General features: G+C 48.2%; 1 protein-coding gene across 2 annotated transcripts; it reads left to right on the top strand.

The window, feature by feature from the left end:
• The first annotated feature begins 97,024 nt into the window (after positions 1–97,024).
• Positions 97,025–277,473, top strand: arid5b (AT-rich interaction domain 5B). 2 transcript variants are annotated; one of them, XM_072478825.1, is made up of 10 exons: positions 97,025–97,282; positions 97,566–97,820; positions 111,060–111,294; positions 159,296–159,550; positions 218,493–218,611; positions 219,368–219,572; positions 229,120–229,172; positions 234,364–234,461; positions 252,896–253,094; positions 273,184–277,473. In XM_072478825.1, exons 1-10 carry the CDS (start codon positions 97,262–97,264, stop codon positions 275,344–275,346), a joined length of 3,603 nt encoding a protein of 1,200 aa, XP_072334926.1. In that variant the 5' UTR covers positions 97,025–97,261; the 3' UTR covers positions 275,347–277,473. The 2 variants fall into 2 exon arrangements, with proteins under 2 accessions (XP_072334926.1, XP_072334927.1); XM_072478826.1 differs by lacking the exons at positions 97,025–97,282; positions 97,566–97,820; positions 111,060–111,294 and adding an exon at positions 131,382–131,460.
• Positions 277,474–288,358: the final 10,885 nt, after the last annotated feature.

Below are 288,358 nucleotides of genomic sequence, written 5' to 3'. Positions count from 1 at the left end.
CCCACCTCCACACAGAGACCCCGACCCACACAGAGACCCCGACCCACACAGAGACCCCGACACGCACAGAGACCCCGACACACCTCCACACAGACTCCGGCCCACCTCCACACAGAGACCCCGACCCACACAGAGACCCCGACCCACACAGAGACCCCAACACACCTCGACACAGAGATCCCGACCCCGACCCACACAGAGACCCCGACCCACACAGAGACCCCGACCCACACAGAGACCCCGACACGCACAGAGACCCCGACACACCTCCACACAGACTCCGACCCACCTCCACACAGAGACCCCGACCCACACAGAGACCCCGACCCACACAGAGACCCCGACACGCACAGAGACCCCGACACACCTCCACACAGACTCCGACCCACCTCCACACAGAGACCCCGACCCACACAGAGACCCCGACCCACACAGAGACCCCGACACGCACAGAGACCCCGACACACCTCCACACAGACTCCGACCCACCTCCACACAGAGACCCCGACCCACACAGAGACCCCAACCCACACAGAGACCCCGACCCACCTCCACACAGACGCCGACCCACCTCCACACAGAGACCCCGACCCACACAGAGACCCCGACCCACACAGAGACCCCGACCCACACAGAGACCCCGACCCACACAGAGACCCCGACACGCACAGAGACCCCGACACACCTCCACACAGACTCCGACTCACCTCCACACAGAGACCCCGACCCACACAGAGACCCCGACCCACACAGAGACCCCGACCCACACAGAGACCCCGACCCACACAGAGACCCCGACCCACACAGAGACCCCGACACGCACAGAGACCCCGACACACCTCCACACAGACTCCGACTCACCTCCACACAGAGACCCCGGCCCACACAGAGACCCCGACAGGCACAGAGACCCCGACACGCACAGAGACCCCGACACACCTCCACACAGACTCCGGCCCACCTCCACACAGAGACCCCGACCCACACAGAGACCCCGACCCACACAGAGACCCCGGCCCACACAGAGACCCCGACACGCACAGAGACCCCGACCCACACAGAGACCCCGACACGCACAGAGACCCCGACACACCTCCACACAGACTCCGACTCACCTCCACACAGAGACCCCGACCCACACAGAGACCCCGACCCACACAGAGACCCCGACACGCACAGAGACCCCGACACACCTCCACACAGACTCTGACCCACGCTCACATAGAGACAGAGACCCCGACCCATATCATTAGCGGGTCAGACCTGGTATTCTCCGGGGCTCCACGATTCTCCGCCTCCGATGGGCCGAGTTCCCGACGGCGGTGTTCGCTTGTGCTTTTAAAAGTCGTGAAACCGGCATCGTGGCTGATGAGGGAGAGAGAGGAGGTAAGGCACAGAGAGGCGAGACCGTGGGCTGTCAGGCCGGATACTGGCCAGGTTGGCTTGGGTGGGGAGGGGGGAGGGGTTGGGGTGGGGGGGGCATCTGGTGCCTGCCAGGGCTGGGGAGGGTGCCCGGAGAATGGGCCGTGCAGTCACGGTGACCCCCCCATGGGACTGGACCATTGTCCAGGCAAGGACCGCCATTACCGCGGCCTCCAGGCAGCCATCTTGCTATACTCACTGACCACCCACCTTGGCCCCTGATTCTGCCAAGTGACACCGGCTGTATGGGTGCCCCCACCCTCCCCACTCCTGCACCCCACCTTCCGGCATACACCCCTCCACCCAACCGGCCGCCACCCAAGGCGGGGCATCAGGCGTCCCACACAGGGCAAGGCCCATTGTAGCCCCTATGGGGGTGCCGTGTGTGGGCCGCAAGGGCAGCGGATGCCGACGGTAACCCTGGCAGCAGGGCCAGAGACCCCATGGTGGTGGTGGTTGGGGGGAGGGAGGCGACATGCGGGGCAGAGCCCGAAGTGCCAACCAGGGCCACCATGTAGCACAATGCTAACATTTCGGCCTTTCACCCCCTGCAGACAATGCATATTGGAATTCAACCAGCAAAGGTCCTGCTACAACAGGTCGAGGAGGAGGAGGAGGTGCCAAGGGGGGGCCGGATCCTCGTGTGTACTGGCACCTCCTGTCATTCGAGGACCTGCCGGACTGGGCATGTCGTCGAAGACTCCGGTGCAACATATCTCCCAGATCATGGAGTACCTGGCACCAAAGGGGCATAGGGGAAGACACCCGTTCCAGGTCACCATCGAGGTGACGGTCGCCCTGAACCTTTATGCCACGGGGTCCTACCAGGCGTTGAGTGGGGACCTGTCTGGAATCTCAGAGAGCACATCACGGAGGCCCTATTCGCCCAGTTGGCACATCCACCTTCCCTGCCTGCAACCCTCTCCGTGATACATACCTGCCGCATTATAGGTTGGGGGCCCTGGGTTGGTTGACAATAACACCAGGTCTGGTCACTGGGACTGAGGATGATGACAACCTGCTCTGCGATGTTAGTGCTCCGCATCGTTTGACAATGTCTGATTCCTGCCCACGGGAGCACTTTCCACCGTCCATCTGGATAATCCCTGCATGCGAACTGGCCATTCCATCACACAGTCCCATCAGATCCCTGGGGTGATGGTGGTTGAGACAGTTGGGGGGGGGGAGGGTAGGGTGTCCAACCCGCTCACAATGTCTGCCCATTCCCCCCACCACAACCCCTCTCTGGCCAGTTCAGACCAGCCCACCCCTCACACCCAACTGACAGAGCACCAAGGCAGGGTGTAACAGTGTTAACATGTATTTAATGTGAAAACATATATGCAGGTACGTGCCCCAGCCCCTGTCACTGAACTGTGCCCTGCTCCTTGGCCCTAATGCACAGCTGGATCCACAGATGGTACATCAGGAGTAGAGGTGGCCTTCTGTGATTCCCGTCCTGCAACCTGGGTCGCTATTGATGGCCATTTTCTGGGGCGACCGGGCCTGGATCGGCTCAGCTGCTGCTCGGGGATCCCAGTGTAGTGGTGCAGCCCTGTTCTGCCCGCTGCCCACCAGGTGCACCAGGGACACCAGGAAGGTGTGGTATGCCTATGGGCTATATCATAATTGGATGGTGTGCAACCTCCAACCAGCAGGTGGCGGTACAGGGACCTCCCCTGCGGAAGTCACCGGCATGGGCCCCATTACCTCCTCATCCCTCGGGGTGCCGGACGGCCCCCTCGATGCTCCATGGGATGGGAGTGCGGTCCCCTGAGGCTCCCCCGCCACCTGGCGCTGCCAGTCCTATCGGCCTGCTCTGGCCTCAACCAGGGTCTGTATGCTTGTGGCCATGGAGCACAAGGAGTGGACCATCGCCGTTGGAGACGGCGCCACATCACCCTTTGACTTCTGGGTCTGTGTCACATAAGGCAGTGACTGCACCATCTCCCTCAGGGTGCCTGCACAGAATGCCCTAGACCTTGGCACAAGCTGATCCATAGCCTCATCCTAATATCTCCACCGCGGACGCCATGGTGTTGGCCTGGGTGGCACGCATGGTTGGCACCACCTCCTGCTCCTGCAGGCGGTTGGTCTCCTCCACCTGTGCCTGCAGGTACTGGATACTCGCCGACCACGCCTCATGTAGTCCCCGGCTCTGCGACTGCATCTCCACGATCAATCGTACTGTCCGTCCCAGAAGCTCGAGACGCATCTGGACGGCAGCTACTCCCTGGGGATGGCACGCCCTCCGACCGTCCACACCCTTGGGAGTTCCTAACTCCACCTGCTGTACCAGATCGTTTGTGTGGTGTGCACGAGAGAGTGTCCCAGGAGCCTCTTCACTAACGTGCCCAGCCGAGGATGGGGAGGTTGTTGGAGACAGTTGTGACGGGAAATCAGTGTCATCCCTGGACTCGGGCTCCAGAGTGTCTTGTGTCTCTTTTCGAGGGCTGCCGTCCGAGCTGCTCTCCTCATCGCTGGTTAGCACACGCCAGGGGGGGCTAAGGTTGTGACACTGGCTGGGGGCGGGAGACACCAGATAGACCCCCCCCCCCAACACCAGAAGGTCAGAGGCTTTTCCCCAGGGTAGAGGGGTCAATTACTAGGGGGCATAGGTTTAAGGTGAGAGGGGCAAGGTTTAGAGTAGATGTACGAGGCAAGTTTTTTACGCAGAGGGTAGTGGGTGCCTGGAACTCACTACCGGAGGAGGTAGTGGAAGCAGGGATGATAGGGACGTTTAAGGGGCATCTTGACAAATATATGAATAGGATGGGAATAGAAGGATACGGACCCAGGAAGTGTAGAAGATTGTAGTTTAGTCGGGCAGTACGGTCGGCACGGGCTTGGAGGGCCGAAGGGCCTGTTCCTGTGCTGTACATTTCTTTGTTCTTTGTTTGTTTGTTGTCCTGCAAGACACAAGACAAGACGTATGATTAAACCACAAGCAGGGGGGAGTGGGGTGGTGGGGGTAAGGATGGAGGCGAAGGTGGTGTGCGGGTGGTGTGGGGGAGGGGGGGAGGGTGGTGCGTGTGTGAAGGTGGGGGTGAGGTGGTGTGGGGGTTGTCGTGTTAGGTACACTGGTCCAACACTGGCTGCAACTGGATGTAGTTTAGATCAGAAACATACTCCAGACCTTGAAGTTAGTTCAATCAGGTTTATTGAACTAATAGCACAGTTAGCACAGTTCTCTGTGAGTTCGACTCTGCTAACTTAAGTGTGGTTACTCTGTCTGACTGAACCAGACTAGCTCTTAGCCACGTGGTGAAGGTGTGAGATTGTAACAACACCCTTGACTGACTCTCTAGATGTTCATCAGTGGAAAGAGACGGAGTGTGAGTGCCTCGTGTCTTTTATAGTCAGATCCCACCCCTGAGTGTCCTGCCTGCTTATTGGCCATGTCCTGTTCTCTGTGTCCATTAGCTGCTTGTCTGTATATCATTACGTGTGTGTCTGCATATCATGACATCGCCCCTTTTTTTTATGTTTGGATGACATATGTGAACATATTTACAAGAATAGGCCAATATTAACATATACACATGCAGTGGATGTGAACATATGTACATGTAAAAACAGCTGTCTAATGCGAGAACACAGAACATAGCAAACAGAACAAATGTTCATAAGTCCAGTCTCTGTGGCTTGTGTCGACCGCCGGAGAGGTGGTGGTGGGGACGACAGCGCCTTGATGGGCGGGATTGAAGCCTGACTGGTGGCCTCGTGAGTCGAGGTATCAAGAGGTGGCAAAACAACAGAAGGAAACGGAGAAGAATGCGGTTGCGGGCACGCAACTTTGCGCAGTGCCCGTCTGTTTCGTCACACAACAGAACCATCAGCCAGACGCACAACATACGAGCGAGGGGCAGCCTGTCGAACAATGACAGCTGGAGCTGACCAGCCTCCATCAGGGATCTTGACCCGAACAGTGTCTGACGAGGATACCACGGGCAAATCGGTGGCATGAGCATCATAGCCCTGTTTCTGCCAGTCTCGGAGTTGCTGCACCTTCTGCAGCACCGGGAGGTGATCCAGGTTGGGCACGTGTATGGCTGGAAATGTCGTTCACAGGTCCCTGTTCATCAGGAGTTGAGCCGGCGACATGCCAGTGGGGTTGCCCTGTACGCAAGCAGCGCAAGGTGAATGTCAGACACAGAATCCGCGGCCTTGCAGATGAGCTGCTTCACGATGTGCACCCCTTTCTCAACTTTTCCGTTTGGCTGCGGATAGTGTGGGCTGGAAGTGATGTGTTTGAACTGATACGACTGGGCAAACAGAAACCATTCATGGCTGCTGAAGCACGGGCCACTGTCACTCATGACAGTGAGTGGGGGGCAGCACGGTGGCGCAGTGGGTTAGCCCTGCTGCCTCACAGCGCCGAGGTCCCAGGTTCGATCCCGGCTCTGGGTCACTGTCAGTGTGGAGTTTGCACATTCTCCCCGTGTTTGCGTGGGTTTCACCCCCACAACCCAAAGATGTACAGGGTAGGTGTATTGGCCACGCTAAATTGCCCCTTAATTGGAAAAAATGAATTGGGTACTCTAAATTTATTTATTTTTTTAATTTAAAAAAAAATTAGAAAATGACAGTGAGTGGGATACCATGCCTGGAGAACGTCTCCTTACAGGCCTTGATGACGGTCCGAGATGTGAGGTCTGAGAGCTTCACGACTTCAGGGTAATTGGAAAAGTAATCAATGATTAACACGTAATCGCGACCATTTGCATGAAAGAGGTCGATGCCAACCTTGGACCACGGAGAGGTTTCGATTTCATGCTGCAGAAGTGTCTCCTTACTCTGCGCTGGCTGGAAGCGTTGACAGGTCACACAGTTAAGGACCATGTTCACGATGTCCTGGCTGATCCCGGGCCAATAGACAGCCTGCCTGGCTCTGCGTCTGCACTTTTCCACACCCAGGTGGCCCTCTTGGATTTGACGGAGCACCAAGCTCTGGAGACTGTGTAGGATTACAATGCGGTCCAGTTTGAGGAGGATACCATCAACCACCGTCCTTTACATTGAAAAATTGAGGGCACTGCCCTTTTTGCCAGCCATTGGCTAGGTGTTGCATAACTTGCTGCAAGAGGGGGTCTTTGGCTGTCTCCTCACGGATACAAATCACCTTCTCATCAGATGCCGGGAGGGTGCAAGCACACAGCTGCACCTGTGACTCAACCTGTGACTCAATTTGCCGGATGACGTTCAGTGGTTGACGAGGCACGGTGATGGAGTGGCTCAGTGTATCGGTAATGATGAGCTCCTTGCCAGGCGTGTCGACCAGGTCAAAGTCGTACCTTCTGAGTTTGAGGAGGATGCGCTGCAACCAAGGCATCATGTCATTAAGGTCCTTGTGGATAATGTGGACCAGGGGCCTGTGATCCGTCTCGACTGTGAATGTTGTGCATACCTTTGTTCGGTGGGCGTCATTGCCCTTGATGCGTAGGCAACCGGTGCCCAGGAGGAAGTGTCATCGCGTTGCAGCAGGACCGCACCGATGCCATCCTGGCTCGCATCTGTCGAGATTTTCATTCCCTGTCTGGGTCGAAAAATGCCAATACGGGTGCAGTGGTGAGCTTGGCTTTCAGCTCCAACCACTCTGCCTGATGGGCCGCCTTCCACTCGAAGGCAGTGGACTTCTTCACTAGGTCTCATAGGGCCGTGGTGTGTGAGGCCATGTTTAGGATGAACTTGCCCAGAAAATTGACCATGCCCAGGAAGCGCAATACCGCCTTTGTGTCTTCAAGGACCTTCATGGCTGCGATGGCCTTGACCTTGTCTGTGGCCAGGCGCACGCCCTGCTGAGAGACCTGGTCTCCTAGGAACTTGAGTGTCGACATGCCAAAGCAACATTTGGCCCTGTTCAGCTTCAGGCCATTGGCGTGGACACGGCGGAATACCTGCTGGAGACGGGAAACATACTCCTCAGGGGTCGTGGACCATATGATGACGTCGTCCACGTACACATGAACCCCTTCGATGCCCTCCATCATCTGCTCCATGATGCGATGAAATATCTCCGATGCCGAGACTATGCCGAACGGCATAGGGTTATAACAGTACCTGCCAAACGGTGTGTTGAAGGTGCAGAGCCTTCTGCTGGACTCATCCAGCTGGATTTGCCAGAATCCATGTGACGCATCTAACTTCGTGGAAAACCGTGCATGTGCCATCTCACTGGTGAGTTCCTCCCGCTTCGAGATGGGGTAGTGCTCCCGCATTATATTCTGGTTGAGATCCTTGGGATCAATGCAGATGCGCAGGTCTCCAGAGGGTTTTTTAACCACCACCACCGAACTGACCCAGTCAGTCGGTTCAGTTACCCTGGAAATGATCCCCTGCTGCTGCAGCTCCTTTAGCTGTTCCTTCAGGCGCTCCTTCAGCGGAGCCGGGACCCGGCGTGGTGCATGGACCACTGGCTTGGCATCAGGTCGCAGTAGGATCTTGTACCGATATGGCAAAGTGCCCATCCCATCAAACACATCAGGATACTGAGCGAGGATGTCGTCAATGCCAGCTTGAAGATCCACGTTGGAGGATGTCGTTGAATAAACCCGCTGCACCAGGTTTAGCTTTTTGCAGGCATGCGCGCCCAGTAGGGATGCCCTGTCCGGCTTGACAATTTCAAACCTTAGCCGGGCATGGGTGCTCCGGTTGGAGACGAGTAGATGGCAGGACCCCAGTGCCGTGATGGCATTACCGTTATAGTCCAGGAGCTGGCAGGCTGCTGGAAGGACCTTGGGGGGCTTCTTGATGCGTTTGAAGTCTGCCTGGGAGAGGAGGTTGGCAGAAGTACCTGTGTCCAGCTTGAACTGGATGGAGCAGCGGTTGACCTGCATCACCGCACGCCATTCGTCCTCCGAATCCACAGCGAGGATGGACTGAATGCGAGATGAGTTAGGTGTGGCATGTTCACGTGTAATAATGATGCCCACTTGGTAGGCGGACTCCAGGCACTCGTCCTCTGGATCCGTTGTACTGCCAGGATCAGAATCCTGGAATCGTCGTTGCACATTCTGGACTCGCCGTCGTCGGAATTGGGAGCGCTGGCCTCTGACTGGTGGTGCAGACCTGCACAAGGCTGCATAGTGTCCAGGCTTCCCGCAGTTTAAACATCGCCTGCCTCTTGCAGGGCAGTGTCCCTTTAAGTGGGCGTTGCCACATTTCGGGCACGTCATGACGTCGGCGTCGTGGCGCGGTGTACGTCGTCGCACATGCGCAGTGTGGTCGGCAGACGTCTGCACCTGCACAGTGTGGGTGTCGGCCGCTTCGTTATCCCGTTCGCATCGCGCATGCGTGGGGCTCCGGGAAAAGCGCGCGAGATGGCCGCTGTCTTCAATGCTGAGGCGCTGCATCCGGGAGATGGCCTGTACACTCACTGCCACATGGGAGGAAAGCTTCTCATTTTCAGCTGATTTGTATTGGGAATACAGATTTCTTGCGTGCTCATGCACTTTATATGTTTCAATCGCGACTGGCAGGGTCATATCCTTGATTTTCAGTAGCTGCTCTCTCAGAGGATCAGAGTGAACTCCAAACACGATTTGGTCTCTGATCATGGAGTCAGCAATGTCACCAAAGTTGCAGGGCAGCGCTAGCAGGCAGAGGCTAGTTAAGAAGGCATTGAAAGATTCATCTTTACCTTGAATACGTTGTTCGAATATGTTGCGCTCGAAGATTTCATTGGTGTCCACTTCACAGTGACTATCAAACTTGTCCAGGATGGTCTGAAACTTTGTCTTGTCCTGGCCTTCGGTGAAGTTGAACGAGTTAAAGAGTTTGATGGCTTGATCACCCGCTGTTGAGAGGAGAACATAGAACATAGAACATAGAAAATACAGCACAGAACAGGCCCTTCGGCCCACGATGTTGTGCCGAACCTTTGTCCTAGATTAATCATAGATTATCATTGAATTTACAGTGCAGAAGGAGGCCATTCGGCCCTTTGAGTCTGCACCGGCTCTTGGAAAGAGCACCCTACCCAAACTCAACACCTTCACCCAACACCAAGGTCAATTTGGACATTAAGGGCAATTTATCATTGGCCAATTCACCTAACCTGCACATCTTTGGATTGTGGGAGGAAACCGGAGCACCCGGAGGAAACCCACGCAGACACGGGGAGGACGTGCAGACTCCGCACAGTCAGTGACCCAAGCCGGAATCGAACCTGGGACCCTGGAGCTGTGAAGCAATTGTGCTATCCACAATGCTACCGTGCTGCCCTTGAGAACAAATAAATCTACACTATATCATTTAACCGTAATCCATGTACCTATCCAATAGCTGCTTGAAGGTCCCTAATGTTTCCGACTCAACTACTTCCACAGGCAGTGCATTCCATGCCCCCACTACTCTCTGGGTAAAGAACCTACCTCTGATATCCCTCCTATATCTTCCACCTTTCACCTTAAATTTATGTCCCCTTGTAATGGTTTGTTCCACCCGGGGAAAAAGTCTCTGACTGTCTACTCTATCTATTCCCCTGATCATCTTATAAACCTCTATCAAGTCGCCCCTCATCCTTCTCCGTTCTAATGAGAAAAGGCCGAGCACCCTCAACCTTTCCTCGTAAGACCTACTCTCCATTCCAGGCAACATCCTGGTAAATCTTCTTTGCACCTTTTCCAAAGCTTCCACATCCTTCCTAAAATGAGGCGACCAGAACTGTACACAGTACTCCAAATGTGGCCTTACCAAAGTTTTGTACAGCTGCATCATCACCTCACGGCTCTTAAATTCAATCCCTCTGTTAATGAACGCGAGCACACCATAGGCCTTCTTCACAGCTCTATCCACTTGAGTGGCAACTTTCAAAGATGTATGAACATAGACCCCAAGATCTCTCTGCTCCTCCACATTGCCAAGAACTCTACCGTTAACCCTGTATTCCGCATTCATATTTGTCCTTCCAAAATGGACAACCTCACACTTTTCAGGGTTAAACTCCATCTGCCACTTCTCAGCCCAGCTCTGCATCCTATCTATGTCTCTTTGCAGCCGACAACAGCCCTCCTTACTATCCACAACTCCACCAATCTTCGTATCATCTGCAAATTTACTGACCCACCCTTCAACTCCCTCATCCAAGTCATTAATGAAAATCACAAACAGCAGAGGACCCAGAACTGATCCCTGCGGTACGCCACTGGTAACTGGGATCCAGGCTGAATATTTGCCATCCACCACCACTCTCTGACTTCTATCGGTTAGCCAGTTCGTTATCCAACTGGCCAAATTTCCCACTATCCCATGCCTCCTTACTTTCTGCATAAGCCTACCATGGGGAACTTTATCAAATGCCTTACTAAAATCCATGTACACTACATCCACTGCTTTACCTTCATCCACATGCTTGGTCACCTCCTCAAAGAATTCAATAAGATTTGTAAGGCAAGACCTACCCCTCACAAATCCGTGCTGACTATCCCTAATCAAGCAGTGTCTTTCCAGATGCTCAGAAATCCTATCCTTCAGTACCCTTTCCATTACTTTGCCTACCACCGAAGTAAGACTAACTGGCCTGTAATTCCCAGGGTTATCCCTAGTCCCTTTTTTGAACAGGGGCACGACATTCGCCACTCTCCAATCCCCTGGTACCACCCCTGTTGACAGTGAGGACGAAAAGATCATTGCCAACGGCTCTGCAATTTCATCTCTTGCTTCCCATAGAATCCTTGGATATATCCCGTCAGGCCCGGGGGACTTGTCTATCCTCAAGTTTTTCAAAATGCCCAACACATCTTCCTTCCTAACAAGTATTTCCTCGAGCTTACCAATCTGTTTCACACTGTCCTCTCCAACAATATCGCCCCTCTCATTTGTAAATACAGAAGAAAAGTACTCGTTCAAGACCTCTCCTATCTCTTCAGACTCAATACACAATCTCCCGCTACTGTCCTTGATCGGACCTACCCTCGCTCTAGTCATTCTCATATTTCTCACATATGTGTAAAAGGCCTTGGGGTTTTCCTTGATCCTACCCGCCAAAGATTGTTCATGCCCTCTCTTAGCTCTCCTAATCCCTTTCTTCAGTTCCCTCCTGGCTATCTTGTATCCCTCCAATGCCCTGTCTGAACCTTGTTTCCTCAGCCTTACATAAGTCACCTTTTTCCTCTTAACAAGACATTCAACCTCTCTTGTCAACCATGGTTCCCTCACTCGACCATCTCTTCCCTGCCTGACAGGGACATACATATCAAGGACACGTAGCACCTGTTCCTTGAACAAGTTCCACATTTCATTTGTGTCCTTCCCTGCCAGCCTATGTTCCCAACTTATGCACTTCAATTCTTGTCTGACAACATCGTATTTACCCTTCCCCCAATTGTAAACCTTGCCCTGTTGCACGTACCTATCCCTCTCCATTACTAAAGTGAAAGTCACAGAATTGTGGTCACTATCTCCAAAATGCTCCCCCACTAACAAATCTATCACTTGCCCTGGCTCATTACCCAGTACTAAATCCAATATTGCCCCTCCTCTGGTCGGACAATCTACATACTGCGTTAGAAAAGCTTCCTGGACACACTGCACAAACACCACCCCATCCAAACTATTTGATCTAAAGAGTTTCTATTTGATCTAAAGAGTTTAAAGAGAAGGGCAATCTTTCTTGCCTCAGACGCACCCTCGAGGTCTGAGGCTTCGATGTACAGCAGAAACTTTTGCTTGAATGTCCACCAGTTGGCATTGAGATTGCCGGAGGTCCTGAGCTGGTGAGGAGCCTGAATCTTCTCCATGGTGCCCGGATACATTCGCTGGTCGTCACGGAACGGACTGAGGTAAGCCACCTTAAATTAGTAGTCTCCTGGTATCATGTCGTGTTCGGTACACTGGTCTAACACTGGCTGCAACTGGATGCACTTTAGATCAGAAAGATACTCCAGACTTTGAAGTTAGTTCAATCAGGTTTATTGAACTAATAGCACAGTTAGCACAGTTCTTTGTGATTTCGGCTCTCTGCTAACTTAAGTGTGGTTACTCTGTCTGACTGAACCAGACCAGCTCTTAGCCACGTGGTGGAGGTGTGAGATTGTAACAACACCCTTGACTGACTCTCTAGATGTTCATCAGTGGAAAGAGGCGGAGTGTGAGTGCCTCGTGTCTTTTATAGTCAGATCCCACCCCTGAGTGTCCTGCCTGATTATTGGTCATGTCCGGTTCTCTGTGTCCATTAGCTGCTTGTCTGTGTATCATTATGTGTGAGTCTGCATATCATGACAGGGATGAGGGTGAGGGTGGTGTGTGTGTGAAGGTGGGGCTGAGGGTGGTGGGGGGTGAAGGTGGTGTGGGGGTGGTGTTGGTGGGGGGGGGGGGGGGGAGTTGACACAAGTGTCATGGGGAACCGCAACTCAGCTGGGTCTCACTTCCTCGCCCGCCGCCCATCTCCGCCCCGGCGACTTCCCGCTGCTCTGGGCCTCCGACCACGTCCAGGGCCCGCTGCTCTGCCACAGTGAGGGGGGGGGGGGCGCAGGTCCAGCAGTCCCCCTCCAGTATTCTCCCCCTCCAGGCGGTTATGGTCGGCCTTCTCCTGGGTGGAGCTGGGGTGGAAACAGGCAACGACGGTGTTAGACAGTCCGACGCATGCAGCCCAGGGGGAGGGTAGCTGGTGGCCTCAGTGGCCAGGGCACCCAGGCACGGCGGTCGGTGCGGGTGTCGGCATGTGGTGCAAGGTGGACGTTCGGACTGCCCACCGGGTGGGGTGGGAGCGGTCATGGGAAGGGGTTAGTGCCAGGGACACAGTGCTGCCTCCTCACCCTGGCCGCCCTGAGGAGGTTGTGCAGTTTTGTACAGCACTGCTGGCCGGTCCGGATAGTGTTGCTCATCGGGCCCACCACCTCTGCCACCTGCGCCCAGGCACAGCACATGGCGGTGGCTGGCAGCCTCCTTCCATGGCCGGGGTACAGGATGGCCTGCCTCTCCTTGGTTTCAAGACCCCTCTCCCCAGCATACTCCTGGCAAACGTCCAAGCGATCGAAAACAAGCTGGATGAAATTAACGCCAGACTTACCTCTCAGAGGGGAGTAAGAGACTGCTGTGTGCTCTGTTTCACAGAGACATGGCTCACCCCCGCCTCACCGGACTGTGCCATACAACCTGAAGGCTTCTCAGTTCACCGGGCGGACCGCACGGCATCATCAGGCAAAGCGAAGGGTGAAGAGGTGTGCCTCCTCATCAACTCCTCCTGGTGCTTGGATGTGGCGACCCTGGCGACCTACTGCTTCCCGGACCTGGAATACCTGCCCGTGAAGTGCCGCCCATATTATCTTCCACGTGAGTTCACTTCAGCCATTATCACAGCGGTTACATCTCACCCCAAGCAGTAGTGAGGAAGGCCCTGGACGAACTGTACACAGTTATAAACAACTATGAAATAGAACATCCGGAGGTCTTGTTCATCGTGGCCGGAGACTTCAACAAGGCCAACCTCAAGATTGTACTGCCAACATTCCACCAGCCCATCTCCAGTCCCACCAGGGGCGACAACACTCTTGACCACTGCTACTCAAAAATCAAGGGCACCTACCGTTCCATCCCCGACCGCACTTTGGGAAATCAGACCATAAGACGGTGCTCCTTCTCCCGGCATACAAGCAGAAACTCAAGCGGGAGAGTCCAGCTAAGAAGGTTGTGCAGTGCTGGTCCGAGGAAACAGAAGAGCTCTTATGTGACTGTTTAGAGACAGTGGACTGGTCCATATTTAAGAACTCAGCGACCAACTTAAATGAGTATGCCACCACCGTCACAGACTTCAGCAGCAAATGTGTGGATGACTGCGTGCCAAAGAAAGCAGTACGTGCGTTCTCCAACCGGAAACCATGGCTCAATCGCGAGATTGACTCCCTACTGAAGGACAGATCTGAGGCATTCAAGGCAGACGACCCTGACCTTTTCAAGAAATCCAGGTACGACCTCCGCAAAGCCATCAGAGATGCCAAGAGAGAATATCAAACCAAGCTAGAGTCACAGACAGACTCTCGGCGGTTGTGGCAAGGACTAAACAACATAACGGGCTACAAAGCGAAGCCGAGCAGTATCTCCGGCAGCAGCGTACCCCTCCCCGATGAACTCAATGCATTCTATGCTCGGTTCAAGCAGGTAACCAACAATCCGCTGTAGAGTGCCCGAGCAGCCCATAACTCACCCATACCCACCATCACAGCTTCCGAAGTCAGATCGGCCTTCCTGAAAGTGAACCCTCGGAAGGCGACGGGCCCGGATGGGATCCCTGGTCGTGCACTCAGAGCCTGCAGGGACCAGCTGGCAGAGGTATTCGCGGACAACTTTAACCTGTCCCTACTCCACTCCGAGGTCCCCACCTGCTTCAAGAAGACCACCATCATACCAGTACCAAAGAAGAACCAGGCAACGTGCTTCATTGACTACCATCCGGTGGCCCTGACTTCAGTCGTAACGAAGTGCTTCGAGAGGTTGATCATGAAGTGCATCACCTCCATACTCCCAGAACACCTTGATCCACTGCAATTCGCATACCGTCGCAACCGGTCCACAGCAGACGCCATTTCCCTGGCCCTACACTCATCCCTAGAGCATCTCGACAACAAGGACTCCTACATCAGACTCCTATTTATTGACTACAGCTCCGCCTTCAACGCCATAATCCCAGCCAAGCTCATATCAAAGCTCCAAAACCTAGGACTTGGCTCCCCACTCTGCAACTGGATCCTCGATTTTCTGACCAACAGACCGCAATCAGTAAGAATGAACAACAACACCTCCTCCACAATAGTCCTCAATACCGGGGCCCCGCAAGGCTGCGTACTTAGCCCCCTACTCTACTCCCTGTACACACATGACTGCATGGCAAAATTTGGTTCCAACTCCATCTACAAGTTTGCTGACGATACGACCATAGTGGGCCGGATCTCGAATATCGACGAGTCAGAATACAGGCGGGAGATAGAGAACCTAGTGGAGTGGTGCAGCGACAACAATCTCTCTCTCAATGCCAGCAAAACTAAAGAGCTGGTCATTGACTTCAGGATGCAAAGTACTGTACACACCCCTGTCAGCATCAACGGGGCCAAGGTGGAGATGGTTAACAGTTTCAAATTCCTAGGGGTGCACATCTCCAAAAATCTGTCCTGGTCCACCCATGTCGACGCTAACACCAGGAAAGCACAACAGCACCTATACTTCCTCAGGAAACTAAGGAAATTCGGCATGTCCACATTAACCCTTACCAACTTTTACTGATGCACCATAGAAAGCATCCTATCAGGCTGCATCACAGCCTGGTATGGCAACTGCTCGGCCCAGGACCGCAAGAAACTTCAGAGAGTCATGAACACCACCCAGTCCATCACACAAACCTGCCTCCCATCCATTGACTCCATCTACACCTCCCGCTGCCTGGGGAAAGCGGGCAGCATAATTAAAGACCCCACCACCCGGCTTACTCACTCTACCAACTTCTTCTATCGGGCAGGAGATACAGAAGTCTGAGAACACGCACGAACAGACTCAAAAACAGCTTCTTCCCCACTGTCACCAGACTCCTAAATGACCCTCTTATGGACTGATTTCATTAACACTACACCCTGTATGCTTCATCCGATGCCGGTGCTTTTGTAGTTACATTGTATATGTTGTGTTGCCCTATTATGTATTTTCTTTTACTCCCTTTTTTTCCCATGTACTTAATGATCTGTTGAGCTGCTCGCAAAAAAATACTTTTCACTGTACCTCGGTACACGTGACAATAAACAAATCCAATCCAATCCAATCTTCTCCACCGCATCCAGGAGGATCTCCAGCTCGGCATCCATGAAACAAGGCGCTGCATCCTCACTGCCATCTTGTTGGCTGGGATGGTGTGTGTGTGGGGAGTGAAGTGTGTGGATACGGTTGCAGCTTGTCAGCCTCCTGTGTCAATTGTAAATCTGGCGAATCTCGCACTGTTTCTCATTGGGATCGATTGTATTCCACGTGGCGCCGGTACTAGGCCCTCAACAGTCGCTGAATCAGTCCAGGTGCGGCGCCAATTTTACTGTCGTAGAAATCCACAAATCCTGCCCCGGCATCAACACTTAGTCTCAGAAACTGGGAATCCTGTCCCTGGAATTAAAACTCTAATGATGACCAGGAAGTCATTGTCAATTGTCGGGAAAACCCACCTGGTTCGCCACTGTCCTTTAGGGAGGGAAATCTGCCATCCTTACCCAGTCTGGCCTACATGTGACTCCAGACCCACGGCAATGTGGTTAACTCTAAAATGCCATCTGGAATGGCCAAGCAAGCCACTCAGTTTTGGGCAATTAGGGATGGGCAACAAATGCCAACAACGCCCACATTCCATGAATGAACTAAAAAAACTGCGACATGACACTGCAGTGTAGCAGAGCGCCCTGTCTCCATCTCAAACCAAATTTGAACTAAAGACAAGTGTTATTTATACCAATAACAAATGGGAAGCCTGGAATCTGCAACATCCCATATTTGGCGGGGACCTCAATTGTGGATTCATCTGTATGCATGTAATAAACTACATGAAAGTATGTTTGAAATAATTATTTTTTATTCTGGCTTGTATTGAATTAGAAAGAGGACCATACCAGCTTCCCAATGGGGTTTCGTTGGTGATTGACTCGGAGTAGTTCATTCCAGTTGCCAAACTGTGAGTTGTCTAAAAATATTCCTTGGGCAACTTTCCAAGGGAGTCTACGACACACCTCTCTGCCAGGCCTTTACGTTCTTGCCACAGTTGGTAAGTTGGGCCATTTCTTTACTTGGCACTAGTCCGAGTGCCCAAACATAGCAAAAAGTGCTGGTGCTTTAATAATCACAACCCGATAAATTTAACCATTTAAAATTGCATTTTTCACAGTTTCCAGGTCAAACTGGGCTGAACAAGCTGGTTATAGATCAATGAAAATGGGAATATAATACTGATTATAAAGGGCACTGCTAACTCGCTTCTTATTTTGTGTGGTATACTTACTTTGGTAAAGGCTTTCATAGTTCTTGTGTAGAGCTGATAGATAAATTGAGGAACAGGGATTAACCGACAAATCGTCTGGGCCAAGTGACAGAGTGAATTCCCGTACCAGCCTCCCCAAACAGGCGCCGGAATGTGGCGACTGGGGGCTTTTCACAGTAACTTCATTGAAGCCTACTTGTGACAATAAGTTATTATTATTATTATTTCAAAGAAGGAATAAATGTTGTGCACTGAAACTGAACTAGACTAGCCATATGAATATTGTGGCTCCAAGAGCAGGTCGGAGGCTAGGAATCCTGCGGCGAGTTACTCAACTCCTGACTTCCCAAAGTCTGTCCACCATCTACAAGGCACAAGTGTGATGGAATACTCTCCACTTGCCTGGATGAGTGCAGCTCCAACAACACTCAAGAAGCTCAACACCATCCAGGACAAAGCAACTCGCTTGATTTGCACACCATCCACAAACATTCACTCCCTCCGCCTTCCAAGCCTACTACCGCTATTATCTAGAAGGACAAGGGCAGCAGATACATGGGAACACCACCACATGGAAGCTCCCCCCAAGCCACTCCATCACCCTGACTTGGAAATATATCGGCCGTTCCTTCACTGTTGCTGATGAAGGAGCTGCACTCTGAAAGCTAGTGATTCAAAACAAACCTGTTGGACTTTAACCTGGTGTTGTAAGACTTCTTGCCGCGGTTCAAGAAGGCAGTTCATCACCAACTTCTCGAGGGCAATTAGGGATGGGCAACAAATGCTGGCCTAGCCAGCGACACCCACAGCCCCTAAATGAATTTTTAAAGACCACTGTTGAATTCCTGGAAACAAGAAGACATGATGAGGCTGACAACATAGCCCTGCCCAAGACACAGCTGGTGAGCTGGTCTCACCAACTAAAACAAATTCATTCCATTTGCATAATTGTGTACCTTTCGCTCATGGCAAAAGAAAATAGGGTCAGAGATACTGTAGGCAGGAGAGGCAAGGAGTACCAGTGGTTAAATGGGTGTTCATTCTCCCAGGTGCTGGATTCTGGGGCAGGGCATATTTGCATGCGATTTGCCTGCTGCAGTTCTCCTGTATCAAATTGCTTGTAATGAAATGAAATGAAAATTGCTTAGTGTCTGTGGTGATACACCACTGTACTTCCCTAGCATTGTACATAGTTATATAAAAGTTGTGTGTAACGTGGCCCTGTAATCCTGTGTATGGTACTGTGTATTGTACTGTAGCTCTGTGGAGGTTCGGTCACCTGTATGTAACCTGACCTGGCCACGGAGAGCTCCGCCTTAGCCACTCCCCCGGGAGTTCAGTATAAGACCAACTTCGGTGACCAGGACCCATTTTGTCTGGGGTCGTCTTTGTCAGGTAAGCTTCCTATGTAGTGTGTTAAAGCCTTGGTTAAAGTCTCACATGTCTTTGTGGTTCTTGACGCTTAGTGCCTCAATTTAATACCACAGTATGCGTACATAGCGTACCCCGATGGGCGTGAGGAGACCGTCTCCATCAAGGACCTGGCCCGCTCTGGGGCCCCTACCGCCCCCGCCCCGCAACCTCCACCCCGTTCCCTCTCTGCTCCCGTCGATCCCTCGGCCTGTTACTACTCCGTGCCAGCCGCTGTCATCCCGCAGTTTCGCCTCGAGCCAGCCGAAGCGGTGGGGGAAGTCATGCCGCCTCGCGACCCAGCACCACCGACCGCACGGATACCACCGGACACTACCTCAGCGCCGCAGCTCCGACGTTCAAAGAGATCGACCAAACCCATCGTTCGTCTCGACCTCTGACGACATGGAACCTCCTGATAGACTGTTTGTTCACTGTGTTTGCTACTCCATATTTTCACCCCGGACTTCCTTCTAAACAAGGGGTGAATGTGGTGATACACCACTGTACTTCCCTAGCATTGTACATAGTTATATAATAGTTGTGTGTAACGTGGCCACGTAATCCTGTGTATGGTACTGTGTATTGTACTGTAGCTCTGTAGAGGTTCGGTCACCTGTATGTAACCTGACCTGGCCACGGAGAGCTCCGCCTTAGCCATTCCCCCGGGAGTTCAGTATAAGACCAACTTCTGTGACCGGACCCATTTTGTCTGGGGTCGTCTGTGTCAGGTAAGCTTCCTATGCAGTGTATTAAAGCCTTAGTTAAAGTCTCACATGTCTTTGTGGTTCTTGACGCTTAGTGCCTCAGTGTCACAAGTAGGCTTCAAATGAAGTTACTGTGAAAAGCCCCTAGTCACCACATTCCAGCGCCTGTTCGGGGAGGCTGGTACGGGAATTGAACCGTGCTGCTGGTCTGCCTTGGTCTGCTTTCAAAGCCAGCGATTTAGCCCTGTGCTAAACAGCCCCAACACTTCATCACAGAACTTGCAGGACTGAGAACAGGCCATTCAGCCCAGCTTGGCTATGCGGATATATCGCCCTGAGGCCTCCTCCCACCTCTCTTCATCTCACCTAGGTCAGGGTAGATAAAGATAAACCGTTTCCACTGGCTGGTGAGTCTAGAACTAGGGGGTATAAAAATTAGGGCCAGACCGTTTAGGAGAGATGTTAGGAAGAACTTCTTCACTCAAAGGATGGTAGAAATTGGGAACTCTTTCCCACAAAAGGCAATTGATGCTAGATCAGTTGTTAATTTTAAATCTGAGATAGATACATTTTTATTAAGCAACGATATTAAGGGACATGGGCTGATGGCAAGTATATAGAGTTAGGCCACAGATCAGCCATGAGCTCATTGAATGGTGGAGCAGACTCGAGGGGTTGAATGACCTATTTCTGTTCCTATGTTCCTATATTCTCCTATTCATTTCTTCTTCATCACATCCATGTTATTCGTTTTAAGTTGCAATTTCTTGTTGGTAGCAGGTGTCCCACTTTCTAGCCACAGGGCTCTTGAGTAAAGAGGTTTCTCCTGAATTCTTTATTGAATTTATCAGTAACTATTTTGTTGTATCCCAAGTATTATATCCCTATGCATTTCCTGCTTTTATTGGTGTTTGAGAAGAGTGATCCCTATGTGGAATAAACTTCCAGATGGAAAAGCGCAGGTAATAATTCCTGTGATTATTTAAAAAACAATTGAATGGTACAATGGGGGGGTTGTCGAAATCCCTGGGTGAGTCAACCAAACTAAGCCGAAAGACGTTGCTTCTCCGTAATTAGCCTGTGATCCCATAATACCCTTGTATTCTGGAATTATTTCAACATTCATGGTTCAAATTGCAGCGATTTGTAATATTGGTTAATAAAATGGTGTGCTATTCTTGCAACCAGGCCTGACAACATTTAAACCGATAGGAGCAGCTTTGCAATTTAATGTTCCCTTGTTGGATAATATGTCCTGCTGTGAATGCTGGGAATTGTAGTGCAATTAATGGCTTCAGGTTTGGGTCTAATTAAGCAAAATGGGAGATTTTACTGCAGCAATTATGCTTGAAGTATGGGGCGTCATTCTCCGCCCCCCCAGCGTTCACGCACCGTTCACGACGGCAGCGACCAGGGGCGTCATTCTCCGCCCCCCACAGCGGGTCGGAGAATGGCCGTTGGCCGCCGTGAATCCCGCCCCCGCCGGTTGCCGAAGTCGCCGAAGGGAGAAAAGTCGGCGGGGCGTTAATGGCGCCGCTGCCGTCGGAGAATGGCACGGGTCTGCGCAAGGCAGCCGATTTTCGGCCTGCCGATATTCTCCCTTCCGGATGGGCCGAAGTCCCGTCGACGTGATTACCGTTCACGTCGACGTAAATCAAACCTCCTTTTCATCGGCGTGACCCTGTGCTCCAGGTTCACGCCGACCAGCGTGGAGCTGAGTGACGGCCTGGGGGGTTGGCTCTGGGCAGGCGATGGCGTGGCCGCAGTCTGAATGTGTGGGGAGAGGTGCGTCTCGGGTTGTGTGTGTGTGTGTGTGCGGCGGGGGGGGGTGGTTAGAGTGGGCTGGGCTCCGGGGGAGTGCCGGGAGGGGGGTCCGTGCCGGGGAGGGGGATGGGGGGTCCGTGCCGGGGAGGAGGTTGGGGGGGGGGGTCCGTGCCGGGGAGGGGGATGGGGGGGTCCGTGCCGGGGAAGGGGATGGGGGGGTCCGTGCCGGGGAGGGGGATGGGGGATCCGTGCCAGGGAGGAGATTGGGGGGGTTCCGTGCCGGGGAGGGGGATGGGGGGTCCGTGGCGGGGAGGAGGTTGGGGTCCGTGCCGGGGAGGGGGATGCGAGGGCAAGTGAGTTGGTCCACCTGGCCAGGTGCCAGCCTCCAACAGTTGGACCCATGCGGTCCATGCCACCTGGCTGGGGGGAGGAGGGGATATGGGCAATGATGACATGTCGTCTTTCCCCTCCCCCCCACCAGGCCGTCATGTTTTCCGATCATCCAGCGATGTTGGCCGCCGTGGCGGCAGCCGCTAATGTCTATGTTGCCCTGGATGAGGAGGAGGAGGAGCGTGCCAGAGAGGCGGCGCAGGCTGCCGCAGAGGGACAGGCGGCAGCCGCCCAGGCTGGAGGGACACCTGACCGACAGGACGAGGAGGGGGAGGAGGACGCCGCGGCCCCACGGCAACGGAGGCACCCGAGAGGGCCCTGCGTGTACCGGCCCCGGCAGTCATACCAGGACCTCACGGACCGGGAATGCAGGAGGAGACTCCGGATGAGGCGGGAAACCGTGGCACACATCTGCCACCTGCTGGCACACCTGTCACAGCGTGGCACTGGCGGGGGACACCCTCTCCCCGTGTCCGTCAAGGTTACGGTAGCCCTGAACTTTTATGCAACGGGGTCATTCCAGGCACCGAGTGGGGACCTGTCCGGCATATCGCAGACATCGGTGCATCGGTGCATCCGGGCAGTGACAGATGCCCTATATGCCATGGCGCACCGCTACATCCGCTTCCCTGTGGACCGGGTCAGCCAAGATGCCCGGGCCGTGGGCTTCTCTGCCGTGGCCGGGTTCCCCATGGTCCCCATGATTGATGGGATGCACGTCGCCGTGCAGCCACCTGCAGATAACAGGGCCGTGTTCACCAATAGGAAGGGGACCTATTCGATGAACATACAGGTGGTCTACGACCACCGCATGATGATCCTGCACGTCTGCGCCCGTTACCCAGGCAGTGTACACGACTCATACGTGTTGTCGCAGTCATCCATCCCCGGCATGTACGAGGGACGCCATCCCCGGCTGAGGGGCTGGTTGCTGGGCGACAGGGGCTACCCATTGCGATCGTAGCTGATGACGCCTATACGGAGGCCATGCAATGAGGCGGAGAACCGCTACAATGATGCCCATGTAGCGACAAGGGGAGTGATAGAGAGGTGCTTTGGCGTGCTGAAGATGCGTTTCAGGGGCCTGAACCTCTCTGGGGGCGCCCTCCAGTATCGGTCAGATAGGGTCGGCCGCATCATTGTGGTGTGCTGCGTCCTGCACAACATAGCCCAGCAGAGGGGCGATGTGCCGCAGGCAGAGGAGGGCGGACTGGAGGAGCAACAGGAAGAGGCGCAGTCCTCCCCAGATGAGGGGGATGGGGGTAATGGTCAGGGCAGACGGGGTAGACACAGGCGGGTGGCTGTCCACCGTTACCGGCTGGCCCAGCGGGCACGGGACAGACTGATAGCCACCCGCTTCACTGACTAGATGGGCGTGGGAATCAGGTAGTATGGCCACAGACCGCACACCATGGCAACAGCCGACCACCCACACCCCCCACCCATCCACCCACCCAGCACCCTCACCACCCTCCCCAACCCCACCCACTCCACCCGCATGCACACCACCCCCCCCCCCCCCCCCCCCCCATTGCCGATCCACCTGCGGCACAACGGGCCGGGCTCACACAGTTGCGGGTGGACGCGTGTCTATTGCAGGCCATGGAGGATGATGACAACCCGTCCTGCGGTGAGCTCCTGGCTCCACATCGTTGGACTATGTCTGACCCATGGCCACAGTACCACCATCCACCCGGACCATCCCTGCATGCGGCTGTGACACTGCAGCGCACGGTCCTGTCCTCTGCCCGGGGGGATGTTGATGGCGGCCCAGGGTTCCCCAGACGGTACAGCAGAACTGGAGGTGGACTCCTGTGATTCCTGCCCTCTGACACTGGATCCCTTTGGCGGCCGTTTCCTGGGGCGTCCTGGCCTAGATGGGCCAGGCTGCGGCCCGGGCGACTGGGATGGCGAGCTGCCAGCCTGTCCTGCCCGTTGCCCACCCGATGCACCTGGGACGGAAGGGGGGGAGTCCGAGGTTTTGCGGTGTTCTGGGACCTCCCCTACAGGGGGAGCCGGGACGGACCACACCACGTCCTCCTCCCTCGGGGTGCCCGATGGCCCCCAGGCCTCTACATGGGTGGGGTATGCGAACGGACTGGCCATCCGACGCCCCCCCGACATCTGGCGCTGCCAGTCCTGGAGGCCCGTGCTGGTATCGACAGGGGTCTGCAGGTTTGCAGCCATGGAGCCCAGGGGGTTGGCAAACCCTGTCTGTGACAGTGCGACGCTGGCTCGCACATGGCCACTGGCGCCGATGCCCTCAGCGATGGCCTGCAGAGACTGGGCCATGGCCTGCAGAGACTGGGCCATGGCCTGCTGAGACTGGGCTATGGCCTGCTGAGACTGGGCTATGGTGTTGAGCGCCTCTGCCATCTGGCGCTGGCACTGGCTCATGGCCTCCTGTGAGAGGGCAGCCATGTCCTGGGCCACAGACGCCGCCTGCACGGAAAGCCCCAGGCCTCGCAAACCGTTCCCCATGTCTGACACCGTCGCACCCATTGCCTCCACCGCGGACGCCACCCGTGCAGTGTTGGCCTGGGTGGCACGCATGACCGGCACCACTCCCAGCTCCTGGTTGCGGGTGGACTCCTCCACCTGCGACTGTAGCCGCCGCAAGCCGGCCGTCACCCTCTTCGCTCGTCTCCGGGTCAGTGGTTGCATCGGATCTATGTGTGGGTGTGGAAACTCCAGGAACCCGGGATCCATCTGGGCGGCAGATGTTCGCTTGGGCTGGGCTGCCCTCCGACCGCCCGGCCCCTCTGCTGCTCCTACCTCCACCTGCTGTACCGGGAAGGCTGTGTTGTGCGCACCAGTGAGTGTAGCAGACGCCTCATCACTCAAGTGCCCAACCGTGGTGAGTGTTTCTGCGATGGTGGAGGGTGTTGGTGACAGCAGTGGCGTTGTGTCGTGCTCTTCGTCCCACTCTGAGTCCATGGCACTTTGGGGTGGGGGTTCGTCTCCACCCATCCACTCTGAGTCACTGTCCGGTATTTAGTCTTCCTGGGTAGTGCTGTCCCGGGTAGGGGTGTCCTGGGCAGTGTTGTCCCGGGTAGTGGTGTCCTGGGTAGTGGTGTCCTGGGTAGTGGTGTCCTGGGTAGTGGTGTCCTGGTTCGGATGTGACGGGGGCCTGTGGCTGCCCCCCTCGTCGCTGGGTGGTCGCTCCTGCACGTGACGTGGGGTGTCGTCTCCCTGTTGCTCCAGGTCTCTCCGTCTCCCGTGGTGTGCGAGGGGAATCCTGCGGGCGTCGCATGCTGGAGGGTCCGGGTCTCTCTGTCTCCCGTGGCCTCCGAGGGGCATCCTGCGGGCGTCGCATGCTGGAGGGTCCGGGTCTCTCTGTCTCCCGTGGCCTCCGAGGGGCATCTTGCGGGTGGTCTGCATCTGCGGGGATGGGTGCCTGGACGTTTGGTCCTGCGATACACAATGAAGCATGCATGGTTAGACATCAGGCAGTGATCAGGTGATATGGGGGAGGGGGATATAGGGGAGGGGGGATATGGGGACGGGCTGTCGGTGGCTCACTTGCTAGTACGCCCCTGACCTCTGCATCAGCAACCTCCCGGTCCTCAGGTCCGCCAGCCAGTTCCAGGGCCCTTTCCTCGTGTACGGTCAGTGGCCTCTCATCAGCGGGGCCTCCTCCAGTCCTCACATGCTCCCTATTGTTGTGTGCGCGCTTCTCCTGTGGGGGGGGGGGGGGGGGCGGTGGTGGCAGGGGTAAAAGGCAACATTGTGAGGCAGGTATATGAATGCACGCCATCGGTTGCGCGTGCATTGCAGAGGTTAAGGTTAGGGCTGGATTCACTTGGGGATATGGGGGATATGGGGGAGGGGGGATATGGGGGAGGGGGATATGGGGGAGGGGGGATATGGGGAGGGGGATATGGGGAGGGGGGATATGGGGAGGGGGGATATGGGGGATATGGGGAGGGGGGATATGGGAGATATGGGGGATATGGGGGATATGGGGGATATGGGGGAGGGGGATATGGGGGAGGGGGGATATGGGGGAGGGGGGATATGGGGGAGGGGGGATATGGGGAGGGATGATATGGGGAGGGGGGATATGGGGGAGGGGGATATTGGGGAGGGGGGATATGGGGGATATGGGGAGCGGGGATATGGGGAGGGGGGATATTGGGGAGGGGGATATGGGGGATATGGGGGAGGAGGGATATGGGGGATATGGGGAGGGGGGATATGGGGAAGGGGGATATGGGGGAGGGGGGATATGGGGGAGGGGGGATATGGGGGAGGGGGGATATGGGGAGGGGGGATATGGGGAGGGGGGATATTGGGGAGTGGGGGATATGGGGGATATGGGGGAGTGGGGGATATGGGGGAGGGGGAATATGGGGGAGTGGGGGATATGGGGGATATGGGGGAGGGGGAATATGGGGGAGTGGGGGATATGGGGGATATGGGGGAGTGGGGGATATGGGGGAGTGGGGGATATGGGGGATATGGGGGAGTGGGGGATATGGGGGAGTGGGGGATATGGGGGAGGGGGGATATGGGGAGGGGGGATATGGGGAAGGGGGTGATATTGGGGAGGCTCACCCTGCCTGCTCTGACGAGGTCGTTCACCTTCTTGTGGCACTGGGTGCCTGTCCGTGGCGTCAGGGCCACAGCGGTGACGGCCTCTGCCACTTCCCTCCACAGACGCCGGCTGTGGCGTGGGGCAACTCTGCGGCCGTGCCCGGGATATAGGGCATCCCTCCTCTGCTCCACTGCGGCCAGGAGCGCCTCCACATCCCGTGACTCGAACCTCGGGGCTGAGCGGCGTCCAGCCACCCATCGGGTGTTCCGGTCGGGTGTTCCGGTCGGGTGGGGGGGAGAAGCGCGGCCTTATGAGCCGTCACGCCGTGCAGCACGTATGACGCTGCACGGCGTGAACCATGTGCGCAAGCGCGGATCCCGTTACGTCGTTGCTAGCCCATTTCGGGCCGGAGACTTTCGACCCATTTTTCCGACGTGACGCAAGTCGGATTTGCGCCGTATTTTGCACCGATCGGCGGACTTTCCGCCGATAACGGAGAATTTCGCCCATGGATGTGTTATTTTAATTTTCTGTTTCCCAATATCTCTCCACTAATCACCCCGAGTAACTGAACACAAGCGGATTAGTCTATTTTTGAACAAATGCGTAATGTAATTATTTGAAAAGGTCAATGCACTGTTCTGGGCACAGATTACTGTCGCAATCACAGGAAATGAGAAGACACATTTCTCAACTGTGGATCGCATCTCTTTGGTTTGAATTTTTTTAGCGTGTGCAGTGATCACCCAGCCAGGCAATAGCTTCCACAGAGCAAAATGGAACTCTCAGCACCCTCCGCTGAATTTTATCAGGGGGAAATCTTCAATGATGTGAGTCATTGATTGGAGGCCACCACAGTTGCAGTCTGGGTTCTCTGGAGGGCCTCACTCGTGCTGATTTGCTACACAAATGCCTTGACCAGTGCGGAAACTGTTGAGGGGTGCCCAATGTTGGCGTCGGCAGGTTGAAGCCGGGTGGGTGGGCTGTGGGATCTGTGATGAAGAAGTGTTCTTAATGGCGGTGTGTTGGTTCCATTCATTCTCTCCTTGGCATGGTGGTCAGAGCCATGCAGGTTGGGTGCTTTGAATTGGTTTAGCAATATATGCCCTGGATCCTGAGCTAAATTTGGCTATTGGAGAAGCCTCAAGAGAGGTTTCGTCAACAGGGTGGATTTTAACATTGGGGTGAATTCATATGTGGACAAGGCTATGCCCCCTAGTTCTGCTTTCCCCGACCAGTGGAAACAACCTGCCCGCATCTATTCTTTCTATTCCCTTCATAATTTTATATGTTTCAATAAGATCCCCCCCGCATCCTTCTAAACTCCAATGAGTACAGTCCCAGTCTACTCAACCTCTCATCATAATCTAATCCCCTCAACTCTGGGATCAACCTAGTGAATCTCCTCTGCACTCCCTCCAGTGCCAATATGTCCTTTCTCAGGTAAGGAGACCAAAACTGAACACAATACTCCAGATGTGGCCTCACCAACACCTTATACAATTGCAGCATAACCTCCCTAGTCTTGAACTCTATCCCTCTAGCAATGAAAGACAAAACTCGATTAGCCTTCTTAATCACCTGTTGCACCTGCACACCAACATTTTGCGACTCGTGCACCAGCACACCCAGGTCCCTCTGCACAGCAGCAGGTTTTAACATCTTACCGTTTAAATAATAATCCATTCTGCTGTTATTCCTCCCAAAATGGATTGCCTCACACTTGGCAACATTGAATTCCATCTGCCAGACCCTAGCCCATTCACCTAACCTATCCAAATCCTTCTGCAGACTTCCAGTATCCTCTGCACTTTTTGCTTTACCACTCATCTTAGTGTCTTCTGCAAACTTTGACACATTGCACTTGGTCCCCAACTCCAAATCATCTATGTAAATTGTGAACAACTGCGGGCCCAACACTGATCCTTGAGGGACCCCACTAGTTACAGGTTGCCAACCAGAGAAACACCCATTTATCCCCCTCTCTGCTTTCTGTTAGTTAACCAATTCTCTACCCATGCAACCACTTTACCCTCAATGCCATGCATCTTTAGTTTATGCAGCAACATTTTGTGTGGCACCTTGTCAAAAGCTTTCTGGAAATCCAGATATACCACATCCATTGGCTCCCCGTTATCTACTGCACTGGTAACGGCCTCAAAAAATTCTACCAAATTAGTCAGACACGACCTACCCTTTATGAACCCATGCTGCGTCTGCCCAATGGGACAATTTCCCTCCAGGTGCCCCGCTATTTCCTCCTTAATGATAGATTCCAGCATTTTCCCTACAACCGAAGTTAAGCTTACCGGCCTATAATTACTCGCTTTCTGCCGACCTCCTTTTTTAAACAGTGGTGTCACGTTTGCTACTTTCCAATCCTCTGGGACCACCCCAGAGTCTAGTGAATTTTGATAAATTATCTCTAGTGCGTTTACAATTTCCCTAGCCATCTCTTTTAACGCTCTGGGATGCATCCCATCAGGGCCAGGAGACTTGTCTACCTTTAGCCCCATTAGCTTGCCCAATACTGCCTCCTCAGTGATTACAATCATCTCGAGGTCCTCACCTATCTTATCTTTATTTCCATCAGTCACTGGCATGTTATTTGTGTCTTCCACTGTGAAGACTGACCCAAAAAACCTGTTCAGCTCCTCAGCCATTTCCCCGTCTCCTATTATTAAATCTCCCTTCTCATCTTCCAAAGGACAAATATTTACCTTAGCCACTCTTTTTTGTCTTATATATTTGTAGAAGCTTTTCCTATCTGCTTTTATGTTCTGAGCAAGTTTACTTTCATAGTCTACCTTACTCTTCTTTATAGCTTTTTTAGTAGCGTTCTGTTGTCCCCTAAAGACTTCCCAGTCCTCTAGTCTCCCACTAATTTTTGCCACTTTGTATGTTTTTCCTTCAATTTGATACTCTCCCTCACCTCCTTAGATATCCACGGTCGATTTTTCCCCTTTCTACCGTCTTTCTTTTTTGTCGGTATGAACCTTTCCTGAACACTGTGAAAGATCGCTCGGAAGGTTCTCCACTGTTCCTCAACTGCTTCACCCTGAAGTCTTTGCTCCCAGTCTACCTTAGCTAGTTCTTCTCTCATCCCATTGTAATCGCCTTTGTTTAAGCATAAAACACTAGTGTTTGATTTTACCTTGTCATCCTCCAACTGTATTTTAAATTCCACCATATTGTGGTCGCTCCTTCCAAGAGGATCCCGATCTATGAGATCATTAATCAATCTTGCCTCATTACACAGGACCAGATCTAGGACCGCTTGTTCCCTTGTAGGTTCCATTACATACTGTTCCAGGAAATTATCCCGGCTGCCTTTACCAACCTGGCTAAACCAATCGACATGCAGATTAAAATCTCCCATTATAACCGCTGTACCATTTCTACATGCATCCGTTATTTCTTTGCTTATTGCCTGCCCTACCATCCTGTTACTATTTGGTGGCCTATAGACTACTCCTATCAGTGACCTTTTCGCCTTACTATTCCTGATTTCCACCCAAATTGATTCAACCTTGTCCTCCATAGCACCAATATCATCCCTTACTATTGCCCGGATGCCATCCTTAAACAACAAAGCCACACCACCGCCCTTACCGTCCATTCTATCCTTTCGTATAGTCTGATATCCTTGGATATTTAACTCCCAGTCGTGACCATCTTTTAACCATGTTTCAGTAATGGCCACTAAATCATAGTCATTCACGATGATTTGCACCATCAACTCATTCACCTTATTCCGTATACTACGGGCATTCAGGTAAAGTACACTTATGCTGTTTTTTATGTCTTTGTTATGAATCCTAACACCTTGATCAGTAACTTTTCACAAATTATTTTTCCTCTTACCCTTTCTCCTAATTTTCCTTGTCTTTGAACCCATATCTCTACATAATAACCTGTCACGTAACCTGCTGCCTTGCTCTCCATTAACCATTATACTGTCCATAGCTTTACCCTTCCCTTCCCCCCAACTTGCTAGTTTAAAGTCCTTGTGACCAACCTATTTATCCTATTCGCTAGAACACTGGTCCCAGAATGGTTCAGGTGAAGACCGTCCCAATGGTACAGGTCCCTCCAGCCCCAGTACTGATGCCAATGCCCCATGAAATGGAATCCCTCTTTCCCGCACCACTCCTTTAGCCACGTGTTAACTTCCCTAATTTTCTCAACCCTATGCCAATTGGCACGTGGCTCGGGTAGTAATCCAGAGATTATAACCCTGGAGGACCTGCTCTTTAATTTAGTCCCTAGTGTTTGATAATCCCCAAACAGGTCCTCTCTCCTAGTCTTACCTATGTTGTTAGTCCCAACGTGGACCACAACAACTGGATCCTCGCAGCTTTTGCTGCAGATACGGGCCCCCGCACCTCCGGGTCAGAGGCTGCGCATGCACACGCCGATGGCCTCCAATGGCCTCGCCGTACTCCATGGCGGACTTGGACCGCGGAGGTAGACCCACAAAGGAGACCCCCCCTGATCGCCCGACCCTCAAACCTTGCACAAACATTTCCCAGCTGTCTATAAGGACCCCCTGGCCTCCGCTCACAGCTAGTTTCTTCATGAGAAGGAGACTGAACTAAAAGGAGGGGTGACTGAACGCCTTGAAAAATTTTGGATCATCAGAGAGAGGCAGCATTGATGAGTGCCTGATGGAATTTTTTGAAGTGGTGACTAAGATCAGGGAAATATCTATGAATGTTATTTATTTGGTAGGGGCTGTTTAGCACAGGGCTAAATCGCTGGCTTTGAAAGCAAACCAAGGCCGGCCAGCAGCACAGTTCAATTCCCATACCAGCCTACCCGAACAGGCGCCGGAATGTGGCGACTAGGGGCTTTTCACAGTAACTTCATTTCAAGCCTACTTGTGACAATAAGCAATTTTCATTTCATTTTTCATATGGACTTCCAGAGGTGTTATAACCCTCACGGGACATACAAGGAGCGGCCGATTAGCCCCTTTAGCGGGGTAATTGATTACAGACATAAAAGCCGACCCAGATAGAGCCTGGGCAGAGAGGTCCCAGCTGGGACCTGGATTGGGGCCTGTAAAAAGTTTGCTTTAACAATAAATCGTTTACGGCACTTTCGGTGACGGCGGGCAGGAGGCAGCCGCACATTGGAGGGCTCCCGTTCGGGAATGGCATTTTCGGGGTTTAACGCCCGTTCCCAGGGGCAGCGGAGGCGGCAAAAGCAGGGAGAAGGCACAGTGAAGGGAAATGTCGAAAATAAGTTAAAAAACGGCCGTGAAAAAAGCGGCTGAAAGTCCGTCGGGGAGTGGAAAGGTCACCCCGGGGACGGCAAGAAAAGTGGAGGCTGGGGCACCAGGGGAGGCCGCGTTGCCCACGGCTGAAGAAATGACTACGGTGATGGCCGTGGAACTCGAAAGGCAGTTCACAAAACACATGGAGGCAATGAGGAAGGAGATGGGGGCGGTATTGAAAGCGCTGGTGCAGGAGGCGATTGCCCCGGTGAGGGCGGCGGTATTGAGCGCAGTGGCGGAGGTGCGGGAGCAAGGTGAGGCGCTGAAGGAAGTGGAAGAAACATTATTGCAGCACAGTGATCAACTTACCTCGATGGGGAAGGAGATGCGGAAGGTGATAGAGATCAACAAGGGTCTGCGAGACAAAATGGACGACTCCAGGCGACAGAATCTGAGGATTGTGGGTCTGCCCGAAGGAGTGGCAGGCCCGAGGCCAACTGAGTATTTTGCCACGATGTTGGCGAAGCTATTGGGGGTGGGGGGTGATCCCTCCCGATATGAACTGGATCGGGCTCATCGGTCGTGGAGGCCTGTACCAAAGGAGAGTGAGCCGCCAAGAGTAGTGATTCTGTGTTTTTGTAGGTACAGTGTGAAGGAGAAGGTCCTGTGCTGGGAAAAGCAGAAGCTGGTGGTGCAGTGGGCTGGAGCTGGTATACGCATATATCAGGACTTTTATTTTGGGACGGCGGAAGCAGCGGAGGAGTTTGCGAAGGCAGAAGGACTGTGGCTGAATTGAGAAATGGTCATGTACCGATGTAGCCTCATGTAACTGTATTTTTTCACTGCGTGCTGGTATATGTGCTAAATGAGCCAACGTTGTATATATTTGGACAAGGGAAGAGATGGGACTTTCACTTGCAATGATGGTTCTTTGGGGCTTGAGTGTGTATGCGGGGTTTGTGTGCTAAAGGGGATTTCTTGGTTTTCCTGGGACCGGGCAAGGGGAAAGAGACCCGGGCGGGGGCCTCCACGCTGGCCGGTTTAAGCCAGCCAATGAACGGGAGTGAGGTGGGGGGAGGGGCTGCGGCCATCGGAGACTGGCAGAACAGGTTCCGATGAGTCTAGCTGGGGTGGAAAGTTGGGGGGGAAGGAACAGAGGTTGGGGAGGGGTTTTATCAGACGAAGTGGAGGGGAGGAGTCAGGGAGTGGGGTGGCTGGGGGTTTACAATTCATGGGTGTCATTTACGGTACTCTTTCAGGGATTGGATGGCATTGAATGTTAGGGGGAGGGGGGGTGGACTCTATAGGTCAATGGTGACCATAGGCGATTCCTGATTCCTTTTTCTTTTTTTTCCCATTGTTTTCCCCACCGTGGGAGGGTTTGTTTTATTTGATGCTTATATTGTCAGGTGGGGCGTTGCTTGGGGTGGTGGGAGGATGGGATCGTTGTTGTTGATAAGGGGATTGACTTTCTATTTGTTACCGTTTACTGCTTTTTGGTGGGGTGTAAATTCTGAAGAAAATGTGAAAATGGAGAATAAAAATATTTTACAAAAAAAAAACAATAAATCGTTTCCGTTATACACTCGTACCTTACTCCTCTGTGACTACTAAAATAAGGTTCTTGATTAACTCGTTGAATTGAAGGCGAGTTATTGATTTGATTGAGAAACTGGCTGAGTGGCAGGAGATAGAGAATAAGGATAACGGACAAGTATTCAGATTGGCAGGATTTGATTGGTGGGGACAAATGTGAGAAATGTGAGGTCTGACCTCTTTGGACCTGGAAAGGTTGGAACAGGGCACTTTCTCAAATGGTAAGAAGCTAGAAACAGCAGTGGTCCAGGGAGATTTGGGGTTAGAACTACGTGGATCATTAAAATGTCATGAATGGTCGAACAAAAATCAAAAATGCTACTGGAGTGCTGAAATATAGTGAGTAGTTCTGGACACCATACTTGGAGCAGCATTGATTTACCGGACTGAATCTTGGGGGTGGTATTTTCTGCTCCCATTCCTTTCGGGGGTGTTCGGCGATAATCTTTATTCGTGTCACAAGTAGGCTTACATTAACACTGCAATGAAGTTACTGTGAAAATCCCCTAGTCGCCACATTTCGGCGTCTGTTCGGGTACACAGAGGGAGAATTCAGAACATCCAATTCACCTAACAAGCATGTCTTTCGAGGAGGAAACCGGAGCACCCAGAGAGAGTCCACGCAGACACAGGGAGAAGATGCAGACTCGACTCCACGCATTCAGTGACCCAAGCTGGGAATCGAAACTGGGTCCCTGGCACTGTGAAGCAATGGTGCTAACCACTGTGCCACCATGCCACCCAGAAAAGCGGGTTGCAATTTTCCCCGACCCCCACCAATGAAGCAACAAGAATCCTGACGTTCAACACCAGGAACATAGTTATAAATACATTTTCGTTTCATTATCAGGCCTCTACCCCTAAAGCATACCTCCCCTCCCTTAACAAAAACCATTTATGTCAGCGTGAAGGCAGACGGGTGTGGATTACAATTGGTATCTCATGTTGTACCCTTGGTGGCAAACCTCCAGAGGACCTCAGCTTAGGGGGAGAGATTCAGAGTGCACAGCTTAGGGGGAGAGATTCATTCCCAGGGGCTCCCTGGTGAAGTGGGGGGGGGGGGGGTGCTCCCTGGTGAGCTTTTGTGCACTGGGGTGGCCTTTAAAGATGGTGCCCACCAGCGTGATGTCATGGAACCCATCCTTTCTGTGTTCCCAATGATACGGAGAAGGAAGCTCCGATGGCTTCAATACGGGTTCACCCTCCCGCTACTGCACTCTGCCAAATACAGGTAAAATTCCATGGACTTCAATGGTCTAAATTCCCTCCAATGGGCTAATCATGACAAGGGATTACACAAACTAAATTTGTATTCACGTGGTCTTAGAAGAGCGAACAGGGAAAATGGTTTCCACTGTTGAGGAGTCGAGGCCAAGGGGCCATAGTCTACACAAATAGAGTGAGACCTTGCAGGAGTGAAATTAGGAAATATTTCTACACACAAAGGCTGGTCAAAGTTTGGAACTCTCTTCTGCAAATGGTAATTGATGCTACATAAAGTATTAATTTTAGATTCGGGATTGATAGATTTTTGTTACCAAATATATCAAGGGATATTGGACAAGGTATATGGAGTTAGATTACAGACCAACCATGATCTCATTTAATGGCAGAACAGACTCAAAGAGCTGAATGGTCTACTTCTGTTCTGATGTTCTTAGCTCCACAAGAAAGGCTTTGTTGAGATTTCTTGTTTTTAACAGCTTCTTCCTGCATTTTGGACTTATTGTGACTCGGAGTAAGAACCATGGTCGCCTTCGTTCGGACCTCGGATGAGGATTCAAGTGATCACTGGCAACAGGAACAATAACAGGTTATTGTGGAGGGACTGGAGCTGTTCAACAGAGAGGGTTGGGTATGTTGCAGGGTGCGTGTGTGCAGCAGAAAGGAAGCAGCAGAGGGGAGCAACAGAGAGAGGAGAAGTGCGGGTGTAGCAGAATGGACAACTGAGAAGGGAGCAGCAGATGGAGGGGCAACTGAGGAAGGGCAGCTGAGCAGAGGGTTCAAGATCACGGGAGGCATTATCATAATACAGGATGTGCAGGCGGAAGGTTCAGCTTCCTTGACTGGAGTTGAGGTTGGAGTATCAGTTACTGACAAAGATTTTCAGACTTATGCAGACAGACCATATTTTTCAGGATCTAACCTCAATCAAATGCGGCACGGTGTTGTGGTAAAGCAGCTGGCTGGAAGAGGACCTTAGTTTTCCAGGTAGTAAGTGAAAGACCCATTTCTTCATATGATTCAGAGAATGAGTCAATAATGATGTGGAGCTCAGTTTCAGAGTGAGCTTACACACAAACATCACCTGCTTGGTGAATCTGGGGTGAAATTGGAGTGGTTTTGGATTGCAGGCGATGTACGTTGAATAGTTTTCTGTCTGACTGTGAATTATCTCTATGCCTGTGGGTAATTTGCTGAAGGCAGGGTGCAGTATTGCATTGAGGAAGATAAAGAGGCGAGTCATTGCAACAACACAGCCTTGTTTAACCCCAGTTTTTGCTGAGATGGGATCTGTTGGCAAAGACAGTGGTGTACTGCCATCGTGTCGGATGATAAACTTCTGAGGGTGGCCAAATTTGAAGAGTAGCGAGAAGAAGCCATGATTGAATGGCGGAGCAGACTCGATGGGCTGAATGGTCTAATTCTGCTCCTATATCTTATGGTCTAAGAGAGTGCTGATCGGTTAAGTGATAAATAAGTGATAGACATTCACTGGTTCATTCCTCAGGACTCTGTCATTCAATATAAAATTGTTGTTCCCTAGACATTGGCATTCTTGCAATTAACCTGACAAAAAGCAAGATGAAAACCTTCAACAAAATGTATTTTTTCAGCAATACTCAAGATTATCTATCTCGGGCATGTTACAGATGCCTGGTCAGTCCTCAACAATGGCTAAGATACTGAACCAGGCGGGTAATGTGTTTTAAGTTTTAAGACTGTGCAGAAAGATCAATTCATTCCGGGAGTGATAATATAAGAAAAGGGCTTGGTTATCTGGTATTAAAACTAAAGAAAAGAAAACAATATTTAAACTTTTACTTTATAGTTCTAACACTAACAGATTACATGCAGTTTCTTAACCTTAACACTAGTTCCCAACCAACAACACTTTGCATGAAAATACAGCTCTCGTTCCACTTACATATGAAGGCAAAGGCACCACTTACATTTAGAAGCAATCTTTCTTCTGTTAGGGACATTCGCTCAGAACCCTTTTCCAAAGCCTTCTCTCTGTGGCTTCTTTTCCATTACCTCCTTGATGACTGCTTACACCCTTTTTTCCTTTCCAAATTGATTCTCTCTCTAAGTTCAGGTCAGTCCTTCAAACAAAGGTCCTCCTCTGGAATGTACAGGCTGGAACTTATTAACTGTAATTGGGCTGCGTGATTGCCCACTCCCGTTTACACAAAAGACCAGAGCTATATCATTCATATGCAACTAACCTTACATTGACAGACAAATGGGTCATCAGATTCTGTGATAGGATAATGGCTGATCATGCAGGAATGTCCCAAAAGACAATGGATCACAGGTGAATCACCTTATGCATTCCCTAACAGATTTACGTCTGAATGGGACCAAGTGACTCAGCCAGTTGTGGGCTTATCCATTTAAGTCTGGGCTAACAGTTTTTTCCTTCAGTCTGTTTAACGCCTAAATTCCCTGCTATACCTTGTACCCCTATTTCTGGACCCAAGTTCTGAATATCTTGCACATCTTGACAGACGCCACACTGCTCACAACAGTAAATCAAATGAGGTGTTGGTAAAGGAGGGTGGAGTTATTTCATTTAAAAAATCAAAAACTTCCCAACACCTTCAAATTCAATTTCTGCATTATTCCTTTAAATAATCCAGTTGAGATTCTTTTTCTTAGATCCTCCATTTCCAGGTTTCAGAGACCACCCCACCACCAATTTCACAGCCACACCATCCCCTACCCCCGATTCCCAATGTCTCCTGACCTCCGCAGGTGATTTCACCCAACCAGGTGGGGGTCGGGAGGTGGGGTGAGTGATGAACACATGACAGTGGTAAATTTAAATAGCCGATTCCAGCAGGAGCTAGAGCCAGTGCTCGTGATAGGAATCAATGATTCCTGGGGAACGTAAATCATCTCAGGAATGTAGAGAACCCAATCCATGTAGGCAAGAAACTCGGACATCTCTTCCTGTTTTAGAGACATAAATTACATTTTAAAAAATAATCAGATTAAATTGAAATGGATTTGAAGAATTTGCTGTTAGTTCTTTTCTTGGTATTGACAAAAACAAACAGCCTTCATTATGGAAAAGAACACAAAGTCTTGTAACCTGTAATAAAGGATGCTTTATATTCCAACCAAATAAAGGCAATGCACTGCACAAATCATTGAATATATTCACCGATCCCACGCTCCCAGCAGGGAAACACAATTGAAGGGAGGTGAAGGAACAATCCTTTCTCACCAGTTCTTCCAACCCATTGCCTTGGAAACATGGGATCGGTGAAGTTATGCTTTAGCGATACTTTTTGTTCCATAAGATTTGATTTAAGCAGCACTGTAAACCAAGTGATGAATTCATAGAATGATAGAGCACAGAAAGAGGCCATTCGGCCCATAATGCCAATGCTGGCTCGTTCAATGGGGGAGGGGGGGGGCGTTGGGTAGTGATTGTCACTGGACTAGCAATCCAGACACTCGCATTAATGCTCTGGGGTCTTGTGTTCGAATCCCACCATGGCAGATGGTGAAATTTGGATTCAACAAAAATCTGGAATTGAAAAGTCTAATAGTGACCTTGAAACCATTTTTGATTGTCTTAACAAAACCCTTCCAGTTCACTAATGATCTTTAGGGAATGAAATCTGGCCTAGCTTACATGTGACTCCATATATTCAGCAATGTGGTTGACTCTAGCAGGTCTAGCAAGCCACTCAATTCAAGGGCAATTAGGGGAGGGCAATAAATGCTGCCCCAGACAGCGACACCCACATCCCGTGAATGAATTCAAAAGATCTAATCACTGAATATTTACAATGCAGAAGGAGACCATTTGGCCCATCCCACACCATTGCGATTCTGCCCCGCTACCGCTGTGAGCGAGGACGGAGGATTTGGTGCGCCGTTTGCTGGCGGTGGGATTCTCTACTCCCGCTGCTTGTCGGTATAGTCACCCCACGCGGCCGAGAAACACATGGGCGGGGAGGTGCTGCAAGCAGGAAAAAAGAATCCCGCCACTAGCGAATGGCCGGAGGAATCCGGCCCATAGCTCTTTCCTTACAATTTCCATGCAGTTCCCTTTGGAAAGTTACTTTTGAATCTGCTTCCATCACCTTTTCAGGCAGTGCCTACCAGATCACAACTACAGGAAACAATTCACCTCCTCCTCCATTTGCTTCTTGTGCCAATAATTTTGGTGACCAATCTTCCGGCCAATGAAAAGTTTGTCACTATTTATTCTATCAAAACCCAACGTAATTGTGGTAAACCACTGCTGCACCTCTATTAGGTGATGTATGGTAGGCCTGTACGACAGGTACATTGGTAGTCCCTGCCTTCTGGTTCTGCCCAGTAGGCAGAGTATAAATGAGTGTGTCCTCCATGCTGCAGCCATTTCGCCAGCTGCTGTGGGAGGCCACACATCTTAGAGCAATAAAACCTCAGTTCTATCCAACTCAAGTCTTTGTGCAATTGATCGTGCATCAATTTATTGCTCTAAGATTTTCAAAAGCTGGACCTCCATATCAAACTGGATCGCCTTCAGCTGGATCCGCAATCAAGCGACGCCAAAAAGGACTTTCATCACTGGCTAGCTTGTTTTGAGACGTACATCAACTCGGCGCCCAGCCCTGTCTCGGAGGCTCAGAAATATACAGATCCTGGACTCGAGGTTGAGCTCCAGCGTGTTTCCGCTGATCCAGGACGCGCCAAACTATGCCGAAGCCATGACGCTTCTCAAAGAAAATTACGCTCAGAAGACGAACACGCTCTTCGCCAGGCACGTACTCGCCACTCGCTCTCAACTCCCTGGTGAGTCCATAGAAAACTTCTGGCAGGCCCTAATCCCACTCGTCCGGGACTGTGACTGTCAGGCCATTACGGCCACGGAACATTCAAACCTCCTTATGCAGGACGCGTTCGTTACGGGCATTGGGTCGGACCTCATACGCCAACGACTGTTAGAAGGGGCCACGCTCGATCTAGCAGAGACAAAGAAGCTAGCGCTCTCTATGACGGTCGCATCGCGCAACATTCAGGCCTACACCCCCAGCCGCGCGGCCCACCCCTCCTACGCATCGTGGACCCCACAGACGGCCGCACCAGCGGGTCCTTACCCAGCCAATATGCCTGCGCCACGTGCCAGCCAGTGAACCCCGGGGGTCCCCGATGTTATTTTTGCGGCCAGCAGAAAGACCACCGCCAACGCTGCCCGGCCCGCGCTGCCCTTTGTAAGGCTTGCGGTAATAAGGGGCACTTTGCCGTGGTGTGCCAGGCCCATGCAGTCGCCGCTATCGCCCCCACCCCCTCGTTTATGGACAATGGACATCTTCACCTCCCCAGATCACGCACGGCCAGTGGGCGCCACCATCCTCTCCCCCTCAGACCAAGCGCGGCCATTGGGCGCCGCCATCTTCTCCTCCGCGCCACGTGCAGCGGCCATGATCAGCAAGACCACGATGTCAACCTTGCCAAATTTCTCCACACCGCCACTCTCCTCAACCTCACCTACAACAAGGAGAAGTGCGTGTTTAGCCCGACCCGCTTAGCCATCCTCGGCTATGTGGTCCAGAACGGAGTTCTGGGGCCTGATCCCGACCGCATGCGCCCCTTCATGGAGCTTCCCCTCCCCCACTGCCCCAAGGCCCTCAAACGCTGCCTGGGGTTCTTTTCATACTACACCCAGTGGGTCTCAAACTATGCGGACAAGGCCCGCCCACTCATACAGTCCACCCATTTTCCCCTGACGGCCGAGGCTCAACAGGCCTTCGTCCGTATCAGAGCCGATATCGCCAAGGCCGCGATGTACGCAGTAGACGAGACGCTGCTCTTTCAAGTAGAGAGCGACGCATCAGACGTCGCCCTAGCCGCCATCCTCAATCAGGCAGGCAGACCCGTGGCATTCTTTTCCTGCACCCTTCATGTCTCAGAAATTCAGCACTCATCAGTCAAAAAAGAGGCCCAAGCTATCGTTGAAGCTGTGCGGCATTGGAGGCATTACCTGGCCGGCAGGAGATTCACTCTCCTCACTGACCAATGGTCGATAGCCTTCATGTTCAATAACACACAGCAGGGCAAGGTCAAGAATGATAAGATCTTGAGGTGGAGGATCAAGCTCTCCACCTACAATTACGAGATTTTGTATCGCTCCGGCAAGCAACGAGCCCCCAGACACCCTATCCCGAGGTACATGTGCCAGAGCACAAGTAGACCGAATCCGGGCCCTGCACGACAGCCTTTGTCACCCGGGAGTCACACGGTTGTACCATTTCATAAAGGCCCGCAATCTGCCCTACACCGTCGAGGAAGTACGGACAATCACCAGGGACTGCCAGGTCTGCGCAGAGTGCAAGCCGCACTTCTACTGGCCGGACCATGCGCTGCTGGTGAAGGCCTCCCGCCCCTTTGAGCGCCTCAGCGTGGATTTCAAACGGCCCCTCCCCTCCACCGACCATAACACGTATTTTCTCAGTGTGGTTGATGAGTACTCCAGATTCCCCTTCGCCATCCCATGCCCCGACATGACGCCTGTCACCGTCACCAAAGCCCTCAACACAATCTTCGCTCTGTTCGGTTTCATCGCCTACATACACAATGACAGGGGATCCTCATTCATGAGTGATGAGCTACATCAGTTCCTGCTCAGCAGGGGTATCGCCTCCAGCAGGACGACAAGCTATAACCCCCGGGGAAACGGACAGGTAGAGAGGGAGAACGGGACGGTATGGAGGGCCGTCCAACTGGCCACATGGTCCAGGAACCTCCCGGCCTCCAGCTGGCAGAAGGTCCTCCCTGATGCACTACACTCCATTCGGTCACTACTGTCCACCGCCACTAATAACACACCCCATGAACGCCTTTTTGCCTTCCCCAGGAAGTCCACATCTGGGGTGTCGCTCCCGACCTGGCTCGCAGCTCCAGGACCCGTACTGCTCCGAAGACACTTCCGACTCCACAAGGCAGACCCGTTGGTTGAAAGGGTGCAATTGCTCCATGCAAACCCCCAGTATGCCTACGTAGCGTACCCCGACGGCCGCCAGGATACTGTCTCCCTCAGGAACCTGGCACCAGCAGGTTCCACACACACACACACCCCTCCGGCCCGGCACCACCCTCCCCTCCCCCGGCGCTCCCAGCAGCAACCCCCCCTGGACCATCCGTCCTTCCCCTGCCCACGCCCAAGGATGAAGAGGATTTTGGCATGCTCCCGGAGGCTCCGGACATCAGGCCAGCATCGACATCGCCGCCACCACTACGTCGCTCCCAGCGGCACATCAAGGCCCCGGACCGGTTAAACCTCTAACTGGTCCACTGGACTTCAAAAGATATTTTTGTCTCTCAAATATTGTGAATGTAAAACCCATTTGTTGTATATAGTTCTCCATCACCCCCGCGGGACTCAATTTTAACAGGGGGTGAATGTGGTAAACCAATGTTGCACCTCTATTAGGTGATGTATGGTAGGACCTGTACTACAGGTACATTGGTAGTCCCTGCCTGCTGGCTCCGCCCGGTAGGCAGAGTATAAATGTGTGTGTCCTCCATGCTGCAGCCATTTCGCCAGCTGCTGTGGGAGGCCACACATCTTAGAGCAATAAAGCCTCAGTTGTATCCAACTCAAGTCTTTGTGCAATTGATCGTGCATCAGTAATTCTGAACGCATTTATTGAACTTGCACTTATCCTTCTCTGCTTCTCCCATCTCTCTGGGTAATCGAGATCCCCTCGTCCTCTGCACCATTCTAATAAATCCTCTGCAACTTCTCCAAGGCCTTAAAATCCCACAAAGAGTGTGGTGCCTGGAATTGTACTAGTATCCCAGCTGAAATCTCGCCAGTGATTTATAGGGTTTATCATTAAATACCGGTTGAAAATCATATTTCAGTGCCTCGTTCCTATTTTGGCCTTTTTTTTTATGGTCAGTTCTCAGTGGAAGTGTATTTGTTTTTTTTGTAACACATGTTGCAGAATGCTGATGTGGAATGTCATGTCATTGACTGGGAGACAGCTCACAGATTAGATTGTCTGCTGCTTATTGAAGTCATTTTAGCTGAAATGTTTCAGTGTGTTAAAGTCACATTAATGTAAAATATGTTTGATCACCATGACAGCAATTCTAATTTAAAATACATTGGAACTGCTTTAAATAAAAAACAGACGACGTCCTAATAACTATTGTCTTGCCTTTGGCTGGGGATGATTAAGCAGTCAATTCTGGGCTGTGCATGCCCCTGTGACAGAGGCCCGAAAGCTTTCAAGGGATTTGGTCTGAAAAATCTGATCTAATTGATTTAACCAAATTCCTGCTTTATTTTGAATGTCAGGAATCTCCATGAAATAAAATCTCAAGGAAGCGGGTCACAATGGGATTTCTATCGCACCATCTAGACTTGTTCAACCATCTCTGGCTGGGCCTGTTCGTGGCAATTTCATTCCCACTACCTCCAACAACGAAACCAAATAAACTGACATTTTCCCATCTCCAATAGTTAATTGAAAATTGATAAAATCCCCTTGTGATTCTTCTCCCAGTTGCTTAATCTTTAATTTCTGGTGTTTTCAGGATAATCTTGGAAAATTGCCAACCCAATGTCCAGATGGCCCTCAGAGGTGATCTTGTTAGACTGAGCAAATGATCCAGGGATTGAGCTGTGCTTGGTCTGGGATATACAAATTTATAGCCAGGCGCATCAGAAATGTGGCTCATTTATACTTGCTCAAAGTTGCATGCATTCATGTACATTATCGTATTCGCGAACATGTTTAAGCCTTGCACCTTTTTTGAATTACATGAGAGTTTGGGGAGCACTTAGCTCCCCACTGCTTTCTCTATGGCAATGCCTCGGCCAATCAGTGTCGACTTGCCCACCATTCAGCACTCTTTTTCCTGCTGTATAAATTGTCGTGGTCAGTTGAAATTTGGTATTCTTGTATTTGACCTGCTGAGTGTGAGACAAAAAGCTTTGGCAACGTGGTCTTTTCAGCAATATTCAACTTATTAATCAATTGATTTAATTCCTGCAGATGCCCTGGTAGGATTTGAACCCATGTCTTGAGAGGATTTAACCGGGCATCTGGATTGCTAGGCCGGAAACATGAGCACAGTTGATACTGTCCCTGGCCAACACTTGACCCTCAGCCAATACCAGGAAATGGGTCCAAATTGAAAGAGCTGGCACAGACTCAGTGTGCCAAATAGTCTCCATTTTTGGTGTACTATATAGGGCTGAATTCTCCCATGGCCCCGCCGGCGGGTTCAATGGCGTGTGGGGCGGGGGAGAATTGGTTTTATATCAGCATGAAATTTCTGTGGTATCTTCCGCTGATGTCTTCCACAGTGGATCAGGAAACCGACAGGAAACCAGGCTAAACTGATTTGTATCCCGCTAATGGGGTGGAGATGAAGGCCCAACTATCCATGCCTGATTCTCTATGCTGCCAATGGGGATACACGCCAGTGCGAAACACGTCAGGAATAACATGGCGTGTAGATGTCTGGACTCACTAAACAATGCCTGGGGCAGCCTCCGGAGTTTAGAATGAAGGACGCCAGCAATCCTGGACGCTGGAACACCAGAGCATTGGATGGAGGGGAGTGTCAACAAGTGGATCTTCCAGATTCTGTGTCATCGAAGAGGCCCATCTTCCAGCCTTAGATTATTCCTGAGGATACATTTTCTTTGTCAGGGGGTCCATCCTCTGGTCTCAGAATGCTCCCAAGATTTAGCTTCATTTTGAGGAAGTCAACCTTCTTACTTCAATGGCGGGTCAGTGATGGCGGGTGCCTTTTTAATATAGTGCCCGGATAGGACATTAGGCATGCCTAACCACGGAAAATGGCACAATACACCCAGTTGCCTCATTAATGAGAGCAGGGTTGGAAGATATGGCATGATTTTCCGCCAGCCTCTGTGGCACGAAACACTCAACATTCCCACTCCGTCACGGGACTGAGTCCGCAGATGGGAGCATTCCGCTCTTTGCTACCGTATTGCTGTTTGTGGGATCACATATTGGTTGCTGTGATTCTACATTCCAACCGTGGCCATGGGTGGGATTTAATGCAGAACAGAATATGGCGGAAGAGGCAATACATCATTCTCCAGGGGTGGGGAAATCTCCTACCATTGAGCCAGAGATGGGAATGGGCCCATGCGGGAGGTCAATTGAGCTCATTAATGAACCAGTAGACACAAATTATCCCTGAGTCCATCAGAAATTTAGTGGAGACTCGGGGATTAAATGGGAATCGCATGGTTTTCCTGTGCCTCCCAAAGGATGCCAAGCAAACCCTGCCCACCATGGGTGGAGGAGGGTGGGGAGAGTTCCTTGTTGTCAGGATCTCTGTGCCCGAGTGAGGGGTCCAGCAACAGTAAGTGTTATATTCCAGTGCATTGCAGTGATTGAGTCAGTGCACCAAAGACTGTCTCGTTTGTGACTAGTTAAGATTTATTAATTACAATAACATGGGTAGAAAACAATACTAATACTACTAACGAATTGTAAACTGTTAACAGCTAGAATACGAGTGCTAGTACAAAACACGACTATCACGACAACTCCTCACTCAGACTCTCCGAGGTTGCAGTGTCAAGTGGTGTGGTTCTACCACCACCTGCTGGTGGGAGTTATAACATATCAACATATAGAATTGCTTATGCATATCAATGCATCACCTTGTCTCCAGATTTTAACAAAAATATAATATACATAATTTCAATCAAATATCATACATATGATATGCATAGCATAACAATTCAGATTATTTACAATTAAAGTGTCCACTACAGATTCAGTCTGTCAGGCTTCTTTCGATGTCTTGTTGACCTTCTAAGTTTTTGTTGATCTGTCAAACCTGCTTGACGTTCTAGTGGCTCTGAAGATGCCTCTGTTGGAACTGCATTACGCTGTGCATCTTCAGGTTGTACACTTGATTCTTGTCAGGGTGTGTTGGTTTGAATAGACAGAAGTTTTCACACACATCATCTGCTGATAGTAAAGTAACAGGTTGCTGAATTTTTAACAAAGCTCTTCTGTTCCTCCTGAGTTCCTGTCCTTGTTCTGTGATGACTGTATCGGACTTTGGACCTATTTTCTGTATCACCTTCGCACCTTTGACCAGCCATTGGGATCCTCCACCCTTATGCTATCATTATGTTTTAAAGGTCGTAGAGACCTGGTTGACCTGTCATGGCGTCTCTTCGGCTTCCTCTTTTGAGACTGCAGTTGATGTTTTATTTTGTGACTGGCTTGTTGATTTGAAAGACATGGCAACATTGTTCTTATCCTCCTGTTCATCAGTAATTGTGATCGTGGTAAACCCTTGCTCAAAGGTAATGCTCGATAGCTGAACAATGGCAAATATGGATCACCCTGGCTGTCCATCGATATTTTAAGTAATTGTTTTGCTATTTGCGCACCTTTCTCTGCCTTTCCATTTGACTGTGGATATAAAGGACTGGATGTGACATGCTTGAAGTCGTACTTCTGCGCAAATTCCCGACATTCCTGACAACTGAAACGTGGACCATTGTCACTCATGTCAATCTGTGGAATGCCACAACGAGCAAGGATAGCTTTAGTAAGCATTATGACACACCTGGCTGACGGGCTGGATAACTGTGCCACTTCAGGAAAAGTAACCTACAACCAGTAAATACTCTTTCCCTTCGAGGTAAAACAAGTCTATCATGACTTTCTGCCATGGAAGTGTCACGATGTCACCTATCTGTATTGGTTCTTTCACTTTTCTTAATGACCCCCAGATTCGTCATTCTATCAAGTTCAGCTTCCAACAGATCCTTAATAATGCTAGTACTCTCCGAGGAACATGTGTTATTCGGTAAGTAAATAGCAAGACACCCAAACCATGAAAAATCTCCGGAAATGCTTGTTACTTGAATCCACCGATCCACTGTGTGCATTCAAAGCATAGTCAGCACTATATGCTCTCTTGACTAACTGAAATGTTTCACAAGCTTCCACACCTCGTAACAATTCGCGATCTGTGGCTACAATTGAAAATTTCACTTTATGGATTCTATCTTTGACTTGAACTTCAAGCTCACACACGCCTAAAAAATTAATCCTTTGACCATTGTAATCTTTTAAAAATACTGGTCTGTTCGAAATCCTGGGCTTGATTCTCACTGCTTCAATATCCGTGACACTGATGAATTTGTACGCGCTCCTGTGTCGAGTTTGACATTTATAAACATTTGATTTATAAGTAAAGAAACTGTCCAGTTATCTTTATTTACATTTACATACTTTATTATTACTATTTTTTATGTTCATCGAAGACATTTCATTTTGCTTGGCCACAGAAATGTCTTCACCCGTAACAGCCTCCCCGAACAGGCGCCGGAATGTGGCGACTAGGGGCTTTTCACAGTAACTTCATTTGAAGCCTACTTGTGACAATAAGCGATTTTCATTTTCATTCATTTCACATTGGCCCTGTCTTCATTAGTAATGAGATCAACGAAGAATGTATCCTTCAAATTAATTTCTTCAATAATGTTTATAGATTTTTGTAAATCGACTTTTTTGTTGGAAAAACTCTGCTTAGCAAAGTGTTTTTTGCCTTTGCACTTCGCACAAACTTTCCCAAAGGCGGAACATTGGCCCATTTCCACACCACTTACACAAAGTGGTGGGGTCTGGCAATCGCTTAAAATGGCCACCGCCTGTTCCTTTTGGGTGCGTCACAACATCTATGGCGTCAGCTTCATCCCCGATTTTGGCACCTAAACATCTCATGTTTAACGTGTTGATTTGCTGCGCAGGTAACGCATTTGCATGGAAAATTTTAACTGCATCTTTGAGCTGGAGCTCATTCTCCCTCAAACGTCGTTCATGCACTTTATCGTTTTTTTAATGCCAAATACGATTTAATCCCTGATCATTGATGATTTTAATGTGCCAAAATTACAAGCCTGTGCCTTTAATTTTAGCTTCGTGAGCAAACTGTCAAACAACTCGCCTGCCTGCTGCGTGCACGTTCTGAAAATGTAGCTTTCAAATGTTTAGTTCTTCTTCGGGGTACAATACTCATCAAACGTTTTAATGATGGCATTAAAGTTCTCACTATCTGCTTCTCGCTCAAATACAAACGTGTTAAAGATTTCAATTGCCTGTGGACCTGTTACAGTGATCGCAATGCTATTTTTCGCTCATCAGGCTGTGCCTGTAACTCTAGAGCTGCTATGTACAAGGTAAACTGCTGCTTAAAAGCGCACTGATTAGCAACTACATTACTAGTTACACAAAGGCTTTGTGGTGTTTTCAAGCTATCGAGCTTTTTCTTTGGTGACCAGTTGAGCGTTGAAATGTGTTCTTTTGATGTTCTTCGTCGATTTGTAGATTTTTTTTTAGTAGTACCGTTTCCTAAGTTATTTACTTCAGATCTTCAATTCATAGGTCACCACTTCTGGTACTATGTTACGTTCTAGTGCGTTGCAATGATTGAGTCAGTGCACCAAAGAACATCTAGCTCATGACTAGTTAAGATTTATTATATTACAATAATGGTAGAAAACAATACTAATACTTCTAAAGAACTGTAAGCTGTTAACAACTAGAATACGAGGGCTAATACAAAGCACGACTATCCACAACAACTCCTCACTCAGACTCTCCGAGGAAGCAGTGTCACGTGGTGTAGTTCTACTGCCACCTGCTGGTTGGAGTTCCAACATATTAACATACAGAATTGTGTATGTATATCATTACAGGAAGGGAGGAACGTCTGAATGTCACCCAGCTACACTTACCTCTGATGCCCCTGCTTCACCCTCCCGTAACTCCCTCCCTATGAGCCCCTCACTTGAGACCAAGAATCCAGCGACAATTCCTGATGAAGACCCTGGAGCACTGCCAGTAGCAGCCACCACTGCTCCCAGCCATGGAGAGCTTCTGATTGGCCCCCAGCTCTCGCAGGTGGGATATCCATCGCAGGGACCCTAAAACCTGGGGAAGGCCCAATGCTAGCCAGCTAAGTGCCTGAGAGTCACTAAATTTGCTCAGACTTCCACCCTGGAAGCAACATGGGTTTCCTACTGGTTCTCCAGCCAGTGGGCAGGACCCATGTCAGGAACATTAAATCCAGCCCCCCATATCAAAAATATTCCATTGTCTGTAAATGCAAGTCTGGACCGACCCTCCAAAGGAGCACCCTACCAAGGCTCACTCCACCACCCTATCCCTGTAATCCCACCTAACCTTCATATCTTTGGACACTAAGGGGCAATTTAGCATGACCAATCCACCTGAGCTGCAGATCTTTGGACTGTGGGAGGAAACCAGAGCACCTGGAGGAAACTGCGCAGAGAAAGTGCACACAGTCACCCAAGGCCAAAATTGAACCCAGATCCTTGGTGCTGTGTGGCAGCAATGCTAACCGTTGTGCCACCGTGCCGCCCTGCGGCATCTACTCTGAACTTCTAACTTCACCCTTGCATCTCCCAGTGATAATTAATAATTCTTTCCCTCCTATTAGAGACTGATCAACCAATTCGAAATCGCCTTTCACAGTGTAAACTCTTGACCAAAGCTTGATGATTCAACGCATTGTGAGAAAGTGCTGTGTCAGTTTCCAAGCTATTTTGTATGTTGCTACATACAAGGCTTGCAATTGAAAGTTCTGAAATTAGCCAAATGTATAATATTTGGGAGTCATTAGTCATCTCCTCAGCATCATTTAAAGGATTATCCAAGAATTACTGGGATTATTACAGAATTACCAGATATTCACATGGTTTATTGCAACATGTGTCATTCCTGCCTTTTAAAAAAAATAATTGACTAAGTTATCCTTGTTACATGGATGTATAAACTGTGATGTGCTCAATTTCCGAGGGTTTCCATGTGTTAATAATCACTCCACTTCGTGGCATAATTGTTCATTCATGAATTTTCACATTTTATGCAGTGAACAATCGACTGGTTGTAAAGTTTGACCTTTCGCTTTCACATCCCCCCCCCCCCCCCCCCACAAACCCCCCCCCCCCCCCCCCCCCCCCCCCACCCCCACGCACATTAACCCAGCTTTCCCTGAGTCTGTGCTGCTAATTAATATAACATACACTGGACGAGCTCCTTCCTGGAATTACAGGGTTACATTTGTACTGAAACTGCAGTGAATTTGCTGCATTTGGAAAGACAATCCCCCATTGTTCATTGAACTACTAAGGCAGTCTTTTAAGTGGCATTTATTTTGTTGTGGTTGCCTCACTTTCACTTCAAATGCGAGGACGTTGGTCATGAGATTTTCCTTGCAGGATTCAATTTTTTTTTCATGTTTTTTATTCTTTGTCGGTTCCAATGCCACAACTTCTGGGAACCAGCCCGCTCTGTTCAAATTATCTGAAGCACTTTGTTCGTTATGGGAAGCAATATTTTTATATTGCAAGGCTCGAAGTTGATTGTTCCTCAGTTTTCCCAGACACTGTCAAATGAGAAGTCAGGTCAACAGGAAAGATTAAGACATAAATTACAGTTCTGACAATGTAAAACTCGTTCTTGTTGCTGCTGCAAATACAGCGGCTTCTGAGCAACAGGGTTAGAAAGCGTCATGTCCTACATCCCCAGATAATTACACTTCAGCTCTGGATGCCAGCAATATATTTGGGAAGCAATTCAACATTAATATTGTCATGATATGCACTCGTGTACATAATGAGATACAGACAGGCAGTGACAGACACCCAGGACAGCCAATCAACACACAGGACTGAACACAACCAATCACCAGGCAGAACACTACAGGATGGTCTCCCACTATAAAACACAGGAGGCATCAACACTCTGCCTCTTTCCACTGGTGACAACTGTAGTGACAGTCAGGGTATATATATCAGTTAGCACCTTCTACGCGTGCCTCAGAGCTAGTCTGGTCTAGTTAGTTATAGTAAGCACGCTTAGATTAGTAGAATCTGTGTGCACTGCTTAACAAGTTCAGTAAACCAACATCACAGTTTGGAGTCTACTTTCAAGTACAACTGCATCCTGTTGCAGTCCGTGTTACCCCAGGGTGAATAACACGACATGGTACCAGTAGTCTACTTTCTCTAAGTGGTTTACCTCGAGTGATTCCGTGACGACCAGCAAGTGCCTTCCAGAGGCATGGAGAAGATCCAGGCCCCTCCACAGCTACGGATCTTCGGCAATCTCGGCGCCAACTGGCGGGTCTTCAAGCAAAGGTTCCTTCTCTACATTGAGGCCTCAGGGCTCGAGGATGCGTCCGATGCCAGAAAAATCGCACTGGTCCAATCAACTGCGGGGGGACCAAGCCATCCAGATTTTTAACTCGCTTAATTTTCCCGACGGCCAGGACAAGACCAAATTCAAGACCGTTTTAGAGAAGCTCGACAGTCACTGTGAAGTAGAAACAAACGAGAGCTTTGAGCGCTATATCTTCCAGCAACGCCTTCAGGGTAAGGATGAACCTTTCCAATCCTTTCTAACTCATCTCCGTATATTAGCGCAGTCCTGCAATTATGGTGACACCGCTGATTCCATCATCAGGCATCAGATCGTGTTTGGGGTGCACTCCGATTCCTTGTGGGAGCAACTCCTCAAAATTAAGCACATGACCCTGCCAGTCGCAATTGAGACGTGTATAGTGCATGAGCATGCGAGAAATCGGTACTCCCGCTTCAAATCGGCAGAATACGAAAAACTTGCCTCCCATGAGGCAGAGAGTGTACAGGCCATCGCTCGGCTTCAGCGTCTCAGTATCGATGAAAGCGGCCATTTCGCACGCGTTTCCCGGGGCCCCACGCATGCGCAACACGAACGGGAGAACGAAGTGGCCAAAAATCAAACTGCGCAGGTGCGAACATCGGTTGACCGCACTGCGCATGTGCGACGTCGCACGGAGTGTAACGACGTCAACGTCATGACGTGCCCGAACTGCGGCCCCGCCCACTTAAAGCGGCAATGTGCTGCAACAGGCAGGCAATGTTTAAATTGCGGGAAGCTGGACATTATGCAGCCTTGTGCAGGTCTGCACCACCAGTCACAGGCCAGTGGTCCCAACTCCAAAGCAAGCGCGTTCGATGTGTACAACAAGGTTTACTGGATTCTGATCCTGGTAGCACTACGGATCCAGAGGACGACTGCCTGCAGTCCCCCTATCGTGTGGGCATCATCACTACATGTGAGTATACCTCTTCAAATTCAGCAAGACGCCTATCTATCCTCAATGTGGATTCCGCGGACGAATGGCGTGCTGTCATACACGTAAATCAATGCAGCATCCAGTTCAAGCTGAACACTGGTGCTTCTGCCAATCTCATCTCTCAAGCTGATTTTGACCGCATTAAAAACCAACCCAAAATTCTTCCGCCAGCCTGCCAGCTGCTTGATTATAATGGCAATGCCATAACTGCACTAGGATCTTGTCATCTATTCGTCTATAACAAGACCATTAATGCCACACTGCGATTCAAAATCGTCAAGCCTGATAAGGCATCCCTGCTACCGGCCCATACATGCAAGCTACTCAACGTCGTACAGCGAGTCCATGCCATGTCTTCCTCCAATGTGGATCTTCAGGCTGACATTGATGACATCCTTGCTCAATATCCGGATGTGTTTGATGGAATGGGCACTCTGCCACACTGCTACAAGATCCTACTCAGGCCTGATGCCGCGCCTGTAATCCATGCACCATGCTGGGTGCCGGCCCCTCTGAAGGAACGTTTAAAGACACAGCTACAGGAGCTCCAAGACCAGGGCATCATCTCCAAAGTGACGGAACCGATTGACTGGGTCAGCTCGATGGTCTGTGTGAAGAAGCCCTCACGAGAGTTGCGGATATGCATAGATCCCAAAGATCTTAACCAGACCATAATGCGGGAACACTACCCGATCCCGAAGCAGGAGGAACTAACCAGTGAGATGGCACACGCCAAATTCTTCACGAAGCTAGATGCATTGTGTGGTTTCTGGCAGATAAAACTGGACGAGTCCAGCAGGAAGCTCTGCACGTTCAACACACCATTTGGCAGGTACTGTTATAACCGTGTGCCGTTCGGCATTGTCTCAGCCTCTGAAATCTTCCACAGGATCATGGAGCAGATGATGGAGGGCATTGAGGGTGTGCGTGTCTACGTAGATGATGTAATCATATGGTCCAAGACCCCCCGAGGAACACAGGTCTCATCTCAAATAAGTCTTTCGACGTGTCCATGCAAATGGCCTCAAGCTGAACAAGGCCAAGTGCTCCTTTGGCATGTCATCCATCAAGTTCTTGGGTGACCAGATATCCCAGCAGGGTGTGCAACCAGATTCGGACAAGGTCAAGGCCATTAACGCCATGAAGATCCCGGAAGACAAGAAGGCGGTACTACGCTTCCTCGGAATGGTGAACTTCTTGGGAAAATTCATTCCCAACATGGCCTCACACACCACGGCTCTCAGGCATCTGGTGAAGAAGTCCACTGCATTCCAGTGGCTACTCACACATAAAGCAAAGTGGTCAAGCTCAAAGCAAAGCTCACCACTGCTCCGGTACTAGCGTTTTTTGACCCAGACAGGGAAACAAAAATCTCCACGCACGCAAGCCAGGACGGCATTGTGCAGTTCTCCTCCAGAGGGATGACTCCTCGTTCTGGGCTCCAGTTGCTTATGCGTCAAGGGCCATGACTCCTACTGAACAGAGGTACGCCCAGATAGAAAAAGAGTGCCTGGGCCTCCTAACCAGCATTGTAAAGTTCCATGACTACATCTATGATCTCCCAACATTCACAGTGGAGACTGACCACAGACCCTTGGTCCATATCATTCATAAAGATTTGAATGACATGACGCCCAGGCTTCAGCGCATTGTCCTTCGACTCCGAAGGTACGATTTTGAGTTAGTATACACACCAGGCAAGGAGCTGATAATTGCGGATGTCCTGTCCCGTTCCATCACCTCGCCCTGCGAACAGGTTGACTTTGTCCGCCAGATTGAGGCACAGGTGCAGCTGTGTGCCAGCAAACTCCCGGCCTCAGATGAAAGAGTGATCAGCATTCATGAAGAGACTGCCAAAGACCCTCTTCTGCAGCGTGTAATGCACCACCTTACAAATTGCTGGCAAAAAGGGCAATGCCCTCAGTTCTTTAATGTCAAGGATGACCTGACAGTCGTCGAGGGGATCCTCCTCAAGCTCGATCGTATCGTTATTCCCCACAGTCTGCAGAGCTTAGTGCTCAAACAAATCCACGAGGGACACCTAGGTGTCGAAAAGTGTAGGCGCAGGGCCCGGCAGGCTGTCTATTGGCCTGGAATCAGCCAGGACATATCCAACATGGTCCTCAATTGTGCGACCTGCCAGCGTTTCCAGCCGGCTCAAACAGAAGAAACACTCCAGCAATACGGGATTGTGACCACTCCGTGGTCCATGGTGGGAATCGACCTTTTTCACACCAGTGACAATGTGCTCATCATAGATTACTTCTCAATTACCCGGAAGATGTGAAGCTGTCAGACCTCACATCAAGGACAGTCATCAAGACCTGCAAGGAGACATTTGCCAGGCATAGTATTCCACTCACTGTCATGAATGACAATGGTCCCTGCTTCCACAGCCAAGAGTGGTCCAATTTTGCCAAGTCGTTCCAATTCAAACACATTACCTCAAGCCCACACTCCCCGCAGTCCAACGGGAAGGTCGAGAAAGGGGTCCAAATAGTGAAGCAACTGCTCTGCAAGGCTGCGGACACTGCTTCTGACTTCAACCTTGCGCTGTTGACGTACAGGGCAACCCCTCTGTCCACCGGTATGTCTCCGGCTCAACTCCTCATGAATAGAGACCTGCGGATGACAGTTCCAGCCATACACTTACCAGACCTGGATCACCTCCCAGTGCTGCAAAAGGTGCAGCAACTCAGGAACCGGCAAAAGCTGACGTACGATGCTCATGCTACCGATTTGCCTGTGCTCTCTCCGGAAGATGCTGTTCGCATCAAGCTACCTGATGGAGGCTGATCAGCTCCAGCTGTTGTTGTTCGACAGCTGCTCCCAGATCATTTGTAGTTCGTATGGCTGATAGCTCCATTGTCAAGCGCAACAGAAGGGCACTGCGCAAAGTTGCCTGCCCACCACCAGATCCTACTTTTCCATATGTTGTTGTGCCTCCTCCGGACACCTCACACCACGAGGCCACCAATCTGGCAGCAATCCACCCTGTCAAGGAGCCGTCGTCCCCACCTCCACCTCTCAGGCAGTCGACAAGGATCTGACGCAAGCCCCAAAGATTGGACTTATAGACATTTACCTTGTAAATTTTGTTCTGTATCTGCACGCTAGACACCTCTTATGTATATATTCATCCACTCGCCATTTAATGTAAATAGTTCTACATGTAAATACAGTCGCATATGCTCCAAGCAACCAACATTTTTTTTTAAAAGGGAGATGTCATGATATGCACTCATGTACATAATGAGATACAGACAGGCAATGACAGACACCCAGTACAGCCAATCAACACACAGGACTGAACACAACCAATCACCAGACAGAATACTAGAAGGTGGTCTCCCACTATAAAATACACGAGGCATCAACACTCTGCCTCTTTCTACTGGTGACAACTGTAATGACAGTCAGGGTGTATATATCAGTTAGCACCTTCTACACGTGGCTTAGAGCTCGTCTGGTCTAGTTAGTTATAGTAAGCACGCTTAGATTAGTAGAGAGTCAAACCCATAGCGAACTGTGTGCACTGCTTAACAAGTTCAATAAAGCGTATTGAACCGACATCACAGTTTGGAGTCTACTTTCAAGTACAACTGCATCCAGTTGCAGTCCGTGTTACCCCAGGGTGAATAACATGACAAATATGATCTCTTCCTCCCCTCCAGGCTACAGAAAACTACTCGGTGTCAGTCAGACTTTGATTTAGATTCAAACTAGTTTTGATAATAATAGGAGAAGCTTCGATTTGGCAGCAATTTCGCTCTTCTTCTCGCTGGTTGGCGATAGAGTCGGCAGTGGTTTCATCATCCAGCTCCTTGCCTCCGATCATGTCCCCCCCTCCCCCCCCCCCCCCCCCCCCCCGCCTCCTCTACCAGATAAATGAATGTGTTCAAAGAAAACAAGAGGACAAATCTATTTCAGCCTCCAGCCTGATTTCATTCAATTCCGTCACTAGTGGCTGTACTTTAAGTTGCCTGAGCCCTAAACTGTGGGATTCCCTTTCTGACACTTTCCATCTCTCTATCGCTCTCTCGTCCCCTCAAGACAGGCCTTCAATACCCAACTCTTAGACCAAAAATTTGGACACATGACCTAACATCTCCTTACGTGGATCAGTGTGACATTTCTGCCTGATGTCACTCCTGTGAAGCATCTTGGGAAGTCTTACTACATTGAAAGTGCTACGTAAATGCAAGTTGCTATCTTTGTTGCACACAACAGCAACCAGGAGATTAATCTTTAATTCCTGGTGATTCCCAGCTCAATCCCAGAAACGACCCTAGTTCGAGATGATTTACTTTGGGGTATTTTCCACTGTTGCTGGTGAACTCTCGTTGTTTCGGTACTGTCCATCCCCGTCCCCAGTTACACCAAGAGACAAACTGGGGTAAACTACTGTTGAACCTGTATTAGGTGATGTACGGTAGGACCTGTACTACAGGTTCGCCGGTAGTCCCTGCCTGCTGGCGGGGTATAAATAAGCGTGGCCGCCAGCTAGCAGCCATTTCGCCAGCTGCTGTGGGAGGCCACACATCTGATAGCAATAAAGCCGCAGTTGGATTCAACTATCGTCTTTGTCCAATTGACCATGCCTCAATTTACTGGTATCAGTTTTGAAGGATGGACCTCCGTATCAAACCAGATCACCTGCAGCTGGATCCGCACTCAAGCGACGCCAGAAAGGACTGGCTAGCTTGGTTCGAGGCGGATATCAACGCGGCACCAAGCCCTGTTCCGGAGGCTCAGAAGATTCAGATTTCATATTCCAGGTTGAGCTCCAAAGTCTTTCTGTTAATCCAGTACACGCCGAACTATGCCGAAGCCATGACTCTACTCAAGGACAACTACGCACAGAAAACGAACACGCTCTTCGCCAGGCACGTACTCGCCACTCGCTCTCAGCTCCCTGGTGAGTCCATAGAAGACTTCTGGCGGGCTCTAGTCCCACTAGTCCGGGACTGGGACTGTCAGGCCGTTACGGCCACGGAACACTCAGACCTCCTTATGCGGGACGCTTTTGTGACTGGAATTGGGTCAGATCTCATACGTCAGCGACTCCTAGAAGGGGCCATGCGCGACCTCGCAGAGACTAAAACACTAGCGCTCTCCATGACAGTTGCCCTGCGCAATGTCCAATCCTACACCCCCAACCGCGCGGCCCACCCCTCCTACGCTTCGTGGACCCCACAGACAGCCGCCCCAGCAGGGGCACTGGCCACCCAATACGCCTGCGCTGCACGCCAGCCAGCGAACTCCGGGGGGCCACGATGCTATTTTTGTGGCCAACAGAAGCACCCCCACCAACACTGCCCGGCCCACGCTGCCCTTTGTAAAGCCTGCGGGAAGAAGGGCCACTTCGCCCACTCAGTAGCCGCTATCGCCCCCAACCCCCCCTCGGACACGGACAATGCTCGCCGCCATCCCCTCCCCACCCCTCAGACCACGTGCGGCCAGTGGGCGCCGCCATCTTCCCCTCCGCGCAACACGTGCGTTTCATGGGCGCTGCCATCTTGTTCCACCCCCGCAACGTGTGTTCCATGGACGCCGCCATTTTGTAACCCTCAAGATCTTCGGGCACCGCCAGCGTTCCAGGACCCGGGCTCACCAGCCGCCCCATTACCCGACGACCAACCAAGACTCGCCTCCATGTCAATCGACCAGTCTCGTCCGCATAACCTGACCAACGCATCCACCAGCATGAAAGTTGACGGACATGTAACCTCCTGCCTGCTGGACTCCGGGAGCACCGAAAGCTTCATACACCTGGATACGGTAAGGCGCTGCTCCCTCACGATAACCAGTGTATCCCTGGCCTCCGGATCCCATTGTGTGGCGATCCAGGGGTACTGTACGGTCACGCTCACGGTCCAGGGCGTAGAATTCACCGGCTTCCGCCTCTATGTCCTCCCTAACCTCTGCGCTGCACTAATCCTCGGCCTGGACTTCCAGTGTAACTTCCAGAGCCTAACCCTGAAATTCGGTGGGCCCTTACCACCCCTTACTGTGTGCGGCCTCGCGACCCTAAAGATCGACCCACCTTCCCTCTTTGCCAATCTATCTCCAGATTGCAAACCCGTCGCCACCAGGAGCAGACGGTACAGCACCCAGGACAAGACCCTCATCAGGTCCGAAGTCCAGCGGTTGCTTCGGGAAGGCATCATCGAGGCCAGCAACAGCCCCTGGAGAGCTCAAGTGGTAGTGGTTAAAACTGGGGAGAAACACAGAATGGTCGTGGACTACAGCCAGACCATCAACACCGGTACACGCAGCTCGCCGCGTACCCCCTCCCACGCATATCTGATATGGTCAATCAGATTGCGCAGTACCGGGTCTTCTCAACGGTGGACCTGAAATCCGCCTACCACCAGCTCCCCATCCGTAAATCGGACCGTCCAAACACCGCCTTCGAGGCAGACGGCCGTCTATATCACTTCCTTAGGGTCCCCTTCGGTATCACAAATGGGGTCTCGGTCTTCCAAAAGGAGATGGACCGAATGGTCAACCGGTACGGGTTGCGGGCCACCTTTCCGTACCTAGACAACGTCACCATCTGCAGTCATGATCAGCAGGACCACGACGCCAACCTTGCTAAATTTCTCCACACTGCTACTCTCTTAAACCTCACCTACAACAAGGAGAAGTGCGTGTTCAACACGAAACGCTTAGCCATCCTCGGCTATGTGGTCCAGAACAGAGTTCTGGGGCCGGATCCCGACCGCATGCGCCCCCTCATGGAGCTCCCCCTCCCCCACTGCCCCAAGGCCCTCAAACGCTGCCTGGGGTTCTTTTCATACTACGCTCAGTGGGTCCCAAACTATGCGGACAAGGCCAGCCCACTCATACAGTCCACCCAGTTTCCCCTGACGGCCGAGGCCCCACAGGCCTTCGCCCGGATCAGAACTGATATTGCCAAGGCCACAATGCACGCTGTAGATGAGACACTGCCCTTCCAAGTAGAAAGCGATGCAGCAGACGTAGCCCTTGCCGCCACCCTCAATCAGGCAGGCAGGCCCGTGGCATTCTTTTCCCGCACCCTTCATGCCTCAGAAATTCGGCACTCATCCGTCAAAAAAGAGGCCCAAGCTAACGTTGAAGCTGTGCAGCATTGGAGGCATTACCTGGCCGGCAGGAGATTCACTCTCCTCACTGACCAACGGTCTGTAGCCTTCATGTTCAACAACACACAGCGGGGCAAGATCGAAAATGATAAAATCTTGCGGTGGAGAATCGAGCTCTCCACCTATAATTACGAGATTATGTATCGCCCCGGCAAACTCAACGAACCTCCAGACGCCCTATCACGAGGTACATGTGCCAGCGCACAGGTCAACTGACTCCGGGCCCTGCACAACAACGTGTGTCACCCAGGAGTCACATGGTTGTACCACTTCATTAAGGCACAAAATCTGCCCTACTCCGTCGAGCAAGTAAGGACAATCACCAGGGACTGCCAGGTCTGTGCGGAGTGCAAGCCGCATGATGCACGATCAATAACTACTAAAATGAGGTTGCAGCACAACTGAAGGCTTTAATAAGCTAGAAGTGTTCCCCAGCAGCTCAGGTACAGAATGAGGGCTGCTGGGACGACACGGGTTCTTATACCCCGCCTATCGGGGCGGAGCTACCATACTCTACAGCCAATGGTAAAACCCCTAGGTTTAATCAATGGCACTTCAGCCTCTCAGGTACCGTAATACCTGATAATACCACACCGCACTTCTACCGGCCGGACCGCGCGTGCCTGGTGAAGGCCTCCCTCCCCTTTGAACGCCTCAGCATGGACTTCAAAGGCCCCCTCCCCTCCACCGACCGTCACACATATTTTCTCAGTGTGATCGACCAATACTCCAGGTTCCCCTTCGCCATCCCATGCCCCGACATGACGTCTGTCACTGTCATTAAAGCCCTCAACACAATCTTCACTCTGTTCGGTTTCCCCGCCTACATCCACAGTGACAGGGGATCCTCATTCATGAGTGATGAGCTGCGTCAGTTCCTGCTCAACAGGGGTATCACCTCCAGCAGGACGACCAGCTACAACCCCCGGGGAAACAGACAGGTAGAGAGGGAGAATGGGACGGTATGGAGGGCCGTCCAGCTGGCCCTATGGTCCAGAATCCTCCCGGCCTCCCGCTGGCACGAGGTCCTCCCTGATGCACTCCACTGCCACTAAAAATACACCCCATGAACGTCATTTTGCCTTCCCCAGGAAGTCCACATCCGGGGCGTCGCTCCCAACTTGGCTCACAGCTCCGGGAACTATGCTTCTCCATAAGCACGTCCGACTCCACACGGCGGACCCGTTGGTGGAGAGGGTGCACTTGCTCCACGCAAACCCCCAGTACGCCTACGTGGCGTTTCCTCGACGGCCGCCAGGATACGGTCTCCCTCAGGGACCTGGCACCAGCAGGTTCCACCCCCACACCCCCTCCGCCCCCGGCGCCACCCTCCCCTCCCCCCGTCGCTCACAACAGGACTGTCCGTCCCCCCTCTGCCCACGCCTGACGATGAAGAGGATTTCGGCACACTCCCGGCGTCACCTTCGACCAGATCAGCACCAACATCGCCGACACCACTGCGTCACTCCCAGAGGAACATCAAGGCCCCGGACCAGCTAAAACTCTGACCGGTCCACTGGACATCAAAGGACATTTGTTTGCTCAAATCTTGTAAATATTAACTCATTGTTGTACATAGTTATCCACCACCCCCGCCGGACTCAATTTTTAACAGGGGATGAATGTGGTAAACCACTGTTGAACCTGTATTAGGTGATGTACGGTAGGACCTGTACTGCAGGTTCGCCGGTAGTCCCTGCCTGCTGGCTCCGCCCAGGAAGCGGGGTATAAATATGCGTGGCCTCCAGCCAGCAGACATTTCGCCAGCTGCTGTGGGAGGCCACACATCTGATAGCAATAAAGCCTCAGTTGGATTCAATTATCGCCTTTGTCCAACTGATCGTGCCTCACAAACACCCCTCACAAATTCAGTTCACCTCGGATGTGTCACTGATTTATGACCTTAGCCTCGGCCAAAAGAACACAACAGAAGAAAAAGTCATGTACAGTCAATGCGCACAAAAAGAAAATATTGTGGGATCTGGAAATCTAAAATAAAAACAGCAAATACAGGCCAGGCAACAATTGTGGACAGAGAAACAGAGTTAACGGTTCACGCCAGCAGATCGTTCATTCAGCTTCCACACCTGTTTCAGTTGGAGTGCTCCAGTGGACAACTCACTGAATGAAAACATTCTTGTCTCCCCTCTAGATATTTTTCCAATTTTCAAAATAGAAGGAAGAATATTGGACCAAAGACTGATTTCATTGCCTACTCTTCCTGTCTTACTTCATAGAATCCCTGCAGTGCAGAAGGAGACCATTCAGCCCACCAAGTCTGCACCGACCCTCCAAAAGAGCACCCTACCTAGGTCCACTCCTCCGCCCCATCTCTGAGATCCCAGTTAAACTGCACCTCTTTAGACACAAAGGGGCAATGTAGCATGGCCAATCCACCTAACGTGCACATCTTTGGACACTATGGGGTGATTTAGCATGGCCAATCCACCTAACCTTTGGACATTGTGGGGCAAATTATCATGGCCAATCCACATAACCTGTACATCTTTGGACTCTGGGAGAAAACCGGAGCACCTGGAGGAAACCCACGCAGACATGGGGAGAAAGTGCAAACTCCACACAGTCACCCAAGGTTGGAATTGAACCGGGTCCCTGGCACTGTGAGACCGCAGTGCTAACCACTGTGCCACCACACTATTGTAACTTTAGTTACAAGGAGAATGTTTAAAAATCATTAATAAATGTAGAATAACATTTCTACAGAATTATACCCACTCTTGCAGTCCAGATAACTCTTGAATAAAGAACAAATTTTTGCTTATTTATTCCACGGATTGTTCAATTACTGAGCAACTCAACATTAACATGGCTACATATGGATAAAGGAACTGGGACAGAGCAGGGTATATTATTTTCTCACCCCACTGATGCACATTACAAAGGATTATATCAAGTTTCTCGCAGATGAACGGGCCATTTGGCCAAACTGATCTGTGCTGGTGTTTTTACTGCAGAAGTGCACCTCCTTCAAATCTCATTTCATTCTGTGTTGGGATTTGTTTCCAGAAATAGTTCTGACCCAGATTTTATACCAGGCACATTTCTACAGGAAAACCCTGACAATTCCACTTCCAACAACCTCCCTCGCCCATTTTAATCAGAATAGTGGATCCAAGCAATGGACCACGCGTCAAGTTGTTCATTAAAACAGTCAGGTCTGGCGGAATTTGAATTCAAATCATAAAATCTGGAATTGAAAGCTCATCTCAGTGATGGTCACCTAGACCATTGATTGTTGTAAAAACTCATCTGGTTCACAAATGTCCTTTAGGGGAGAAAATCTGTCGTCCTTAACCTGGTCAGGGCTACATGTGACTCCACGCCCACAGCAATGTAGTTGGCTCTTAACTATCCTCTGAAATGGTCCAGCAAGCCACACAATTCAAGGGCAATTAAGGATAGGCAATGAATGTTGGCCCAGCCAGCCACACCCACATTTCACAAAAGGATTTTTTTAAATGCAGATTTCCCTAAGAATGGAACTATTCCATCAGTGATCCTTGGGCAGATGTTTGACAAAGTTGAGATCTGTCCCATTTAATGCAGTGAGAGATTTTTTTATTCAACATTTTCATTAGGATTCTGCAACTGGCTTTCATGTGGCAACAATTCTAAAATGGTTACTCCACCTGCAAGCTGCGAGAGTGCACCCATTAGCTTTAGTTTTTGTGCTGAAGCCACGTCATTGGCCAAAGAATCACCTGAGTATGTGGACTGCCAAACAAATGGCAATCACCAGAGGGAAGGAATGGTTAACATGAACCACTGCAGCATCAGTTGTTTATATCTCCAATGCTCCTCTTTCTCCCCAACGTTAACAATTATCCCCCCTGGAAATGTTTGGTTGCTTCTGGTTTCTAGCAGACTGACCCTTCCTTTAATAAGTCATATTAGGACGAAGCATGGGTTGTGGAGGTTGGGGTGTTTGTCAAAATCTGGCTAAATGCCAGGATGTTCCCATTGGTGACCGCCATCCCTGACCCTGTCAGACTCTACAAAAGTCAGGATTCGGTCATGTAGGATTGCTGTTGGGTGCCCATCAGATGAAGTGGGATACAAAATGCGACGGGTGCTTGCTCACTGTAGGGGAGAGGGTAAGGTGGTACCATCGGTAATTACCTCATTTAACTTTGTTCAAATAAATTTACATGTAGTTAAAGGGCTTCCCTGGCATAGGTTCCCCCAGATAAGGATACCTCTACACCAACAACAGATATTTTAAAAAGGAAGCAGGTGAGGGGGACTCGCCGGGGGGTGCCAAGGTAAGTATGCCCCCCCTCCCCCGAGGAGAGAGGGACATGCCTGGGCAGTGCCTAGTACAACCCCCTGGCAGTGCCCCTTGGCAGTGTCAACCTGGCATGTGTCGGGGGTAGTGCCAGGAGCAGGGTTCCTCTTTTGTGCATGTGGGAGTTGCCCTATAGCTTCTGGGATGGGGACCATTGTCTGTGGCGGGGAGGGAGTATTGTTCTGTATCAGAGATCAGAGCCCCCTTTAAAAAAGGAGCCCCAATCTCTCGTTTCCAATTGTATCAGGCCCTGCTCCACCAGCGTGAAAAACCACACCGCCACATTTTCTGTGCATGGGGTGCCAGACACGGCTGTGCAACTGGAGATCGACACGCTGGTCTCCTCACTTCAGCCAGTACCATTCCACCCATCATGTTCCCAGTTCCAGAAATTTGACCTGGATAAATTCGAAGTTTTTTTTAACCTACCTTTGCAATATAATTTCAGGGCAAAATGAGGGCGTGAAGAAAAAGGGCAGGAATTGTTATTCCGTGTTTTCCATTCTCTGAATTGATTGGTGCAGTAAGAACGTGTCGCCAGAACTTGTCCATGGCACTGATAGGGCATCACAAACCAGTTTATGAGGTGCAGAGACTTTACCAAAAATCTTTACCACTGACTTCCAATAAGATTTCTGCGACAGAGACTGGCCCTTGGGCTCATCAAACCTATGCCAACATTTATCTCCTTACAAACCATCACCTTTTAATCTAACTCCCCTGTTTGCTGTCCGTCCCCTTCAATATTCCACTTTTTCAAGCCTCTAATTCCACTGTTGAAAGAATATATGGGCTTTGCTTCAACAATGATTTGTGGCAGTGCCAGCCGCTGTATAAAGAGTTTTTTTTCGAATATCTCTTAAATTCCTTTGTGGTTATTATAAATTTGGACCCTGTAATTACTGCTCACCCAACCAACCATTGGGGATAATCTTGCACAACTTTTTTCCTTTATAACCCTTTCCAATCTTACAGACATCAATCAGACCACTACAATAAAAGCTAAAGTGCAGATGCTGGAACACTGAAATTTCATAAAAAACAGAAAATGCTGGGAAAGCTCAGCAGGTCCAGCAGCATCTGTGAGGCAAGAAACAGAGTTAACGTTTTGAGTCCAATATGACTCCTCTTCAGTGGCTTCTGTGTTCTATTTTAGAGATCGGGGCCCATTAAAAAGGGTGCCTTAATCTGGGGATTCCCAGCTGAGGGCTGTTTCCGGCCCACCATGATGGCGTGGGCCACACCTCCAGATTTATTCTGCACACAGTACTGGATTATCTGGAGAGAAAGGCCGGATATTCAGCCGACGAGCTGCACGGTTTCCTCGCCTCAGCTATCACTCTGTCCCTCTCTCTCCACAGATGCTGCCAGACCTGCTGAGTTTTGTCAGCATTTTCTGTGTTTATATCGATCAAATCAGATCACCCTTAGCCTCTCCAACTTCCCAAGTGTCTCCTGACAATCGTACTCCCTTGTCCTAAATAACATTCTTCTGTGCTTGTCCTCTGCTATCTGTAAACAAGGATACCCAGGACTCTGCTGCCCATGTTTTAAATCGCAACAAGTCCCGTTCTCCTATCATCCCTGTGCCCGCTGACCGGCAGTCCTGTCAAGCAACGTCTCGGCACGGTGGCCCAGCGGTTAGCAATGCTGCCTCACACAATGTGGAATTAAAGGGGCAGGAGTTAAGTGGGGAAGATGACGGACGGTAGAGGGGATTGGAGACGCAAGCCTCCGGTAAGGTTGGTAACGTGGAACGTCCGGGGACTGAATGGGCCGGTTAAAAGGTCGCGGGTGTTCGCGCACCTCAGGAGCTTGAAAGCGGGGGTTGTCTTTTTGCAGGAGACACACCTCCGTGTGAAGGACCAGGTTAGGTTAAGGAAGGGGCGGGTCGGGCAGGTTTTTCACTCGGGGTTTGATTTGAAATCGAGGGGTGTGGCGATTTTAATGAGCAAAAAAATGGGATTTGTGAGTGCGAAGAGGGTGAGGGGTCCAGGTGGGAGATATGTGATTGTGAGTGGGGTATTGGAAGGGGCACCGGTAGTGTTGGTAAATGAGTATGCCCCAAATTGGGATGATGTGGGTTTTATGAAGGGGTTGCTGGCAGCAATCCCGGATTTGGCCACGTACCAGTTGATCATGGGAGGAGAGTTTAACCGTGTCCTGGAACCGAGGGTGGGTAGATCGAGCCCCTGGTCAATGGGTAGGGTATGAATGGCAAGGGAGCTGGGGTGGTTTATGGAGAGGATGGGTATGGTGGATCCATGGTGCTTTCAGAACTCAGGGGGAAGGGAGTATTCCTTCTTTTCACACGTCTATAAGATGTATTCGAGGATTGATTACTTTGTAGTGAGTCGGGAGATTTTGGTTGGGGTGGAGGGGGCAGAGAATGCGGGGATGGTTATCTCGGACCATGCGCCCCACTGGCTGGAGATTCGGTTCAGTAAGGGACGAGAGCAGAGGCCGGGGTGGAGGTTTGACTCGGGGTTGTTGATGGATGGAGGTTTTTGTGATAAGGTGCGGCGGACCTGGCACCACATCTGTTGGGGACGTTTAATGAAGCACTGGAGAAGGGGGAGTTGCCGGAGACGATGAAGCAGGCAGTAATCACACTAATCCCCAAAAATGGAAGGATCCGGTGGAATGTGGGTCGTATAGACCCATATCACTTTTGAACACGGATGTGAAAGTATTGGCTAAGTTGTTGGCGGGGAGGATGGAGGATTGTGTCCCGGGGGTGGTTGCAGAAGATCAAACAGGCTTCGTGAAGGGCAGGTAGCTCACGAGTAATATAAGACGGCTGTTGAATGTGGTGATGAATCCGTCGAGAGGTGGTGGTTTCCATGGACGCGGAGAAAGCATTTGATCGGGTGGAATGGCGGTACTTGTTCGAAGGTTTGGGAAGGTTTGGGTTTGGGCCGAGATTTGTGACATGGGTGCAGTTGCTGTATGTGGCACCAAGAGCGAGGGTGAGGACGAATGATATGAGCTCACGAAGCTTTGGCTTACACAGGGGTATGAGGCAGGGGTGCCCACTGTCGCCACTGCTGTTTGCGCTGGTCATAGAGCCATTGGCGATGGCTCTCAGGGGGTCGGCTGAGTGGCAGTGGATAATGAGGGGACGGAGGGAGCATCGAGTGTCGCTCTAATCCGATGACCTCTTGCTGTATGTTACGGATCCGTTGGAGAGTATGGGAAGGATTCTGGGCCTGTTGAGGAGGTTTGGAGGGTTCGCGGGGCACAAGCTGAATGTAGGGAAAAGCGAGGTATTCCCGGTGAATGAGCTGGCACAGCTGGCTAATTTAGGGGGGATGCCGTTTACGGTAGCGAGGGATAGGTTTAGGTACTTGAGGATTCAGGTAGCGAGGGAATGGACAGGGCTCCATAAGTGGAACTTAATGAAACTGGTGGAGGAGGCGAGGGAGGATCTTAAGAGGTGGGATACACCGCACTTAACGTTGGCGGGGAGGGTCCAAGTGGTGAAAATGAATATTCTACCGAGGTTCTGGTTTATCTTTCAGGCTCTCCCGATCTTTATACCAAAGGCCTTTTTTCGGAAAGTGGACCCAATTATCTCTGACTTTGTATGGGCAGGGAAGGTGCCGAGGGTGGGGAGGACCCTGCTACAGAGGCAGAGGCAGCAGGGGGGGTTGGCGTTGCCAGACCTGCTTCATTATTATTGGGCAGTGAATATGGACAAGGTGCGGCGGTGGTGGGAAGGAGAAGGGGTAGAGTGGGTTAGGATGGAGGAGGAATCTTGTCAGGGGTTAGTTTGAGGGCTATGATGACGGCAGCGTTGCCAATGGCTCCGAGTAGGTATTCAGGGAGCCCAGTGGTGCAGTCCACGGTGAAGATATGGATTCAGCTGAGGAGGCATTTTAGGGTGGAAGGGATGTCGGTGCTAACGCCGCTGTGTGAGAATCATGGGTTTGAGCCGGGGGGGGGGGTGGATAGTGTATACAGGAGGTGGAGGGAAGTGGGGCTGGTCAAGTTGAGGGATTTGTATTTGGAGGAAGGTTTCACCAGTCTGGAGGAGCTAAGGGGGAGGGTAGAGCTGTTGACGGGTAGTGAGTTCAGGTATCAACATGTTAGGGACTTTGTACGAAAGGTCTGGAGGGGGTTCCCTAGATTGCCGGGATACACCCTGCTGGAGCGACTGCTGCTTCTGGATGTAGAAGGGGTTGGAAGAATTGGGGATATAGATAAGTGGCTGGGGGAGCAGGGAGGCGAGCGGGTGGTGAAGATCAAGGAAAAACAGGAAGGGGAGTTGGGAATGGAGATCAATTAGGGAGTATGGAGTGAGGCACTGCGAGGGGTAAACGGGACCTCCTCTTGTGCAAGGATGAGCCTGATACAGTTTAAGGTGGTGCACACGGTGCATATGACTCGGGCGAGAATGAGTGGGTTCTTTCAGGGGGTAGCAGATGAATGTGAGAGGTGTGGGCGGGGGGCAGCGAATCACGCGCACATGTTTTGGGGTTGTGAAAAATTGGGAAGATTCTGAGCGGGAGTGTTCGCGTTTTAGCCAGGATAGTGGAGGAGGGAGTGGACCCGGACCCTTTGGTGGCGATATTTGGGGTTTCAGAGAAGCCGGAGCTCATGGAGAGGAGGAAGGCCGATGTCTTGGCCTTCGCCTCTCTGACTGCACAGCGACGAATTTTGCTGGATGGCGGTCGGCATCGCCACCAGGCGTTGCAGCATTTTTGGGTGACCCGTATGACATCCTGCAGTTAGAGAAGATAAAGTATGAGTTAAGGGGCTCAGCAGGGGAGTTTGAGAAAAGGTGGGGGATGTTTGTGACCGTGTTTGTGGAGCTATTCGTCACAGGGGGGTGGGGAGGGGGGGGGGGGTGTGTGATGGAGAGGGGGGGATGAAAAAGGAGAAAAATCTATACAAATTGTATTGTTAATTGTTGGGAAGAATGTTTCCCGGGGTATTTATTTGCTGTAACCTACTTTGAAACAAGTTTGAATAAAATTCTTTTTTTTTAAAAAAAGCACTGCTGCCTCACAACACCAGGGACCCACATCAGTTTGATTGATTTTGTTGGTGGTCAATTAATGGCCCAAAAGGCTGTGCTCTGCCGGGTAACAGGCGATGATTGGATCTGATCCCACTGGAATGTTCTCAGAGTCATGAGATTCAAATTTGGTTTCACTTGCATTCTGCAGCTTGAATGGAGGGTTCCAATTAATTCTCTCCCAAAAGATCCAGCTAAATTCTCTTCATAAGGCCACTGTGAGGGCTGACTCTCTCTCTCTCTCTCTCCAGCAAGACTGGGTGTTATTCCCTCAAGACTGCAAAGGCTGGAAGTCAAACCATGAGCTGAAAGCAGGGTTTGATGTGAGGTAAAGCGTCTCAAGAAAGAAATAGGCCTGAATGTGAGCCTTGAGTTGAAGGCCCAGTTTGATCAGAACTAAAGTGACTCTCCAGAAGGCCTGCTGCCTGTACTGAATGAATGACTGTGCAAAGAAGACCGTTACCAGCTGCAAACCAAGGACTTTGAGCAACCAGCGTACTGTTAGGAAAGCCTGCTTACAGAACCACCATTGGAAGCAAAGACTCTGTTCTTTTGACATTCACCCTTATTATTTTCATCCCTTCCCCTTCCTGTTATGTTTGTCTGTCTTGTGTGTGTGTGGGTCGAGGGTGGGACAATTAAAGGGTGTAGTATGTTAGCTTGCTTGTTTTCCCGTTGTAATTACTGCATATTTCATCATTATTCCTGTCCTAATTAACTGTAATTGTGTTTAAACTTACAAACCTGGTGACTGTAATTACAGGGCAGCTAAGGGCCAAAGAGTTTGGGTATTTTTATAAAAAATATTGGTTAATTCACTTATGCTGTGCCACCGTGATGAATGGGGTTAGAATTGACCGCGCACTAGCCCAGGGTGTCGTAACAACATTAATTCCCTTTCTCCCTTTAAGAAATCTGCACTGATTGTCTCTTATTAACCCATATTTTTCCAAGCATTTAGTAACATTTATTCCTTAGCGGGAGACAGTGATGCGGTGGTAATATTGCTGAACTAGTATTCCAGACGCCTAGGCCAATGCTTTGGGGACATGGGTTCAAATTCCATATTGTAGCTGGTGGAATTTAAATTCAATTAATTAATCTGGAATCGCAACGGTAGTCTCAGTAATGGTGAGCATGAACCAGCTGTCGTGAAAGCCCATCTGCACGAGAGCATGGTGGCACAGTGGATAGCACTGCTGCATCACATACCAGGGACCCAGGTTCGATTGCCGCCTAGAGTGACCGTCTGTCTGTGTGAAGTTTGCACAATCTCCCCCTGTCTACGATGGTTTCCTCTGGATGGTCGGTTACCGCCCACAGTCCAGAAATGTGCAAGTTAGGTGGATTGGCCATGCGGAATTGCCCCTTAGTGTCCAATGGTTAGGTGGGGTTACGCAGTTACAGGGATAGGGTGGAGAGATGGGCCTAGCTAGAGTGCTCTTTCGGAGGGTTGGTGAAGGCTTAATGGGCCGAATGGCCTCCTACTGCACTGTACGATTCTGTGATTCATGAATGTCCTTTAGGGAAGGAAATCTACCATCCTTACCTGGTCGGGCCTATATGTGACTCCGGACCCACAGCAATGTGGTTGACATTTAACATTCCTCTGAAGTCCCAGAGCAAGCCACTCAGTTCAAGGACAATTAGGGATGGGCAACGAATATCCACATTGCATGAAGCAATAAAGAAAAAGTAGATGCAGAAAAGACATTTGATTGCGTAGAATGGAGGTTTCTCTTTGTGGCATTGGAGAAGTTTGGTTTGGGCCCCCAGGTGTGTGTCGTGGATACGCCTGATGTACAAGGCCCTTTGGCCAGAGTTCTTAGTTGCACAGGGGGATGAGGCAGGGGTGTCTTATGTCTCCTCTACTGTTCGCATCAGTGATTGAGTCATTGGTCATTGCCCTGAGGGCCTCGGACAAGTGGAGAGGGATAGTTATGGGTGGAGTGGAGCATAGGGTGCCCCTATTTGCAGATGATCTTTTGTTTTATGTAAAGGACCAGGTGCCCACTATGGGGGAACATAATGAGGATACTGAAGAGTTTTGGGTCCTTTTCCGGATAGAAATAAATCTGGAGAAGAGCGAGTATGTTCCAGTCAGCACCACAGAGAATGGAGCCAGTCTGGGGGTTCTTTCCTTTCGCTTGGCCGGGTCAAGTTTCCGGTATCTGGAGATCCATGTGGCTCGGGATTGGGCCCGACTCCACAGGCTGAATTATACTAGCCTGGTGAGGAGGGTCAAATCTGACCTATAAAGTTGGGGCAACTTCCTCTGTCCCTGACAGGTAAGGTCCAGTCAATTAGGATGAACATTTTGCCAGGATTTCTGTTTCAATTCCAGTGTCTTCCAATCTATCTTCCCAAATCATCCTTTGTTGGGGTGGAACAGTTAATACCAGCCTTCATATGGGCGGGCAATCTCCAAGGATTCAGAGGGTGTCCTATAAAGGGATAGACAGTCGGGGAATGGTGCATGGCTGAACTTGATATTTTATTACTGGGCGGCTAATGCAGAGAAGGTGTTGGGATTGTGTGGAGGACCCGGGGTTTGCCTGACTGCAGGTGGAGTCTGGGTCGTGCAGGGGGTCCAGTTTGGCTACTTTTCCGTTCTCACCGGCAAAGTACCACAACCGTGTTCTCCACTTAAACAACATGGAGGCAACTCCGCCAGCATTTTAAACTGGGGTCAGTGTCAAGGCTGGCCTCCATTTGTGCCAACCACCTGTTCGAGCCGGCGAGGGTCGATCCCACATTTGGTGTGTGGAAGGAGAAGGGGCTGGAGAGATCGTATGCCCCATTCCTGGAGGGGCGGTTTTCCAGCCTGGAGGAAATTAAAGAGATGTTTGCCTCTCGGGACCAGATTGATTTTAGTACCTTCAGGTACGAAATGTTGTCAGATGAACGCCCTAGCATTCCCAGTGGTGCCGCCATTTTCCTTGATGGAGAGGATCCTTTCTTGTGCGGGGTCAGAAGCGGGTAGTAAGGGCGGCATGTGGCGCAGTGGTTAGCACTGGGACCACGGCACTGAGGACCCGGGTTCGAATCTCAGCCCTGGGTCATTGTCCGTGTGGAGTTCCAACATTCTCCCCATGTCTACATGGGTTCACCCTCAAAACCAAAGATGTGCAGGTTAGGTGGAGTGGCCACACTAAATTGTCCCTTAATTGGAAAAAATAAATTAATAGATAAATAATTGGGTACTCTAAATTTTAAAAAAGAGAAGAGGGTAGTACGTCCGCTATATATGGGCGGATCCTGTGGAGGACTCGGTCTCGGTGAAGAGGTTGAAAGCCAGTTGGGAAGAGGAGCTGGGGCCCATATTAGAGGTTGAGGTGTGGAGTGAGGCCCTTCGTGAAATGAACATCACATCCTTGTGTGCGAGGCTGAGTTTAATCCAGCTTAAGGTAGTGTTTAGGGCGCACCTGATCAGAGGTAGAATAAGTCGCTTCTATGTGGGGGATGAGGACAGGTGCGAGCGCTGTTCGAGGGGGCAGCTAACCATACGCACATGTTTTGGTCCTGTCCCAAACCTGTGTGTTTCCAGGTCTCCCTTGTCGGTGATCCTGAACACCGAGTTGGAAGCCTGTCCCTTAGTAGCCACATTCGGGGTATCGGACTGGCCGGGGGTGAGGGGGCAGATGCCTTGCCTTCACCTCGCTGATTACTCGGAGGCGATTCCTGCTGGGATGGAGGTTGGCAACTATGCCCAGCACCTTGGCCTGGCTGGAGTTTCTGCACCTGGAGAAGGCTGTGAGGGGGTCAATTGATAGGTTCTACCAGAGATGGCAACCGTTAATCGTCTACTTCAAAACGTTGGTTAGTGTTAACTGCTGCGGGGGAGGGGGGTGGAAGAGGGGGTAGTTGTGGCTGTGTGGGGGGGTGGTTAGGTTAACAGTTGAGGGGGGGGGGTAATTGTTTCCTAGTTATGGGGAGTTGTGTATATTAGCTTGTTGTTCTCTTTTGCTGTTTTTATTGATTGTATTTTTGGATTGTATAAATTGAAAAAGGTTAAGGAAAATATTTTTTTTTCAAATAAAGAAAAATGATAGAATTGAGTAGTTTACCCAATACAGCAAATTTGAATGAAGTCAATTATATAGTGCCTTCCACAACCTCCAGGGTAAGTCCAAGTCTTCAGTCTAATGTCCTGCATATTCCTGTCCCCGTTTTAAATACGGGAGTTACCACCGTGTAATCCTCCAGCCCAATTTTTCTTTCCAAAGCATCAACTCAATGGAACACAGAGCACGACCAAAGCATCTTTCTACGTTGACCATCTGTGATATGGCGAAATCAATGAGTGTCAGAGACTGGAGCACAGCTGCCTCTTTGTATAATGTTGCCTTCTATCTTTCGGAGACAGAGAAGAAGACTGTCCTGCAGTGACCGGGAGAAGTCATGTGTTGGCAAAGATGCACGGTTAGTTCAAAGGTCAAAATGCACCGAGGTGTTAATGCAAAAATCACCTCAAAATCACCCCAGTTTAATATTGTGCTGGACATGGGAGGGCCCAACATAAGATTGGAGCAAGTGCAGGCGGTTATATTTTGGACCTGTGGGCCAGCTGACTGGATTCAACTCCTCAGGAACTCAAAGTAGTCCACGGAGATGAAAGCGGGCACTGAACGGTGATGTGAGAGGAGGGAGAGCAGATGAACAGCAGCGATGGTCACAGGAGGCTTTTGGTTGAAGAGCGAGAGAACCATAGAACCGTGCAGCCCAGGATGCAGACCATTTGGTGCATCATGCCTGTGCTGTCCAATTATTCACACTCCTTTTGCTCTTTCCCTATTGCCCTGTAATTATCTCACATTCAAGTATTTATCCAACTCCTTTTTTGAAAGTTACTTTTGAATCTGCTTCCACCTTCCCAACAGAGAGTGAGTTCCAGGTCGTAATAACTCGCTGTCTTTCTCTACAGCTCTGTTCAGTTTCTTTCTGGCAATGATCTTATTTTGTTACTGCCCCTCCTGTCGCTGAGAAGAGCTTCAATTGAGCCCATTGAAACCCTTTTGGAGAAGCAGCAGGGTGGGGAGGATTAAGGGAAGCACTCTAGAGTGCTGGACCCAGGTGCCTGAAGGCAGTCCAGTTAGGAGTGGAATGGTCGGGCAGTACGATGGCGCAGTGGCTACGGCACTGAGCGACCCGGGTTCAATCCCGGCCCTGGATCACTGTCCGTGTGGAGTTTGCACATCCTCCTCGTGTCTGCATGGGTTTCACCCCCACAACCCAAAGATGTGCAGGTTAGGTGGATTGGCCATGCTAAATTGTCCCTTCATTGGAAAAAGATAATTGGGTACTTTAAATTTATTTTTTTTAAAGAGTGGAATGATGAGAGGGAATGCAGAAGAGGTCAGAGTTGGAGTGTGCATGTTGGTGTATGGGGCTGGAGGACGTTGCTGAGATAGGTAATGGAGCAATTCAAGGATGGGTTAAGGATTTTGCATGTTTTATATTAGCAGCTTGGTGAGGATGAGTGTGTGGGTCAGCAAGGGACCTGGTGGTTGAGAGGGACAGGATACATGTGGCTGAGCTTTGGTCAAGTTAGAGTTAGTTGAAGGAAGAGGGTGGGAGAGAATTAGAGTGGCCAGGTATAGAGGTGACAAAAGCATGGATGAGATGGTGATGCAGGAAAGCGAAGAGGAGCCATTGTTGCAGGTGCCCTGGCCGCCTTTGGATATGTACGATTGTGGGCTGAAGCTGGCTTTAAACTCCTTATGATTGACGAGCAGGTTTAAAAGGGACAATCATCACCCCAAAATTGGCCACAAAATTGGATTTTTGTCATGTGATCTTTTTTAGAAAACGTTGCTATTTCAAGTGAGTTGATGAGTCTAACACAGAATATGAAAACTATATTCTATTAAAGCAAATAGCTGGGTGACACGGTGGCACAGTGGTTAGCGCTGCTGCCTCATGGCACCAAAGACCCGGGTTTGATCCCGACCCCGGGTCACTGTCCGTGTGGAATTTGCACATTCTCCCCGTGTCTGTGTGGGTCTCACCCCCACAACCCAAAAGATGTGCTGGGTAGGTGGATTGGCCACGCTAAATTGCCCCTTAATTGGGGAATAAAAAGCAATTAGTTGCACAGGCCTCTCGCAAAGTCGAGACTTCAAAATGGAAATTTGCACATGATTATCTTTTCATTCTATTTAGGTGTAAATGTTGCAGGTTTAGGAATATGATGAAGCGAATGTGAATGAGACATATTCAGTGACACTAGAGGGAGCTCCAAGTAACATCAACTTACACTGACAGGCGACTTCCGGTGGCGACCATGGAGGAGTAGGTCGCACATTCGATAGCTCCCGCCTAGAACGGACTTTCGGACCTTTTTTCCCGACTTTTCTCGGACTTTAGGGGACAGATCGGTGCAGTGGTCAATATTAAGAAGGATTCCCTCTCCGATGTATGGCTAATTGGACCGTGGGCACCACTGTAGCATTGTGGTTAGCACACTTGCTTCACAGCTCCAGGGTCCCAGGTTCGATTCTGGCTTGGGTCACTGTCTGTGCGGAGTCTGCACGGAGTCTGCACATCCTCCCCGTGTGTGCGTGGGTTTCCTCCGGGTGCTCCGGTTTCCTCCCACAGTCCAAAGATGTGCAGGTTGGGTGGATTGGCCATGCTAAATTGCCCTTAGAGTCCAGAAATTGCCCTTTAGTGTTGGGTGGGGTTGCTGGGTTATGGGGATAGGGTGAAGGTGTCGACCTTGGGTAGGGTGCTCTTTCCAAGAGCCAGTGCAGACTCGATGGGCCGAATGGCCTCCTTCTGCACTGTAAATTCTATGATAAGTGGCCGTGTGAAAAGACTCAGCCCAGATAGAGTGAAGCAGTCGGAGCTGGGACGGAGCATGGCGCAGCATGGCGGAGGGCCAGGACCAGGGAGCGGCGGCTCAGTGGTCTAAGGAGCAACAGATGAAGTTCTTTAAGGACTGTTTCGCTGAGCTGAAAAAGGAAACGCTGGACCCAATCAAGGCTGCGATCGATCCAGTGGTTTTGAATCAGGCGGCCTAAGGGTAAGCGATACAAGAAATTGAGCTGAAGTTGTCCAGCCAGGAGGACTATCTAACCGTGCTGGAGTACATGGTGGAGGTGTTGGATGAGCGACACGAGAGGATTCCGGAGAAGTTGGAGGACCTGGGGAACAGGTCCAGGAGGCAGAACGTAAGGATTGTTGGCCTCCCTGAAGGAATTGAAGGGTCGAATGCGGGAGCATATGTGGCGGGCATGTTGGAGACGCTGATGGGGCCCGGGATGTTTTCTCGGCCCCTGGAAGTGGATGGAGCGCATCGAGCCCTCGCAAGTAAACCTAAGGCAAATGACCTGCCGAGGGCCATGGTGGTGCGTTTCCACTGTTTTTCAGACAAAGAACTTGTTTTGCGGTGGGCCAAGAAAGAGCAGAGCAGCAGATGGGAGAACAGCGAGGTGCGCATCTATCAGGACCTGGGAGTGGAGCTGGCCAAGAGACGTGCTGAGTTTAACCGGGTGAAGGCGATCCTCTTCAAGAAGGGGGTGAAATTTGGGTTGCTGTATCCAGCGCGGTTGTGGGTTACACACGAAGACCGGCTTCTTTTGAGACACCGGACAATGTATGGACATTTATCAAAGAAAATAAGTTAGAAGCGTCTTAAGTCTCGAAGAAGTTATGTGACGGTGGTTCGTAATCGTTGTGATTTTCGGTTCAAATAAGATTGTATGTAGTTTTGGGTTAAGTGTTGGGCTGGCGTGGTGGTTTGTGGGTGCTTTGTTTTGCAGGGATTTAATGTGGAGGGGGAGAGGGGGGCCCTGAAGTTGGTGCTATTCTGTGGGAGGTTGGGTCCTGTTTCAAGCGATTGTTTCTTCATTGTTTCGTCATTGGTTTATGCTAATTTCTTTTTACTTGAGGTTGTTTACTTACTGGGGAATGCGATGTTGTTAAATGGTTTATTCATGTCTGGAGAGGGGTTCGAACAATAGGGAGTCAGACTGTTTGGCACCAGGGGCGGGGGTTGTATGGGTCAGCATGGTTCAGCTGACTCTCGGAAGCGAGGTGGGGGGTGAGCATGTGTTAAGTCGGTGCTTGACCTGGGGGATCAGGTTTCGGGTGCTGTTGTGGCAGGTGGGAAGGGGGGACGGGTGAGGCTGCTTTGCTGACAGGGGAGGAACTAATTTCGGGAAACAAATGGGAGGTCGGGGGCGGCTGCTGCTTGTGGGGGAGCTCAGGGAAGCGGGGGGCGCAGGCTGGGGGCTGGCCAAAAAAAGGTTATGGCTAGTTGGCAGGGGGGGATGTGGAGGGATGTGGTGGGGGGGGGGGGGGGGCGCAGCCCCCGTCCAGGCTGATTACGTGGAATGTGAGAGGTTTGAATGGGCCGGTCAAAAGGGCTCGCGCTTTCGCGCATTTAAAGGGGCTGAGGGCAGACGTAGCAATGCTTCAGGAGACACAGATAAAGATTATTGACCAGATGAGATTGAGAAAGGGGTGGGTTGGTCAGGTGTTCCACTCGGGACTGGAAATGGACTCAGAGACCAGGGGGGTAGTGATATTGATTAGTAAGCGGGTGGCGTTTGAGGCTGGAAGAATTGTGGCTGATAAGGGGGTAGATATATAATGGTGAGTGGGAAGTTGGAGGGTGTACGGGTAGTGCTTGTGAACGTATATGCACCGAACTGGGATGATGTGGGATTTATGAGGCGGGTGTTAGGCAGGATCCGGGCCTGATCATGGGCGGAGACTTTAACACAGTCATTGATCCCGATCTGGACCAGTCAAAATCCGGACTGGAAGGAGGCCTGCCGTGGCAAAGGAGTTGAGGGGTTTTATGGAGCAGATGGGGGGGGTGTAGACCCGAGGAGATTCAAGCGACCGAGGGCGAAGGAGTTTTCGTTTTTTTCTCATGTCCATAAAGTTTACTCCCGTAATGATTTTTTTGTTCTGAGCAGGGCACTAATTCCGAAGGTGGCAGGGGCGGAATATTCGGCGATTGCAGTCTCTGATCATGCCCCACATTGGGTGGATTTGCGGTTGAGTGAGGAGAGAGGGCAGCGCCCGTTGTGGAGATTAGATGTGGGGTTGTTAGCGGACGAAGCGGTCTGCGGGCGGGTGAATAAGTCCATCCAGAATTATCTTGAAACAAATGATTCGGGAGAGGTATCAGCAGCGGTGGTTTGGGAGGCTCTGAACGGAGTTGTAAGAGGGGAACTAATTTCGATTCGGTCCCATAGAGAAAAGGTGGAACGTGCAGAGAGGGAGAGATTAGTGGAGGAGATACTTCGAGTGGATTAGGAGATATGCGGAGGCCCCGGACGCTGGGCTCCTGAGGGAGCGCCAGAAGCTGCAGGCAGAGTTTGAGTTGTTGACCACAGGGAGAGCAGTGGAGCAGTTGAGGAGGGCAAGGGGGACGGTCTACGAACATGGGGAAAAGGCGAGCAGGATGCTGAAGCACCAGCTTAGGAAGAGAGAGGTGGCCAGGGAGATTGGGAGAGTAAGGAATAGGGAGAGTAACATGGTCTTGGACCCAGGGGGGTGAACGACGCTTTTAAAGAATTTTATAGCAAATTATCTGAGTCGGAACCCCCGGCGGGTGCGGAAGGGATGAGGCGGTTTCTAGATCAGTTGAGGTTTCCGAGGGTGGAGGAGGACCTGGTGGAGGGGCTGGGGGCCCCGATTGAAGCAGAGGAAATTATTAAAGGACAAGTCGGGCAAGGCTCCGGGTCCAGACGGTTACCCGGTAGAATTCTACAAGAAATTCTCACAGGTGTTGTGCCCGATGCTGATGAGGACCTTTAACGAGGCCAGAGAGAGGGGGATCCTCCCCCCCAGCGATGTCGCAGGCCTCGATTTCACTCATTCTTAAACAAGAGAAGGACCCGGAGCAATGCGGGTCATATAGGCCGATATCGCTATTGAACGTAGATGCCAAGCTGCTGGCTAAGATTTTGGCCACCAGAATAGAAGACTGTGTCCGGGGGTGATAGGGGAGGGCCAAACTGGATTTGTTAAGGGCAGACAGCTCAATGCTAACGTCCGGAGGCTTTTAAATGTAATTATGATGCCCTCAGAAGGAGAGGAGGTGGAGGTGGTGGTGGTGATGGACGAGAAGAAGGCTTTTGATCGGGTGGAGTGGGAGTATCTATGGGAGACACAGGGCAGGTTTGGGTTTGGTGAGGCCTTTATTGACTGGGTGAGATTGCTCTACCAGGCACCGGTGGCGAGCGTGTGCACGAACCGGCTGAGGTCGGGGTACTTTAAGCTACACCGAGGGACGAGGCAGGGGTGCCCCCTCTCCCCGTTGCTGTTCGCTCTGGTTATACAACCATTGGCCATGGCGCTGAGAGCCATGGCAGGGGATTGGCAGGGGCTGGTTCGGGGGGGTGGGGTGGAGCACCGGGTCTTGCTCTACGCAGACAATCTGCTCTTGTACATCTCAGACCCGGTGGAGGGGTTGGGGGAGGTTATGTAGTTCTTGGCGGAATTTGGCAGGTTTTCGGGGTATAAATTGAACATGGGAAAAAGTGAATTGTTTGTGTTCCAGGCAAGGGGGCAGGAGAGGAAACTGAAGGAGCTGCTGCTCAGGATGGTAGAGAGGAGCTTTCACTACCTGGGAATACAGGTGGCTCGGAAATGGGAGACATTACACAAGCTCAACCTAACCCGGCTGGTAGAGCAAATGGAGGGGGTCTTTAAAAGACGGGATATGCTCCCGCTTTCACTGGTGGGGAGGGTACAGACCGTGAAAATGACGGTCCTCCCCAGGTTTCTGTTTGTCTTCCAGTGCCTCCCCATCTTCATCCCTAAGGCCTTTTTTAAGCGGGTGAATAAGATTATTTGGGGCTTTGTAAGGGTGAATAAAACCCCGCGAGTGAAGAAAATTTTGTTGGAGCGCAGTCGGGTGGAGGGTAGGTTGGCGCTGTCGAACTTCTGCAACTACTACTGGGCGGCGAATATAGCAATGATTAGGAAGTGGGTATTGGGGGATGGGTCGGCATGGGAGCGGTTGGAGGCTGCGTCATGCAAAGGCACCGTGTTTGGGAGCACTGGTAATGGCACCCCTGCCATTCTTGCCGGCCCGTTACTCCACTAGCCCGGTGGTGGTGGCGACATTGAGGATCTGGGGGCAATGGAGAAGGTACAAGAAGGTGGAGGGTGCGTCGGTCTGGACCCCAATTTGCAATAACCACAGGTTCGCACCGGGCAGGATAGATGGCGGGTTCCGGAGCTGGCTGAGAGCAGGAATTAGACGGATGGGGGATCTATTCATCGACGGGAGTTTTCCCAGTCTGAAGGTGCTGGAGGACAAGTTCAAGCTGCCGCCGGGGATCGGTTTCAGATACTTGCAAGTGCGGGACTTTCTGAGGAAACAGGTGTTGGCTTTCCCACTCTTGCCGCCACGGGGGATACAGGACAGAGTAGTCTCTGGTATCTGGGTGGTGGAGGGGAAGGTGTCAGATGTCTATCAGGAGTTGTTGGAGGCGGAGGTAACCTCGGTGGAGGAACTGAAGGGCAAGTGGGAGGAGGAGTGTGGTAGTCACCTCTAGCTGTATTATACGTATTAAGGTAAGACACGTATAATAGAGGTACATGGGTAAATCCCTGCCTGCTGGCTCCGCCCAGTAGGCGGTGTATAAATGTGTGTGCTCGCCGGTGCTGCAGCCATTCTGGTTCGAGCTACAGGAGGCACAACATCTTTGCTCAATGAAGCCTCGATTATTCACTACTCTCGTCTTTGTGGTAATTGATAGTGCATCAATTTATTGAGCAAAGATTTTTAAAACGATGGAACTTCGCATCAAGTCTGATCGCCTGCAGCTGAGCCCTCAAGCAGCCAACGCTACGTCTGCTTTTGACCACTGGCTAGCCTGCTTCGAAAGCAACCTCCGAACATCCGCTGAGGAACCCTCGGACCGCAGAAGCTCCAAGTCCTTTATCCTCTGCGCTGCCCTGTTACTCGGCCTGGACTTCCAGTGCCACCTCCAAAGCTTAACCTTAAAATTCAGCGGGCCCTGACATTTTTCCTCTCATCCGGGATGCGCCCACTTACTCCGAAGCAATGGAGCTCCTGAAGGGACATTACATTCGGCCAGTCAACCAACTATACGCCAGGCACCTCCTGTCCACGAGACAGCAACTCCCCGGTGAGTTTCTGGACGATTTCCGGCATGCCCTGCACATTCTAGGGAGGAACTGTGACTGCCAGGCAGTTTCAGCAGTTCAGCACACAGAACTTTTAATCCGAGACGCCTTTGTTACGGGCATGAGGTCTGCGACGTCCGCCAGCGTCTATTGGAAGGGGGTACGCTTGATCTTGCGGGAACTAGGCAGCTCGCAAACATGTTAGAAGTGGCCTCCCGTAACGTCCAGTTGTACGCCCCCGACCGCGCGGCACCCTCGTGGGCACCGTGGGCCCCACTAGCTGCCGACTACAGCTCGCCGCAAGCCTGCGCTGCGCGGCAGCCGGCCAACCTTGGGGGGCCCGAGTGCTATTTTGCGGGCAAAACAAACACCCCCTGCAGCGCTGCCCGGCGCAGAGCGCGACCTGCAACGCATGTGGGAAGAAGGGACATGTTGTTTCTGTTTGCCAGGCCCGGTCAGTCGCCGCTGTTTCCAAGCCCGGCGTTCCTGCACCCCACACGTGCGACCCAGGGGCGCTGCCATTTTCCTCCACGCAAGCCACGTGCAGCCCATGGGTGCTGCCATCTTCTTCTCCCCAGGCCACGTGCGGCCTGTGGGCGCTGCCATCTTTGATGCCGCCCGTCATGTGCGCCCCGTGGGTGCCGCCATCTTTGGCGCCATTTTGGACGGTGCCTCAGGACCCCTGCTCGTCTGGCCGTTCATCACCTGCCGCTACCTCCACCACCGCTGACCAGCCCGGGACCTCCCAGCATCTGCCGCAGCTCGCCTCGATCACCTTGGATCAGTCCCGGCCCCGCAACCTCGCGACCGCAACAACGACGGTGAAAATCGATGGGCACGAGACGACCTGCCTTTTTGACTCCAGGAGCACAGAGAGCTTCATCCACCCCACGACGGTAAGGCGCTGCTCCCTCTCGGTACACCCCGTTACCCAGAAAATCTCCCTGGCTTCCGGATCCCATTCTGTGGAAATCCGGGGGTACAGCATCGCGACCCTCACTGTCCAAGGCGTAGAGTTTAGCAACTTCCGGCTCTACGTCCTCCCCCACCTCTGCGCTGCCCTGTTACTCGGCCTGGACTTTCAGTGCCACCTCCAAAGCTTAACCTTAAAATTTTTGCGGACCCCTACCCCCCCTCACCGTTTGCGGCCTCATGACCCTTAAGGTCGATCCACCTTCCTTGTTTGCGAACCTCACCCCGGATTGCAAACCCGTCGCCACCAGGAGCAGACGGTACAGTGCCCAGGACAGGACCTTCATCAGGTCGGACGTCCAACGGCTTCTGCGGGAAGGGGTCATTGAGGTCAGCAACAGTCCCTGGAGAGCTCAAGTGGTAGTAGTAAAGGCTGGGTAGAAGCACAGGATGGTCATTGACTACAGTCAGACCATCAATCGGTCCACGCAGCTCGACGCGTACCCCCTCCCACGCATATCTGACATGGTCAATCAGATTGCGCAGTATCGGGTCTTTTCCACAGTGGACCTGAAGTCCGCCTACCACCAGCTCCCCATCCGCCCGGAGGACCGCCAATACACTGCGTTCGAAGCAGATGGCCGCCTCCATCACTTCCTTAGGGTTCCCTTTGGCGTCACTAATGGGGTCTCGATCTTCCAACGTGAGATGGACCGAATGGTTGACCGGTACGGATTGCGGGCCACCTTCCCATACCTAGATAATGTCATCATCTGCGGCCACAATCAGCAGGACCACGACGCTAACCTCCATAAATTCCTCCAGACCGCAAAACTCCTTAATCTCACATACAATAAGGAGAAATGCGTGTTCCGCACCAACTGCTTAGCCATCCTTGGCTATGCTGTGGAAAATGGAGTTCTAGGGCCCGACCCGACCGCATGCGCCCCCTCATGGAACTCCCCCTCCCCCACTGTCCCAAGGCCCTGAAACGATGCCTGGGGTTTTTCTCCTCCTATGCCCAGTGGGTCCCTAATTATGCGGACAAAGTCCACCCATTCATTCAGTCCACAGTTTTTCCCCTGACGGCTGAGGCCCGCCAGGCCTTCAACCGCATCAAGGCAGACATCGCCAAGGCCACGATGCACACGGTCGACGAGTCCCTCCCCTTTCAGGTCGAGAGCGATGCATCAGACGTAGCTCTGGTCGCCACCCACAACCAGGCGGGCAGGCCTGTTGCCTTCTTTTCCCGCACCCTCCATGCCTCCGAAATCTGGCACTCCTCTGTCGAAAAGGAGGCCCAAGCCATTGTGGAAGCTGTGCGACATTGGAGGCATTACCTGGCCGGCAGGTGATTCACTCTCCTCACTGACCAACGGTCGGTTGCCTTCATGTTCAATAACACACAGCGGGGCAAGATCATAAACGACAAGATCTTGAGGTGGAGGATCGCGCTCTCCACCTATAATTACGAGATTTTGTATCTCCCGTGGAAGCTCAACGCCCTATCCGGCGGTACATGTGCCAGCGCACAAGTGGACCAACTCCGGGCTCTCCACTATGACCTCTGCCACAGGTGGCCAAGTCGGCGCCCACATCACCACCAGGACTGAGGCGATCGCAGAGGAGGGTCAAGGCCCCCGACAGACTGAGCTTGTTATTCTTTTTTTCCTCCATTCCCGCCGGACTCTTTTTTTTAACAGGGGGTGAATGTGGTAGTCACACTAGCTGTATTACGGTAAGACACATATAATAGAGGTACATGGGTAAATCCCTGCCTGCTGGCTCCGCCCCGTAGGCGGCGTATAAATGTGTATGCTCGTCGGTGCTGCAGCCATTCTGGTGGCAGCTACAGGAGGCACAACATCTTTGCTCAATAAAGCCTTGATTATTCCACTACTCTCGTCTTTGTGGTAATTGATACAAGGAGTTAGGGGGGGAGTTAGAGGCGGGTCTGTGGGCGGACGTCCTAAGCAGGGTTAATTCCTCCTCATCATGTGCCGGGCTCAGTCTAATACAGTTTAAAGTGGTGCACCAGGCACACATGACAGCGGCGAGGATGAGCAAGTTTTTCGGGGTAGAAGACAGATGTGTGAGGTGTGCGGAAAGCCCAGCAAACCATGTCCATATGTTTTGGGCATGCCCGAAGTTTGGAGGGTTCTGGCAGAGGTTTGCCAAGGCAATGTCCATGGTGCTAGGTACGCGGGTGGTGCCGAGTCCAGAGGTGGCGATCTTTGGAGTGTCAGAAGATCCAGGAGTTCAGGGAGAGATAGAGGCCGACGTTCTGGCCTTTGCCTCCCTGGTAGCCCGGAGATGGATCCTTTTCATGTGGAGGGACTCGAAACCCCCGAGTGTAGAGACTTGGGTCAATGACATGGCTGGGTTTCTCAGCCTCGAGAAAATAAAGTTTGCCTTGAGGGGGTCAATGCTAGGGTTCTCCCAAAGGTGGCAGTCGTTCGTCGACTTTCTCGGGGAAGATTAAAATGTCAGCAGAAGCAGCACTCTGAGGGGGCAGGTGGGTGCAATATGGTTCAGGGATGTACAGAAGGGGTTGGGTGGGAAATGTCTATTTTACCATGTTGTTGTTTATGTTATTATTTTGTTTGTTATTGTTATAAAAATGTTGCAAATACTTCAATAAAAATATATATTTTTTAAAACTTACACTGACATCCTGGAACAGACCATGTTGCAATAAAACAGAGCATTGTGAATTTCAGTGTCCCCTCATACAATCTCATGTAAAAGTGGGAAAAAATAGTTCAAAAGGTCCCAGGTCAACTTGGGGGAATGTGGGGGTTGGGGGAAGAAGATCTGGAAAATTCCTCTCTGACCCCAGATGAAAGCTAAAACAAGTCCCTGGAGATCGTGGTGATGATGACATTCACACCTACCTTCTGCACATCCTTACATCACCCACCACGAGGAATTGATCCAGTCCTGGTCAACATTTGTCCATCGACCAAAACCGGTTTCGGCGATCATTATCACATTGCTGCCTGGGTTCAGGTTATCCACAAGAAATACACCTCACCAGATACGTCATAGGCTGCAAAAATGCTGAGGTTGTTGAAAGCCATTATATAAATGCAAACCTTTCTTATTTCTTTGATCTGGTTTTAGAAAAATTCTCCGATCCTACAGTCCCCAATGGGGAGTCACACTTGACAGGAGCTCTGGCCAGAGAATTGGGGAGCAGTGTTTGCAGATCTATCACAGCTCGCTCTCTCTTCCAGTGTCAACATTGCGGGAGGCATTGAATCCACCACCTTTATCTTCACCTCCTCACAGAATCCTTACATTACCTCACTGAAAATCATAAAAAGAAATGCCAGGTGCATACAATTAATTTCTTAATTGGCTTTGCTTCTTTCTACGAAGACTTTTTCTTTTCAAAACTTTTGACTGTAGTTTCTCATGACTGCAGAAATAGTTTTGTAATCACATCTGGTAACAATACGTCTGATGCTCTGCAGACCTGGTACTTCAAATAACTAAGTTAAGTGACTAAGAGACTGAAATGAGTTGAAACTGGTTGCTGAAATTTCCTATGAATAACCTACGTGGGATGGAATTACTCACATTAATTCTATGAATTGCAAACAACTTAATCTCATACATTGAGAATTTACTACTTTGGGATATGGTTTAACAACTTATCTTATTTTCCCATCAGTTGATATTTTGCACCGATATATGGATACATTGGTAATTTTTCATCATTTCAATAGCAACCACTTGCAGTTAAATCATGTTTTGCTACCCCCAGATTTTTCTGGCTGGTCCCTGAGTCTCCAATATTCCACTTTATGTAAGGTAGAAAACTTCTGCTGCCCTTGCTCCAATTCTCACCAAGTTCTGCTTAACCACAATCCCTGACACTTGCTGAGCTACATCGGCCTACTTCACACCAAGGCGTGAATTTTTAAATTCTTGTCCTTATTTTAAATCCCTCAGTGGTATCGTCCCTTCCCATCTCTGAAATCACTTTCAGCTCGACCATTCGCCTCCAAACCTATTATTCTCCAACTCTGGCCTCTTCTGAATGCCCACCTCATTCACTCCACCTGTGGTGAGGATACCTTCAGCTGTTAGGGTCCTAGGTTCTGAGATTATTTCTCCGAACATCTCTGTCTCGTCACATCTTTTTCCCCTTTTAAGATACTGCTTAAAAACTATCTCTTTGACCCATCTGGTCACTGGTACTAATGGCTCCTTTAGCTCAGTGTCATCTTTTGTCTGATTACTTGTAGCAGTTTGGGTTATCTCACGATGTTAAAAGCGATATATAAATGCATGTTGTTGTTGTATTTAGATAGCACCTTTAACATCGTAAAACATCCCAGGCTGTTCACAAGACGAAGATTATCACCAAATCAAAGAAGGAGACATTTGGACAGGTGACCAAAGTACTGGTCAAAGAGGCACATGTTTATCAGTGTCTTAGGGAGACTAGACAAAACAGAGAGGCTTATCATAGAAATCATCGATTCCCTTCACTGCAGAAGGAGGCCATTTGGCCCATCGAGTCTGCACCGACCCTCTGAAAGAGTACCCTACTCAGGCCCTCAGCTCAACCCTTGTAATGGGTGGCACGGTGGCACAATGATTAGCACTGCTGCCTTACAACACCAGAGACCCTGGTTCAATTCCAGCCTTTGGGTGACTGTGTGGAGTTTGCACTTTCTCCCTGTGTCTGCATGGGTTTCCTCCGGGTGCTCCGGTTTCCTCCCACAGTCCAAAGTTGTGCAGGTTAGATGGATTGACCATGATAAATTGCCCCTAGGTGGGGTTATGGGGTTGGATGGGGGATTAGGCCTAGGTGGGGTGCTCTTTCAGAGGGTCGGTGCAGTCTCAATGGGCCGAATGGCCTCCTTCTACATTGTAGGGATTCTATGAGAACCCCATAACCCCATCCCTGGTCACCAAGGGGCAATTGAGCATGGCTAACCCACCTAACTTGCACATCTTTGGACTGTGGGAAGAAACCCTGTAACGAACCAGGATCTGTTTCAAGGAACTTCTGAGCCTGTATCTTGTGTGTGTATTCTCTGTTGCTTATGTATACATTTTCTTATCCAGTGCCACATCGGCCCAAGATTTCCATAGATTTGGGTTATAGTAAAGTTGCCATAGTCTCAGATGACCACAGGTTGCTTTCCCCTTTCAGAGGGAGAGCTGACTGGTGGTGATTTAACCTGAGGATCCCCACCCATCAGGCGAGGGGCAATGTTGAGAAGGCGGAGCCTTCAAGAATAACCTCAGCTGGTACCGAGATTGAACCCACACTGTTGGCCTCGCTCTGCATCACAAATCAGCTATCCAGCCAACTGAGCCAGACCAGGCCGGGTTATATCAATAGTCTCTAATACGGAATATTGTCAAAAGCTTTCTGAAAATCTAAATAAACTGCAGAGTTCAACCATCTATTTTATTTCTGGTGCCTTCAAAGGGAGCAAGTAGGTTTGTCAAACAGGAGCTTCCCCTTCTATATTCAAGCTATTTCCATTTACTGAGTCCACAGATTAACTGATAGTTATCCCACTTGTAATTACCAGTTACGCTCCTCCTAATGTTAAGCACTTTAAGAAGGATTTCTTCACATGGTGATCACTGTCGGAGTGCAAGTTATTGATGTAATTCTAAAACAGATCATCTGGTCTTTATCACATTGGTGCTTGTGGGAGCTGCTGTTTTCAAATTGGCTGCTGAGTTTCCCATGATACAACAGTGAGCATATTCCAAAAAGCATTTCATGGGCCGTAAAGCACTTCTGGATGTGCTGAGAATGTGTGCTAATTAAATGAAAAGCTTCCTTCTCTATTTAGCTAATTAGATTACAAAACTAGTTTGGGTTTGTGGAGGGCAGTTCTGAAATTCTCTGTACAAAACCTACTCCTGTCAGACGGGTTATTGAATTTCACGTTATGCAAGACCTCAGCAATATTGCATTAAAAAACTGTTGAATTCAGGTCAAAGAAATAGTCTCATTTTCTAGCTGTAACTTCCTTTTCTTTTAAATGTAATATAAACTGTAGGTTGGACATAACGGAAAGTACCCAGAGGGGATTACACAGCTCTCTCTCTATTTACTTTCAGGTTTTCAATGTAGTTTAATTGTACTGAAATGATTGTTCCAAAGAGAAAAAGAAACCAGAATTATTTCCAGCATGGCTGCAGATACTTATCTTCAGTAATTCTATGAAAATTACTTTTGGACAAACAGCCCATTGGTTCGCTATTATTGCCTTCTTGCTATTGTGTGAGAGGCACACAAGATTTTTTTCTTGGTTTAATACTTGCAGAATGAAGACGCCCCTGCAGATTATTTTCACATGTACAATGTATACTTTGTTAGCACTTCATTACAGTATTGCTGTGACAGAGCTGAATATTGTGGTTCGATAGGGAATTTGTTGACTTGGATACTGACCCCCCCCCCCTACTGTATTTGGACCAACTCATGGAGAGGTGGTGATTCTAACCCTACCAGCCTGGCACAAACTGGGCAGATAGGAAGTTAAAAATCACCCAAATTACAGCATTCACATGGAATTAATATTTGGGTCATGTATTCTAATTCAATTATTTATGGCAGAGTTCTGGTGGCTCTGTGTCATTTATATTCCCATTAACAGCCTGTAGGACATTTATTTCGCAAGCAGTCAACAGGAACTGCTAGGATTATTATTCAACTTGCCCTCATCCTGAGAAAGCAGTTAGGCTGCCCACCCAAATCCAGCAGGGGTCCTTTTGAAAGTATACATAATTATGTCCCGATGATACCGTTGCGGGACCTGGCTGCAATTTTAACTCGATGACCTGAGCGTGAGGTGGCAGGACTGCCCCACCAGGGCAACACAACAGCCAAGTGGGTTGGGCATGGGATTTCAATTCTGATTCGATGTAACCATGGCAATTTGATTACGTGGCTTCCAGTCTCCAATTGCCCTGAACTCTAGCTTCTGCTGTTGGTCACCTGACACACCCATTCTCGTGGAGCATGGTCTTTCTAAATCAATCAGAAAGGAAACAGGTTCTATTACCATATTGGATGATTCTTGACTGTCAGTTGAACAGTTTTATAGGTCAATTTTTTAAACAACCTTCATCAAAGAATATGAAAAAAACAACACAATTATTTTAATCCTCCCATTTGTGTTCAGTCTGTAGCAGGGTCCTAGAGCCTAATTACTAAATAATTCAGCAGTCTCCATGACAAGACACTGCCTCAAAACATAATATTGGATCTGTAAAGATTTAATCACCTGCTAATGCTCGCATTCCTAGCATTGTTTGGCATCTTTGAATTTGTCTATATATGTGTTTCTGGAACAGACCTCTTCATTCACCTGAGGAAGGAGCAGCGCTCCGAAAGCTAGTGACATCGAAACAAACCTGTTGGACTTTAACCTGGTGTTGTAAGACTTCGTACTGTGCTCACCCCAGTCCAACGCCGGCATCTCCACATCATAATATTTTCAAATGCTTTCAATTGCTTTCCTTGTTGGGCTGGAGGAGCTGTGCTCCATAAAGAAGTCTTGGCCTCCCCTGTCATGAGCCATTCCTTCCCTTTGCATTTCCAAGCCTCTGGGATTGGCATGGAGTCTCCAGGAATTGGAGTTCAATCTCCAGGACACTGCTGTTTGTGACCCTGGGGAAAAAGCATTAGAACATTCATAAAGATTGGGTTTATTTTGCCATTTTTTTACATTCCGAATTTCTGCAGTGCTGAAGGAGGCCATTTGGCCCATCAAGCCTGCACTAATGCTCTGAAAGAGCACCCTACCGAGACCCACGTCCCGATCCCAAATCCGTAACCCCATAACTCCATCTAACCTAAGCATCTTTGGACGCTAAGGGGCAATTTATCATGGCCAATGCACCTAACCTGCATATCTTTGGACTGTGGGAGGAAATCAGGAGGAAACCCACGCAGACACAGGGAGAAAGGTGCGAACCCCACACAGACAGTGACCCAAGGCCGGAATTGAACCCAGGTCTCTGGCGTTGTGAGGCAGCAGTGCTAACCACTGTACCACCATGTCCGATATGAAATATTGAAAACAGGAGACCAAAGGACTTGTTTGGTTGACAGTCAAGCATCATCCAGTTGGGTAATGAATTTGAGTAACTCTGTTTTCTCTCCCTATAGATACTGCCAGACCTGCTAAGTTTGTCCAGCATTCTCTGCTCTTGTTTCAAATTCCACCATCCACAGTATTTTGCTTACTTTCCAATTGGCGCAGGAAGGCAATGCATCACAAGACTGAGTATGTTGACCAAATAATTGCTCCGCGTGGGGGCTTGTCATGTGATGAAACCTCAGAAATACATTTAATCACAGTTAGCAGCCCTATCTGCACCCTCCCCCATGACCAATCGCAGAACCCCCACACCTTGGCGCGGTCACCAAAACTCTTCTTGCCTGCTGTCCTCTCCATGATATTTTCATCCCATTGGAGGTTCATTAGTAAATGACCATTGAAAAATGAATATTGGCATCAGGTTTAAAATAAATAGGGTGCGATTTGAGATTTCAATCTTTCATCTTTAAAAGAGATCAGTGAAGTCATTATTCACAAAGGTAATTAATTCAAGTTCTGAAATGAGGATTGTGTCATCTTTAAAAAGGGGATGACGTTAACTTTTGCCTGAAGAGGGGAGAAAACACACCTTTGATTATTTGAGCGGTGCCATTTTTGGTTCTGGCCTCTGCCAACGCTGTCACCCGCTACGATGTAAGGGAGCAACAGAAGCCAGAAATCTTTGGTCATTGCGATTCACTTTTCCCACCAGCAGCACACTCCCACCCATGGGTTTCACAGCAGCGTGGAGTGGGCACAATGGGAAATCCCATTGACAAGCGGTGGGAAGACAGAACTTTCCGGCATCGAACGGCACGCCTCCGAGAAACACACGGCTGGGGGATCGGAGAATCCAGCCCAGAATTGACGTTGCATGTCTGGTGTAGGCAGCAAATGCCAGCCTTTAATATTCCGATGTTGGCACAAACTTCCTGCTAACGTTATCGATTATAAATTCCCGCAGTGTCACCTCAAGACAGGAGGATGTATTGCAACATTACAAATTTACATAGAAGTTTGCATATAGGATGGGCACAAGAATTGAGTGTGGAGAAATATTTAAAAAAGGGAAGGATGTTAGACTTTAAACTGGGGAATTGAAACTCTTCTGTGCGCCCTGGTCCAAGCTTCTAATCCTGCCTTACTGAACTTTAGAATTTGTCTTGATTGGGGCGGCATGGTGGCGCAATGGTTAGCACTGCTGCCCCATGGTGCCGAGGATCCAGGTTCGATCCCGGCCCCGGGTCACTGTCCGTGTGGAGTTTCACATTCTCCCCGTGCCTGTGTGGGTCTTACCCCCACAACCCAAAGATGTGCAAGGTAGGTGGATTGCCCCTTAATTGGAAAAAATTTTAAAGAAAGATTTTGTTTGGATTTCTTAATGTTGAACAGCGTAGAAAATGTATCTATATAGTTACTGAGCGGGAATCTCTGGTTCCCCCAGCCGCCTGTTTCTTGGTGGCGTGCTGTTCACTGGTGACGGAGTTCTATCTTACCGCCGCTTGTCAATGGGATTTCCCATTGTAAATACCCAAGGCCATCAGGGTGGGTGCACTGCCGACGGGAAACGTGAATCCCGACGATTGGAGGATTCTGGCCACTGTCTTTGGTGTGATGGTCATTTGTTTTTTATATTCTTACATTTCAATCTTTGGAGTTGAAGAATCAATAAACACACATGTTGATTTACCATTGCAGCATGTAACTAGAGTAACAGAAATCATAGAATCTTACAGCATAGAAGGACATTTGGTCATTATGCCGATCCTGGCTCTTTTAAAGAGCTATCCAATTAATCCCACTTACCTGCCCTTTCCCAATAACCCTGCCACTTTTTTCCACTTTACATTCATCCAATTTCCTTTCTGAATGTTAATCTTGAACTTGCTTCCATCACCTCATATATTCCAAATCAGAACCACTCACTGCCCCACCTATTTTTTCCTCATGACCCCTTTGCATTTTTTGCAATTTCTTTAAGTCTCTGGTTCTTGACCCCTCTGCCATTGAAAGCAATATCACCTTGTTTACTCGTTTCAAAGCCCTTCGTCATTTTGAACACTTCTATTCAGTCTCACCTTAACATTCTCTGCTCTGAGGAGAACAATCCAAAATCGTTTTCCACTCTCTCCATATATCCGAAGCCCTGCATCCCTGATACCATTCAAGCAAATCTCCTTTGCCTCGTCTTAAATGCCTTGTCGGCCAGTGCGATGCTAGGAACAGACCAGACCACTCCAGCGGGGGCCTAATGAGTGTTCTATAAATGTTTAGCATGACTATGAAGATTTAGCATAACTAGAAGGACCTTTTTTTTGTGAACAAAGATTGCCGTGAATGCTTGGTGAATGTGTAAGGCTTTACATTTCCAGAGCAAGTGCAGAATTTGCTTGTTTAACGTAGACGGCAGCCAGTACTTTATCCTTGTCATAACCTGTAAATGCAAATCTAGAATGGTTTGTGAATGTCAGCAGTGCTCAAGGATTAAAGCCCTCACCTCACTGCCAACTTTTTGTCTTTATTCATATTAATGCATTATTATCCTCCCCACCCATTTTTCCAAATTACGTTTATGCTAGTAGACAATGGAAAGGGCGAAGATAATGGAATGTTGCAATAAATGAAATTGATATGGTAATAATATGGGAGATGAAGGCATGGGCCATTATGTAATGTTGTACTTTCAGATCCACATGTCACAATGTGGTATTACTAGTTTTTAATTTCTTGGTTTAGTTTCCCAGTAGCTGATTACAAGGAAGTAAACTTAATTTATCAACAGGTTTCTTAGAGCAATGTTTATGCTGACTCAGAGGGTTTTGTTACATTCTTGGGCCTATTGATTTTCTGGTCACTGCACAAGTAAAGAAATGTTGCATTTATATAGCACCTTTCACAACCTCAGAGTGTCCCCAAGTACCTCACTACCCAATGAAATACTTTTGCTGTGTTGCCACTGTTGCAATTTAGGAAACCCAGTAAACAATTTTGCACACAGCAAAGTTCCCACAAACAGCACTGAAATGATCTTTTTATTAATACTGTAGTTGAGAGACAAATATTGACAAGGGCAAAGGCAGAGGGGTTGTACCTGGTGTCCTGGCCAATATTTCTCCCTCAACCACCCTCACTAAGCCATGCTGTCCACAAATTGACTGTTTCCTACATACAACAGTAACAAATTTTGGTTGTAAAGCGCTTTGGGATGTCCAGAGGTCTTGAAAGGTGCTATGTAAATGTAAGGTCTTCCTTTTCTTGAGAAAATGGCAGCGTTTTTCTTCTTTGAACACCTGCAGTCTGTGTAGTGAAGCTGTTTCCAAGCACTGTAAGCTCATGGTTTATAGGATTTTGACCCAGCAACAATGATCGAACTGTGATAAGTGTCCGAATCAAGATAGCTTGCAGCTTGAGGAGGAACTTGTAGATGCCTGTGCCTCTGCTGACCTTGTCCTTCTAGGTGGTGGAGATTGGGTGTTTGACAGGTTTGGTTGAAGGAGGCTTGGCAAGGTTTTGAAACGGAATCATAGAATTTTTTACAGTGCAGAAGGAGGCCATTCGGCCCATCAAGTCTGCACCAGCTCTTGGAAAGAGCACCCTACCCAAGTTCAACACCTCCACCCAATCCCCATAACCCAGTAACTCCACCCAACACTAAGGGCAATTTTGGACACTGAGGGCAATTTATCATGGCCAATCCACCTAACCTGCACATCTTTGGAATCATGGGGGTCACGCCAGCATGGCTTTCCTCGTGAACATAGGTTTCCGCAAATGACTCTCCAAGCACAGAGCTGCGAGCCACGTCTTAATAATTCAAAGTGCATTGCATGCTTCAGATAATTAAACATGCTGAGATGTAGCTAAGGGTTCAGAGGGAAAGGGGTGGAGTTATCATAGAGTTATCATAGAATTTACAGTGCAGAAGGAGGCCATTCAGCCCATCGAGTCTGCACTGGCTCTTGGAAAGAGCACTCTACCTAAGGTCAACACCTCCACCATATCCCCATAACCGAGTAACCCCACCCAACACTAAGGGCAATTTTGGACACTAAGGGCAATTTATCATGGCCAATCCACCTAACCTGCACATCTTTGGACTGTGGGAGGAAACCGGAGCATCCAGAGGAAACCCACGCACACACGGGGAGGATGTGCAGACTCCGCACAGACAGTGACCCAAGCCGGAATCGAACCTGGGACCCTGGAGCTGTGAAGCAATTGTGCTATCCACTATGCTACCGTGCTGTCCAAAGAGTTATTTAAGGATCTTTGGTCCCTGCGTACTCTGTGTCCTGGATACCCTGTTGTTGTTCAAAATAGGGCCACATTAAACTCCATTGACTGTGGGCGTAGGGGTTTATAATGAAATGTAAAAAGAGAGACTCAGCATCTGGTTGAATTACATCTGCATGCCCTAGTTTAATATACCTTGGCTATACACACTGCTCCCAGGAATACTACATGTGGTCATGGCTGATTCCCTGTGTGCAGTGTCACAAGATCAAATAATGTACATAATATATACAATTCTACTTGTGGATGCGTTGCTGCATTTATGTGCCTGTATGGTTAAAATATACACGGTGTGTGTGTGTGATAGTTTATAAATAATTAATTAAGCAACATTGTTAGTCACAGTGACTAAGCAGGCCCATGGGAGGCCGAACGGGAAGAAAACATTGGAGGAGGGGCCAGCCTGAGAGGAGAGTGCCAACAAATGATTACAGCAGAGGCTGAGGTGTCATCTCCAATGGGGATTAAAGGCCAGTACCAAAGGCCTGAAGGGAAAATAATGTGAGTGGGAACAGGCCAAAGACGTAAAGGGAGAATAAAATTCAGAACAAACTCAAACACAATTTAATGCAGAAAAATCGATAAATCTGAATTAAAATATCAAATTAATGCCAAAATGTTTAAGTGCATGCCAGTCCCGACTCCAATGGGCTCCCGGCAGTCCAAGGATAGGGACAGTAGCGGTTGGGAGGTGAAAACAGCGCCACTTACTGGGCAATAGTCTGGAACTGCACCGTGACTGGCCATTGTTGACAGAGGGAATGAATGGTCCATAATAAATGTTTGTACAGTTGTAAATGCTGACACATGAGTGTATTCGAAGCTTGTGAAAATAGGAAGGGAGATTTGTCGACAGGAAGTGGACATGATATGCAAGATTTTTTAAAAATAAGTATCAACTGGTAAATACGGGTTTTCTTTATAGACACAAGGTAGCAAACAGATTTGAGACTTGAAACGAGCTCCACAGTTCTCCCTGCTGGCAGAGTGTGCGACTCCTTCTTTCCCATTCTAATTGTTTGCATAAGCAGTTTCAGTATGAAATGTTGACGAGGCAGGAATAAAATTAGAGACAACTGGTTGGTCTGGAAGTACAGACATGCATAAGATTTTAATAATATGCTAAAATGCGCGCAACTTGTATCAAAAATAAGACGCATCCACAAGAGCCGGGCAAATATAAAATAGCTTCACGCACCCTCCACCCAGAGGACAAGTTTAAATCATTGTTAATTCTGCAATGCACATCATTGGTCACGAGGACACTTCCTAATTGTTTGCACATTGCTTACAATGCACGTCCTTTGAAGTTTCCACAGCAGTGTGAAGAAATTCAATTGTGGCGAAATTCTGCCCCCGATAAACTATCGGATTGGCATCACAGGCTGCAATCAGCGATCAAACAGTGCCCCAACTCAACTAAAAATAGTCAGCAGCTCGCCAAACACCTCGATATTTAATGCATTTCCAAAAAGGCTGATGAGATGTACATTGCCAAATCCCAGCGTAATCTGTTCGTTTTGTCTCCAAACTGGAACATGGCTTTGATTCATGGACTGCAGTTCATTTTGAGGCGTTTGAAAGGTTGAAATGTCGTGCTCCAGACACATCAAGGGCACCCCTCCCTCCCATGCCTGGTAGCAGGGCAGTGCCAGCAGCACATTAATAACTATTATACTTTCGATCTAACTAACCGAAGTAATTAACAAACTGGAAGGTTAAACTCAAGCCCATTTTGTTTTTGTGTGTGTGTAAATTCCAGTTCCTCAAGTCCCCACTTACATTCACAGCACGAGATCAGATTTGCATTTTGACTGAATTTCTTCCACGTCCTTCTTGGCATATATTTCTTAAACGGGGTTTTTCTGTGGTTGTTTGAAATTAGAGAACTTGGTGAGAGAGAAAAAAAAATCAACTTCTCGTTACCGCCCCCTTACTGTCTCAATTCGCTCCGGGGCGGATCTCTGCACTCTGATCGTAACAGTAAAAAATAAAGAGAAAGCAGGGCTAAAAAAAAAAATCCCCACTCCCACCAAAAGCGCACGCACAAATTTGAAGGTCATCAGCCGGTTGTTGATACATGGAATTGCAGTCTAATAACTCTCCAGTTGTTTTTCTCACTCTCTGTACTTGTACGCAGTATAAAAGAAACATGACATTAAATAAGGGGAGGAGGCGGGGTACACATGCTTGCGAAAGCTTTTCCGCTTGGGCTGTGTATCTATATTAATATCACTTTGCTTTCGCGGTGCAGAAATAGACTGCAACATACACCAGCTATTTATGCTGCGGCCGCCGACATCTATTTTGCTGCAGTTACAGTACAGCACTTACATCTCCCACTTAAAGGACCCTCCCTCCTGTTTTCTGTTTCATAGCTTTAGAAAAATTGTGATGAGTTAATTATTAACCAAATTCTACTGAGTGACAGGGTTACTCAAATCCAAACCAAGCATTCAAATTGTGAATGTTAAAAACGGGGGGGGGGGGGTTGGTTCAAGAGCTGCGATCGAACCCCACATTAATTTAGCCTCCCGGGGCTGCAGCAATACATGCACCCCAAAGCTGACTGCGCCCGAAACTATGCAATGCAATCGGGACTGGCAGCATCTGAGCAATGCAGTGCAATGTACCCGGGACTGGCAGCAGATGGACAATGCAGTGCACCCGGGACTGGCAGTAGCTGAGCAATGCAGTGCACCCGGGAATTACAACTGCTGAGCAATGCAGTGCACTGCACCCAGGACTGGCAGCAGCTGAGCAATGCAGTGCACCCGGGAATTACAACTGCTGAGCAATGCAGTGCAATGCACCCGGGACTGACAGCAGCTGAGCAATGCAGTGCACCCGGGACTGAGCAGCTGAGCAATGCAGTGCACCCGGGACTGCCAGCAGCTGAGCAATGCAGTGCACCCGGGACTGAGCAGCTGAGCAATGCAGTGCACCCGGGACTGGCAGCAGCTGAGCAATGCAGTGCACCCGGGACTGCCAGCAGCTGAGCAATGCAGTGCACCCGGGACTGCCAGCAGCTGAGCAATGCAGCGCACCCGGGACTGCCAGCAGCTGAGCAATGCAGCGCACCCGGGACTGCCAGCAGCTGAGCAATACAGTGCACCCGGGACTGCCAGCAGCTGAGCAGTACGGTGCACCGGGACTGCCAGGAGCTGAGCAATGCACCCGGGACTGGCAGGAGCTGAGTAATGCAGTACACCCGGCAGCTGAGCAATGCAGTGCACCCGGGACTGCCAGCAGCTGAGTATTGCAGTGTTATGCATCCGGGACTGACAGCAGCTGTGCAATGCAGGCGTCCCTGGACCGGCAACCGAAGAAAAGTAATGGACAGCAAGGTCCCGCAGCAGCATTCCGGATGGTGGGGACTTCAACCCTCCTGTCATTTCCCCAGGGGTTTTCACTTTCATCGTTTCTGTGCAAATCGTTCTTGGAGAGTGAGAGAGATAGGCGGGTGTGCGCTCGTGTACGTGCGCGCCTCCGTCGCTGCGGGAACCCCCCTCCTCCGCGGGCGCGCGCTGACGTAAGGTTGCAAGGTCCTTGCAGGACGGTAGAGCCCTCTGGAGGCCGGGTTAACCGGTACTGGTTAAAGTACCCATCCTCATTTGGGGAGGGGGGACTCCCCTTTTACTCGCTGACATACAGAGCCAAGCTGAGCTGGCTGCAATGCAACCCCCAATCCTTCCACTGAGCTGGTTTAACCAGAGTGGCAACTCACTTTGCAAACATAATAATAAATTAAAACAGTGGGACTTTAAGTGCTGTTTTGTTGTTGTTGCAGTTTTGGAGATGGTTGACATGTTTAGAGGAGAAGTGGGGAGGGGGGTGTGAGAGATTGCAAAAATGAGCTGCAGACAGCGGGGATAGAGAGGCTGGCAAGGGCGGAGAAAGAGATGAATTGGATCTTGCAGCATCTCTGCACCTTCCTGTGAGAGCTCCTCGCAGCTGCCAGGACCTGGCACATTCATTCAAGCCAAGTTTGGGAGCTCAGAATGTCCATTTCAATCAATTGAGCAGGCGATATGGAGCCGGACTCTGTCAAGGTATTAAACTGCTTTCTGCTATTTCTGTCCCACTGCTCTCCAAACCACTCTAACTGCCTCCCCTTCTTAATCACTTGTCAATAAGGTGTTAAAGTTTTAAAAATAATTTTAAAAGCTACGACCTAAAACTTCAGAAATTCTTCCAAACATATTTTTTGCTTGCTCAAAGCAAATTTTTCTCAGCAGTCCATCTCTCCCTCTCCCTATAAAAAGGTTGATTTTTTTTTTTCAATATTTATTAATAATTGCTTTTTTAAAAAAAACATTCTTCTCCTATATGCAGTGGGTCGGTTCTCCGTGCGGTTTACACGGTGCCTACATTTTCTACAAAGCTTTCAAATTCCGTCTCGAAGGCAGATCAAGAATCCTCTCCCTCGGAGACTTTTTCTTTGTACGGTGTAAGCCAGGGGCTCCGATTTGCATAGCAGAACTCCAGCTGTTGTGGGAAGAGAGAAACAACAAGCAACTTCTGTCCAGCTCCAAGCTCTACTTTCTCCCAGAAGATACACCCGGAGGAAGGTTGGTCGGCCACGGAGAGGTGATGACCCTGCTTCACTTCCTAAGATCTATGTTGTGTAGATATTTAAAATAGATGTTGCAGGTTTTGTGAAATATGAGCTTGTGTAACTTTTTTTTCTTTGCCTTTTGAAAGATTTGCTCGCCACGAACTCAAAAGTAAATATTTATAGAAATGTTTGCACACTGTAAAAGCTAAGGGAGTGGGGATTTTATTAGCGTGCCCTTGTCGTTTGGGCTATATTCAGCTCGTTCTCTGCCTTGAAGGGAGGGGAGGGAGGGGGGGGGGGGGGGCGGCACAGTGTGATTAAAAATATTTAACTTGTACTAGAGGGCGGAAATTACGAAACGGTTGATGAGATCAAAGGCACTCTTATGAAGGCGTGTAACTGGGTGAAAAGGGACAGGTATAGAATGGATACATTGAAAAGCCCAGAGCATCGTGGATGTCTTGAGACAGGGCAGTGTCATGCTGCAAAGGCAGACTGATTTGTATTTTTTTGGAGGGGATTGTCAGCATGTTATATCTATGTGCCTTTTTACAGTGGGTAATGAACACCCTAGTCTTTCCATGTAAACATCCAAACGAGAGAGAGAGAAAAAAGCTGTTAGTGTGCCAAGAAGACCAGCCTCTCTCAATTTTCCATGCAATGACGCAAATCTTTAAATAACTTTTCATTATTTAAAAAAAAAATCCAAATCGGATTCGGTTACCATATAAATACATTAAAAAGACCAGCGGGGGGAGCCTCTATACGTCTGTGCTCTGTAATGTGTGTGAACATCGATGATGGATTGTTAGGCATTGAAAGTTCTTGTTTTAAAGCGAGGTGTAAATAGACTTGCGTTTTTAAAAAATATATAAATATATATATTTTTTAAAAGCTGCATTTTTCCAGTCTGCTGACCTGGGGCGAGAGCTGCCGATCCCAGTATTGCATTGTAAACACTAGAGGCACTGATTGCATTGGAAACATCTCTGGTCTGCACGCTAGAGTTTAATTGTGTATTCTGAAAGGCTGGTCGTGTCAAATTACCCTTTTTAAAAAAAAATCTGCAACAGGTTTAGAAGCAATTAAAACCTCATATCGCTTCTTTTGTTGCTTTTCCTTCATAATCGAGGAAATACTTGTAAACCGACATTTGATACTATTTAGTTTCAGGTTATATCCCAACCTCGTCCATTGCCCTGCAGATAATTATGAAATACATTGTTGCCCGTTTATTACAAAAACACACTTGTGACTTTTCTACTTTACCCTTCTCCCCATGTCTTAACTGTTCATGTGCATCTCTCTCTCTCTCCCACCCCCTTATTTGTTTTTGGAAATTCATTACTTGACGCGGTTTACTGAGCTGGAAACAGAGTCCAATAACGATCACAGACCCAGTGAGTTCTCTCTTTCTCCCTCTCCCCCGCCCCGTTATGCTAAGCAGCTGAAAACTATTAGCTTATGGGGCAGGCTGCAATATCTTTGCGAATGCCACAGTTTATTTTTCGCATTTGACCCTGGCCCCTCCCTCACAGGCGACCAGGACGCCCACAAGCAGTTTTCTCAATGATAATCGCGCGTTTATTCAACTAAATAAACTCGAGGAAGTCGCTCTGTGACCTTCAATGGATTGAAAACATTGCCCATCGGTTCAATGTAGATGTAATATAAATGGGCATGTGTGTACCCATATGCAAATCTACACGTGAATGGGTGTGATTACATGTCCAAAAGGTTAGATGGGGTTACTGGATTACAGAGCCTGACCCTAAGTAGGGTGCTCTTTCAGAGGGTCGGTGCGGACCCGATAGGACGAATGACCTTCTGCACTGTAGGGATTCTGTAATTATATGATGTGTGTAATTACATGTGTGTCATTGCATGTGTGTCACATGTGTTATATGTGTGTGATTACATGGATGTGTCATTACATGTGTGTTGTGTTTGGTTACGTGCCACGTGTGTGATTACATGTGTGTAGTTTGTGATTACATATGTGTGTGATTACTTATGTTTGCATGTCGATGTGTGTATAGGATTGTGATTAAAATTGTGATGATCTCCAATTTCTGATACTTGAGTCAAGGACCAAAATGTTGCTCTTAATGATTAACTTCCAGTTAACATTGCCCGGAAACTCCTCAATCATATGCTGAGATTCTGTGTGAGCTGGAAGTTTTGGCCAGGACCTTCCATTTATGCAAATAGTTTGTGTACTCCACAATCACACAGCACGGCGAGGAGCAGGTTGTAGTTTCCAGGCTGTCTAACTTCACGCCCGCTGATGTCATTTCCCTTCTGGCCAGAGTTAGTCATTCATTAGCACTGATCCTCAGCCTGGCCCAGCGCCCAGAGAAACTCACACCAACATCCACTGAGCCCAGTACCAGACTCCCATTAATAAATACGCCGAGGCAGTTGTCACACATCAGTAGGTGCGCTGTGGATTCTTGTCAGCCTGTCTCGCGTTGTTCCCTCCTTCATATTACACCATCTCTCTGCCCAGGAACAGCTAATTGCCGAGTCATTCCAAGTTCATTTTGAAGTTTTTTTTAAAAGCCCAAAATAAATCAATGGCTCCTTTTAAAAACTGTAAATAACAATCGCAAAAGTGTGTTAATTTCCATTGAATCCCTACAGTGCATAAGGAGGCCGTTCGGCCCATCGAGTCTACCAATCCTCTGAAAGAGCACCCTACCTAGACCCGCCCCTATCCCTGCAAGCACCTCACTTAACCTCCACACCTTTGCACACTAAGGGGCAATTTTGCATGGCCCATCCACTTAACCTACACATCTTTGGGCATAAGGCAGAAGGGCCCCTTTTAATGTAAGGACATGGTTGCAGTCCCATTAAGTCTACAATGGATTGAAAATAATTTCTGTAAATACTGACATTCAAAAGTAAATCAAATATTTTCTCCATCGTAAGCACAAATGTTATCGATACATCTGCTGTATGTTGGATGTACAATTTCAATTCTAAATCTAACATTCTAGCGTTTGAATTCATTTTGGATCCCTTTTTAAACATTCCAGTTATGGTTTCACGGCATGCGTAAATCAAACGGGGAGTGGGGCAGTTGGGGGGAAAGACCATTGAGCAACATGGGTCAGACCATGGTATCGAGTCAGATATTCCAACCATCCCAGAATCTATCGCCATGTACCTCTGAGACAAATATCGGCATGTACTTCCGAGGCAATTATGCCATGTACCTCCGAGGCAAATATCAGCATGTACCTCCGAGGCAAATATTGGCATTTACCTCCAAGACAAATATTGGCATGTATCTCCAAGGCAAATATCGGCAGGTACCTCCGAGGCAAATATCACCATATACCTCCGAGGCAAATATCGGCATGTACCTCCGAGGCAAATATCTCCATATACCTCCAAGGTAAATATCGCCATATACCTCCGAGATAAATATCGCCATGTACCTCCGAGGCAAATATGGTATGTACCTCTGAGACAAATATCAGCATGTACCTCTGAGGCAAATATTTGCATGTACCTTCCAGGCAAATATGCCATGTACCTCTGAGACAAATATCGGCATGTACCTCCGAGGCAAATATTGCCATGTACCTCCGAGGCAAATATCTCCATATACCTCCGAGGCAAATATCTCCATGTGCCTCTGAGGTAATTATCGCCACATACCTCCGCGGCAAATATCGCCATATACCTCTGAGGCAGATATCGCCACATAGCTTCAAGGCAAATATCGGCATGTACCTCCGAGGCAAATATACCATGTACCCCTGAGGCAAATATCCGCATGTACCTCCGAGGCAAATATCGGCATGTACTTCTGAGGCAAATACGCCATGTACCTCTGAGACAAATATCGACATGTACCTCTGAGACAATTATCGACATGTACCTCTGAGGCAAATATCGGCATATACCTCCAAAGTAAATATCGGCATATACCTCTGAGGTAAATATTGCCATATACCTCCGAGGTAAATATTGCCATATACCTCCGAGGCAAATATCGCCATATACCTCCAAGGCAAATATCGGCACATACCTCTGAGGCAAATATCGCCACATATCTCCGAGGCAAATATCGGCACGTATCTCCGAGGCAAATACGCCATGTACCTCCGAGGCAAATATCGGCATGTACCTCCGAGGCAAATATCGCCACATATCTCTGAGGTGATTATCGCCACATACCTCCGCGGCAAATATCGCCATATACCTACGGGGTAAATATCGGCATTTACCTCCGTGGCAAATATCGCCATACGCCTCTGAGGTAATTATCGCCACATACCTCTGTGGCAAATATCGCCATATACCTCTGAGGCAAATATCGCCACATACCTCCAAGGCAAATATCGACATGTACCTCCGAGGCAAATACACCATGTACCTCTGAGGCAAATATCCGCATGTACCTCCGAGGCAAATATCGGCATGTACTTCCCAGGCAAATACGCCATGTACCTCTGAGACAAATATCGACATGTACCTCTGAGACAAATATCGACATGTACCTCTGAGGCAAATATCGCCATGTACCTTCGAGGTAAATATCAGCATATACCCCCGAGGCAAATATCGCCATATACCTCCGAGGCAAATATCGGCATATACCTCTGAGGCAAATATCGTCATATACCTCTGAGGCAAATATCGCCACATACCTCCAAGGCAAATATCAGCATGTACCTCCGAGGCAAATACACCATGTACCTCCGAGGCAAATATTGGCATGTACCTCCGAGGCAAATATCGGCATGTACCTCTGAGGCAAATATCGGCATGTACCTCCGAGGCAAATACGCCATGTACCTCTGAGACAAACATTGACATGTACCTCTGAGACAAATATCGACATGTACCTCTTAGACAAATATCGACATGTACCTCTGAGGCAAATATCGCCATATACCTCCGAGGTGAATATCGTCATATACCTCCGAGACAAATATCGCCATATATCTCCGAGGTAAATGCTACAAGATGTGATCGCATGCGGGAAGCTGAAAGGCTTTGGTCAAATTGGTTAAATTTTGAGAACGTGACATACTCAGCAGGAAGAGTTGAGGGGTGCGGGGGGGGGGGGGGGGGGTGGATATCCTTTACACAGTGAGGTACACATTGACTGGAAATGTGGCAGAAGCAGACTCAAGAGTAGTTTTGAAAATAAACACAGATCTATCGTAAAGAGTAGGAGGAAGACCTAGAATGTATGTGGGCAGTGTTGGTATCCTTATGAAGGAAGGATGTACTTGGGTTGAGAGAAGGTTCATGGAGCTAATTCCTGGGATGATGAGTTTGTCTTACGAGGAAAGGTTTAGCCTATACTCATTGGAGTTTAGAAGAGTGAGAGGTGATTTTTTGAAAGATTCTGAAGAAGCCTGATAGTGTGCATGCTGAGGAGGTACTTCATCCAGTGGGGGAACCTAGACCTAGGGGACACAGTCTCAAAATAATGTGTCTCCTATTTAAGATGGAGGTGAGGAGGAATTTCTTCTCTGAGGGTCGTTGGTATTTGGAATTCTCTTCCAGAAAGCAGTGGAGGCTGGGTCATTGAATATATTCAAGGCCGAGTTAGAGACAGATTTTACAAGCGGGATATGTGGCATTAAAGCTGCAATCAGATCGGCCATTATCTTATTGAATGGTAGAGCAGGCTCGAGGGGCTGAATGGCCTACTCCACGTAATTCTTGTGATCTAATGAGTGATACTAAATGGGTAGATTTGTCAAGGAGCTGACACAGGCCCGGCAGGCTGAATGGACTCCTGCCAGCTATGGCTGCATGTTATACAATGCTTGTATGTACTTGCTCATATTTTCTTAATCAGACTTTTTTTGTTGAAAAATTGCGTATACTCTAATCTACCTATTTAATGCTGTGCTTTGAATCATGAGGTGCTAATTGTGCCTGCATATTAAATCTGGTATAAATATTCAGTATTAATAAAGGCAGACTATTCCAGCAAAGCTGAATAAATTGTAGTTCATCTTCAGTGTGCAGCATAGTAATGTCGCGCGGTCCCCAAAGGGGATCAAATCTAATTAATACAGTTATGCAAATCTGAAATACAGTACCGTATATTTTTGGCAACATTTTTTCCAAGTTTTGCATTTCTTATAATTATAAGCACTGTTCTGATACTGAGAGCATTAATGCTTTTTCATTTAATATGCCAATTATTTGAATAATGTCAACTGCTTTGAATACAGTAATAGGAAAACTGCAATAACCCCCCCCCCCCCCTTCCCGGGGTCACTTGTCTATCTTAGAATTTAAATCTAGCAAGCAGTGTTGCCTGCATAGTGTATCATAGACACAGTGCAGAAGGAGGCCATTCGGCCCATCAAGTCTACACTGGCTCTTGGAAAGAGCAACTTACTTAAACTTAAGCCCACACCCCCACCCTATTCCCGTAACCCAGTAACTCCAGCTAATCTTTTTGGACACGAAGGGGCAATTTAGCATGGCCAATTCTCCTAACCTGCACATCTTTGGACTGTGGGAGGAAACCGGAGCACCTGGAGGAAACCCACCCAGATACGGGGAGAAAGTGCAAACTCACACGGACATTCACCCGAAGCCGGGATTGAATCCGGGTCCCTAGAGCTGCGAGGCAGCAGTGCTAACCACTGTACCTTGAGGCTAATTTAAATTGGGTCAGTCACAGTGAAGGCAATAACTGAAGATACGTTTAAACAACTTTTAAATAAGGTGTAGTAGGGGAAACAATAACATCAATTCAAATAAAGGGCAATATTATGATGTTTAATGGTTATGAACAACCCTGTAGAAAGTACCAGGAAAATAAATGCCTCAGAATGAAATTTACATTGGTAAAAGTACATTTGCAGTCCTTACGCTGCCATGTGTATTTTTAAAGATGCTTTAAAAGCGTGCTTTCAGAAAAAGTAAAATATCATGATTGTTTGTTCAGGAGGACGGGAGAGAGGGAAAAAGAGCTTAACTTTAGTGCCAAGCATCTGACTGTTTTTAAGTTATCAAATACTCATAAACCATTCTGTCCTCAAATAGTATTGTGAATTCACTAGTAGGGCTCTAATTAGTTTTTGCAGTGCTTTACTTAACTTTACCTGTGAAATGACTGGGTTGCGAAGGTTACACAGTGTTCTCTTAAGAGTACAAGATTTTCTAGAAGATCAATTTAAGTTTCCTTTGGCGTTGATCCAGGGTGCATTGAGTGTTCTGGTATGTTTTTATGTTTGCGTACAAAGGTGCAAGGATTATATCTGTGGTCAGTGCGAGTTTTGTTACCTTATATTTTTCAAGTCCTTTTAACAGCACTGACCAAAATTGGAATGCAACACTGGTGAGTTGCTAAGCTAATCAAAATAAGTTGTAAACAAGGATCCACATGACTTAAAATGCCAAGCATTAGCATGCATCTGTTGCAGAACAGTACATGGTCATGACTAAAAGCTGCCAGTGTAGGAGGTTTCCAAATCTCATGATCCATGTTTGAGCCCTGTGTCCCAGAGCCTCAAAGTCCAGGCAACTTGATGCAACGGCCTGTTGATATTTTTCTGGTGTGAACATTGTAGGCCTGGAGGTTTGGAAAGGGCTGGTAGAGAAATTCTCAATCACAAACTTTGCGATCTGTTAGTGTCGGCAACTTGAGATAGATGCAGGTTAATGAGAGTAGCGATTTAAACTTTACATCTGTGACCCTGAGGTTCCTTGACACGCAGCCCAGTAAGACTGGTGCTCACTGTTCCTGAGTGCTGCCAACTCGGGTTACAAGAAGTGCAGTCAACTGCACTGACTGATACATGGGTATCCACATAGTAAAGAACACAATGGACTGAATGGCCTCTTGTGCTGTATGATACTACAGTGTATGTAATCAAATAGCACTGATAATATGGCAAAGTCTCCCAAGTGATCTATTGGATAAAGGCCTCTATCTCAAGTTGTTGTTTTCGATTGCAGGTTTCCCCACCAGCCTTTTCCAAACCTCCAGGTGCAGAATCGCTTCTTAAAAGCAAATAATCCACCACCCCCCCCCCCCCCCCCCCCCCGACCTGTGCTGAGCTAGCCAATCACAGTGAAGGGCCACTAATGGCCTTGAGCTCTGGGGTTTGAAGGTGAAAAACTGTTCAGGCCACCGCCACCAACAGTTATCCAGTGACATCTGCTCAAAGGCGTGCGCATGGATTTTGGGTGAGAATGGGGACAGGCTGAGTGCCGATGCCTCCTGCAGTTAAACAGTGTGCTGCCACTCATTGTCCAGCTTCACGCACGCCAAAGTGACTTGTGATTATGCAGCACCTTCTCACAACCATCATACGAACAGAGACTGAAAGTGATTGCTTGATATAGCAGACGGTGCAAAAGCTGAATCAAAGATTGCCAAAATACATTTTCCTTTATTTAGCGAAAGCATCCAATCCCCAACTTCAAAGATAGAAAAGAAACAATAGTTTAGCGCAGTGTATAATTTTCAGCTAATCATATCAACAAAACGGCAGTAAACTTTATAATGTCGCTTACAGTTAGCAGCAAAATTGTATCCATCCATCCATAAAATAATGTTAGTTAATGGCTTGGCCTGTTCGATCCTTTGATAAATCAGCTAGCAAAAGAAAGAAAATCTTATACCTTTCACAACCTCAGCATTTCACAAACCGCTAGACAACCAATTAACTACTTTTGAAGTGTAGTCACTGTTCCAAGATAGAAAATGATGAATGGTAATTTGAATAAGTGGGTAGCTGGTGCCATCTGGAGAGAACTGTGGACAAGAAAAGAAAACGCAACTATAAATATATTTTAATGCAGTTTGCTTATGTCTTTTTTCTAATTTTGCTACGGTTTCAGATGTAGCTTTTTAAAAAGAAATGCTATTGTGCAGTCTGGTGTCGTGACCTTATCAGGCAATTGTAGTCACATAATTGGAGCTAGTGCAAATCAGTTGGTGATGACGCGTTGTATGATCACTCTTAAAATAAGTTCAAAATGCCTATGCCATTCATATTTAATATATTTACTGGGGTTTCTAATGTTAAACGGTAAAGTTTAATGTTGATTTATCACATTCCTGGATTGTGCACTTATTTACTAATTGAATTAAAAACACGAATAACATTGAAATCTAAGAGTTTGCACATTCTCCGCGTGTCTGCGTGGGTCTCACCCCCACAACCCAAAGATGTCCAGGGTAGGTGGATTGGCCTCACTAAATTGCCCCTTAATTGGGGGGGGGGGGAAGAAAAAGAATTGGGTACTTAAAATTTAAAACAAAAAAAAGCATTGGAAATCTAATTTTTTTTGGAGAATATGAATTACTAGATAGTCACTTACATAAAGGCTTTACTCTTTCCAGCCGGCATAATTTCTCAAGCTGCCAGGTCAGTAATTCAATAGACAGTGAAGCAGGTGTACTAATCTGTTTTGACCTGAGGAATTCTTTCGGTGACCTCATGAGGCAACAGACTGAAACATTCTCAGCATGACAGATTTTCTTTCTTTTGCTAGCTGGTTTATCAAAGGGTTGAACAGACCAAACCATACATTAACTAACATTATTATATGGATGGGTGCATACAATTTCACCACTAACTGTAAGCGACGTTTTATTGTAAAATTTGCTGGCATTTTAGTGACATGCAAAGTTTCTTGTAATATGATTACCTGAAAAATTATACACTGTGTGCTGAACTATTACTTTTCTATCTTTTAAGATGAGGATTAAATGCTTTCACTAAAGCGAAAAGCATTTTGGCAATCTTTTGATGCAGCTCTTGTACCGTCTGTTATATCGAGCAATCTCTTTAACCTTTGTTCTTATGATTTACAAGCACTAATAAATCTTTAGGTGCTGCTACATTTGTTTCCTTCTTTGTATCCGGGGACGATTTTAATATATATATATATATAGCAAGACATTTAAATCTAATACTTAAAAAACATTCTTGGCTTCAGGCATAAAGTACGACTTTAGCTTTTACTTGGTCTCTAAGCCCACTGTTAAAAATTGCATTTGGATAAGCATCTGGTAACTCTGGCATGAAAGTTGATTTGATGAACTTCGGGAAGTGATTGTTTTCACATTCTCATATTACAAGCATTTCTGCCTACACAGCTAGCAGATGTGTTCATCAAGGCAGTAAGTATGGAACAGAATTCAAACAAATTATCCAACAACAAAAGGTTCAAAATGGATAACAAAACCTGAAAAATGCCTTTTATGTTTGACATGTTTCCTGTATCCTGGCTTTATGCCACAGATCCTATTTCTGCAAACTAATACAGGCATTGTGTTTCATCATCGATTAAACATAGAAACCCAGAAAATAGGAGCAGGAGGAGGCTATTCGGCACTTGGAGCCTGCTCCGCCATTCATTGTGATCATGGCTGATCATCCGATTCAATAGCCTGATCCTGCATTCCCCCCCATATCCTTTCAGCCCCTTCGCCCAAAGTGCTATGTCAAACTGATTCTGGAAAACATACAATGCTTTGGCCTCAACTACTTTCTGTGGTAACAAATTCCACAGGCTCACCACTCTCTGGGTGAAAAAATGAAATGAAAATCGCTTATTGTCACAAGTAGGCTTCAAATGAAGTTACTGTGAAAAGCCCCTAGTCGCCACATTCCGGCGCCTGTTCGGGGAGGCTGGTACGGGTGAAGACATTCCTCCTTATCTCTGACCTAAATGGTCTATCCCATATCCTCAGACTGTGACCCTGGTTCTGAACATCCCCACCACATCAAAGGGTGAGCTTTTTTAAAACAACTTTAAGTATTGATTGTGTTTGCAGTGTGAGTGGGCAATCAATTTACATGTTTAATTGGGATCTTTAGCTTTCTTTATTAGAAAAGAAGAACTTGGATTATTTAGGGAGGGAAGAGAGTTAGAATTTAAATGACAGTCGGAATAATCTCGGTTCAATACTCCCAACAATGAAAGGCAAATATTCAGTCCATACTTTTTGCTAAATCATAGGCATGTTAGAAATATCAGCCATGCAGCATGGAAGCCTGTAATTAGACTAGAAGGATTCTCAAAATGTTTTTAAAAACAAGTCAGAAAGTTTATATGTTTGAAACCTTTCCAACGTACGCCTGTAGAATGTCTTTTAAACCTTGTCCATTGACCTTCTGAGCATAATACACAAACTATCACACTAACAGTTGATACTAAGATTACACAGATCTTGTTTACATTAATTATCTGAACCTGCATTAACCAAATGTTTGCATTTGATTCTTATTCTGCCAGTAGAATTTTGCCTCGCTAATCCTTTTTGCAAATTTGAGCAAAATATTAGCTTGGCACCATTGCTCTTTCCAGCTCTTAAGGTTGCTGGTTGGTCTTAGAATCCATTGAATCCCTACAGTACAGAAGGAGACCATTCGGCCCATTGGGTCTGCACCGAACCTTCGAAAGAACACCCTATCTAGACCCACATTCCCGCCCTATCCCCATAGCTCCATAACCTCTCCTACCCTTTGGACACTAAGAGGCAACTTAGCATGGCCAATCAACCTAACTTGCATATCTTCGGACTGTGGGAGAAAACCGGAGCACCCGGAGGAAACCCACACAGACACGAGGAGAAAGTGCAAACTCCATACAGTTATCCAAGGCCGGAATTGAACCCCAATCCCTGGCACTGTGAGGCAGCAGTGCTAACCACTGTGTCATCGTGCCGCCCCAGCTCATTTTCATGACATTCCTGGTCAAAATATACTGAGAAAAGAGTTAATTCTGCAGAGGGGCACACTGTGATGATGCACTGACTGTGCTCCAGAGCGATAGATGCTGTCTCATTTTCTCTGATCAGCTGTGCTGTCTGGTGGCGATGTAGCTTAAGAGGGTGAAAGGAAAATCTGGAAGGAAGGTCACCCTGTGCTGCTCACTGCACTTTTGAATGGTTTATTACAGATTTAGATTTCATGCACCATTCTCTCAGTTGGGGACTAGGTACGGTAAAGTTGCCATAGTCCCAGATGACTATAGGCTGCTTTCCCCTTTGAGGAGGTGATGGTTTAATCTGAGGATCACCACACGTCAGGCGAGGGGCAAGGCTGTGTAGGCGGGGCCTTCATGAGTAACCTCAGTCAGGATGGGGATTGAACCTGCGCCGTTGCCGTCGCTCTGCATCACAAACCAGCTGTTCAGTTGGGGACTAACATGGAGGTGGTGGGGGTGTCAGTAACCGACGGGAACACATTTAATATAATTGCTAGTAGAAGCAGGACAGCAATATAGGCCTGATTTCTCCAGCTGTTGGGACTCCCTGTTCCCGTCGGCAATACAGCCCCGCCTGAGGGCTTCCTGGCAGCATGGGGTGGCTTCGATGGGAAAAACTCTTGACAAGCGGCGGGAGTAGAGAATACCACCACCAGCAAATGGCGCGGCGCCGAGAAACGCACAGCTAGGGGAGCGGAGAATCCAGCCCAGAATTTCTGTCTCATTTCTGTTGTGAATTGAATGCACTGCCTGAAAGAGTGGTGCAATCAGATTGAGTAGTAACGTCCATGGGGATTTGAGTAAATACTTGAAGGGGAAAAACCTTCCAGACTATAGAGCAAAGAGTAGGACATTGGGACTAATCAGGTATCTCCCTTAAACCACAGTCAAGATGGTCCACATGACCACCTGTGCTGTGCGATTCTATATTTTTAACTCCAGGTGCAAAGGGGCAAATGGGTTAAAATTGGGGAAGGGATTTAAGAAATCTTAATTCAAGCATCAACAAAATTCATTTTGAAGCCTTTGATATGCTGCTTATGACATTCACAGTTAAGTAAATATATAACTGGTGGTTAGTTGAAAATTTGGATTGTCTGAAATGTAAACTCGAGATTCCTTCAAAGTTGTGAATGGCTTTGCTGGAGTGGTTGCCGAGAGAATGTTTCCCCTCGTGGGCAAGCGAATAACTAGAGACCACCAATATAAGATGGTCACTAAGAAAGCCAGTGGGGAATTCAGAAGAAACTTCTTCCCCAAAGAGTGGTGCGAATGTGGAACTCACTAGCACAGGGAGTGGTTGAAGGGGTTACTGTTGCGTTTATGGGGAAGCTGGACCATTATGAGGGAGAAGGAAATAGAGAGTTACGATGATAAATTTAGATGAAGGAAGGCGGGAGGAAGCTCGAATGGAGCACAAATACCTGCATGAACAGGTTGAGCCTAGTGGCCTGTTGCGGTAATGTAAATCCTATGTAAAGGATGCTGCTATGTAACGTTCAAGATCAGCAAGGTAATGTTACTATTTCTTTGTTTCTGGTATTGTTTTACAGGATGAAGTTGTAGCTGTGACGGAGAAAGTAGTCGTGAAGCTGGATGACCTGATGAAATGGGCATGCTCAGATTTCGGCTCATGGACACGGGGCCTTGGGGCTGTGTCACTGAAACCTTCGAAGAGAAAGGAGCTGCGAGTGAATGGACTAAAGGAAGCCTTGCATCAGTACAGGCAATGCACCCTCAACAGTGGTCTCAATTTCAAGGATGTACTAAAAGAAAAGGCTGATATTGGTAATTATTTATTTACTTTTTTTTGTTTCCGCTCAAAGTTCTAACTTGAAAGCTATTTTTTCCTCATTATCTTTTGATTCAATTTAAGGTTCAGTTGACACTGAGCAGATTCATATATTCGCATTGACGTTAGTAGGAATTTAATTGCTTGCAATTTGACTGTTGCTGCTTCATTTATAATGTTTTTGTATCACTGATGTCCCTCCATGAAGACTTCTAAATTTGGTGTTTTTAGACATGCAAGCAAAAAAACCCAATAATTTAAAGTTTGGATTTTCTTATTGTACATAAATCAAAGGCCACTGTCAAATATCGGTGCTATCCATGCTAGGGGTGGCAGGGTAGCACTGTGGTTAGCACGGTTGCTTCACAGAGCCAGGGTCTGTTTTGTCCTGGATGATGTTGAGCTGAGTGTTGCTGGAACTGCACTTATTTAGGCAAATGGAGAAAATTCCATCACACTCAAGATTTGTGGACCTACTTTGGGGAGTCAGGAGGTCAGTCACTCGCTAGATAACACTCAGCTTTGGATCTGTTCTTATAGCCAAGATCTATTTCTGGCTCATCCAAGTTTTTGGTCAATGGTAACAAATCAGGATGTTAACAGTGAGGGATTCAACGATAGTAAGGGTCATGAATCTGTGGAATTCGTTACCCCAGAGTGCGGAAGATGTCGGGAGAGTGAGTCAATTTAAGGAGGAGTTAGACAGATTTTAAATTGGTAATGGGTTAAAGGGTTATGGAGAACAGGCAGGATGGGGGAGTTGGGGCCATGGTGAGATCAGCCATGATCGTATTGAACGGTGGAGCAGGCTCGAGAAGCTAGATTGCCTACCCTGCTCCTAGTTCTTATGTTCTAAGAAAGAGCTACTCTGTCTAATTCCAGCTCTTGGTCTGTAGCCCAGTATGTAACAGCACTTCAAGCACAAATCTGGGGCGAAATTCTCCCGAAACGGCGCGATGTCCGCCGACTGGCGCCCAAAACGGCGCCAATCAGACGGGCATCGCGCCGCCCCAAAGGTGCGGAACGCTCCGCATCTTTGGGGGCTGAGTCCCAACATTGAGGGGCTAGGCCGACGCCGGAGGAATTTCCACCCCGCCAGCTGGCGGAAACGGCCTTTGTTGCCCCGCCAGCTGGCGTGGAAATGACATCTCCGGGCGGCGCATGCGCGGGAACGTCAGCGGCCGCTGACAGTTTCCCACGCATGTGCAGTGGAGGGAGTCTCTTCCACCTCCGCCATGGTGGAGACCGTGGCGGAGGCGGAAGGGAAAGAGTGCCCCCACGGCACAGGCCCGCCCGCGGATCGGTGGGCCCCGATCGCGGGCCAGGCCACAGTGGGGGCACCCCCCTGGGGCCAGATCGCCCTGCGCCCCCCCAGGACCCCAGAGCCCGCCCGCGCCGCCTTGTCCCGCCGTTCAAAAGGTGGTTTAATCCACGCCAGCGGGACAGGCAATTTATCGGCGGGACTTCGGCCCATCCGGGCCAGAGAATCGAGCGGGGGGGCCCGCCAACCGGCGCGGCGCGATTCCTGCCCCCGCCGAATATCCGGTACCGGAGACTTCGGCAACCGGCGGGGGCGGGATTCACGGCAGCCCCCGCCGATTCTCCAGCCCGGCGGGGGGTCGGAGAATGACGCCCCTGGTGTTCTTGATTAATAAGGGGATCAGGGTTATGGGGAGAGGGCAGGAGAATGGGGATGAGGTGCATATCAGCCATGATCGAATGGCAGGGCAGACTCAATGGACCAAATGGACGAATTCTGCTCCGATATATTATGGTTTTCTGGTCTAATGCCATTGAATGTCTTGGGAAGAAGTTTCAGTTTAATTTTGTTGGAGGTGGACATTGTTTGGTATTTGTCTGGTGCGCATGTTACTTGCCATTTACTTATCAGCCCAAGCCCGAGTGTTGTTGATGTCTTGTTGCTTGTGGGTGCAGACTGAGGAGTGTCTGAGGAGTTGCAAATGGTTTAAACACTGTGCAATCATCAGCGAACATCCCCATTTTCAACATTGTAATAAAGCAGCTGAAGATGGTTGGGCCTAGGACACTGTTGCTAACCTTTGGTTGGTTCAATTGGCTCTGTTTTATAACCTTTGCTCTAGAGTTGCCAGGTATCTTTATGTTACCGCCACGAGGTTCAAGTTCAAGTGATGATCAATAACTCAACACACCAATTAGTAAGATTCAAATCAAAACACATTTATTATACACAGTAAATCACTACTCATGCATAAACTCTACTCTCTAGGCTATTTCTATCACTGACAGGCCTATACTTAGCTTCGGACTGGCCCACCAGGTCAGGGGAACAAATGGCCTTTCGTTCAGGTCCTGAGTCTGCAGGATTCAAAAGCTGGTATGGACTGGTAGCTAGGAGCGCCTACCTCGTAGCGAGCGTTGACTTGAGACTTATTTGCTTGGAGGCAACAAGACAGGTCACTGTCAAGGGTTGATTCAAGTTGCTGAGTGACCCTGCCAAAGAAGGATGATTTGAACTTGGGGGCTTTACTTTATAGTCCCCAGGGGCTTCCCGCCCTTTGGGGCGGACCCCGCACCTAGTTCCAAGTGATTTGACTACTTTCCGATCACTTGGATCGATTTCTCCAATGCAGGAGCGGTTCCCTGGTCGCTAGGCGGTCCCTAAATGTTCGTTGGCCTTCCTTTGTCTTGGCTCCTGCTGGCGCCGAGGAGTCTGGCTTGGCTTTATTTACCTTAACTGTTGCCATTGTGCCTGGGAATCGCACATTACTATGTAGATGGCTGCTGCATTACTATGCAGATGGCTGCTGGTTTCAGTGCTGTCTGGTTCCTTGCAGGTTTCAATACACATGATTTCTGTATTTGCTAGTCTTTGCCTGTGTTGGCTGAATTTCCCTTCAGCCTTTGCGGTTCTCCATTTTAAGTCGGGAAGTGGCCAACTCAGGTGGCTACAACACTGCCCTGAGGAACTCCTGCATTTATGTCCTGGGACAGAGATGATTGACTTTATATAATCACAATCATCTTTGTGCTAGATATTACTGCAACTATTGGAGTTCCCACCTGGTCAAATACTCTCTAGATGTTGTGGGCTGTCAACCTCTCCGAACCTCTGAAATTTAGTTCTTTGTTCATGTTGATCCAGGGCTGTAATAAGAGGTCAGAAGCCAAATGTTTCTGACGGAACCCAAACTGAGCAAGGATGAGCAGGTTATTGTTGAGGAAGTGCTGCTATATAACACTGTAAACAACACCCTTCATTACTCTGCTATGATTGAGAGTAGACTGATAGTGCAGTGATTTGTTGGGTTGGATTTGTTCTGCATTCTTGTGGACTGGGCAATTTTCCACATTGTTACGTATATGACACTGTTGTAGCTGTATTGGAATAGCTTGATTTGCCCTAACTAGTTCTAGGGCACAAGTCTTCAGTGATACAGCAGGAATGTTGCATCCAGATTACCTCACGATTTCTTGATAGCACATTGTGTGATTGTATAGCTGAGTACTGTAAAGGCGGGGGATCTTAGGAGGAGACCGATATGGTTCATCCACCCGGCACGTCTGGCTGAAGTTGGTTGCCAATGCTTCAGCCTCGACTTTTGCCCAGTTGTGCTGGGCTGCCCCAACATTGCTGGTGGGGATATTTGAGTAGCCTCCTCCTGTCAGTTGTTTAATTGTCCACCACAAGTGGACGTGGCAGGAGCTTCTGTCTGATGCTTGATCTTTGGGATTGCTTAGCTCTGTCTGTCTCAAGCTGCATCAGTGGTTCATCATGCATGTAGTCTTGTGTTATAGCTGCACCCTGTTCGTACCTCATTCATGTACTCATGCACACCAGCGTTTGTTCACTGGCTTGATGTATATGATAGGGTGAGGGATATACCAGGCCACAAGGATTGTGGTGGAACTAGCCCACAGTGGCATGTGAATGACCAGTTTTAGTTGCGAGTGTTGTTCTGAATCCATTCTACTTAGCATGGTGTTAGTGCCACACAACCTATTCAGAATAACTGGCCTGTTTAGAATAATGTCTTATCAATATGGTTGCAGCATACCAATTTCTCACCGGTTCCTCTTCCCTAACATCAATGTAGTTTTAAAGAATATGGCAAAACCATCAGGGATTGTAGCAAATGTGGAATCAAAGACCTAATGCATATGGTGAATATAAATATGATTGAAAGTGCTGTAAAGTAAGAAGGATTTTGCAGAGTATCCATTTTGTCAGCACAATATTGAAGGTAGTTTTTGCTGAGCACAAATCCTCAGGTGTGTTTTATTGCAAGTTACAACGTGACTACAGATTAATGCTGCAATAGAAGCCATTCAGATCACTAGCATTACTGAAGAGGGATTTAAAAGTTTGCTTTTTGTGCATCAGAAGCCTACATGGCCTATCATGTTGTCTTGAGCAAGTAAACGCTTGGACCTATTGAACTTAAAGGCGGTGGCTTGGATGGGCATGTCTGAGGCCCGAAGTGTTGATCCTGAATGGTTAACAGTGTTTGGATGTTCAGCTCAGTACATTCTGCAAACAATCTTTTCTTTCCTTTTCTTCTACCTTCCTCCTATGCTTCCACGCTGCGCTCCATAGGTTTTTCGCATGTGACCGCCTCGATCTCTGCAATGGTTATCGTGAAGTGTGTTTTGTTGGGCGTGATCAGCGGCCCTTTCTGCTTCCTACTCCCCACCTCCTTTGGGTGGAGACCAATACTGCCACAAGGCCCAGCCAAGAGGGGGCAAAAATATCCCCAGGAATGCAGCTGAGCACAAAATGCCGGTTGAGAGTGGGTTAGCAATCCAGATTCCCAGTTCTGCAGCTACAATCTAATTATGTTAGGATTCGGGATCCACCTCTTAAATTAAGCTGCTAATTTGATGAACTGCATTCATTTGCTAAATATATGAATGAGTCGTTAACAGCTTGTTTTGAGCATGCACCAATCAATTAATTACACTAAGTAGAACAGTATTGAAACATGTGACTCGATAAACCAATTTTGGACTGGAAGACACAACCAATTATCCATTCAGTTTAACAGCCGCTGAATATGATTTGTATTGGAACTTTTCAATTATCAGCTATAAAACGTCAAAGTGAAGTTCATGTTTCTGGGTTGTTTAGTTGGGTCATATGATTAGTGTCATATATTAAAATTATTTTGTGGGATTTGGACATCACTGGCTAGGCCAGCATTTATTGCCCATCTCTAATTGCCCTTGATGGTGAGTTGCCTTCTTGAACTGCTGCAGTCTCTGTGGTGTAGGTACACCCACAGTGCTGTTAGGGAGGGAGTTCTAGTATTTTGACTCAGCGACAGTGAAGGAACAGCGATATATTTCCAAGTCAGGATAGTGACTGGCGTGAAGGAGAATTTGCAGATGGTGGTGATCTCATGGGTTTGTTCTCCTTGCGCTGTTAGGTGGCAGTGTTTGCGGGTTTGGAAGGTGCTGTTGAAGGAGCCTTGGCAAGTTACTGCAGTGCATCCTATATACACTACAAACTACTGCCACTGGGATCAGTGGTACAGGGATTGAATGTTACATAGGAGTTACAGCACAGAAACAGGCCACTCAGCCCATCCATTCCATGCTAGGTTTTATGCTCCGCTTGAACTTTCTCTCATCTTTCCTCGTTTAAATCTACCATCGTGACTCTCTATTTCAGTGGGCAACCTGCAGTCTGGGGCCACGAGCAGCCCATCTGGGTTCCGAGTGCGGCCCACGAGACATTTTGTTGACCGTTGCTCATGCGCAGGGTAGCCGCTTTCCGTTGTTATGTCCATCGTTTTTTTCCGATGGGTATAACTGAAGTGATTTGCATGTCGAGCGAGGACAAGTGAGGTGCAAGCTGATTGTACAATACATCGACTGGGAGAGCCGAGTGCACCCTCTGTTCCAAAGTGTAAATTATTTTTTTGCTTTTACCATTTAAAGTTTACAGTTCTATTAATATATAAATGATAAAGAATTTTCTACAACTCGCTATGAAATATTCGGCGGGTATTAAATGTATTTAATCTTATTCATGGCGTCATGGTTAGTGAACAAGCCTGATTTCAATCTTGCGGTCCATTGAGATAAAGGAGGGTTACTCTTGCAGCCCATTCACTGGCCTAGATTGCTCTATTTCCTTCTCCTGCATATACCTGTCCAACATTCTCTCTGGATCACTCCAACAAAGCCTTTCATAATTTTAAAGGAATCTCTCGTTTACATTTCAGACATTCCAAATTTTCAACTAACCATCAATTAATATATTTACCTAACTGTGAATGTCATAAGAAGCACATCAAAGGCTTCAAAATGAATTCAGATGATGCTTGAATTGCAGACTTCTTAAATTCCTGCCCCAGTTTTAATTTACTTTTCCTTTTGCATCTTGAGTCCGAAATATAGAATTGCGCAACACAGGAGGTCATGTGGACCATCATGACTGTGCTTTGAGGGAGCTATCTGATTAGTCCTAATCTTCTACTCTTCGCCCTATAGTCCAGAATGTTAACCCTTCATTGAAGCAGCAAATAGATTGTTTTGTCCTGGATGGTGCCAAGCTTCTTGAGTGTTGTTGGAGCTGCACTCACCCAGGCAAGTGGAGAGAACTCCATCACACTCCTGACTTGTGACTTGTAGATGGTGGGGAGTCAGGAGGTGAGTTACTCATGGCAGGATTCTGACCTGCTCTTGTAGCCACAGTATTTATATAAGGAGTCCAATTCAGTTTCTGGTCAATGGTAACCCCCAGGATGTTAACAGTGGGAGATTCAGCGATGGTAATGCTATTGATTGTCAAGGGGTGATGGTTAGATTCTCTCTTGTTGGAGATGGTCATTGCCTGGCACTTGTGTAGCGTGAATGTTAGATCTGGTATTAAACCTTTGAAACTATGATTTAATGTGTTCATACTGCAGGTCTCTTTCTACCTATCTGTCTTGTGTCTTGTCACATTTTGCCAATGAGCTTGTGGCATTTCTTGTTAAAATAAAGATCAGGGGCGGGATTCTCCCCTACCTGGCGGGGCGGGGGGTCCCGCGTGATGGAGTGGCGGGAACCACTCCGGCGTCGGGCCGCCCCAAAGGTGCGAATGTCTCCGCACCTTTAGGGGCCAAGCCATCACCTTGAGGGGCTAGGCCTGCGCCGGAGCGGTTTCCACTCCACCGGTTGGCGGGAAAGGCCTTTGGCGCCACGCCAGCCAGGGCCGAAAGGTCTTCGCCGGGCGACGCGGGTCGGCGCATGTGCGGGAGCGTCAGCGGCTGCTGATGTCATCCCCGCACATGCGCAGGGGAGGGGGTCTCTTCCGCCTCTGCCATAGTGAAGACCATGGCGAAGGCAGAAAAAAAGAGTGCCCCCACAGCACAGGCCCGCCCGTGGATCGGTGGGCCCCGATCGCGGGTCAGGCCACCGTGGGGGCACCTCCTGGGGCCAGATCGCCCCGCGCCCCCCCCCAGGACCCCAGAGCCCGCCCGCGCCGCCTTGTCCCACCGTTCAAAAGGTGGTTTAATCCACGCTGGCGGGACAGGCATTCCAGCAGCGGGACTTCAGCCCATCGCGGGCCGGAGAATCGGCGGGGGTGGGCGCGATTCCCGCCCCTGCGGAATCTCTGGTGGTGGGATTCACGCCAGCCCCTGGCGATTCTCCGACCCGGCGGGGGGTTGGAGAATCCCGCCCATCAGAGGTCCAATCGTTTCATGTTTGTATTTTCTAACCTGGAGACAGGGTTTATAGGTGTCAGCGAATTACATGGCCCTTGGAAGCAGCAGGTGTCACACTGTCATGCATGTTAACAAGTGTTATGTGGTAGGAAATGTTTCATGCCTTTAAATAAAAGTATAAAGTTAAGGTCAAGAACTAATTTTCTCCGATATCTAGAAAAGTATTTTCTGCTCGACTTCAGGGGCTTCACTTATTAAAGAAAGTACTCGTTGGAATTTAGAATGATGCGGGGGAATCTTATAGAAACGATGACATTTTAAAAATATATATATATTTATTAAAGTTTTTTAACAAAACAATTTTTTCCCCTTACAAACAATAAACGCCCCCCCCCCCCCCCTAACAAAATAACACAAAATCGCCCTGAGCAAGACATATACATGGTAAGATGATATATTTACATAGCTTTATACACTGGCTCTCGCCCATTCGAGCCAGTTTCCCCCACCCTCCATGTTATCCCCCGCTCATCCATCCCCTCAAGCAATCTCGAAACGTATAAAATTATGAAGGGAATAGATAGGATTGATGCAGGCACATTGTTTCCACTGGCGGGTGAAAGCAGAACTAGGGGGCATAGCCTCAAAATAAGGGGAAGTAGATTTAGGACGGAGCTTAGGAGGAACTTCTTCACCCAAAGGGTTGTGAATCTATGGAATTCCTTGCCCAGTGAAGCAGTTGAGGCTCCTTCATTAAATGTTTTCAAGATAAAGTTAGATAGTTTTTTGAAGAATAAAGGGTTATTATGGTGTTCGGGTGGGAAAGTGGAGCTGAGTCCACAAAAGATCAGCCATGATCTCATTGAATGGCGGAGCAGGCTCGAAGGGTACCCCAGTTCCTAGTTCTTATGTTCTTATAAAGGAAGTCCGAACTCTAATGATGGTGCAGATCTGTGAAGAGCAATTGAGTCTCCAGCTGATCTGAGGAAAGCTGAACATTTAGTTCTCGCAGTTGTAAAGGAACACTGTAGCTCTTTAGCAGCAGAATAATACATGGCACATGAAATAATGGTTTTGCAAACAGCATGTATAATTCTAAACACAATTTAAACAACCTAGTGGCTGTTATTACTAGAAAACATCCTGTCACACTGCCAATGGTGAGTCAGTGAATACACTGACCTTGTAAGGTCAGGAACATTATATCCTGTGAAATGTAGGTGTTTTTCTTCTGGGCAGCAAGGTTAACTGCTGTCAGGTAAGCACTGGGTTCGTACCAAGGTTAATGTAGAGATGGAAGGGCAGCATGGTGGCGCAGTGGTTAGCGCCGAGGTCCCAGGTTCGATCCCAGCTCTGGGTCACTGTCCATGTTTGCACATTCTCTCTGTCTTTGCGTGGGTTTCACCCCAAACCCAAAGATGTGCAAAGTAGGTGGGTCGGCCATGCTAAATTGGCCCTTAATTGGTAAAAAAATAAATTGGGTACTCTAAATTTAAAAAAATGTTACATTTAAAAAATGTAGAGATGGGAGGCATCCTGCATCTGGTATTCGGGTTCATGAAATGTTATAAGGTGGACATGTGTGATCCTTCGAGCTGACAGCGTAGTATGGCGGAGAGGAAATGTGTGACTGGCAAATCTCCTGTGGCATTCCTTTTATGGGAAGTGCTGTTTTGTGAATGTGGGAATGTTACACGGTGTAAAGCAGAATAGGGGTAACTTGAACTTGAACATTCTAGGTGGAAGCTGAGGGGATACAGTTAACCAGGCAACTCCCCTCAGCCCCAACCCTATCCTACCATTTTACACCCCATTCAATTTGAATCATCTTACATTGGTGAAAAGAAACCTTAGCTTTGCATCCTCTGCTCTCAGTAGACTCTGAGAATGCATCTTGGCGACTGCAGTCCAACCCATTTGGACTAATTGCCTATTCCTAGTAAAGGTTTGGGGTTTCTTAAACCCTTCAGCAGACTCATGTCAGCTGGCAGGTTCTGCAAAGGCTCAAAAGGTGGAATTCCTGGGATAGGCTGGGTGTTCCCTCGAATAAGCCCCCCTTGATTTAAGCAGGCCAGATGAAGATGGTCTCACAACTAAGCCCCCACCAAATTTTAAAAAGCCTTGGCAAATGGGAACGAGTACTGACATAAACGGGTACTGCCCTAAATTTCGCTGCCCGCTTGTCCCCTGCAAAAATAATTTGGGTCCCCACAACGAACTGTGAGGCAAAGCAATCTTAATAAAATAAAGCAAGCCAGTAATTAACCCAGTGACTGAAATTTCCACTTTACTGACCTCTCATTGACCTCAGCAATTTCTAACCAGCTACAGTTACCAGAACTTGCACAGGGAGTAATTGAGCCGTAATCACACAGGCCTGATTAACGGTGAAACAGAACGACCATAATTCCGATCCCAGATAGTCTATGAGCATTAGCACTGGGGGTCTGCTAGTATAGATATGTCCGTTGCTCTTGGAAGTATTACATTTGTGCCTGGTTGTCTCAAAAACCATCTTGGCACAATAGTCCGAACCGAGGGATTTTGAACAAGTGTCCACCTCAGTTATGCATCAACTTGGTAAATCATTGCACTTCAGTTGCATCAGGAACTTTGTCCAGACATACTATTAATTCTGTACTTAAAACTCTCATTTACACAAACCAATGTCTCTGTTTCACTGCTCTGTTCAATTTTTATTAAAAAAACACATTTTATCCAAAATTGTATCAAAGTAGGTTACAGCAAATAAACACCCCGGGAAACATTCTTCCCAACAATCAACTATACAGTTTATACAGATTTTTCTCTTTTTTCACCCCCCCCCTTCCCATCACCCACCCCCCCCCCCCCCCCACCCCCCTTGCAACGAACAGCTCCTCAAACACGGTCACAATCATCCCCCACCTTTTCTCAAACTCCCCTGCTGAGCCCCTTAACTCATACTTTATCTTCTCTAACCGCAGGAATTCATACAGGTCACCCATCCATGCTGCTCCCCCCGGTGGTGATGCCATTCGCCACTCCAGCAAAATTTGTCGCCGTGCAATCAGCGAGGCGAAGGACAAGACATCGGCCTTCCTCCTCTCCATGAGCTCCGGCTTCTCTGAAACCCCAAATATCGCCACCAAAAGGTCCGGGTCCACTCCCTCCTCCACTATCCTGGCTAAGACCACGAACACTCCCGTCAAGAAACTTCCCAATTTTTCACAGCCCCAAAACATGTGCGCATGATTCGCTGCCCCCCGCCCACATCTCTCACACTCATCTGCTACCCCCTGAAAGAACCCACTCATTCTCGCCCGAGTCATATGCACCCTGTGCACCACCTTAAACTGTATCAGGCTCATCCTTGCACAAGAGGAGGTCCCGTTTACCCTTCGCAGTGCCTCACTCCATACTCCCCAATTGATCTCCATTCCCAACTCTGCTTCCCATTTCTCCTTGATCTTCACCACCTGCTCGCCTCCCTGCTCCCCCAGCCACTTATATATATCCCCAATTCTTCCCTCCCCCTCCACATCCGGAAGGAGCAGTCGCTCCAGCAGGGTGTATCCCGGCAATCTTGGGAACTCACTACCCCTCGGCAGCTCTACCCTCTCCCTTAGCTCCTCCAGACTGGCGAACCCTTCCTCCAAATACAAATCCCTCAACTTGACCAGCCCCACTTCCCTCCACCTCCTGTATACACTATCCATCCCCCCGGCTCAAACCCATGATTCTCACACAGCGGCGTTAGCACCGACATCCCTTCCACCCTAAAATGCCTCCTCAGCTGATTCCATATCTTCACCGGGGACTGCACCACTGGGCTCCCTGAATGCCTACTCGGAGCCATTGGCAACGCTGCTGTCCCCATAGCCCTCAAACTAGACCCCTTACAAGATTCCTCCTCCATCCTCACCCATTCTACCCCTTCTCCTTCCCACCACCGCCGCACCTTGTCCACATTCGCCGCCCAATAATAATGAAGCAGGTTTGGCAACGCCAACCCTCCCTGCAGCCTCTGCCTCTGTAGCAGGGTCCTCCCCACCCTCGGCACCTTCCCCGCCCATACAAAGTCAGAGATGATTGTGTCCACTTTCCGAAAAAAGGCCTTTGGTATAAAGATTGGGAGAGCCTGAAAGATAAACAAGAACCTCGGCAGAATATTCATTTTCACCACTTGGACCCCCCCCCCCCCGACAACGTTAAGTGCCTGGCCTCCTCCACCAGCTTCGCTAAGTTCCACTTATGAAGCCCCGCCCATTCCCTCGCTAGTAGCTAAGCCTATCCCTCGCTACCGTAAATGGCATCCCCCCTAAATTAGCCCACTGCGCCAGCTCATTCACCGGGAATACCTCGCTTTTCCCGACATTCAGCTTGTATCCCGAGAACCCTCCAAACCTCTCCAACAGGCCCATAATCCTTCCCATACTCTCCAACGGATCCGAAACATACAGCAAGAGGTCATCGGCATAGAGCGACACCCGATGCTCCCTCTGTCCCCTCATTATCCCCTGCCACTCTGCCGACCCGCTGAGAGTCATCGCCAATGGCCCTATGGCCAGCGCAAACAGCAGCGGCGACAGCGGGCACCCCTGCCTCGAACGCACCCCTGCCTCGAACCCCTGTGTAAGTCAAAGCTTCGTGAGCTCATATCATTCGTCCTCACCCTCGCTCTTGGCGCCACATACAGCAACCGCACCCATGCCACAAATCTCGGCCCAAACCCAAACCTTCCCAAAACTTCAAACAAGTACCGCCACTCCACCCGATCAAATGCTTTCTCCGCGTCCATGGACACCACCACCTCCGGTACCAGAGATCTCGACGGTTTCATCACTATAATTACTAACCTATTCTTTTGTTTCACTGAACATCACGCAGGTCACTGGAGTTTTTAGGACCAATGTATAATCAAGTTATGATTTCTTTAGAAGTTATAATTTCTTTAATGTGAACATTAAGTTAAGTGCAGTGTATCCCACCTCCTAAGATCCTCCCTGGCCTCCTCCACCAGCTTCGCTCAGTTCAACAGCCGTCTTATATTACTCGCAAGCTGCCTGCCCTTCACGAAGCCTGTTTGACCTTCTGCAACCACCCCCGGGACACAATCCTCCATTCTCCCCTCCAACAACTTAGCCAATACTTTCACATCCGTGTTCAACAGTGATATGGGTCTATACGACCCACATTCCACCGGATCCTTCCCTTTTTTGGGGATTAGTGTGATTACTGCCGCTTCATCGTCTCCGGCAATTCCCCCTTCTCCAGTGCTTCATTAAACGTCCGCAACAGATGTGGTGCCAGGTCCGCCGCAAATTCCTTATAAAATTCAGCCGGGAACCCATCCGGCCCAGGGGCCTTCCCCGACTTCATACCCCTGATACTATCCAGCACCTCCCTCAGCCCCAGGGGCTCCTCCAATGCCTGCCTCTTTGCTTCCTCCACCTGGGGAAATTGCAGCTCATCCAGAAACCACCCCATGTCCCCCTCCTCTCCTCCTGGGTCTGCCTCATAAAGTCCCTGGTAATACTCTCTAAATGCCTCATTTATCTTCCCTGGCTCTGACACCACATCCCCAGCCCCAGTCCGGATCTTCAATATTTCCCTGGACGCAGCCTGCCTCCGCAGCTGATGCACCAGCATGCGGCTCGCCTTCTCCCCATACTCGTATTGCCTTACCCTCTTGCCCTATGCAGTTGCCCTACCGCCCTCCCCGTTGTCAGCCTATCAAATTGCCCCTGCAACATTTTACTCCTCGCCAATCCCTCACAGTGGGCACCCTCAAATATTCCCTGTCCACCTCCACTATCTCGCTCACTAGACGGTCACGTTCCGCCCTCCTTTCCTTATTCGCACGAACCGTAAATGAGATAATTTCTCCCCGGACAACTGCCTTCAGTGCTTCCCAAAAAATGCCCGTTGACACCTCCCCATTCTGATTGAACTCCACATAATCCCTAATCGCCAACCGCACCTTATCACAAAAACCTCCATCCGCCAACAACCCTGAGACAAACCTCCACCCCAGCCTCTGCTCTCCTCCCATACTGAACCGAATATCCAGTCAGTGGGGTGCATGGTCCGAGATAACTATCCCCGCATACTCTGCCCTCTCCACCCCAACCAAAATCTCCCGACTCACTACAAAGTAATCAGTCCTCGAATACACCTTATAGACGTGTGAAAAGAAGGAATACTCCCTTCCCCCTGAGTTCTGAAAGCACCATGGATCCACCATACCCATCCTCTCCATAACCCCCCCCCCCCCCCCCCCCCCCCCCCACCCACCCCCTCCAGCTCCCTTGCCATTCGTACCATACCCATCGACCTGGGGCTCGATCTATCCACCCTCGGCTCCAGGACACAGTTAAAATCTCCTCCCATGATCAACTGGTACGAGGCCAAATCCGGGATTGCTGCCAGCAACCCCCTCATAAAACCCACATCATCCCAATTTGGGGCATACTCATTTACCAACACTACCGGTGCCCCTTCCAATACCCCACTCACAGCCACATATCTCCCACCTGGATCCCTCACCTCCTTCGCACTCACAAATCCATTTTTTTGCTCATTAAAATCGCCACACCCCTCGATTTCAAATCAAACCCCGAGTGAAAAACCTGCCCGACCCACCCCTTCCTTAACCTAACCTGGTCCTGCACACGGAGGTGTGTCTCCTGCAAAAAGACAACTCCCGCTTTCAAGCTCCTGAGGTGCGCAAACACCCGCAACCTTATAACCGGCCCATTCAGTCCCCGGACGTTGCATGTTACCAACCTTACCGGAGGCTTGCGCCTCCAATCCCCTTTACCGTCCATCATCATCCCCACTTAACTCCTGCCCCTTTAATTCCACTCTGTAGCTAGCCCATCCCAGGTGGCCCCTTTCTTCGCCCTTGACCATGTCATCTGCTCTGTTCATTTATATCCACGGTTTACATGTGGAGGCAGACCTTTTACACATGCCTGAGCTAGCGTAGCATTTTCTGGACCAGATATGTTATGGATAGAAGCCCAGCTCTCTCCATTCACATTGGGAATTTGAAACTGGGCAGTGATGATCTCTCACGCTGTATGTAAATCTCAAATTAATCTCTGATCGTATGCTACTTTTGGCGGAAATCATAATGTCGAGATTCAAAGCTTCACGATAGTGGAAGCTGTGATGAATGAAGGCTGAAATTGCAAGATGTTTGGCTTGAATCTCTTCAATATCGAATGTTTGCCTATCTCTTGGACATTTTTGACTTCCTTCGCAAAAATACATTCTAGCCTGATCGTTAAACGCTGAACAACCTGACGGCTAACAAAATTCCTCGAGAACCAAGTGGTTTCAGATTGACCAAAGTAACTTTGTGGGGAGGTTGGCCGAGACCTTGGGTAGACAAAGATATCTGCTGAAGTTATGGTGGCCGATTTAGAGGGAGAGGTCACCCAATCCCCAACTGACCGAGTAAATTCCCAGTGCCTATTTCGAAAACAGTCTGTATAGTGCCTTAGGATGTTCAGTTAGGGTCGACGCAGCAGAACTTTGCATGAACTCTGGTTTATAGGGTTGTAGCAGGAGGGTTCCGCAATTCAGACTTAATAATCTGCTGATCAGTCTTGCATGGAATTTCTCACAGGGAGTCAATTGTAGCCTTCAGTTGATGTAGAGTTAGCGGGTGGGTTGGGGAGATAATTTATGCATTCAACCCTGATTTGTTCATTTCCTTCTAAAACCACTGGCGGGAATGTTTAATTACAGCCTGACAAAGTGTACGTGGGCAACCTCCATTGTACATAGGAATGTAAAACGCAAAACGTTAACAAACTAATGAGGGTGATATTGTAAGCAGTGAAAGTGGAACATTGCAAAGATATATTGACAAATGAAGTGAATGGAGTAAAACTGTGGGCAAATGGCTTTCACTGTTGGCAATTTCTTAATGCGTTCATGGGATGTGGGTGTCGTTGGCTGGGCCAGCATTTATTGCACATCCCTAATTGCCCTTGAACTGAGTGGTTTGCGAGGCTATTTCGGAGGGTATTTAAGAGTCAACCACATTGCTGTGGATCTGGAGTCACATGTAGGCCAGACCAGGTAAGGAAGGCAGATTTTCTTCCCTAAAGGACATTAGTGAACCAGATCGGTCTTTGCGACAATCAGCAATTATTTCACGGTCATCATTCATAGAATCCATAGAATCCCTTCAGTGCAGAAGGAGGCTATTCGGCCTATCGAGTCTACACTGACCCTCTTAAGGGTGTGTTGTAAGTGTTGCAACCTTCTTGATAGTGTTTCATTTTTGTAATTTGACATACATCAGGATTGCAATTAAAATTTGAAACACCATTCCCTCCAGTTGTTCAATTCTCGTGCTGAATTATTTTATTCTAATTGTCTTTGAGAAAATACCTCGTAATCAGTACAAAGGCAAAAATATAAAAACAGTATTATTTCCCAAAAGAGAAGTTTGAATTCTGTTTTGGTACAGCCAACAACCCTAAAACCTGCGGTCATTTTTCAGCAACTACAGCAAATAGTTTCTATTTGTGGAAGCGGCTTTCAGTTTCCATAGCACGGTAGAATAATTGCCTTATTGTATCTTATTAACATGATATTTTTTTAATTCTGAGTGCCTTTACTTATCTTAGAGTCTGAATGGAACCAGTGATGATGACTACGATGAATAGCTTTCAGGCTAGCTTTCTGAAAACAATTGTTCGTCCAGATCTCTGATGCAATGTGTCACAAGTGCGTCAGACCTATTTCTAATCATGATTTTTTTTTTGAGAATTGCAACAGCAAATGCACTTGTGAGAAATGCATGTGATAAATTATTGCACTAACTCAGTCAAACAATAGATGTCCCCTAATTTATAAAATGATCTCTATCTTTGTGGCTGCCTTTTGAAATGAAAAATGAAAATGAAAAAATGAAAATCGCTTATTGTCACAAGTAGGCTTCAATGAAGTGACTGTGAAAAGCCCCTAGTCACCACATTCCGGCGCCTGTTCGGGGAGGCTGGTAAGGGAATTGAACCGTGCTGCTGGCCTGCCTTGGTCTGCTTTAAAAGCCAGCAATTTAGCCCAGTGTGCTAAACCAGCCTCAGGTTAAAACAGAACACATGAAAAACAGTTTCCATCATTACTTGTGCATTGTGTAAGCAAGAGGAAATATTTGACACCAAATATGTCAGTGTACTTGTGTAAAAATAGGAACATTCTAAGAACAAGTGTAGGCCATTCAACCCCTCAAGCTTATTATGCCATTCTTTTAAATTATCTCAACCCCATCTACCCACCTTGGTTCCATTTCCCTTAGTACCTTCTTACCAAACCAAAAACCTGTCGATCTCCGGTTTGGAGTTTCCAATTGATCCTCAGCCTCGACAACATTTTTGGAGGAGAGGATTCCAAATTCCCACTAACCTCTTTTTGTGTGGAGAAACGTTCTCAGGCACAACCTGTGTGTTTAGGTCAAACTGAAGGTTATACTAGTCCTTTTGTGCTGGACTCCCCCATCAAGAGGAAATTGTTTCTCTCGATCGCTCTCTGCCTCTTATCTCCTTTTGATCATCTTTAGCACAATGAAAGCACCTCTTAATCTATACGCCAAAGTGTTTTTAAAAAAAACATTGAAATTGTGTTGCCAAGATGTACTCGCAAGGCTAGAAATAATATTGGGGGGAGAAAAGCAAATGCATGCATTTCCTGGCAAGAACAAGACAGTGCTACACAATAAATATTTAATGGTCCGGCTATTTTAGCTTTACATGTTTTGTGGGAGTGGAGGGATGCTTTAGTAGCATATTTTAGTTGCTTCTGTGAGGGTATTAAATGCTTCCCATGATCTTTTAAGTTTTTCTTTGTGGGCAAACTGGAAGCATCATGCCGAAGGAGCATGGGGGGGCGATTATGAAGTTGGGTCAGAATGGTCTGTGTGAGAAATGGCTTGGTATCCAGGTTCTACAATTTTGGACAGATAACCAGGTGGGAGAGTGGTTAGTATAATCATGCCACCTAGCTGCAGTCCAAAGGGCTGGGAACCATGGTAATGGTTGAGCCAGTTTCTATTCAGACATCACTGTACCATTGCAGACCTAGCGCTTGGGGGGGGGGGATGAAAAATCTGCCTGCTCCTACACGGAGCCACGGTGCAAATATAAAATTTTTACTGCCAGTTACACACCAGCGTGAGTTAGCCCGAGGCTCTTAAGTTATGGTCAGAGGCAGGCCATGTGCACCCTTCAGTTCCTCAAAATTGTCTCCAGATCTGGAGTTTGGCCAAAGTGCTCCAATTTACAGAGCTTGGGTAGTCTGAGAGCTGGGCGTTCAACTGACTCACTGGCTTGTTAAATATCTCCCCTTCCTTTTCTCCCATCATTGGCAGCTGCGTCTTCAACCATCTAGGCCTCATTTCCTGAAATTCCTTCTCCTGGCCTCTCCAGCTCATTCTTAAAAACCTTCCTTCAAACACACCTCCCTGACCAAGTTTTGTCAGCCTCCCAGCACCTTGTCATTTTTAAATCTGATTTTACTGCCTCCAATCCATGTCATTTTGCCTCACCGACAACTCGAGTGAAGAGGCTTTTGCCTCGGTTGACTTGAAGCCCATGTTTCTCGAGTTGAAAGGGCAGCATGCAAACCCACAGACGCAACTGACAACATAAAGCAATGAGGCTGTTGCAATATTCGTGTTACTGTGTGACACTGACACACACACTTTCCCTCCAAGGTAGAGTGCATTGCACAATGTTATTTGTATATCAGAAAAATCAGCCCAAGATCTGTCAGAATGGATTACAAATCAGAATTACAGTAAACTCTTTTCAAGATGCAAATATTCACACCACCAAATCTGTGGTAATTGTGGAGATTCTGCAGATAGTCTGAAATAAACTGTGCCGTATCTTAATTGAATCACATTGAAGAGGGCTGGATTACGTTGTCAATTTTAGAACAGATTGGAAACTGCTGGGGGGAGAAAGAAAAAAGCCTGGACTAATTATGTAGTATCTATAGTTTTTACTTTGCAAGCCAAAACAGGAAACCAATAAATCTTCCAGGCTTCTGATTCCGAAGCAATTTGGAAATGAAACCTATTGTTCTTTTTCTGTTTTGAAGTTGCCATCTTGCTTTACGAGGAAATAATACGTGATTGGGCTGTGCATTTGTTTCGAGTTGAATAGTTAAGATCCAGGGATGCAATCAATTTTATTTTGGCTGGGATCGTAATTTGCTGCAAGCGGACTGGGGTATAGTCACCTCAGCGACATGAGTCCAAATATTTGCCCTTTCTGTTTCATCTCTTTCCCCCCCCCAATGATTAATGGCACTTGTCGTGGGTATCCTCTGTGCTTGTAAGCAAGCTTGTGGCTGGGCAAAAAGGAATGACTTGTGATTATAAATCTGTTAGCTCCACTCGGTGCAGTACTCTCTTTGATTTCTGCTCTTTTGCAAAGGTACTCTTTGACTTGCGCGTTTTATTGATAGTATATACATCAGAGCCACAAACTTCATTTAGAGCAAAGGAGAGAGAGAGAGAGAGAGAGAAGAAATAATATCGCTTGCAAGAAGCAGTGGAAAGTTGTGATTATTTTTGGAGCAGCTTCCTCTCCTGCCCATGAACAGGCTTGTTTTAAATTGTTTTGTATGCAGTCTGTGTGCCATGATTTTTTTTTTGCTGACATACTGAAAATTTACATGTTCCTTTATCCATTATGAAACACTGAATCTGTTCATATGCAGTTAGTTTCCTCATGACTGCAACTTGGCACCGTGCCTGCAATCTGAGTCTGTATGATGTAAATTGTGAGCTAGGGCATAAAAAATGCATTTGTAGTTGGAAAAGTGTAAACAGATTGGAAAATTAAGTAAAACAAGCGGGTGATTAATTGTCTTCAGATTTCCCTCTGCAAATTGTTTTTTTTTCCCCCTGGTCTCCCTAATGAACCCATCAGTACGTTTCAAAGTGCTTGTTATAATATTTTATTCCTTGCAGTGAATAATAGTTTCAGTGATAGGCCACGAAACAATATGTGCTTCTCCCAGGGTGACCTTTTCGGAAATGAATAGTTTTATTGTCTGTCCTGTTTCTGTGACTGAAACAACACTGTGGTTTATTAATATGACTCATCGTACAAATGAAATTGGCCTCTAAAGATTTTATTTGTTTTTATCTTTTCCAATCAGTTGTTTTGCAGTCATGTTCCTGCTTTTCTGATAAGCTGCCTGGTGTGGTATTTTGGTTAAATATGCTGCTTACTTGGTCTTTTTGTTAATGGGTTTTATTTAACACGGTATAAATCAAGAGGGAAGGCCGGCTCAGTTGGCAGTGTCAGGACTGGGGTGTGGCTTCTCCCGTCTGTGTGGTTGGAAACGCTACCTCTCTCCTCGTGTGTGTTTGTCTATGTGCGATCGCGCACGCCGTCCTGCTTTCATCACCTGGCTTTCCTCGCTGCAGCTGAAAACCCAACAAAGTGACCAGAATGGTAGAGGATTGGCCACAAGCAAGAGTCGGAGCTGCATCTCGCAATGCTGGGGTTTATCAGGGTATGTTTATCGAATAATTGCCCTGTAGAGCCTGGATGGCTTGTTGACAGTGTCAAGATCCTGCAGGCGATGAGTTGAGGAGTAAATTCTTTTAATTTGGAAAGAAAATAAGTGAGGTGAGGAGGTGAAGATCTGCACTCACAAATGTGGTATTAACGGGCTGTGTTGTATTCCCTCAAGTGCATGCAAGAATTTAAATTGCAAGTGCGTCTAATTGTCAGAAAGTCTCTCCTCAAATGAGGGCGAGAGTTGTGGTCCTCCCGCCCACAGCTTTCATTCTCTATATATCTCAAGTGGCAGGCGGACGGACTTGTGATTTTGTCTTGGGGATCTTCCAGTGTTACCCATCAGCTGGTCACAAGAGGGGCACATAAGATTGACCCTGTTTGGTGCTCCCTCATGGGTGACAGCTGGGAAGGGGAGAGGGAGCAGGGTGTTGAAATCCGCCTTTGGCAGTGTGCATTGGTTGGCAGCGTATCGGCAACTGGCTTTCCGCCCTCACTTCAATATCAATTGATTCATTACTGCCTGTCGGATTCAATTTGTCCAGGACCCCCCCATTCCCCGGTCTCTGTTTGTGCCCCTGCAGCCCCCCCCCCCAGAACAAAGTACATTCCCTGTATGGGGGTGCCATTGAGCAGATCATGGAAGAGCTGACTGTTTAGAAATCTCAGTTTTACTCGTAGCCATCACAAAGCTTTTCTTTAACAACCAGGTGTATTTGAGGCCTTAACAATTCAGGAATCTGAGGGCAAGAAGGAGGAACAATTGAAAAAAACAGACTTGGAGAAATTCATAAAGTTACTTCAAATAATTAATAATATTATCATTAGTGTTGACCCTGAGTTGAGTTTCAAACTCCACACCCAGTCCACTCCCTACTTTCGCCTTCATAATGCTGCACTTTGGTATCAACTCTGGTACAATGGGTAGCAACCCTGCCACTGGTTCAGGCGGTCAGAGTTTTAAGGCCCATTCCAGATCCTTGAGCACTAAAATCAAGGCTGGCACTCCAGTGTAGCGCTGAGGGAGTGCTGCAATGTCAGAAATGCCATCTTCTGGTTGGGATGTTACATACTATTTGCCGGCTCCAGTGAATCTGGAAAATCCAAGGGGGCTACTTGCCAGTTCTCCCCAGTGCCCTGGCCAATATTTATCCTTCAGTGAGCATCAACAAAACAGATGTTTTAACATGATCACGGTGCTTGTATGGGGGCTTCCTACATTACAACGATGGTGGCACTTCAAAAGCACTTTGGTTTGGAGAATCCTAATGCAGTCAAAGATGCTAGATAGATGTAAATCCACTTTCTTTTGCCTCCAACTCAATCTTACCCAAGTTGTCACTGAAACACCCCTGCACCTCCAAGTCTCCCTACTTCCCCTACACAAGTTCCCAACCTTGGTCCCCCAACCCTCTCCTGTACTGAATGGAACTCGCCCATTAATCCTACTTCAATTCTTACAGAGCTCTTTGCTCCCCAAGATGCTGAGTTTAAAATCTTTCACTTCATTTATAAATCACTGTTACCTTGTACCACTCAGTTTTTGCACTGAACATGAATCGGGGGCTGGATTCTCCGATTTTGCGGCTACGTGCCGATGCCAGCGTGGGAACTGTGGTGTTTTATGATGCCAAAATCGGCGGCAAACCCTCACCGATCCTAGGACCGGTGAGGGGCTAGCAGCGGCGTCAGGTAAAACTCCCGGTTATCGTGCCAAAAACGGCCGGAAAATGGTCGGGTCTCTGGCTGCACACAGCGACGGCCTGCAGCGGTCACGCCGTACAACATGGCACCGGTTGTGCGCGTACCCGACCTGCCAAATACTGCCCCACAGGACAACCCCTGGCCAACTCCCACCAGTCCCCCAGCCCTCGCGGAAGCGCCCCCCCGGACAGTAGCACCACTTCCGGCCGACTGTGGTAGTGCTGGACACAGTCTGCGGCCGCCACACTGGGTTCCCGACCGCTGAGACCACACGTCAACCGCGCAGTCGGGAACTCGGCCCATCAGGGGCGGATTATCGGGGGAGGGTCTTCCGATGACTCAACAACGTCGGCCCAATGGCGTGCGGCGCGTGACGCGACGATGCCATTTCGGAGGGGGCGGAGAATAGAAAACCAGCTTCAAACCGGCACCGCCCCGGATTTGAGCGTCGGAAGGGATTCTCCGTCTCATCCCTGATTACGATATCGGCGTTGGGCAACGGAGAATCCCGCCCCTGGTCCCTCATTCACTCCTCCATCTACATCCCCACCCCTGCAATTACCTGGCCATTCCTTCCCGCTTTTCCCCCCTCAGCCCTTCCCTATTCACGATTGGTGTCAGCAGTGTAACCTGTCCAACTCTTTCCGAACGTCATTAAAATTACGAGCGGTTAGTGATACCAGCTCCAGTTGGACATATGCCTGGAGATTTGGTCACATGACACTTGAACACATGACTCTCATTCATGGTTTTTGAGTGCTATGGAGAAGTGGGGTCCCCAGTAGCTGAAAGCAGTGGGCCTCAGTTCCAGTGTCAACGCCAACAGCTGATTGGCTGCAAGTGATGCCACCTTTAGAAGGTGTTTACACTCTCATTGGCCAATCTTTCCTCCCGTATTGCTGGCGTCAGCATCCAGGAGATTAGGCCTGGCCGCTCATGGCTACATTCTGAAATGTGAGCTCTTGGAAAAGATCGAGTCGATGAGTAAGAACTTCAATTGCTGAGTAATATGTGTCAAAGTGTGTTGATGGCACGACATGGCACAGATTTAGAAAAGATTTATTCTTTTAAACCGGGTGGCATGCCTTGGACTGCCTGCATAGACGAAGGGACAGTGTTGCTGCATCACGGATCCATCTGAACCCTGCCTGACATTGGCCCCTGGCTCTGCTTCTTTTCATTCCTGGCATTCACAACTATTCAGATCCCATAACCTGCAAGGTAATGGAGAAGTAATCAATCAGACCCAATATCTATCTTTACAGTTACATAGTTTAATTGCAGGTAAAACCAATGTAAACCATCATCCTAGGATCTCTGTCACTATTTGTCTTTGATCTATTTTCAGAAATGGGGCTTGTGCGCCAGATATTTCTCACAGATTTGATGTCTTGGATCCCAAGCTTTGAGCAAGGCCTTGCACCCTTTGATCTGGAAAATACATTTTGTCCACCCAATATGTACATCATTTTAAAAATTCTTTCATGGGCTGTGGACATGAAATGAAATGAAATAAAAATCGCTTATTGTCACAAGTAGGCTTCAAATGAAGTTACTGTGAAAAGCCCCTAGTCGCCACATTCCGGCGCCTGTTCGGGGAGGCTGGTACGGGAATTAAACCGTGCTGCTGGCCTGCCTTGGTCTGCTTTCAAAGTCAGCGATTTAGCCCTGTGCTAAACCAGGGGCTAAACCGACCATCACTGGCTAGGCCTGCATTTTTATTGCCATTCCCTAATTTCCCTTGGGATGATGGTGACGAATTCCCTCTTGAACCGCTGCAGTCCATGTGATGTAGGTACACCCAGAGTGCTGTTAGGGGGGGGAGTTCCAGGATTTAACTCAGTGAAGGACCGGCGATACATTTCCAAGTCAGAGTGGTGAAAGGCTTGGAGGGTAACTTGAGTTTGGAAGGTGTTGATGAAGGAGCCTTGGTGAGGTGCTGCAGTGCATCTTGTAGGTGGGCTGCTACTGTGTGTCGGTGGTGGAGGGAGTGAATGTTTATGGAAGGGATGCCAATTAAGCGGGTTGCTGAGTGTTGTTAGAGCTGCACTCATCCAGGCAAGCGGAATATATTCCATCACACTCTTGACTTGGGCCTTTTGATGGTGGACAGCAGTTTAGAAGAATGAGAGGAGATCTAATTGCGGTATATAAGATGATAGAAGGTGACAAAGTGTGCGGAGAGCGGATGCTTCCTCTTGTGGGACAATTTAGAACCAGAGGTCATAGTTTTAAAGATAAGGGGTTGCAGATTTAAAACAGAGATGAGGAGAAATTACTTCTCACAAAGGGTATTGAATCTGTGGAATTCACTACCCCAGAGTGGGGTGACAGTCGGACTTTGAGTAAATATAAGGAGTAGATAGACAGATTTTTAAAATTAGTAATGAATCGATGGGTTATGGTCAGGAAAGTGGAGTTGATGCCGAGATGAGATCAGCCATGTTCGTATCGAATGGCGGATCAGGCTCGAGCGGCTGAATTCCCTACTCCTGCTCTTTGTTCTTATGTTCTCGTGACAGTCTTTGGGGAGTTACTTGCTGCTGGATTCGTAGCCTCTCACCTGTATTTATATGGCTAGTCCAGTTCAGTTTCTGATCAATGGTAACCCCCAGGATGTTGATAGTGGAGAATTCAGCGGTGGTAATGCCATTGAATGTCAAGCGGCGATGGTTAGATCCTCTCTTGTAAGAGATGGTTATTGCCTGACTCTCGTGTGGCATGAATGTTACTTGACAATGTCATCCCAAGCTTGGATATTATCCAGGTCTTGCTGCATTTGAACATGGACTGCTACAGTATCTGAGGAATCGTGAATGATGCTGCACATTGTGTAAATCATCAGCGAACATCCCCACTTCTGACTTTATGGTGGAAGCCGCTGTAGGCAGTTGGCCCTGAGGAACATCAGTGATGTCCTGGAACTGAAATGATTGCCTTTCAACAACCATAACCATCTTCCTTTGTGCCAGGTGTGACTCCAACCAGCAGAGTTTTTCCCCTGATTTCCATCGACTCCAGTTTACCTAGGGCTCCTTGGTGCCACACTCGGTCAAATGCTGCCTTGATGTCAAGGACAGTCACTCTCACCTCACCTCTGGCATTCAGCTCTTTTCTCCATGTCTGGACCAAGGCTGTAATGAGGACCCTGGCGGAACCAAACTGAGCTTCAGCGAGAAGGTTATTACTGAGTAAGTGACACTTGATAGCACTGTTAATGATCCCTTCCACACTTTAATGACGATTGAGAGTAGACTAATAACTCGGTAATAAGCTGGATTGGATTTGTCCTGTTTTTTGTGTAAAGGACATACTTGGGAAATTTTCCACATTGCCGGGTAGATGCCAGTGTTGCAGCTGGACTGGAACAGCTTGGCCAGGGGCGCAGCAAGTTCTGGAGCACAAGACTTCAGTACTATTGCTGGAATATTGTCAGGGCCCATAGCCTTTGCAGTATCCAAGGCCTTCAGCTGTTTTTTGATATCACGTAGACTGAATCAAATTGTCTGAAGACTGACACCTGTGAGACTGATCATCTGATTGGCACTTCTGACTAAAGATTATTGTGAATACTTCAGTCTTGTCTTTGCTGGGCTCCTCCATCATTGAGGTTGGGGATATTTGTGGAGCCTCCTCCTCCAGTGAAGTGTTTAATTGTCCGCCACCATTCATGACTGGATGTGGCAGGACTACAGAGCTTGGACCTGATCCGTTTGTTGTGGGATCTCTCTTCTCGCATGCTGCTTTTGCTGTTTGGCTTGCAAGTAGTCCTGTGTTGTAGCTTCACAAGGTTTACACCTCATTTTTAGGTATGCCTGGCGTTGTTACTGCCATGCCCTCCTACACTCTTCATTGAACCAGGATTGATCCTTCTGTTTGATGGTAGTGGTAGAATGGGGGATATGCTGGTTAGAGATTGAGGTTGTATACAGTTCTGCTGCTGCTGATGGCCCGCAGTGCTTCATTGATGCCCAGTTTTGGGTTGCTGTTCGAAACCTAACTAATTTAGCACGATGGTTGTGCCACACAACACCATGAAGGGTATCATCAATGTGAAGGCTGGAATTTGTCTCCACAAGGACTGTACGGTGGTCACCCCTATCAATACTGTCATGGGCAGTTGCATTTGCAGCAGGTAGATTACTAAGAACAAGGTGAAGTTGTTGTGTTCTGCTGCTTAGGATAACACAGGCTGCTACTTGATGCAGTCTTAACTAAAGGATGCTCCCGACTCTGAAATGAGTTCAACGTGTTAATTGAACTATTAACACAGTTCTCATGGTGTAGACCCTTTGAATGAGGTTCAGTTGCTTGCAGGCGTGCGCACCTAGCAGGGACGCCCTGTCTGGTTTAACAATCTCGAAGCGTAAGCTTGCTTGTGTGTGTCGGCTGGACACCTGCAGGTGGCAGGACCCCAGTGTCTTGATTGCGTTTCCATTGTAGTCCAGGAGTTTGCAGGCAGTTGGAAGGATTGTGGGGGGTTTCTTGATTCTCTTGAAGTCCACCTGTGAAACCAGGTTGGCGGAGGCACCTGTGTCCACCTGGGGCAGTGGTTGACCTTCATCACTGCATGCCTTTCGTCCTCTGAATCCACAGCCAGGATTGATTGGATTTGCGATGTGTCCGTTGTGGTGTATTCACACTTCGTTATAATGCCCACTCGGTAAGTGTTGTCCAGGTATTTATCATCTGGGATCTGTCGCACTGCCTGGATCAGAGTCATGCATTCGGTGTTTGTCATGTGAGAGTACCTTTAAGAAATGGGTGTTTATAAATGGGTGTGTATATAAATATCTGTAGTGAGAGTACCTTTAGAAATGGGTGTTTATTACTGCAGTGATATCAGAGAGTGGGTGGAGCTGGGCTGTCTGTCAGCTTTTTACTTTCATTTTTGAGCAGGCTGCAGGGTGTGTTTTAGTTTCGTTTTCAGTTTTGGAGCTGAAGCCAGACCAAGCAGGTGTACTGCTGTTCTCTCTGTCATCAAAATACTATCTCTTGATCATTTGGCGAATTCAGAATTATAAATGTTCTCAGTAGTGAATGTAAACCTAATGTGCTTCTGTTGGAAGGTGTTTTAAGTCTTATGGATGTTAAAAGGAAAGCTTAAAGCATTACTTAGTGTTGTATTCTTTGGGGGTTGTATTTGAATTAATGGTTGCTAAGATGTTCACTGTATGTTTTAAAAAGGTTGCAGCGATGCGGAGCTAAGCTGCACGATTCGGCAGTTCCCGCGATTACGGACTTTCGGGCTCTCCAGAAGAGCCCCAACGGGAATTTTTCGAAGACGTCCCGTGTGGGAAGATGAGAGCAAGGTCCCCCTTCACCGTTTATGGAACGGACAAGAAGTGAAACGGCTAAAAAAGGGGCGTTGGAGCAGCGAGGGAAGAAAAACAAGATGGCGGCGGCCAGAGATAAAGTGGAAGGTGGGCCGGCGGTGCAAGAGTTTATCAAGCGCTGTTTTGAGGAGCTGCGGAAAGAGATGCTGGTGCCTATGCTGTCGGCGATTGAAGGATTAGGGATGACCCAGAAGGCCCACGAGGTAAATATCCAGGAGGTGCAGAAAAAAGTCAATGAGAACGAGGATGAGATCTTGGGCCTGGCGGTGAGGTTGGAGAGGCACGAGGCGCTGCACAAAAGGTGGGCGGAAAGATTCGAAGACCTGGAGAACGGGTCGAGGAGAAAGAATCTTCGGATCCTGGGTCTCCCTGAAGGAGTGGAGGGGGCCGATGCCGGGGCATACGCGAGCACGATGCTCGAATCGCTGATGGGTGCGGAGGCCCCTCCGAGGCCTCTGGAGCTGGATGGGGCACATCGGGTGCTGGCGAGGAGGCCCAAGGCTAACGAGCCGCCAAGGGCGATTGTGGTGAGGTTTCACCGATTCACGGACAGAGAGAGAGTCTTGAAATGGGCCAAGAAAGAGCGGAGCAGCAGCTGGGAGAATGCGGAGATCCGAATCTACCCGGACTGGAGCACAGAGGTGGCAAAGACGAGAGCGGGTTTCAACCGGGCCAAGGCGGTGCTGCATCGGAAAGGAGTGAGATTCGGAATGCTGCAGCCAGCGCGATTGTGGGTCACAGACAAGGATCAACACCACTATTTTGAAACGCTTGAGGAGGCTTGGACCTTTATCCAAACTGAAAAGTTGGACTCAAACTGAGGGTTTGTGAGGGTGGGGGGATGTTCGATGTTTGTTGTACACAGAGTTTTAATCACGCGCAGGAAATGTTCCATGGGTTGGGTGATGGATGGGGATGGGGAAAGGGATCGGGTGAGAAGACTGTGCGAGAAGGTGGGCGCCGGTGCTGGAGGGAGGGGAGGGTCGGGGATGGGTCTGCGCCAGAAGGGGCGGGGAAGGCTTAGGAAAGCGCGGGCTTTTTCCCGTGCTAGGGAAGGACGGAGGGGGGGGAATGGAGGAGCGCACACTGATTGTTGGGGAGGGGAGATTCCCACCGCGCTAGGGAAGGACAGAGGGGGGGGAATGGAGGAGCGCACACTGATTGTTGGGGAGGGGAGATTCCCACCGCGCTAGGGAAGGACAGAGGGGGGGGAATGGAGGAGCGCACACTGATTGTTGGGGAGGGGAGATTCCCACACGGGGGGGGTCAATGGGACAGCGGGGTCAGCAGGAGTCAGCTGACTTACGGGAGTGTTATGTGGGGAGCAAAAGAGCTAGACATGGGTCTAGCGGGGGGGGGGAAATCTGGGGGACTGGAGGGTGAGGGCGGCGCGGGCACGGGACTGGCCGAGAAAAAGTGATGGCTAGTCGGGGGGGGGGGGGGGGGGGGGGGGCCAATCCGGCTGATAACGTGGAATGTGAGTGGCCTGAATGGGCCGGTAAAGAGGGCCCGAGTGTTCGCGCACTTAAAGGGACTGAAGGCAGAATTGGTCATGTTCCAGGAGACACATTTGAAGATGGCAGACCAGGTCAGGTTAAGAAAGGGATGGGTAGGACAGGTATTCCACTCGGGGCTGGACGCGAAGAACAGAGGGGTGGCAATATTGGTGGGGAAGCGGGTGTCGTTTGAGGCCAAGAATATTGTAGTGGACAATGGAGGTCGATACGTGATGGTGAGCGGTAAGTTGCAGGGGACGTGGGTGGTATTGGTAAATGTATACGCCCCGAACTTGGATGATGCTGGATTCATGAAGCGTATGTTGGGGCGCATTCCGGTCCTGGAGGTAGGAAGCTTGATAATGGGTGGGGATTTCAACACGGTGCTGTACCCAGCACTGGATCGCTCCAGATCTAGGACCGGAAAGAGGCCAGCAGCAGCCAAGGTGCTTAGGGGGTTTATGGACCAGATGGGGGGAGTGGATCCGTGGAGGTTTGCCAGGCCGCAGGCCAGGGAATTTTCTTTTTTCTCCCACGTGCACAAAGCCTACTCCCGGATAGATTTTTTTGTTCTGGGCAGGGCGCTGATCCCGAAAGTGGAGGGAACGGAGTATTCGGCCATAGCCATTTCAGTTCATGCCCGCACTGGGTGGACCTGGAGTTGGGAGAGGAGAGGGACCAACGCCCGTTGTGGCGGTTGGATGTGGGACTGCTGGCAGATGAGGTGGGGTGCGGGAGGGTGAGGGGGTGCATTGAAAGGTACTTAGAGACCAACGACAATGGGGAGGTGCAGGTGGGGGTGGTATGGGAGGCGCTGAAGGCGGTGGTCAGGGGAGAGTTAATCTCTATCAGGGCTCATAGGGAGAAGATAGAGGGCAGGGAAAGGGAGAGGTTAGTGGGGGAGATTTTAAGAGTGGACAGGAGATATGCAGAGGCCCCTGAAGAGGGTCTACTCAGGGAGCGGCGAAATCTCCAGACGGAGTTCGAACTGTTGACCACAGGGAAGGCAGAGGCACAGTGGAGGAAAGCGCAGGGGGCAACGTATGAGTATGGGGAGAAGGCGAGTCGGATGCTGGCACACCAGCTCCGCAAGAGGATGGCAGCGAGGGAGATAGGTGGAGTCAAGGATGGAAGGCGAGCTACGGTGTGGAGTGCGATGAAAGTAAATGAGGCATTCAAGGCATTCTATGAGGAGCTGTACAGATCTCAGCCTCCAGCGGAGGAAGAGGGGATGCAACGATTCTTGGACCAACTGAGGTTCCCGAGGGTGGAGGAGCAGGAGGTGGCTGGTTTGGGGGCACCAATTGGGTTGGAGGAGCTGATCAAAGGTCTGGGGAGTATGCAGGCGGGGAAGGCCCCGGGACCGGATGGGTTTCCGGTTGAGTTCTATAGGAAATACGTAGACCTGTTAGCCCCGTTGCTAGTGAGGACTTTTAATGAGGCAAGGGAGGGAGGGACCCTGCCCCGACAATGTCTGAGGCGACGATCTCTTTGATCCTGAAGCGGGACAAGGACCCACTGCAGTGTGGGTCGTATAGACCGATCTCGCTCTTCAACGTGGATGCTAAGTTGCTGGCAAAAGTGCTGGCTACGAGGATCGAGGACTGTGTCCCGGGGGTGATTCACAAGGACCAGACGGGATTTGTAAAGGGCAGGCAGCTAAACACCAATGTGTGGCGGCTCTTAAACGTGATAATGATGCCATCGGTGGAGGGAGAGGCGGAGATAGTGGCAGCTATGGACGCGGAGAAGACCTTTGACCGAGTAGAGTGGGAGTACCTCTGGGAAGTGCTGCGGAGGTTTGGGTTCGGGGGAGGGTTTATTAGCTGGGTTAAGCTCCTATATAGAGCCCCGGTGGCGAGTGTGGTTACGAATCGGTGGAGGTCGGAGTATTTTCGGCTGTATCGTGGGACGAGGCAGGGGTGCCCCCTGTTCCACCTGCTGTTTGTATTAGCAATTGAACCCTTGGCCATGTCATTAAGGGAGTCTAGGAAATGGAGGGGGGTGGTCCGAGGGGGAGAGGAGCATCGAGTGTCGCTTTATGCAGACGACCTGTTGTTGTATGTGGCGGATCCAGTGGAGGGGATGGTGGAGGTCATGCAGACTCTAAGGGAGTTTGGGGATTTTTCGGGCTATAAGCTCAATGTAGGGAAGAGTGAGCTTTTTGTAGTACAGTCAGGAGACCAGGAAAGGGGGATAGACGATCTACCGTTGAGGAGGGCGGAAAGGAGCTTTCGGTACTTGGGGATCCAAATAGCTAGGAGTTGGGGGGCCCTACATAAACTTAATCTGACGAGGCTGGTGGAGCAGATGGGGGAGGACTTCAAACGATGGAACATGTTGCCGCTCTCACGAGCGGGTAGAGTGCAGTCGGTCAAAATGGTGGTCCACCCGAGGTTTCTTTTTGTGTTCCAGTGCCTTCCAATTGTAATCACCAAGGCCTTTTTTAAGAGGGTAGGCAGGAGTATTATGGGGTTTGTGTGGGCGAATAGGACCCCGAGGGTAAGGAGAGGGTTTCTGGAATGCAGTAGGGACAGAGGAGGGTTGGCGCTGCCGAATCTGGGTGGCTATTACTGGGCAGTTAATGTGGTGATGATCCGTAAGTGGGTGATGGAGGGAGAAGGGGCGGCATGGAAGAGGTTGGAGAAGGCATCCTGCAAAGAAACGAACATGGGGGCGCTGGTGACGGCACCGCTGCCGCTCTCGCCGACAAGGTACACCACGAGTCCGGTGGTGGCGGCAACGCTAAAGATCTGGGGCCAGTGGAGATGGCACAGGGGTGCAATGGGAGCCTCGGTGTGGTCCCCGATCAGAGATAACCATCGGTTTGTCCCAGGGAGGATGGACGGGGGTTTCAGAGCTGGCATCGGGCAGGTATTAGAAGAATGGGGAACCTGTTCATTGATGGGACGTTTGCGAGCCTAGGGGCACTGGAGGAGAAGTTTGGGCTACTCCCGGGAAATGCTTTCAGGTGCATGCAGGTGAGGGCCTTTGTGAGGCGACAAGTGAGGGAATTCCCGTTGCTCCCGGCACAGGAGATTCAAGACAGGGTGATCTCGGGTGTATGGGGTCGAGGAGGGCAAGGTGTCGGCGATATACCAGGAGATGAAAGAAGAGGGGGAGGCTTTGGTAGAGGAGCTGAAAGGTAAATGGGAGGAGGAGCTGGGGGAGGAGATTGAGGAGGGGCTGTGGGCTGATGCCCTAAGTAGGGTTAATTCCTCTTCCTCGTGTGCCAGGCTTAGCCTGATACAGTTTAAGGTAGTTCACAGAGCGCATATGACGGGGGCAAGGCTGAGTAGGTTCTTTGGGGTGGAGGACAGATGTGGGAGGTGCTCAGGAAGTCCGGCGAACCATGTCCATATGTTTTGGTCATGCCCGGCACTGGCGGGGTTCTGGAGGGGAGTTGCGGGAACAGTATCTAAGGTGGTGAAAGTCCGGGTCAAGCCAAGCTGGGGGCTAGCACTATTTGGAGTAGTGGACGAGCCGGGAGTGCAGGAGGCGAAAGAGGCCGGCATTCTGGCCTTTGCGTCCCTAGTAGCCCGGCGAAGGATCTTGCTAATGTGGAAAGAGGCGAAGCCCCCCAGCATGGAGGCCTGGATAAATTATATGGCAGGGTTTATCAAGCTGGAGTAGATAAAGTTTGCCTTGAGAGGATCTGCGCAGGGGTTCTACAGGCGGTGGCAACCGTTCCTAGACTATCTCGCGGAGCGTTAGATGAAGGTCGGGCATCAGCAGCAGCAACCCAGGGGGTGAGAGGGGGGGGGGGGTGGGGGGGGGGGGATGTCTTGCGTGGGGGGGGAGAGGAGGGAGGGAGGGGGAAGGGGAGTTTATTTGGGGGGTATTTGAGCAAGAAAATACATGAAGGATCTGGAAAACTGACATGTACGGTGCCGCAGTTCGCACACGTCATGACGACGCTCAGTGCGTCGTTGCGCATGCGCGATGCGGTCCTCGGACGTCTGCACTTGCGTAGTGCGGTTTTCGGCCGTTTCGGGTTCCCGATCGCATTTCGCACGCGAAATGGCCGCTTTCGTCAATGGGGAGGCGCAGCATCCGAGAGATGGCCTGAACACCCTCCACCTCGTGGGGGGCTTGTTTTTCACTTTCTGACGTTTTGTACTGTGAATAGCGATTTTTAGAGTGCTCATGCACAGTACACGTTTCAGTCGCGACTGGCACGGTCATGTGCTTGATTTGCAACAATTGCTCTCGCAGAGGATCAGAGTGGACTCCAAAAACGATTTGGTCTCTGATCATGGAGTCAGTGATTTCACCGAAGTTGCAGGATTGCGCTAGCAGTCTAGGGTTTGTTAGATAGGAGGTGAAGGATTCGTCTTTACTTTGCATCCTCTGCTTGAAGATGTAGCGCTCGAAGATTTTGTTGGTGTCCGCCTCGCAGTGGCTGTCGAATTTGTCCAGGATGGTTTGGTACTTCATTTTGTCCTGCCCTTCGGAAAAGTGAAAGGAGTTGAAGATCTCTATCGCATGGTCACCCACAATGGTGAGTAGAAGAGCTATCTTCCTCGCATCGGTCACGCCATTGAGGTCGGATGCTTCCATGTATAGTTGAAATTTCTGCTTGAATGATCGCCAGTTGGCACTAAGATTGCCGGTGGTCCTGAGCTGATGGGGAGCCTGAATCTTGTCCATTGTGCCTCTATGCAGTAGCTGGTTGTCACGGTCTTGCTGAGTTGAACGAAATAGGTTGAACAATCACTCCTTGTATCATGTTGAGTTATGCTGCTTCGGATAACACAGGCTGCTACTTGATGCAGTCTTAACTAAAGGATGCTCCAGACTCTGAAATGTGTTCAACGTGTTTATTGAACTATTAACACAGTTCTCAAATGAGTTCGACTCTCTGCTAATTTAACTGCAGTAACTCAGTCTAACTGAACCAGCTTGCTCTAAGCCACGTGCTGGGGTGTGATGCTGCTGATCAACCCTGTCTAACTCTCTTGATGTCTGTCTGTGGAAAGAGGCAGGGTGGGAGTGCCTCATCCCTTCATACCCCCTTGTGGTGATGCCACCTCTGAGTGTCCTGACTGCCCATTGGTTGTGTCCTATTCTGAGTGTTCATTGGTTGCATGTTTGCATATCATGACAGTTGTTTTTTCTCTCTTGTTGGTTCCCTCACCACTTGTAGAAGAGCCAGTCTAGCAGCTTTGTCTGTTAGGACCCGGCCAGCTACAGCAGTGGTCATGTGCTATGGGAATGAGCAGATAAACCCCCTTCCCTGTATTTCACTGGTTATATCAAAGGAGAGGAATAAACTTTCTTCTTAAGCATCTCTTAGGTTATAAATGATCAACAAAGCTTATCAAACAATGAATGGATAATTAAAGAGTAGAATTGGCACACTGTATAGATTTTCAGTAGTTACAGGTTTCTCTGTTGGAAGAAAAACAAAAGTTACATCTGCCCTGCTGAACACTGACAAGAACTCAATGTAGCTCATCTATCTGACAGTCCGTGAATGTAATCTTACACAGTGGACCGAGGGACTGAGGAGGACTGTACGAGTATGTTTGTCCTTATTATGATCCGTGTGCAGATGCAGTATAATTATCTGTCCCACTGTAACTCTGCTGTCTCACTCACTCTCCCATCACACTGATCTTTCTACCGTGCCATCTTCAGCTGGATGGGCTCGGTTGCAAGTTCCCCATGTTTAAAGGTGCATGCCGTCCTATGACTAGCACACAGGTGGTTTGGTTGCACAGGGCAAGGATGGTCTTCAGTCTGAGGCAGGAGGGCCCAGATCTGTGAGGGCTCCATCCAACAGCTTAGCCGAGGACTCCTGGGTCACATCAATTCAAGGAATCAGACCATTGAAAGACCGTCGAAGAAAAGCAGTGCTTGCGGCCCTTGACGGGGTGTCCAGCACTCAATTGGTTAATATTCTTGTTGCCTTTAATTGCTTTGGCTGACATTATGAGCCATGACAGAATCCCAAACATCCTGTATTTACTACAGATACCTTATCCAATGCAGGGAGAGTACCTCAGATCCGACTGCCCCAAAAACCCGCAGTGCCCAGAAACTGGACATATTTATAATGTTCCCTGCATCAATTTGAATTAATTAAAAATTTTAAAAACTTAGCTGGACAGTGGGCTGCTTTGACGCGATGTGACTCCAGGTGAGTTACTCTCCCCAACACCTTGACCCTTCCTGACCTAAACAGCCCAAGGCCCAGCCACACGACCCAGAATCCAGCAATATCCCAAATCCGGCACGGCCTTGGTCCTGAGGATGTCGGTTTTGAGGACCCGTAGCTGTAATCTTCTGGAGTGTTATTGGTAATCATAGGGATAGCCAAATAATTAAAGATTCTGCAAACGTGTTGTTCGCAGGGCTGCACAAAATTCATTTTTAAAGTTGTATTAAAGTTAAAATAGTGTTATGACATGTTTATAAATTACAGAAGCAGGGACGTTTCACTGAGCCTTTACAAAACTTTGATTAGGCCACAAGCAGAGTATTGTGTCCAGTTCTGGTCATTACATTTTAAGAAGGATGTGACGGTCCTTGAGGGAATGCAGAGGAGATTTACCCGAATGATTCTGGGAATGGGGGGTGGGAGGAAGATTTTAGTTACAAGGGCCTGTTGGAGAAGCTGGGCTGCGGGATTTTCCGTCGGCGGGATCCTCCACTTCGCCAACAGTGCATCCGCGGGTCTCCCGACGGTCAGCTGCGGAACGGAGGATCCCGCCCCTGGTGGGATTAAAAGCCCACGGTGTTAAGGGTAAGATCCTGGCACGGATAGAGGAGTGGCTGACTGGCAGAAGGCAGAGAGTGAGGATAAAGGGGTCTTTTTCAGGATGGCAGCCGGTGACTAGTGGTATGCCTCAGGGGTCTGTGCTTGGACCACAACTTTTGACAATATACATTAATGATTTGGAAGAAGGTACAGAAGGCACTGTTGCTAAGTTTGCAGATGATACAAAGATCTGTAGAGGGACAGGTAATATTGAGGAAGCAAGGGGGCTGCAGAAGGACTTGGACAAGCTAGGAGAGTGGGCAATGAAGTGGCAAATGAAATACAATGTGGAAAAGTGTGAGGTTATGCACTTTGGAAGGAGGAATCTAGGCATAGACTATTTTCTAAGTGGGGAAATGCTTCGGAAAGCAGAAGCACAAAGGGACTTGGGAATCCTTGTTCACGATTCTCTTAAGGTTAATGTGCAGGTTCAGTCAGCAGTTAAGAAGGCAAATGCAATGTTAGCATTCATGTCAAGAGGGCTAGAATACAAGACCAGGGATGTACTTCTGAGGCTGTATAAGGCTCTGGTCAGACCCCATTTGGAGTATTGTGAGTAGTTTTGGGCCCCATATCTAAGGAAGGATGTGTTGGCCTTGGAAAGGATCCAGAGGAGGTTCACAAGAATGATTCTTGGAATGAAGAACTTGTCACATGAGAAACGTTTGAGGACTCTGGGTCTGTACTCATTGGAGTTTAGAAGGATGAGGGGGATCTTATTGAAACGTACAAGATGCTGTGAGGCCTGGATAGAGTGGACGTGGAGAGGATGTTTCCACTTGTAGGAAAAACTAGAACCAGAGGACACCAGCTCAGATTAAACAGACGATCCCTTAAAACAGAGATGAGGCGGAATTCTTTTCAGCCAGAGAGTGGTGAATCTGTGGAACTCTTTGCCGCAGAAGGCTGTGGAGGCCAATTCACTGAGTGTCTTTAAGACAGAGATGGATAGGTTCTTGATTAATAAGGGGATCAGGGGTTATGGGGAAAAGGCAGGAGAATGGGGATGAGAAAATATCAGCCATGATTGAATGGCGGAGCAGACTCGATGGGCCAAGTGGCCTAATTGTGACCCTATGTCTTATGGTCTTTGAAGCAAAGGAGATTGAGAGGAGATTTGATGGAGGTGTACAAGATTATGATAGGTTAGGACAAAGCAGACAAAGAAAAGCCGTTCCCATTGGCTGATGGTATATGGACCAGTGAGGCACAGAAGTGTGTATATGTTAAGGGAGGAAGGGGAATCTTTTGTCTACGTGAGTGGAAACGCCCTGGAACCCGTTGCCACAGAAGCAAGAGCAGTGAACAATTTCTAAATGAATTTGGACAGACATTTGAGAGTGAACAAAACTTGAAAGACTATGGGGATTGAGCAGTGGAATGGGACTGACGGCATTGCCCCACAGTGAGAGCCAGCATGAAAACCATGGGCCAAATGGCCTCCTTCTGTACCGAGGATAACTCCATGAGTCGCAAGAAAATCTTTAAAGCACTGACTCCCATATATACACATGTCTTGCTGCTCACTCACAAATTGCACTCAAATTCTTATTTTATATTAATACAAGGTGTGGGTGGGGATAGGCAACAGTACATAAAACCTTAATTACACCTTGCATTATAAAAGGAACAAGAACACTGTTTGAAGCTCAAAGTTTTTATATATATCATCTGTAGCTGTACTTTTTTTTAAAGTTAGTGATCTCCCGGTGTCTTGTTATGACTCTTCCGCTTGCTTTGACTTTTTTAATAATGTTTCAGACTCTTCAGTGGCTCGATTCACTTCTGTAGCTTCTGAAGCAGATTGTAATTAGACCTCAAGTTGTTTATTGTTCAACTTCTAGAGAGAGGAAGAAAAGAAACTGGAATAAATTAGCCAGCTGATTTATATTGTTTTCAAACATTTTTGTAAGTTTTGTGGCAATAGTTGTTTTGAAAACAGAACAATTTTGTTTTCCATGTTACTCCATCTGTCAGTTGTATGTAATTTAAAAAATAGTTTGATGGATTAACATTAATAAGTTATTTCCCTCCATAGGACTTTTTGAAAGTATGCATTTGGACTAATCCTGGCACTGAAAATACTCAATTGTTGCCATAATAACCCAGAAATGATTTAGTAGGCTCTCGTCAAATTTAATAAGTTCATTTTCTAGCGATATGCTAGAAGCCATCCATCAATCTGACTTGTGGATTTGTTGCTTATTCTATCGGTTCCCACTGACAGTCACTCACCCCTGTAGCTGCTAAGTGGGATCTAGTTTGGAACATGATCATGTTGAGCAACAGGGAATGTGTCTTGTCTGCTTTTCTGAGGTGACTGATGTGGCATCTCAATTATTCAAATCCCCGCACCTCATCAGACCTGCTCAGAACTGTGTCAACAACAAATTGTGACTTCATTTTTTAAAAAGGCCCCTGAAAACCCATATTGCGATGGCATAGCGCCGCATTGGGGCTTCCATCACTGACTCCAGCCAACCTCTCTGATCGGGCTGGGGGCAGAGAGAGGCTCCTCCCGAGATGGATGCCGCACAGAGACTACTGACAAGCAAGCAAGGGTGGAGGTGGGGTAGGGTGAGTGTGATCTCCCCCCCACCCCCCCCCCAGCAAAACAGTTCTCTGTGAAAGGGGTGTGCTGCAAACCCCTGATTGGAGGCTAGGTTGGTTGGTTCATCTCCAGACTCTGCCTCTGTCCCAGATTTTCCCAGCGTACTTCAGCATACTTGGTGTGTGAATTGGAGGTGATGGTGTCTCTGTTAACGACATTTCTCAAATGAAGACATTTTGATATCTATTTTGCCTTCGTACTGCATTTCAATTACATTGTGAGTGAGCTCCCAATATGTTGGGATTAACATATTTTAATTTGCGCTGGCGAGGATTGTATCTATTTACTGGTCGAATAAAATGTTATCTTCAGGCCAAGAAACAAGTCCAGTTATATTTAACATTCCTAAAAGAATGGCGGCACAGTGGTTTGCTGTCTCACGGCGCCGAGGACCTGGGTTCGATCCCGGCTGTCTGTGTGGAGTTTGCACATTCTCCCTATGTTTTCAAAACAAAGCTTGTGGGCTTTATCCCCACAACCCAAAGATGTGCAGAGCAGGTGAACTGGCCACGCAAAATTGCCCCTTAATGGGAACAAAAATGAATTGGGTACTTCAAATTTATAATTTAAAAGGAAATCCCTAAAAGATCAAGGAATGTAACTGGTCACTGGATTTCTCACATGCTTCGTTTAATTTTCATAAGCAAGGTTTGATTCTAGATCTGCCTGGTGGCTTTGAAATACTTACTAAGACTACTAGTGCTTTTTAAAATGATGAGGGGTTTTGAGTGAGTGAATATGGAGAAACTGGGCGGGATTCTCCGATCCCCCCAGCCGTGTGTTTCCCGGTGGTGTGCCATTGGCTGGCGGTGGGATTCTCTACTCCCGCCGCTTATCAATGGGATTTCCCATTGTAGCTGTCCCATGCCACTGGGAAACCTGCGGGCGGAGGTGCGTTGCCAGCGGGAACTGGGAATCGCAATGGCTGGAGAATTCTGGCCACTCTATCTCCTCGCAAGATGGTTGATAACCAGAGAGTGAAGGTTTAAAGTAATTGACCTTTGTTGGCAAAAGAACCAAAGAGGAGTTGAGAAATTTGAATGTGGCAATTTTTGGTCAGGAATTCACTGACTGGAAGGATGGTGAATGTCCATTCAGTGATAACCTCCTAAAGGCAATTGAGTAAGAGGGAAAATTGTCGGGCTGTGGATAGCTTGATATAACTGGATGGTTCTTTGGAACAGGCCTGATGGGCTGAATGGCCTCTCGTGCTTCTATATGGAACTTACAATATAATGCACTCAGCGTTTAAAATTTACATGCCAGTTTATCACCTGTTGTCACTGTAGTGCGTGTTGCATGCAAAGTCTGAATTCTGGTCCCATATTGGGGAAATGGGGACAAATGAATCGCCGTGTTTCAGATGGGTATTGTTCTTGTGAGCAATGGGGGGAGGGGGTGTTAGTGGGTGTGAATGGATGCCCAGGGTAAGTTTACAGTGGATGCAGCTGTTCGAAGGAGAAACTGGACATTTACAGGAGGTTTGAGAAATGTAAGCGGCAGAGCGTTGTGTGAAGATAAGCAAGCTTTGGCTGAACAAAAGACCAAATAAACTTCACCAGCCTGCAGAATGATGCAAGGGTGCAGCCACGTGTAGGGTGTCCACACGAAGGACTACAGCATAATGGTATGTGCTGCACCCAGATATTGCAAGAATGTGGCCTGCGTTTGAGTTGAATGACTTGGCTCCCATTCTCCAGTGAAAACAGAAAGGCCAAAGCTGACCAGGCAATGAGCGACGGACGATAAACATGGCCAACATCCCAAGAGCAAGTTGGCAAGGGTCATGAAGAGAACTGTGATGAGAGAGGGGAATGCTTCGATCTTCTTGCTGAGCTACGCATTCCAATTTCTTGATAGTCATGTTGTGCTTTTGGCCAAGCCACATTGATGTTGCTGGAAACAATGGAAGCAATTGCAAAAACAAATCTCAGGACAGGTTCTCATGAAGTGACTGCACACGAGAACAAGTCTTGGCTATTCATTATCACCTGCAGATCGAGATGAGATTACTGTCACTGATCGCTCCGATGCATCCTTTATTGTATTTATTAACCTCAACACTACTGTTTCCATGTTAGCATGTCACATTCTTTCAGCTGCTGTTTTAAAACAGGGAACAATAAATGGGCTGGCATTGAAACTGCGCCAAGGGGAAATTTATGTGAGCACTTTTCGTGTATGCTGGTACTGCAAGCAGTCCTGTTTAAATCTATTGTGGAGCTACTCGTGAGGTCAGGATTTTGTTTTGGCAGGGGGTGTTTCAGGGAACATGTAGAATCTGCTGCAGTTCAAACATTCACGAAATGGCCATCTGCCAAAAAAGCAACTATTTATTTTAATCAATCTCTTTTTAAAGATTTTTTTTTTAACAAGAACACGGGGTTTGTGCTGGAATTGTGCTATTGTACATGTCAGAGTTAACCCTTAAACAGGTAGTAAAGCGTACAATGGTGGAATTTTGAGCCAATGTCGAACTGGCAATACTCCTGCGTTGTTCATGATTAGAGTGCAAGTGACTCATTTAACAAATAGATAAATTTAGAGTACCCAATTATTTTTTTTTTCAATTAAGGGGCAATTTAGCATGGCCAATTCACCGTACCCTGCACATCTTTGCGTTGTGGGAGTGAGACCCTTGCAGACACGGAGTGAATGTGCAAACTCTACACGGACAGTGACCCGGGGCCGGGATTGAACCCGGGTCCTCGGCGCGTGAGGCAGCAGTGTCGTCATGCCGCCCGTGACTCACCTTTTTAATGCTGGCAGTTTAATTGGATTCTTGTTTTGGTGTGAATAGGTACAGTGGGGATGTTATTGGTCGCGGACTTTATTTAACACACAATAGCACGATGGAGATTCAGCCACTCATCTTGCACCCGCTCTGAAACAGAGAATGAGGCAGGTTGTAAAGTGAGTTGGCCATTCAATATTTTCTTCGTATAAATTTAGAGCACCCAATTATTTTTTTCCAAATAAGGGGCAATTTAGCATGGCAGGGTGGGTGAATTGGCCACGCTAAATTTCCCCTTAACTGGAAAAGTATAATTGGGTGCTTTAAATGTATTAAAAAAATGAATGAATTTATTGGAAAATGGATTTAAAACTGTGATGTTACTTCAAAAGCTGTACTAAAGTTTTATATGACATTGGGGGGAGTCGTCGTCCGCCCCCCCCCCCCCCCCCGCCGTCCCCCGTCCCCCGCCCAATCCCTCCCCCACCCCTGACCCATCCTGCCCAGTTGCTCTCCCTATCAAACTAAGTCATCTGTCAGAACTGTTACTTGAACCGACAAGATGGTGACCATAGTCAACCTGCGAATGTGGCTCAGTGTCATTTTCTGTGGAGGTGATGATGCAATGATACATTTTATTTGTTAAAAGGTGCAATATGAATTTTATTCGTTGATATAATGCTGCATTTTAAGATGGTGGGTAGAATTTTAAGCAGTGGCAGAAATAAATTTGTGGTCCAGTCCAGTCTTGCCCAATATTGCCGAGATCGGAATGTTGCTATTTAATCTTCAAACAGTTCATTGTTACAAGTTGAGGAACTCAAAGTTCCATTTTGCTACTTGTGTTGTGCTTTCCCTGCTGATTGACTAAACTGTACAAATGTGAAGACATGATACTCATTTTACTCGAACCTTAACCTTGAGTAAAAACATGTTTAAATTATCAACAGTGCTCCACTTTCAAGGGAATGATAATGGGCAATAATTGGATGGTCATTATCCATCTGGGGTGATTCCAAGTTCTGTTCATTCTGTAGCCGTGGGTTGTTTTAACCTTTAATACAAGTCTGCAGAAAATCAAATGGGATGGGATTGGCTGTTCTGCGGACAGTGTAATGGGGCGATGCATAAATCGGACAACAATCCATACAATTCCTCTCTCAAACAGGTTAGGTTTAAACTCCCCACCCGCAATATGGAAGGTGGCCTCGCAAGGGGTAATTAAAATAATAATTTGGAGGAGGTCAAGCAGGCATGTTCATGGGATTGAAGGGGAAGCCCCACTGGGTGGCTCTTTGGTCATGGGGGTTGTGCTTACTGCTGGTGGCTCTCACATTGTGCTCTGGTAGATTCCCTGGGCCTGTCGCCAGGAGGTTGTCTCCATTGAGTTGGTGGCTGCCCCATGCAGCGGGAGGGTTCCGTTTTGCACCAGCGGGCCCTTTAAATCACCCCTAATTGGAGTCTTGAATCATAGAATTTACAGTGCAGAATGAGGCCATTCAGCCCATCGAGTCTGCACTGGCTTTTGGAAAGAGCACCGTACCCAAGTCAACACCTCCACCCTATCCCCATAATCCAGAAACCCCACCCAACACTAAGGGAAATTTTGGACACTAAGGGCAATTTATCATGGCCAATCCACCTAACCTGCACATCTTCGGACTGTGGGGTGAAACCGGAGCACCCGGAGGAAACCCACGAGTCTGCACGTTCTCCCCGTGTGTGCGTGAGTTTCCTCCGGGTGCTCCGGTTTCACCCCACAGTCCGAAGATGTGCAGGTTAGGTGGATTGGCCATGATAAATTGCCCTTAGTGTCCAAAATTTCCCTTAGTGTTGGGTGGGGTTTCTGGATTATGGGGATAGGGTGGAGGTGTTGACTTGGGTACGGCGCTCTTTCCAAGAGCCGGTCCAGACTCGATGGGCTGAATGGCCTCCTTCTGCACTGTAAATTATATGATTCTACACCCTTCTCCAAACCCATCAACCCTGGGACTGCAAAGAGGTGCTTCCAGACATCACCCCTGAATGTCCTAACTCTACTTTTACACTTCTGCCCTTCCCCCATGTCAGAAACCACATTAGTGACCTCTTTGACTAAGCTGTGCTTATTTTACAAGGAATCACTTTGGATTACTTGGGATATCTGTCATAATTTGTGTCCAATTGCAAATATTAATTCCTGAACTCTGGATGCGGAGCCAATTCCACTAACCTTCCACAAGCACACTGTGTGGGCCGAACTCGCGGATGTTTACTTGGTATTGTACGAAAGCAGCAATCGTACACTGAAAAGAAAACACTGTTTATTTAAGAAGAAAAAACCTTCAGAAGTACAAAGCACCATGAGCTTTGCAGCTATCCATTTAGAGAAAGGGACATACTGGCTTCATTCAGGGTGGGGTTGAAATTAAATCTTTTCCTGCAGGAACAGAATATTTGTCTTTGTTCTGGTAGATGCATCCACCATAAGTTCAGCTGGATATAGAACAGAAATGAGCAAACTCAACTGGTTAGCAGAATGGAGTTGCAGTCGTCCGTCAAAACCATCCGAAGGCTTAGGGTGATGTCTGATTAAGGGGAGAATTGGCAAAATCATGGAAGCATATAGAATGGTCAAATGGTTACAGGACAGAAGGAGGCCACTTGGCCCATTGATGCTGTGCCAGCTCTCTGCAAAGTAATTCACCAAATGCCACACTGCCACATTCACTCTGTCGCCCCACAAATCTTTCCTCATCAGAATTTTTAAAATTAATTTATGGGATATGGGCATCAGTCGCTGTTTTGTTATGCTCTTGTCGTAGCATAAGCTGCTTCCTTGATGTGCACTCTTGACAAAGGAAGGTTCAGACTTGGAGATAGCTTTAACACGTTTATTAAACTATTAACAATTCTCCTACTTGGATTCGACGCTACTGTTAATCCCTCTATAGCTACTCAGACTGACGAACCAGTCTGCTACAATCCACGTGGTGGGAGTGATGTTCAATCAACCCTGTGTCTGTACTCACTGAGTGTCTCCACTGGAAAGAGACTGAGCATGTGTGATGTGTCCTTTTATATGGGTTGGTGTAATGCCCCCCTGTGGTAGTGTCACCTCTGTGTGTATCGTGAATGCCCATTGGTCGTGTCTTATTGACCTATTGGTTGACTGTCTGTGTGTCATGTCTCTGGTGCTCCCTCTAGTGCCTAGCTGGTATAGTGTATGTACATTCACCCTTTGTGTACTTACAGTGATGTATATCACCACAGTGGCTAGACCAGCATTTATTGCCCTTCCCTAGTTCATAGAATCACAGATTACAATCATAGACTCCCGACAGTGAAGGAGAAGGTAATTCGACCCATCAAGTCGGCACCAACCATGAAAGAGCTTCCTAATTAGGCCCAATCCACATAATCTCACCTAATCTTTGGACAAGGGGCAATTTGGCATGGCTAATCCACCTAACCCGCACATCTTTGGACTGTGGGAGGAGACCAGAGCACCCGGAGGAAACCCACGCAGACACGGGGAGAACGTGCAATATCCAAGGTTGGAGTTGAACCCTGGTGCTGCGAGGCAGCAGTGCTAACCACTGTGCCACCATGCCACCCATAGTTGCCCGTGAGAATGTGGCGGTGAATTACCTTATTGAATCACTGCCCTTCATATGATGTAGGTACACCCACAGTGCTTTTAGGGATTTTGACCCCAAAACAGTGAAGGAATGAGATATATTTCCAAGTCAGGATGGTGAGTGACTTGGAGGGGACCTCCAGTTGGTGGGGTTCCCAGCTATCTGCTGCTTTTGTCCTTCTAGATGATAGAGGTTGTGGGTTTCGAAGGTGCAGCCTGAAGAAACTTGGTGAGTTGCTGCAGTGCATCTTGTAGATAGTACACACAGCCAGCACTGTTCATCGGTGGTGGAGGGAGTGAATGTTTGTGGAAGGGGTAGCAATCAAACGGACTACTTTGTCCTGGATGATGTCAAACATTTAAAAAAATAAATTTAGAATACCCAATTTCCAATTACGTGCCAATTTAGCGTGGCCAATCCACCTACCCTGCACATTTCTTTGGGTTGTGGGGGTGAGACCCACGCAGACACGGGGAGAATGTGCAAACTCCACACGGACAGTGACCCGGGATCGAACCCAGGTCCTCAGTGCCGGAGGCAGCAGCGCTAACCACTGCACCACCGTGCCACCCTGATGTCAAGCTTCCTTGAGTGTTGTTGGAGCTGCACTCATCCAAGCAAGTGGAGAGTATTTCGTCACACTCCTGAATTGTGCCTTGTAGGTGGTGGACAGGCTTTAGGAAGTCAGTAGGTGAGTGGCTCACCACAGGATTCCTAGTCTTTGACCTGCTCTGGTAGCCATATTATTTATATGTTCATCCAGTTCAATTTCTGGTCAATGGTGACTGCCAGGATGTTGATAGTGGGAGATTCAGCAATGGTAATGTCATTGAATGTCATGGGGATGATGGTTAGATCCTCTCTTGCTGGAGATATGCATTGCCTGGCACTTCTGTGGCACGAATGTAACTTGCCACTTGTCAGCCCAAGCCTGGATATTGTCCAGGTCTTGCTGTATTTGGACATGGATTGCTTCAGTGTCTGAGGAGTTGCAAGTGGTGCTGAACATTGTGCAGCCATTAGCAAACATCCCCGCTCCTGACCTTATGATGGAAGGGAGGTCATTGATGAAGCAGCTGAAGATGGTTGGGCCTAGGTTAATGATCAGACTCTCTTTTGAAGGACACAATTAAATCTGCCACCACCGCATTCTCAGGCAGTGCGTTCCACATCCTAGCCATTCACGGTACTAAAAACCTTCTTCCTCCTGTCACCATTGCTTCTTTTTGCCAGTCACCTTTAACCTGTGTCCTCTGGTTCTCCATCCTTCAACCAATGGGAACAGTTGTTCTCTATCTACTCTGTCCAGCCCCTTCATGATTTGAACACCTCAATCAAATTTCCTCTCAGCCCCTGATTACGACGTGTGATGAAGGGTAAAATCATTCCCCTGTTCTCTCACTCCAGCTCTGACTGGAACAGGTATTTATTTCTGTGAATATGAAAGGAATATGCTTTTTCAATACTGCATTCCCACTATTTACACTTACAGATTTTCAAGAAATACTCAAGCCAGGTTTTCTTAGGTTAAACAAAGAACAGAATAGGTTTATTGAACTATTTCCCAAATTAATAATCAAAAACACGAGGGCCAAAATTTTCTGGCCGTTCCTGCCGTTGGAATTTTTGGGTCCTGCTGACCGTGACCCCAACCCGCGGCAGATGGTGCAAATAATGGGAAAACACGTTGACAGGACCGAAAGATCCTGCTGCCGGCCAATGGCGGGCCACTTTAACCGCTGCAAAACACGCCGCGGGGGGAGGAAAATCCCGCCCTAGTAAATTTATATCATACACATTCCCTGGGTCTACACATGCACTTGTACTTAAAGTACTTTGCTGGCAGTATAGTCCAGGGAAATTCTATTAATCCCATGTCTGTTTTTGAACAGGTATTTTCATTTTGATGTCTGATCTCTTGAAACCTTTGCAAAGTTTCAGAACAGTGTAAAGCCAACAGGAGATGGGGGGGCTGAATTCTCCATCGCGGGTCCGCCCCGCTACCGCTGCTAGCGAGGACGGAGAATTTGGCGCTCAACCAAATTTCCCATGTATCATAGAATTTACAGTGCAGAAGGAGGCCATTCGGCCCATCGAGTCTGCACTGGCTCTTGGAAAGAGCACCCTACCCAAGGTCAACACCTCCACCCTATCCCCATAACCCAGTAACCCCACCCAACACTAAGGGCAATTTTGGACACTAAGGGCAATTTAGCATGGCCAATCCACCTAACCTGCACATCTTTGGACAGTGGGAGGAAACCGGAGCACCCGGAGGAAACCCACGCACACACGGGGAGGATGTGCAGACTCCGCACAGACAGTGACGCAAGCCGGAATCAAACCTGGGACCCTGGAGCTGTGAAGCAATTGTGCTATCCACAAGGCTACCGTGCTGCCCATCCAATGTTTTATCACGATCAAACTTTCCAAGAAAAATGATTATCAGTGCAGTTTGTGCTGATCAGCTGAAGAAGACTCTTCCTTATACTAAGTCCACTTAATTGACAAATCAAGTTACCAGCCTCTCTGACCAATTATTCATTGTACAGACGTAACTGTTCGTGTCAACTTCCATCCACAGATCTTTGCGTAGCTTTAGCAGGCATTGCTTTGGATCAGAGGAGTGGGCTCTGGTCAATTTTGCCCTTCTGTACCTTTGAACTGCAATGTGCCATAGCTGAATTTATTTAACTCCATGCAGACCAGATCTCTGTACAACCTCAAACCACATGTGTTTTCCCCACCGTAGCATCAGGAGGTGGAGCAGTGTCCTAAATTACATCTGCGTGTCAGAATTGGAGCAGAATCCTCGAACATTTCCCTGATAGACTCTCTTAAATTCAGTATCCTGCAGTTTCTACTCCCAGGTCGCTTTTGAAGTAATCACAGTCCATCAAATTATGCAACAGTATTGTATTAATTATAGCTTAGTTGGTGCTTGCTAGCAAGCCTGTGAATGTAGCAACTATAGAAAATGCTCTTGAGCCCATAATATTTTGTAGTATAGATATATTGTTGTACATATGTCATTAGTCTAGGTGTGGTGTCAGTCAACCTGAGTTAATGCAGGATAATGAGGCCATTAGCCATTATTGTGCTATTTCCTGTTTAGGTTGCCATAGGCCAGTATAAAGCAAAACACTCTTAAAATCTTGTTTCAAACACATGTTTGTTGTCATTAATGATATGTGTTCTTTCAAATAAATATTTAAACAGTCGAGTGAGCTTCCATCTTCCCCGAAGCCTCACGATGGGGCTTATTATTATATTCATGTGTCAATTTTTAACGCATTGTGTTTCGGTGATTCATATTAATGAACCTTCAAAGCTGTTTCTTGCACCATGCCATAAGTAGAAGGTGCTATTTCCCTTGCTACATTAGGATGATAATGAGAATAAATATATTTTAATATCACCGATGGTGTCCTGTTTTCCAGTGATTAGAAACAAATTCATTTTTTTGTGAGACTAGGGCAGCCGTCGCGCACAGCGGCAGGCCAGGTCTTTGTTCCGCGTAATTAATGTTCTCTGCCCACACGTGTAACGCACGTGTTTCTCCGCAGGTGCCGATGACGCTGATGATGACTGTGATAACGTTGATGACACCAAGATCATTGTCCTCAGTTACCCACAGTACTGCCGCTATCGGACCATGCTAAAGAGGATCCAAAACCGATCATCTTCCTGGCTGGTCGACCAGTTTGTGATGGCATTGGGTGGCATTGCCATACTAAACGAAAGCACCCGGATTCTGTACTGCCGCGACACATTTGACCACCCGACTCTGATTGAAAACGAGAGCGTCTGCGATGAGTTTGGTAAGTTTGTTCACTCACGTTGTAAGCTCAGCAGTGTGGTTAAAAGAGAGGACATTGTAAAAGTTTGGAATTCCAGCTAATAGAATGCCGAACTCTTTAAGCAGACTTTAAGGATACCAAAATATGTTGCTATCCACAGACTATACCAATGTTTACAATACTAATCAGTGAAGGAATCTAAAAGGACCATTGCTTTCTTGTTGTCGCTTCCATTAGATTTTCCTGTTAAATTCTTCAGCAATTGAGTTGGGCATTGTTGTAGAAGAGGTTGCTTGTATTATCAAGCTGTGCTGTTTGGGAAATGGCCTGAAAATAGGAGCAAATATGTGCTACTAGAATCAAATTGTTAGTTGAAAAACAAAAAAAGTTTGAATTATTTTCTGGTTCAAAATGTTTTGTGATTGAACATTGAACAAAAGCTGGCAAGAATGGCGGGTCCATTGAAGTTACAACTGTATCGCTGCAGCCTGGTTTTGCTTTGTTCTGATGTTCGGTGATAGACTGTGAATGCAGCCTGAATCCAGCCCAACCTGACACTGAGACAGAGTGAAGTGAGACTTGTTTCAGCTCAGTTTGCCCTACACAAGTTTAGAATTAGTGTGAATACGAGAGCACCTCACACCCACAATTAACTTGTCCTGTAAATCTAGCGTAAAGGTTACAGGGTTGAAAACCCCTCTCTCCCTCTCTCTATATATTACATTTAAAAAGCTTCATATAACCAACAAGCCAAGCCAATGGTGGTTTGCTGTAAGCCAAGCCGATACCTGAGACTCTTTCTTGCATTATCATTTGGAAAAGTTGTAATATGTACAATAGACGGAAATGTATGGTTGATTGTTGAAAATGCATATTTGGGTCAACAAACTTCTGTGGGCGGGATTCTCCGTCCCAGCAGCGGGCCAATGTGGGCACCCCCACACCATCAGGAAATTTGCGGGCATGAGTGCGCTGCTAATGAAACGGAGGATCCCACCGACGGAGAATCCAGCCCTTTAACTTTCCTGTGCAGAAATCAATTAGTAAAAAATAAGTTCCCAAACTATATTTGGAATATCAAAGGAGGACAGCCTGAGGTGCTGAATATTTGTAACACTCAGTAGGCATTTGAAAACTTGGGCGTGTACAATGCTTTTTATTACATTTAGTTCACCCCCTTCCCCCACCTCCCCCAGCAACTGTTGGTATTTATTTAGCATCTGTTAATGCAGTAAAACGTAGCAAAGAGCTTCTCAGGAACATAAGTGGACACAAATTGGCACTAAGCCAAAGAAGGAACCATTGAATCAGATGATCAAAAGCTCAGTCAAAGAGGTAGGGTTTTAAGGAGCACCGTTGAGAGGTGGAGAGGTTTGGAGAGAAAATTCCAGAGCTTCGTTAGGACCAAGGAAAGTGAAGGTATGGCTGCCAATAATGAAGAAAAGGAAAATAGGGCCATGGGTTTGGAGGGTTGAATTAGAGGGTGGTGATGGAAAAGAGGAACACTCCAACTGCGAATTAGCCTGTCCTGCTTTCCAACCTGGACATCAGGCACAAAGTAACCAAATTCTTGGATTAGCCCGAAGCTTTCTTCGTTTAAAGGAGAAACTGTCCCAATCATTTCAGTATTACCATGGTGACGTGCTGGTGAACCATTTTACCTAAGAGGCAGAAAGGATGGGACGAGCAGGCGTTCTGCTTTACTTAAATGGAGGAAGCTGGTCAGATCTAATTTGGAGATTACAGCATTTTACAGCTTTTATAGCACCAAAGTAAACATGATATCAGTCTTGAGAAGGGCTGGGTTGTTGATGTAGAGCAGGTATTTTTTGCTGAAAAGTCACATTTTGTTGGACTGGCGCCAGCAACGAGTAAAACTGACAAAATGAAGTTGGCAATATTGGCTGTGTTTCCGTTATTTGGAAATATTAACCTTGAACTGTTGTACTCTGGAATTCTCCCTTGCTGCAGCTGCCATTAGCTTATCAAATTACTCTGTTTCTGTGCAGATTGTTATCGGCCAATGTAACTCCAAATTCAAACTGGCTTATTTTTCTCCACTTGAATTTTTGTTCATGGCAAGTTTAAAAAAATATAAAACATAAAAGCATCGAGTTAGCTGTCCATTCTGGGCAGACTGAGTGGAAAAATACACAATGGGCTGACTCATTTGTTCAGATAATGTGTTTATGACCATATTATACAAATAACCATTGGTAGAATTATTAACGTCAATTAAAATGGTACAGTATTCAAAGTATGTCTAATTTCCAGTGGGTAATTAATAGGTTTAATAAGCTACTCTACTTTAATAGATGTGTGATTCTCTATATGTGTATATATAGTAAATGGAATTTTCCTAACTCTGCTGGATTCCTTTCTAATGTAGTAATCGCATAACATGATGAGTGTTGTTTTGCATTACACCGACATTGTAAAATATTCGCAAATCCTGGCACTGTGCCAAAAACACTTCAGTGCAGTAATGTAAAATTGCATTCACAGTATACATTATAGGAATAATAGATAAATAACAGGGCACCAGTTGACGTCCGTAACCTGACCTCGGGCATGGTTGGCTAATTGTTAACGTCCCAATCTTCATTCTTGTAGCTTACAATGTCACATGGTTTCCACATTTATTTTCCAGTCTTATAACTTGCACTCAAGCGCCCATTAATATCTATCTGTCCATCTGTCTATTTCGGTATCTAACTACATTTATCTATCTACTGTACTGAAACGGGTACACTGTTACACCAACATTACACGCCAGATGTCGCACTCCACGTCAAATGCTCGGCATCACACGATTTACCGGTGGAAATTTACCCTTTTAAAAAAGCCAGTTAGTGCTGAGTGCTTCTTTTGTTTTCATAAATTTAGAGTACCCAATTCCAATTAAGGGGCAATTTAGCGTGGCCAATTCACCTACCCTGCACACCTTTTTGGGTTGTGGGGGTGAGACTCACGCAGAAATGGGGATAATGCTCAGTGCTCCTGACTACAATTAAATACGGAGCATTTGACAGTTTGCATCAAGCAACAATGAAACCCTGACTTCAGTTTGAGTTTATTTCATAAGATTTTGGGCACGATCGAACCACAATCGTTCTAAGTGTGGTAACGAGCGGGAATCCCTGGATGTTTCCCGGCGAGGCCGTCACCGGCCTCTAATGTTAATTAGGGCACTTAACAATGCCCCACGGGCTTTACACTGCAAATGATTGTCCCACCAACTGACCCGAGTCATTGTCCGTGTGGGGTTTGCACATTCTCCCTGTGTTTGTGAGCGTCTCACCCCCACAAGGTGGAGGTAGGTGAACTGGCCACGCTAAATTGCCCCTTAATTGGAAAAATGTAAAATATATATATAAATAAAATCAAACCTCTTTTAAGCACAAGTATAATTAAAGAGATAAGGAATGAGTGACAGTTATACAATGAGGATGGACTAGAGGATGGGCTACCGGGCAGCACTGCAGCACAAGTGGGTAGCACTGTGGCTTCACAGCGCCAGGGTCCCAGGTTCGATTCCCCGCTGGGTCATTGTCTGTGCGGAGTCTGCACATTCTCCCCGTGTCTGCGTGGGTTTCTTCCGGGTGCTCCGGTTTCCTCCCACAGTCTAAAGACGTGCAGGTTAGGCGGATTGGCCATGCTAAATTGCCCTTAGTGTCCAAAAAGGTTAGGAGGAGTTATTGGGTTACAGGGATAGGGGGAAGTGAGAGCTTAAGTGGATCGGTGCAGACTTGATGGGCCAAATGGCCTCCTTCAGCACAGTATGTTCTATGTTCGAGATGAAATTGATTGGAATGAAAAAATACAAGTTACCATGGTACAACAGCACCTTCTATACCATCTAGAAGGACAAGGAGGCATAGAAACACCACCACTTGCAAGGTCCCCTCCAAGTCACTCACCATCCTGACTTGGAAATATATTGGCCGCTCCTTCACTGTCACTGGGTCAAAATCCTGGAATTCCCTCCCTCACAGCACTGTGGGTGTACCTGCGCCACATGGACTGCAGCAGTTCAAGACAGCAGCTCATCACCACCTTCTCGAGGGCAGTTAGGCATGGGCAATAAATGTTAACCTAGCCAGGGACGCTCACATCCCAAGAATGCATCATAAAAAAAACACAAATTCCCAAATCGACTCCTGTTGATTGTTTGTCTCTCTCTGCCTTTCATTCCACTTCAGGAAATTTGCCTTCAAGGTAATTTAATCAAATAAGCCTCTTGGTTTCAAAAATGAACGCTACAGCTATTGAAACCTGAGCACACTCCGTATTTAGAATCCAGTAGAAATGTTCATGCTCCAATGTGTTTCCTTCATGTTTCTTGTGTGTAAGGGCAGTATGGAGGCGCAGTGGTTAGCATTGCTGCTTCATGGCGCCGAGGTCCCAGGTCCGATCCCGGCTCTGGGTCACTGTCCGTGTGGAGTTTGCACATTCTCTCCGTGTTTGCGTGGATTTCGCCCCCGCAGCACAAAAACAAAGATGTGCAGGGTAGGTGGATTGGCAATGCTAAATTGCCCCTTAATTGGAAAAAAAAATTAATTGGGTACTCTGAATTTTTTTTTTAATGTTTCTTGTGTGTAGAGCCTGGAATGACAGTACAACTGTGACAGTTAATGGTGAAAGCCCGGCACTGACTAAATAACCAGGACATCCCCCCGGAAACACCTAATTGCTTCAGGTGGAAAGGAGTGGTTGGTGGAGGGAGTGACACCTGGGCAAAGGGAGTGTCCTTGTTAGGGGGAGTGCATCCTGAGGAAAGAGAGTGGGACTCCTGGTGGAGGGAGTGCCTCCTGAGGAAGGGATTGGGACTCCACCAGGAAGCGAATGAGATTATCCTTGAAATAGTCAATGTACCTGCAAATTGTGACAGCGGAGAAAGTACAGGAACTGAGCTCTGACGATGTTAAATTGATCGAACTGTTGAGAAACATTTACCCCCCCAAACCCCAGTGTTTACACTGTGCCCCCTCAGTGTTTACACTGTGCCCCCTCAGTGTTTACACTGTGCCCCCTCAATGTTTACACTGTGCCCCCTCAGTGTTTACACTGTGCCCCTCAGTGTTCACACTGTGTCCCCTCAATGTTTACACTGTGCCCCTCCTCAGAGTTTACACTGTGCCCCCTCAGTGTTTACACTGTGCCCCCTCAGTGTTTACACTGTGCCCCCTCAGTGTTTACACTGTGCCCCCTCAGTGTTTACACTGTGCCCCCTCAATGTTTACACTGTGCCCCCTCAGTGTTTACACTGTGCCCCTCAGTGTTTACACTGTGTCCCCTCAATGTTTACACTGTGCCCCTCCTCAGAGTTTACACTGTGCCCCCTCAGTGTTTACACTGTGCCCCCTCAATGTTTACACTGTGCCCCCTCAGTGTTTACACTGTGCCCCTCAGTGTTTACACTGAGTCCCTTCAATGTTTACACTGTGCCCCTCCTCAGTATTTACACTGTGCCCCCTCAGTGTTTACACTGTGCCCCCTCAGTGTTTACACTGTGCCCCCTCAATGTTTACACTGTGCCCCCTCAGTGTTTACACTGTGCCCCCTCAGTGTTTACACTGTGCCCCCTCAATGTTTACACTGTGCCCCTTCAGTGTTTACACTGTGTCCCCTCAATGTTTACACTGTGCCCCCCTCAGTGTTTACACTGTGCCCCCTCAATGTTTACACTGTGCCACTCAGTGTTTACACTGTGTCCCCTCAATGTTTACACTGTGCCCCTCCTCAGTGTTTACACTGTGCCCCCTCAGTGTTTACACTGTGCCCCCTCAGTGTTTACACTGTGCCCCCTCAATGTTTACACTGTGCCCCCTCAGTGTTTACACTGTGCCCCTCAGTGTTTACACTGTGTCCCTTCAATGTTTACACTGTGCCCCTCCTCAGTGTTTACACTGTGCCCCCTCAGTGTTTACACTGTGCCCCCTCAGTGTTTACACTGTGCCCCCTCAATGTTTACACTGTGCCCCCTCAGTGTTTACACTGTGCCACTCAGTGTTTACACTGTGTCCCCTCAATGTTTACACTGTGCCCCTCCTCAGTGTTTACACTGTGCCCCCTCAGTGTTTACACTGTGCCCCCTCAATGTTTACACTGTGCCCCCTCAATGTTTACACTGTGCCCCTCCTCAGTGTTTACACTGTGCCCCCTCAGTGTTTACACTGTGCCCCCTCAATGTTTACACTGTGCCCCTTCAGTGTTTACACTGTGCCCCCTCAGTGTTTACACTGTGCCCCTCCTCAGTGTTTACAATGTGCCCCTCAGTGTTTACACTGTGCCCCCTCAATGTTTACACTGCGCCCCTCACTGTTTACACTGTGCCCCCCGAGTGTTTACACTGTGCCCCCCTCAATATTTACACTGTGCCCCCTCAATGTTTACACTGTGCCCCTCAATGTTTACACTGTGCCCCTCAATGTTTACACTGTGCCCCTCAGTGTTTACACTGTGCCCCTCAATGTTTACACTGTACCCCTCAGTGTTTACACCGTGGCCCCTCAGTGTTTATACTGTGACCCCTCAGTGTTTACACTGTGCCTCCTCAATGTTTACACTGTGACCCCTCAATGTTTACACTGTGATCTCTCAGTGTTTACGCTGTACCCCCTCAGTGTTTACACTGTGCCCCTCAGTGTTTACACTGTGCCCCTCAGTGTTTACACTGTGGTCCCTCAGTGTTTACACTGTGCCCCCTCAGTGTTTACACTGTGATCCCTCGGTGTTTACACTGTGACCCCTCAGGGTTTACACTGTGCCCCTCAGGGTTTACACTGTGCCCCTCAATGTTTACACTGTGCCCCTCAGTGTTTACACTGTGCCCCCTCAGTGTTTACACTGTGTCCCTCAGTGTATACACTGTGCCCCTCAGTGTTTACACTGTGCCTCCTCAGTGTTTACACTGTGTCCCTCAGTGTTTACACTGTGCCCCTCAGTGTTTACACAGTGATCCCTCAGTGTTTACACTGTGCCCGTCAGTGTTTACACTGTGCCCCCTCAATGTTTACACTGACCCCTCAGTGTTTACACTGTGACCCCTCAATGTTTACACTGTGCCCCTCAGTGTTTATACTGTGATCCCTCAGTGTTTACGCTGTGCCCCCTCAGTGTTTACGCTGTGATCCCTCAGTGTTTACACTGTGCCCCCTCAGTGTTTACACTGTGCCCCCCTCAGTGTTTACACTGTGCCCCCTCAATGTTTACACTGTGACCCCTCAATGTTTACACTACGCCCCTCAGTGTTTACACTGTGCCCCTCAATGTTTACACTGTACTCCCTCAGTGTTTACACTGTGCCCCCTCAGTGTTTACACTATGCCCCCCTCAGTGTTTACACTGTGCCCCCTCAATGTTTACACTGTGACCCCTCAATGTTTACACTGCGCCCCTCAGTGTTTACACTGTGCCCCTCAGTGTTTACACTGTGATCCCTCAGTGTTTACACTGCGCCCCTCAGTGTTTACACTGTGACCCCTCCGTGTTTACTCTGTGCCCCCTCAGTGTTTACACTGTGTCCCTCAGTGTTTACACTGTGCCCCTCAGTGTTTACACAGTGCCTCCTCAGTGTTTACACTGTGTCCCTCAGTGTTTACACTGTGTCCCTCAGTGTTTACACTGTGCCCCCTCAGTGTTTACACTGTGCCCCCTCAATGTTTATATTGCGCCCCTCAGTGTTTACACTGTGACCCCTCAGTGTTTACACTGTGCCCCTCAGTGTTTACACAGTGATCCCTCAGTGTTTACACAGTGCCCCTCAGTGTTTACACTGTGATCCCTCAGTGTTTACACTGTACCCGTCAGTGTTTACACTATGCCCCCTCAATGTTTACACTGACCCCTCAGTGTTTACACTGTGACCCCTCAATGTTTACACTGTGATCCCTTAGTGTATATGCTGTGCCCCCTCAGTGTATACACTGTGATCTCTCAGTGTTTACACTGTGCCCCCTCAGTGTTTACACTGTGCCCCCCTCAGTGTTTACACTGTGCCCCCTCAATGTTTACACTGTGACCCCTCAATGTTTACACTGCGCCCCTCAGTGTTTACACTGTGCCCCTCAATGTTTACACTGCGCCCCTCAGTGTTTACACTGTGCCCCTCAGTGTTTACACTGTGCCCCTCAGTGTTTACACTGTGATCCCTCAGTGTTTACACTGTGCCCCTCAGTGTTTACACTGTGCCCCCTCAATGTTTACACTGACCCCTCAGTGTTTACACTGTGATCCCTCAGTGTTTACACTGTGATCCCTCAGTGTTTACACTGTGTCCGTCAGTGTTTACACTGTGACCCCGCAATGTTTACACTGTGATCCCTCAGTGTTTACATTGTGCCCCCCTCAGTGTTTACACTGTGCCCCCTCAATGTTTACACTGTGACCCCTCAATGTTTACACTGCGCCCCTCAGTGTTTACACTGTGCCTCCTCAGTGTTTACACTGTGTCCCTCAGTGTTTACACTGTGCCCCTCAGTGTTTACACAGTGATCCCTCAGTGTTTACACTGTGCCCGTCAGTGTTTACACTGTGCCCCCTCAATGTTTACACTGACCCCTCAGTGTTTACACTGTGACCCCTCAATGTTTACACTGTGCCCCTCAGTGTTTATACTGTGATCCCTCAGTGTTTACGCTGTGCCCCCTCAGTGTTTACGCTGTGATCCCTCAGTGTTTACACTGTGCCCCCTCAGTGTTTACACTGTGCCCCCCTCAGTGTTTACACTGTGCCCCCTCAATGTTTACACTGTGACCCCTCAATGTTTACACACGCCCCTCAGTGTTTACACTGTGCCCCTCAATGTTTACACTGTACTCCCTCAGTGTTTACACTGTGCCCCCTCAGTGTTTACACTATGCCCCCCTCAGTGTTTACACTGTGCCCCCTCAATGTTTACACTGTGACCCCTCAATGTTTACACTGCGCCCCTCAGTGTTTACACTGTGCCCCTCAGTGTTTACACTGTGATCCCTCAGTGTTTACGCTGCGCCCCTCAGTGTTTACACTGTGACCCCTCCGTGTTTACTCTGTGCCCCCTCAGTGTTTACACTGTGTCCCTCAGTGTTTACACTGTGCCCCTCAGTGTTTACACAGTGCCTCCTCAGTGTTTACACTGTGTCCCTCAGTGTTTACACGGTGTCCCTCAGTGTTTACACTGTGCCCCCTCAGTGTTTACACTGTGCCCCCTCAATGTTTATATTGCGCCCCTCAGTGTTTACACTGTGACCCCTCAGTGTTTACACTGTGCCCCTCAGTGTTTACACAGTGATCCCTCAGTGTTTACACAGTGCCCCTCAGTGTTTACACTGTGATCCCTCAGTGTTTACACTGTACCCGTCAGTGTTTACACTATGCCCCCTCAATGTTTACACTGACCCCTCAGTGTTTACACTGTGACCCCTCAATGTTTACACTGTGATCCCTTAGTGTATATGCTGTGCCCCCTCAGTGTATACACTGTGATCTCTCAGTGTTTACACTGTGCCCCCTCAGTGTTTACACTGTGCCCCCCTCAGTGTTTACACTGTGCCCCCTCAATGTTTACACTGTGACCCCTCAATGTTTACACTGCGCCCCTCAGTGTTTACACTGTGCCCCTCAATGTTTACACTGCGCCCCTCAGTGTTTACACTGTGCCCCTCAGTGTTTACACTGTGCCCCTCAGTGTTTACACTGTGATCCCTCAGTGTTTACACTGTGCCCCTCAGTGTTTACACTGTGCCCCCTCAATGTTTACACTGACCCCTCAGTGTTTACACTGTGATCCCTCAGTGTTTACACTGTGCCCCTCAGTGTTTACACTGTGATCCCTCAGTGTTTACACTGTGCCCGTCAGTGTTTACACTGTGACCCCGCATTGTTTACACTGTGATCCCTCAGTGTTTATGCTGTGCCCCTCAATGTTTACACTGTACTCCCTCAGTGTTTACACTGTGCCCCCCTCAGTGTTTACACTGTGCCCCCTCAATGTTTACACTGTGACCCCTCAATGTTTACACTGCGCCCCTCAGTGTTTACACTGTGATCCCTCAGTGTTTACACTCTGCCCCTCAGTGTTTACACTGTGCCCCTCAGTGTTTACACTGTGTCCCCTCAATGTTTACACTGACCCCTCAGTGTTTACACTGTGACCCCTCAGTGTTTACACTGTGCCCCCTCAGTGTTTACACTGTGCCCTCCTCAGTGTTTACACTGTGCCCACTCAATGTTTACACTGTGACCCCTCAATGTTTACACTGCGCCCCTCAGTGTTTACACTGTGCCCCTCAGTGTTTACACTGTGATCCCTCAGTGTTTACACTGCGCCCCTCAGTGTTTACACTGTGACCCCTCCGTGTTTACACTGTGCCCCCTCAGTGTTTACACTGTACCCCTCAATGTTTACACTGTACACCACAGTGCTTACAGTTTGACCCCCTCAGTGTTTACACTATACCCCTCAGTGTTTACACTGTACCCCCTCAGTGTTCACACTGTACCCCTCAGTGATTACAGTGTGACGCCCTCAGTGTTTACACTATACCCCTCAGTGTTTACACTGTACCTAGAACAAACAAAGAACAAAGAAATGTACAGCACAGGAACAGGCCCTTCGGCCCTCCAAGCCCGTGCCGACCATACTGCCCGACTAAACTACAATCTTCTACACGTCCTGGGTCCGTATCCTTCTATTCCCATCCTATTCATATATTTGTCAAGATGCCCCTTAAATGTCCCTATCGTCCCTGCTTCCACTACCTCCTCAGTGTTTACACTGTACTCCCTCAGTGTTTACACTGTACCCCTCAGTGTTTACAGTGTGACCCCCTCAGTGTTTACACTATACCCCTCAGTGTTTACACTGTACCTCCTCAGTGTTTACACTGTACCCCACCCCCCCCTTTTAACATTATTTAGCGTTGGTAGTAATTACAATTAGCCAGTACAGTACATGGCCTCAAATTAATGCCAGAAATGTGACACAATGCTTAGGAATGGATCACGCACTGTCTGCTGATGCCTACACAGATATCTACCGGAACAGATGCTGGGGGGTGGGCTAACCTGCATGTTCTTCCCTGGCAAAGAGCCAAAACTACATAAACTTGAAGTGCATTCCTGATCTTCCATTATTTGAAATGTATTCCCTGGCCAGGATTGTAAAATGGATATGACTTTATAGAGATAAACCTCACTGTTGTGCTTCAGTTAAAATGTTCTCCCTCCGCTTAAAGGCCTTCATCAGCAACGATGGTTTATCTATTGGTGCTATCACTGTAAAAACGTCACTTTAATTAAGCTTTAAAAAGTAGTTTTTGCTAAAAAATGGAACCTCCTGTTGTCTGACACCACCTTTTGAAATGGAGTCTGCTATATGATTGTCTGGTGTGTCTGTAAATACACTTTCAGCTGCCTCTGGTTAACTGTTTAAAATGGACAGGCAAACACTTCCTTAAACATTTTAATTTGCCTCGTGTTATCAGATTTATAAAATGTGTAACCATTTCATTTGGTTTATTTCGGCGTCTGTGATAAGACACTTAGTGTTATCAGTGCTGGTTTGTATTCATGACCTAATCGCGCTGTTAATGATCAAATGGAAACCTGAGCTGGAGCCAGAGCAACACTTGCACTTTCCAATAACAAGCAGAGTTGAATTGGGTTCATGTTGATCAAAACAGGCTGTGTAGATAATGATAGTTCTCTTTCTGTTATGATTGTGACTTTTTTTCCCTGCCTACGATAATTCATGCCTTAGATATTTGTGATCTATGCATTGGGCAGCAAATTTGAACTGATCACCCTGTTAATTACTAATTAGCCCAGCACTGAGCTTCACTGTGCTTTATAATGCCATTTGGAGCTTCCACACCCCATCCTCTCCTGTTCTCTCCTTGCTGGACGGTTTTAGTGCAAGAAGGGGTTTTGTGGTAACTCAGCCCAATTATTCGTGCTGGAGTGAATCTGACTATTCGACTGCAGAGGAGGCACCACAGCCTGGCTCCATTCTCACCTGGGCATCCACAGGCTTGCGCATCCGGCAAGGGTCATTGGGCATGGAATTTGGAGCGGCAGTCCCTTAGTCCTGGCTTAGGTCAGCCATCCCGGCCTGGGATCGACCATGCAGGTTTGGGTAGTAGAGCTACCTAACTGGATGCACTTACTGTGGCATCAGGGAGTCTGCACACAATCTATTCTTCACAGTGAATACACACACAAAAGGCCATTCTGATTGCTTCAGTCATTGTCTCAACACGACTCTCTTTATGCACGTATTATCATTCCTCTTGTGTCAGTGGCATCGGCCTCAGCTTGGTGATTATTCTCTCACTCCTGATTCAGACGCTCGTAGGACTCGAGCCCCAATCCAGGGATTTGTATCCACACTTAGCTGCACTGTCGGAGGTGCCGTCTTTCGAGGTGAGACATTAAACCAAGGCCCCAGCTGCCCTTTCAGGTGAATGTTCAAAGATCCCACAGCCCAATTTCAAAGACGAGCAGGGACGTGTTCCCGGTGTCCCGCCCAACATTTACGCTTCGACCGACGGCATTCAAAAAAATGATCTGGTTGTTATCACTTTGTTATTTGTGGGATCTTGCTGTGCTCAAATTGCCGGCCGCGATTCCTGCATTACGACACTCCAAAAAGACCTCAGTGGCTGCCAAGCACTTTCGTGACACCCTGAGGTCACAGGAGGTGCTATATAATTGCATCTCTTTCCAGTGTTGCTGAATCCAGTTGCAGAATATTTCGATGTGAAAATAATTATTCTCCTGACGTCTACTCTGTTGGATTGCGAAGCAGGAGAACCAAGCCAACAATGAATCAGGCGCATCACATTAAATTGAAACCTTACAAATCTTATTAAAAGCATTTCTAGCCTGTTATTCAATCGTAGGTTTGTTCTAATTCCTTGAGTTTCTCTCTTGGGGTTTGTGACATTATTTGAACACCTCAAATGGATTTAGTGCCTTGTAATTGCTGCCAGGCATCCGCTATTCTGTCAGGTTTGTTCGGTGATCCTGACTGTGCTCCAAACATTGAACCCTCAGTCAGTGGGTTGGGGAGTCGATAGCTGTGTTTGATGAAGTAAATCATGATAAGCTATTTCATCTTGTTCAGAACCAGAGGACACCAACGTACTTGAAGCTGGAATAAATTAAAATCGAATCTGTGTTCATAATATTGTGAAGTCTGAGGTTGGGAGATGGTGGAAATAGTCAATTTTGCTTAATTCACCTGCAAATTCTCCAGTTTCTTTCAGTAAATATCACTTTGGGATGCAAGGTGCGATTCAACGACCCTGTTACACCTGGCGCGGATCCGGGCACGAGGGGTGAATTACGCGGAGCCCCAAATCGGGCACCACACCGGGCGCAGGGCCAATCGCGGATCACCCGACCCATTCAACCCGGCGCAACCTGGATCTCACTCTCACTGGGCGTGATCCAGATCAGCATATTTAAATTAGCTATTAGGCTCATTTGAATATCCACCCAATGTTTTCACCTGGTGCCCGGGACTCAACGACTGCACCTGGGAGACCTCGACCGGGCGCTGTTTAGTACTGGTTCACACAAATGTGGACCAGGCGTAACGACACCTCAAGGGGGGCTCGCAGGCTATTGGAGACCCCCGGTCAGGGACAGGGCAGGGTAGTACCCAGGCACTCACCCTGGCACCCGATCACCTTGGCACTGCCAGCCTGGCACCCTGGCTTGCTGCCTGGGTATTCTGTCAGTGTTACCCCGATATAAGAGCAGCCGTTCCTGCTGGCGAGATTAGCTCGCCAACAGGAAATCTCTATAAGTCTAGCCTCGGCGAGGAGAAACCCCACAGGGCAAAACAAAACCGGTAAAGTGCCGTTAAATAGTGGGGTGTTTCTTGGCCCTGCAGCCACCAAGAAGCACCACGCTAAACGCATCCCGACAGCGGACTTTGTTTTAAGTCTGCTGAATCGCGTCCACAATCTGCCGAATAATTTGACATGTGTAATAATTCCAGAAGTCGCAGAGTGAAAGGCCAACTGGTTTATTTTAAACTGAAAATAAAGTCGCTCCCACGGCACGCAAAACAAATGTCCTGGCCCAGGACTATTGGGAATTCCCGGTTCGGATCTGGGAGCTACATTTAAAGATCTCGCTAACGAGCTCCAACTGGAGCGATCTCTGCCTGCTCACCAAGGGAACTGGTATTCTACAAAGCCCATGGGGAGATCAATGAGCGATCCCCTGTGGTCCTCTGGAGGGTTATCACAGTGATTTTGGACCCTATTTTGTAAGCAAATTGTGTGTATGGTCGGTCGTGCGATTTTCCCAATATGTTCCATCACTGGAGCTTTTCCTTACCTCACGCCGGAGTCTATTCTGGACTCGCAGGTCAGGATTGACCACTTTGATTAGTCAACAATGCCATTAATGTTGTATTATTCGAGTGGCATGACGGTAGCAGATGAACATGGTGGACTTTGGTCTTTGTTCACAGTGCAGTTTGCATGTTTCCATGTCCTTTGGTTTAGCTCTGTTTAGTGGCTACATGATGGCAGTGTAGGATTACTGAACTCATGCCTCCATTCATCTAAAGCTTGACATTTTCTTTAATTAGTTGTACTGTCAGTGACATTTCCATGTTGGTGTTTGGGTTTTTTTGTATCCTTATTTGAGCGTTCCGTCACCACCTCTCGTGAGCTCTTTGCTGGGGTATATTTCTACACGTATACCGCTCCCTCCGCAAGAACCCTGACTATTTCACTGTCAGGGCCTCACAGCTTTACTCTCATGTACATAGGAACTGGAGTAGGCCAGTCAGCCGTTCGGGCCTACTCCGCCATTTAATACGATCATGGGCAATTGGATACTTAAATCCTTTTACACCTACTATCCCCATAACCCTACCATGCCAGCAGTCCACACTTGGGCGCCGCGTTAGCCACCTTCTCTCTACCTTCGGTGGGGGGAGGGGGGAGATTGGGTCAAATTCTAGCCACTGATACCACTAAATATGTAGTCGCCTAGGGATTGAACCTAAAAACATTGCATGTTTGCTTTGTTTCACTGGCCTCTGGACCAACTAACTAAGCCATTGATGCAGGGTAGGTGCATTAACAATATTACATCCGTATAATGATTTCCACTTCCCTCCTCTTAGGCCAATTTAAAAAAAATAACCTTGTCCACTTTGACAGATTGCTTCAACTGTTGATGTATGGTTTATTGGCTCAAAGGTTTGTGAAATTTATCGCAGCATTTTACATAAATATGGTGCAAGGTTAAACACACAAGAGCTTTTTGAATGCATTGTGAAATATCAGACTGCACCCTATTTTGTAAGCAAATTGTGTGTATGGTCGGTCGTGCGATTTCGGATGAAGAGCACACCACATTTCTCCTTTATGCCTTTAGCTTCAGTGTGTTGAGCTTATATGCTGGTCAGCTGAATGCCCTATGCTTATGCTGATAGTAAATAACATGAGAAGAACATAAGAACTGGGAGCAGGAGTGGGCAATTCAGCCCCTCGAGACCTCTCCGCCATTCAATACCATCATGGCTGATCTCCTCTCATCCTCAACTCCATTTTCCTGCCCCTTCTCCATAACCCTTCAAACCCATTACTGATTAAAAATCTATCTCCTCCTTAAATTTACTCTGTCCTGGCATCCACCCCACTTCAGGGTAGTGAATTCCACAAATTCAAGATCCTTTGAGAGAAGTGTCATGATCTGCAAACATGCAGCTAATGAACACTTAGAAAAGGACACGACCAATGAGCAGTCAGGACACTCAGGGGTGGTATCTCACTATAAAAGGGATGAGGCACTCACACCTCTTTCCACAGACCAACATCTACAGAGTGAGACCAGGGTGTATCTTCAGCATCACACCCCAGCACGTGGCTTAGAGCAGGCTGTTTCAGTTAGACTGAGTTACTACAATTAGATTAGCAGAGAGTAAAACTCATTGAGAACTGTGCTAATAGTTCAATAAACACATTGAACTCATTTCAAAGTCTGGAGCATCTTTTACTTAAAACTGCACCAAGTGGCAGCCTGTGTTATTCCAAATTACATAACACAACAAGAAGTAATTTCTCCTCATCTCTGTTTTAAATCTGCAACCCCTTATTAAAAACGATGGCCTCTCGTTCTAGATTGTCCCACAAGAGGAAGCATCCACTCTACGTCTACGTTGTCAATACCTTTTATCATCTTGTATACCTCAATCATATACATTTCATAGAATTTACAGTGCAGAAGGAGGCCATTGAGTCTGCACCTGCCCTTGGAAAGAGCGCCCTACTTAAGCCCACACCTCCACCCCATCCCCATAACCCAGTATTCCCACCTAACCTTTTGGACACTAAGGGGCAATTTAGCATGGCTAATCTACCAAACATGCACATTTTTGGACTAGGAAGAAACCGGAGCACCCGGAGGAAACCCATGCAGACACGGGAGAAAGTGCAAACTCCACACAGACAGTCACCCGAGGCCGGAATTGAACCCGGGACCCTGGAGCTGCAAGGCAACAGTGCTAACCACTGTGCCACCGTGCCGCCCTCTCATTCTTGTTCCCTCACATTCCCTCTCCTCTCATTCTTCTAAACGGAAGAGAATATAGGCCTAAACTGCTCAATCTCATCATAAGACAAACCCCTCATCGCTGGAATTAATCGAGTGAAGCTCCTCTGAACTGATTCTAATGCCACTACATGCCTCCTCAAATAAGGGGATCAAAACTGTACACAGTACTCCAGGTACAGTCTCATCAATGCCTTGTACAGTTACAGCAACACTTCCCTACCTTTATGCTCTACTCCTTTAGCTAAATGCCAAAATTCCATTTGCCTTTCTTATTACCTGCTGTACCTGTACACTAGTTTTCTGTGATTCATGCACAATGACACCCAGGTCCCTCTGCACCGAAACACCCTGAAGTTTCTCTCCACTTAGATAATAAGTTGCTTTTTCATTTTCCTGACCAAAGTGGATAGCCTCACACATATCCACGTTATACTCCATCTGCCAAATTTTGGCCCACTCACCTAATCTACCTATGATCATTTGTAAGTTTCTTATTTCCTCATTGCAATGTACTATTTCACCTATTTTAGTGTCATCTGCAAATTTGGCTATAATCCCTTTATCCCTACATCCAAGTCATTAATATATGTTATAAATAGCTGAATCCTGTGGCACCCCACTAGTTACATCTTGCCAACTGGAATAAGATCCACCTATTCCGACTCTGCCTTCTCTCCGTCAGTCAGTCTTCCACCCAAATTAATAAATTACCCCTAATCCCACATGATCTTACTTTGTGTATTAATGTTTTGTACTGCACCTTATCAAATGCTTTCTGGAAGTCCGGATATACTACGGACGGAATTCTCTGGCCGTTGGGATTCTCTTTTCCCAGTGGCAGCACACCCCCGGGTTTCCCAGCGGTGTGGGGTGGCTTCACTGGGAAATCTCATTGACAAGTGCAGGAGTAGTGAATCCAGCTGACCAGGAACGAAGTATGGCCCAGAACCCCGGGGACCGGAGAATCCAGCCCTACATCTATAGGATGCACACTATCCATTTGGCTTGTTACACCTTTGAAGAACCCTGGCAAATTAGTCAAACACAATTTACCCTTAATAAAACCATGCTGACTCTGATCGATTACGTTTTGACTTTCCAAATGTCCTGTTATTACATCCTTAATAATGGATTTGAATAGTTTCAACAGATGTTAAACTAATTGGTCTACAGTTTCCTACTTTTCTCCTCCCTCCCTTTTTGAATAAGGGTGTTACCTCACGTCCAGGGAATTTTGGGATAGTGGGTGGGATTCTCTGCTCCTGAGGCTAAGTGTTGACACCGTCGCGTTTCTCGACGGCGTCAACATGGCCTCAGGAGCAGCAATTCTGGACCCTACAGGGCGCCAGCACGGCACTGGAGTGACCCACGCCGCTCAAGCTGCTGATCCTGGCGTCAGATGGGCGGCGCGTGTCTGCACATGCACAGTGGGGCCGGTGCCAACGCGCTGTAGCCACGTAAAATGGCTGCGTTCCGATTAATCTGGCCAAAACCCAGTTTGAAATGGCTAACCCGAAAGACTGCTGGGAAAAGCAGCTAACGAGACACAAGCAGGCAGCTGCAGGCAGTTTTGCATATTCGGCTCTGAGGAAGTTAGCCCAGATCGATACTCAGGGCTATCAACAGCCCATCAACCCAGGTATCCGCAGTTGCATTCAGGACTGTTTACACCTAATCTACTCAGACATCCACAGTTAAATCGGCTATCCCCGGGAACAATTGCAACATATTAGCAATTGAATACCGGGCCAGACCTGTCGGCGCCTGCAGTGGCCGAAACAAAGACAGGTGAGCGACCACCCCCCGATCGAGGAATCGCCTCACCATTGGACACATCGACCCCAGAGATTGGGGACAAATCCAATCACATGGGACTCAGGGTCAAGGGCCGCCCCGGGAGGCGGGAAGCCCCTGGGCCCTATAAAAGTGAGGGGCCAAGTTCAGATCTCTCTCTCTCTCTCCTCTTCGCCCGCTCGAGACCTTCGCAAGAACAACAACCGGCAGTAAGTTTGAATCCAGCGATCGCTATCCGGTAAAGACACCTAACCACCGACCTGTAGCAGCCTTTTGAATCCCGCGGGCCAGATCTGATTGGACAAGCCATTCGTTTCCCTGACCTGGTGGGCTCTTCCTAAGTTAAGTATTGGCCAGTAGTGATAGGTTTATTATATAGATAGTAGTATTAGTGTATTAATATTGCTTGTTGTATATAATAAATGACCGTTGTTTTAATCCTTACTAAGCGTGTGCTGTATTATTCTTCATAACCTGAACTTGAACCACGTGGCGGTATCATAAAGATACCTGGCGACTCATGAGCAAAGGTGACGTAATCAGAGCCAATAGACTAAGGCTAAAAAGAGCAACATAAGTGCAGTGTGGGGGGGGGGGGGGGGGGGGGGGGGTTGGGGGGGGGGGGGGGGGGGTTGCTGTGTTGCGGGGATGGTGTGAAGGTGTGGGATTGGGTGGGCTGCTCTTTCCAGAGGCTGGTGCAGACTCGAAGGGCCGAATGGCCTCCTTCTGCATTGCAAATTCTATGATCTGTGACCATCAGTGATGATCATGGACTGCGTTGGTCTACCTGCCTCTTAAGAGGTCAATTTTAGATTGCCGAGTCTGTCTGATTCACTACCAGTCACACTTTGAAGTTGCCAAAGTCTAACTTAACGCACTGCCCATCGACCTCCATGGGTGTTCCAGCCTCTTTGCGTTCACATTTGGCAGTGAATCTGTTCAACCAGCACCAAGTGTTCCTACATTCCCGGAAGTGTCTCGGTCTTGAGTCCAGCCAAGACTCCTAAGCAAAGGCATAAGTTGAAAGTAACCACAGAATGCCAGTGATTCCAGCATTCCGGAAACTAGCTCCTTGTCTTAGCAATTAAGGCAGTTTGTGCTTTCAATTGATCATCCTTTCAAATTATGCATTAGCTTCAGAAAAAAGAAAAACATTTTAATATTTTCCATGTACTGTTTATCTTGGTCTGCATCACAGTTGCTCCCCAATGACTTTGATTTATTCAGGATGGTAATTAGTGCCTGTATAATTTATAGTGCAGAATAAATATGCTGGTAATTTTGTGCAATAAATTTGCTTATTGTGCAATTAAAATTTGAATAAGGAATCAAACAAATGCATGATTTACTGTCATCCTTTGCAAGTGTTACACACCTGGCTTATTGTATTTTGCAGAGTTTTCACGGTGAATTATATTTTACTCCCAATATAGTTTCGATACGTTGAGTGCGAGGAACTTTCTACCAGTTGTTCAAAATGGCAGCAACTTGTCCGTCGCGCTGTAAGCCCCAATGTCTTAATGATGCAGCAGAGATGGAAAGAAAAGGAAACAATTCCTGCTCTCCGGATCCCACTACCTTGAGGGACATCCTGTTGTATGTGCCCAAAGATCTGCAGGTTAATAATTTACCTGTTCAGTCAGGTGGAGACACATGGCAGAAACTTGTGACCCTGCATAGAGGTCAATCTCTGGCATGGGACAGCTGCCACTAATAATTCCTTTTTTTAAATAAATGTTTTATTAAAGTTTTTCCAAAGAGCGTTTTTACATACCAAAAATAGAAATACAGATAGTAATAAAAAATAACAATAAACATAGCCCAAAGCTTACAATGAAACTGCTTACAAAACAGAAACAGAATTTTTTTTTTTAAACAGAACAAGGTGGATTTTGTCTCCATGCCCAACTCACATTATTTATATCAACAGTACCCACCCCCCACCTGAACCTGCCCCCCCCCCCCCCCCCCCCCCCTCCCAGGATGCTGCTGACACTTACTGCTCCCCTAGAAAGTCAAGGAAAAGTTGCCACCGCCGGGAGAACCCCATCAAGGACCCTCTCAAGGCAAACTTTATTCGCTCCAAGCTGAGGAACCCCGCCATATCGCTAACTCAGGTCTCCACACTCGGGGGTTTCGAGTCCCTCCACATTAACAGAATCCGTCTCCGGGCTACCAGGGAGGCAAAGGCCAGTACCTCGGCCTCTTTCACTTCCTGCACTCCCGGATCCTCCGCCTTCCCAAATATCGCTGGGCTCGCTTTCACCCGAGCGTCCAAAACCCTAGGCATCACCCTTGCAAACCTCTGCCAGAATCCTTTAAGCGCCGGGCATGCCCAAAACATATGGGCATGATTCGCCGGGCTCCCTGCATACCTCGGGGACCTGTTCTCCACCCCAAAAAACCTACTCATTCTTGCTGCCGTTATATGCGCCCGATGCACCACCTTAAACTGGATTAATCCGAGCCTGGCACATGATGAGGAGGGGTTCACCCTGTTCAGGGCATCGGCCCACAGGCCCTCATCCAGCTCCTCGGCCAGCTCCTCCTCCCACTTATCCTTCAACTCCCCCATTGAGGCTTCCTCTACCTCCTGCAGCTCCTGATATATGTCCAACGCCTTCCCCTCCCCTACCCAGTTGCCAGCCACCACCCTATCCTGGATCCTACGTGGGGGGAGCCGCGGGAATGTCCCCACCTGCTTTCTAAGGAAGTCCCAAACCTGAAGATACCTGAATGCATTTCCCGGGGGCAGGCCGAACCTCTCCTCCAACGCCTGCATGCTGGGGAAAACCCCATCTATAAACAGGTCCCCCATCCTCCTAATACCTGCCCAATACCAGCCTTGGTACCACCCATCCAACCTACCCGGAGAAAATCTGTGGTTATTATCATAGAATTTAGAATTTACAGTGCAGAAGGAGGCCATTCGGCCCATCGAGCCTGCACCGGCTCTTAGAAAGAGCACCCTACCCAAGCCCACACCACCCTATCCCCATAACCCAGTAACCCCACTCAACCAACATTAAGGGCAATTATGGACACTAAGGGCAATTTATCATGGCCAATCCACCTAACCTGCACATCTTTGGACTCTGGAAGGAAACCGGAGCACCCAGAGGAAACCCACGCACACACGGGGAGGATGTGCAGATTCCGCACAGACAGTGACCCAAGCCAGAATCGAACCTGGGACCCTGGAGCTGTGAAGCAATTCTTGGCAAAATTCTCTCCAATTTGTGGCAAAATGCTAACCAGCCCTGAGCCGGTTGAAATCATAATGCTGGCAAACTGGCAAATGCAAATTACATTGAGGTCTTGTGGCACAGGGCCTGCCTCCGAACTCCTGGTTCAAGTCCCACCAGGGACGATGCGTTCAAAGCGCAGCCAAATAAGAGTATCAAATTGTAAATCCTCCCAGTATACAGCAGGCAGTGAGAGTGGGAGAGATTCCTGGTCAGTCATGAGATGGAAAGAACGTTGGAGCCTCTATCATAGCTCCAGACTACGAGCACAGAACTGAAATGCTGAATTGCATGGTGTGCCAATGTCACCCTATCGCTTTCTGCGACCTTTCTGAATTTAATTTTCTGAACTTATCGTCAGCAAATGTTTTGTGCAGAGAGAACATGCATAATTATAAAACATTTCAAATGCTGAAGTTTTCATTTGGGGAGACTTGCAGCTGATGTAGATCAGTAAGGACATTGAGTTCAGTGGCTAATTATGCAAACCAATTAGATGTCATCTGTCAACTTGGATATCTTAGACAATATTCCACAGTATAAAGTTTATAAATGACATGGGCCCTGGCACCGAGTTCTGTGGCCTTTACTGGCACCTGGTTTCCACTCTGACAACTGAACATTGCCAACCTCTGTTGCCTCCCTTTTGGCAATCCAAAAGCTGATGGGAACTATCTGGCTTAGAGACTAAAGCAGACTTCAACTTTCAGGCCCCAGAGGGAAGCTGGCAGGCTTCTGGGGATTTGGGGATGTGAATCTCTTGGAGAACGTTCTTACATATTATTAACTTTGTGCACAGGTTTAATAATTTCAGCAATTTTAATCCCAAGTGTGGATTGTACAGATATATGTTCCATAGAATCCCGAGATGCGGAAGGAGGCCATTTGGCCCATCGAGTCTGCACCAACCGTCCGAAAGAACACTCTACCTAGGTCGACTCCCCCACCCACTCCACACCATCCCCGTACCCTAACCTGCGCAGCTTTGGACTGTGGGAGGAAACCGGAGCACCCAGAGGAGACCCACGCAGACACGGGGAGAACATGCAAACTCCACGCAGTCACCGAAGGCTCAAATTGAACCCGGGTCCCTGGCTCTGTGAGGCAGCAGTGCTAACCACTGTGCCACCCAGGTGCTTCAGAAAGCGGGCGGCACAGGAACGCTAGATTGAATTGCCACCTTCCATGCTGTAATCATTCCACGATTCTATGACTAGAGCTATTCTAGCGGAACAAAAAAACCAAGTTGAACAAATGTGACTGGTTCGATTTTGAATCTACCTTTTTTTAAATGCGGGACCTTCTCCAATCCCCATTCGGTGGATCACTGTGGTTAAATACTTTGAGCCAATCAGAAAATAAAGAATAGAGTAACCCACGACACCCCTCCCAGCAATAGGCAAATGTAATGTCAACTACACAGTTAATTTGTGAAACTATGAGTTAATTATATTTACACACCGCACTGACAAATTACAGTGAAGTTGTTTGTCCTGCTGTTCATGCAACCCCCACCTCTCATTGTGCCTCTACATCTTGAGTACATTTCACTGGCTGACAGTTTTAGAAATGCCATTTTTCTTCTTTGTAGAAAAGTTGGAGGGGGAGAGAAAGGGAAATGGATTTAAATCAGACTATCAATTGCATTCCTTTCTGGCATTGCAAAGCTAATAAAAATTCCATTTGTACAGCAGCAATTGGGTTACTTTATAAGGAAAAACCTTGCTTTTGGCTACTTTGTTCTCCGAACACATAATACATTTCTTCTGCCTCGGGGAATATTAATGACAAAGACAGTGTAGTGTGAGATATTATTTACTTAGACACACGGTAGCATGCGTGTCATTACTTGTCTGAAAGAGGAGCATTCTACCATGGGTTTGTTCTGTGAAGAAAATAAATTATTTTTAGCAAGAATCCTTTTGTCCTGACTTGCAATCACGATTGCAGGAAAGCTTGAGTGTGAATTCCCCCCCCCACCCCCCGCCTACAGTTTGTGGATGAGGTGACTATCTTAAATCAAGTAGCAAAATAAAGACTCTCGACATTCCTGCTCCCAAGGAATATCCCATGCGGAACCTGCTAGTTTTATATGCAACGAAAATTCCTGATAAAGAAATTGCAAAGTGTTAGAAAACTGAACAATGAATTGATTGTGCACAAATGGCTGGTTGATATAATAAATGGAGAATTCTCAACATCAAACAATCTATGTATATGTGTGTGTGTGTGTGTATAATTTTGGCAATACCTTATTCCCATCAAGGAGCAAAGCCACTTTTTAATGTTTAATAATTCATTAAAATACTCTGAACACATTTCTTATAACATTGTGATTTATATCATTTGCAACACTTTATTGAACTGTATAGTGACATTTTCTGAGTCATATGATGCCAAGATACCTTTCTCATTCACTGCCCTTAAGCACAAACCAAGCCTGTCCTTGGGGTTTCCGAGCTGGAATACATATTGATGCGACCTTAAATGGGTCAGGAAACAATTACCGTTGTTCAGTCGGAATTAGAGCAGCCTAATCAGAAATCCCAGGCAAATATGTCAAAATACTCGTGGAAGATTGGTAAAACCTGGAGTGGATGGGATATTAGGGCCAGGAGGTTCCCAGACTGACGAGCCCCTCTCCTTCCTTATACCCAGCTGGTCATATATATATATATATATATTTTTTTTTTAAAATTATTTTTATTAAAGGTTTTCATAAAATATCAATAACAGAATGAGAAAAAAAAAGAACCCAACAGGGTTAAGTACAAAACACAAGCTAAACAAGCAACCCCCCCAAACCCCTCCCCCCCTGTACATAAATAATAAATTAACATTAACACCCCGACTTAACACAACAGGTGTATACACCCCCTCAGACCCTCCGTGTAAATAACATAAACAGAAATAAAGTAACCCCCCCCCACCCCCGAGTTGCTGCTGCCATTGACCAATATCTAACGTTCTGCCAGGAAGTCTAAGAGCGGTTGCCACCACCTAAAGAACCCTTGTACCGACCCTCTCAAGGTGAATTTCACCCTCTCCAATCCAATTTAATGAACCGTGCCATATCGCTGATCCAGGATTCCACGCTTGGGGGCCTCGCATCTTTCCACTGAAGGAGAATCCTTCACCGGGCTACGAGGGACGCAATGGCCAGAATTCCGGCCTCTTTCGCCTCCTGCACTCCTGGCTCCTCTGCCACCCCAAATATTGAGCCCCCAACCCGGTCTGACCCTGGATCCTACCACCCTCGACACCGTCCTCGCTACGCCCTTCCAAAATTCCTCCAGCGCTAGGCATGCCCAGAACATATGGGTGTGATTTGATGGGCTCCCTGAGCATATATATCTATATTATGTGTACTGAGGGGCAAGAGCTGCCTCCTGGACTTGGTGCATCAGAACTGTCCCAGTGAATGGAAGGGACTGTTTAATAGTCTTAGTGCACATTTTGACCTTGTTCTGCCAAAGGACTGGATCTAATCATTCATTTTCACAATCAAAGTCCAAGATATTTCTGGCCCAAGTGCTCCCCCCACCCCCCCCCCCTCCTTTTTTTGTAAAGTTTGAGGTGACTGCCTTTGCTCGGCCCATCAGCGGCTCTTAGATTCATCTCCCACTCCAGAGGCGTCAGTGCAAAATACAGGCCGACACCCCCCTGAACTGTCGGTGGTGCCGTCTTTCGGATGAGACGTTAAATTGCGGCCTCCGCGGGTGGCTGAGAAAGGATCCACGGCACTGTGGCACAGTGGTTAGAGGGCCAGTGAAGACTCGATGGGCCGAATGGCCTCCTTCTGCACTGTAAAGGCTCGAAAATGAGCGGGGGCAGTTCTCCTGTTATCCTGACCAGTATTTATCCGTGAATCAACCAGATTTTCCGGCCGCTTTCCCATTGCCGTTTGTGGGATCTTGCTGTGTGCAAAAGGGCTGCCGTGCTTCCTGCACTGCAGCAGCGGCTGTTTTGCTGGCTGGTGAGGCAATTTGGGGCTTCCCTGAGATCACTAAAAGGCAGAGTAGAACTAAACGCAAGCTATTTTATTCTTTCCAAGTGACCATACACTCAGAATGTTTGAAAAATCCCCTCAGCTCTTATTTTTGAAGCATTGCCTCTCTGGTGGATATGTTTGGGCACAGTTTAGTGTAACCAAACGAAATGGCATATTTCTAAGTATTATGAGTTTGTTTAGGTGGAAGGATTTGATGACCTGTTGAGGCTCTCCTTTCACTTGTGGCTTGGCTGCCACACCATACAAGGTTAGAAGTTATTTGCTATGTGAGCACATTACTTGGGCTAAAAAACATGTGCTCTCACAGCCCATACTGGTGGAATTCTGGTACAATTTGTGGTTTACAGCTCTCAAATTGCAGAACCAAGAAAGAAATGTCATGAAGAGGCCTTATTCCAGCCCCCGACTGACCAGATCTGATGACCAAAACCATCCACTAATCTCATCAGGTACAAAGCAGTTCATTCTTTTCGTATATCAACTTGGGGCCGGTTATCTGGGTGCCACAGTGTGCGATTTTGCTAACTACATCATTCAGATCTCATTATTGGGAATGTTATTCATCATACGCTGCCCGTGATTAAGTGCTGCGATGCCGAGTGACAGACTGAACCTCGGACTACAAACACACTCCAGGTTTTTTAATTAAGGGTTGAAGTATTTAGATAGAAGGTCAAACCCCGCGTCTGCTCAATCCTTTCTTCTGGCACAGCTCTCAGATCATGGGAGTGTCACATGTTCAGACAGAAGTTCAAAGAAGCAAAATGCAAACTTTTCCAGTAGTTCCAAGAATTTGTCTGCAAGTTAGCTTGTGTATAAATAGAGCTATTTGCACAATTCTGTCATGAAATCCGCCTGCAGAAATACTGGCAACCTAAAGATCGATTTGGGTCTGAATGCTGCAGGCACTGATTATATTTTGATGGGATAGCATTTGCAAAAGTTCACCTTTTAATCCATGGGTTGCATGGGAAGGGTGGGGTTGCATGGGAAGGGTGGGGGTTGTGTGGTGGGGGTTACCTCTGGTATTTAATGAGTGATTGTGTAAAAAGAAAAAATGTATAAATCCAATTTGTGCATGTACTTAGTGTTCAGTACTTAGTGTCTTACTTCATATGCACAGAAGGAGGAATGTATTATTGTTATTGCTTACTGAAGTTTTAATCAAGAAAGATCATTTTTTTAATGTTTTATGTTACATGCAGCAATAAAAGTGCCATATGTTGTAAATTTTCTTAGAATAGTTATTTGGCATTCGGCTATAACAGCAGAGCACAAACATTGATTTAGGCTTTGATACAAAGCTATTCAGTTCTCAGAAAATAATACAAAGTCTTTTCTTTGTGGTAAATGCATTATAAAGAGATTACTGTGTTATTTATAGAAAAGCAAAAAAATACACATACCATAACCCATTTATAACAACGTTTGTCCTAGTCCTCCTTGGGGGTGTGGGGGGGGGGGGGGGGGGGCTGTGGAGGGAAAAATCAATTCAGTTTGTGAATAATGGCACGGGTGCTTAAAAAGAAATCAGCGGCACCAAATTCAACGAGTTGTAATGAATTTTGGCACAAAGTACAATTGGTTTAGTGTGTTTATAGGATGGAAGTTGCTTCACCAGATATTTAAACAAGCTTTTGGAGCAGAGAGACCGGGGGTTTATTCCTCAGCCGTCTTGAGACGATGGAATAAAGGTTAGAGAGGAATATTGATGGAGGGAAGATCCTATATGTATTATATCAATTATAGAATCAGTTAAATGCTTGATACCTTGTCACAGAAACAATTGTTGAAGTTCAGTTCATCCCCCCATCCCCCACCTCGACAAGATCAATTGCGGCAGAATTACCCCCAGGTCTTTTGCCACAAAGCAGTGAAAGTTTTGTTTAAAAACACAACAGCTTAACATCTTTCAGGTCTTCACGGTAGCCTTTGTAGATACCAGGGAGGGTATGTTCATTCCTGCTCGCGTAAGGTGTTCCATTTGTATAAGACTACTTTTACAGTTACTCAGACCAAGAGAGCGGTAGCTCGCATTGAAATATTTGTCCGGGTTAATTTGTAACCTGAAAGATTTATTTCAGGATTAATATGCGATTAACTTGTATTCCGCTTAATTCGGCTAAATTGGTGATTTCTGGTTGTGTAAGTGGCAGCACAAGTTAAAAGCTGCTTCATAATCGAATTAGGTTAGAGGTTTTTACTCACAGGGTTGCTGGTCTTGTTGATTCAATGTGCAACAATGGCATCCAAGCTGAAATAATGGACCATTGTTTGACATTCAGTGTCCCTGCTATCTTAATAGTCCTTCAGCTTGTGTTCTGCCAATTAGTCCTTACATCTCATTACACAACCTTTAACCATCCTGACAAAGGTTGTTAATAGGGGGGGGGGGGGGGCGGGGGGAAGAAGAGGGAGGATTGACAGAATCTGAAATCGTTAAATTCTGCACCAAACACACAAAATGAAAAAGATTTTGAATTTTTCTCCTTTTTGGAATACGTGGGCTAGGCCCGGTTCACTGTAAACACGTTCTCTGCTTGCAGAGTTTTAGCTCAATTGATAGCCCTCTTGCCTCTTGAGTCAGAAGGCCCAAGGTTCAAGTCCCCCCTCCAGGACATGAGAAAAAAACCAAGGCTGAAACTTCAGTGCAGTGCTGAAGGAGTGCTGCACTGTTGGAGAGGCTGCCTTTCAAATGTGGTGTTAAACAGAGGCCTCCCCTCTGCAGCCTTGAGTGCAAAGGAACGCGTGGCATTATTTCAAAAAAAGGGCAGTGACGTTATCCCTGGTGCCCTGGTCAATATTTATCCCTCAATTAACTTTGTACAAAAAAAATCGATTATCAGGTTGTCATCATATTGGTGTTAGTCGGAGTTTGTGATACACAGATTGGCTGTTGAGTTTTCTACATTTTACTTCAAATGTACTGGCTGTCAGACATTTGAGTCAGATGATAATTGCCCCCCCCCATTGAATTAACTCATTTTTAAAAAATGTGAAGTATCCAATTTTGTTTTCCAATCAACGGGTAATTTAGTGTGGCCAATCCACCTACCCTGCACATCCTTTTGGGTTGTGGGGGTGAGACCCACACAGACATGGGGAGAATGTGCAAACTCCACACAGACAGTGCCCTGGGGCCGGGATTGAATCCAGGTCCTCGGCGCCGTGAGGCAGCAGTGCTAACCACTGCGCCACTGTGCTGCCCCTGAGTACCTCATTTTTGATTTATTCCATCAGTTTAAGCACCTCGATCAAATCGCCTTCTGAGTTTCTACACTCTATATTTATTGTATTATCACTTAATATTCTAGAAGAGTGAGTGTGTGAAGGTGAGGGTGCCTCGTGCATTTATGTGTGTGATTATTAGTATATTGAACATAATGTGAAAAGGTCAAAATGTGAAATTCATAGATGCTAAAATGGTCGTTCAGAACTTGAAAAGCGCTGAAAAAAGTATTTGCCGAAGCTTTTCATCTTGCACTCACCAGGACAATCCCAAGAATACCAACAGTTTTATACTGTATGGAAAGAGAGTGATGATTGGTTGGCAGGTGGGTTCAGATAGGTAGAGGCATGAATAATGCACCATTTGATAATGCAAAGAACAAAGAACGGTACAGCACAGGCACAGGCCCTTCGGCCCTCCAAGCCTGTGCCGACCATGCTGCCTGTCTAAACTAAAATCTTCTGCACTTCCGGGGTCCGTATCCCTCTATTCCCATCCTATTCATGTATTTGTCAAGATGCCACTTAAACGTCACTATCTTCCCTGCTTCCACCACCTCCTCCGGCAGCGAGTTCCAGGCACCCACTACCCTCTGTGTAAAAAAACTTGCCTCGTACATCTCCTCTAAACCTTGCCCCTCGCACCTTAATCCTATGCCCCCTAGTAATTGACCCCTCTACCCTGGGAAAAAGCCTCTGACTATCCACTCTGTCTACGCCCCTCATAATTCTGTAGACCCCTATCAGGTCACCCTTCAACCTCCGTCGTTCCAGTGAGAACAAACCGAGTTTATTCAACCTCTCCTCATAGCTAATGCCCTTCATACCAAGCAACATCCTGGTAAATCTCTTCTGCACCCTCTCTAAAGCCTCCACATCTTTCTGGTAGTGTGGTGATCAGAATTGAACACTATACTCGCCTAACTAAGGATCTCTACAGCTGCAACATGACTTGCCAATTTTTATAGTCAATGCACCGGCCAATGAAGGCAAGCATGCCGTATGCCTTCTTAGCTACTTTCTCCACCTGTATTGCCCCTTTCAGTGACCTGTGGACCTGCACACCTAGATCTCTCTAACTGTCAATACTCTTGAGGGTTCTACCATTCACTGTATATTCCCTACCTGCATTAGACCTTCCAAAATGCATTACCTCACAATTGTCCGGATTAAACTCCATCTGCCATCTCTCCGCCCAAGTCTCCAAACGATCGAAATCCTGCTGTATCCTCTGACAGTCCTCATCACTATCTGCAATTCCACCAACCTTTGTGTCGTCTGCAAACTTACTAATCAGACCAGTTACATTTTCCTCCAAATCATTTATATATACTATGAACAGCATTAACTGCCAAGAATTGTTTGAAAATTTAAATCAGGAAGCTTGACTCTCGTTGTCAAGACATTGCCTCGAAGAATGAACCAGCAAATGGCTATAACTTATTTTCTTCAACTGAACAGGTGCAATTTGTGCACATGTTCTTTCTGTCTGCAAAGAACAGGACCATGCACATTAATACACGTAACTTCTAGGACACGCAAATGTGCCACACTACGAGGCCAACTGACCACCTTGAATTGGTTACCAGTGTCATTTTCAGCACACTGAGGATTATTTAGCAAATGTTGTCCAATCACGGAATCCTATCGAATACTGGACAATGTTTTGAGTTTTATAAGCCCCAGCTGGTTGGGTACAGTCTGTACCTTGCCCATTGCGAACAGCAGATGCTGAAAATAGTTTTATTAATTTTTACTGGGTTTTAGAGCTTGTGCAGCAACAGTCCCATCTTCCCATTCAAAAGATTATTGGTTCAAACCTTGCTTTCGTATTTGAGCGCACACTCCAGACTGATGCTCAAACACAGTGTTGAGGGAGTGCTTGATTGTCAGAGGTGCCATTCCTTGGGCAGAATGTTAAACTGAGGATGTTTCCCTCGTCATGTGGTGCATTTGGGCAACAAAGTACATCCCCAAGATGCTTTACAGAGTGAAATTTGGAAGGTGTGAACCAAGTCTTTGTCCAAATCCGGAGGGTTTTAATGGAGGAGAGGATGATGGAGAGAGTTTAGGAGTGAATACCAGGGTGTGGGTGGGTTTTGATAGTTGTTAAAAATCAGTGTTTGAGCAAGAGCAGGAAATTTTCCTGGTGTTCAGCCCAATACCAAAAAAGTTAACATCATTCACCTAATTGCTGTTTTGTGGGATCCTGCTGTGCATATAATGGCGGCAGCCATTTTCCTACATGACTGGACTTCATTCATATACGTTATTTGTTAATATGCAAAATATCAAGACAGAATCTACAAATTAGCTCAGCAGAGACACCTACTGGCCAGAGTCTGCAACAACATGATGACTGTTGACATAGGAGTTTACAATGTTCAGAACTGACAGAATAATATGGCCAAAAAAACTATGATAATAGCAACTAAAGTTTGCCTTCAATTATGAGCTTGCTATTGTGCAAGCTTAGCGCACTTCCATTGGCAATGGGGAACTTCCTGAAGTCTAAAGGCAGTAATTAGAAGCATTCTGTGCAGGTGTTGATCCCGGACCATGCCTGATGTGAGTGGAGGTCAGAGCTAGGGTTCCATCCAGCATTGTAGCTCTGACTGGGCCGTTCCCATGCTGTACCGCCTATGCTATGTCCCCAAGCTGCAGGGCCCTCGCAATCTACGCACTGGAGTCCTTTCATGCTGCTGAGAACTGTTAACCACCCAGTTCAGTGAAAAAAAGAACTTGGATTTTCTAAACGCACCTTTCACGACTACAGGATGAGCCCAAGCAATGAAGCACTTTTGAAGTAAAGTCACAGTTGTAATGCAAGAAATGCACTGGTCAGTTTGAGTACAGCAAGGATCCACAAATTATAATGAGATAGTGATGTAGGTTAAGTGATAAATATGGGCCAGGGCAACATGGCCAACATTTGCACACCTAGAATTCATAGAATCATAGAATTCCTATCATGCAGAAACAGGCCATTTAGCTCATCAAGTCTGCACCTCTTCCTCTTCAGAATAGTGCCGTAGAATCTTTTACATCCACCTCAGAAGGCAGATTGTTTAGCACCGAACTCGTAAGCCAGCACCTTCTACAGTGCAGCACCCCTTAGTTCTGCAGCTGGAGTGTTAGCCCAGATTATGGGCGGGATTCACCATTCCCTGACGCCGATTTCGTAATTGCCGATCGGGCGGAGAATCCCTTCTGAAGCCAAAGTGGGGGGTGGCGCCTGTTTGACTCAGGTTTTGCATCTTCTACTCCCTCCCGAAATGACGTCATCGCGTTGCGCGCTGCATGCCATTGGGACGGCGTTAGCGGGTCACCTGAAGGCCCTCCCCTGATACTCCGCCCCCGAATGGCCGAGTTCCCGACCGCACGGTCGGAGAATCCCCGCAACCGTGCCATGCTGTCCCGACGCAGGCACGTGATTCTCCGCAGAGCGGAGAATCGGCGCCATTGGCGCCACCGCTCCAGTGCCGTGCTAGCCCCCTGTAGGGGCCAGAATTGATCCTCCCAGCGGCCCGTTCACGCCGTCGTAAAACGCGACGGCATTTCCGACGGCGTGGACACTGTGCCGCCGAATGAGAGAATCCCGCCCGTTGTCTCAGTGGTCGGGAACCTGGAGTGGCAGCTGCGGACTGTGTCTAGTGCCGCCACAGTCAGTGGGAGCCGTGCTGCTGGTGGGGGGGCGGGGGGGGTTCTGCGAGGGCTGTGGGGGGGGGGGGGCAGGTGGGCACTATCTGGCAGGTCGGGTCCGCGCCCTCCGGCGCCATGTTTTACGGCGCAACCGCTGCAGTTCGCAGCTGTTATTATTGTGGGAGCAGGATCGGTGAAGGGTTGGCGTGATTTTTTTGACTTAAAACGCCACAGATCTTCCACACTTAGGCTCAAAAACGGTGTGATGTTTAAACTTGAATCCCTACAACATTCTGACTTGAAGCGACCAACGGAGCCATAGCTAACAGTCAGTTTTAGTGATATCATAAAGCAGTCATGACATTCTAACGAATGCTAACTTTTGCAATCTGAGGTGTCTGGTCCAAAATACAAATGGTTAAAATGATTCATTTGACAGGTGTGGGGTTGGAAACCATTTTAGATTGTCAATTTGCGGAACGGTTCACATACGATATTCACATTAAGTGGAGGCAAAGTCAGTTGTATCATATTTTTGACAAATGGATGGAAATTTAAAATATATATATATATATATATATAATCCCCTCATAGACAATGCAGGTAAGAAATTAGTGTCTGGCTAAAATATAATTTTTAATGGGAGTTTGGAGCCAGAGCAGCTCGAGGGAACAAACGTTGCTTGCAATAAAAAACTTCTTTTAAACAAAAACTAAATTAAGTTGAGTCTAGCCTATGCATGATTGCTGCCGTCCTTTTGTGATTAATGCTGTATCTGTAACCAGCAGGACCTTGACAAAAGGCAATATAAATGGAGACTACCGCTTGCTTTCTCGAAGGAGATTATATCCCACTTTCGAGAAGCCTCAAGTTTTGAGTCCTGGTTACGTGATCTGGTAGGCTAGGAATTCAGTGAAATATTCCATGCTGTGAATTAATTAAGAGTGTTATTAGAATATGAAGCATTTTCCTTTTCGCAGCCATGTTTAGAACTGTTGCTTCTGATGTGCCTCTTAATATACCGCCTTTCTTACCCCTGCTCCGCCCACCCACCGCCCTGGGGTCATTTTTTGGTATCTCTTACCACTTGATCACAAGAGACCAAAATAACATCTGAAGCACATGTAACTTGTGTCCTGCTTTCTGTGTTGTTATTGGGAGGGAACCAAAAGTGAATTTGAGGCGATGTAATTAGTGACATTTATTCAAAAGAAGGCACTGTATCTGATGTGGCTGAGATCATTCATTGAGGATGGGCAAAGGTTTCCTGTTCAATGATAAAAGGCACGTGATTTGTTCCAGTCTGTGAGGGGGAGGGCGGGGGGCAAGATTTTTAAACAACCAATTCAGCACTTTCTGAAAAACATTGTCATATGTTACTGACACAGTGATAATACAGACCGTCAGTGTGACTCCTTTTTAGTTAAGTTCATCAGTCTTTTTTTAAAATCAGAGCACTTTGGAACTTTTGGCTATTTTGAGTCTGAACTGTGTTATTATGGGCAATTATGGGCTCAGAGTGGCTATTTTGTGATTTTAAACTGTATGTTTTCTGTGTTTTATACTACTCTTTCAATGATTTTATTGAAGACAAATAGGACAAGATGGTTCTTCAGCCTGGAGAAACACTATGCCCAGTCCTAGTTAAAACTGAAACTAAATACTGCAGCTTTGGTGTACTTTAACTAACAGCTGTCCTGTAACTTGTTTAATGGAGAAATCAAGGAGAGGTAGGAGGGGCTACTCAAACTACACTGCAATTCTTTTTTGCTATATAAGTAATCTTTGAATTGTATTTAATTATAGTCTCGCTACAAAGTTGTACAGACTTGAAGGAAAGCTTACACTCCAAAGATATTTAGTCTTCGCAGCATCAAGTTAAACTTGGGATTCTAGCCAAGTGAAATATATTACAAAGGGGTCCTGTGTTTTTGAAGCATTTCCATAATTACTTAGAAAATGAGTATTCTGCTTTTTCTAATTATACATCTTGTAGGGTTTTTTTTCCTGTTTTTCTGTACATGATCTCATATTTCAGTTTTAACAGTGCTTACTACAGCTGTGCACAGCCTGCCAGTAGTACTGGCATTGTTGCATCACCTTTTAACACAATATATGCAACAAGATTATAACAGCATAGCCAGATTTGGGTGAGTTAACAAAAGGTTCAGTAGCGAGTTTGCATATTACTTTAAACAAACCATGTTAATATTGTCTTGGGAATATAATTTTTCTCTCTCCTTTAAGCACACTTGGCTTTCGTTTGTTTTGTGCAACGTTACAAAATAACTGCTTTTAAAAACTTTTAAAATTGCTTGCGTCCCGCAAATTTGTCCCAGCCTGCTCGATAGCCGGAGGCTGGCTTTGAGCAGGAAAGATGTCATCTTGTTATGGCCCTGTGCTTCCTGTGGTCGAGGTGCAGCGGGTTGGGACTCCCTCGTCACGCCAATATGTTCCTGACAGCAGCTGGGTTTTCAGCGCCTGGAGGCGGCCTGACCCCTCCCCCCATCCACTCCTCGCCAATGGTGTCTGTCAGAGAAGTGTGGGGCGGGGGAAGGGGGTGTGGTCGGTGAACGGAGGTTTGAGCCCAGTGCGAGTCCATGCTCCGTGTTCTCCGGCAAGACACCCTCTGCGGAATGTTGAACGGCGGTTACTGAGACTCCGTCTTCAGGAATCTGATATTAATACACTGCAGCACGGTAGCACAAGTGGATAGCACCGTAGCTTCACAGCGCCAGGGTCCCAGGTCCGATTCCCTGCTGGGTCACTGTCTGGGCGGAGTCTGCAAGTTCTCCCCGTGTCTGCGTGGGTTTCCTCCGGGTGCTCCGGTTTCCTCCCACAGTCCACAGACGTGCAGGTTAGGTGGATTGGCCATGATAAATTTCCCTTAGTGACCAAAAAGGTTGGGAGGGGTTATTGGGTTGCAGGGATGGGGTGGAAGTGAGGGCTTGAGTGGGTCAGTGCAGACTCGATGGGCCGAATGGCCTCCTTCTGCACTGTATGTTCTCTATGTTCTATGTTCTATGCTGCAAGCAACCAAGCAGTAAAATGGGGAATTCTCACAATGACAATTGAACAGTGAATCAGATTTATCTTATCAGCTTCTCATTACAGTGCGAAAGACTCTAAACCAGTCTGATGAAGGCATCCTGTGCTTTCTGCCACTTCACACTGATGCTGTAAAGTAAATGTGTTTCAAGTAGCCCAATCCTTAATGTCATTATAAAACATGGGATCACAGCTCCCAACGTACATCTAAAAACATAGGACATTGTAAATGTAGGAATAACTGACACCATCCGCACCCAACATTCAAATGGTAGTGGTGTAGTTGTTCAGCTATGAGATTAGTTATCCAGAAGCTTGGACTAATAGTCCAGGAAACATGAGACTACTGGTATTAACATGAACATGAAACTTTTGTAAAAACCTGACTTGTTGACTAATGGCCTTTAGGAAGAAGAGATTTGTCGTCCTTGCATGAATTTGCACCAGTCCCCATTAATGTGGTTTCTTTTCTTTTTTCTTTTAAATTTAGATACCCAATTTTTTTTTTCTATTAAAGGGCAATTTAGCGTAGCCAATCCACCTATCCTGCACATCGTTTTGGGTTGTGGGGGCGAGACCCACGCAGACACGGGCAGAATGTGACCCGGGGCCAGGATCGAACCCGGGGCCTAGGCAGCAGCCCATTAACGCGGTTCACTTTTGACTGTCCTCTGCAGTAGCCTAGCAAGCAGTACATATAGTATATATAGTACATAGAACATACAATGCAGAAGGAGGCCATTCGGCCCCCATCGAGTCTACACCGACCCACTTAAGCCCTATCCCCATAACCCAATAACCCCACCTAACCTTTTTGGACACTAAGGGCAATTTAACATGGACAATCCACCTAACCTGCACGTCTTTGGACTGTGGGAGGAAACCAGAGCACCCGGAGGAAACCCACGCAGACACAGGGAGAACGTGCAGACTCCACACAAACAGACGCAGTGGACAACCACTTTGACTGGGCAATACATTTGCACAGAAGGCTCCATTCATTGGGACCATGTCTTCCACCAATCCCTCATGGACAGGTCTATGCAGAAAAACACCTTTGACCACAAATCCATCAGGCAGTAGTCAGCGCCTAACGTTCCCGAGGCACTGTGGGAAAAGGACATGGGGGATCCTGTCGGATGGTTCCCTGAGCAGACTGTCAAAGTCATTTGCCACAATGCCTCATCACCAGATCTTTCAAAACAAGCACCAAGATGTGGTTTGGTGTTGAAAAAATCCTCTCCATCCTCTGTGCACATTACCCTCAATCCTTATGCATTGAGCCTTTGCAAAGAAGGCCTGGAAACAGTGGTATTTGTCGAGTGGTTCAATCCGAGCAGCTCTGGGACACAGGACCCTGTGCTCTGCGGGCTGTTCCCAGGGACGCACACCGAGACAAACATCAGCTGGAGGATCATCATCTCTGTAGAAGATGCTCTCTAGTCTGCCCGAAACATGCTGGTCTCCCTATGCAAAGAGCTGTTAGCAATCGAGAGTTGTAGACTGGTCCAGGATGTGCTGAGGGGCACACTAAAGCTTGGGGCAGCAAAGGTGCAATGGGGAACAGCCCACCGTCAAAGGCCTTACTGCTTTGGTATGCCAAATGACTGGAAACTGGCGAACCCATCTGGCTGTAAGCATTCTGTGGAATGTATATTTTAAATACCAAGAGTATTGAAATTGTATTGGAGCACCTCAGGATGGAACATGCTGAATGGAGATAAGCTGAATTTTATTGCACTTTCTTTAATATTCAATTTGAAATGTTTTAGAATGCACTTTCACAAATTGAATGAATAAAGTGCATTTTTGCCAGCGATGCCCTGTGCAGCCCAAGGATGAATAATAAGGAATAAATCCTTCCGTGAAATTGGTCGGCTCTCAGATATTCCTCCATTTGAATCTTTCGGCGAAATTTACTGACCGCGTGTTTTGCGGCGGCTGAAGCGGCCCGCCAGCGAGATTTACCGACTTCGTCACCCCGGTGTGGGACCGGAATATTCTGCCAGTGTGAACAGCCCGTAGATTGTGGCCGTTGTGGCAGGGCTGGTTTAACTCAGTGGGCTAGACAGCTGGTTTGTGACAAAGAACAAGGCCAGCAGCGCGGGTTCAATTCCCGTACCAGCTTACCCGAACAGGCGCCGGAATGTGGCGACTCGGGAGATTTCACAGTAACTTCATACATGTGACAATAAAAGGTTATTATTATTGTTTTTAATGCAGAGACGTTGGAAGAAGGGAAAATTTAGATCCAAATGCAGTTTGATCAGGAATCAAATTCTGTTTTAGATCACTTTTTAAAAAGTAGAGTCAGTGAAAATCAAGCATTATAACACAGTTTAGAAACTTAAAATGCTGTGCAGGCGCTGTCAAGATTTAAGACTGGCGGAATTAAATAAAGTTCTGTTTTGCTATTTCTATTTCATCGCATCTGGCCCTCAGCTGCAAGGTTTAAAGTATATTGCAATAAATGAGTTGTTATGACCCTAATGCAGGGTCAGTGCAAAAATCCTCCTTTTCACGTTTTTTTTTCGGGATAGTTCAGCATCTGAATTCCTGACGTGTAACCCGATACCTATTTGAAAAGATATTAATCACGGCATCTGGTATTTTACTTTCTGTTGAGTTAAAACTGAAGTTTTTGCAAGCAAATGTTAGCTCAAGTGTTATATACTTAACTGAGTCAACAGTGTGATTGGTCTGCTCACTCCAATCGCACAGAACCCAAAAAGGGGAGCGAGTGAGAAACAATAGAAATGGGAGCATAGAGAGACCCGTGTTAAGGTCAGCACACTGGTGATCAAGCAAGCTGAACAAGAACTCCCAGACAATCCTCATACTTTTGAAATCATTTCTCTGGTGACGCAAGGAGGCTTGATAATCATTTCTTTGTGAGATTCCAGTTGTGACATAACATCTGTAAAATATGTTGCTGAAACAGAGGGAAATCATTGGAAGCCGGGAAGTTTCATTGACTTTTCAACTTGGTTTGCAGACAGGCACTTAGCCCAGCTGGCTACATTGGTTCGATCAAGCACCTATTACAATGGTTAGATCAAGCACCTATTACAATGAGCAGATTCAAGTTGTAATGGATATTTAACCTAGCCAATTTTCCGAATGTACTTGTAACAGGTATATTCTTGCCCAGGTAATACTCTCTGAAACATTTTTAAAGCTTTTTGCTGATGTGGGTGTTAAATATTGACTATTACACGAGCTCCTCCTCTTGCCTAGAATTGATTTGTATAAAATTCTGGACAGTTTGGTAGCATTCGAAATCGATGTGTTCGATGAAAGATAAATGCACCTTCTTTGATTCACTGAGGACAGAACACTTTGGGCGGGATTCTCCGGTCGGCAAAGCCAAAATCGCGTTTGGCGAATGGCTGGAGAATCCCCGTTTGCGGCAAAATCGGGGGGGGGGGGGGTTGGCGGCATCGCCTTCGCGATGCACCGCGCCCTCTAAATCGGCGTACTCGACAGCGTGGGACACTTATCCTTTTTTTCCGTGAACCCGGCTACGGACTGAGTCCAGCGCCGCCACGGTGGGGAGGGGGGGGGGAGCCGTCCGCGGGCAGGAGGGCTTTGGCGAGGGGCTGGGGGTACTGGTGGGGGTTGGTCCGGGGGTAGCAAGGGGGTTACTGGGGGATAGTATGCGGCAGGCCGGGTCTGCGTTTGGCCGGCTCCATGTTGCACGGTGTGGCTGTGGCAGGCCGCCGCCGTACGCAGATCGGCCCGGACCTAGCAATTCTCGGGCCGTATCCGCAGATAAATCCAGGGGCTTTACGCTGTGTGACTGCTAGCCCCCCACCAGATGGAGGATCGGTGCAGCTTTTGCGCCATTTTTCTGGCGTAAAACACCACTGTTCCCACACTAGCGTCACCACTTAGTCTTCATAACGAAGAATCCAGCCCTTTGACTTTCAAAGGTGGCACGGACAGGCTAGGATTCAGTTCGGAAGACAAGTAATTTCCCAGAACGTTGCTGACATAAAACCTTGGCAAACTTCTGTCACGTTTGTGACGGGATAACGGCACCTTTGTTCCGTTCCTCTGATCAGAAACGAGACTCGTGTCCATTTGTTGAAGCAATGAGCAACAGTTTAATGGAAAAAAAACACCACTGAGTGACATCAGGAGACAGATCACCCACATAGTGCTGATGTCAGAAGACAGTTTATTTTCCAGTAAGCCAGTGCATATAAGTCATTTGTTGGTTTTTCTACCACGCACTCCATTGACCTCGATCATTGCCAACAGCGTTTCTTCAGAGAGAGTAGCAAGTGGAATAACGTGGTGTAATATCACTCAAATACAGCGGGGTTTTATATCTGATTTTTTCAAAAAGGTGTGGTGTGCTTTTGAATGCACTTTAAGCTTCCTTTGCTCCTTGGACACAAATTTGCATTTATGAGTTTGAGTCCTGAAAGTTCCAACGTTTGTGGTCAGCGTTCTGTGTCTTGCTGCATAACATATTAGTGATGCATTAACATTTTTTTGCATCTATCTCCTGTGACTGGGAGCTTTGAAGTTTGAAATCTGTAATCTAGAATGGAATTAGAACCCTCTTCAAGCAGAGGGAGGATGGAGAGTGAGATTAAAGTTCTTTCCTGCTTTGGAAAAAAAACACAATGCAAGTTGAACATAGTTTAGTCTGAATTTTGCTTTGTTGAAAAAAAAAATGCAAGGATTAGCAAGAAACAGTAATTCTACTCTGGTTCAGCGAGCCTGGTCATTAATCTTGCCTCTCCCTAAAATGATGTTGGCATTTTCATTATTTCACTGGGACTTGTGGCTATTTTGCTTCTGCTGATTTAGTTGGGATAAGGGTCAAGAGGTTTTGAGGGTCAATGCAAGGGCCATTGCTCTTGATACTGTAATAGAGGAAAAGGCCTTGGCCGTAGAACTGTAACTGAGTAAAGCCATAGACACAGTTGCTAAACTGAACTTGTTGTTAAATACCAAGAATCGTTAAAAGATTAGAATCATGTTTTTTTACTGGTTTTATTTCCAAATCTAGAATGTGAATGAACTTTGTTCCAAGTGATACAGTTTCACGTTAAATTAATATTTGTTAATTGGTTACTAAGGAAATGATCCTTTTCTCTTGTTAATGATTTTGGCTCGACGGTCCCAGAGAGGCTCTTTACTCAAAGTGTAAATATCTGAGGCAGGTTTTTGTTTTAAACAGACAACCCAAGTGATGTAATACTTGAATAATAGAGAAACCACCATTTATTTGTTTTTTGGGTACATCACATGGAAGGCTGACACTAGAGGGCAATTGAGAGCTTTGGTGAACAAACGTAAGCTGAACTAATTTAGATATTCCCCTTAACTGTGGCTCCTCGGTGTATATTTGACCTGTCTTTGTGCTATTAGTTTTTGGTACTCGATTTCTTCTGAATATTTCCTTCCTTCTACCAGTTTAATATTTGTTATAATGACTGTGAAAGGACTAGGCAGGGTTGATGCTGAGAGGTTGTTTGCCTGGCTTGGGAGGATAGAACTCGTAGTTTTATAATTTTATAATAATAATAATCTTTATTGAACAAGTAGGCTTACATTAACACTGCAATGAAGTTACTGTGAAAAGCCCCACGTTGCCACATTCTGGCGCCTGTTCGGGTACACAGAGGGAGAATTCGGAATTACCTAACAGCACGTCTTTTGAGACTTGTGGGAGGAAACCGGAGCACCCGGAGGGAACCAAACAGATATGGGGAGAACGTGCAAACTCCGCACAGATAGTGACCCAAGCCGGGAATCGAACCTGGAACCCTGGAGCTGTGAAGGAACAGTGCTACCCACTGTGCTACCGTGCCGCCCACTAGGATATGGAGTCGGCCATTCAGAATTGAGATGAGAAATTTCTTCACTTGGGATTTGTGAACCTTTGGGATTCGCCACCATAGAGGGCTTTTAGATACTCAGCTATTGAGTACGTTCAAGGCTGAGATCAGTAGATTTTTGGGAAGTAGGAAAAGTGAGGGATATGGAAGGGAAGTGGGGCTCTTTTTCAAGGTTAGCCATAATCTTACTGCATGCTAAGAGGAGAATGGAGGGGCTATATGGCCTTTCTGTCTCTTATTTCTCCTGCTCTTCTGGTGCATATGAACTGATTAGAGTGTGTGTATACATGCGTGGAGGGAAATAGAGTTTGGAGATGGTTTGTTTGGATGGGTGGTATGGAATAGGAGATGGGATGGCCTCGGAAGATGGGGTGAAATGTGGGAATCTAATGTGGTTGATATTATAGGGGTGAAAGGAATTGGGAGAGATGAAGTGGCAACTATTACAATAAAGATACTCGTTTCACCGCAGATGTCTGCGGATTTCTACTGGTTGAACAATTTTCTGGAAGGAGGACTTTCATTCATATCGCAACTCTCAATACCTCGGCAAGTTTCAAAGTGCTTTACAACCAGTGAACTAGTTCCAAAGAATATTCACTGTTATATTGGAAGAAAGACAACAGCAAACCCGATCAAACTGCAGTGAGATAAATTAACGGACTATCTGTTTCAGTGAGTAAATATTGCCCTGGACACTGGGGATAACTTGCCTGCTCTTCTCTGAAACAGAGGAGAGAGGGAGTTAACATCTCTTCTGAAAGATGGTACCTCTAACAATGCATCACTTCCTCCGTACTGCCATTGGAGTGTCTATCTGAATTATTTTCTGAATACTCTGGGGGAAAAAAATAATTATTTCTCTCTGTCTCTCCCTCCCTGAAACCTCCTCATGATTATTTACATATTTTTTTTTAAGAGTATCCAATTCTTTTTTCCAATTATGGGGCAATTTAGCTTGGCCAATTCACCTAACCTGCACATCTTATCATAGAATCATAGAATTTACTGTACAGCAGGAGGCCATTCGGCCCATCGAGTCTGCAACGGCTCTTGGAAAGAGCACCCTCCTTAAACCCACACCTCCACCCTATCCCCGTAACCCAGTAACCCCACCTAACCTTTTTGGACACTAAGGGCAATTTAGCATGCCCAATTCACCTAATCTTTGTGTTGTGCTGGTGAGACCGACGCAGGCACGGGGAGAATGTGCAAACTCCACACAGACAGTTATGAGTACAAATGGATTTCAACAAGAAATTAAATAATAAATGTTCCATGAAGGCCACATGACAACAGCTGCTCCTTAATTTAATTGTATTGGATGCCGAGGTATGTGGACTATTTGATATAACATGGATCTTCTAACAGCTTAGTCATAATACAGGCCTATCTTTTAATGCTGAGGCCTCATGTGGCCAATTACGATCTAATGGATGGGAAATGGAGTCTAGGAAATCTTTTCTCCCAAAACTAACTCCAGATTTGTTGTACATAACAACATATCTCCTGCCAATGTCATTAAAATTTAAATTAAAGTCGTGATTTGGCATTAGATTACATACGAAAGGAATGAGTCTCGACCTCTACATGGAAGCCTGTATGCAGCATGCATTTTCTTTTAACAGTGTTGCTAATGCTTCCAGAATTGCCCCTGGAGGTTCCTGGCATTAAAGATTAATTTCTGGAGTACGGCTGCAAGCATTTCTGGAGAGAAACCACGGCATTAAAAGCAATTATTTTCTTCATTTTCTTTGAATACATCTACGTCATGGTTTGGAAGGACACAGTTGTCCATTTGAACCCAACCCAATGTTTTATCAAGATTTACCATAACTTTCTTGATTTTGCACTCCATGGCAGGAATTTTCTGGCTGTTGGGAGGCAGATGTGCTACCGCGGGCAGCACGGTAACACAAGTGGATAGCACTGTGGCTTCACAGTGCCAGGGTCCCAGGTTCGATTTTCCCCGCTGGGTCACTGTCTGTGCGGAGTCTGCACGTTCCCCCCATGTCTGCGTGGGTTTCCTCCGGGTGCTCTGGTTTCCTCTCACAGTCCAAAGACGTGCAGGTTAGGTGGATTGGCCATGCTAAATTGCCCTTTAGTGTCCCAGAAAAAAGGTTAGGAGGGGTTATTGGGTTATGGGGATAGGGTGGAAGTGAGGGCTTGAGTGGGTCGGTGCAGACTCGATGGGCCGAATGGCCTCCTTCTGCACTGTATGTTCAATGTTCTATGTTAAGCACCTCCCCTCCCGTGGGTTTCCCATAGGCATGGGGTGGCTTCAATGGAAATTCCCATTGACAAGCGGCGGAAGTAAAGAATTCCGCCGCCAACAAACGGCACACCGCCAAGAAACACCCAGCTGGCACACAAGAGCATCGAGCCCCATGCCTCTTGTTTACAAAGCCCAGGGTGCAATGTGCCATTTTAACCACTTTCTCAACCTGCTCTGCCACCTTCATTTACATTTATGTACATGTAACCTCAGGGGCGGTATTCTCTGACCCCCCCCCCCCCCCCCCCCCCCCCGGCCGGGGCGGAGAATCGCCGGGGGCCGGCGTGAATCCCGCCCCCTCCGGCTGCCGAATTCTCCGGCGCGGGGGTTTTGGCGGGGGCGGGAATTGCGTCGGTTGGCAGCCGCTTGCAGCAGCCCCTGCCCGGCGATTCTCTGGCCCGCGATGGACCGAGTGGCCGCCCGTTTTCGGCGGTCCCACGGCGTAAATCACAACAGGTCCTTACGGGCGGGCCTGGCTCCATGAGCGGCCTGCAGAGTCCTCGGTGGGGGGTGGGGGGGTTGTGCAGGGGAATCTGGCCCCAGGGGGTGTTCCCATGGTGACCTGGCCCGCGATCGGGGCCCACTGATCCGCGGGTGGGCCTGTGACGTGGGGGCACTCTTTCCCTCCATTCCGGCCGCTGTCATCCTCCGCCATGGCCGGTGCGGAGAAGAACCCCCCTGCGCATGCGCTGGGATGACGCCCGCACACACTTGTGCTCCCGCGCATGCGGCAACTTGCGCCGGCCGGCGGAGGCCCTTTGGCGCCGGTTGGCATGGCGCCAAGCCCTTCCGCGCCGGTTGGCGCGGCGCCAAACACTCTGCCGGATTCCGCACTTTCGGGACGGCCCGACGGCAGAGTGGTTCACGTCACTCCTCGGCGCCGGAGTGGCCCGTCCCGCCGGTTCGCAGAGAATCCCGCCCCAGGTCTCTCTGTTGCTGCATCTACTTGAAGATTGAATCCTTTATAAAATCACAATATAGTGCAGCGCAGAAAAAGGCCATTTGGTCCATCAAGCCTGCACCAGCTCTTCCAAAGAGCAACCTCATTAGTCCTACTTTCTCGACCATTCCCCAAATCCTTGCAATTCTATTCTCCTTTGGGTATTCATCTAATTCCCTGTTGAAAGCGACTATTGAATCTGCTGCACCCAGTCAGATTGTACATTCTACATCTTAGCCACTCATTGCATCGAAGGGTTTTCCTCATGTCGCCTCCCCTTTTTCTTTTATATTGTCTCTCCTCATTCTTCCTGCCAAAATACATCACTTCACACTTCCCTGCCTTAACCTTCTTCCGCCATGTGTGTGCTCATTCCACCGGCCTGCTTCCACCCTGTTGAAATCTATCACTAACCTCCTCATTGTTCACGGTCCTTCCAATCTTTGTGTCAAAACATGTTTTAAATTGTGTCCTGTGCACCCAAGCCTGGGCCGTTAACATGTTTAAATAAGATGTGGAGATGCCGGCGTTGGACTGGGGTGAGCACAGTAAGAAGTCTTACAACACCCCGTTAAAGTCCAACAAGTTTGTTTCAAATCACTAGCTTTCGGAGCACTGCTCCTTCCTCAAGTGAATGGCGAGGTAGGTTCCAGAAACATTTATACAGACAAAGTCAAAGATGCAAGACAATGCTTTGAATGCGAGCATTTGCAGGTAATTAAGTCTTTACAGAGCCGGAGAGAGGGGTAGCCCCAGGTTAAAGAGATGTGAATTGTCTCAAGCCGGGACAGTTGGTAGGATTTTGCAAGCCCAGGTCAGATGGTGGGGGGTGAATGTAATGCGACATGAATCCAAGGTCCCGGTTGAGGCCGTACTCATGTGTGCGGAACTTGGCTATAAGTTTCTGCTCTGCGACTCTGCGTTGTCGTGCGTCCTGAAGGCCACCTTGGAGAACGCTTACCAGAAGATCAGAGGCTGACTGCCCTTAAAGGCCAATATTGGAGTTGGGAGGGGGGAAAGAAAATAGTGCTGCACGATTGGGCAGGAGGCAGACGGTGATGTAATGAAACCGGTCGTCCAATCTTGCCTTTCTACCTCCGGGTTCAAATCCCACCAAGGCAGGTGGCGAAATTTGAATTCAATAGAAATCTGGAATTAGTGGGGCGGCACGATGGCGCAGTGGTTAGCACTGCTGCCTTACGGTGCCGAGGACCCGTGTTCGATCCGGCCCCGGTTCACTGTCTGTGTGGAGTTTGCACATTCTCCCCGTGTCTGCTTGGGTCTCACCCCCACAACCCAAAGATGTACAGGGTACAGAGTATGTGGATTGGCCACGCTAAATTGCCCCTTAATTTGGGAAAAATAATAATTTGGTACTCTAAATTTATTTTTAACAAAGGACAGTTGTGGATTTGAGACTTGAGAATATTTCTAAATATATTTTAGATTCCTTTTGAATATATATATTTTGAATATCACTAATTCCAGATTTCAATTGAATTCAAATTTCACCACCTTTGTTGAAGGCGACATCATATGAATGGGAGCTCTCGGACGCAGTTTGAGGTACATTTTTAATGTCTGGTACATTTAAAATATGCCTTAGACATGCATGTAATTCAATCATTGTTGTAGTGATGGGCAGGGTCTAGAACAGCCCGACAGGGCATCTAATTCTATTTGATCCGGGGGGAGGATAATCCTCTCGACTTCCTCAAATCTGATCGGAATAAAACTCTTTCAGTTTAGACATGTTAGGATTAGAAGTGTGCGGCCCAGTAACGCTGGCATTAGTACGGTGTGGTCGTCACCACTGATTGCTCAGTAGTTGTAATGATGATTATTAGAGGTAATATGGTAAGGCTCCTGTACGATAAGTACAGGGGTAAATCCCTGCCTGCTGGCTCCGCCCAGTAGGCGGGTTATAAATGTATGTGAACACCCGAGCTGCTTCCATTCTGGTAGCAGCTGCAGGAGGCCACACATCTCTGCTTAATAAAGCCTCGATTATTCTCTCCTCTCGTCTCATAGTAATTGATGGTGCATCAATTTATTAAGCAGAGATATTACAGTCATGGAACTTCGTATCAAGCCTGATCACCTACAGCTGCAACCTCAAGCAGCCAACGCCACGTCGGCCTTCGACCACTGGCTAGCCTGCTTCGAAAGCTACATCCGATCATCGGCTGAACAACCCTCGGAAACACAGAAGCTCCAGGTCCTGTACTCACGGGTGAGCTCCAATATTTTCCCCCTTATCCGGGATGCGCCCACTTACACTGAAGCAATGGAGCTTCTAAAAGGACATTATATTCGGCCGACCAACAAACTCTACGCCAGGCACCTCCTGTCCACGAGACAGTAACTCCCCGGTGAGTCATTAGACGATTTCTGGCGTGCCCTGCCCATCCTGGCAAGGAACTGTAATCTCCAGGCAGTTTCGGCAGTCGAACATACGGAACTCTTAATCAGGGACACTTTTGTGACGGGCATGGGGTCGGCGTACATTAGCCAGCGTCTATTAGAAGGGGGTATGCTCGACCTCGCGGCGACCAGACAGCTCGCGAACTCGCTAACAGTAGCCTCCCGTAACGTACAGTCATATGCTCCCGACCGCACGGCACCCTCATGGACATCGTGGGCCCCACCAGCTACAGCTACCACCCCAAACCCACCCCAAGCCTGCGCCGTGCGGCAGCCAGCCAACCCCGGGGGGCCCAAATGCTACTTCTGTGGCAGACCAAACATCCCCGGCAGCGCTGCCCGGCACGGAGTGCAACCTGTAAGGTCTGCGGAAAGAAGGGACATTTTGCTGCGGTGTGCCAGGCCCAATCGATCGCTGCAGTTCCTAGCCCCAGCGTTCCTACACCCCCCAGGTGCAACCCGTGGGCGCCGCCATTTCAGTCCCCGCAGACCCGTGGGCATCGCCATCTTCCTCCCAGCAGACCACGTGTGGCCTGTGGACGCGGCCATCTTTAACGCCGCCCACCATGAGCGCCCCATGGGCGCCGCCATTTTCGGCCCCATTTTGCACGGCACCCCAGGACCCCTGCTCGTTGGGAACTTCGTCTCGCCATTCATCGCCTGCCACCAACGCCGACAGCCCGGGGCCTACCAGCACCAGCCGCAGCTCGCCTCCATCACGCTCGACCAGACCCGGCCTCACAACCTCGCAACCGCGACGACGATGGTGAAAGTCGATGGGCACAAGACTTCCTGCCTTCTTGACTCCGGGAGTACGGAAAGCTTCATCCACCCCACCACGGTAAGGCGTTGCTCCCTCGCGGTACACCCCATTACCTAGAGAATCTCCCTGGCCTCCGGATCCCATTCCGTGGAAATCCCGGGGGTACTGTATCGCCACCCTCACAGCCCAGGGTGTAGAGTTCAGCAACTCCCGACTCTACGTCCTCCCCAACCTCTGCGCTGCCCTGTTACGCGGCCTGGACTTCCAGTGCAACCTCCAAAGCCTAACTCTAAAATTCGGCGGACCCCTACCACCCCTCACCGTATGCGGCCTCACGACCCTTAAGGTCGACCCACCTTCCCTGTTTGCAAACCTCACCCCGGATTGCAAACCCGTCGCCACCAGGAGCAGACGGTACAGCGCCCAGGACAGGACCTTCATCAGGTCGGAGGTCCAGCGGCTACTGGGGGAAGGCATCATTGAGGCCAGCAACAGCCCCAGGAGAGCCCAAGTGGTAGTAGTTAAGACTGGGGAGAAACACAGGATGGTCATTGACTACAGTCAGACCATCAATCGGTACACGCAGCTTGACGCGTACCCCCTCCCACGCATATCTTTTTTTTTTTCTTTTTTTTTGCCCCAACCGACTCCCAGTCCAAAAATTGAAACAAATCAAATCCAATGGAACGATTTGTACGCAGATCTCCCACGCATATCTGATGGTCAATCAGATCGCACAGTACCGGGTATTTTCTACAGTGGACCTGAAAGCTGCCTACCACCAGCTCCCCATCCGCAAGGCGGACCGCCAATACACTGCGTTCGAAGCAGATGGCCGCCTTTACCATTTCCTTAGGGTTTATTTCAGCGTCACTAATGGGGTCTCGGTCTTCCAACGTGAGATGGACCGAATGGTTGACCGGTACGGACTGTGGGCCATCTTCATGTACCTAGATAACGTCACCATCTGCGGCCACAACCAGCAGGACCACAACGCTAACCTTCTCAAATTTCTCCACACCGCCAAACTCCTTAACCTCACGTACAATAAGGAGAAGTGCGTGTTCCGCACCAACCGCTTAGCCATCCTTGGCTATGTCGTGGAAAGCGGAGTTCTAGGGCCCGACCCGACCGCATGCGCCCCCTCATGGAACTCCCCCACTGCCCCAAGGCCCTGTAACGCTGCCTGGGGTTTTTCTCCTATTATGCCCAGTGGGTCCCTAACTATGTGGACAAGACCCACCCACTCATCCACTCCACAGCTTTCCCTCTGACGGCTGAAGCCCACCAGGCCTTCAACCGCATCAAGGCAGACATCGCCACGGCTACGATGCACGCGGTCGATGAGTCCCTCACCTTTCAAGTCGAGAGCGATGCCTCGGACGTCGCTCTGGCCACCACCCTCAACCAGGCAGGCAGACCCGTGGCATTCTTTTCCCGCACCCTCCATGCCTCCGAAATTCAGCACTCCTCTGTCAAAAAGGAGGCCCAAACCATCGTGAAAGTTGTGCGGCATTGGAGACATTACCTGGCCGGCAGGAGATTCAGTCTCCTCACTGACCAACGGTCGGTTGCCTTCATGTTCAATAATACACAGCGGGGCAAGACCAAAAATGATAAAATCTTAAGGTGGAGGAGGATCGAGCTCTCCACCTACAATTACGAGATTCTGTATCGACCCGGGAAACTCAACGAGCCCCCGATGCCCTATCCCGAGGTACATGTGCCAGCGCACAAGTGGACCGACTCCGGGCCCAACACGATGGTCTCTGTCACCCGGGAGTCACCCGGTTCTTTCACTTCATAAAGGCCCACAACCTGCCCTACTCCATTGCGGAGGTCAGGTCTGTCACCAGAGACTGCCAGGTCTGCGCGGAGTGCAAGCCGCACTTCTACCGGCCAGATCGAGCGCACCTGGTGAAGGCCTCCTGCCCCTTTGAACGCTTCAGCATGGACTTAAAATGGCCCCTCCCCTCTACTGACCGAAACAGGTACTTCCTGAACGTGGTCGATGAGTACTCCCGCTTCCCCTTCGTCATCCCATGCCCCGATATGACGTCTGCCACGGTCATTAAAGCACTCAACAGCATCTTCGCCCTGTTCGGTTTCCCCGCTTACGTCCACAGCGACCGGGGATCCTCCTTTATGAGTGATGAGCTGCGTCAGTTCCTGCTCAGCAAGGGCATTGCCTCGAGCAGGACGACCAGCTACAACCTCCGGGGAAACGGGCAGGTGGAGAGGGAGGATGGGGCGGTCTGGAAGGCCGTTCTGCTGGCCCTACGGTCTAAAAATCTCTCGGTCTCCCGCTGGCAGAGGTCCTCCCCAACACCCTCCACTCCATCTGATCACTACTCTGCACTGCAGCTAATGAAACCCCCCATGAACGTCTCCTTGCCTTCCCGAGGAAGTCCACCTCCGGGGTTTCGCTCCCAACATGGCTGACAGCTCCTGGACCCATCTTCCTCCGCAAACACGTGCGGACCCACAAGACAGACCTGTTGGTCGAAAAAGTACAACTGCTGCACGCAAACGCAGTACACCTACGCGGCATACCCCGACGGGCGCAGGACACAGTCTCCTTCCGGGACCTGGCACCAGCTGGGTCCCCACCCACGGCCCACCACCCGACACACCCCCCCCCCCCCTCCGATTGCCCTGGCATCACTCCCCCTCCCCCCAGCGCACCTCACCACAGCCCCCGCCCCAGGACGATCCGTCCTCCCACTGGTTCCACCCGGGGATGAAGACGAGGCCAACACGCTCCCGGACTCACAGGCGACCAAGTCAGCGCTCGCATCACCACCGGGACTGAGGCGATCACATTAGAGGATCAAGGCACCCGACCGGCTGAACTTGTAAATGTCGCCTGAACTGTAAATTTTTCAACCAAACTGTAAATTTTACCACCACCCCCGCTGGATTCCTTTTTAACAGGGGGTGAATGTGGTAGTCACCACTGATTGTATAGTAGTTGTAATGATGATTATTGGAGGTAATACGGTAAGGCTCCTGTACTATAGGTACGGGGGTAAATCCCTGCCTGCTGGCTCCGCCCAGTAGGCGGAGTATAAATGTGTGTGCACACCGAGCTGCTCCCATTCTGGTAGCAGCTGCAGGAGGCCACACATCTCTGCTTAATAAAGCCTCGATTATTCTCTCGTCTCGTCTCGTAGTAATTGATAGTGCATCATACGGCCTGTTCACTCTGGAATGCAGAGCCCTTGTTAATACCTCCTGGGACTGGTGTGAATATGATCCGCTTTGTTTGCCCCATTACTAGATATTTCAGTTGTGTTTTTTGTGTTACTTTCGACCTGCAGGATCATTTTGACCCAGGTGCAGGGTTCACACCGGAAGGCATGGTCCCTCCTTGTAGGTTTGTTGTAATTGGAGTTAGTTTATGTTCTGTGGCACTGGGCGAATGCAACAAAACACCGGGGGAATGAAAAACAAAAATTGAAAATCCCAAAAAGACACCTTATGATTCTGAGGTGTTCCTGGGGATGTTGAGTCTCAACATTTCAGACCCTCTTCCGCTTCTCCCCCCACCTCCAATTACTTAAATACCACTGTCTTTAAAGTTGATAACACATAATTAATTATTTTGGTCCAATGCATTCAATGAGCACTTGACCCACTTACACGACACAAAAGCAGTCTCACACCAGTGCAGGCAGCACAAAATGTGAGGTTTAAATTGTGTACGCTGTGTTTACTGAGATGTTTTATTCGTTCAGATGAATAAGACACCCAATTTGAGCCTAAGTTAGAAATGTCATATCTATTGTACACAGCAATGCCACGTGTCTGCGAGTAAATATTCTGTTGGACTGCATTTTGGAAAAGATACTGTTTAAACCACTGAATTTCCTCTTAAAAAAAGGGCACCAGCAGGAATTTGGTTCAGGGGAGCCTTCAGCACTCAATAGTGGCAGGTCCACGTTTTATAAGCAGAGACTTCTTCAGCATAGTTCAAAAGATGCGGCACTCTAAGCATATAATATTTGTAAAAATAGCATTTGGAAAATGTAAATTAAAAGAGCAAGCACTTCCCTTGCGTTCTGACTGTCCAGCCCAATCCCGTCCGGTATCCAGTCATCAATAAGTTATTTCAGATGAGACCAAATCTGCAAAGAAAAACACCAACTGTACTTCCATTAAAAGCCAGCTGTTGTGGAAACTCTGTAAACATGTTCTCGGTTGGATGATCTGAGCATTGCAGTCACTTATCATCTGTCGCCACATCAATAGGTAGGACTGCAGAAAGAAAACGTTGCCGTTTGTATAGCGCCGCAGGACAGCCAATGAAGAACTTTGGACACGTGATCGCTGTTGTAATGTGGGGAAACCTAACAGCCAATTTATGCACAGCAAGCTCCCACGAACAGACAGAAGTGTGATGATAATGAGGCAGCTTGTTTGAAGCTGCTGGATGAGGAATTAAATCAGGTCCAGGACGGAACTGGAGTGTTCACACAAGTTTTGGTCATTTACTAAAACAGTGCTGGGGTTGAGGGATTCCAGTCACTTGGAGAGACTGGGGAAGCTGCGGTTATTCTTGAGGCAGCGAAGGTTAAGTGGAAATTTAATGGAGGTTCAAAATCGTGCAGTAAATTAAATGATGTGAAATTGGCAGGGGAGGGAGTCAGTCACCAGAAGCAAGTTTTAAGAGAATTGGCTGAAGTACTAGAGGAGAGACGAGAAATATTTTTACACAGCAAGTTGTTGTGATCAAAAGTGCATTGTCTGAGTGGACAGTAAAAGCAGATGCAATAATATTCAAAAGAATAAACATTCTGATCACTACTCTGCACTGCAGCTAATGAAACCCCCCATGAACGTCTCCTTGCCTTCCCGAGGAAGTCCACCTCCGGGGTTTCGCTCCCAACATGGCTGACAGCTCCTGGACCCATCTTCCTCCGCAAACACGTGCGGACCCACAAGACAGACCTGTTGGTCGAAAGAGTACAACTGGGAGAGGGAGAACTAGGACTTCATTGAATAACTCTTGGAAGGGGCTGACACTGGTATGATGGGCTGAATGGCCTCTTTCTGTGCCGTATGATTCTATAATTAAGAACTTCGAAACGTGACACAGAATGGAGCGCAATCAGCCGTCTCCTTAACGTAGGTCAAAGCTAAATAGCTTCAAATTAAAAGCGGTTATTCACAGACAGTGCTAATAATAAAATGATGACTGTGAGAAATGGTAGATGGTGGTGGTGCTATTTCAGGACTTCTGTGTGTCCCAGAATTATCTTGCATTATTACTTCAGTCGTTGACATAATGAGACAGGATGTCCGATCCCAGAAGGGAGATGGTTGCAAACTGACTGAACTGTTTATACTTTGTGTGTTTTGGTCTGTGAAAAGAATATGGAAGGAATATAACTGAAGTAATGGGATCATGTTCCAGAGATGCTAAATTGGATTTTCTTTTGCAGTAATTAAGAGGTTGTTTTGTTCGCATTCTGGCACCAGCACTATGAAACCTAATAGTTAAAGAGTATATTTCTGTCAGGCTCCAAGATGGTCCTTTGTTAAGTTTCCTGCAGTACTTGATTTACATGCTCTGTTATTTAAGCAGGGGTTTATGCACATCAGTATCATGGGGGGGGGGGGGGGGGGGACTGCACATTAGCCCAATAAATTTCATGTGATTTAATTTTGGAGGATGAATCCTGCTTTTTACAGCAGCATTTGAAAGGGCTGCTGCCTCCCGGCGCTGAGGACCCGGGTTCAATCCCGGTCCTGGGCCACTGTCTGTGTGGAGTTTGCACATTCTCCCCGTGTCTGCGTGAGTCTCACCCCCACAACCCAAAGATGAGCAGGTTGGGTGAATTGGCCACCCTAAATTGCCCCTTAATTGGAAAAAAATAATTGGGTACTCTAAATTTTTTAAAAAGCAATTGAAAGGGCGACTGTACATCTTTGCACTATCTCGCCTGACCTCCAAAAGGGGGAGAATAATTCGCCAAGAGTTTTCCACATTCTTCCAGTAAGCGCTGTCCCTGCACAGCAGCCAGTGAGTGAGAGCAGTTTCAAGAGAGAGCACCTTTGCCCATTCACAAACCCCCTCAGCCTGGTTTTTACTTTGGTTTGGGGACTGTAGAAATTGTCCCGAGCTCTTTTTTTGTTTCCATTTGGAGGCTGCAAATGTTTGTTTTTATAGGAACAAAGGAAGTTTGTTGGTGCTTTTGGGAGCAAAGTTCTCCCCAGCCGCTAGCACGTAGGCAGTTCGGAAGGCTTGACTGCAAAAGCAGTGATAATTAATGAAGAAAACGCTTTGCAGCAAAGTTGCAAATAAACGCAGAGTGGATATGGAGAGGGGAACAGAGTGGCCTTTTTGGTGAAGTTACTACCTGAACACTTAATTAGGCAGGGGGATACCTTTCTCCTGCTTGGCTGGTTTTTGTTTTGCTCTTGTCCCGTGCACTTTGCAAAAGTGTGTTTGTCTCTCCTGGACAGGGGCAGTTTGACGAGCCCCTGTTTTAGTTTTTTTTTTCCAAGCGCCAAAATACATCTAAACATATATGATATAATAATCACCCAGGAGCCGCCGACAAGGGCGAGAGTCACATTGATATCGAATTACAGCACAGCATAAAATGCGACGCAGCAGATGTTTGCAGTGCTACATTCTTCCACATTGTGGTGTGTGTTGGTGGGGAGGTGGGGGGTGTTTTATATGAGGGGGTATGTATGTGAGGGGTATGTATGTGAGGGGGTGTTTTGTGTGGGGGGTATGTATGTGAGGGGGTGTTTTGTGGGGGGTATGTATGTGAGGGGGTGTTTTGTGGGGGGTATGTATGTGAGGGGGTGTTTTGTGGGGGGTATGTATGAGGGGGTGTTTTGTGGGGGGTATGTATGTGAGGGGGTGTTTTGTGTGGGGGTATGTATGTGAGGGGGATGTTTGTGTAGGGGGGTTTGTGTGAGGGTTTTTTAATGTGTATGTGAGGGGGTGTTTGTGTGTGGGAGGGTTATGTATGTGAGGGGGAGTTTGTGTGGGGGGTATGTATGTGAGGGATGTTTTGTGCGTTTATGTGAGGGGGTGTTTTGTGTGTGGGGGTGTTTTGTGTGTGGGGTATGTATGTGAGGGGGGTGTTTGTGTGTTTATGTGAGGGGGTGTTTTGTGTGTTTATGTGAGGGGGTGTTTATGTGAGGGGAGTGTTTTGTGTGAGCAGGGTGTTTTTTGTGAGGGGGTGTTTGTGTTTCTGTGAGGGGGGTGTTTTGTGTGTGAGGGGTATGTATGTCAGGGGGGGGGTTGTGTGTTTATGTGAGGGGGTGTTTTGTGTGTGTATGGGGGGGAGGGGGGAGTTCCGGCAGTAGCAGCAGCACAAAGTGCTTTTAATTCAGACACCCAGCGAAGTGACTGCAGTAACTCAAATCATTGTTCCTCTGGAAGAGGTGGGACGAGCTGACAGCAAATAGACCGAGAGCACTTCCAGCTCGCACAAGGGTTTTCTCTCTCTCTCTCTCTCCCCACTATTAGGCAGTCCCGTCCCACTGGGGAGTTAGTGTTTGGTGTGCTGTAATCATCCCCTTTTCAGCAGAGCCAGAGAGAGAAGCTGATGAAGGAGCCCAGGAGAGGGAGAGGTTTATGTGTGCCAAGCCTGGGTTCAGTTTGCTGGGCATGAGCCTGGCAGAGAGGGTGCAAAGTGCCTGCCACATGCTGCTTGCTAATGTCTCAGGCTGTTAGAACCAGGCTGATCCAACCAGAATGGGTAATAATGGTTTTTTTTTCTCTCTATGTTTATTCTGTGCCTATTTTTTTGTATTTCTTTGGTTGTATTAGTCATCCTAACAAAACGACGTTAAATTCTTTGTGTGGTGAGTGTATTACGTGACTCACATAGTCTTTATACTCAGGCTGTTAGGTGGCTCAGATATTTTCCACACCAACTCTAAAGGAACTAAATGAAGAAGTAGCCACTGCACAGTTTATGGTGTAATGAAATGGTCGGCATTTGATAGGCACGTCACATTGAACGGGTAGTGCGTGTGTGTGTGTGTGTGTGTGTGTGTCAGTCTTTGTGTGTGTCGGTCGTGTGTGTGTCTCAGTCTTGTGTATGTCTCAGGCGTGTGTGTCTCTTGTCAGGTGTGTCAATCGTATGTGTGTCTCAGTCCTGGGTATGTCTGAGGCGTGTGTATGTCTCAGGTGGGTGGGTCTCTGTCAGTCGTGTGTGTGTCATGCGTATGTCTCAGTCGTGTGTGTGTGTCATGTGTACGTCTCAGTTTTGTGTGTGACTGTCAATCGTGTGTATACTCCAGGTGTGTGTGTGCGTCCGTATCAGGTGTATGTATGTTTCTGTGTGTGTGAATCTCTGTCTGTATATGTGGGGAGTGGGGCGATGGTAGTGACTTCATATTTGCTGTAATCTGTACAGGATGTCATAACACCTCAGCAATGCTACAAAAGTATTCAAAATCCAAACCATTTTTGGACATTCTTAACTGAGCTGCAGTTTGTCTAATATTCCTGAATGAGCTCAAGTTGAATCATTTCCTCTGTCAAGTGCTATTTAAAGGTTACTCTCACATTTGTTATGCATGTTTTGAATAATTAGCAACATGCAATGAGGAGCCTTAGCTTAATTAACAGGGTAATGTTTCTAAGGCACTCTGCACAACAAAGCCTAATTGACTAAAGACTAATATGTGACTGACTTGTATGTTTTGGCTACAAACTCAAATACAGTTAATAAACACAGTGTAGGCTATCCCAAGGCATTCTTACAGATGGGAAACACTCCAAAGTGCAGAATAAAGCTAGCTTTACTGTGTTACACAAATATGTTTTATTTTCAATGGAAGTAGAAATACAAGCTAAATTAACTTTTTTTTACATTCCAAAACTCAGCTTTCAGGTTGGTTTGTGTTATTTTGCTATACCTTCAGTGACTCCTTTGATTTGGAGATAGTTTATGGAGTCCCATTGCTCATTGCAGTTTATGTCTGAACCCTGTCATTATATCAGTCATCAGCTACTGAACAAATGTACAGTAATTAAATGGGAATTGTTGCTTATTTCATGTTGCTTTTGATGTCCTGGCTGCTCTTTATAGTACAATATGAAAGAAAGTATGAACTTAGCTTCTGAGTTGTCAAACACTGTGCTTAATGATTACTAATCTCTCTGATCTTTTGTAACTGGTTCCAAGTGCTTCACCAAAGTGAAACCTCAAATAGTCAAGTTCCAAGCAGTTCATAGTCTTGGAATATTCCACAGCATTGTGAAAAGTGTTTGAATTCCTTTGAATATAGAATTGGTGTGCGAGTGATGTGAATTCCCTGAGGCATTGCTCGCTTGGTATGATAATGTCATTCTCATTGCATTCAATAGGCATGTAACAGAATGAAACTCATCGTGTTCTGGGCTCTTCGAGGATTTTATGCGCTAAGTAGCAAGGGCTGGCGGGGCTGGGGTGTGTTTGCTGACATCACACAATGGGACTCCTTTCCAGGCCTGCTCTGCTTTTGGCCTGATTTACAAACAGTGTTTCAGCTTTTACTGCCTCTGATATGTGTGTGGATGTGTGCGCCTGGGAGCTCAGAAACCTCTCCAAACAGGAATCTGATCAGTGCTGCTCTGAGCATTTTGCAATCAGTAACCTTTGCCGTATTTATAGACTCTTCTGTTGGTGCAATTGCAGAAGCGTAACAATGACAGGAGAGGTAATTGTAAGATGTTAGATACAGCTAAAGGTCACCTGTCTAAAGTGACTAGAATTTAGCAAGGTTCACTTTGTTCCACAATGATGAAATCCAGGCACTGCAGACACCTGGAAAACAGTAACTCTACTACCTGTCTGGATGTTCTCTTTCGTTGCCTGTTACACACATACCCCCCCTATTGAAATAAGCAGGTGGCTGGATTGATATCGCTTGTTTCATGCTCGAGTCAGTCAAAATTAGCCCCCAAGAGCTTTACTATTGAGGTTGGGTTGCTGTTGTTCAGTGTATATTAGCTGTGCCCAGTCAAGGCAAGAGCAGTGATTTTATTTGCAGGCGGGTCGGTGGGTACGGTGCAAAGCTTCAGTTTGCAGTCCACTAGCTTTTACTGCCACTGTTCCTAACTGCGGCTTCCTTAACGTGGCATCAACTCTGCACCCATAGAGGGCAGCACGGTGGTACAGTGGTTAACATTGCTGCCTCACGGCGCCGAGGTTCCAGGTTCGATTCTGGCTCTGGGTCACTGTCCGTGTGGAGTTTGCACATTCTCCCCATGTTTACAGGGGTTTCGCCCCCACAACCCAAAGATGTGCAGGGTAGGTGGATTGGCCACGCTAAATTGCCACTTGATTGGAAAAAATAAATTGGGTACTCTAAATTTATAAAGAAAAACTGCACCCATAATCCGACAGCTTTTCAATAAGCCATGTACATATAGTTAATACAGTGATGAGGGCTCAGCTTTTACCGTTGCGGAGCTGGTCTTCCAAGGGGTCCGCTAGTTCAGGATCCCGTGACCCCTGACCCTTTGTGTTAAGGGACAGCTGTGCGTGAGCAATGGTTCCGGATGGCAGTGGGGCAAAAATGACCAAAGAACGCAAAATGAGAATTTTCTGCCGCGAGTGGCAATCTAAATCTGCTGTTTCTGAGATTGAGTTGCTTCATCCAGGGAGTTTAATTTGCAGCCCAGTGGCAGAGCCGCCACTGTAGAAAGGAAGTGTGTTACTGCGAGCACATATATATTTTTGATACATGTAAATTTTGCGAATCAAGAGGAAAGAATCCTCTTTTGGAAGGGAAACAAAATGTTGTTGATGTGAAAACTCTCCCTTTTGCGATTGCAGCTGGGAAAAATGTGCTTAGTGAAATATTTTGCAGTGAAGTTATTTATAGCGCTGAAATGTTGCAGCTGCACAGTTTGTACATGCTCAATACTTGCTGAGCTGCTCTTTCTGCAATCTCTGAGGTCGGAATGATGGCAGAATCACACTGGGTTTGGGCATCAAGGAAGGGCTCCTGCACCTGACTGTTCATTAAACAATGCAGAGTGCCAATTGGCTCAACTGAGGAAGGTTGTTCAAAAATTAGCTCTTTGATATTGGGGCTGGTTGGACCAATGCTCCCAAGTAATGCCAGCGCCCAACTGTACTTGCAATGAACTTTGTTGGTAATTGTTGCATTTTGTCATCTTAAATCATTTTCCGTTCTTTCCATTTCAGCACCAAACCTCAAAGGGCGACCACGGAAGAAGAAGGCCTCCTCCCAGAGGCGGGACACACAAGCTGTGAATGGCCTGAGAGACTCCAATGAGGATTCGGATGGGAAAGGCAATTCCAAAGTATGTTCCAGTTCATCAATTTAACCCCCCGTTGTATCTTTTTGGCGCGCTGCCTTTTTATTTGTTGTTGTTAAGTCTTGCGGGCAAGCAGGTCAGCTGTAATTCTGTGGGTAGCACTTTTGCCTTTGAATCCAGATGGGTCCTCCCAAGGACTTGAACAGAACATCCAGGCTGACCCTCCAGCACCAGAGCTGCACTCAAGTGCTGTCTTTTGAATGAGACATTAAACCGAGGTGCCATCTGGGATAAAGACCTACTCCAGAAATTTGAACACACTAACCAGGCTGACTTTGTTAGAGATGCTGCCTTTTAGATGACACATTAAAGCAAGCCCCTTCTCCCATCTCCGATGGAAGTAAATTATACCCTGACACAACTTTGAAGAAAAGCAGGGGAGTTTTCCCCAGTGACCAGGTCAATAGTTAGCCCTCAATCGATATCACTTAAAAAACAAACAGATTATCTGGTCGTTATATTGTCATGTGTGGGATCTTGCTGTGGACACATTCGCTGCTGCGTTTCCTCCATTGCAGCAGTGACTACACTTCAAAAGTACTTCACAGGCTGCATAGCGGTTTGGAAAGCCCGGAAGTGATGGAAGGCTCAAAGTAGATGCTTCCTTCTGACCTATCGCAAGAGCTGTTTGTATCAGACTTCAGGGATTGTTAATTCGGGGCACCGCTCAAACTTCAGGTTGCTGTGTGAAGTGTCAGTCACAACGCTGTTGTGAACTCTCTGCTTGTTTTTCCATCTCAGGCAAAATGTGATCCCAAAACTACAATGGCAAAACCCAAGAGTAACAACAGCAACTGCAAAAATCTCCAGGCTCACGAAAAATCCAAGGTTGAAACTGGTGAAGAATGCAGAGCTGAAGAGCAAGCGTTCCTCGTCACTCTTTACAAGTACATGAAAGAAAGAAATACTCCAATAGAAAGGATACCATACCTCGGATTTAAACAAAGTAAGTGCCACCGTTCTCCTTTTATGGCATTTTAAAAGTTACGAGTTTCGCTTTTGCTGAAAAGAAGAGACATCTTTTGTTGAAGCTTTTTGCTCACACTCATCAGGCCATTTGCAAAAATGCAGTGCAAGGTAAATCAACAAATTGATGCTGTTTGAGAAGAGAATGTTGATTGATTGGCAGGTGGACTCTGGTAGAGGCGTGGCTGTGGCGAATACACCAGTTGATGATAACTGACAGTTAACTGCCAAGCATTGTTTGAAATTGAAACCAGGCAGCCAGACAGTGGCCCTGAGGAATGAACCAATGGGTTGTTGAGGTCAGACAGTGCTGTTGTTGCCGGGAATTCCCTCCATGAGCCATGGCGTACCCATGAAGGAGCCCCCTCCATCCCACTGAACCCTCTGGGAGGTGGCCACACCACAAAGGGGAGGACTCTCCAGTGGCTGGTAAAATGCCAGGGAGACAGCATGAGACCGTTAATTGAGCACCTTCGAGAGGGTCTGAGCAGGAGGGGCCGCCTGCCATCTTTCCTACCACAGGCAAAATGACATGGTGGCGGGAGGATTGTGGGTATTTCAGTCGCTGGTGTCCATTGCCATCTTGCCTCCCAGTCTGCCCCCAAAGGGCTGGTAGAAATCCAGCCCAAGGTGACAAGTGGATCAGCTCTGTGTTATATAATAAAAAGGTTGGTTTGAGGCAGGAACAGGCAATTGTCAGGCAGGATACAGCAGTGACTGTCATGTGATGCATGTTTCTAGGTTTAGCTGTTGTGTGATTCAGCCTAGAATTCTAACCCAGGCCCTCGTGATGTACAACCATAAATGGTCGCATTTCCATCTCTTGGGGGTAGCTTGTGGGGGAAGTCTGGCAATCCAAATGTTTCTCTATTCTTCTGCCAGTTAATGTTCTAAAATCTGATGTCTCTGTTACTGATGAGACGATGGACTATAAATTACTGCCAGCGAAGTGTTTGTGGAAAGGAGATTCTCCTGGCAATAAGTTATTGGAAAAGGTAGAAACATGCCTGCCAATTAGGAATGAATGCGTTGTAAAGTGCCGACAGGATTGCTCCCTGTACCTCATCCGTACCTGACGATTCCCATCCTTTCACAAAGAGAAGTTACAGTCCTCAGCGAGAGCCCGGGGTAATTGTTGGAGAGCCTCCACTGTGGAAAATACTGATTGTTGCTCATTAAGACTCTGTTAAAGGGAACTCGAGGGGAGTGCATGCAGAATTACACAGCTATTCCCAAAGTGCTTCAATTCAACGAGAGTAAAAATAGTCACCCCAGCCACAATAGGAACACATGAGGCTGAGAGGCTCTCTGTCTTTCTCTGTAGTTGCTGCTGGCCCCCTTTAATTCGAGGAGGGAGGTGAAGATAGCTTGGGAGCACAGAGGCCAGTAAGTACATGGCATCTGAATAGGTTCCCTGGGCATTTTGGATGCTGTGTGTGCCATTGACTTTGAACAGGATTCCCCCCCCCCCCCCAAAACCCCTCCCTACACCCACACTAGAGGGCACCCACATTGACCCATGTCAGTGAATATTACCAGTGCTGTCTGCTTTTATACCACAGGTCCTGTGGGAGGTCACTAGAGTTGAACGGTTTGCTGTTTGCCCTTTGAACCGCTGAAGTCCTGTTTTGCCCTGCACCTGAAAATGGCGGGAAGCCAATTAAAGGGCCGATTAAGGTCACCCCCTCCGCCCCTGTCACCGGTGAGGCTGAAACATGACGGAGCGGCGAATGCGGCATCCCGGCGGCAAGCTGCCAGGAGGCGCTGGGGCAACTTACACCCAGCTAAGAAACCCATAACACCCCTTCGCCACCCCTGCACCCACCATAGCTGCAGCCTCTTTGCGTTTAAAACGTTTGGCACAGTGGTTAGCCTCACAACCAGGGACCCGAGTTTGAATCCGACCTTTGGTGACTGTGTGGAGTTTGCACTTTCTCTGCATGTGTCTCCTCCGGGTGCTCCGGTTTCCTCCCACAGTCCCAAGATGTGCAGGTTAGGTGGATTGACCGCGCGAAAAATATCCCCTTCGTGTCCAAAGATGTGCAGGTTATGCGGAGTTATGGGGGATAAGGCGGAAAAGAGGGCCACGGTGGTGGTGCTCTTTCAGAGGGTCAGTGCAGAGTCGATGGGCAGAATGGCCTTTTTCTGCACTGTAGGAATTCTATGACTAAAAGGCCTCTCCAGTGGTGTTCTCCCAACCCCATCCTACCTAAATCTACATCAGCAGCTCCCACCTCACACTTGGGCTGTTTGTCAATGCTGGAGGGCCCCCTATTGGCCTTCCAGCCTCAGGGGCCCGCTCGCCATCCTTTACTTGGCAGGGCTGCCTCCTTGAAAATCGCCCTCTGCGTCCTGGTGCTGGAATGAGCAGGTTCCAAGCCACATTTGTTCCCTGTAGGGGATCAGAATAAACAATTGAAAATCCAACTCCGAGCCTATGGATTCCAAGTCCAGTTATACAACCACTGCATTATCATATCCAAGTGCCTCATTCAAACTGAAGTGAGGATGTAAATTGCGATTTGTTTAATATTTTTTAGTGAAGCCTTTAACTGGTGTTACCAGAAGAGCTTCTTGAGAGTTGCCTCAGGGCACTCTGTAACGGTGCCAGAGTATTAATATTGTGCTGTACTCCCTGCTGGACCGGAGATGTTACATAATGGGAGTCAAGTGGGTCTTAAGATCAAAACAAAAAAAATCAGCTATATATAACCAATGCCTTTGGAGCACTCTCTAAAATTACACAAACATCCTTTTTAATTCATCAGCCAGTAATATAATATAGTATACAAAAGCTTCTTAATATGCAGGAACTGCTTGAACCGTTTAAATAATTGTCTGTTCATATTTGTATTTCTGTATTTCACAGCCCAATGCCTTGCTGACATTAAGGATTCATTCACTTTGGCACCATTCCCCTTTCCTTGTGCAATCCCCCAAGAAATCAGGACTCTTGCCAAAAAGCTGACACTTGACCCCTCTAATTACTGTCCACGTTTAATCACCTTTTCTTCATTGTCTTTGAACGCCTTTCCCCTGTCCTCGCACCTCGCTTCTCCCCGCACAACAGTTGAATCCTCAGTCAGGCATCACCCTGAAAGGACCCAGGCCAAAGTGACCAAGGACACTCTTGTACCTCAGAGCAATGCATTATCCTTCTTTGATCTGTCCATAACTTTCAACATACTTTGCTCCTTCACTGTCACTGAGCAGCAATTCCCCCCGGCTAGCATCTCTATGGCCAGTGTCCTTGGCGTGGTCCTCCCAAATTTAGGTGCTGTAACACACAGGCCTATCTGTCTCACCACCACTAACCTCAGTTCCACCATTGGAATCAATGGGTCTTAAGAGTGTCAATATAATTAATAAAAAATCATCAGTATGTAGCTAACACCTTCCGAGATCACACGCACATCCTCTTTAATTTGGCATTCAGTCTCATAATCTATAGTATAAGTACTTTGTCATATATTGCCATTGAGCAGATTGTGAATTTTTAAATAATATTTTATTCAAAAGAACAAATGTTGAATTGCAGCATAATACTGTAAAGGCTTTGGGCCCTGAAAATATTCTGACAATAGCACTGAAAACTCTGAAAACTTGTGCTGCAGAAGTTTCCGTGCCCCTAATTTATATTTAATTTAATTTAATTTGATAATCTTTATTGTCACTAGTAGGCTTACATTAACACTGCAATGAAGCCCCTAGTCGCCACATTCCGGCGCCTGTTCGGGTATACTGAGGGAGAATTCAGAATGTCCAATTCACCTAACAAGCACATCATTCGGGACTTGTGGGAGGAAACCCACGCAGGCACGGGTAGAACGTGCAGACTCCGCTCAGACAGTGACCTAAGCCGGGAATCAAACCCGGGTCCCTGGCACTGTGATGCAACAGTGCTTACCATTGTGCTACATTTCAGATGTATACATTAATTCTCATGACAATATTCTGCCAATCGTGCTGAAGAACTTGTTCCAGAACTTGCCATGCCCCGAGCCAAACTGTTCCAATACAACTACAACACTGGCATCTACCCTGCAATGAGGAAAATTGCCCAGGTATGTCCTGTACACAAAAAGCAGGACAAATCTAGCACTGCTAATTACCACCCCATCAGTCTCGTCTCGAACATCAGCAAAGTGACGGAAGATGTCATAAATAGCGCTATCAAGCAGCACTTACTCAGCAATAACCTGCTCATGGACACTCCGTTTCAAATATGGACAAAAGAATTGAACTCCATAGGTGTGGTAAGATTGACTGCCCGTGACATCAAGGCAGCATTTGACCAAGTGTGGCAGCCCTAGCAAAACTGGAGTCAGTGGGAATCAGGAGGAAAACCCCTCCACTGGTTGGAGTCAGTCCTGGCACAAAGGAAGATGGTTGTGGGATTTCATCTCAGCTCAAGGACATCACTTCCTGAATTTTTCAGGGTGTCTACTATGCCTAACTGTCATCTGCTCCTCCATCCCGTACCAGCCTCTCCAAACAGGTGCCGGAATGTGGTGACTAGGGGCTTTTCACAGTAACTTAATTTGAAGCCTACTTGTGACAATAAGCGATTTTCATTTCATTTCCATTTTCATTTCATCAATGATCTTCCTTTCATCATAAGTCAGAAGTGAGGGCGGGCCCGATGCCCGGCGCAGGCAAAGTGCCACCTTGGCACCGCCAACCTTGCACACTGGCAGTGCCCTTTAGTATTTGAAAACAATTACATTTCACACTTAAACTTTGTCAGAAGTCAGGGGAAACAAGAAATCAGTCAATTGCTTGATACATTAGGGCAGCAAGGTGGCACCATGGTTAGCACTACTGCCTCACAACGCTTGGGACCCAGGTTCAATTCTGGCCTTGGTGAGTGTGTAGAGTTTGCACGTTCTCCCTCTGCCTGCGAGCTTTCCTCTGGGTGCTCTGGCTCCCTCCCATAATCCACAAATGTGCAGGTTAGGTGGATTAGACATGCTAAATTACCCCTTCGTGTCCAAAGGTTAGGTGGAGTTACGGGGATAGGTCTAGGTAGGGTGTTCTTTCAGAGGGCTGGTGCAGACTCGATGGGCCAAATGGGCTGTACTGTAGAGATTCTGTGATTCACTGATGAACCATTCACGATTCCTCAAGTACTGGACCAGTCCATATCCAAATGCAGCAAGACCTGGATTACATTTAGACCTGGGCTGATTAGTGGCAAAGTAACATTTGCGTCGCACAAGCTCCAGCCAATGCCCATATCCAACAACAGGGAATCTAACCATCAGCCTTTGACATTCAATGGCATTACCATTGCTGAATCGCTCACTATCAACATCCTGGTGGGGGGGGGGGGGGGGGGGGGGGGGGGGGGGGGTGCAGCGTTGACCAAATACTGAACTGAACTGGACCAGTCATATAGTCAGGTCAGAGGTTTGGAATCCTGTGGTGAATCGTTCACCTCCTGACTCCCCAAAGCCTGTCCACCATCTACAAGGCACAAGTCAAAAGTCTGATGGAATACTCTCCCCTTACCCGGAAGATGGCACTATCCATCACCTTTAAACTCCCTCCACAAGCAATGCACAGTCACAGCAGTGTGTACCATCTACAAGATACACTGCATCAACTCACCAAGACTCTTTCAACAGCACCTTCCAAACCTGCGCCATCTGCTACATAGAAGGGCAAGGGCAGCAAATGCATGGGAACACCACCACTTGCAAGTTTCCCTCCAAGTCACTCACCACCCTGATTTGGAAATATATCAATGTTCCTTTATTGTCGCTGGATCAAAATCCTGGAATTCTCTCCCAAACAGCACTGTAGGTGTACCTGCACCACATGTACTGCAGCAGCTAAAGAAGGCAGTTCACCACCACCTTTCTCAAGGGAAATTAGGGATTGGCCTAACCAGTGAAAGATGCATCCCAGGAATAAATGACAAAAAATAAAAATCCCAAACCCCACCCGATACATCATGTGGTCTGTTCCATCACTCCGTACCAAACCATCCCCAAATAAAGCAGATTTAAATTCTTGTGCTGGTTTGCAAATCTACCATGGCTTCAGCCTATCCAACCTCTGCGAGCGTTCATCCCAATATCCCAAGGCATTTTGACTTGGATTTGTGTAGACCGTCCCTCCAGCCAATTTGTCTCCAAATGAAGATCCATGTTTAACTTAGCTTGGGTTCAAAGGTAGGAGCACCATTCTGCACCTTGTGATGATAAAACATCCGAGCTTTCCGCAGTCTGCCTCAGCCTTTCTCATTTGAACATCTCCAGTATCTTATGTAGCCAAGAAATCGATTAGCTCCAGACAAAAGATGCATTTACATTGTTACAAAAACCAGTGCATGCATATTGCAAGCAGTTTGACTCTGTGCAGTGAATTGAATAGGTGAAGGGTATAGACTATCGAGCAATGTGGAGTGAATTGAACAATAGGTGGAGAGTATAGACTATCGAGCAACGTGGAGTGAATTGAACAATAGGTGGAGAGTATAGACTATCGAGCAACGTGGAGTGAATTGAACAATAGGTGGAGAGTATAGACTATCGAGCAATGTGGAGTGAATTGAACAATAGGTGAAGGGTATAGACTATCGAGCAATGTGGAGTGAATTGAACAATAGGTGGAGAGTATAGACTATCGAGCAACGTGGAGTGAATTGAACAATAGGTGGAGAGTATAGACTATCGAGCAATGTGGAGTGAATTGAACAATAGGTGGAGAGTATAGACTATCGAGCAATGTGGAGTGAATTGAACAATAGGTGAAAGGTATAGACTATCAAGCAATGTGGAGTGAATTGAACAATAGGTGAAAGGTATAGACTATCGAGCAACGTGGAGTGAATTGAACAATAGAAAATAAAGGATTTTGATCATACGCCAGCAATTTAAAGTTAGATGTAGCTGTGACAGTTGGATGATCCAGATATTTGATCTGAATATTGACTTACCATTTGGTTTACCTTGGTTAATGTTTGCCAAACGTTCAACAACCTTCTGTCCTGTTGTTGGTTGGTGTTGGTTTTGGTCACTGATAAGTATTACATTGTAAAGTGTGTTTTACTCGATGTCATTTAGTTTTGACCTCCGTAAAAGACAATAAAACACCGCAGATGATGGTTGTTATTCATCTTACTGGGAATTATTTAATTCAATATTGCACCTTTCTTCTGGCAAACTGGTACTATTGAAGAAGTACCTGGTGCTGCGGCACTAGGAAGCCACTGTTTGGGGCTACCAGCTGCCCAATCCGCCTAGTAACAGATCCATTGCACTAGTATGCTGGGAGAGCACCGAGACCAAAGGGGAACATTGGAAGTAGGAGCAGGAGTGGGCCATTCAATCCTTTGTTCCAGCTCTGCCATTCTACTAGATCATGGCTGGTCAACCATTTTTCTGAACTATCCCCATACCCCTCGATTCCTTTAGTAACTGGAAATCTATCGATCTCTGTCTTGAACATACTCTGTGACTGAGGCAGAGAAGTCCAAAGATTCACCCCCTCTGAGTGAAGAACTTTCTCTTCACCTCAGTCTTAAACAACCTATGCCTTATTTTGAGGATGTCTTCACCCCCCCACCCCCAGTGGAAACACCCTTCTTTCTTCTACCCTGTCTCACTGTAAGAATTTTGTAGGTTTTAATAAGATCACCTCTCATTCTTCTAGACTCCAGAGAATACAGGCCCATTCCCTCAATCTTTCCTCATAAAACAATTCTGCCAACCTAGCGATCAATCTGGTCAATGTTTATTACACTTCCTCAATGACAAATATCCTTCCTTGAGCAAGGAAACCAAAACTGAGAATAATACTCCAGGTTTGGTCTCACCAAGGCCTTATACAATTGCAGCAAGACTTTACTCCTATTCTCGAATACTCTTGCAATAACGACCAACATGTCATTTGCCTTCCTAATTGCTTACTCCACCTGCATGTTAGATTTCAATGACTTGTGAACAAGGACACCAGGTCCCTTTGGGCATCAGCCTCCCAGCGTGAAATCCGCTGTGTTCCTGTTTTCCCTACCACAGTGGATACTTCACATTTTTCCACATTATATTCCAGCTGCCATGTTTTTACCTATAGCTTAGTTCTAGTCCACTTGAAGCCTCTTTACATCCTGTCATAACTCACATTCACGTTTGTTATCAGCAAACTTGGAAATATTGGTACTCACAGCCAAATAATTGATATCGATTGCGAATAGCTGGGGCCCAGGCATTGATCTTTGTGCTACCCCACGAGTCACAGTCTGCCAACCTTAGTATGACCTGTTCGACCATAAGACGTAGGAGCTGAATTGGCCATTCGGCCCAGCGTGCCAGCTCTACCAGTGAACGAGATCAAGGTTGATCTGATATGATCATCCTCATCTCCACTTTCCCACCTCATCCCCATAACCCTCGATTCCCCTACTGATTAAAAATGTCTATCGCAACTTTGAATATACGTAACGACCCAGCCTCTGTCTGTTAACCAGTTCTCAATCCATGCCAGTATATTACCCCCAATTCCATGTGCTCTAACTTTGTATACTAATCACCTGTGTGGGAACTTACTGAAAGCCTTCTGAAAATTCAAATTCACCAAATCAGACCACCCTATCTTCCTAGACCAAAGTGGTCAAGTAACTTTCCCCCTCCCTGATGTGCCACAGTGTCTGCAGCTCAGCCTCCAGCTTAGTGACTCCGAGCCAAAGTTCCTCCAGGCACTCCCTGTAGACGTGTTTGCCCTGGATCACACTGGTGTCCGTGAGCTCCCACATTCTGTAGGAATAAGCTTTATTACTATTGGTGAAGAGCCATATTTTATGCACGAAGAACTTATTCAAGATCCATGTTGCTGAATAATTTGACTCAAGATGTTGTGGGACAGGTGTGAAACTTCTAGTACTGGTAACCAGGTTTGGATAAGGAGCGTTCTCAATCTGTCATCGGTGAAGCTGAAACTTTGTTAGTATCCACAGCACGAGTTAATGTCAACCGTAGCTCAGTTGGTGTCATTCACTGCCCTGGGCCAGGTGGTTGCAGCTTTGAACCCCACTCCAATCACTTGAGGTGTTGTCTTCGGTTGAATGTCTGCTTACTAGATGGACATCTGCTCATGATCTCACTCCTCTTGGTGGGACCTTGCTGTATGCATATTGGCTGCAGTGGTTCCTCCTTTACCATGGGAACTACAATTTAAAAGTACTGGCGAGATTTGGGGCATTTATATTACCCCTTTTGGGTAAAAGGGATAATATAAATATATGTCTTCGTTTCCTGGGAGCTTTGGCCATGGGGGCCCATCATGTTTACCTGCACAACTGACAAAGGCAAAATCTTGGACGCCCCTACATGAGGCAGTTATTAAAGACCCAGGGGTAACTCAAATTGTTCTTAAAGCGCTTATGTTTGATTTTTCCCCATATATATATTATAGGACAAATAGTTTACTTAATGCCGTCTCCTTGAGCTATGTAAATGCGTTCAGTTGCTTTTTTATTATTCCTCCATAAATCCTTATTTTTGCACTTATTGTACTTTCAACAGTTAACCTTTGGACCATGTTTCAAGCAGCCCAGAATCTAGGAGGATATGAAGCGGTAAGTCCGACGTTACCCTCGCTAACGATTACCGTTCTGTAACTTTAGCCCATTCAGCCTTGTCATTCAGCACTTTGTATAAATAAACAGCGGCTCTGACAAATTCTTCGAATGGCTGTAACCATTCTGTACGTGTGTTTATAGAATCGTTTTTTTTTTGCACAGCGGCTAGAGATTAGATCCAGATTTGGAGTGGAGCAGATTTATTGTAAAATGCTATAAGTGGAAAACACATGTAACAGCTCCTCTGTCAAGGAAAAAAAAAAGTGAGCTCTGTAATTTTTTCCCATGTTGCTTCTCAAAGGGAACAATTATAAAACCAAGCCAAGACTGGAGAAAGGAATTTTTTACTTGGCTGCTTACTTGGCATCTGTTAGTTTGTAATATGGGAAAGTATTAATGACTGCAAAGTGAGTCAGTAATGGTTGTTAAAGAATTGTAAAGGCCATTTGTCAATGGTTCCTTTGACAAGCTAATGTGGAATATTAAAAACCATCAATATAATGAGGAAGTAAGTCCACTTCTTTTACATGTCTGGTCAGTCAGTATTACACCAATATGATTGAGTTACAGTCTCTATATTGTATGGCCTTCAATTTTCTGGACAAATTGCTCAAGTTCTAACATAACAATTATTTGTACAGGAAGAAAATAGGTGTTTTAAAAAAAAACCTAAATCATCTTGGTTGTCATCCATGGCTGAGTCATAGTTCAAGTCCCACTACTGAAATGCAAGCACACAACCCAGACAGGGGCTTCAGTGCTGTGCTGAGGGGGTGCTGCACAGTTGGAGGTATCATCATTTAGGTGAGGCGCCAAAACCTATGCCCCTTCTGCCCTCACTGGAGGAAATTAAAGCGTGCAGAAGATTAAGGAGTGATCCAAGGGAGGTGACTAACGGATTCAGCAGAGTGAAGCTGTTTTCTCTGCTGAGGAAGCCCAGAACGAGAGGGCATAACCTTCAAATTAAAGTCCGGCCGTTCAGCACTTCTTCACACACACAGGCTAGTGGAAATCTGGAAGTCTGTCTCCCCAAAAGCTGTTGGGGTTCAGCTGGGTGAAAATTGTGGGAGATCGATTTTCGTTGGGCAAGTGGTAAGAGATATGGGGCGGGATTCTCCGGTCCCCCAGTCGTGTGTTTCCCAGCGGAGCGCCATTCGCTGACGGTGGGATTCTCTACTCCCACTGCTTGTCAATGGGATTTCCCACTGCAGCCGCCCCCACGCCGGTGGGAAAAGTGAATCGCAGTGGCCGGAGAATTGCAGCCATGATTGCAAAGCCGGTAAATGGACCTACGATGCAGATTAAGCTTGATCTAATTGAATGGCACAACACGCTTGAAGGGCTGAATGGCCATCCCGTGTTCCTGTGCTCTTAAAACAGCGAATGTTTTTCATCTTATTACTTGTTTTGTGAAGCCTTGCTGTGCTCAAATTGACTGCACTATTTTTCCAAATACCAGAAGTCAATGATTGATTATGGTGAACTTTGGGACTTCTCTGAAAGTGTGACAAGATTCAATCTAAACGCAAATTTTAATTTTACCGTAACCTCACCAGGTATTGCACATCTCTATCTGCGTGAATTATTATAGTTTTAATACTGTTGATAGTTATATAGAAAACAAAATATCTTTCATTGGAATGGGACAGGAGGACTTGTTTCGTTTTTGGAGAGGCAAATTTATTACAAGTGTTCCTCAAGGGAGATTTTTCTGAACGATCACAGGACTTCCCATCAGAGTGTAATGCTCGTCACTGTTTACATCTGATACAAGTGGAAGTTTCCATCTGCATTATGTTTGGATGTTACAATATTATAACTTGCAGCCTCCCCACCATCCAATTTGGGGGAATCCGTCTTGGAGGTTCCCAGGGAAGGGCTAATTTTCCCTGGCCATTTGCGCTGAGCTGGGATCCATCTGTTAAAGCGATTTCGCTAATATTTACTCTAAAAAGGTTAGAAGAAAGGGCAGCACGGTGGTGCAGTGGGTTAGCCCTGCTGCCTCACGGCGCCGAGGTCCCAGGTTTGATCCCGGCTCTGGGTCACTGTCCGTGTGGAGTTTGCACATTCTCCCCGTGTTTGCGTGGGTTTCGCCCCCACAACCCAAAGATGTGCAGGCTATGTGGATTGGCCACGTTAAATTGCCCCTTAATTGGAAAAAATTAATTGGGTATTCTAAATTTTTAAAAAAAGATTAGAAGAAATAAAACCACTCACTTCAGCGTAACTATCTTAAATACACAAACCGAGCCCCGCATGGACACCCCACCCCACTGGATATTCCTGACCCCAGCCGCACGGGTCTCTTTCCCCCCCGCCCCCCCCGGCCCGACATCACCAGGCACCCCACCCCCCGACCTGACAACCTTTCCCCCCCACCCCCCAACCAAACACACCCTTCACCCCCGCCCCCCCAACCAGACATTCCATCCCCCGTGACCTGACACCCTTCCTCCCGCCGACCTGATGTTTCAATGGGCCAAAATAACAAACAATTAATCAAACACATATCAAGCACATTACCAGTATCACTTTACAGGTATGAACTACGCTCTCAGTTAGAACTATAAAAAAAAACACACCGTCCTTTCCTCCCCGAGCTTCTTTGTACCTTTCTGTAAAGGCCTGTCATAGTCGCGATCTAGAACAAGAACATCTTTTTTACTCCGAGCTCACTGGGCTATTATTGATCCAGACGGTTAAAGCTCCTGACACTCACTCACCGTCTTCCCCCTCTTACTCACTCAGGGCTCTGGGATTGTCAGTCTCCAATACATTGGCTGAGGGTTGTTGTTCACTGACTGAGTGCCAGCAGTGGAGTCACCATACCCCCCGGTGGCCCTGATGTGTGTATGTGCCTGTGTCTACTCTCTGCTCCTGTCTCCACCCCTCTGGCACCGTTTCTATCCCCCCCCCCCCCCCCCCCCAAAATCTCAGACCCAGCGTCTCTCTCAAACATTCACCGTCAACATTTTTGTGTGTGCCTATGGATCCTGACCGCTCACAGGCCAAACGTCCGCCGGAGGCAGGCACGGATTTTTAAAAACCAGAAGGTCGGTAACGGGGCTCCCTGTCACACTCACTGTCGCTCCCCATTATTCTGTTTCTCATTCTCAGGGCTCTCCCTTTCACTCTCTTTCTCATACTAATTGCTTCCCATTTTTGTTTCTCTCTCCTTCTCCTACCTCCTGCTCTCACTCTCACTCTCTCTCTCTTTCTCCCCCTAGCTTTCTCCACTTTGCAAAATGTTAACCTGATCGTCACAATTTAAGTAGTTTCAGCTTCTAGAACATTTAAATATATTGAGCTGCAGTATTGCACACCAGGAAATCTCTGTTCATAAAATGAACAAGCAGGTGAGAATTTGTAATTTGTGAATTCACACACCTTAGTCTATCCGTTGTGGGGCAGCAGGGTGGCACAGTGGTTAGCACTGCTGCATCACAGCATCGGGGACCCGGCGTTGGTTGACTTTGTGGAGTTTGCACTCCCTCCCTGTGTTTGCGGGGGTTTCCTCTGGGTGCTCCGGTTTCCTCCCAAAGTCCAAAGATGTTCAGGTTAAGTGGATTGGTCATGCTAAACTGCTCCTTAGTGTCCAAAAAAAGGTTTAGGTGAGGTTACGGGGATGGGGGCGAGGGAATAGGTAGGGTGCTTTTTCAGTGGGTCAGTGTAGACTCAATGGGCTGAATGGCCTCCTTCTGCACTGTAGGAATTCTATGATTCTATATCATCAGTTTATTAGCAAAGCCCGCCTCAATAGTGAGTTGTACTTCCCCCGGAAGTTAAAAGCATAATTGCAAGTGAACAGATGCAAGAAGTAGCACTCTTGAAAACAATTCTTTTCTTTACTTTAATAATAGCAGTCCTTGTTGTCTGGGTTTAGTAATGAAATTCTATTGACAGATGCACCGTGCAATAGCCCATTTTCTCTGCATGATGCACTGTTCCCATACAAGGGCTTTTATGCAAATTTGGCTGCAATGGAACTGGGTTTCGCCACTGGTGTGAGGCCTAATTTTCTTTTTTGTCAATATGTGACTGAGTGTGATGTTGTTGTCTTTCAAAAATGCAATAAGTACATTAACTAGCAACAGTGCACATTATGACTGCAAATCTCTGAGAGGGAGCTGGAAATGTGAAGAGAATGCTTTGCAATGAACCTGATACATGACACAATATCAAAGTACTCTTAAAGCATTGTTCACACATTTCCTTACCTTTTGGAAGCTGGTACACGATTCACGGTGTGTTCACACTCCAGACTTACTATTGGGCCAGACCAATTGTGGGCTTCACACCCAGAGTAAGCAAGTGTTGATGCCTGAACGGACCCTGAACATTTAGTCTGCCTGTCCATCAAGGGAATTATGGATACTTGGCTCTGGGGTCAGTTCAGGCTGTGACACTGTGTCCAGGCTGCAGACAAAACCACTTCACATCGACGTTACTGCCATTTGCACGTAAACAGGAGCCGCTTAGAATAGGGCAGGAGAGGGGTGGGGAATGGGTGGCTTAAGGATTGAAAGGAACTCGGAGGAAAAACGTCATGTTTCAGTCCTTTTATTTGTTTTTAATATACTTTCATGGGATGTGGGCGTTGCTGGGCCAGTAGTTATTGTCCTTCCCTAATTGCCCTTGAGGGGGCATTTAGGATTCAACCAGATTACTGTGGGTCCGGAGTCACATGTAGTCCAGACCAGGTAAAGACAGCAGATTGCCCTCCCTAAAGAGCATTAGTGAACCAGGTGGGTTTTTACGACATCATAGTCATCATTAGACTTTTAATTCCAGATTTTTAATAACTTTAATTTTCATCATCTGCCGTGGTGGGATTTGAACCCAGATCTCCATCTTGCCCTGAGTCTCTGGATTACTAGTCCAGTGACAATACCACTACACCCCTGCTTCCTGTGACTCCTGCGAGATGACTCCTAATTGAAGAGCAGGAGATGGTCTTGTAGGGAGGGGGGAGTCTTGCTGCTTATATAATATCCAGTGAGGGTGTTATATGGATCCGGACATCTGGAAACTGGCAGAATATCTCCTTGCAGGATTTCAGAAACAATATTCTGAGTAATTCCAGTGGCCATTTTGTTAAATCAGAGGCAGTTCCTCACACTAGTTACTGCTCAGGCTCAGAGTGTAAATCCCAGGCTGCTAACTAACACCTTCACTGTGCTTGTGACAGATAACCGCACGTCGACAGTGGAAGCAAATTTATGATGAATTGGGTGGTAACCCTGGAAGTACCAGTGCAGCAACATGTACTCGCAGGCATTACGAGAGGTAAGGCTCTGACCATCGTGAAAAAGCTACGCTCTCACAGGCCTTAATGGTCGGGTCTTTCTCGACCATTAGTTGCAGAATGATTGTGAATTTCCGAAATCCTCTTGCATCAAATTTTAAAATCTCTCGGTACTGTTAGCGATAGGGTTGCTTTAATTCTAAAAACATCGAGGAGACTTTGCATTGGCTGCGGAGAATGAACCAGTTCTGGAAACCACCTAATTTCTACTCCCAGAAATGGGAGTGACGATCGAGTGGCTTCTATAACAGGTGGCGCTTGTTGAACTGGATGCTCGCTAACTGAAACACTAATTCATTCCTGACAGGGGATCTACAGCACACGTCTGACCCTCAGCGCTAGTTAATCCCTGGTGCCTGATCGCAGCGCTGGTTAATCGCTGGTGCCTGACCCGAGGTGCTAGTTAATCCTGGGATTTTGATCCGCAGTGCTAGTTAATACCGGGCATGTGATCAGCAGCGCTAGTTAATCCCAGGCATCTGATTTGCAGCGCTAGTTAATCATGGGTGTCTGATCTGCAGTGGTAGTTAATCCCGGACATGCGATCAGCAGCGCAAGTTAATCGTGGATGCGCTAGTTAATTCCACATATTGATCCATGGTAATGTTTGACCCTGTTGGGCTGAACTGGGATGCTGGTTAATCCGGCATGGATTAAAGGGCATCACAGTGGTTAGCACTGCTGCTTCACTGCGCCAGGACCCAGGTTCAATTCGACTTTGGGTGACTGCGTGCAGTTTTGCACACTCTCCCCGCATCTTTGTGGGTTTCCTCCGGGTGCTCCAGTTTCTTCCAACAGTCCAAAGATGGGCAGATTAGGTGATTGGCCATGATCGATGCGCGGGGTTACAGGGATCTGGTAGGGGGTAGGGTGCTCATTTTGAGGGTTGGTGCAGACTCGATGGGCCAAATGGCCTCCTTCTGCACTGTAGGAATTCTGTGGATTCAAGGAATGCTAAAGAATCCGGGGTGCTACTTCATCCCGGGTGACAATTTAGAAGTTTTCTCCGGTGCTGTTGTCTGAGAGCTTTGTGTGACATCAATCATTCTGAGTGCATCTTCAGGTGTGTGATCCAGGCTCGGACTAACTTCAGCTCCTTCTTTGATTGTATTAGATTTTATTATTATGTTTCTTCCTGGCGAGCTGTCAAATATGAAGATTATCTGCTCGTGGTGGAAACTGATAGATTGGCTTGATTTAGAGATTTTTGTTCCCCCCAGACAAACAGTGGCTAAATATGTAAAAGCTACTGATTCTAGCTTTGCTGTGTCGCTTTAAAATGATTAAATGGGCTGCTGGATTGTCGGGGTGTATTGTGCTTGGTTTTCGAATGTGCACCGAGCTCTCTGCTTATTTTCACAAGGTTTATTTTACATTCAGTACAGAATGAATTCATCTGATTTTCTTTGCTTGTGCTGTGGCTTTTCAATGTTGGATGGAAGCTTTTAGTTTAAGCAAAGCAGGAATAATTTAATGCTGATGATTTCACTAATATCCCGCAGGCTTTAACTGGCCCAAGCCTGCCTCCAGTTTGTGTTAATTCAAGTCGGCTCCCACATGCGAGAAGCAAATGTCTTAGTCAGCCTTAATTTGCTCAGAAACGATCCATCATTGTCAGAATTTATTACAAATTACCAGCCACTTGGCTAAAGTTCTTCACTGCTTCAGATTTAATTAGTTGGATTACTGATGATTAACTGTAAATCAGCATTGATGAGATGCTCTCTGTGAGCTTCTGTTAGGATTACGTTTAAAGTTAATTTTATTCAGCCCTGTAATTGGGTTGTAAACATAGATCTGTTTATGAGTTAATTTAAAAGACACAAACGGTGTCTGTAAATTATTGGAGGGATCTGTAATCAGCAAGTGAAGGAAAGCCAGCATTAAATAAACATCTTGATTTAGAACATTAAGCAAACTCTAGCATCTGAGTATTTAGTACTGTGCACTATCTAGAGTTGCAGATGGGATCATTCCCTTCGCATGTCTGGAAATTGGCACATTTATTGGGTCGTCCTCCCTTGTGATAGTCAATCTATCTGCCTGTCCAGCAATACAATGGTTTTCAAATGGTTGGTTGCCTGGGCCATAAACATTTGGTGATGTATCAGAGAATTAACTCAAAACCTTGGGTGGTCAGGTATTTGTAGTAACATAGAGTCTGCCTCAGAGAGTCACTAGAATAGGCCATAACAGACTGAAAGGAGTGACGTTCAAGACCTGTTCTAATAAAACCTTCCTGACTGGCAGTCACTTGTGTGCTTCTCCTTAAGTTAGTAACGCACAATCTGAATTTCTAAAAATATGTAGCAGTTACACGGAACGAGTCATTTGGACGAACTAACCCAAATAAAACCAGGCAGGATATGAATTGTTAAGTGGCTTTATTTTTCAGGCAGTAACTGAATATTCAGAGAATCCAACGTACTTAATTTGATCAGTTTAACTTGTCCTCGCGCGATAGTACAAAATAACCATTTGGTTACATCTCCCAACATTGGTGAGTTGTTTTACTTGACTGAATCAAGATAGCCTCTTAACTAGCTTCTTTACCATCCCCATCCTGGGAGAAAGTCTACAGTAATAACATTCTGACGATCAGTGTGCATCTCTGCCTCTGTTTTACATCCCTGTGTCCACGGCCTGAGGATAAAACCGTGCAACCATAGAATCTTACAGAGCAGAAGGAGACCATTCGGTCCATCAAGTCTGCACCAACCCTCTGAAAAAGCACCCTACCTAGACCCACTCCCAAACCCTATCCTTGTAACTGCGCATAGGCCCACTCCTCCATCCTATCCCAGTAACTGCGTGTAGGCCCACTTCCCCCACCCTATCCCAGTAACAGCACGTGGGCCCACTCCCCCACTCTATCCCAGTAACAGCACGTGGGCCCACTCCCCCACCCTATCCCAGTAACAGCACGTGGGCCCACTCCCCCACCCTATCCCAGTAACAGCACGTGGGCCCACTCCCCCACCCTATCCCAGTAACAGCACGTGGGCCCACTGCCCCATCCTATCCCCGTATCTGCGCGTAATCTGCACATGCCTGGACACTAAAGGGTGGCCAAATTTATCATGGACGGTCCATCTAACTTGCTCATCTTTGGACTGTGGGAGGAAACCGGAGCACCCGGAGGAAACACACGCAGGTATGGGGAGAAAGTGCAAACTACACAGACAGTCACTCAAGGCCGAATTGAACCCGGGTCCCTGGCACTGTGAGGCAGCAGTGCTAATCATTGTGCTACCATACCGATGTCAGAGAGCCCCTGTTAAGTGCCTGGGATGATGGTGGGTGAAGTGTTCCTCACACAGACTAATACAGCACACAAACAGCCTTTCATCCTAACCAGTGCATTAGATAAGAACATAAGAAATAGGAGCAGGATTAGACCATTCGGCCCATTGAGCCTGTGGCTGCCATTCCCTGAGAAATCTCTCAGCCTTAAATAGACCAGTGGTTCCCAATCAGTGTGCTGTGAACACACTGCCCTCCAAGTGTGCTGTGAAGACGTCCCCCAAACTTGCCGTGAAGACCCCCGCCAAGTGTGCCATGAAGACCCCCGCCAAGTGTGCCATGAAGCCCCCTGCCAAGTGTGCCATGAAGACCCCCGCCAAGTGGGCCATGAAGACCCCCGCCAAGTGGGCCATGAAGACCCCTGGCAAGTGTGCCATGAAGACCCCTGGCAAGTGTGCCGTGAAGACCCCTGGCAAGTGTGCCGTGAAGACCCCAGAAGTGTGCCGTGAAGACTCCTGAAGTGTGCTGTGAATACCCTAAGTGTGCCGTGAAGACCCCTGGCAAGAGTGCCGTGAAGACCCCTGGCAAGAGTGCCGTGAAGACCCCTGGCAAATGTGTCGTGAAGACCCCTGGCAAGTGTGCCGTGAAGACCCCTGAAGTGTGCTGTGAATACCCTAAGTGTGCTGTGAAGACCCCTGGCAAGTGTGCCGTGAAGACCCCTGGCAAGTGTGCCGTGAAGACCCCTGGCAAGTGTGCCGTGAAGACCCCTGGCAAGTGTGCCGTGAAGACCCCTGGCAAGTGTGCCGTGAAGACCCCTGGCAAGTGTGCCGTGAATTCCCTAAGTGTTTGTGAATACCACCCCCCCCCCCCCCCCTCAAGTGTGCCATGAAAAGGATTCAAAATTTATGTAATTACACTAAAACTAACTGTCGTCTTCAGCTCTGCGGTGGTGTCCCCAGGATCCGACAAATCTTGGATCTCATGCGCATACAACGGCTGGGAAAGAGCTGCATGTACGTGGTTTAGGTTTTTGATATTGGTGAGGCTCGTGCGCATGGCCAACAGGACGCGAGGCTGAAGACAAATGTCACATTGCACTTGCACATAAAGCGAAGACTGGGGTGGCACGCTGGCACAGTGGTTAGCACTGTTGCCTCACAGCGCCAGGGACCGGGTTCATTTCCAGCCTTGGTGACTGTGTGGAGTTTGCACATTCTCCCCGTGTCTGCGTGGGTTTCCTCCGGGTGCTCCGGTTTCCTCCCACAGTCCAAACATCTGCAGGTTCGGTGGATTGGCCATAATAAATTGCCCCTTAGTGTCCAACGGTTAGGTGGGGTACTGGGTTATGGGGATAGTGTGGGGGCATAGGGGCTTGATGGGCCGAATGGCCTCCTGCATTGTAGTGATTCTATGATTCTATGCAAAAGGATGCAAAAACCCTGGGAGAAGCAAGAGAGATAGGGAGAGGTATCGAAAAACAGGAGAGAGGACAAGGAGAAGGAAAAAGCAAAGCTCCCAGTAAGGGAAGAAGGCGGAGAAAATAGGAAGTGTGCCACAAGATTTTGTTATAGTATAGGGGTGACCCATGACATATAAAAGGTTGGGAATCACCGGACTGGACGACACATCCACAATGCTCCGGGGAAGAAAATTCTAAAAATTCTCCCCCCCCCCCCACCCCCCCAACTGAAAAGTTGCTGTGGAAAAGTGGTCAAAGCCCACTGATGTGTACTGGAGGTCGCAAGTTCAAATTCCACAATGACAAGTCATAAAACTGAGGTGAATTAACTCCCGTTTTTTTTTTAAACACACTGGCACTTCTGAAAACTCTTCAGCATAGCCAAACCACTGCCGTCACACTGATTGGGTCTACAAGATACTCCAGTTACCCGCTGTGCGGTTAATTCTTAACGTCCATCTGAGGTCTCCTCTCATGTCACTCATTTGCAAAACCATTGCCCCTACCTTCATGAGGGCAACTCGGGGTGGGCACTAAATGCCGACCTCACCCACGCACTGACAACTTGTGTTGTTTTCAAAAAGTGAGTTCATGTCAGTCAGTTTAAAAAGGAGATCTGGAATTGCCTGGCAATTAATTTTTTACATGGAGAAATTTAACTGGACGAAGAAACTGAGCCTGTTATTGCAATTCCTGTTTTGAGAGGACAAGTTTCTGCATTGGCCCCAACCGCCTGTTGTTTTTGCTGAGCGAGTGTTGTTTTCAAATACTGGCACTTGGGACAGATTAGTTTCAAAACATGTCTCCCCAGTGCTTTAACTATTTCCCCTCTATTGGCTGTCCGAAATGTTCACAGCAGAAAATATCTTGTTTCCAGGTTGTAATCTTTAGGTGGAATCTGTCAAAGGTGTTTTAAGATAAAACTAATGATTTCCTCCAGAGAAGTCATCAGGTCAAATTGACAAAGATATATTTTTTTTCTTGGAAGGGATCCCAAGCCTGACCCAAGCAGCGGAAGAAAGTGCATTAAAATGCTAGTCAGGTGGCTCGCTCATCAATGTGTCATGTTGAAGGATTAAATAATTTGATGATTTGTTTTTCAAATGGCAACATGGCATCCTTACAGCACAATGGTGAGAATTCATGCACACAACGGACCTTTCGTTTTTGAGGCACCGAGGAAACTCATTATCGCGTATCATCATAGTGGTTAGCACTGCGGCTTCACAGCGCCAGCGTCCCAGGTTCGATTCCCCGCTTGGGTCACTGTGCGGCACGTTCTCCCCATGCCTGCGTGAGTTTCCACCGGGTGCTCTGGTTTCCTCCCACAAGTCTTGAAGGACGTGCTTGTTAGGTGAATTGGCCATTCTGAATTACCCTCAGTGTACTCGAACAGGCGCCATAGTGTGGTAACTGGGGATTTTCACAGTAACTTCATTGCAGTGTTAATGTAAGCCTAATTTATGAAAATAATAAAGATTATTATGATATTATTATCAATGTTAGTTCACCCCTGGGACTGAGAGAGAGTGTGTGTGCAGGAGAGAGTGTGTGCGCAAGAGAGAGAGTGTGTGCACAGGAGAGAGAGTGTGCACAGGAGAGTATGCGTGCAGTGTGTGCACGGAGAGAGAGTGCGTGCTCAGGATAGTGCACGCAGGAGAGTGTGTGTGCACACAGTATGTGCACAGGAGAGAGAGAGTGTGTGCGCAGGAGAGAGAGAGTGCACATCCAGGAGAAAGACACTGCGTGCGCAGGAGAGAGAGAGTGCACATGCCGGGGAGAAAGTGGTGTGCGTGGGAGAGGGAGAGTGTGCGACGTTATGTTTTTATGATTTTATCCAAGTTCAGGGGTTAATAAATTTGCTCTTTGACTCAGGAAAACCTTGTTTGATTGGCTACCTGTTGCACACAGCTTAAATACTTAATACATTCTGATGTGGAGAAGGCATATCCTCATTAAAAAAAACAACTGTGGAGGTTGAATAGAGGGGAGTCAGTTCACTCCCTCTCACCTGGTCGCAACACACAAAATACCTGAAAACTGAAATCCCCTTCCAACCAGCCCCCAGAGCAACGCCCCCCCCCCCCCCAAAATCCCCACCACACACACGCTATCCAATATCTATACGCATGTATATCTGATCTAGGTTCCAGAGGTGAATTAACATTTATAATGTGGCCCAATGAGTTTCCTGTCTGTTCTGTAAATTATCTCTATGCGTGTGGGTGATTAGCTGGAGAAGTGCAATATTGAAGCGAGGAAAATAGCGAATATGTTGGTGCAATGACACAGCCTTGTTGGACAAGTTTTCTCGAGGTTGGGTTTCCGGTAGTTCCGTTGGTGAGGATCACGGATAGTATCTCATCGTGGAGTAGGCGGAGGATGATAACCGGGGCAGATAGGTTTGAGGAGGCTATTCCATAAACCTCCGCAGTTGACACAGTCAAAACATTCTGTGAGGTCTAAAAAGGTCTTCAAACACCACCGGCCCTGCACGTGACAGAGTCTACAGATCGCTCATTAGACGGATCTACCAGCGCACAACACTTCGAACTGGAGTGGCACCAAGTCATCCTCAAACCTGGGCGGCACGCTGGGGCAGTGGTTAGCACTGCTGCTTCAAGATGCTGAGGACCCAGGTTCAGCCTCCAAACTGTCCATGTGGAGTTTACAAGTTCTCCCAGTGTCTGCACGGGTCTCACCCCCACAACCCAAAGATGTGCCTGGTAGGTGAATTGGCCACGCTAAATTGCCCCTTAATTGGAAAAAATAGAATTGGGTATTCTAAATTTATTTTAAAAAGTCATCCTCGAACCTGAGGGACTGCCTAAGAAAGAAGATATGACGGCAATTAGCTTTATCTTTGATGTATTGAGCTTTGCCTCAGTATTAACAAACTTGGCTCTGATGTGAATTCATGGCCCACTCTAGAAATTTTACCTGTGCTGGTACTCTAGCACAGTCCAGAGCAGGCGCTGCACTTCAGGAGGTGCATTCTTTTGAATCCGACATTTAAATGTGCTCCCAATAGGTAGGCATAATAGATCCCATGGCACTAGTCACAGAAAAGCTGGTGTGTTCTCCCCGCTGCCTTAGCCAGTGCTTATGCCATGCCAGCATCACTCTAAAAGCTGCTCATCTGTTCAGATAATGGATTGTCTGTGGGATCCTGCTGTGCACAAATTGGCTGCCTTGTTTTACTGCATTGCAGCAGTAACCACACTTCAGCAGCACTTCATTGGCTGTGGAGCGCTTTGGATGAGCTGCTGAAAGATGCTATCTAAATGTAAGTTCTCTATTCCCCATTCTAAGTGATCTGAAGATCAATTCTCCTTTCTGAAAAAGTTATTTGAAATCTGCTGTGTTGGAAAGTACATGAATGGAGGATTAACGAGTAACGGGGACGAAGCTACTCATTGCCGTCTGTTTTTTTGTGCACAGTAGATGGGGATTGGCAGAATGCCAGGCTACATGTAGCATTGTGTTTTACTGATCTTTGATCCAGTACTGTATTGAATAGCTCAGCAAAACTCCATTTCAATTGCTGACTTCGACAGTTCCTGTATTTTGCAGTGTCCCAATCCCAGAATGATGAACATGAGTTGCTTCAATAAACAATTCCTCTGACTAATTTAAAACAGAGCATGGCACTCCATCCAGCTTGGCTCAGATTACCGTAACCGTATCCCAGTAAGGAGTCCGTCCAAAGTGCACCTCAGGAACATATCTCCGAATTTCCTCAACACCAAAGTCATAACAGTCAAAAACACAAATCTGACACACTATGCTCTTCATGTTGGAGTGTTTTTGCTGGACTACAGTTATTAAAGGATACTTGGGCTGGGTTTTCACTGAGACACCAGGGGCGGGATTCTCCGACCCCACGCCGGGTCGGAGAATCGCCGGGGGCTGGCGTGAATCCCGCACCCGCCGTGTCCCGAAGTCTCCGCCACCAGAAATTCGGCGGGGGCGGGAATCGCACCTTGGCGGGGGCGGGAATCGCACCGCACCGTTCGGCGGGCCCACCACCGCCGACTCTCCGGCCTGCGATGGGCCGAAGTCCCGCTGCTGGAATGCCTGTCCCGCCAGCGTGGGTTAAACCTTTTGAACAGTGGGACATGGTGGCGTGGGCAGGCTCCGGGATCCTGGGGGGGGGGGGGGGGCGGGACGATCTGGCCCCGGGGGGGTGCCCCCACGGTGGCCATGCCCACGATTGGGGCCCACCGAACTGCAGGCGGGCCTGTGCCGTGGGGGCACTCTTTTTCTTCCGCCTTCGTCATGGTCTTCACTATGGCAGAGGCGGAAGAGACCCCCTCCCCTGCGCATGCGTGGGGATGACGTCAGCTGACGCTCCCGCGCATGCGTCGCCCGGTAAAGACCTTTCGGCCCCGGCTGCTGTGGCGCCAAAGGCCTTTCCCGCCAGCGGGCGGAGCGCAAACCACTCCAGCGCGGGCCTAGCCCCTCAAGGTGAGGGCTTGGCCCTTAAAGGTGCGGAGACTTCTGCACCTTTGGGGCGGCCCAACGCCGGAGTGATTCTCGCCACTCCAATACGCCGGAACCCCCCCCCCCCCCCCCCGCCCACCGGGTAGGGGAGAATCCCGCCCCAGGAGTGTGATGGAATACTTTCCGCTTGCCTAGATGAGTGCAGCTCTAACGGCACTCGCAGCTCAACGCCATTCTGGGCAAACCTGCCCACTTGACTGACACCCTATCCAACACTTTCAACATTCATGCCCTCCGCCACCACTGACACACACTGGCAGCAGTGTGTACCATCTACAGGATGCACTGCATAACTCACCCAGTCTCCTTCGACAGCACCTTCCAAACCCGTGACCTCTCCCACATCGAAGGACAAGGGAAGCAGGTGCATGAAAACATCACCACCTACAGTCTACCCTCCAGGTCACACACCCCCCTGACTTGGAAATATATCTCTGTTCCTTCACTGTTGCTGGGTCAAAATCAAAAAAAAACAACTCCCTCTCTAACAGCAATGTGGGGGTACCTAAACCACACCGATTGCAATGGTACATGAAGGTGGCTCAAGGGCATTTAAGAATAAACAGTAAATGCTGTGCTTGTACACATTGACAGCCTGTGAAGAAATAGATTTTGGTAGCGTTCAAGGGTGATTTCTTTTCCCAAAACTCTCATTGAGAGGATAGTTGATGGATATTTGTGTAATTCAATCGCAGTGATGTGACCAAATCCAGGTGGGTTTGACTGATTGTCAAAATGAAAGACAGCGCCGTCTTCCGGTTTCCCATCGAGCAGTGGGCAGGCCCATTACTAGTCCACCATTGTTTCATTTTGAACTCAACTCTTGCCCCAGAGGAAGGTCCGTGCCTGGCACATCATCACCTCTCCCGATGGCGCGCCATTGCATGATTATTGAAAATGTAGCATTCAGGGTCCTTTAAATCTTTAAGCTCGACTTTGAAAGTTTAATTATGATATTTTTATATTGCAATGGAGAGTTCACATTGCACCAGTGGAATTGCTTTTTTTGTTGTTGCACCTAGCCTGATTAAAGCATTGTTTGTAAAATATGGGTCATGTATCAGAATACATGAAAGATTGAAGCTATTGTGTATTTCCACGAAGCCGAGTGGGCAGTCATTAGATGTTGTGTTTCTGCAGATTAATCTCCGTTCAATCTCAACTTAGTAACTACCGCTTTCGTATTTGCAGTGTTTATAAGGTGCTGTAAATCAGTTTTAACAGCCCTAACAGTATTTGAAAATGTGGGATGTTAGACACATCAATACTTTCACCCCCATTTTTGTAATTCTAGCTGAGTATACTGAACCAGAATACTGTTTCTCCTCCAACTAAAATATTTTTGAAGTGTGTGCAGTTTTCATCCTGTCTTCCAGCTTTGTTCATTTCTTTTTTTGAAAAGATATTTCTAGTTTGGCAGAAGCTTTCAAACAATGCGATTCGAATGTCATTCTGCCCGTTGGAAGTTTTGTCCTGGTTTTAAACTACAATTTTACATTGGCACCATAAACTACAGGGTTCTGACTGTAACTAGGTGCATTTCTAATACTACCAATGAGACCATGTTAACATTTGAACATTTTAAATTCTCTCTTGTATGTTTTTTCTTTTGAAATATTGAACCCAGCTACGAAGTCAAGGTCTTGTGTGTAGTTTTTACTTGTTTATGACACATTTCTGGCAAAGCTGACGTTTATTGTCCATCTCCAGTAATCCTGTGTTGTAATATGTCTTTAAGGGATTGCAGCAAGACATCACTGGAAAGGGAGTGTGTCATGTAATCCACTTTTAGTTTCACTTTTGATTTTCAACAATGCACACACACACACACAGCTCTGCAGCTGTGATGTTTTCAAGCTTTACACCCATACATATCTGTTCACTTGTGCCTACTCTTAATAAATGAACCCACAACATGGCACAGCCTGGCAGCAAGATTCAGTACCGACCGGTATGACATGGTGAACAGTCTTAGATCGTGCCACATGGCACGAGATGACCCTCCAATGTTTTGGCCAAACCGCAACAAAGTCGGAAGTGTCGTAGAGTGTTGAGAACGCAGTGTGCCGACTGTATATTGGAGACACAAGTGAAGAGCTGGTAAGCAGATAGATCCCTTGTGGTGAGATAGCCTGCTTTCAGTTTGGTGAGTAAGGCAGCATGTCGAGAGAGCCAGCATCAGCTTAGCTCAGTGGTGAAAGGCAAGTGACCAGGGTGTGGGTCGGAATGATAAACGAGTGAGGGAGAGTCCGACAGCCTTGAGAAGGTGGCAGTGAGCTGCTTTCTGCAACCGTTGCAGTCTTTGCGGTGATGTTGTTAGAGGATAGACAAAGTCGCACGCTTGCACATGTGCTTTCCAGCAAACAGTAGGTGATCAAAGGCGTAACTCAAATTGCTTGAAAGCTGCACAGTGTCCAAAAAAACGAGGCCCTGTGAGATTTTCCTATTTTCTCTCCACCAGCAGAAAACTGTTTCCTGTACTTCATGGTGTTGTCCTGATTATATTTTTTGGCTTGCGCATCCGATCAGAAAGAATGTTTGAGGAACGGCAGGCTTGTTCCTGGGAAAAGTGATATCATTTGATTCTGCTTTACTTTGAATGGTTTGAGTTTGGAACTCACAACTACAGGAGACAGCTGAGGTGAATAGTGTGGGTGAATTGTTTAAGGGGGAGCTAGATAAACACATGAGAGAGAAAGGAATAGAAGGATATGTTGGGCTCAATATGTCAGTTACCTCAGCAGCTCCAGGGTTGGGAGCGAGTTACTGGACCCAGAGGAATCGGATTACATAATAAAAAGGGAGAGCCAAGCTCAATCAGTTTGCACCATCTTGTTTTGAACCGAGACTATCCTTTGCCCGTGACCATGTTCCAGAGCTCCACTTCGTAATTGAGCCCTGTTTCATAGCCTCAGCCCTGATTTTAATCATAACAGCTTTTAACCATCCCAAATATATTTTTATAGAGCTGTGTAGCACATGAAAGGAAGGTGGTGTTTTATGACGGTTGCAGGGCTAATAATGGGATTCAATCACAGGGGAAAGGAGAGCTGTATTGACAAATTATCTTTATTAAACGGAGGATATGAGTAGGGTGACTGGTAGGAAATGATTCAAGTCGGCATGATGCCAAAGACCGAAGAGACGAGCGCTCTTCTCCAGAACTGAGAGGTGACCTGAGGGAGGGGTCTAGCGGAGAAGATATTTCCACCTGGAGTCCAAAGCTAGGGGCCATAAATAGAAGATAGTCACTAATGAATTCAACAAGGAGCCGCGAGGATGCTTTATTTTGAATGGCTTGAGTTTGGAACTCGCAACTACAGGAGACAGCTGAGGTGAATAGTGTGGGTGAATTGTTTAAGGGGGGGCTAGATAAACACATGAGGGAGAAAGGAATAGAAGGGTATGTTGATGGGGGTTGATAAAGGTGAGAGGGGGTTAGCTTGGGGCATAAACAGTGGCATGGGCCACTTGGGGCCCAGTGACCTGTTGTGCTGTAAGTTCAATGTAAAATATAATCCTATTTCCTCCATATTGCGCATACTGGAGTGCCATTTCTAACTGGATTCTGTGGCATTAAGTCACTTTGCAACATTTCACTCTTTCCCTTTAATATTTGTGTCCCCATGCCCTGTAACATAAAATGAGGCTACTGATTGCATCAACATTCTGAAGAAAAGGATTGAGCAAACACTGATAACTCACTGAGAACCAACCACCAAATCAATTCTGATCAATCCCTGTCTTTTAGGTACTGTTGTTTTTCAAGTTTTTTTAGAAGCTTGAATTGATTGATTTCACAGCCAAGAATGATTTATTTCTATTCAATTTTATAGCTGTCATAATATGTACTGAAGCTGTTACTGTTGCTATTCATGAAATGTCAATGCGAAAAGAGAATTATAGTTCCAACGTGACAAGGACACAGCTGTTGCTGTGTAATAAGTTCAGACAGTAACAAAATAACAGTTGCAAGGACCGGCAGAACAGTAATTTTCACCACAACGCAGAGCTCCGTTCCTGATATTCAGCAGGAGCTGAAAAACAAAATAATGATATGATGTGTACTGTCAGCATTCTTAGCGTAATGGCTGGTAGAGCGAAAGTTTACGACTGGAGAATTTAATGAGTGTTTGTGCTATTTCTGTGGAGTAATATATCATGTTTGTTCAGCTGCTGTCCTGGTCAACTGCACAACCGGAAAAATTGATGTTTTGTTTATTCCCCAAACATCCCCTCTCCTTGCCCCCACCTTTCCAAATTCCAACACCACTTTGCGTATTCTTAAAATAAAACATCTTTGTCTGCACAAAGCAAATATCAGCCGTTGAAATCAATCCAGGTTGTGTGTTTGCACCTCAGAAAGGTGTTGCCTTTCCATTCCCTGTAACTCAGTGTAGTTGGAGTGGAAGGCCACGGCAAATTCCTAAAATCAGAGCTGTGGCAGAGGCACATGCATCAAATGAATATCGTCCCTTTTGGAATTGTGTCGAGCTGTTGTTTCCATTGTAACCTTGCCAGTAAGTGTTTAGACTGTTTCCTCTCGTTTCTAGATAAAATGTTCAGCAGAAGGAAAAATAAATTATGTTCACATTCACTTAAAAATCTAAACAAAAACTTATCTCCAAGGGCTCAGACGTTGAATGTGTCTCGAGTTATAGGTTAAAATGCCCTTTGAACTTCAAGATTGCTCCCCTCTCTCCCCCACTCAAAACAGTATGGCTATTATTTGAACAGTATATGCATTTATTTCAATAATATACACTTATTTAAACAATATAGATGTTCTTTAAACAGTATAGATGTTATTTAAACAGTATAGAATAGCTACTGTTCAAAAGGTGGCCACTTGGCACTGACCATCTGGAAGAGTACCCCACACCCCTATCCCCGTAACCCTGCAACCCCAATTAACCTTTGGAGACAAGGGGCCAACCAGCTAACCTGCACATCTTTGGTCTGTGGGAGGAACCGCAGACATGGCGAGAATGTACAAACGCCACAGTCACCCAAGGCCGGAATTGAACCCGGGTCCCTGTTGCTGTAAGGCAGCAGTGCTACCACTGTACTACCCTGCTGTATATGTTATTTAAACAATATATGTATTTATTTAAACTCTATAGATATTTAAACAATATAGATGTTCTTTAAAACAGCATAGACGTTCTTTAAACAAATGAAACTTTAAACAGTATATGCATTTATTTAAACAGTATGCGTATTTATTTAATCACAATAGATGTTATTTAAACAAAAACATTATTTAAACAGTATATATGGGGCGAAATTCTCCCCCAACGGCGCGATGTCCGCCGACTGGCGCCAAAAACGGCGCCAATCAGACGGGCATCGCGCCGGCCCAAAGGTGCGGAATGCTCCGCATCTTTGGGGGGCCGAGCCCCAACATTGCGGGGCTAGGCCGGCGCCGGAGGGATTTCGCCCCGCCAGCTGGTGGAAACGGCCTTTGTTGCCCCGCCAGCTGGCGGAAATGACGTTTGTTGCCCCGCCAGCTGGCGCGGAAATGCGGCGCATGCGCGGGAGCGTCAGCGGCCGCCGACAGTTTCCCGCGCATGCGCATTGGGGAGAGTCTCTTCCGCCTCCGCCATGGTGGAGGCCGTGGCGGAGGCGGAAGGGAAAGAGTGCCCCGACAGCACAGGCCTGCCCGCGGATCGGTGGGCCCCCAATCGCGGGCCAGGCCACCGTGGGGGGCAACCCCCGGGGTCAGATCGCCCCGCGCCCCCCCCCCACCCCCCCCAGGGACCCCGGAGCCCGCCCACGCCGCCTGGTCCCGCCGGTAAATACCAGCTTTGATTTACGCCGGCGGGACAAGGCAATTTCTGGGCGGGACTTCGGCCCATCCGGGCCAGAGAATTGAGCGGGGGGGTCCGCCAACCGGCGCGGCCCGATTCCCGCCCCCGCCAATCTCCGGTACCGGAGACTTCGGTGGGGGCGGGATTCACGGCGACCAACGGCCATTCTCCGACCCGGCGGGGGGTCGGAGAATGACGCCCATGTTATTTAAACACAATGGCGGGATTCTCCGACTCGGCTGCCGAATTCTCCGGCGATGGAGATTTGGCAGGGGTGGGAATCATGCCGCACCGGTCGGCGGGCTCCCCCCAGCGATTCTCCGGCCCGCGATGGGCCGAAGTCCCGCCCGTTCTATGCAGGTCCGCCGGCGTAAATTGGAGTTGGTCCCTTATTGGCGGGACCTGGCGTCACGGGCGGGCTCGGGGGGGCGCGGGGCGATCTGGCCCTGGGGGTACCCCCACGGTGCCCTAGCTCGCGATCGGGGCCACCGATCTGCGGGCGGGCCTGTTCCCTGGGGGCACTCTACTCCTACGCGCCGGCCGTGTAAGCCTCCGCGATGGCTGGCGCGAAGGTGAACCCCCCCCTGTGGATGCGCGGGGATGACATCAGCAGCCGCTGACGCTCCTGCGCATGCACGTACTCGCGCCGTATGGCGGTGTCTCTTCAGCCCAGGCTGGTACGCCGCCGGCGGGGCGCAAATCCCTCCGGCTCCGGCCTAGCCCCTGAAGGTGCGGAGGATTCCGCCGCTTTGGGGCGGCCCGACGCCGGAATGGTTCTCGTCACTCCACTGCGCCGTTTCTGTCCGCCCCGCCGATTCCCAGAGAATCCCGCTCTATATGTAAATCAATACTATAGACATTCGTTAAACAGTATATGCATTTATTTAAACAGATGTATGTATTTAAACAGTATAGATGTTATTTGAACCAACATTATTTAAATCGTATAGACATTATTTAAACAATATGTACCTTGTGTTGCCCTATTATGTATTTTTCTTTTCATGTATTAAATGATCTGTTGAGCTGCACGCAGAAAAACATTTTTCACTGTTTCCTCGGTACACGTGACAATAAACAAATCCAAACCAATGTATGCATTTATTTAAACAGTATACGTATTTATTTGAACAGCATGGACATTAGTTAAAGTATGTAAGTAATTTTCCAGAGAAAATCTGCCTTAAAGAGGTCGACTGGATTCATCAGTCCTGATATGTGGAGAAAATGAGCCAAATCTAAGGAGTATGGAGAGAGGCAGTTTGTGAAATGGTCCATTTGTGTTGCTGCAGTCTATATTCTGTGTCTTGTGCAGGAGCAAATAGTCAGAGTGAACAGGACATAGAAACCTGTGCATTTAAAAGCCAGTGGTTCAGGGATCGTTTTTTTTTAAGAGCTTAAGTTAAATCCAAGAGCATTCAGCTGTTTGTACTCGGTAACTTTGCCTTTCACCTGGTTTTTTCTGCGGGTGAACTTTATGCTCTGACCTGTCTTGGAAGCAGCAGCGGTGATTAAATATCAAAAACAATATCGATAGCCTGGAACAAGCAAATCTTCTGTTTTGATTCCGATTTTTTACCTTAGTCATGACTGCACAGATACAGGGAACATTTAATTGTAGATTTCCTGCAGTTTGGCAGAAGGTCTTCAGCCCAGCTGTGTTAAATGTATTTTTACCCTTGTCTCACTGCCAGTTCCTGAGCTCTGTGAAAAATAAAATAAAATAAAATGTTTTGTATCCCAGCTGAGCCGTTTAAGAGATTTAAGAGGGATGTTTGAACCGTGGGCACCCAACTTTCCAACCGACATGAATGAGCTTTCTTTCATTTTGAAGATGGCCCCTGTATTTCAAAGGGAGAAAGAGTGACATGCTCAGAAAATCTCCATAGATGGGAAAGAATGTTAAGTCGTTCAGCTTATCGAGGCTGATCTTGCTAAATTTAAGATTTCTCTTCTGGTCCAGGCTCAGCTCCGTTTAAGAATGTTCACACGATACAAGAACTTTTAATATATGACCTCAAATCGACTAAATCGGCAGCAGATTAGATCATCATTGTGTAAAAAAAGGCTGGTGATTCTGCGATATAATGGAGGTGGAGAGAGGCATTGTCCGGGTTGTCAGTATGGTTAGAGTAAAAAGGAAAAGCATCTTCCCTGTAGGAACCCGATGAACAATTTGGGCAATGCCAGTTTGCAGTCCACCAGTGAGGTCTTCTGGATTTATATGTCAGCTTTGGTTACCATCTACAGAGCTTGATAAAGGAGTTGCAAGTTCGGCACTTATCTCCTCAGTGCCTTTGCTCACCGTTTTTCCATCGCTCCCTATTTAGTCATTAGATTTTCCGAGTACATTGTGGGAGTAAGCGAGTGTACAGGATTGAGGGAGCATGGCGAGGAATATTTTCCTCTTTTTTTTTTTTTTCTTCTTGCATCTCACATTTAATGGAACTTAATGTGAGCCAAATTATTATCCAATGCAATAATGTGTTATTCATTATGTAAATGTTACTATAACATTACTGCAGGGACCAAGAATTTAGCCGATGCTCATTATTTTGGTATCAATGTGTGTTTCCAGTGTACAGAGAGAACGTTTTTCCAGTTTTAACAGCTGTAACGTATTTAAGCATTCCTTGTAATGGCATCTAATGATAAATATACCCTGTGGTCTTGAACTGAAGCATTGTCGCTGGCAAGTTGCCATTTTGTTGCCAGTAAGAGCTTGTTCATGTCCCCTTTCTACATGGGGAATGTGAACTAATATCCACTCTGATGATAATATCTGTGCTTAGAAAATAAATATTTGCAGAATGCAATCGTTAGCCGTTGCAGGTTGGTGGGATCAGCACTTAACTGGGAACGCAGTGCTGCTGTAATGTTTTATTTTATTACGATTTAAAGCCAAACACTGTTTCATGTCAGAACGGATTTCTGTCTGACGAGTCGGAACGCAAGCTAATATTTATAATTGCTCCAGTCAAACTTTAATCCCTGCTTAGACCCATTAATGATCACAATCCTCGGATACCAAACAGAAATTCTGGCACCTTTCCCCTGCCCCCACCAAGCCCGTTATGTGTTTCTTCTGGGCTGAGAAAGACCAAAGAAAATCTATCTTGTGGTCTCAGCTATTGATTTTCACCATCACTTTGCCTCCCACTGACCTAAAGCAGGAAAACCACAGAGAATGCAAAGTATTTCCCAAGGCCTGTGTGCTCGATGTAGTCTGGTGCGTTTCTCGGAAAGACAGCACCATCTTCTCCCCGCCGTACCAGACTTGGTATTCCTTTTGTTTCTACAGTAAGGGTGGTGGAGCAGTATAGTAACGGTGGGCTGACTGTCTGGCGTGCACTCACCAGGTTTCTCTCTCACTGCGTGTGTGTTTCACAACTTGCTACAGGCTGATCCTGCCCTACGAAAGATATATCAAAGGAGAGGAAGACAAGCCTCTACCTCCAGCCAAGCCGTGGAAGCAGGAGAGCAGCCCCCAGGAGAGCGAGAGCAAGGTGAGGGCAGCTGGGAGCAAACCGAAGACTGAGCCAAGCAGAAAAGTGAAACGAGAAAGAGACACCAATCAGAAAGTGAAAGAGTTCTCGGAGGTTAGTGCTGTTCTCTTTCAGTCTGGCTACCAGATCTGGGGATTAAATTTGTTAATCAGTGCGAGGTACGTTCCACCAAGAAGCCAAATCCTTCGTCTCGCTGAGGTTTTCTGAGTGTGGGAATTTAAAGTCACTTTGTGGAACTTTCCCATTTGTTTCATTTCCACAGTTTGAAAGCAAGCTGCCGAATACAATCACAACTGAAAAACCAACTACCTGAGCTCAGCATTTTCCAGAACATCAAGTACTTAAAAAGAATTCCAGTTTGATCACGAGAGCATTGACCAGTGTAATAGCAGCATGACCTGTAGCTCTGCCTCCTTTATTCATTTTCGGAATAAATACCAAGACAGGTTTAGAGCTGTGTTTTGACGTATAATATTGCCATGTGGTATGGTATGTCGTGTAGCGTGTGTCATGTGTGTTGGTATGGTGTAGGGGGCTGGTGCCTCGAGGGGAGCGCATTGCTGGTGTGTGGAGAGGACGGGCTGCTGGCACGTGGAGCGGAGCGGGCTGCTGGCGTGTGGAGGGGAGCAGGCTGCAGGTGCCTCGAGGGGTGCGCGTTGCTGGTGTGTGGAGAGGACGGGCTGCTGGCGTGTGGAGGGGAGCGGGCTGTTGGTGTGTGGAGGTATGCACGGTGCTGGCGTGTGGAGGAGAGCAGGCTGCTGGCGTGTGGAGGAGAGCAGGCTGCTGACACGTGGAGCGGAGCGGGCTGTTGGCGTGTGGAGGGGAGCGGGCTGTTGGCGTGTGGAGGGAAGCGGGCTGCTGGCGTGTGGAGGGGAGCGGGCTGTTGGCGTGTGGAGGGAAGCGGGCTGCTGGCGTGTGGAGGGGAGCGGGCTGCTGGCGTGTGGAGGGGAGCGGGCTGCTGGCGTGTGGAGGGTAGCGGGCTGCTGGCTTGTGGAGGGTAGCAGGCTGCTGGCACGTGGAGCGGAGCGGGCTGCTGGCGTGTGGAGGGGAGCGGGCTGCTGGCATGTGGAGGGTAGCGGGCTGCTGGCGTGTGGAGGGTAGCGGGCTGCTGGCAGTGGAGCGGAGCGGAATGCTGGCATGTGGAGGGGAGCAGGCTGCTGGCGTGTGGAGGGGAGCGGGCTGCTGGTGTGTGGAGGGGAGCGGGCTGCTGGCGTGTGGAGGGGAGCGGGCTGCTGGCGTGTGGAGGGGAGCGGGCTGCTGGCACGTGGAGGGGAGCGGGCTGCTGGCACGTGGAGGGGAGCGGGCTGCTGGCGTGTGGAGGGGAGCGGGCTGCTGGCGTGTGGAGGGGAGCGGGCTGCTGGCGTGTGGAGGGGAGCGGGCTGCTGGCGTGTGGAGGGGAGCGGGCTGCTGGCGTGTGGAGGGGAGCGGGCTGCTGGCGTGTGGAGGGGAGCGGGCTGCTGGCGTGTGGAGGGGAGCGGGCTGCTGGCGTGTGGAGGTGAGCGGGCTGCTGGCGTGTGGAGGGGAGAGGGCTGCTGGCGTGTGGAGGGGAGCGGGCTGCTGGCGTGTGGAGGGGAGCGGGCTGCTGTCGTGTGGAGGGGAGCGGGCTGCTGGCGTGTGGAGGGGAGCGGGCAGCTGGCTTGTGGGGGGGGTGCGGGCTGTTGGTGTGTGGGGGGGGTGGGGGCTGTTGGTGTGTGGGGGGTTGGGGGCTGTTGGTGTGTGGGGGATGGGGGCTGTTGGTGTGTGGGGGGGTGGGGGCTGTTGGTGTGTGGGGGGGGTGGGGGCTGTTGGTGTGTGGGGGGGTGGGGGCTGTTGGTGTGTGGGGGGGGTGGGGGCTGTTGGTGTGTGGGGGGGTTGTGGGCTGTTGGTGTGTGGGGGGGTGGGGGCTGTTGGTGTGTGGGGGGGTGGGGGCTGTTGGTGTGTGGGGGGGGTGGGGGCTGTTGGTGTGTGGGGGGGTGGGGGCTGTTGGTGTGTGGGGGGGTGGGGGCTGTTGGTGTGTGGGGGGGTTGTGGGTTGTTGGTGTGTGGGGGGGTTGTGGGCTGTTGGTGTGTGGGGGTGTTGTGGGCTGTTGGTGTGTGGGGGGGTTGTGGGCTGTTGGTGTGTGGGGGGGTTGTGGGCTGTTGTGTGTGGGGGGGGTTGTGGGCTGTTGTGTGTGGGGGGGGTTGTGGGCTGTTGGTGTGTGGGGGTGGGGGTGGGCTGTTGGTGTGTGGAGGGGTTGTGGGCTGTTGGTGTGGGGGGGTGCGGACTGTTGGTGTGTGGGGGCGGGTGCGGACTGTTGGTGTGTGGGGGGAGTGCAGGCTGTTGGTGTGTGGGGGGGTGGGGGCTGTTGTGTGTGGGCTGTTGTGTGGGGGTGTGTGGGCTGTTGGTGTGTGGGGGATGTGGGCTGTTGGTGTGGGGGGAGTGCGGACTGTTGGTGTGTGGGGGGGTGCGGTCTGTTGGTTTGTGGGGGGGTGCGGGCTGTTGGTGTGTGGGGGGTGTGGGCTGTTGGTGTGTGGGGGGGGTGCGGGCTGTTGGTGTGTGGGGGGGGTTGTGGGCTGTTGTGTGTGGGGGGGGTTGTGGGCTGTTGGTGTGTGGGGGTGGGGGTGGGCTGTTGGTGTGTGGGGGTGCGGACTGTTGGTGTGTGGGGGCGGGTGCGGACTGTTGGTGTGTGGGGGGAGTGCAGGCTGTTGGTGTGTGGGGGGGTGGGGGCTGTTGTGTGGGGGTGTGTGGGCTGTTGTGTGGGGGTGTGTGGGCTGTTGGTATGTGGGGGTTGTCGGCTGTTGGTGTGGGGGGGGTGCGGACTGTTGGTGTGTGGGGGGGTGCGGGCTGTTGGTGTGGGGGGGGGGTGTGGGCTGTTGGTGTGTGGGGGGTGCGGGCTGTTGGTGTGTGGGGGTGTGCGGGCTGTTGGTGTGGGGGGGGTGGGCTGTTGGTGTGTGGGGGGGGGTGGGCTGTTGGTGTGTGGGGGGGGTGCGGGCTGTTGGTGTGTGGGGGGTGCGGGCTGTTGGTGTGTGGGGGTGTGCGGGCTGTTGGTGTGGGGGGGGGGGTGGGCTGTTGGTGTGTGGGGGGGTGCGGGCTGTTGGTGTGTGGGGGGGGTGCGGGCTGTTGGTGTGTGGGGGGGTGCGGGCTGTTGGTGTGTGGGGGGGTGGGGGCTGTTGGTGTGTGGGGGGGCGGGCTGTTGGTGTGTGGGGGTGGGCTGTTGGTGTGTGGGGGGGTGGGGGCTGTTGGTGTGTGGGGGGGGTGGGGGCTGTTGGTGTGTGGGGGGGTGGGGGCTGTTGGTGTGTGGGGGGGTGGGGGCTGTTGGTGTGTGGGGGGGGGGTGCGGGCTGTTGGTGTGTGGTGGGGTGGGGGCTGTTGGTGTGTGGGGGGGGTGGGGGCTGTTGGTGTGTGGGGGGTTGTGGGCTGTTGGTGTGTGGGGGGGTTGTGGGCTGTTGTGTGTGGGGGGGTTGTGGGCTGTTGGTGTGTGGGGGTGGGGGTGGGCTGTTGGTGTGTGGAGGGGTTGTGGGCTGTTGGTGTGGGGGGTGGTGCGGACTGTTGGTGTGTGGGGGGGGTGGGGGCTGTTGGTGTGTGGGGGGGTTGTGGGCTGTTGATGTGTGGGGGGGTTGTGGGCTGTTGGTGTGTGGGGGGGTTGTGGGCTGTTGGTGTGTGGGGGGGTTGTGGGCTGTTGTGTGTGGGGGGGGTTGTGGGCTGTTGTGTGTGGGGGGGGTTGTGGGCTGTTGGTGTGTGGGGGTGGGGGTGGGCTGTTGGTGTGTGGAGGGGTTGTGGGCTGTTGGTGTGGGGGGGTGCGGACTGTTGGTGTGTGGGGGCGGGTGCGGACTGTTGGTGTGTGGGGGGAGTGCAGGCTGTTGGTGTGTGGGGGGGTGGGGGCTGTTGTGTGTGGGCTGTTGTGTGGGGGTGTGTGGGCTGTTGGTGTGTGGGGGATGTGGGCTGTTGGTGTGGGGGGAGTGCGGACTGTTGGTGTGTGGGGGGGTGCGGTCTGTTGGTTTGTGGGGGGGTGCGGGCTGTTGGTGTGTGGGGGGTGTGGGCTGTTGGTGTGTGGGGGGGGTGCGGGCTGTTGGTGTGTGGGGGGGTTGTGGGCTGTTGTGTGTGGGGGGGGTTGTGGGCTGTTGGTGTGTGGGGGTGGGGGTGGGCTGTTGGTGTGTGGGGGTGCGGACTGTTGGTGTGTGGGGGCGGGTGCGGACTGTTGGTGTGTGGGGGGAGTGCAGGCTGTTGGTGTGTGGGGGGGTGGGGGCTGTTGTGTGGGGGTGTGTGGACTGTTGTGTGGGGGGGTGCGGGCTGTTGGTGTGGGGGGGGGTGTGGGCTGTTGGTGTGTGGGGGGTGCGGGCTGTTGGTGTGTGGGGGTGTGCGGGCTGTTGGTGTGGGGGGGGTGGGCTGTTGGTGTGTGGGGGGGGTGGGCTGTTGGTGTGTGGGGGGGGTGCGGGCTGTTGGTGTGTGGGGGGTGCGGGCTGTTGGTGTGTGGGGGTGTGCGGGCTGTTGGTGTGGGGGGGGGTGGGCTGTTGGTGTGTGGGGGGGTGCGGGCTGTTGGTGTGTGGGGGGGGTGCGGGCTGTTGGTGTGTGGGGGGGTGCGGGCTGTTGGTGTGTGGGGGGGTGGGGGCTGTTGGTGTGTGGGGGGGCGGGCTGTTGGTGTGTGGGGGTGGGCTGTTGGTGTGTGGGGGGTTGTGGGCTGTTGGTGTGTGGGGGGGTGGGGGCTGTTGGTGTGTGGGGGGGTGGGGGCTGTTGGTGTGTGGGGGGGGTGGGGGCTGTTGGTGTGTGGGGGGGGGTGCGGGCTGTTGGTGTGTGGTGGGGTGGGGGCTGTTGGTGTGTGGGGGGGGTGGGGGCTGTTGGTGTGTGGGGGGTTGTGGGCTGTTGGTGTGTGGGGGGGTTGTGGGCTGTTGGTGTGTGGGGGTGGGGGTGGGCTGTTGGTGTGTGGAGGGGTTGTGGGCTGTTGGTGTGGGGGGTGGTGCGGACTGTTGGTGTGTGGGGGGGGTGGGGGCTGTTGTGTGGTGGTGTGTGGGCTGTTGTGTGGGGGTGTGTGGGCTGTTGGTGTGTGGGGGTTGTGGGCTGTTGGTGTGGGGGGGGTGCGGACTGTTGGTGTGTGGGGGGGTGCGGTCTGTTGGTGTGTGGGGGGGTGCGGGCTGTTGGTGTGGGGGGGGGGTGTGGGCTGTTGGTGTGTGGGGGGTGCGGGCTGTTGGTGTGTGGGGGGTGCGGGCTGTTGGTGTGTGGGGGGTGCGGGCTGTTGGTGTGGGGGGGGGTGGGCTGTTGGTGTGTGGGGGGGGTGGGCTGTTGGTGTGTGGTGGGGGTGCGGGCTGTTGGTGTGTGGGGGGTGCGGGCTGTTGGTGTGTGGGGGTGTGCGGGCTGTTGGTGTGGGGGGGGGGGGCTGTTGGTGTGTGGGGGGGTGCGGGCTGTTGGTGTGTGGGGGGGGGGGGCGGGCTGTTGGTGTGTGCGGGGGTGCGGGCTGTTGGTGTGTGGGGGGGTGGGGGCTGTTGGTGTGTGGGGGGGGGCGGGCTGTTGGTGTGTGGGGGTGGGCTGTTGGTGTGTGGGGGGTTGTGGGCTGTTGGTGTGTGGGGGGGTTGTGGGCTGTTGGTGTGTGGGGGGGTTGTGGGCTGTTTGTGTGTGGGGGGGTTGCGGGCTGTTGATGTGTGGGGGGGCGGGCTGTTGGTGGGTGGGGGTGGGCTGTTGGTGTGTGGGGGGGGGGTGGGATGTTGGTGTGTGGGGGGGTGCGGGCTGTTGGTGTGTGGGGGGTTGTGGGCTGTTGGTGTGTGGGGGTGTGGGGGCTGTTGGTGTGTGGGGGGGTTGTGGGTTGTTGGTGTGTGGGGGGGTTGTGGGCTGTTGGTGTGTGGGGGGGTTGTGGGCTGTTGGTGTGTGGGGGGGTTGTGGGCTGTTGGTGTGTGGGGGGGTGCGTGCTGTTGGTGTGTGGGGGTGTGGGGGCTGTTGGTTTGTGGGGGGGTGGGGGCTGTTGGTGTGTGGGGGTGGGGGCGGGCTGTTGGTGTGTGGGGGTGGGCTGTTGGTGTGTGGAGGGGTTGTGGGCTGTTGGTGTGGGGGGGCTGCAGACTGTTGGTGTGTGGGGTTGGGGGTGGGCTGTTGGTGTGTGGGGCGGTGCGGGCTGTTGGTGTGTGGGGGGGTGCGGGCTGTTGGTGTGTGGGGGGGTGTGGGGGCTGTTGGTGTGGGGTGTGTGGGGGGTGTGGGCTGTTGGTGTGTGGGGCGAGCGGGCTGTTGGTGTGTGGGGGGGTGTGGGGGCTGTTGGTGTGTGGGGTGTGTGGGCTGTTGGTGTGTGGGGGGGGTGTGGGCTGTTGGTGTGGGGTGTGTGGGGGGGTGCGGGCTGTTGGTGTGTGGGGGGTGTGGGCTGTTGGTGTGTGGGGGGTGCGGGCTGTTGGTGTGTGGGGGGTGCGGCCTGTTGGTGTGTGGGGGGGTGCGGGCTGTTGGTGTGGGGGGGGGCTGTTGGTGTGTGGGGGGGTGCGGGCTGTTGGTGTGTGGGGGGGTGCGGGCTGTTGGTGTGGGGGGGGGGGCTGTTGGTGTGTGGGGGGGTGCGGGCTGTTGGTGTGTGGGGGGGTGCGGGCTGTTGGTGTGGGGGTGGGGGGTGGGCTGTTGGTGTGGGGGGGGGTGCGGGCTGTTGGTGTGGGGGTGGGTGTGGGCTGTTGGTGTGTGGGGGGGTGCGGGCTGTTGGTGTGGGGGGGGTGCGGGCTGTTGGTGTGTGGGGGGGTGGGCTGTTGGTGTGTGGGGGGGTGGGCTGTTGGTGTGTGGGTGGGGGTGGGCTGTTGGTGTGGGGGGGGGGTGCGGGCTGTTGGTGTGGGGGTGGGTGTGGGCTGTTGGTGTGTGGGGGGGTGCGGGCTGTTGGTGTGGGGGGGTGCGGGCTGTTGGTGTGTGGGGGGGTGGGCTGTTGGTGTGTGGGGGGGTGCGGGCTGTTGGTGTGGGGGGGGGCTGTTGGTGTGTGGGGGGGTGCGGGCTGTTGGTGTGTGGGGGGGTGCGGGCTGTTGGGGTGGGGGTGGGCTGTTGGTGTGGGGGGGGGGGGTGCGGGCTGTTGGTGTGGGGGTGGGTGTGGGCTGTTGGTGTGTGGGGGGGTGCGGGCTGTTGGTGTGGGGGGGTGCGGGCTGTTGGTGTGTGGGGGGGTGGGCTGTTGGTGTGTGGGGGGGTGGGCTGTTGGTGTGTGGGTGGGGGTGGGCTGTTGGTGTGGGGGGGGGTGCGGGCTGTTGGTGTGGGGGTGGGGGTGGGCTGTTGGTGTGGGGGGGGGTGCGGGCTGTTGGTGTGGGGGTGGGTGTGGGCTGTTGGTGTGTGGGGGGGTGCGGGCTGTTGGTGTGGGGGGGTGCAGGCTGTTGGTGTGTGGGGGTGCGGGCTGTTGGTGTGTGGGGGGGTGGGCTGTTGGTGTGTGGGTGGGGGTGGGCTGTTGGTGTGTGGGGGGGTGCGGTCTGTTGGTGTGTGGGGTGGTGCGGTCTGTTGGTGTGTGGAGGGGGTGCGCTCTGTTGGTGTGGGGGGGTGTGGTCTGTTGGCATGTGGAGGAGGCGCGATACTGCATTATTGTATAATTGAACACGTACCAATTGTCGGTCGGCCTTGGCGTGTATCGTCGCTGGGCAGCTCGACAGAGACCATTGTGCTGAGTGTAGTATTTGCCTGTGCTGACTCGTGCCAGTGTTATACCATCACTGTGCAGTTTGCGGAGCAGCATTGCTGTGATTTCGCCCCCCATCCCCCTGCCCCCCACCACCCTCCCTGCTGTTGGGATTACTTTAGCTTGGAGTGGTAAACTTTCAGTCAGCTCCGATGCTACGCTTAGTTCCCAGTTGTGAGTCGAGAGGCCTGGGCTGTTTCCATGTTATATAATACACGATGAGATAGGCATCAGCATCAGTGTTGATAGGACAGTCAGATTTCGTCATCCTGTAAGAGTTGGGTTTACACCGTGAAGTGTAACTAAATCATTATGATTTTTTCTCTGATGAATGGGCTCATCGATAACCTCCATTAACCACAAAGATAGATTAGGAGGGTGGAGTTTCCACACTAATGTTCCTGGTTGGGAGGACTGGATTCCTAACTTGTATATAAAAGGGCAAGAGGAATGTTTATGTATTGTATCTGAGCAGTGATATGCTCCCACCTAGTGGTTTCGCTGAGAGCTGGCAAATGAAAGGTTGCACATGGCAACGACCGCCACAACTTCAGACTTTGGAGGCCATTCGGCCCCTCGAGCCTGCTCCACAAATCAATGAGATCATGGCTGATCGCAACTCCACTTTCCTGTACCTCCACTCAACCCCCCCCCCAATAATCCTTGACTCCCTTGTCAATTCAAAATCTATCCAACTCAGCCTGGAATAAATTCAGTGACCCAGTCACCACTATTTCTGGGAGAGGGAATTCCGGGTACTCTGAATCCAGTTGTTTCAATTGTGAATTGGAACTATCTTGTGTCTAGTCAAAGAGCAGTCCCGTTGACACTTCCCCTGGTCCACCCAACAGAGCCACAGAAAGCATCCAAACTCCTTTCGTGCTCAACCCATTCTGCTGCTGAGGAACTGAGGTGTATCCATCTATGGATTCAGAAACAAGGGGCAAATTGGCCTCGCTGCATCGACGCCGAACATGGCAAGGCTGGTAAATCTCGACAGAGACCTCTCATTAGTTTGCCAGTATTGTCACGCCTCGCAAGATCTCGAACAAGATCTCGCGAGGCACGTGATCTGGATCCCAGCCATTGAGGTATGGACCCAGTTTGCATATTCAAGTGAGCAGTTAACCCCACTTGAATATGTCTACACGGGATCTACCCAGCGCCTGGCACCTAACTGCCTGCAATCGGGAGCCCCAGGGTGATTGGGCTCTGGGCAGGGTGGTACCCTGGCACCCCTGATGCCACCTGGGCACCATGGCACTGCCAAGGTGGCATTGCCAGGCTGGTAGTGCTAAGGTGCCCAGGTGGCATCATCGGGCCCAGGGTTTGATGACCCTTTTATTGATGAGTTAAGGTGTTGGGGGTGGGGTGGTAATTTCTGGAGACCTCTTTGAGGGAGGGGATGGTCTAGAGATCAGGCCGCCATTTAACTGAGGCTCATTAGTGTAGAAAATAGGACTAAATGAGGCCTCGGCGTGGCGTTCCTTGTGTGGGCCCAGAAACGATGCACAGTTCCATTTAATAGTGGGGACGTTCGCCGGGAAACACTTGGCTAAACGTACCTGACACGGGACTCTGTTCATTTTCGTTAAATCGTGCCCGAGGTCTAACCTCCCCCAGTTAGATAGTTTGGGAACATTCCAGAAAGGGGTAGCTTGACATGCAATCAAAGATGACACCGTCACTACCAGAGAAGCCAAACAATTTGGTACTTCTGAAGTTGGGGATGAAGGCATGTAAATGTCAGGCTGCTGACATCGTGCTCCAGCAGACAGTTATTCAGTACCAGGGGAATGTTATCGCAACAGCTAAGAGATTTAGCTTCCCCATCTGAAACAGGCCCAGTCTCCATCGCCTGACCTAGATCGGAGTTCGGCCCTTGGTTAAACACCATCAGGGCCATATGGCAAATTAAGCTGTCACCCATGCTGACCCAGCCAGCAGAGCTGGTCGGGGGGGGGGATGTTTGGAAACTACACTACTCTGGCTTGAGGAGCCCTCTAATGAGCTGGCTTTGTTGGGGTTTATTTTCGGGGCCCTGGAACAGCGCTGTCACGAAGATCAACACTCACACTTCCTTTGGTCATTTATTGAGAGGGCCAAAATGGGAAATATCTCAATAGAATTTAGGTATCAAAAGGGAAGAAGAGGATTTCTTTCCTCCCCGGCCCACACCTATTTTTCAGGGGCAAAATAACGGCCATGTGTTGACTTTCTGCCTTGTAATTCTCCCCATGCCAATCCACTAGTAACTCCCCTTACCCAGCCTCAGTAATGTGCCGTGGATAGAAGCCTATAGTTTGTTGGCAAATTGCTACTCGCTCACCCTGGACGAGACACCCCCCTCCACATCGGGAGAATAAAAATGTGGAAAAGTTTTTAACGGGTATAACAGCGTTACAGTGACTGCCCACGTGACCCATGCTGCCGTGGAGATGGTAGGGCATTCGGGAAACGAGTATAAATGTGCCATCACCTACATGTGAAGGCATCGTTGCCAACTTGGCCGTACACGCCCACCATTTGAAAATGGCAAAACCCAATTTTGAAATCACCTAACATTGCAGGTAATTTGGTGTTTTGTTTGAATGATGAGATGGGGTCACGACAGGAAATAAACGCAGTACAGCAGCAATGAAGATAAAATCCATTGTGTGATAACCTTGACGAGAACCACGAGGGATCACTCATTGATCTCCCCATGGAACACGTGGAGTACAGATTTCCATGGTAACAGGTGGAGGCCCCTCCGGCCCGTCACCGAACCATTTAAATAACGCCCCCAGACCCGGACCGGGAGTTCCTGTTCGCTCCGGGCTGGGTCACTTGTGTTGTATACTGCCAGTATGACTTGACTTTTGAGTTTAAAATAAAATTAGTTAAACCTTTATCTTCGCGTCTCCTAGATTACTACCCATTGTTATGCTACTTAGCACACAACAATTCCGTCGATGTACAATACTAAGGTTTAGCATGCCCAGATTTATGCAATGCAACACATACATTACTGACCAGTCTGGACTTCCTCACGTTAAACATTAGCTCCTGTTTAAACAGAGTTGAACATTCTATCACTTTCAGTTAATTCATATCAGATCTAAATAGAGCTGTTTTCCAGGCAGGAACAGAGGTGACTGTTTAACATTGTGGAATATACTTCAGTCTTCTGCAGTGCGCTCATCTGTCTGGTATTTTTCATGCAATTCCATAGACCCTTGAGAGACTGAATAAGACTCAATCGAAGACTCGAGTAATCCTAACTTGACCCTCTCATGCCATTTAAACTTGGCAGAAAAGAACAAGGCCCGAAATCTATGCAAAGTTGAAAGCTGTAACAATATTTGTAACATTTGCGTGGCTTCGCGTGATCCTTCCACACTTCTCACAAAAGAAAGTGTTTTAAATACAGTAGATTTCCTGCTTGCTTTAAAAAAAAGGCCTCATTCTTGCAGGTGACACTGGATTCAAACTTCTGATATAGCAGGACTTTAATAAGCAAGTAATTTTTTAAAAAACAGAAAATTCTGCAAATACTCAGTATGTGAGCAGAGAGAAAACGAGTTAAGGTTTTGGGTCGATGACTTTTCATCAGATCATCGGGTCATTTGGCGAAACGTTGGTCGCGATCGCACGGCCTCGTCGCGCCCGACTCGGTGATGCGCCGAGGCCGGTAAATCTCGCTTCTATGCGAGTGCCGCACTTGGGTTGCGGGGACAGAACTGGCGGCGCCCACGTGCCGCACGTGGGGGTGCAGGAACAATGGGTCTGGTTACAGCAGCGATTGACCGGGCCTCGCACACCGCAGCGGAATGCCCCTTCTTCCCGCAGGCTTTGCAGATTGCGCTCCGCACCGGGCAGCGCTGCCGGGGGTGGTTTGTCTGCCCGCAGAAATAGCACTTGGGGCCCCCCCCGGGTTTGCTGGCTGCCGCGCAGTGCAACCTTGGGATTGGCAAGGGGCGGCCGCTGGTGGGGTCCACGATGTCCAGGAGGGGGGCGCCGTGCGGTCGGGGGCGTATGCTTGTACATTATGGGAGGCTACCATTAGTGAGGTCACGAGTTTCTTGGTCGCCGTGAGGTCGAGCGTACCCCCTTCTAAGAGGCGCTGGCGGATGTACGCCGACCCTATGCCCGTAACGAAAGCGTCCCTGATTAGGAGTTCAGTATGTTCAACAGCTGAATCTGCCTGGCAATCGCAGTTCCTCGCCAGGGCGTGCAGGGCAAGTCAGAAATCGTCCAATGACTCACCGGGGAGTTGTTGCCGCGTGGACAGGAGTTGCCTGGCGTAGAGTTTGTTGATCGGCCGGATGTAGTTCTCTTTCAGAAGCGCCATGGCCTCAGTGTAGTTGGGCGCATCCCGGATAAGGGGAAAAATATCGGAGCTCAACCGTGTGTACAGGATCTGGAGATTCTGTGCTTCTGAGGGTTGTTCTGTCGCTGCTCCGATGTAGGCTTCAAAGCAAGCTAGCCAGTGGTCGAAGGCCGACGTGGCGTTGTCTGCTTGACGGTGCAGCTGCAGCCGATCTGGCTTGATGCGGAGGTCTATCGCTGTAAAATCTCTGCTTAATAAATTGATGCACTATCAATTATAACGAGACGAGAGGTGAGAGTAATTGAGGCTTTATTAAGCAGAGATGTGTTGCCTCCTGCAGCTGCTGCCGAAATGGCTGCAGCTCGGTGAGCACACACCTTTATACTCCGCCTACTGGGCGGAGCCAGCAGGCGGGGATCTACCCCGTACTTGTAGTACAGGAGCCTTACCGTATTACTTCTCATATACGTAATATATACAAACAGTGGTGACTACCACAAACGGGACTCTTTTCTTCCCCACTAAATCACCCGTTTACTCTGTTTCTCTCTCCACAGATACTGCCTGATCGGCTGAGTATTTCCAGCATGTTCCATTTTCATTTCAGAGTTGTAAAATCCACAATATTTTGCTCTTGTTTTATTAAGAGCAACTTGCTTTCACCAAAGGGAAAAACCTATCATGACGGCTTCATTCCATTGGCGGGGGAACGGTGGGGGGTTGGATTCTACATTAAAAATTGAAATTGTGTCCTAATCCTAGCTCCTGTTTTCCCAATTACCGACGTGCTGATTAAATGAGACTACTCAGTGCTGCAACCCTTTCCATCCCAGTATTCTCCAACAATGAACGGGAATGAAGATCCTGGGACACTCGCGGCCTGGTACAGTTCAGTGGAAGCTGAAGGCCTGGAAACAGCCTGCAGGCACAGTGTGCGAGCACATGGGCACAATAAAGACGGATGGGATGCAGTCGTGTCCAAATCCCTCCATGGTTATCCCCCCCCACCCCCCCCTTTCCGTAATGTCCTCCATCCCTCTGAGAACTCCAGCAGTGCTGGCCTCTTAAGCATCCCTGATTTCCTTCGCCCTCCCATATGTAGGCGTTCAGCCCACTTAAGCCTTAGACTCTGGAATTGACTCCCTGAACCTCATTTCCCCCCTCCTCCCCTCCTCCCCTACCTCTCTTCCCTAAAGATATTCCTGAAAACCCAACAGTCTTTGGCTAAATCCTGTCTTAATATCTCCTTTCGAGGTTCAGTGTCAGATCTTGTCCAGATACCTTCCTGTGACATCCCTTAAGACATTTGACTGCTTAAAGGTGCTCCTATACGAATGCAAATTGTTGTCATTAGGTCTTGTTTATCTCCACCTAGAGCACTGGGAGCTTCAGCCCAGCCTTGGGCAGATAGCAAGAGGATGGTTAATGGGGTCGTTAATGGGGAAAGGGCTCACCTCCTGAGCTGATTGTTTAGTTGCTGGATGATAATCTGATCCAAGGGAGGTTAAAAAACAAGTAGTACACAAATTAAAGTTGAAGGAAAAAAAATTCAGGAGGGTAAAATGAAGTTCAAATGCGTGTCAATGAAACTATTAAACGGGTTTCTGGCTGAGCAGATTTCTAGCAAGAAGCGCTGTCTTACCTCACTGCTTATCTTGACGGTTTACTTAGGACGTGAAACCCTGAAACAGTGCTGCTATTTAGAATGCACCTTTGTGCATTGCAACAGAATGACAAGAAGCTGAAAGAGGCCTGTCAGTCAGCACTGGTACAGGTAGCACCTTGAGCTGGCCCCGGGAATCCGAGTTCATTATCCTACATAATGCTATAAATAGAGGAGATTAGACTCGCAAGTCACATTGCAGCAAATTTGAATCACAATCTCCACAGTGACAGCATTGTGGGCAATGCTATATACATATGCAGTGACACAACCATAATTAACAAGTCCACAGACCGGGCACCATGTGATGAACCATTCACAATTTCCTTTATTTTGGAGCCATCCTGGAATAAAACAGCCCCTCGCGTTCTGCTAATTTGGCGTTAATGTTTTTTAATAGCCCAAAATGGAGTTTTTCGTTCAGGCCCAGGCTTGTTACGCAGTGAGTGAGAATGGTTAGTTTATTCTTCCTCTCTTGTCATACAGAACAGTGGGAGGATTTATCGGTTGATTAACGGCCTGACCGGCCACAAGGTGAACACTCATCCCCTCCTTTCACCATTTGCCACCAGCTAATAGGGTGGTTCGTCTCATATGGTGGAGAGTTTAATGGGCTCACAATCCACATGGTGCCAGGACCTCCCCCACTCCTCCCAACAGCCCTCTTCCCGTAAGGGTTCAAGCATCAGAGGGGGGAATGCTGCTGAGATGCCAGTGGATCACTCAGGTTGGTTAGTAAGGAAGCGGTAATGGGAGAGGGGTTTTAAGCACACATCTGATGTTCTTGATTCAGACGGGGATTTCTTGCTTAATAAGGGAATCGGGGGTTATGGGGAAGAGGCAGGAGAATGGGGATGAGAAACATATCAGCCATGATCAAATGACGGAGTAGACTTGATGGGCCGAATGTCCTAATTCTGCTACTACATCTTATGATGTGGAGATGCCGGTGCTGGACTGGGGTGAGCACAGTAAGAAGTCTCAACCTGGTGTTGTGAGACCTCTCCTTATATCTTATGGTCTTGAATGATGAGCTGAATGAGCATGGCGGAGTTAAGGCAGAACCTGGGTGGTTGAGTTGCTATTTGGACAGCTCACCTAGGGCATCACTTTTAACAAGGTACGTCCGCTCCAACCTTTTTGTCCACTGCGAGCGTTCCACCGTTAAAATTGTATCGCTGTTACCATCGCCAATCGCTGTTGTGGTTTTGATGTCATGTGACCATGTCAGGGAAAGGATTTTATAAAAAAAAAAGGAAAATGTGTGGTTTTGCCATATGACAGAGAAACAGCTTCACTAACTGAAAATAGCAGTTGCTTTTATTACGACCTTTACCACTAAGACGGAGGTACCGTCACGGGATGTTTGGCTTGTTATATCAACAACAGAACAGCGGAGGGGTTTTCACTATCATCGGCTTATGAATATCTTAATCCAAGTGCATCCATGGATCAAGCTTTGTGCAGCGTCAACCTTGAATTTTATTTTGAATCATAGTGGCAACCTTCAAACTTTGCCCTGGAAGCCTATGTTATTCCTTTCCTGTTTAGAATAGTCTGAATTATATCCATTCTGCTTTTTTTAAAATCACCATACTTCGAGCAATTAGGCAATGAGAGTTTCAAAAAAAAATCTTTATATTGCAACACTTTACTGTGGCAAAAAGTTCAGTCAGTTTGAATAGATCAAAAACCTGGGTTACTGAAGAGCTGGGAATGGAGCCAGGATTCCCAACGTCTTTGTGTGGTTTCTCTCCTTAGATCATCTACAATGATGCCAGAACTGAGAGCTTTTTACTACCAGGAAAAACCAAATAAGATGAGGCATCCTTCCCTAGAAAAGAGAAGGCTGCCTGTGTGGAGTTTGCACGTTCTCCCCGTGTCTGTGTGGGTTTCATCTCCACAACCCAAAGATGTGCAGGCTAGGTGGATTGGCCACGCTAAATTGCCCCTTAATTGAAAAATAATAATTTGGTCCTCTAAATTTATTTAAAAAAAAGAGAAGGCTGAAAGGTGACTTCCATTTCAAATTATAAAAAGGTTCGCTAGGTTAGACATAGAGCGAGGGTGTCCATCTAGGGCCTTGGTTACTAATAAATCCAGTCCTCAAAGTTCTTAGAATGTGCAACCTACCATCACAAGGAGTCATTAAGGTTAAATTAATTGAAGAGGAAATCTGGACCCATATAATCCCTATAGTGCAGAAGGAGGCCATTTCGCCCAACGAGTCTGTTCTGGCCCTTGGAAGACCATACCTAGGCCCACGCCCCCACCCTATCCCCATACCCCAGTGTGAGAAACACCGTGTTCATTTCTCACACCAGTAACTCCACCTAATCTTTTGGACACTAAGGAGCAATTTAGCATGGCTAATCCACCTAATCTGCACATACTTGGACTGTGGCAGGAAACTGGAGCACCCGGAGGAAATCCACGCAGATACGGGGAGAAAGTGCAAACTCCACACAGTCACCCAAGGTCAGAATCAAACCCAGGTCCCTGGCCCTGTGAGGCAGTGGTGCTAACCACTGTGCACAAAGCAGCCTGCTTGATTGGTACCCCTTCCACAAACATTCACTCCCTCCAGCACCGAGACAGAGTGGCAGCAGTGTGTACCACCTACAAGATGCACTGCAGGAACTCACCAAGGCTCCTTGGGCTGCACCTTCCAAACCCATGACCGCTGCCATCTAGAAGGACAAGAGCAGCAGACACATGGGAACACCACCATATGGAGGTTCCCGTCCAGGCCTCTCCCTGTCCTGATTGGAAATATGTTGCCATTCGTTCACTGTCGCTGGGTCAAAATTCTGGAACTCCCTTCCCAATATCACTGTGGGAGTATCGACACATCATGGACTACAATGGTTCAAGAAGGCATCTCACCACACTTCTCAAGAGTAATTAGGAATGGGCATAAATGCTGGCCTCGCCAGCGACACCCACAATCGCATGAAGGGTGATACTGTGGTTAGCAATCCTTCAACAGTGCCAGGAACCTGCGTTCGATTCTGACCTTGGGTGACTGTGTGGAGTTTGCACGTTCTTCGTGTGTGCGTGGGTTTCCTCCGGGTGCTCCGGTTTCCTCCCACAGTGTAAAGATGTGCAGGTTAGGTGGATTGGCCATGATAAATTGCCCCTTAGTGTCCAAAGATTGGGTGGGGTTGCAGGGATGGGGCGAGGAAGTGGGCCTGGGTGAGGTGCTCTTTTGCAGGGTTCGTACAGACCCAATGAGCCAAACGGCCTCCTTCTGCACTGTCAAAATTCTATAAGGAATCATTTTTTAAAAGACATTAAGGGGCTCACCCGAGATGACATGCCAGGCATCCACACCATATTGAGACAATCACGATCGAGTTAGGCTGATCATGTAAGAATGCCATTCACCAAAGCAAATCGACAATGGGGATCTGGACTCTGGGGTGTGCTCTCATGGAGATTAAAGGAAGTCTTACAAAAACACTCAGAAGGCCTCGCTTGGTGTTCTGATATGAACTTTGGGAACAGCTCGCCCAGGATTGCGGCACTTGGTGCAACCAAACAAAAAACGGTGCAGCCGCCTTCAAAAGGGTGCGTGTGTCAGGGGCAGCGAGAAAACTTAAAGGAAATCCTGAACCAGTAACTCAGCCAATCTTGTGCGATATTGCAGCAGAACCTTCCGGGCACTGATCAGTCTTAGCAGCCACTTACCTTCCCACCAGAGCCCTACCAAACACCCCAAACGCCTGGTCATCTTCGCCTCGCAGGACAAACGAGATGACGAACGCTGCTTCATAAAGGCAGGTGCTGCCTTTCTTTATCTAATCCTTGAAACCGGGGCCTTTGTGAACAGCCTCTGTTATCGATCTTTAAAAATGAATCTCGGGCCTTGATGCACGATCAATTACAATTAAAGACGAGGTAGTAACATAACTGAAGGCTTTAATAGACTAGAACTGTTCCCCAGCAGCTTCAGTACAGAATGAGGGCTGCTGGGACGGCACCGGTTCGTATACCCCGCCTGTCCGGGCGGAGCTACATACCAAACAGCCAATGGTAAACTCCTAGGTTTAACCAATGGTCTTCAGCCTCTCGGGTACTGCAATACCTGATAATACCACAGGCCTTCAGTGTTATGTTTTAGTATGGGGGCAGGGTTGATGCCAAGGGGAGGGGGGGGTCATTGTTATTGGCCAGTTGATTATATTGTTAAAGATACCCAGGTAATAGGCATTGTTTGATCAAGGACTGAGAGCACATGTAAAGGAAGTCAGCTGGGACACTGCTCGAGTAGTTAGGAGGCAGACATGTGCCGTGCTGCACCCTGTGAATAAACCTACTATCAAGGAAAAGGTCTGTGTCTTGTTCCATACTGCACCATCTGGCTTGGATCCATTAACAGCTATTCGGCTGTGAGTTGGTCTTGAAATGAAATGAAAATGAAAATCGCTTATTGTCACGAGTAGGCTTCAATGAAGTTACTGTGAAAAGCCCCTAGTCGCCACATTCCGGCGCCTGTTCGGGGAGGCTGGTACGGGAATCGAACCGTGCTGCTGGCCTGCCTTGGTCTGCTTTTTTAAAAGCCAGCGATTTAGCCCAGTGTGCTAAACCAGCCCCGGTCTTTTGAGCCGGTCGGATGCTGTCAGTGCCAGCACATCGAGGGTTAATTCCTCAGCGGGGGTGTTGGGTGCTTCCACTGAGCAGCTCCTGTAACCCTGAAAACGTTTGGGGTAAGGGTCATGCACGATCTAATAGGATGGGAGAATGGACTTGAGGGCCTGAATGGTCTCCTTTTCCAATGTTGATGTGGAAATCCAGCTGATCCTACACTGAAATGACAGTCGTTGTTTGAGAGAACCTACCATCGTGGATACCCCTGGCGATCGTGTACTTTCTGTGACGCTGATGGTCACGCTGTAGGCTGCGGAACTATTGACGGACAATTTTAGGAAGAAAGATTTCACAGTTGTTTAACAGGAAGCGAGATAGCCAGTGCATATCATGTTCCAGCAACGGCTTTGTTATAAAATAATCAGACAAAATGCCAAAGAAAGTAGGTTATTGTTGTCATGGTAACCTTTTCTTTTATAAATTCAGCAATTATTTACAATGCAATGCTCTATGTTAAAAATACAGCTGGTGAGAATGGATTATGGAGAATAAAGATAACCAGGAACTGAAGCATATTTTTCGAAATATAAATTTAGAGTGCCCAATTATTTTTTTTCCCAATTAAGGGGCAATTTAGCATGGTCAATCCACCTACCCTGCACATCTTTGGGTTGTGGTGGTGAGACCCACACAAACACGGGGAGAATGTGCAAACTCCACACAGACAGTGACCCGGGATCGAATCCGGGTCCTCAGCGCCATGAGGCAGCAGTGCTAACCACTGCGCCACCATGCCGACCCTGGAACTGAAGCACATTAATAAATTCAAAACATTTAAAATGTTGATTTATGCTTTAACGTAAATAAATATTGCATTTTATTTTTGTTGCTGGGGTTTTTTTTTTTTTTGTTCCCTTGTTTTCCCAGACCACACACAACGGGCGTGATTCTCCGTCCCGCCACACCCGTTTTCCGTTGCGACGAGCCCCTGCCGGCAGCAGGATTCTCTGTCCTGGCAGCCGGCCAATGGGATTTCCCATTGTGGGCACCTGCACGCCGTCGGGAACTCCGCGGGCGTGAGTACGCTACTGGCGAAGCGGAGGATCCCGCCGACGGAGAATACAGTGAGGTTGTGCCAGGACCATTCTGAACTGGTTCTTAGGAAGCATTGCGAGCAACCTGGGCATTTTGTTACGTCCTACTTCTCCACTGTTTTTCCCAGCCACCTGTTTGAAGCCCCCAGGCCTCTCTGCCCACCGCATCCCACAGAGGCACAGCCGAGATAGGGAACTCAAGCAAGTCACTTTGACTGTTGCCCGCACTTTTTAATGATGCTTTTGTAGAAATAGCCACGATTGAAAAAGAAATTGAACTTCGGTGAAAACCTTGCTACTTCGAACAGCTGCAGCAGCAGGGCTATTGAAGCCTATAAGAGAGTTTCTGTCAGGTATGAGGAGCAGACGCAGTCATGATCCAGAAGTAACTGGGCAGATGAATACAGCTTGGAGTAGAAGCCTCTGCTATTTCACTGTATTAGCAAGCGACGACTGTAGAGTATTCCTAGATGCAGGGTCTATGTCTGTGCCGCTACTGCGCAGGTTTTTATGAATAACATTTACCATCAATTTAGCCGAAGATTAGTCTTGCCCTTTTCCAGGAGATTACATGATGGGGTGGAGGGAGTTGGGGTAATGGTTGGGGGGTGATACTGTGAAATCTCCAAGAACTCTGTTCCCCTGACTCTGGCGTCACATCTATTCCCCACCATTAGTCGGTTGTGCCTTCAGCCGCCTTGACGCAAAATTCCAGAATTCCCTCCTTAAACCCCTCCATCCCCATTACTCCTTTCAGACAATCCTCAACATCAATTTCTTTCTGCCTTAATATCTTTCCCTGGGTTCTCCAGTAGTTCTCTCGATTACACTCCTACGCAGTGCCTTGGGGAATCTTACTACATTAGAGCTACTATATTAATGTAATTTGTAGTTGTAAGCTGTGACTGCAGAAGGTCTATGTCTTTGCTGCCTTTGCATAAATATCTGTTTTTGTTTATTAATTAGGCAATCGCAGCCACAGAAGGCAGCCAAGAGATGGACAAATGGAGCGCAGCCTCGGCCTTGTCAAGGGAAGGGGCGGCGATGCAGATTGAGAATGGAGTGAATGAACAGAACGGCTGTGACACATCCGAGAGTTCGGAAGTCAAAGGGGACCAAGCCAAGAACAAAGTCAGCAACGCCAACGGTGAACACCCGAAGGGAGAGGCCGAGACGCTGTCTTTGCACCAGGGCCTTCCAGCCCATTCGAGGGATACGACGGCGCAAAGCCCAGCAGAAAGCAAGGCCACCCCAGCATCCTGCCAGGATCCCGAGTCGTCACAAGACCCGGTGGACAAGCTGGCCAACGGTCTACAGGAGAAGGCTGCTGGTGAGGTTACGGCAGCTGAGAAAGGTGCAGAGAGAGGAGAGGTCCCTGACCGGGGACCCCGTGCGGTGTCCCCGGATGCTGCAAATACCTCTGTTCACGTCGACCAGTTGTCGAAGGAGGAGGTTGACCACAGGTTTGGGACCCATCGGCCGGAGAGCAGGCAGAGACAGGCACCAGGGCAGGCGGGGAAGGGCAACTTAAACCCTTCACCTGGGCCTCTCAAAGAGAAGGAGGAGCTTGTTATGCCAAAAACTGAAGCGTGCCCCAGCTATCTGCCGCTGGTATACTCCAGGGGTCATCCTGGCATCATGTCGCCACTCGCCAAGAAGAAGTTCTTATCACAGGTCAGTGGGACTTTGTCCAACAACTATCCAATCGGAGCCCCACCTCTGTTACACAACAGTAAAAAGTGTAGTGAGAACGGTGGGGAAATGGTGACGACTGAGAGTAATTTTCTACAAGGCTCCACGCCAGACCAGTTGGCCATTAATAGACCTTCTGTGATTCAACATGCGCATAGTTTTCAGAGAAGAAATACTGATGAGCGAGGGGAGGCACTTAAACCTGACGGTTTGAATAAATTATCCGATTCAGAGGCTGCTTATCTTTCCAAGCACCACCTAATTTGCTCAGACTCATTCAGAAGCTGTGCTCCTTACCCTTTCACCTCTGACCTTGCTGACAATGAAAATAAAGGTTCTGAGAAGAAAGGTTGCCAGCCATCGCATGTGTCAAGTTTTCTAGCAGACTTCTACTCCTCTCCTCACCTACACAATCTTTACAGACACACAGAACATCATCTTAATAACGACCGCACGACAAAGTATCTGAGCAGTATCATGAAGGATAAAAATTCTTCATTTGCCCCAAATAAAAACCAGGATACGGTCTATTTAAGTTATCTTTCAACATTGCACCAACAGGAAAAGAAGTGTGCAGTGAAGCCTCCCACAGAGGAGCAGCCCACTGACTTGAGTCTTCCAAAGTTAAAGAAAACGCTACCCAAGAGCACCATTCACTTGCCATCGCAGCTAGACATCAAGAGCACGATGGCAAGTACACAGACGGCCCACACTGACTGCAACCCCAAAGCTTGCCGCGTCCCTCCAATGCCAATACCAAGCAGCACCAAGAGCAGCGAAGCCATCCCACCCCCTTCGCCAAAGCTGGAAGAAGTGGTCCGACCCACAATTGGCTCCAAAGGAGGGTTGCAGTTCATTGGGAGCTCCAAACCCATCAAGAGGAACCGTGAGGGAGCGGACAATGGCAGCGGTCCGAGCCCCGAGAAGAAACTGCGGGCCGTGTCGCCCATGCCCCTGGCAAAGGACCCGGCGCTGAAAGAAAAGCTGTCTGACTTGGAAGGAGAGTGCAGCATAAACCTGCCTCCCGGACTCATCCTGGAAGGCCACAAATTCCCATTGCCAACTCCGATATTCCCAGCTATGTATCCTGGAGCCTTTGTATCTCAGGTTCAAGATATGTGTGATGGCTTGGGCTCGGGCTTCCCAGTTGACTACGCCCATCCCTTACAATACTTGAAGAATCAAGCTGTGCTGTCTCCACTCATACAACCACTGGCCATCCATTCCTTCATGATACCGGCGATGCAAAGACAGATCCTTGCTTCGACCGGCGCCTCCCCACAACTATATAGACATCTGTCCGCAGCTGCTGCCCCAGTCACGGCCTCTTACGGGGACCTTTTGCACCATAGCCTTTATCCTTTTGCTTCTTTGAACCCACAGGTTGCCTATTCCACATCGCCAATCTCCTCTCTACATCCCAGTGCGAAACTATAAACATTTTATTTTGTGAACATTTACTGAAATCAAGAGATGTAACGTAAACAGCCTGATATTCCACGTTACATCGTAAGACTTTGTGATTGCAAGCTACCAGCAACTGGTTTATGTATTTCTTGCATTCACTTTAGGTGTTCTTATCATCTGCAGGTTGTAAGATGTGTTTTTTTTAATACATTGAATGCAAAATATTTTTTTTGTACATAGAAATGTTTTTGGCTGCAACCTAACACTATCACGATTGCAATATTGACACATTAAATGGCTGTAAATATTCACTACAAACTTTTACATCTTAATTAATTTATGCAACTGTAGCCCGGTTTTACATCTGTTTTGGTGTGCGTTTCTCGCAGTGTCAGTTGACGGATGCGTTGAATATTGTGTTCTTGTTCCAGAGCAGGATAGAAATAATAACTACAGGAAGTTCACTGCAGCTGTAAATGTCTGTTTGGATTCTTTTCAATCCTTTCTGTACAACCCATATGTGGTGGTTAATTTCTGTATCATGCAATGGTGCACCACTGTTTTTTTTTCCACTGATTTTCTTTCTGTGGACATAATCGCCATTCATGCAGTCGTTAGGGGAGTTTGACTTTCACATCGATAAAAGCAGAATCGTTTACAAAGCATGGAGTAACTGTAACTTGAGAAACACTTGCCAAGTTTTAATATTGATTCATATTAAATGTAAATATTCAAATTCAGCTTTCAATGCCATCCTGGCTTTCAAACCTACTGCTGTTAAAACCGCTATGAGCTAAAGATTTGCATATAAGATATGCTAGCTGTAGTTTGCAGTTGCTACATTGCGAGGAGGGGGTGCGGCGGTTGTGGGGGGAGGGGGAGATGATAATTTTATATATAGCTCCTGCCTGCCTTGCATTTAAAGTCACAAAAAGTATAGCTGCAAGGGTTCTTTCTGTGGTTCCGCATAATGTTTTGTCCATCAAATGTTTGAACCGTAAATCTCTCTAATGTAAACAAGGCAAATTTTGAAAAGAAGCAAAATGAAGCTGAATAATAAAATGAAGAAAAACAAGATTCCACTTTGGCATTGGCAAGCATTCTGCTGGTTTCATAATAAAGCCCCTTCAGTCTATCCCTGTTGTCCGTGCAGCTGTTGGTGAAGCTTTAATAAGATTTGTGTTGAAGTGCAGTTCTGGCTCTTTGTTCAATTCCTGTGCTTGGCTCAATCTGTGGCAGTCTTTTGGAGCTTGGAAAATTTCACTTTACGTTTAAAAGTGCCCTCATGCTAAGCAAATTAAACGTCGGTGAAATACTTTCAAAGAAAGTCTTTCTTAAACTTATTGGAACATTTGCTTCTAGAGAACTTGACATTTGGTTACAATAATTTCCTTTCAGTCCCACACTAAACATGTTTAACTGATGCCTCAGTATTGCATGTGGCCTTCTGGCAACTCCACTGCAACATCAAGAACTAACTGTGCCTTTTCATTTCAACAACACATTAAAACTTCAGTACTTAACCGCACATGTTTGTCAATGGTATACCGTGGTCACATCTGGTCTAGCTTTGCAAAGAGCATTATCATCGTAAGTATTGTGAAATCAGGATATATTATTTTTGTTGGTTTCCATGCTCGTAATGATTATAATGGGCACTTACAAGATTGTTTGTCTGATTGTGGCTATATTAGTTACAGAGAATGTTGTTCTCAAATGGTCGTTTTATTCACCAAGACACATTGCTTAAATATTTTCAGGCTGTATCTTATCCGCAAGATGTTTATACTGACATGTTCTTATGATAAAACTTGTATTTTGTAAATAATGAACACATTTCTTTTTGCATTTTTGTTTTGGTCTATAGCACATTTTCATTTATGGTGATTTGTACATAGTTAAAAGTGAAGACTAGTAACATTAAGATGGGTCCTGATAGTTTAAGGTTATTGAGTAACCTTGCATTTGGTTCAAACTTTAAATCTAATGTTGCTGAGCCAAATGTAAACACTAAAGTTTTGTTTTTGTATGTTCTCAGTGTACTTGGCAAATGCTTTTGATACTTTGTTCCAATAGTTTATCAATCACATAGCTGGCAAGATATTTTGTACTTTCTGATCCACTGTTATATTTAATAAAAGTTTTACTACTTAAAAAGTGTTAATTTTTTTCTTTGATTATTTAGTCATTTTGGTTCAAAGGCACAGGAGCCTTTCTCAAAATTTAAAATATGAACTTGCTTTGTGACAAAGTTTAACAGCCACTTACTCCCAGTAATGGAATTGCTGTTATGCAAATAATGCATAGGTCGAATAAGAAGAGGCACGAGCTGATGTGGTATCTTAAAATCACTGCGTGCAGGCATTTGAAGTTCAGACATGTTACCTTAACGTACACAATTTGACATTTTGTTGCAGACTTTTTGAACACTCAACTAACCTTGTGACAATACCATTCTGAACCAGCATGCCAGCAGCCATTTGAAACTGCTGACCTTTGCAATCGCTGCACCCTACAATACTACTGAAATCGGGAATTCATTTAAAAATAACCGTACTCACACCAATTGTTCTCAAACAATTAATTGTCGTTCAGACTTTTCAAACATGGGACTTTTTAAGACAAGATTTTTAAAATGACCGTTATAAATCCTGTTTTTAGCTCAAAATCTTTTCCCACTCATCTTTAAGCCTTCGCGTTTTGTAAACTAGATTACTGCAGGTCCCCAGCTCAGCTGACTTTCCCAATGAAAGAATGTAATATGAGGTTTTGCTTGAGGAAAAAAAAGCTGATATTCAAAGTTTGAGTTTAAAAAAAAAAAACAATTTTTTAAAAAGTCAACTTGCAGTTTCGAGAATTCAGTAAAAGTCTCTTTCGTTGACAGGACTGGACTCCTGAAACTAACACTGAAAGGAGATTTGTTTTACTACTGTAGCTCTCTTCGTTTCACACTGTGAATTCACACCCACTCTGCCCGTACTCTTCTATATCTAGGGCAGGATTTACCGACCAACCCGGTTTTCGGCGGCTGAGGCAGCACGGCAATGGGATTCACTGTTGTCAACAGGATTTTCTGGTGATTGCACCCCTCGATGCCAGGAAACCTGTGCGCTGCCGTGGGACCAGAATTTCCAGCCAGCGTGAACATCTGGTAGATCACGCCCAAAGACTAGAATCGAAAGACAAATATCTATATAGTGTCTTTTACATTCTTATGATGTGCCAAAATGCTTTACAGTTACTAAATTACTTTTGAAGTATAGTCACTGTTGTGTTGTAGGCAAAGGAGGCAATGAGTTGGCCCCCAACAGCAACACAGCAATTCATTTATTTGCTAAGTTCTTTGTAGTATTGTTTGAGGGGTGAATGTTGGCCGAGGAGAGGCTATACAGATCAAACCACAATTAAACGCATATCATGTTCCGAGGCAAAAAGGAACAGTGTTATTGAAAATGGAAATAAAAATGTAATCTTTTAAAATTGGGGTTAACCCTTAATGCTTTACTCTCCATTTTGTCTTTCTTAAGTTTGAACCTGTGTAACAAGTAGTCAAGTGTTGTACTATTTGTGATTTGTATTCCTCACACTGAAGGCAAATATTTTCAATGGAAAGTAGCTGTGATAAAATACATCTGACGATTCTGGAGACAAAGCATGTTTAAATCAATCCTTCAGCTGGATGTATCCTGAGAGATAGTCACTTTTATGTCTCCAAAAAATGCTGCACACTCAAAACATTTAAATGAATGCTTGAATTAGACAGGAATTTACCCCTTCATTTACCATCTATGAATAGAAGATAGAAATGTCACAAGTGTACGTATTTAAAAAATAAGTAAAGGCTGTTTTAGTGCTGTTTTAATATGTACAACGTGTATTACTGTGTTTTCCAAGAGAATAGCATGTTACATGCTTATTTTGTATAAGTTTTTTAAAAAATTAGAGTACCCAATTCTTTTTTTCCAATTATGGAGCAATTTAGCGTGATCAATCGACCTATCCTGCACATCTTTTTGGGTTGTGGGGGTGAGATCCATGCAGACACGGGGAGAATGTGCAAATTACACACGCATAGTGATCCGGGGCTGGTATTATTTTGTATAAGTTAATTGTGTCATATAGTATGACACTATGTATAAAACATTAGATGGTTTAAAATGCATATTGTGTTACATATTATAACATGCATTTGACCTGATATATCATTTTTATGATATATCATATATGTTCCAGGGATATGTCTGGTGAGGTTCTCTTGTGGCTGTTATATAGATTGGCACAGGGCCTAGAAATTGGCCCCTGTTGCTCAGCTGCTTCTCGGACTATTAAAGCCCCAATGTGTGTACATTGCCTGCTGCAAGTGTGCTGCTCACTATGTTGGACAAAAGGTATCCCATTACCTCTGCCTGAAGTAGGTAAGGCACAGAGCCAAGAAGAATAGGAGTGCTCATTCAACCACATGTCAAAGGAAACAACTCAAAGGAAACAACCATCACTCCAGACACCAATCACCACCATTCCCTTCTACCCACTGATATCCATCTGGAAACCTCTCCACCCAATCTTGTGCCTGTCTCAGGGCCCCAGAAATAACCATGGCCTAATTTCTAGGCTTTCGTGTTACATGATATGTATTATAGTGTCTAACTCTGGGTAAGGTGCCTGATCTGCCGAGCTTTGACATCAGCTGAGCAAGGTTAATTTTCAGTGGTCAAACCCAATAATGCTACAGCTTGCATTTCTATAGACCTTCTATCCAAGAAGCTGCTTTGAAATCTGATTAACATTGAAGAGGAGGATGGTGAAGAGTTGGAACATAATCATGTCCTTTCCTTCAATCAAAAAATAATCCTGCAGCAGATGGAGGAGGACTTCAAACGATGGGATATGTTGCCACTCTCGCTAGCGAGCAGGGTACAGTCGATTAAAATGATGGTCCTCCCGAGGTTTCTTTTTGTGTTCCAGTGCCTTCCTATTATGATTACCAAGGCCTTTTTAAGAGGGTAGGTAGGAGCATCATGGGTTTTGTGTGGGCAAACAAGACCCCGAGGGTAAGGAGGGGGTTTCTGGAGTGTAGTAGGGACAGGGAGGGCTGGCGTTGCCGAATCTGGGTGGCTACTATTGGGCAGCCAACGTGGCGATGATCCGTAAGTGGGTGATGGAGGGAGAGGGGGCGGCATGGAAGAGGTTGGAGATGGCGTCCTGAAAAGGAACGAGCCTGAGGGCGCTGGTGACGGCACCGCTGCCGCTCTTGCCGACAAGGTACACCGCGAGTCCGGTGGTGGCGGCAACGCTAAAGATCTGGGGGCAGTGGAGACGACACAGGGGTGCAATGGGAGCCTCGGCGTGGTCCCCGATCAGAGATAACCATTGGTTTGTCCCAGGAAGGATGGATGGGGGGTTTCAGAGCTGGCATCGGGCAGGGATCAGAAGGATGGGGGACCTGTTTATAGATGGGACGTTTGCGAGCCTAGGGGCGCTGGAGGAGAAGTTTGCGATTGCCCCGGGAAATGCGTTCAGGTACATGCAGGTGAGGGCGTTTGTGAGGCGGCAGGTGAGGGAATTCCTGTTGCCGTCGGCACAGGGGATTCAGGACAGGGTGCTTTTGGGTGTATGGGTCGGAGAGGGCAATGTTTCGGCGATATATCAGGAGATGAAAGAAGAGGAGGAGGCTTTGGTAGAGGAGCTGAAGTGCAAATGGGAGGAGGAGTTGGGGGAGGAGATTGAAGAGGGTCTGTGGGCTGATGCCCTGAGTAGGGTTAATTCCTCTTCCTCGTGTGCCAGGCTTAGCCTGATACAGTTTAAGGTTACTCACAGAGCGCATATGACTGGGGCGAGGCTGAGTAGGTTCTTTGGGGCGGAGGACAGATGTGGGAGGTGCTCAGGATGCCCGTCAAATCACGCCCATATGTTCTGGTCGTGCCTGGCACTGGATGGGTTCTGGAGGGGTGTCGCGAGGACTATGTCCAAGGTGGTGAAATTCCAGGTCAAGCCAAGTTGGGGGCTGGCACTATTTGGGGTGGCGGACGAGCCGGGAGTGCAGGAGGCGAAAGAGGTATTCTGGCCTTTGCGTCCCTGGTAGCCCGGCGGAGGATCTTGCTATTATGGAAAGACGCGAAGCCCCCCAGTGTGGAAGCCTGGATAAATGACATGGCAGGGTTCATCAAGCTGGAGAGGATAAAGTTTGCCTTGAGAGGATCTGCGCAGGGGTTCTTCAGGTGGTGGCAACTGTTCCTGGACTATCTCGCGGAGCGTTAGAAGGAGGTCGGTCAGCAGCAGCAGCAACCCAGGGAGGGGGGGGGGTCTCTTTTGGGGGGGGGGGGTTATATGGGTGGGCGGGGAAGGGGGTTTTCCTAGGGGCACTTGAAAAAGGAAAAACATAAACATAGGGAGAGTCAATATGTGCGGGAGGAACCCATTATACAAGTTCTGTATTATGTTGGATTGATATGTTTATGTTTTGATCTGTTCCTGCTCGTTCTTTTTTGTTACGGGGGGGGGGGGGGGGGGTTTAATTGGTTGAAAATTTTTGTTGAAAAACTTTGAATAAACATATTTTTTTTAAAAATAATAATCCTGCAAAGTTCCCCATTTTAATGTTACTCGGAATTCAATTGAAGTCAATGTAAAAGAATGTTGAATGGGCTTTAAAAATGGGCTGCTGATTCACTTTGCTTGAGGTTACTGCATGTTTTTCAGCACTCTAATCATTCATTCATTTGCTGTTTTGTGGATTATTGCCTGCCTAAGTATAACTGCACTTTGAAATGAATCCATTTTGGAATGATAAGGGTGTAATACGTTATTTCTTATTTCGGAGCCAGCTCTCCCAGAGTGGTCCTGTGATCTTCAACGTTTTGTGCATGGAGAAAAATGTGAAGAACTTTGAGCAACTAGACACGGCAATCAAATAGAACCAAGAATCTGACTTGCTGACCACAGATTAGAATGCGATTTTAACACTTTTATTTCAGCAGTAATAAAAGGGCTTTATGTTCAGGATATGACCATGTTCTATAAATATACGCCTTCATAGAAGTGCTGAGGTGTGACATTCAATGGAAGAGTCTGTGTTGTACTGTGATATGTAGGAGATTGATATGAAATACAGCCCTGTTTCAGAAAGTACATTCAGTAGGGACAATTATGTCAATAAATGCTTCAAACCTATGCCTCTTGATCAAAGGTTAATGAAGAACAAGGAAAACTGGGCATGTTTGCATTTTTCGTTCTTCATTGGCTGAATGTAAAACTTAATATCTGTTGTAAAAACATCTTCAAACAACCCGTTGAGCATGCAATGAGTCCTACTTTAATATTAGTTTCAAACGCATCTCCTGGGAACATGTCTGTTTTTCATATACGAGAAGCTGAAAAGAAGACTTGAGTTTGTTTTTCTGCTGACTCTGCATTTGTGCTGCTAAGTGAAGCAGCTTGGGACGATTACCAGAGTAGGGTGAGTCTGTACACAGGCACTAGATACCACCAGCTACTGCCTCTGGGGTATCAGCTGTGGGAGATAGGTATTGTCACTGAACGGCTGGTTTAGCACACTGGGCTAAATAGCTGGCTTTTAAAGCAGACCAAGGCAGACCAGCAGCACGGTTCAATTCCCATACCAGCCTCCCCGAACAGGTGCTGGAATGTGGTGACTACGGGCTTTTCAAAGTAAATTAATTTGAAGCCTACTTGTGTGACAATAAGCGATTTTCATTTTCATTTCAATCCAGAGACCCAGGGTTCGATGGTAAAATTTGAATTCAAGTTTTTAAAAAAAATCTGGAATTAAAGGTCTAATGATGACCATGAAACCATTGTTGATTGTCATAAAAACCCATCTCGCTTTCGGTTCTGGGGTCTTGAGATCCCTGTCGACATGAGAGCTAAGTGGCGGAAGAAGCGTATGCACATGCTGAAGAGTAAAAGACAAAAGATGAGGCAGAGGTCGAGGTGAACAACTGCTGAAGATGCAGTACTGACCAGGCTTTGATGAATCTTACATGGCAAATGGACACTGACGCTTCTGTTTATACATCTTTTTCTAAGACCCAACGATCTAGAGGCACCTTGGAAGCTGGTCATGAGAAGATCTGTACATTGATCTGTTCTGGTACTGTGCCTTCATGTACAGGCATTGTGAAATAAAATGGGAAAACGGAAAAAAAAATTTTTTTAAAATAAAAACCCATCTTGTTCACAAACGTCCTTTAGGAAAGGAAATCTGTCATCCTTACCTGGTCTGGCCTATTTGTGATCCAGGGCGGTACGGTGGTTAGCACAGCTGCTTCACAGCTCCAGGGTCCCGGGTTTGATTCCTGGCTTGGGTCACTGTCTGTGAGGAGTCTGCACGTTCTCCCCGTGTCTGCGTGAGTTTCCTCCGGGTGCTCCGGTTTCCTCCCACGGTCCAAAGATGTGATGGTTAGGTGGATTGGCTATGCTAAATTGCCCTGAGTGTCCAAATAATGTTAGGTGGGGTTAGGGGGATAGTGCGGAGGTGTGTGTGATAGGGTAGAGGTATTGGCTTAGGTAGGGTGCTTTTTCCAAGGGCCGGTGCAGGCTCGATGGGCCGAGTGGCCTCCTTCTGCACTGTACGTTCTATGATTATATCCACAACAATGTCGTTGACTCTTAAATGCCCCGAGTGAACTCACCAACGAGGACAGACCCAGGCCAGGTCATCAGGCCGGAACCACGGTGTGGTAGTCGGTATTAGGGGTATTACGGTACCCTGAATAATGCTGTAAGACCACTGGTGTGGGAGGTACCTGAGACTGCTATTTCATTGGTGAAGCCTGCCTGCTGGATCCGCCCAGTTAGGCAGAGTATAAGAGCCTGTGTCTCCCCAGCAGCTGCATTCTCAATCGGTCATGTCTCGTTCCAGGGGTTTATGTACAACAATCCAGGCTGTACTGTGGGAGTACTGGACTGTCAGAGACAGTTTAATGAGGCATTAAACCGAGTGCCCTCTCGGGTGGATAAAGAGCAGTGGGGAGCCTGAGGGTTGCCAATAGGTTGTTTCTCTATATTACCTTGGGCAAGGCGTACATTTCTAATATTATATAATTCACCTCAGATCGGCAAATGTGACCAAGATTCGAGGTGGCACACCAAGTGAACTCACCAACGAGGACAGACCCAGGCCAGATCATCAGGCCGGAACCACGGTTCTGAGGCATTGTTGCGCTGTGGACTGGAGTTGCACACTGAACACTTCAGAGATCTGCAAATGGTGTCAGGGTGGAGTGCGCGGTACTGACACCTTGTGGCCTAAGTGTGGGTGTGAGATCGAAACCGTGAAGTTTCAAACATATCTTGGTTCGAGTGAATCTGTTGGCGGGGAGATAAGATGAGCTTTCTACAGCCACGATGAGGTCAGGTTAAATTATTCACATCACTGAATTGGGGGGGCAGTCAGAGGACTTTCACAAAGTTTAGCGTTCCATTAATTGCAGTTGTTGCCAAATTTGATGTACTGTTAACTCAGTGCGGTGTTTGTTGTTTATTTGTTTTCTTCCAATTTTGGGAATTTGAACCCAAGATTGGAAGCCAGAATTAAGCATTTTAAAGTCCCCAAGGTGACTGTTGCAAAGGAAGGAAAAGGGAAGAGAAATTCCTGCCCCAAAATACAATCTGGGAAAGCGGCCAGGAGGAGTGGGGTGAGATGGCAGGCTGGGAAATTGAGGCGATGAGGAAATTCACCCACTCGCGCCACACCACCGGCATTCCATGACGTCACTGACCACTGACGTCGCCTGGAATATGTCCAGCGGAGTTGGCAACCTTAGGGAGTCTAATGTCCTGGCCAACATTCGTTCTCAACTAATGACAATTTTTAAAAAATGATCTGATCATCGTCACATTGCTGTTTGCGAGGGAGCTGGTTTTTGAAATTGACTCTGTATGTCTGACATTCCAACGATGGTGACGCTTCAAAAATGTTTAATTGGTTGGAAAACGCCCTGCAATGCCCTGACGTTGAGAAGGGCGCTATATAAATGCAAATCTTTTCTTTTTCTGGAGCCTTTGCACCTTCCAGCTACAAGTATTAGTATAATTAAGGCCTTCCTCCTGTTAACGTACTGCCACAGAAGGCTATAATGTTGCTATTAAGCACAGTGAGTCTTGCCAAGAATTGCTCCTCGTGCATCCCAGGAGATTTGTATCTGAGTAGAGTACACACACTGCCAAGAGTGACCTAGATACTAGCTACCCATTCTCTACAATTTAACTGCTGAGTGCAAATCCTCTTTAGATGCTCACAACCTCTCCACATTGACGCTTTTCACTTGGTACGCTTGAAAAAAAAATCAATGAAGACAAAACAAAATAAATAGAATGACTTTGAAATTGGTTCTCAGGTTTATCCACATGTAACCAGTTAAAAGGATGATTATTTTCCTAAACGTAGAATTTACAGAGCATGTAGACAATGAGACTGTTTACTAATTAACTACTGGTTAGTAATAAATACTCTCCAATAGTCACAGCCTTCATTACACAGACTGCCTTGCTGCACCCTGCCCCAAGTGACATTTAGTATTCACAGCTGGACATTATACGGGCTGGGTGATAGTGATGAGTGGATTGGGGAAAATGAATGAAAGTGTAACCTTCCATGCCTATTGCACACCGCAGGGATTAGGGTGCCTTACTGACCCCATTAATCGCGTTTTGAACAAAGAACAAAGAACAAAGAAATGTACAGCACAGGAACAGGCCCTTCGGCCCTCCAAGCCCGTGCCGACCATACTGCCCGACTAAACTACAATCTTCTACACTTCCTGGGTCCGTATCCTTCTATTCCCATCCTATTCATATATTTGTCAAGATGCCCCTTAAATGTCCCTATCGTCCCTGCTTCCACTACCTCCTCCGGTAGTGAGTTCCAGGCACCCACTACCCTCTGCGTAAAAAACTTGCCTCGTACATCTACTCTAAACTTTGCCCCTCTCACCTTAAACCTATGCCCCCTAGTAATTGACCCCTCTACCCTGGGGAAAAGCCTCTGACTATCCACTCTGTCTATGCCCCTCATAATTTTGTATACCTCTATCAGGTCGCCCCTCAACCTCCTTTGTTCCAGTGAGAACAAACCGAGTTTATTCAATCGCTTCTCATAGCTTATGCCCTCCATACCAGGCAACATTCTGGTAAATCTCTTCTGCACCCTCTCTAAAGCCTCCACATCCTTCTGGTAGTGTGGCGACCAGAATTGAACACTATACTCCAAGTGTGGCCTAACTAAGGTTCTATACAGCTGCAACATGACTTGCCAATTCTTATACTCAATGCCCCGGCCAATGAAGGCAAGCATGCCGTATGCCTTCTTGACTACCTTCTCCACCTGTGTTGCCCCTTTCAATGACCTGTGGACCTGTACTCCTAGATCTCTTTGACTTTCAATACTCTTGAGGGTTCTACCATTCACTGTATATTCCCTACCTGCATTAGCCCTTCCAAAATGCATTACCTCACATTTGTCCGGATTAAACTCCATCTGCCATCTCTCCGCCCAAGTCTCCAGACAATCTAAATCCTGCTGTATCCTCAGACAGTCCTCATCGCTATCCGCAATTCCACCAACCTTTGTGTCGTCTGCAAACTTACTAATCAGACCAGTTACATTTTCCTCCAAATCATTTATATATACTACAAAGAGCAAAGGTCCCAGCACTGATCCCTGTGGAACACCACTGGTCACAGCCCTCCAATTAGAAAAGCATCCCTCCATTGCTACCCTCTGCCTTCTATGGCCTAGCCAGTTCTGTATCCAGTTCTGACACCAAGTGAAAGAAGCAATGTTAGGATAAAAGCTTGCTCAGAGGTCAGTTTTATGAATTGACTTAAAGGAGAGAGAGAGAGAGAGAGGGGGGTCACTGGGTTACAGGGATAGGGTAGAGACATGGGCTTGAGTAGGGTGCTCTTTGTGAGGGCCGGTGAAGACTCGATGGGCTGAATGGCCTCCTTTTGCACTGTAAATTCTGTGATTCTGTGGGTGCTGGAACTTGTTTTATATCCCAGGGTTAGGGAGGGGTAGTGGGTGAGGACATTGGCAATGCCTTCCAATGTCAAATAGTTTGCTAACGGTTACCAGTGAGGAACTTCCAGTTACGTGAATAGCTTGGAGAAACTGGGCTTGTTCCCCTTAGAGTCAAGAGGCGATTTGGTAGAGGTGCTCAAAATCATGAAGGGGCTGGACAGAGTAGATAGAAATTGCTGGAAGGTTCCGAGGACCAGAGGACACAGATTTGAGGTGACTAGCAAAAGGAACTAAGGCAATATGAGGAAAACACATTTTAAAAATGCAGCCAATATTTGGATCTGGAATGCATTCCCCGAGAGTGTGGTGAAAGCAGATTAATTCGGGGTTTTCACAAGGAAAATGGATAAGCACCTGAAGAAAATACAATTTAGTGTTATGGGGGAGGGTTGGACCAGCTGAGCTGCTCTAGCAGAAAACCAGTATGGACACAACGCTTCCTGTGCTCGTCTAACCAGTCTTTTGTTCTGTTTTCAGCTGCTGTCTCAGGTGTTCAAACGTTGTAAACCGTGGAAAAGCTCTCGAGCTTGGAATTGCACATTCTCACTTCTGCTGGGACCCTTGAACAGATCCCTCGAATGAGATCAGTTGATCTCTCAGTCAATGTTTTCTACTGGTCACAAGGGGACGGATTTCTTTGCTTTGTTGTGTGCTAGTGGCCACTTTGCGTTCTCATTTTTTTGGACTCGTTAACAAAACGCATGGAACGCACTGTGGCCCAAGAACACAAGTTAATTAGAATCAATAAACACACAGCCCAATGATCACACACACTTACACCATGTTTCAGACTCTTCCCATGTCAGCCAACATGTCCAAATGGTGAAAAGTAATTCAATACACTTGTGAAAGGCATCATTTTCATTCAGAAATGGCTCATTGACCTCGAGGGAGTAGGGGAAATGTCAGATTAAGTAAGCCAGCACTGTTCCTTTGAACTATAAATGGAGGAAATAAGAGTAAGGCAGTTAGCACTGCTGCCCCACCGCACCAGGGACCCGG

Source organism: Scyliorhinus torazame, chromosome 16, assembly GCF_047496885.1.
Source record: "Scyliorhinus torazame isolate Kashiwa2021f chromosome 16, sScyTor2.1, whole genome shotgun sequence".
In the NCBI taxonomy this organism is placed as follows: domain Eukaryota; kingdom Metazoa; phylum Chordata; class Chondrichthyes; order Carcharhiniformes; family Scyliorhinidae; genus Scyliorhinus; species Scyliorhinus torazame.
Note: the sequence above shows the minus strand (reverse complement) of the source record. Positions and strands in the feature narration are given on the sequence as shown.

Bases quoted from the DNA above. Each gene is read 5' to 3' on its own strand.
- arid5b (XM_072478825.1), top strand. From the start codon at position 97,262: ATGGAGCCGGACTCTGTCAAG. The intron at 159,551-218,492 runs GTAAGTTTGTTC...TTTCCATTTCAG, and splicing joins GAGCGTCTGCGATGAGTTTG to CACCAAACCTCAAAGGGCGA. The intron at 253,095-273,183 runs GTTAGTGCTGTT...TTTATTAATTAG, and splicing joins AAGTGAAAGAGTTCTCGGAG to GCAATCGCAGCCACAGAAGG.